At 41.4% G+C, this 288,358-nt stretch overlaps 3 protein-coding genes across 5 annotated transcripts; 2 read left to right on the top strand and 1 right to left on the bottom strand.

Annotated features, from left to right (window-relative positions):
* Positions 1-42,402: 42,402 nt before the first annotated feature.
* On the top strand, positions 42,403-140,322 carry TARS3 (threonyl-tRNA synthetase 3). Of its 2 annotated transcripts, XM_064296235.1 has the most exons (19): positions 42,403-42,748; positions 43,858-43,923; positions 44,779-44,975; positions 53,579-53,702; positions 61,266-61,387; positions 63,148-63,265; positions 64,808-64,872; positions 74,305-74,383; positions 75,956-76,102; positions 77,267-77,365; positions 99,841-100,007; positions 101,855-102,017; positions 108,134-108,271; positions 112,361-112,438; positions 113,853-113,953; positions 129,099-129,203; positions 135,606-135,678; positions 136,443-136,557; positions 138,934-140,322. In XM_064296235.1, exons 1-19 carry the CDS (start codon positions 42,437-42,439, stop codon positions 139,080-139,082), a joined length of 2,418 nt encoding a protein of 805 aa, XP_064152305.1. In that variant the 5' UTR covers positions 42,403-42,436; the 3' UTR covers positions 139,083-140,322. The 2 variants fall into 2 exon arrangements, with proteins under 2 accessions (XP_064152305.1, XP_064152306.1); XM_064296236.1 differs by lacking the exon at positions 77,267-77,365.
* LOC135233068 (uncharacterized) lies at positions 138,933-144,934 on the bottom strand. Its single transcript, XM_064296237.1, has 2 exons — positions 143,241-144,934; positions 138,933-142,671 (listed from the first exon to the last, which is right to left on the bottom strand). The coding sequence occupies exon 1, from the start codon at positions 143,685-143,687 to the stop codon at positions 143,346-143,348; it is 342 nt and encodes a 113-aa protein (XP_064152307.1). The 5' UTR covers positions 143,688-144,934; the 3' UTR covers positions 138,933-142,671; positions 143,241-143,345.
* On the top strand, positions 143,236-168,238 carry TM2D3 (TM2 domain containing 3). 2 transcript variants are annotated; one of them, XM_003420608.4, is made up of 6 exons: positions 143,236-143,365; positions 143,940-144,017; positions 148,106-148,263; positions 156,887-157,061; positions 159,117-159,192; positions 164,484-168,238. In XM_003420608.4, exons 1-6 carry the CDS (start codon positions 143,275-143,277, stop codon positions 164,647-164,649), a joined length of 744 nt encoding a protein of 247 aa, XP_003420656.1. In that variant the 5' UTR covers positions 143,236-143,274; the 3' UTR covers positions 164,650-168,238. The 2 variants fall into 2 exon arrangements, with proteins under 2 accessions (XP_003420656.1, XP_010598460.1); XM_010600158.3 differs by lacking the exon at positions 143,940-144,017.
* The last annotated feature ends 120,120 nt before the right edge of the window (positions 168,239-288,358 follow it).

A 288,358-nucleotide genomic window follows, 5' to 3' on the forward strand; every position in this document is an offset into this window, starting at 1 on the left:
TCCTGTCTCCTGAATACCTGGTACTGTGTGACATCTACACCCCCTCTAGCCAGGATGTATTGTGCAGCCTGGGAGCCACTTCTCCAGTTTTGCAACCGTACCAGTGGGACACCTGGGGGCTTTTTTTCCCCAAAATTTTTATCTAGTTATTTTTTATTTTTCCCCATTTTTGTTTTTCTTTTATTTCTCAGTTTCTCATCTCTCCACTGTAATGGCAAGCTCCCTTGGCACTCTTTTTTTTTTTTTTTGGCTCCTGTTTCTCCTCTCTCTTCTTCCCCATACGCATATTAGCTCCACACATCACAACTTCCCCCCACCTTCCTGCCTACCTGCACCATGAGCTGAACACCACACCGCTGAGCAGCGCAGGCACGGCTTACTGGAACCTGCCCAGCACTGATTCCTGGCCCACCCTGTTGGCCCTAGTACATGCCACAAACAACCCACCCCAGCCCCTCCCCTTCAGCTGGACTTGCCCTGCTGCACCATAGCTGAGCAACTGGCCCTGCCCTTTGGACAAGGAGGTGCAAAATATTTTGACCACAGACAAGTAAACAACAAAGAATGCACAACCTGCCTGCTCAGACATAGCCAAATAAAACAAAAAAGGATAAAACAGAGATCTACAATCAAAAAATAAAGAAAATAACTACTGAATGTCCCTAAGACAGCAGACAATACCAAAACATATATATATATATAAAAATACAAGACAGGATGGTTCCAGTAGGCATCCAAAATAAAACGCCAGATGACTTTCCAGTAGGTGAAAAGACACTAGAACTATCTGGCAGGGAATGCAAATCTCTCATATTCAGAGTACTCCAAGAGTTGAAGCAAAAAGCAGACAAAAATGAGGAAAAAATAGACAAATTCATGGAAAAGGTAGACAAATTCATGGAAAATACAGACAAAAAATGGAGTAATTCAGGAAAATAATGCAGGAACAAAATGCTGAAATAAATTCACAACTGGAAATCATACAAAAACAATTAGAAATCTAAAAGATGAACAACAAGATTTCAGAGATGGACAGTGTCATAGAAGGGCCGAGGAGCAGGTTTGAAATGATGGAAGACAGGATCAGCAAAATTGAAGACAAACACCTAGATATAACTCTGTTTGAGGAAAAATCAGAAAAAAGAAGAGGAAACCCTGAGAATTATGTAGACTACAATCAAAAGCAAAAATCTGCAAGTGGTTGGAATTCTAGAACAGAGGGAGAAAACAGAAAACACAGTGAGGATCATTGAAGAATTGCTGACAGAAAACTTCCCTAATATCAGGAAAGATGAAAAGCTGACCATCCAAGAAGCTCAACGAACCCCATATAGGATAGACTCCAAAAGAAACTCACCACAGCATATCTAGTCATACTCGCTAAAACCAAAGACAAAGAAAAAATCCTGCTAGTAGCTTGAGAAAAACAAAAAGTCATATATACAGGAGAAACAATAAGACTAAGCTCTGATTATTCGGCAGAAGCCATGCAGGCAAGGAGACAACGGCATGACATGTATAAAATCTTGAAAGAAAAAAATTGTCAGCCAAGAATAATATATTCTGCAAAACTCTCATTCAACTATGACTTTAAAATGTGGACATTTCCAGATAAATAGAAATTAAGGGAATATGTAAAAACCAAGCCAAACTTACAAGAATTATTAAAGGGAGTCCTTTGGTCCGAGAACAAACAACATCAGACCACAGCCTGACTCTAGGAAGCAAGATTGTACCAGCCAGATACCAACCTAGGAAATGAACTCTTAAGAACTATCTAAAATCAAAAGAATTACAACAAGGAATCAGAGAGGTTAATCTGTAAATGACAACAATGTCAGAACAATAAGAGGGAATAAACAGTTTAGGTATAGGCTGGGTAAAACTTAGGAAGATAGGGGTAAATGTCAAGGTAACCACAAAGAAAGTTAACAAACCTACTCAACAAAATAAAGAAGAAAAACATGAGGTCTCAGTAAAAACAAAATCTACAAAAACAAAAGAAATAAAAGAGAAATCCACAGACAAAAGGAAGTCAGTACAGGAGAGCAAGAGGAACAATAACAACAAAAAAAGTCAGAGCCACAACAAAAGCACTACAAAATGACAGCAATAAACTCACAGCTATCAATAATCACAATGAATGTAAATGGCCTAAATGCACCCATAAAGAAACGGTGACAAAATGGATTAAAAAAACAGGATCCATCAATATGCTGTCTACAAGAGACACACCTTAGAAACAAAGATGTAAATTTATTAAAAATCAAAGGGTGGAAGAAAATATATCAAACAAATAACTACCAAAAAAGGGCAGAAGTGGCAATACTAATGTCAGGTAAAATAGACTTTAAAACAAAAACCACCATAAAAGACAAAGAAGGGCATTATATAATGATTAAAGGAATGATCCATCATGAAGACTTAACCATAATAAACATCTATGTACCCAATGACAGGGCTCCAAAAAAAACATGAAACAAACTCTAACATCACTGAAAAGAGAAATTGACAGTTCCACAATTATAGTAGGAGACTTCAATACACCACTTTTGGTAAAGGAGAGAACATCTAGAAAGAAACTCAAAGAAGATGCAGAAGAGCTAAAGGGCACAATCAGGCAACTTGACATCATAGACACATATAAAACACTTCACCCAACAGTTGCAAAGTACTCATCCTTTTCCAACACACATGAAACGTTCTCCAGAATAGACCACATCTTAGGTCACAGAGCAACCCTTCAACAAAATCCAAAACACTGAGATAATACAAAGTACCTTCTATGACCACAATGCCATCAAAGTAGAAATTAACAACAGGAAGAGCAAGGAAAAAAATTAATTACATAGAAACTGAATAATACCTTGCTTAAAAACCACTGGGTAATAGAAGAAATCAGAGATGGAATCAAAAAATCCCTGGAATCAAACAAGAATGAAAACACATCATACCAAAACCTTTAGAAAACAGCAAAGGCAGTGCTCAGAGGTCAATTTATAGCAATTGATGCACACATCAAAAAAGAAGAAAGGCACAAAATCAAAACATTAGCTACACAACTTAAACAAATAAAACAGCAAAAGAAGCCCACAGCCACCACAAGAAAGGAAGTAAGAAAGATCAGAGCAGAAATAAGTGAAATAGAGAATAGAAAAACAATAGAAAGAAACAACAAAACCAAAAGTTGGTTCTTTGAAAGGATCAACAAAATAGGGATCACTAGCTACTAGAGAAATGGAAATCAAAACCACAATGAGATACCATCTCACCCCGGCATTACTGACACGAATCAAAAAACAGGTAATAACAAATGTTGCAGAGGCTGCAGAGAGATAGGAACTCTTATGCACTGCTGGTGGGGAATGCAAAATGATACAACCATTTTGAAAAACAATATGGCACTTCCTTAGAAAGCTAGAAATAGAAATACCATATAATCCAGCAATCCCACTCCTAGGAATATATCCTAGAGTAATAAGAGTTGTCACACGAATACACATATGCACAGTCATGTTTAATGCAAAAAGCGTTGTTCAAAATAGCAAAAAGATAGAAACAACCTAGATGCCCATCAACAGATGAATGGATAATGAAACTGTGGTACGTACACACAACAGAGTATTACACAACAATAGAGAACAATGATGAATCTGTGAAGCATCTCATAACTTGGATGAATCTGGAGGACATTACCCTGAGTGAAATAAGTCAATCACAAAAGGACAATTACTGTAAAAACTCATGAAGAGGTTTACACACAAAAAGAAATAATCTTTGATGGTTATGGGGGGGGTGGGGATGGAAAAACACTAAATAGACAATAGATAAATGGAACTTTGGTAAAGAGTAAGACACACACACAACTTGTACAAGGCAAGGTCATAGAAGCTCCATAGACACATCCAAACTCCCTGAGGGATGGAATTGCTGGCCTGAGGGCTGTTGGGACCATGGTCTCAGGGAACATCTAGCTTAATTGCCTTAACATAGTTTATAAAGAAAATGGTCTACATTCTATTCTGGTAAGCAGTGTCTGGGGTCTTAAAACCACCTAGGATACTCCATTGGTTTCACCCCTTCAGGAGGAAGGAAGAATGAAGAAAAATAAAGATACAAGGGAAAGATTACTCCAAATGACTAATGGGCCACATCTACCATGGCCTCAACCAGACTAAGTCCAGTAAAACTAGATGGTGCCTGACTACCACCACTGACTGCTCTAACAAGGGTCACAATAGAGGGTCCTAGACAGAACTGGAGAAAAATGTAGAACAAAATTCCATCTCACCCCAACTAGCATTAGTCCAAAAAACCCCACAAAATCATAAAAGTTGGAGAGGTTGTGGAGAGACTGGAACACTTATACACTGACAGTGGGAATGTAAAATGGCACAGCCACTTTGGAAATTGATTTGGCGCTTCCATAAAAAGCTAGAAACAGAAGTACCATACGATTCAGCAATCCCACTCCCTGGACTATATCCTAGAGAAATAAGAGCCTTTACATGAAAAGACATATGCACCCCCATGTTCACTGCAGCACTGTTCACAATAGCAAAAAGATGGAAACAACCTAGGTGCCCATCAATGGACAAATGGGTAAACAAATTATGGTATATTCACACAATGGAATACCAAGTAACAATAAAAAACAACACTGATTCTGTGAAACATCTCATAACATGGATGATTCTGGAAGGCATTTTGCTGGGTGAAATTAGTAGTCACAAAAGGACAAATATTGTATGAAGCCACTATTATAAAAACTCAAGAAAAAGTTTAAACACAGAAGAAAACATTCTTTGATGGTTACAGAGTGGGGAAAGAGGAAAAGGGGTATTCAGTAACTAGACAGAAGACAAGAATTATCTTTGGTGAAGGGAAGAACAACACACAATACAGGGGAAGTGAGCACAACTGGACTAAACCAAAAGTGAAGAAGTTTCCTGAATACAACCAAACACTTGAGAGACAGAGTAGCAGGTTCTGGGGGTCATGTTCTCAGGGGACATCTAGGTCAACTGGCATGACAAAGTTTATTAAGAATATGTTCTGCATCCCACTTTGGTGAGTGGCGTCTGGGGTCTTAAAAGCTAGCAAGCAGCCATCTAAGATGCATTGATTCGTCCCAACCCACTTGGAGCAAAGGAGAATGAAGAACACCAAAGACACAAGGAAAATATTAATTCAAGAGACAGAAAGGGCCACAAAAACCAGAGACTCCACCAGCCAGAGAGCAAAAGAAGTAGATGGTGTCCAGTTAGCACGGAAGACTACCCTGACAGAGAACACAACAGATAATCCCTGATGGAGCAGGAGATAAATGGGGTACAGAACTCCAATTCTAGTAAAAAGGCCAGACTTAATGGTCTGACTGAGGCTGGAGGAACCCCAGATGATATGGCACCCACACTCTTTGTTAACCCAGAACTAAAACCATTCCTGAAGCCAACTCTTCAGATGAAGATTAGACTGGACTATAAGACATGAAATGATACTTGTGAACAGTGTGCTTCTTAGTTCAAGTATATACATGAGACTAAATGGGTAGCTCCTGTCTGGAGGCAAGATGAGAAGGCAGAAAGGAACAGGAGCTGGTTGAATGGACACGGGAAATCTAGGGTAGAAAGGAGGAGTGTGCTGTCACATTACAGAGAGAGCAACTAGGGACACATAAGAATGTGTGTATAAATTTTTGTATGAGAAAGTAACTTGAGCTATAAACTTTCATTTAAAGCATAATAAAAAATAAATAAACAAAAGAATCACATGATCATCTCATTCGATGCAGGAAAGGCATTTGACAAAGTCTAACACCCATTCCTGATTAAAAAAAAACTCTCAATAAAATAGGTATAGAAGAAAAATTCCTCAACATAATAAAGGGCATCTACACAAGACCAACAGCCAACATCATTCTTAATGGAGAGCGTCTGAAAACATTTCTCTTGAGAATAGGAAGAAGACAAAGATGCCCTTTATCAGCACTCCTATTTAACACTGTGTTGGAAGTCCCATTTACTGCAATCAGGCAAGAAAAAGAAATAAAGGGCAACCAAATTGGTAATGAGGAACTAAAACTGTCCCTATTTGCGGACGATATGATACCATACATAGAAAACCCAAAAGACTCCAAGAGAAAACTAATAGAAAGATTCAGCAGAGAAGCATGATATAAGATAAACATACAAAAATCAATTGGATTCCTATACATCAATCAAGGGAACAATAAAAAGGAAATCAGGAAAACAATACCATTTATAATAGCCCCTAAAAAATTAAAATATTTAGGAATAACTCTAACCAGGGATGTGGAAGACACATACAAAGAAAACTACAAAACACTCCTGCAAGAAACCAAGAGATCTACATAAATGGAAAAACATACCCTGCTCATGGATAGGTAGACTAAACATTGTGATACTAACAACTCTACCCAAACAATCTCCAAATACAATGCAATTCCGATCCAAATACCAACAACATTCTTTAAAGAGATGGAAAAACTAATCATTAACTTTATATGGGAAGGGAAGAGGCAGGTCCCGGATAAATAAAGCACTATTGAAGAAGAAAAATAAAGTAGGAGAATTTGCACTACCTGACCTCAAAATCTACTATACAGCTACAGTAGCCAAAAATAGCCCAGTACTGGTATAATGACAGATACATTGACCAATGGAACAGAGTTGAGACCCCAGATGTAAATCCATCCACCTATGTTCACTTGATCTTCAACAAGAGCCCAAAGTCCATCAGACTGGGAAAAGACAGTCTTTAACAAATGGTGCCGGCAAAACTAGATGTCCGTCTGCAAAAAAGTGCAATAGGACCCATACCTCACACCATACACAAAAATTAATTCAAAATGTATCAAAGACTTAAATATAAAGCCAAAAACTCTAAAGATCATAGAAGAAAAAATAGGATCAATGCTAGAGGCCTTAATACATGGCATTAACAGAATACAAACAATAGCTAAACAACACAAACTCCAGAAGATAAACTAGATAACTGGGATCTTCTAAAAATTAAACACTTACGCTCATCAAAAGATTTCACCAAAATAGTAAAAAGAGAACCTACAGGCTCACACACACCACAGGCTCAGAAAAAAATTTGGGCTATTGTAAATCCGACAAGGGCCTAATCTCTAAAATCTACAGGAAAGTTCATCTCTACGACAAGAAGACAAATAATCCAATTTAAAAAATGGGCGAAGGAAATGAACAGATACTTCACCAAAGAAGACATTCGAGTGGCTAACAGACACATGAGGAAATTCTCATGATCAGTAGCCATTAGAGAAATGCAAACCAAAATCACAATGAGATACCATCTCACCCGGGCATTAACGGCATGAATCAAAAAAAACAGAAAATAACAAATGTTGGAGAGGCTGCAGAGAGATAGAAACTCTTATGCACTGCTGGTGGGAATGCAAAATGGTATAACCATTTTAAAAAATGGTATGATGCCTCCTTAGAAAGCTAGAAATAGAAATACCACACGATCCAGCAATCCCACTCCTAGGAATATATCCTAGAGAAATAAGAGTCGTCACATGAATAGACATATGCACACCCATGCTCATTGCAACATTGTTGACAATAGCAAAAAGATGGCAACAATCTAGATGCCCAACAGCAGATGAATGGATAAATATCTATGGTACGTATACACAATGGAGTACTATGCAACGATAAAGAACAATGATGAAGCTGTGAAACATCTCACAACACGGATGAATCTGGAAGGCATTATGCTGAGTGACATAAGTCAATCATGAAAGGACAAATATGGTATGAAACCACTACTATAAAAACTCATGAAACGGTTTACACACAAAAAGAAATAATCTTCGATGATTACGAGGGACGGGAAGGGTGCGGATGGAAAAACACTAACTAGACAATAGGTAAGTGGTAACTTTGGCGAAGGGTAAGACAGTACACAATACTGGGGAAGCCAGCACAACTTGTACAAGGCAAGGTCGTGGGAGCTCCACAGGCACATTCAAACTCCCTGAGGGACTGAATTGCTGGGTTGGGGGCTATGGGGACTATGGTCTCGAGGAACACCTAGCTCAGTTGGCATAACACAGGTTATAAAGAAAATGGTCTACATTCTAGTTTGGTGAGTTAATGTCTGGGGTCTTAAAACTTGTGGGTGGTCATCTCAGATACTTCACTGGTCTAAGGGACTAATGGACCACAAAGGACTAATGGACCACAACTACCATAGCCTCCCCCCAGCCTGAGTCCAGCACAACCAGATGGTACCTGGCTACCATCACTGACTGCTCTGACAGGTATCACAATAGAGGGTCCTGGACAGAGCCAGAGAAAAATGTAGAACAAATTCTAACTCAAAAAAAAAAAAAAAAAGAAGACCACACTTACCGGCGACAGGAACTGGAGAAACATCGAGAGTATGGCCCCCAGACACCCTTATAGCTCAGTACTGGAGTTGCTTCTGAGGTTCACCCTTCAGCCAAAGATTAGACAGGCCCATAAAACAAAATGTGACTAAATGGGCACTCCAGCCCAGGGGCAAGAATGAGACGTCAGGAGGGGACAGGCAAACTGGTGATGGGGAACCCAAGTCGAGAAGGGTGGATTGTTGACGTGTCGTGGGGTTGGCAATCAATATCGGAAAACAATGCATGTTAATAAGAAATTAGCTTGCTCTGTAAACCTTCATCTAAAATACAATAAAAAGTGTCCTTTTGTGATTGTCTTCTTTTACTTAAAAACAAACAAACAAAAAACCTGTTGCTGCTGTATAGATTCTGACTCATAGCGACCCCATAGGACAGAGTAGAACTGCTCCTCAGGGTTTCCAAGGAGCAGCTGGTGGATTCGAACTGCTGACCTCTTGGTTAGCAGCCAAGTCCTTTAACCACTGCACCACTTAGCATAATGTTTTCAAAGTTCATCTATGTTGAAGCATGTATCAGAACTTCATTTCTTTTTATGACTGAATAACATCCCATCGTATGGCTACACCGCACTTTGTTTATCCATTTCTCAGTTGAACACTTGGATTGCTTCCACCTTTTGACAAGTATGAATAATGCTGATGTGAACATTCATGTGCAATTTTTGGTGTGGATATGTTTTTATTTCTCTTGGGTATATGCCCAGGAGTAGAATTGCTGAGTCATATGATAACTTTAACATTTTGAGAAACTATGCTAATAATTTTTGTGCCTTCATCTATAGAGTGAAAATTTAGTCCAGTTTCCTTAAGTTATTAATATCTTTAGGAGCTCCTGGGTGGCAAAAAATGGTTAAGAGCCTCGGAGGAAAGGCCTGGTGATCTACTTCCAAAAACTCTATGGAATACAGTTCTGCTCGGACACACGTGGGCTCGCCATGAGTTGCAATCAGCTCAGTGGCAACCGGTTTTACTTACTAATACTTTTATGCTTTTCACTTACAAATCCTCATTAAAACAAGAAAGAAACAAATCTTTCTACTAGAAAACTGAAATCCTCCTTCAGGAGCTTCTTGCCTATGCAGGGTTTTAATTGGCATCACAGCCACTTCTGTATCAGGAGATTTTAGAGAGAAGCATTGGGTAGTCTTATTAAAATGACAGTCAATGCTGTGTTGAAGCTCACTGTTACATAGCGTGGCTGGGAGCCCAGTGTTTCCATGATGCCGTAAGCTTACTACATTTCAGAGCAAAGTGTATTCTTACCTTGGTAATAAAGAAAAAAGCATGTGAGCAGGTAAGGGCAGAATTTCTCCAGGTGGGAACAGAAAATGCAGAAAGCCCTTGGACCTTTAAAACAAAGCTTCAGAAAAAAAGACTCCACTCTCTTCCCATAGCAGGACTGGGAGAGGATCTCTTTGTATTCCTTCAAAGAGAAAGCTCCATCGTACACCAAATGGGGAAGCACCTGGCCCAGGTTTAATTCCTGCAGGATTTTTTCTTTATAATCCGTCAGGATTTCTGAGAGCCACTTGTTCCTCTTCTCATTTTCTTTCTGCGTCGTCTCACAGAAATAAAACCAAGACGTGGTTTCACGGTCAAACATCTTGGCATGGGTAGAGCCAATGATACCTCTCTCTCCTGGGCCTGGCCCTACTGCAGCCTCAGTGGGCAACGCCCCCACACAGCAGGGCCATCTGGAGGCAAACTCATACTGCCATCTGGGATGATCATAGATCTCCAGGGAGAAGGGAGGCCCGGATTAAACCCTGGAGCAGTACAGTGCTGACTGTCTTGGCCTAAGAGGATTTCCAGTATTAACCGGGCCCTTACGGCACTTAACTTCAAAAGATGAACAAGACAGGCAGTGTGGCCGTTGTTTTCAGGTGCTCTGAATCAGTTCTGACTCATAACGACTCTATGTACAACAGAACAAAACACCACCCGGTCCTGTGCCATCCTCGTGATCGTTGTTATGCTTGAGCCCATAGCTGAAGCCACTGTGTGAATCCATCTCATTTAGGGTCTTCCTTTTTTTTGCTGACCCTCTACTTTACCAAACGTTGATGTCCTTCTCCAGGGACTGGTTCCTCCTGATAACCTGTCCAAAGTACTTGAGACGAAGTCTCGCCATCCTCCCTTCTAAGGGCATTCTGGCTGCACTTTTTTTTTTTTTTTAATTGTACTTTAAGTGAAAGTTTACAATTCAAGTCAGTTTCTCATACAAAAACTTATATACACATTGTTATGTGACCCTAGTTGCTCTCCTTGCAATGTGACAGCACACTCCTCTATCCACCCTATATTTTCCATGTCCATTCAACCAGCTCCTGTCCCTCTCTGCCTTCTCATTTCACCTCCAGACAGGAGCTGCCCATATAGTCTCACATGTTTACTTGAGCACACTCCTCACTAGTATCATTTTATGTCTTTTAGTCCAGTTTAATCTTTGTCCGAAGAGTTGGCTTTGGGAATGGTTTTGTTTTGGGCTAACAGAGAGTCCAAGGGCCATGACCTCTGGGGTCCCTCCAGTCTTGGTCAGACCATTAAGTCTGGTCTTTTTACTAGAATTTGAGGTCTGGATCCCACTTTTCTCCTACTCCATCAGGGTTTCTCTGTTGTGTTCCCTGTCAGGGTGGTCATTGGTGGTAGCTGGGCACCGTCTAGTTCTTCTAATCTCAGGCTGATGGAGTCTCTGGTTCATGTGGCCCTTTCTGTCTCTCGCGCTCATATTTGCCTTGTGTCTCTGGTGTTCTTTGTTCTCCATTGCTCCAGGTGGGTTGAGACCAATTGATGCACCTTAGATGGCTGCTTGCTAGTGTTTAAGACCCCAGATGCCACTCTTCAACGTGGGATGCAGAATGTTTTCGTAATAGATTTTATTATGCCAGTTGACTTAGATGTCCCCTGAAACCATGGTCCCCAGACCACTGCCCCTGCTACTCTGTCCCTCAAAGTGTTTGGTTGTATTCAGAAAACTTCTTAGCCTCTGGTTTAGTCCAGTTGTGCTGACTTCCCGCATATCGTGTGTTGTCCTTCCCTTCTCCGAAAATAATTTTTGTCTACCATCTAGTTAGTGAATACCCCTCTCCCTTCCTCTCCACCCTCGTAACCATTAAAGAATGTTTTCTTCTGTGTTTAAACCTTTTCTTGAGTTCTTATAATAGTCTCATACAATATTTGTCCTTTTGCGACTGACTAATTTTACTCAGCCTAATGCCTTCCAGATTCATCCATGTTATGAGATGTTTCACAGATTCATCATTGTTCTTTATTGTTGCTTGGGATTCCATTGTGTGAATATACCATAATTTGTTTATCCATTCATCCTTTGATGGGCACCTGGGTTGTTTCCATCTTTTTGCTATTGTAAACAGTGCTGCAATGGACAGGGTGTGCATATATCTATTCGTGTGAGGGCTCTTATTTCTCTAGGATATATTCCAAGAAGTGGCATTGCTGAATCATATGGTACTTCCATTTCTAGCTTTATAAGGAAGCGCCAAATCAATTTCCAGAGTGGTTGTACCATTTTACATTCCCACCAGCAGTGTATAAGTGTTCCAGTCTCTCCAGAACCTCTCCAACATTTATTATTTTGTGTCTTTTTGATTAATGCCAGCCTTGTTGGTGTGAGATGGTATTTCATTGTAGTTGGTATCTCATTGCAGATTTGCATTTCTCTAATAGCTAATGATCGTGAGCATTTCCTCATGTATCTGTTACTGGCTCTACTTCTTCCGAGACAGATTTGTTTATTCTTCTGGCAAGCCAAACCAAACCCATTGTCGTAAAGTCTATTCTGACTCATAGCAAACCTATCTGCCCCACAGGGTTTCCAAGGCTGTAAATCTTTAATGAAGAAGACTGCCACATCTTTCTCCCATGGAGCAGCTGATGGGTTTGAACTGCTGACCTTCTGGTTAGCAGCCGAGCTGCTTTAACCACTGTGTCACCAGGGCTCCTTGTTCTTCTGGCAGTCATGTTATATTCAATATTCTTGGCCAACACCCTAATTCAAAGGCATCAATTCTTCAGGTTTCCTTATTCATTGTTCAGCTTTCACATGTATATGAGGCAATTGAAAATACCATGGCTTGGGTCAGGCCCATCTTAGTCCTCAAAGTGACATCTTTGCTTTTTAACACTTTAAAGAGGTCTTTTGTAGCAGATTTTCCCAATGCAATGCATTCTTTGATTTCTCGACTGCTGCTTCCACGGGCATTGATTGTGGATCGAAGTAAAATGAAATCTTTGACAACTTCAATCTTTTCTCTGTTTATTATGATGTTGCTTATTGGTCCATTTGTGAAGATTTTTGTTTTCTTTATGTTGAGCTGTAATCCATACTGAAGGCTGTGGTCTTTGATCTTCATCAGTAAGTGCTTCAAGTCCTCTTCACTTTCAGCAAGCAAGGTTGTGTCATCTGCATAATGCAGGTTGTTAACAAGTCTTCCACCAATGCTGATGCCCCGTTTTTCTTCATATAGTCCAGCTTCTCGGATTATTTGCTCAGCATACAGATTGAATAGGCATGGTGAAAGAATACAACCCTGACGCACACCTTTCTTGACTTTAAACCAATCAGTATCCCCTTGTTCTGTCCGAACAACTGCCTCTTGATCTATGTAAAGGTTTCTCATGAGCACAATTAAGTGTTCTGGAATTTCCATTCTTCACAATGCTATCCATAATTTGGTATGATCCACACTGTGTAATGCCTTTGCCTAGTCAATGAAACACAGGCAAACATCTTTCTGGTATTCTCTGCTTTCAGCCAAGCTCCATCAGCAATGATACCCCTTCTCCCATGTCCTCTTCTGAATTTGGTTTGTCTTTCTGGCAGTTCCCTGTCAATATACTGCTGCAGCCACTTTTGAATTATTTTCAGCAAAATTTTACTTGTGTGTGATATTAATGATATTGCTCAATAATTTCCACATTCTTGGATCACCTTTCTTTGGAATGGGAACAAATATGGGTCTGTTCCAGTCAGCTGGCCAGGTAGCTGTCTTCCAAATTTCTTAGTATAGATGAGTGAGTGCTTCCAGCCTTGCATCCATTTGTTGAAACATTTCGATTGGCATTCCTTCAGTTCTGGAGCCTTATTTTTCACCAATGCCTTTGTTGCAGCTTAGATGCAATGAAATGGCTCCTGAAATGGCTAACTTCTCCAAAACTTAAGTTCTTTCTTGCATCTCTAAGTGATAGTTTTCTCAGGCTCCTCACCTCCTACTCTCCCCAAAGGGTTATTTTCAAAGATTATAAAATAGCATGCTCACAGTCTATCTCATGTGGCCTCATTCTAGCATCAGTGCTTCTCTGGCAGGTACGTCCAACGGGACTGCGCTGCAGTGGAGTCTCCTGCACCGTAGTTTGGGATTTTGTTGTTGTCTTGGCTTCCTACAAGTCAGCCCTTGACTCATCGTGTCCCCAGGTACAACGAGACAAAATACTGCTCAGTCCCGCACCATCCTCACGATCTGTTTCCGATCCCACGGTTGTGATCCATAGGGTTTTCATTATTTCCTGATTTTCAGAAGTAGATTGCCAGAACTTTCTTCCCTGTCTATCTAAGTCTGGAAGTTCCACCGAGACCTGTTCAGCATCATAGCAACATGGGAGCCTCCACTGACAGGCAGGTGGTGGTTGCATATGAGGTGCGTTGGCTGGGAGTCAAACTGGGGGTCAAACCGGGTCTCCTGCATGGAAGAGGAGAATTCCGCCACTGAAGCACCACTGCTCCCCCAGTTTGGGATTAGACACCACACTACAGCAGAGCTATAAAAGGTAAAGTAGCCAAAGCCAGTTGTCACACCAATGGCTTTTTAGTTTTATTAAACTGTCTACTGAGTGCTATTTCTCAGCAGCGTGATCCCTTTCGTTTCAGAAATTTGAACACTTATAAGTGATCACTTCATTAAATGATGAAATAAGCAAAATAACCCCTCTCCTCTGATCAGACACGGTACCTGTTTAATGAAACCAGATTAGAAGGAGGGATATTTGCCGCTCCGGGGAAGCCTCCACCACAAGTGATGCCTCACTTCAGATAGTGTGGACCTAAAGTGATTGCTCCAGGCCATCTTCCATTCATGCCACCCAGAACCTCCCAGGCCCTGGAGGAACCTCAGAACTCCCTTGCCTGGTCCATGGGTTCTTCCCCCGTGCCGGATCTCTGTCCTGTTCCTCTCCATCTGCAGGATTAGTGAATTCTGGCATCACAGTCCTTCTCCCAACTACACTGTGCGTGCCAGCTCCCAAAATGTCACCCTGAAATCAGTGTGCAGGTAAAGAGGAAAGAGCTAAAGAAGTCCAAATATTCCAATTTCTTATCTTTTTTCTAGCTAGGAACTTAATGAAAAGATCTGTAATTATGATAATATTCTTGCTAGTTCAGTTTACAGAAGCAATTGGACCTTCTTTTCCTCTAGCCTGATTTACTTTTCAGGAAGACAAAACTCAGTTGGGTGGTTTGGTGGTAACCACAGGAAAAGATTTTTCCTGGCTTTGCTTCTGACTTTGTGCGTGACCTTAGAAAATAACTTCATGTCACCATACCTCATCGAAACTACAAAGCTGAGGCTGGACTGTGACTTTGTTGTGAAGCATTTTTGGCCACATGACAAACCAGGGCAGAGGCAGTCCCGAAATCTTTGCTGTGTTCTTCAGCACAAGAAAGCAGGGTACATGTGCTCCGCATGGAAACTTCTGATGGAAATAGTACAATCTTGTGGTAGTTTGTAGTCTCCAGGCCATTTTTATTCTAAGTTTATTTGGGTGTCCACTTTGTGCTGGGTGCTGGACTGCTGGTGTGGAGTAACAGTGACTAAGACAGACAATGTCCCTATCCTGGGGAAGAGGTGCAGATAGGAATAGTAAAAAGTCAAGTAAAAAAACAAAAAATCCATTGCCACTGAGTCGATTCTGACTGATAGCAACCCTATAAGACAGAATAGAACTGCCCCACACAGTTTCCAAGGAGTGGCTGGTGAATTTGAACTGCCAATCGTTTGGTTAGCAGCCAAACTCTTAACCACTGCACCACCAGGGCTTCAAAAAAGTCAAGTAGACAAATAAAATACTAATTCAGTGTTATAGCTGAAAACAAAATGCTGAAAGAGAATGGTGCAGGGTGGTGGCATGTAAACAACATGGCCAGGATGCAAAGACACAGATAGAAGAGTGGACCGAAGATACTGCCAAGCAGAGGGCTCAAGATGTGCAAACTCCCAGTGGCAGGAAAGAGTGGGGCATATTTGTGGATGTGAGGGCTCCATGCCCACCACATGGAATGGGGATGGGAGATAGAATAATGTTGGAGAGGCCATCAGGAGCCCAATCTTGCTCGCCTGCCAGGGCCTGATAAAGACTTTGGATTTTATGCTGCTTGCAGGAGAAAGCACCTGAAGGATTTACCCACTGGAGTGACAGGATCTGGTAGATGTTTTAAGAAGCTCAGTTTGGGGTTGTTAGCATTTACCATTTGCTTTATCGTTTGTTCTCTCCTCCTCTACATCATTTTCTTCTGAATCACTTGAACTTAAGTTACATACATCATCCCGTTTTACCACTAAATACCTCAGCGTGCATTTACTAAAAACCAAACCCACTGCCCTCCAGTTGATTCCGACTCATAAGGGCCGTATAGGACAGAGTAGAACTGCCCCATAGGATTCCCAAGGAACTTCTAGGTAGATTTGAACTGCCAACCTTTCTGGTTAGTGGCCGAACTCTTAACCACTGTGCCACCAGAGTATCCATGTTTACTAAGGATGGGTAGATTCTCTTACGCAGGTATCCCCTGCTTTTCAAAAGTTGCTTTATGTCACTTCGCTTTTATGAAAGACCTAATACCTGTTTTCGCTGAGAGAAACCTGAGAAGGATTTTCGCTCTTAAGAAAAAAAGATAAAAATAGCGTTCAGCATTTGTTTTGCAACGAGCCCTTAAAGAGGCAGCACGCACCCCAGCGGTGAGATAGGAGCGTCGCCCCCACCTTGGGCCTCAGGGCTTTCCGCAGCTCCCAGAGGGTGGGAAAAGGGCGCCGGGTAGGGTCTCCAACGCCCTGCCTGCCTGGGGACCCCCTTCTTTCCTCCGGCACACGCCTTCCCGGCGTTTCTTTTGTCGTCACCCCCCTCTCCAGCTTCCTGCCGGGGCACGATCCACAGTCTCCAGCCTCCCAGAGAACCTGGCCAGGCAAGCCAGGAAGGGGACCCCGCTGCGGGGCACCCCGGAGCCAAGGCCGGTCGCCTCCTTCCCCAGCGTGTGCCGTCTGCAGCCCCTCAGCGGCCTCGTCCCAGGCGCCGGTGCCGGGAAGGAGCGGCGGATCGGGCCCCTCCTTCCAGGCTTCTTCCCGGCAGCCTTGCGGCCTCTGCCCTCGCCTCGCCCCCTCGATCCTGGGCTGCAGGGGGTGCTCCCAGCCCTCCGGGAAGGCCGCGATGCTGGTGTCCGACGCGCGAAGAGGGGAGGGCGGTGACCCGGGATGGGTGAGGGCGCTCTGGAAGGGGGCGGCGCTCAGAGCCGGTGTCCTGTTTAGGGGATAACCTTGTCCAGGCCAAGCCCCTTCCCCGGGAACTACAGTCAGCATCTCAGCATCGAGGCGCCACAACTCTGAACTGTGTCTGAGCGTCTGTCCTTTATCCCTATTTATCGTATCATTCCTGCGTTTACTATATGTTAGTGTTATTTTAGGTTTTGTGTGTTATTTGGTATAATTTGGTAGGTTATTTTGGGGGCTGGGAACGCTCAAAAAATGTTTCCTTAGAAATTAATAGATATTGCTTATTGGCTTTCTGCCCTTTCAGCTGATGAAAAGTTTCGTAGGAACGCTCTGCTTCCGGAAGCAGAGGAAACTTGAATATCCACAGAATATTCACATTTCACAATGCTATTAACTAATAGATCATTGGTATCCTAATTTAGTAACTTGATATAATGATGTCCTTTATAATGTTTTTACCCCTTCAGAAAAGGATCAAGGTGGGATATACTCAAGGTTGTACTTTGGCTCTCCTTTACTTGTTCTGGAAACCCTGGTGGCATAGTGGTTAAGTGCTACAGCTGCTAACCAAAGGATCGGCAGTTAGAATCTGCCAGGCGCTCCCTGAAAACTCTATAGGGCAGTTCTACTCTGTCCTATAGGGTCCCTATATAGGGTCACTATGAGTCCGAATTGACTTCACAGCACTGGGTTTTTTTTTTTTTTTTCCACTTGTTCTAATTTTCTGCAACTTTTGAGCCTGCATATGAACAATAGATGGTCTGTTCAATAGTCAGCCCCTGGCCTTGTTCTGATTGATGATACTGAGCTTCTTCATTGTCTCTTCCATCATCCCTTTCCACAGATGTAGTCAGTTTGATTCCTGTGTAATCCATCTGGTGAGGTTGCCATTTATGTTGTTGAAAAAGGGTATTTGCGATGAAGAAATCGTTGGTCTTGCAAAATTCTATAACACGATCTCTGGCATTGTTTCTGTCACCAAGGCCATATTTTCCAACCACTGATCCTTCTTTGTTTCTAGCTTTCCCATTCCAATCACCAGTAATTATCAACGCAACCTGATTGCATGTTTGATCAATTTCACACTGCAGAAGTTGATAAAAATCTTCAATTTCTTCATCTTTGGCATTAGAGGTTGGTGCATAAATTTGAATAATATCATGTTAACTGGTCTTTCTTGTAGGCATATGGATATTATCCTATCACTGACTGTGTTGTACTTCAAGATAGATCTTGAAATGTTCTTTTTGAGGATGAATGCAAAGCCATTCCTCATCAATTTGTCAATCCCAGCATAGTAGACCATGTGATTGTCCTATTCAAAATGGCCAATACCAGTCCATTTCAGCTCACTAATGCCTAGGATATTGGTGTTCATGTGTTCCATTTCATTTGTGATGATTTGGAATTTTCTTAGACTCATACTTTGTATATTCCAAGTTTTGATTATTAGTGAATGTTTGCAGCTGTTTCTTCTCATTTTGAGTCATGCCACATCAGCAAATGAAGGTCCCAAAAGCGTGACTCCGTCCATGTCATTAAGGTTGACTCTACTTTGAGGAAGCAGCTTTTCCCCAGTCGTCTTTTGAGTGCCTTCCAACCTGAGGAACTCATCTTTCAGCACTATATCAAACAGTGTTCTGCAGAAATTCATAAGGTTTTCACTGGCTAACTTTTTTCAGAAATAGACCACCAAATCCTTCTTCCTAGCCTGTCTTAGTCTGGAAGCTCAGCTGAAACCTGTCCACCATGGATGACCCTACTGGTATTTGAATACTGGTGGCATAGCTTCCAGCATCACACCAACACACAAGCCCCCACAGTACGACAAACTGACAGACACGTGGACACTAATGACCAAGACCAGACAAGTTTTGGAATGACATCAAGGACATCCTATATGAAGAAAGCAAGGGGTCATTAAAAAGGCAGGAAAGAAAGACGAAAGTAGATGTCAGAAGAGATTCTGAAACGTGCTCTTGAATATTGAGTAGCTAAAGGGAACGGAAGAAATAATGAAGTAAAATAGCTGAACAGAAAATTTCAAAGGGTGGCTCCAGAAGACAAAATAAAGAATGATATTGACATGTCCAAAGACCTGAATTTAGAAAACCAAAAGGGAAGAACATGATTGGCATTTCTCAAACTGAAAGAACTGAAAAAAAATTTCCACCCTTGAGTTGCAATAGTGAAGGATTCTACGGGCAAAATATGAAACAACACAGGAAGCATCAAAAGAAGATGGAAGGAATACACAGGGTCACTGTACCAAAAAGAATTGGTGGATGTTCAATCATCGTTTCAGGAGGGAACATTATCAGGAACTGATGGTACTGAAGGAAGAAGTCCAAGCTATACTGAAGACACTGGTGAAAAACAAGGCTCTAGGAATTAATGGAATACCAGTTGAGATGTTTCAACAAACAGATGCAGTGCTGGAAGTGCTCACTCATCTATACCAAGAAATTTAGAAGACAGTTACCTGGCCAACCAACTGGAAGAGATCCATATTTATGCCTATTCCAAAGAAAGGTGATCCAACCAAATGTGGAAGTTATCGAACAATGTCATTAATATCACACGCAAGTAAAACTTTGCTGAAGATTGTTCAAAAGTGGTTGCAGCAGTACATCGACAGGGAACTGCCAGAAATTCAAGCCAGATTCAGAAGAGGACATGGAATGAGGGGTATCATTGCGGATCTCATATGGATCCTGGCTGAAAGCAGAGCATTTCCAGAAAGATGTTTACCTGTGTTTTATTGACTATGCAAAGGCTTTTGACTGTGTGGACCATAACAAATTATGGATAACATTGTGAAGGACGGAAATTCCAGAACACTTGATTGTGCTCGTGAGGAACCTGTACATAGATCAAGAGGCAGTCATTTGGACAGAACAAGGGGATACTGCATGGCTTAAAATCAGGAAAGGTGGGCATCAGGGTTGTATTCTTTCACCATACTTATTCAGTCTGTATGCTGAGCAAATAATCTGAGAAGCTGGACTACATGAAGAAGAACGCAGCGTTGGATTGGAGGAAGACTCATTCAAACGTGCAATACGCAGATGACACAACCTTGCTTGCTGAAAGTGAAGAGGACTTGAAGCACTTACTTATGAAGATCAAAGACTACAGCCTTCAACATGGATTACACCTCAACATAAAGAAAACAAAAATCCTCACAACTGGACCACTAAACAACATCATGATAAATGGAGAAAAGATTGAAGTTGTCAAGAATTTCATTTTACTTGGATACAATCAACACCCATGAAGCAGCAGTCAAGAAATCAAACAGTGCATTGCATTGGGCAAAACTGCTGCAAAGGACCTCCTTAAAGTGTTAAAAAGCAAAGATGTCACTTTGAGGACTAAGATGGTCTTGATGTAAGCCTTGTTATTTTCAGTCACCTCACATGCATGTGAAAGCTGGACAATGAATAAAGAAGACTGAAGAAGAATTGATGCCTTTGAATTATGGTATTAGTGAAGGATATTGAATATACCATGATCTGCCAAAAGAATGAACAAATCTATCTTGGAAGAAGTACAGCCAGAATGCTCCTTAGAAGCAAGTATGGTGTGACCTCCTCTCATGATATTTTGGACATGTCATCATGAGGGATCAGTCCCTGATCTAAGTACAGGTTCCTCATGAGCACAATTAGATGTTCTGGAATTCTCATTCTTTGCAATGTTATCCATAATTTGTGATGATCCACACAGTCGAATGCCCTTGCATAGTCAATAAAACACAGGTAAACATCCTTCTGGTATTCTCTGCTTTTAGCCAGGATCCATCTGACAGCAGCAATGATATCCCTGGTTCCACATCCTCTTCTGAATCCAGCCTGAATTTCTGGCAGTTCTGTGTTGATATACTGCTGCAGCCGCTTTTGAATGATCTTTGGCAAAATTTTGCTTGTGTGTGATATTAATAATATTGTTGGATAATTTATGTATTTGGTTGGATCACCTTTCTTGGGAATAGACATAAATATGGATCCCTTCCAGTCAGTTGGCCAGGAAGCTGTCTTCCATATTTCTTGGCATAGATGAGTGAGCACTTCCAGAGCTGCACCTATGTGTTGAAACATCTCAGTTGATATTCCTTCAATTCCTGGAGGCTTGTTTTTCACCAATGCCTTCAGAGCAGCTTGGACTTCTTCCTTCAGTACCATCAGTTCCTGATCATATGCCACCTCTTGAAATGGTTGAACATTGACTAATTCTTTTTGGTATAATGACTCTGTGTATTCCTTCCATCTTTTTTTTTTTTTTTTTTGATGCTTCCTGCATCATTTAAGGAAGGAATAAGGAAGAACAAAGAAGAACTGATGCCTTTGAATTGTTGGTGAGGAGTATTGAATATACCATGGATTGTGAAAAGAACGAACAAACCTGTCCAGGAAGAAGTACAACCAGAATGCGCTTTAGAAGCAAGGATGGCAAGACTGCCTCTTACATACTTTGGACATGTTGTCAGGAGGGATCAGTCCCTGGAGAAGGACATCATGCTTGGTAAAGTACAGGGTCAGCGGAAAAGAGGAAGACCCTCAAAAAGATGGATTGACACAGTGGCTTCTACAATGGGCTCAAGCATAACAATAATTGTAAGGATGGTGCAGGACTGACAGCGTTTCTTTCTGTTGTGCATAGGGTCGCTATGAATGGGAACCAACTTAACGGCACCTAACAACAACAACAGTCCCTGAAGAAGTAAATCATGGTTGGTAAAGTAGAGGATCTTTGAAAAAGAGGAAAACCCTCAAGAGATGGATGGAAGTTGTAATAATGGGCTCAAGCATAACAATGATTGTGAGGATGGCGCAGGACCAGGCAGTCTTTCGTTCTGTTGTACATAGGGTCACCATGAGTTGGAACTGACTTAATGATACCTAACAATAACAGAAGAGGATCCAATCTGGGGTCAGGCATACATTTTGTTGTCATGATACTTTAGCGTCCTTTAATCTGAAACATTTTTACACACTTTGTCTTTTATGACATCAATATTTTTGAATAATACAGTCCCCTCCCACTTTTTTAAAACATTTGATTGTGCTTTAGGTGAAAGTTAACACAGCAAATTAGTTTTCCATTCAATATTTCATACACAAATTGTTCTGTGACATTGGTTGCAATCCCTACAATATGTTAGCACTCTCTCCATTTCCACCCTGGATTCCCCATTTACATTCATCAGGTTTCCCTCCCCCCACCCACCTCCCCCTCCCTGCCCCCTGCCTTCTGGTCTTTGCTTTTGGGCATATTTCTCAGAGATGTTATTGTTTTATAAACCAGTCTATTATTTGGCTGAAAAGTGGCCTCCAGAAGTAGCTTCAGTTCTAAGTTAGAGGGGTATCTTAGGGCAGTAGTCTCAGGGGTTCCTCCAGTCTGTATCAGACCACTAAGTCTGGTCTTTTTTAATGAATTTGACTTTTGTTCTACATTTTTCTTGCACTCTAACCCAGATCTTCTATTGTGTTCCTGGTCAGAGCAAGAGATAGTGGTAGCCAGGTACCATCTAATACTTTTGGTCTCAGGCTAGAGGAGGCTGTGGTTCATATAGGCCATTAGTCCTTTGGACAAATTGCTTCCTTGAATCTTTGGTTTTCTTCACTCTTGTTTGCTCCAGACAGGAAGAGACCCATAGTTGTATCTAAGATGGCCATTCACAAGCTTTTAAGACTCCAGAAGCTAATCACCAAAGGATGTAGAACATTATGAACTATGTTATGACAATTGACCTAGATATTCCCCGATACTATGGTCCTTAGCCTTCAAGCCCCATGGTTCAGTCTCTCGAGGTATTTGGTTATGCCTAAGAAATTTCCACAACTGTGCCCTCTATGTGCCCTATTATATGTATGAATATACATGCAGCACATATAAACAAATGTACGTATAAATACCCACAACCATACCTGTATACACACGAGGGTGTACTCCCATATGTCCTCCCACACCTATTTAGTGTACATATCAATCTGTGTATCCATGCACAAATTATTGTTTGTTATTACTATTGTTGCAGGATTATATACGTTATAGTATTTACTGTATTTGTCCTTTATTCTTGAGTGCCTCTCAGTGTCTTCCTTTGACTTGGTCACATTGTGCTGATTTCTCCCATATTGTATATTTCCTTTTCCTTCATTAGAGTTAACACCCGTCTGCTATCTAGTTAGTGACTCTCCCTCCCTACCACTCCTATCACTGGTAAACATCAAAGAATGTTTCTTTCTGTATGTACACCTATTCTTAACTTTTATAATAGTGGTTTCATACAATATTTGGCCTTTTGTGATTGACTTATTTCACTCAGCATAATGTCTTTCAGATTCGCCTATATTGTGAGATGCTTCATGGGTTCATCATTATTCTTTATCGTTGTGTTGTATTCTATTGTATGTATTCTACTGTATGTATGTACAACAATTTGTTTATCCATTCATTCATTGATGGACACATAAGTTGTTTCCATCTTTTTACTATTATAAAAAATGCTGCAATGTACGTGGGTGTACATATCTCTATTCCTGTCATAGCTCTTATTTCTCTAGGATATATACCTATTTTTATTGCTGTATTGTAAAGTATTTCTATCTCACTCCATTTTCCACAGTGGTTTTAACATTTTACAGTCCCACCAGCAGTGTATAAGAGTTCCAATTTCCTCACAACCTTGCCAGCATTTGTTTTTGTTTTGCCTTTTTGGTCAGTGCCATTATTGCCCAGATGAGATGGCATCTCATTGTAATTTTTTAAAAATAATTTTTATTGTGCTTTAAGTGCAAGTTTACAAATCAAGTCAGTCTCTCACACAAAAACCCATATACACCTTGCTACACACTCCCAATTACTCTCGCCCTAATGACACAGCCTGCTCTCTCCCTCCACTCTCTCTTTTCGTGTCCATTTTGCCAGCTTCTAAGCCCCTCTGCCCTCTCATCTCCCCCCAGGCAGGAGTTGCCAACACAGTCTCAAGTGTCCACCTGATCCAAGAAGCTCACTCCTCACCAGCATCCCTCTCCAACCCGTTGTCCAGTCCAATCCATGTCTGAAGAGTTGGCTTCGGGCATGGTTCCTGTCCTGGGCCAACAGAAGTCCTGGGGGCCATGACAACCGGGGTCCTTCCAGTCTCAGTCAGACCATTAAGTCTAGTCTTATGAGAATTTGGGGTCTGCATCTCACTGCTCTTCTGCTCCCTCAGGGGTTCTCTGTTGTGTTCCCTGTCAGGGCAGTCATGGGTTGTAGTGGGGCACCATCTAGTTCTTCTGGTCTCAGGATGATGTAGTCTCTGGTTCATGTGGCCCTTTCTGTGTCTTGGGCTCGTAATCACCTTGTGTCCTTGGTGTTCTTCATTCTCCTTTTATCCAGGTGGGTTGAGGCCAATTGATGCATCTTAGATGGCTGCTTGCTAGCGTTTAAGACCCCAGAAGCCACTCTTCAAAGTGGGATGCAGAATGTTTTGTTAATAGATTTTATTATGCCAATTGACATAGATGTCCCCTGAAACCATGGTCCCCAGACCCCTGCCCCTGCTATGCTGGCCTTCAACGCATTCAGTTTATTCAGGGAACTTCTTTGCTTTTGGTTTAGTCCAATTGTGCTGACCTCCCCTGTATTGTGTGCTGTCTTTCCCTTCATGAGTTTTTGCAGTATCATGTAGATTTTAGAGATCAGGCGCTGATCAGAAATGTCACAGCTATACTTTTTCCCAGTCCGTAGGTAGTCTTTTTACTCTTTTGGTGAAGTCTTTGGATGAGCATAAGTGTTTGATTTTTAGGAGCTCCCAGTTATCTAGTTTTTCTTCTACGTTCTTTATAATGTTTTCTATACTGTTTATGCCATGTATTAGGGCTCCTAATGTTGTCCCTAATTTTTCTTCCATGATCTTTATTGTTTTAGATTTTATATTTAGGTCTTTGATCCATTTTGAGTTAGTTTTTGTGCATGCAGTGAGGTATGGGTCTTCTTTCATTTTTTTGCAGATGGATATCCAGTTATGCCAGCACCATTTGTTAAAAAGACTGTCTTTTCCCCATTTAACTGTTTTGGGGCCTTTGTCAAATATCAACTGCTCATATGTGGATAGATCTATGTCTGGATTCTCAATTCTGTTCCATTGGTCCATGTATCTGTCGTTATACCAGTACCAGGCTGTTTTGACTACTGTGGCGGTATAATAGGTTCTAAAATCAGGTATAGTAAGGCGTCCCACTTTGTTCTTCTTTTTCAGTAATGCTTTATTTATCTGGGGTCTCTTTCCCTTCCATATGAAATTGGTGATTTGTTTCTCCATCTCATTAAAGAATGTCCTTGGGATTTTGATCGGAATTGCATTAAATGTATAGATTGCTTTTGGTAGAATAGACATTTTTATGATGTTAAGTCTTCCTATCCATGAGCAAGGTATGTTCTTCCACTTATGTAAGTCTCTCTTGGTTTCTTGCAGAAGTGTACTGTAGTTTTCTTTGTATAAGACTTTTACATCTCAGGTGAGATTTATTCCTAAGTATCTTATCTTCTTGGAGGCTACTGTAAATGGCATTGATTTGGTGATTTCCTCTTCAATGTTCTTTTTGTTGGTGTAGAGGAATCCAACTGATTTTTGTATGTTTATCTTGTATCCCAATACTCTGCTGAACTCTTCTATTAGTTTCAGTAGTTTTATAGAGGATTCCTTAGGGTTTTCTGTGTATAAGATCATGTCATCTGCAAATAGAGACACTTTTACTTCTTCCTTGCCAATCTGGATGCCCTTTATTTCTTTATCTAGCCTAATTGCTCTGGTTAGGACTTCCAGCACAATGTTGAATAAGAGTGGTGATAAAGGGCATCCTTGTCTGGTTCCCGATCTCAATGGGAATGTTTTCAGGCTCTGTCCATTTAGGATGATGTTGGCTGTTGGCTTTGTATAAATGCCCTTTATTATGTTGAGAAATTTTCCTTTTACTCCTATTTTGCTAAGAGTTTTTATCATGAATGAGTGTTGAACTTTGTCAAATGCCTTTTCTGCATCAATTGATAAAATCATGTGATTCTTGTCTCCTGTTTTAATTATGTGGTGGATTACATTAATTGTTTTTCCAGTGTTGAGCCATCCCTGCATAACTGATATGAATCTCACTTGGTCATGGTGAATTATTTTTTTGATATGTTGTTGAATTCTGTTGGCTAGAATTTTGTTGAGGATTTTTGCATCTACATTCATGAGGGATATCGGTCTATAATTTTCTTTTCTTGTGGTGTCTTTACCTGGTTTTGGTATCAGGGATATGGTGGCTTCATAGAATGAGTTTGGTAGTATTCCATACTTTTCTATGCTCTGAAATCCCTTTAGTAGTAGTAGTGTTAACTCTTCTCTGAAAGTTTGGTAGAACTCTGCAGTGAAGCTGTCCGAGCCAGGGCTTTTTTTTGTTGGGAGTTTTTGATTACCTTTTCAATCTCTTCTTTTGTTATGGGTCTATTTAGTTGTTCTATCTCTGTTTGTGTTAGTTTAGGTAGGTAGTGTGTTTCTAGGAATTCATCCATTTCTTCTAGGTTTTCAAATTTGTTTGAGTATAGTTTTTCATAGTAATCTGATATGATTCTTTTAATTTCAGTTGGGTCTGTTGTAATATCACCCATCTCATTTCTTATTCAGGTTATTTGCTTCCTCTCCTGTTTTTCTTTTGTCAGTTTGGCTAATGGTTTATCAATTTTGTTGAGTTTTTTTAAAAAAACGGCTTTTGATCTTGTTTATTCTTTCAATTGTTTTTCTGTTTTCTATTTCATTTAGTTCAGCTCTAATTTTTATTATTTGTTTTCTTCTGGTGCCTGTGGGTTTCTTTTGTTGCTCTCTTTCTGTTTGTTCAAGTTGTACAGATAGTTCTTTGATTTTGGCCTTTTCTTCTTTTTGGATTGTGCATTTATTGATATAAATTGGCCTCTGAGCACTGCTTTTGCTGTGTCCCAAAGGTTCTGATAGGAAGTGTTTTCATTCTCATTGGATTCTATGAATTTCTTTATTCCATCCTTAATGTCTTCTATAATCCAGTCTTTTTTGAGCAGGGTGTTGTTCAGGTTCCAAGTGTTTGATTTCTTTTCCCTGCTTTTCCTGTTATTGATTTCCACTTTTATGGCCTTATGGTCAGAGAAGATGCTTTGTAATATTTCAATGTTTTGGATTCTGCTAAGGCTTGCTTTATGACCTAATATGTGGTCTATTCTAGAGAATGTTCCTTGTGCACTAGAAAAGAAAGTATAGTTGGTTGCTGTTGGGTGGAGTGTTCTGTATATGTCTACGAGGTCAAGTTGGTTGACTGTGGCATTTAGATCTTCCGTGTCTTTATTACGCTTCTTTCTGGATGTCCTGTCCTTCACTGAAAGTGGTGTGTTGAAGTCTCCTACTATTATTGTGGAGCTGTCTATCCCGCTTTTCAATGCTGATAGAGTTTGTTTTATGTACCTTGAAGCCCTGTCATTGGGTGCATAAATATTTAATATGGTTATATCTTCTTGGTGTATTGCCCCTTTAATCATTATATAGTGTCCTTCCTTATCCTTTCTGATGGATTTAACTTTAATGTGTATTTGGTCAGAAATTACTATTGCCACTCCTGCTCTTTTTTGATTGTTGTTTGCTTGATATATTTTTTCCATCCTTTGATTTTTAGTTTGTTTGTGTCTCTAAGTCTAAGCTGTGTCTCTTGTATGCAGCATATAGACAGATCATGTTTTTTAATCCATTCTGCCACTCTCTGTCTCTTTATTGGTGTATTTAATCCATTCACATTCAGGGTAATTATGGATAGGTAAAAAAATTTTTTTTTTTTTTTATGAATTTAGGGCTATCATTTTGATGTCTTTTTCGTGTGTTGACAGCTTCTTTTTCCCACTTGATTTTATGTGCTGAGTAGGTTTTCTTTATATATTGTCCTTTCCTTATATTTGTTGTTGATTTTGTTTCTGCTGAGTCTGTATTTTTCCCTTGTATTTTATTTTGATGAGTAGGATCGTTTGTCTCCTTTGTGGTTACCTTATTATTTACCCCTATTTTTCTAAATTTATTACTAACTTTTATTTCTTTGTATTACCATATCTTCCTCTCCATATGGAAGGTGTATGATTACATTTCTTAGTCCCTCTTTATTATGTTAATGTTGTCTTCTTTTATATAATAACATCGCCGTTACCCTGTGTTGGGCTTTTTTTTTTTTTTTAATCTTGCTTTGTTGTTTTTTTTTTTTTTGGATTTCCGTGTCTGGGTTGACTTCTGTTTGCTCTGCCCAGTGTTCTAGGCTTGGGTCGATATCTGATATTGATTTTCTAACCAAAGAACTCCCTTTAGTATTTCTTGCAGTTTTGGTTTGGTTTTTACGAATTCCCTCAACTTGTGTTTATCTGGAAATGTCTTAATTTCACCTTCATATTTAAGAGACAGTTTTGATGGATATATGATTCTTGGCAGGCAATTTTTTTCCTTCAATTTTTTAAATATGTCATCCCATTGCCTTCTTGCCTGCATGGTTTCTGCCGAGTAATCTGAGCTTATTCTTATTGGCTCTCCCTTGTAGGTGACTTTTCTTTTATCCGTCACTGCTCTTATAATTGTCTCTTTATCTTTGGTTTTGGCAAGCTTGATTATAATATGTCTTGGTGACTTTCTTTTAAGATCTACCTTATTTGGAGTTCAGTGAGCATCTTGGATAGATATCTTCTCATCTTTCACAATATCAGGGAAGTTTTCTGCCAACAAATCCCGAACAATTTCCTCTGTATTTTCTGTTATCCCTCCCTGTTCTGGTACTCCAGTCACTCATTGGCTATTTCTCTTGATAGAGTCCCACATGATTCTTAAGGTTTCTTCATTTTTTTAAATTCTTTTATCTGATTTTTCTTCAAATATATTAGTGCCAAGTGATTTATCTTCAAGTTCAGAAATTCTAGCTTTTGCTTGCTCAATTCTGCTCCTCTGACTTTCTATTGAGTTATCTAATTCTGTAATTGTATTGTTAATCTTCTGAATTTCTGATTGCTGTCTGTCTATGGATTTTTCCAGCTTATTAAACTTTTCATTATGTTCCTGGATAATCTTTCTGATTTCTTCAGTTTCTTTATCTGTGTGTTCCTTGGCTTGTTCTGCGTATTGCCTCATTTCCTTCCTGATGTCTTGAAGGGTTCTGTATATTAAACTTTTGTATTCTGCATCTGGTAATTCCAGGAATGCACTTTCATCTAAAAGATCCCTGGATTCTTTGTTTTGAGAGCCTGTCGGAGATGATCGTGGCCTGTTTCTTTATGTGACTTGATATTGACTGTTGTCTCTGAGCCATCTATAAGTTATTGTATTAGTTTATGCTTGCTTACTGTGTCGTAGCTGCTTGCTTTGTTTTATTTTGGTATACCCCTATGGGTTGCTTGAGTAAGCTAGCTTGGTTATTTTTGCCTTTGGAGCTCTGATGTCCTGTCCCCAGCTGGCTAGAGCTGTTATCAGGTATATCAGTCTAGGAGTCCATTCAGTTTTCTTGTATGAACTCAGGTCAGGTTTCCAGGTAGCTGATATCAAGTGTGTGGTACCAGCTCTGTCCTACAGTCTTAGAGGGGCTGGGGCAGTTGGCGTATATACCAGTATCTGATTGCAGCAGAGGGTCACGCTCTGAACAAGGCAGGAGCCTGAGAGCTGACCCCCAAGTGTCTCTGAGGAAAACGCGTCTCTGTTCCCTAGAACATGCTGGTGGGTGGGCTCTGCAGAGGGACCATGGGCACCCAAAGTTTTTGTTGTAAGGACTGGGAGGTACCAGTTATCCCTGGACCCCTGTCGTGGGTAGCTGGGCGACCCAGGTGGAGCCACCGTCCTTAGGCCCCTGTCACGGGTAGGTGAGAACTTTGTTTAATAGGCAAAGCAATGTCAAATATCAAACACCCACCTCTCCACCGCACTGCTGAAATGGTTGGAGTTTGCCAACAAGGGCCTATTCTCCCGAAATAGGCCCACACAGGTCCATGCAGAAGGGAAAGGTGCTCGAGGTCCACGGATGGTTTATGCCTGGACAGGAGCCGCTTCTGTCCTGAGCTTCCCTGGTTAATAGAGCTAGCAAATTATCTTTTCCCCCCAGTTGCAAATTTTTTCCTTCCCCAAGGCTGGGAGAATGGCCCGAGGTGCTCACCAGGGTCTATCTCAGGCCCAGGGATTCAGCCACTGAAGCCGGCTTGGGGGTGGGGAGGGGTGCGGTAAAATATATGCAAGTACTTAGCTTTTGCCAGGAGCCCGCCATTCTCCTCAGGTTCCGGAGGTGTGAGTGGTCTGTGTGGCTGCTGCTTCTCCCTGAGGAAACTGCGGCCAAACACTAGGACCAGCTCGCCGCCACCGCTGCCGCTGCCACCGCTGCTCCGGGAATGGTGCCTGAGGGCTCCCCGTGATTCAGGTCCCGTAACTCCTCTCCACTTCTGAATGGTCTCTTCCTTCCCCTGCCCCTCAGTTTGTTGTCTAAGCTTGCCTTTGATGCCCAGGGCTCCCAGCTTGTCACAAATATACTCGTTTCACTTGTTTTTTTAGGTCTTTGTTGTAAAGAGGGCTCGATGGAAGTGTCGGTCTATTCTGCCATCTTGGCTCCGCCTCTCTCTCATTGTAATTTTGATTTGCATTTCTCTAATGGCTAATGATTTCAAGCATCTCTTCATCACTTGTTTTATTGAGATATAATACACATACCAAAAAAGAAAGTCCTTGCATTTTAGCTATTACCCCTCCATTCCTCTCCTCCCCGCATTCCCCACTCCCAGCCCTAAGCAATCAGTAAACTACTTCATGTCTCCATAGATTTGCCTATTCTGGACATTTCATATACAGGTAGTTCCTGACTTACAATGGGATTCTGTTCTGATGACTCCGTCATAAGTCAGTTCTGACATTAGTCAAATACCTCTTTTTTTAAATTGACTTTTATTATCAGTACATTTATAAGTCCTATCTTTGAACGTCTGAGTGAACATCTGAGAATGATAACATCAGCAAATTACACACTGCAACATTGTATGTACAGTCAGTCCCCGGATTACGAACAAGTTCTATTCCTAAACCTGTCTTTAAGCTCAATTTGTACGTAAGTTGGAACACCTAGGTATGGTTCCTATCTAACATCAGTTAGCCAAATGTTTGTGTTAGTGTATAGTATGTATTGTACCATATATAAATATAGTACATAAAAAACATTAAAGAAACACTTCCAGATACACTAAAACATCTCTAACGTAATAATATAGAAATAATAATAATGTTTTGATGTGTGTCACAAAGCAGTACCTGTTTGTTATTACAAACCATTATATATATCTCAAATTTTTTAATATAATGGGTTTTATGTGGGTTGTTTGTAACTACAGGTTGTGTGTAAGTTGGACGTTTGTAACCAGGTGACAGCCTGTAGAACATATCACTAACGATAAGATATACAAAAAATAATATAAAACAGATGGTCATAAGTGCAGTTTATCATACCTCAAATACGTTGTAAGCTAGGCACTACCTGTATAGGGAATGATAAAACATGTGGTCTTTTGTGGCTGACTTCTTTCATTTAGCACAATGTTTTCAAGGTTCATCCATGTTGTGGCATGTATCATTACTTCATTTCTTTGTATTGACAAGTAGTATTTCATTGTATGGATATTCCAAATTTTGTTCATTAATCAGTTGATGAACATTTGGGTTGTTTCCACACTCTGGCTCTTAGGAATGATGCTTCTATAAATATTTATGTACAAGTTTTTGAGTGGACATACATTTTCATTTTAGTTGGGTATACAGTGGGTCCCGACTTATGATGTATTTGAGTTACAACGAACTGCACTTACTATTCCATTTTTTTGTACATTCTATCATTAGTAATATGTACTACTTAAAGTGTTGCATCACATAATTTGCTGATGTTATCATTCTCTGATGTAATACCGCCAACCCCCAAAGACAAAGATCAGATTTATAAAGGCAATAATAAAATGAATAATGAAAGGCAATAATAAAGAAAACTAATAATAAAAGGCAATAATAAAAAATATAGTGTAATAAATAATAATAATAAAAGATAATAATAAGGACAACTAAAAAAAAAAAAAAAAAAGATATTTTCTACTTACACCAGAATCAGGTTATAACAGAGTCCTTGGGAAGGAACCCCGTCATGAATCGGCAAGTATCTGTATACTCCTAGGATTGGAATTGCTGGGTCATATAGTAACTCTATGATTAATCACTTGAGGAACTTCAAGACTGTTTAGCAATGCAGCTGCACCGTTCTACATTCACACCAGCAGTGTATGAGGGTTCCAATTTCTCCACACCCTTGCCAACACAATTATCTGACTTTTTGATTCTATCCATCATAGTAGGTGTGAAGAAATATCTCCTTACGGTTTTAATTTAATGATGTCAAGCATTTGTTCATGTGCATATTGGCCATTCATATATTTTCTTTGGAGAAATGCTTATTCAAGTAGTTTATTATTATTTTAATTTTATTGTGCTTTAGGTGAAAGTGTACAGTGCAAATTAGTTTCTCATTCAAAAATTTATACACAAGTAGTTTTGTGACATTGGTTGCAATCCCTGCAATGTGTCAGCACTCTCCCCCTTTCCACCCCAGCTTTCCTGTGTCCATTTGTCCAGTTTTCCTGTCTCTTCCTGCCGTCTCATCTTCGCTCCTGGGCAGGGTTTGCCCATTTGGTCTTGTATACTTGATTAAACTGAATAAGAATCACGTTCCTCATGTCTGTTATCATTTGTTTTATAGGCCTGTCTAATCTTTGGCTGAAAGGTAGATTGTGGGAGCAGCTTCAGTTCTGAGTTAGCAGGGTGTCCGGGAACCATAGTCTCAGGGGTTCCTCCAGTCTCTGTCAGACCAGTAAGGGTGGTCTTTTTTTATGAATTTGAATTCTGCTTTATATTTTTCTCCTGCTCTGTCTGGGACTCATTATTGTGATTCCTGTCAGAGTGGTCAGTGGTGGTAGCCAGGCACCATTTGGTTCTTCTGGGCTCAGGCTGGTGGAGGGTGTGGTTCATGTGGTCCATTAATTCTTTGAACTAATATTTTCCTTGTGTCTTTGGTTTTCTTCATTCTCCTTTCCTCTAGACAAGATCGGATCAATAAATGTATCTTAGACAGCTGATTTCAAACTTTTAAGACCCCAGATGCTACTCACCAAAGCAGGATGTAGAACATTTTCTTTATGAACTATGTTATGCCTATTGACCTAGATGTCCCCAGTCCTCAGCTCCAGTAATTTGGTCCCTCAAAGTGTTTGAATGTGTCTAGGAAGATTCTATGACTTTGCCTTGGTCAAGTTTTGCTGACTTTCCCTATATTGTGTGTTGTCTTTCCCTTCAGCAAAGTTAAGACTTGTTTACTATCTAATTAGTCACCTTTTCTACCCCTCATCCTCCCTCGTAACCATCAAAGATTCTGCGTGTAACCCTTTTCTTGAGTTTTTATAACAGTGGTCTCATACAGTATTTGTCCTTTTGTGATTGACCTATTTTGCTCAGCATAATGCCCTCCAGATTCATCATGTCGTGAGATGTTTTGTGGATTTTTATGTATTTTGTAATTGTGTCATTTGTCTGTTAGTGAGTTGTAGGAGCTCTTTATATGTTCTAGATATAAGCCACTTATCAGATATATGATTTGCAATTAACTTCTCCCATTTTGTGGGTTCCTTTCACTTCCTTGATAGTGTCCTTTGAAGCACAAATGTTTTTAATTTTGATTAAGTCCAATTTATCTACTTTGTCTTTTATTGTTTGTGCTTTTGATGTCATATCTAATCCATTGCCAAATCCAAGGTAATGAAGATTTACCCCTATGTTTTCTTCTAAAAAGTTTTATGGTTTTAGATCATACATTTATGTTTTTGATCCATTTTTAGTTAATTTTTATATATGGTAAGGGCTAAACTTGATTCTGGAATTTTTATTTGATTTCTTTTTAAACTTTCTATTTCTTTAGACATAGTCTATATTGAGATTTCATTCTCTTGGTTTTGTTTAGTTCTGTGTTCATGGTTTTCTTGAAGTCTTTGAGCATGTTACAGACAGTTGATTTAAAATCTTTGTCTAGTAAGTACAACGTCTGGATTCCCTTATGGGCAGTTTTTGTTAATTTCTTTGTTTACTGTAAATGGGCCATACTTTCTTGTTTTTTGCATACCTCATAATTTTTTGTTGAAAATTGTACATTTTAAATATTACAATGTGGTACCTCTGGAGAATAGATTCTCCTCCCTTCCTAGGGTTTGTTATTGCTGCTTGTTGTGGTTGTAGTTGTTTCTTTAGTGAATTTTCTAAACTATTTTTGTAAAGACTGTATTCTTTGTCACATGTGGACACTGAAGTCTCTGTTTTGTTAGCTTAGCAGTCAGCTAGTAATTTGAATGAGATTTCATAAAACACTTGGAGAAAAAGTGAGAAAGAAAAGAGGAGAGGAAAGAAAAGCAGAATAAAAAATACTTTCAGAGTCTGTAGATTGGCTTTGAGTTGTGGTACTCCTTCAACACTTAGCCTAGTCATTTACAACTCTGCCTTAGCTTTCACGTTCTGCTTATCTGGAGCCTAACAATCAGTCAGAGGTGAAATCTTAGAGTCTTCCCAAGTTTTCCTGCATGTCTCTCAGTAATGGTTAGTTTATTTCTGGGGATTCCACTGAGATCTGCCCATTTGAATTCTCTCCACCAGAGCTGACAGGAATACGCAGCCTGATTGTGCATCTCATTTGGATGCCTGAGTCCCCAAGCACCTTCTCTTGGTTCATTTGTTGAGCCTCATTTGTGTAGAAATCATGCTCTTTGGTTCTTCCATGCTGAATATGGTTCTAGGCTGTCCATATTTGATTAGTGCGTGGTTGCCTTATTACCCTGTTGGTGGCAGCAACCTTTGAAAACTGGATTAAAAAAAAAAAGCTCTATCTCCTTAGTGTACTCTGTCAGGTAGCAGATGAGAGCGATCCATTAACTCTTGGAAGGTAGATGAGAGGAACCATAATGTCTTTTATTTGACTATCTTGGATATTTTTATATACCTTTGCATTTTAACCATCTTTGTGCCAATCAGACACAAACTTTTTGAGCTTTCACCTAATATGATGCAATTATACCATTGAACTATGTGCATAAACACCCCCCCCCCCGTTACCTCAAAATTATAAGCAGTGCTTGGATGAGGACTCTACTATGCAATCCAACTGGGTCATACACACAAGACACTTACACAGTGTTGGCAACTGAAAGCCATTATTATTATTTAGAAGGCAAACAGTAAACAACAAGAACAGATTGTATAAAGTGAAAAATAAACAACAGGAAAGACTTGTGATAAATCGGTCCTTTCCAGCACTAGGCTACCCCACTTAGCATCTGTAGGGCAGGAACCTATTTAAGTTTAAAAAGGGACCCACTCCCCCTCCCCAAATTATCCATATCCATTTCTATGTCACTGGGCAGACATGCTGGTGGATCAGGTATCAGCAGGTGACTCTACTTCTCTCTCAGCAGGTGTGCCATGAAGTCAGGATGGGCGTGGCGTGGCTATGTTCATTCTAGAGAGAACTCTCTCTCTGCAGCTTTTCTTGGCCGAGTCTGGTTCCCTGTGCTTGAGAGTCCAGCTCTCAACTTTGGGACAACCCTGGGCCAATGCCAGAGTTAGGTTGGCATTATGATAGCTCTTGAGGCGAAACCGTTTTACAGGCAACCCCTGTACTGTGTACACTCAAACCTCTGCTCCATTGGTGGCTGGAGGTGCCCAGCTGTGCTCCCTGGGCTGACTCTGTCCACCACCACCATCTGCTGGTCTTGTGGTTCTGCCACTCTACTGCTACCACTGTTTCTCTGGGACTTGGCTCTGCTGTGCTTGCTGCTGTTTCTCTCAGTCTTCAGTGCTACTACTCAGTATTACAGCCCTTGACATGTATTACAGCTCTTCTAGGAGGTTCTCAGTGCAGGACCTCATGTCCAAAGTTTGTGTTTCCCGTCTGGCTCTCATTTATCAGGAAGCCCCATTTGAGCCTCCACAGAGTTTTTATCCGTCACTAGGTGCTCCCCCTCTCCCAGCCAACCCTGGTAAAGATCAGACCAGGTGGGGCTTCCCCAGTAAATCCAGGTAAAGATCAGACAGGGTGGATAACCCCAGCCCAATCCTGGTAAAGGTCAGACTGGGCAGTCCCCATCCCAGCCAATCTGTGTAAAGATGGGTAGCAAAATTACCAATCCCTTGTAAGCTGCTTATGTGAATAGCAATCCAACCAACCCTTTAGCAGATTATGGCCCAACCAATCATTTTGGGAGCATTACAAACCCAGGGCCAAAAAGGCCACATAAAAGAAAACCCATCGCACCACAACCGTGAAACCTAAAATGTGACAACCCTCTCCTCAAAAGGAGATAAAATGTCTACTCATCCATCTTTAAAAATATTCCTCTTTTAGCTGAGTCATACTCCCTCTTTGATATCCTGTAACTTAAATAGTGAGATGCAAAGTTAACTACTTTACTACTACTATGACAGTTGTAGGGAAACAGGGGAAGGAAAGAAAAAATATACATACAAATATATTCAAATAAAAATGAGAAAGACATAGCTATAAAATCCTCATTTCAGCAACTGGTCCTGTGGTCATAACTGCATTCTTCCACTATCTCTGTTCCATATTCCCTTTACCTTCAGCAAGCACCTGAGCTGGCTCCGATTCTTTGCCTGGCTTGGGTGACTCAAATCTTTATTCCTCAAGAGTCTGGGCTATTAGTAACCTACCAATAGCAGCTGTGCCTGTGTTAGGTTGTTCAAGTCTTCCAGTGACCTTAATCACAGAGCATGGAATACTAAAAGTACCCCAGGGAATCTCCCACATTCCAGACATAACACAAAACACCCACTGCCATTGAGTCAATTCCGACTTTACTCATCTAATGACCTAGTAGCCCACTTCTTTGCCTTCACAGGTGAGAAGAGTCCAAAGGCACCAAGAGTCATTCTCAACATCCAGTTTAATGGCACCCTTGTTATGTCCCCTGGTGAAAATATTCCTCCCTTTGGCGCAAAGACCTCTAAGTCAGCAGAGCCCAAAAAGTCATGGGATGAGAATCAAGAGTTTGTCTAGATCACTAGGGATAATAGTGAATGAAACCAGTCCAATTTCTATTCCCTGTCTTTCAGAAATGACTTCTAGAAATTTCACTGTGATGGCAGGCCCCTGAATTTTTTTAATTTGGGGATCTATTTCCCTCCCTCTGGCCTCCATATGGCTTATCCAGGTGACTATAATATTTGTTATTGCCTGCTCACCAGGTACAATCAGCAGGATACCATCGATGTAAGAGACCAGCATGATGCCCTATGGAATGGAACAGCAATCAAAGTCCTCACGGACTAGATTATGATATAAAGGGTAGAGAGTTTATGTAGTCCCAAGCTGAGACTGTGAAGGCATATTGCTAGCCTTGCCGGCTAAAAGAAAACTGCTGTTGATGTCCTTTAACTAACAATCATAGAGAAAACAGCATTAGCCAGGACAATAGCCACCTATAGGTGCCAACAGTTGTGCTGATTTACTCCACCAATGAAATTAACTCTAGAATAGCAGCTGCAACTACAGTCACCAGCTAATTACATTTGTGACAATCCACTGTAATTCTCCGACATCTGTGTGTCTCCTACACAGGCCAAATAGGTGAAATAAATGGGGATGTGGTGAGAGTTACCACTGCTCAGGGGTGGATTATCCAATATGTATGGTAAACACAGTGCTTACCTTGCTTACCAGATCATCTGTGGTGAACAATTTTACATTTTTTCGCCACATCAAAGACTCTGCTTCTAAGTATGGCTAGCATCTGTCTCTCTCCCAGGCCCACAGCACCTGTCTACAGAATCAAAGCCTCTTTTCAAATTTACAATCCCTGACAGGGGTGGATAACCAAGTAAGCAAGGTAAGCGTAGGCTTACTTGTGCTTACTTACTAATCTGTAGTGAACAATTTCACATGATTTTCACCACATCTTTGATCACTATGATGATCTGATAAGCAAGGTAAGTAAGGTGCTATTGGATAATCCGTCCCTGCCACTACCTTTTTCAAGTCCTCGATGTTGGCAATAGTCCCTACAATCCCTTCAGGGATGTGGTATTGCTTTTGGTTTACTGTTTTCAAAGGATGTAAAAGTTCTAGTGGCTTCCACTTAGCATTTCCTACCAGAACAGCCTTAAGTCCATGGGCCAAGGAAGCACAGAATTTTGCCTGTTGCTCAGTATGCCTATTCCAACTCTGCGTTCTGGAACTGGGAAAATGGTCACACTGTGAGTTTGGGGACCCTGTGATTTCACTGTGAGATGAATCCTAGCCAAACGTAGGCAAATTCAACCCAAATGCCCAATAATAGATGAATGGATAACCAAATCGTGTTATATCTATACAACGGAATACTACTCAGCAATAAAAAGAAATGAACCATAGAGTCACTAAACACATGGGAAAATCTTAAAATTATTAGCTGAATGATAGATGTCAAGCAAAAGGAGTATATACTGTATGATTTCATTTGTAGAAAATTCTAGAAAATGCAAAGTAACCTATGTTGGTTTTGTTGTTAGGTGCTGTTGAATTGGTTCTGACTCATAGCAACCCCTATATACAACATAACAAAACACTCTCCAGTCCTGCACTGTCCTCACAATCATTGCTATGTTTGAGCCCGTTGTTGCAGTCACTGTGTCAATCCATCTCACTTAGGGTCCTCGTCTTTTCTGCTGACCCTGTACTTTACCACACATGATGTCCTTTTCTAGGGACTGGTCCCTCCTGGTGACATGTTTGTGGACAAAGTCTTGCCATCCTCACTTGTAAGGAACATTTTACTCTCCTTCTTCCAAGACAGATTTGTTTGTTCTTGTGGCAGTCCATGGTATATTCGATATTCTTATGGCCAAAACCATAATTCAAATGCATCAATTCTTTGGTCTTCCTTATTCATTTTCCACCTTTCACATGAATATGAGGCGACTGAAAATACTATGGCTTGGGTCAGGCACACCTAGTCCTCAAGGTGACATATTTGCTTTAAAGAGGTCCTTTGTAGCAGATTTGCCCAGTGCAATATGTCCTTTGAGTTCTTGACTGCAGCTTCCATAGGCATTGATTGTGGATCCAAGAAAAATGAAATCCTTGAAAACTTTAATATTTTTTTCTGTTTATCATGATGTTGCTTATTGGTCCAGTTGCGAGGATTTTTGTTTTCTTCATGTTGAGGTGTAATCCATACTGAAGGCTGTGGTCTTTGATCTTCATCAGTAAGTGCTTCAAGTCTTTCAGCAAGCAAGGTTGTGTCATCTTCATATTGCAGGTTGTTAATGAGACTTCCATCAATGCCAATGCCATGTTCCTCTTCATACAGTCCAACTTCTCAGATTATTTGCTCAGCAAACAACTGAATAAGTACGGTGAAAGTATACAACCCTGATGAACACCTTTCCTGATTTTAAAGCATACAGTATCCCCTTGTTCTGTTTGAATGACTGCCCTTGGTCTATGTATAGGTTCCTCATGAGCACAATTAAGTGTTCTGGAAATCCTATTCTTCGCAATGTTATCCATAATTTGTTATGATCCACACAGTTGAATGTCTTTGCATAGACAAAACAAACCTATAGTGACAATAAACAGATCAATGGTTGCCTGAGGACTGGTGGAGGGGGTAGGAACCGAGGAAAGACAAAATACAAAGGGGTCAGTGCAAACTTTTGGGAGGCTGAAGGAGGGATCATGACATGCAACAGTGTGTAGGTCATGGCAGAATGGGAGGAGCAGAAACCAGATGGCTGTGGGTTGAGGAGTGGCTGGGAAGAATGTGGAACCAGTGAGTCTATGTAACTCTTTTGCAGATGCTTACCTGGGAAGGGATAAGAAAGATACAGTGGTATTAGGTAGTGCCCTAGTTTACAGAACCTCCTGCCGGGAGCTCTTTATGATTCCAGTATATTAATCCAATTAGCTCCTTCTCATACACTGACTCTGCTCCTAGCGTCATTCATCCCCAGCTATAATCTGCGGTTTAGCCTTTCCTTTCTCTGCATTTCACTCATTCTTGGTAAGTACATGTAATATATTTTGGCCTTTCTAACATCTTCCGCCGAGGTGGTGGAAATGGTTAAGAAGTTAGGCTGTTAACCCAAAATTTGGAGGTTCAAGTTCACCCAGAGGCACCTTAGAAGAAAGGCCTGGCGATCTACTTCAGAAAAATCAGCCATTGAAAACCCTGTGGAGCACAGTTCTACTTTGACACACATGGCACCGCCATGAGTCAGGAAAGACTAGACGGGCCACTGGTTTTTAACATCTCCCACCTTTCTAACATTCTCCAACCTTCATTTTCCAGAGCAATTCCTCTCTTCCTTAACTATACTACTCTAAGCTAAGCTCTCCCATCTTGGGATTCCTATGGTATTTATTACCTGTATCACATTACATGACATGCTAAATGAACTTTCACCAAGGTTGAGAGACACCACAGTGTGGTGGTTAAGTGCACGGACACTGACAGCAGGCTGTAGATGAGTCCCACTTAAGCGTTCAGCTGCTAATCAAAAGGTCTGCAGTTTGAATCCACCAGCTGCTCCTTGAAAACCCTTTGGGGCAGTTCTACTCTGTCCTATAGGGTCACTATGAGGTGCAATTGACTTGAAGGCAATGGAGCAGTGAGTTTCTGACACCTACTGGCTCTGAGACCTTAGTCAAGTCACTTAACCTCTCTGTGTCTCAGTTTCCCCAGCTATAAAACAGAGATATAATAATAATATCTCTTGTCATGAAGATTATCCCCATTGCCAACGAGTCAATTCCAACTTACAGAGACCCTACAGGACAGAGTAGAACTGCCCCACAGGGTTTCCAAGAAGTGGCCGGTGGATTTGAACTGCCAACTTTTTGGTTAGTAGCAGAGCTCTTAACCACTGCACCACCAGAGCTCCTGTTATGAAGATGCGTTAATCTTTGTACAGAGCTTGAAACAGCGTTTGCCCCATTCTGAGCCCTACGAATGTTAATGAAAATCAAATTGTGTTCCTTCTATAAGAAAGTTCCTGCTCACATTTATGAGGAGTACAAATACGGATGTGGCATTTTCCCTAGCCCCTCTTCCCATCCGGTCGTTGCCCCATTGGGTCCATTCCAACCCAAGGAGCAGCTGGTGGATTCAAATTATGGAGATTTTGGTTTAGCAGCTGTAGTTCTTAACCATTGTACCACCAGGCCTACCCCTGGGCCCCCAACCCAAAAAACCAAACCCGCTGCCGTGCAGTCAACTCTGACTCCTGGCCACCCCACTCATAGGGTGGAGGAGAACTGCCCCACAGGGCTTTCAGTGTGGGCCTGGTGGATTCCAACTGCAGACATTTCGGTTGGCAGCCTGAACTCTTAACCACTAAGCCACGAGGGCTCACCCCAACCCTGAGGAGCTGGCAATTTCGTGCCAGCCAGATTTAACTTTTCGTGGAGAGTTTCTGTGTGCCCAGTTCCAAGTGGCTTCTGCACTTGGGCAGCCCTGGAATGTGGAATGAAGGCCCAGGAGGTCGATTCTCAGTGGCCACCTTCCAGAACTTGGTTGAGGGGCGAAAGAATGCTGAACCTAAAATTTCTGAAGACAAAGGGAGAAGCCATTCGGAGAATGGAGATGTTGGCCTTCCCCAGGCTTTGGACCACATACATTTCAGCCGACCAACAGTGACACCGCCGGTAGCTCGCAAGTGCGCCTCTGAAGGCACCTGCAGCCCACTCAGACCCCAGGGCCAAGCCCCAGCCCCAGACCAAGGAGCTGCCCCGCCTCCCACAATACAGGGAGCCACGGCCCCCCCCACCCTCTGCCGTCTCCCGCTGTGCTCCAAGCCTTGGCCCCGGCCCAGCACAGCCCAGAGCCGGTCCCCCTCAGCCTCAGCTACTCCTGGCCCGCCCCGCCCCCTCGGCCCCGCCCCTCGCTCCTGCCCAGGCCCCGCCCCCCGCGGCGCCCGGAGCCCCGCCCCACTTTACCCTCAGTCACTCCTGGCCCCTCCCCTGGCAGGGCCCGGAGCCCCGCCCCACTTTACCCTCAGTCACTCCTGGCCCCTCCCCTGGCAGGGCCCGGAGCCCCGCCCCACTTTACCCTCAGTCACTCCTGGCCCCTCCCCTGGCAGGGCCCGGAGCCCCGCCCCACTTTACCCTCAGTCACTCCTGGCCCCTCCCCTGGCAGGGCCCGGAGCCCCGCCCCACTTTACCCTCAGTCACTCCTGGCCCCTCCCCCGGCAGTGCCCGGAACCCCGCCCCGCCCAGGCCCCGCCCCCGGCAGCGCCGGAGCCCCGCCCCCAGGCCCCGCCCCCGGCAGTGCCCGAAGCCCCGCCCAGCCCCGGCCTGGCTCACCGGGACTCTCGCTGCCGCAGCCGCGGTGGTCACAGCCACCCAGCGCGGTGACCGGGCCTGAGGGAGGCGGGCGCCATGACGGCCGAGACCTTAGCGGCGGAGGCCGTGGCCTCGCGTCTGGCGCGGCAGGAGGAGGACATCCGCTGGCTGTGGGCGGAGGTGCAGCGCCTGAGGGACGAGCAGCTGGACGCGCCCGAGCAGTGCCCGGGCGAGGGGCCGTACCTCACACCGGAGGTGGCGCAGCTCCGGGCCGAGAACCGCGACCTGCGCCACCGCCTGTACCGCCTGCGGCTGTGCCTGGCCGACGAGCTGAACCGCCGGGCGGAGGTGGAGAGCGTTGTCCCGGCGGCGGCGCCGGAGAGCGAGCAGGCGGGGCCGGGCGCGCAGGTAACGGGGGACGGGGAGGGGCGCCTGGGGTGCTGGGGCTCCGGTGGGAACCGCGCCGCGCGTCTCCTGGCGCCCCTGACCGAGCCGCGGACGGCGCAAGCTTGCTTCCTTTCCGCTAACGATGGATGGCCCACCTGGAAGGGCAGGTGCTGCGTGCAGGAGGCACCTGCAGGATGTGCCCCCTGAACCCAGCCCTGCCTCTCCCAGTGCCTGCAGGATGCGCCCGGCATAGAGCCCTGTCCTATCCTGCGCCCTGCAGGGTGCGCCCCGCACAGAGCACCCAGCCCTGTCCCGTGCCCCGCGGGTGTGCCTGCCTTGCGCCCCTGCTGCAGCCTGGGAGCCAGTGAGTACCCATGACACCCTCGAACCGCTGTGTTTCCAGCAGTTGCCAGATTGGCCTATTGGTGTAATTTCTCAGCCCTTCCGTGACATTGGCTGCCACAACTTTTGCTCAGTAGCAGAACCGCCATGCTCATTTGAAAAAATGAAACCCATTATCTAAGGAATTGGATTATCTGTGCTTGGGCAAGAAGGCCAACAGCTACATAATACAAGCCTTTCCATTCCCTCTAATGCCTGGTTCTCAGCTATTTAGGAGGGGTGGTTTCTGTTTTGTTTGCTTGTTTGGGAGGCCTGTGTTGAGTACTGAGAGGAAATCTGTACATTCAACATTGTTATTTAATACAGTATCTTAACATTTTAGTTCGTTAAAGGAGAAATCATCTTCCTATAACAAAATACACTTTCTAAGTTCTGAAGTCGTTTTCAGCCTGCAGGATGTTTTTCAGTTCTCTATCAAATGTTACATTTAAAGTCTCTGATGGCAGGTCAGTGACATTATTTGCTTAAAGTTTAGAGGAAAAGCTTTAAAGGACAAAACCTATTAAATGTACTTAGCAGGAATGTGTGAAATGTACAGACAGGAAGGACTGAACCCCAGACAGGCCTAACGCATTATGGGTTGTAAGTGACAGGAGAGCCAGCCTAAAGCCTCCAAACTTGGGGAACTGCTGCCTGTTGGCAACGGCTCCCTCCCTCCTTAGGTTTCAGATGTGTTCCTTTCTCTTGACATTGGTAAAAGTTGTTTATAATTTACCTTTATCTATCAGCTTTCTAGTCGTCAAAGCCAAGAAACGGACGCTAAAAAGAAGGCGGAAATTGGGCCCAATACTGAGGTGAGCCATTGGTACGGGAATAATATAAAATACTACCAGTAATTTTAAGCATGCTTATGAAGTTAATTACCAAGGATTTTTAATAAAAGTATAACTAGTAATTAAATTACTACTTGGACCACAGTATATGCAAAACTTTGCAAAGCTTAGGTCCAAGATGTCTTCTTATCTTAGAGATAAGCTACCCGCACAACTATATTTAAAGTGCCCCTTGGTCTATTTAGGTTGAGATGGCAGAGCCTTTGCTTCTTTTGTGTTTAGAAACTAGTTACTTTGCTTTTTGTGTGTGTGTAAACAACCAGAAAGTATTTATTGAGCATCAACATTGTGGTAGGAACAAAGGAGGAATACCTGGCTTCAAAGGTTGAGGAGTTATGGCAACCACAGCAGAAACAACTAGAGAACAAGAAAGATTATATATAAATAAATGTTGAATTGTGTGACTCTGTGTCCAGGTGTGGAGACCCTCGGTGGTGCAAGCAAGTAACACGCTCAGCTGCTAACGAAAGGTTGGGAGTAGAGCCGCCCAGAGGCACCCCACAAGGAAGGCCTGGTGATCTATTTCCAGTAAACCTGTGGAGCACAGTTCTACTCTGACACACATGGGGGTTGCCATGAGTTCATGGCAGTGGAATGTCACAATCAGAAGAGGTGGGTTTGAGGTGGGCCTGGAGAACGAAGAAGGAAGCAGATAAGCAAACAGGAGTCCTCTGGCGGTGAGTAGAGTAGCAGAGGCTAAACAGTGGGAACAGCTTGTGGCCGCTAAGAAGGCAGTGAGGGACGAAACTGATATAGAGCTAAGCAGCTAGAAAAAAGTGGGCTGTGTATATTAACTGTGTTCTAACGATTTTTCAGGTGATAAAGCAACCGGGTTTCATTGAAGAAAGATTGAAGCTGTTTGAAATATTGAATAAAGATCATCAGCTCTTACTTGCCATTTGTGAAAAAAAGGAGAGTACAAGCAACAGGATCACAGTAAGCATGGCTGATGGGAAAACAGTGGAAGGGCAAGTTTGGAAAACAACCCCTTATCAAGTGGCCACCGAGATCAGGTAAACCGTAGTTTGGAGGAGATACTTAGTATTAAGTAACTGCACCACAGCCTGGTGAAAATGTTTTCTTAGGGACTGCTAATTTTTTTTTTTCTTATTCAATTGAATATTAAATATAATTAATTTTTGTCTTCTGGCTTCTCCATAGCAATGGGTTTAACAGGTGGGGCTTCTAAAGAGGCCATCTAATTAAGTAATTGGCTATCGGAAGGTAATCTTTTCTTTCAAAGGTCCACATTTTAAAATTCTAGTAAAAATACATAGTAGAGAAAAAAAATCCATGACCCTTGACCAACCACATTACGCTTCTTCAAATAATTTTCCTGAGCTTTAACGGGTCTTTTTTTTGGACTAGGGGTCAGGAAACTTAACTCTAAATCTTTGTTGCCCTAGTAACTAACCATGGGCATTTTATGAACCAACTTGGACGGATCCGAAAAGTTTCCCAACCCTCTTTTCTTACATATTTGGTGGGAATAATAATAGTTTTCCCATTTACCTCGTGAGGTTGTAGAGATTAAATAAAATACTCTACGTAAAAAGTATTTTGAAAAATAAAATGCTTCTAAAAAAAAAAAAAAAAAGTACTTACTCATTATAGATTGAAGTTGTCTGTGTTAGAGCTACTACCAGCCCTGGAATAAGTACTTTGACCTTCCTGGAAATTATGTACATTAGCGAAGTTATGTTGCTTTGACTACTGTAAATCCCTAGCATTAAATACATTTATAAGGAAGATATAGGTCAAAACTGCCACGTAAATAAACTTAGTGTATAAAAAGCACAGTGTTTTTCATTGTACACCTAGCATGTGAGTCGGAATCGACTCGACGGCACCGGGTACTGGGACCTAGCATATGGGTTTCCACAGAGTTCTAGTTTAAAAACTCTATCCTCAAGTTTAATAACAGAGGGGTTGCAAGAATATCTAAAAGTAAAACTGTCCAAAACTAAAAGAATGGGCAGTATGAGGCAAATCAGGTGAGAGAAAAGCAGTGGTCATGGTATTGCTATTGGGCAGCAGGCTTTAGGACAGGAATCATTGAATCGGGTAGTGAGGCTTATTTTAGAAATTGCTGAACGGTAAAATTGCCACAGACTTTTATGATTATTTGCCACTAACTTTTATGTGTCGAATAAATGTAGCATCAAATCAGAAATACAAGGAGAGAATTACGGAAACCCAAGAGTGATGGACGTTAACATGCCTTTCTCAGTTTTTGACAGATCCAAGAGGTGAAAACTAAACAAGGTTATACATATCTGGATAATAGCAGGTGGACTTAGTGGCAGTTACCGATCTCTGTATACTTGTGGTTATGGTTTAGGCTCTCCAGAATTTGGGTAAAATGTCAAAAGGATAGAGTTCATGTTCTGTGATTGAAATGAAATCTATTACAAACTCAGTAACCAGATTAAAGGACAACAAAACAAACAAGCCTTGGAAATTCAAACAAACAAACGAAAAAGTCTTCTAGAGAGCTCAGATAAAAGGAAATAAAAACAAATGCAGAATTCTTAGGAAATACTTACAAAAGGGAGAGTATGTATGAAGATCCATGGAACACATCCAATCAGATGCAAATCAGAAGCAAATTTGTAGTGTTGAAAGCTTTCATTATTGAACAAGAAAGAGTAAAAATAGACTAAGAATTCAACTCAGGCAGTTAGAAAAAGAAGTGTTAAACAAACGGAAAGCCCTGAAAATGATTTAGGAAGTGAATTAAGACAACAGTATTAACTGAAAAACTGTAAGAGTACATAAGGGTCCAGTGAAATGACTGGGTACAGGATAAAGTTAAAAAAAAATAGCTTTATTGTGTTATACAGCCCATTCCCTTGGTTAACTGAGGATTAATTGCATAGACATCGTTCCTGCTTTTAGGGAGGGCTGGCCTTTCTGAGCATAACGTAAAAAACCTCAACACCAAACCCATTGCTGTCTAGTCGATTCTGACTCATAGTGACCCTATAGGACAGAGTAGAACTGCCCCATATGGTTTCCAAGGAGTGCCTGGTGGATTTGAGCTGCCAGCCTTTTGGTTACCAGCCGTAGCTCTTAACCACTATGCCATCAGGGTTTCCAAGCATAACATATAAGGTAGAAATCATTAAGGAAGAGATGGACAGATTCGAACTACATGGAAATTAAATACTAGAATAAGTATATATAAAGAACAGGTTTGAAAGAGAAATGATGGATGTGGAAAAAAAGTACTCCATATATCTACATGTTATATATACATACACGTATATATGTATGTTGTGTGCCATAAAGTCGATTCCTACTCATTGTGACCCCATCTGACAGAGTAGAATTGCCCCATGGGGTTTTCCTGAGCTGAAATCTTTACAGGAACAGATCTCCAGGTCTTTCCTCCCACAGAGTGGCTGGTAGGTTTGAACTGCTGACCTTTTGGTTAGCAACTGAGTGTTCTATCTGCCTGTCTGTCTGTCTATCCTATCTATCTTAAACATATAGGTGCTATCTAAGTGTTTTTTCAAATTAATAAGAAAAAGATGGAAAATTCAACAAAGGAAAAGGTAATTTTAGAAAGGCAAATTAAAATAATTGTTTTAGCTGTTTGTCAAAGATTTATGAGAAATATTTAATATTGATTTAGCTATGGGGAAAGGGCACTGCTAGTGGGAAGATGAATAGGTGCAGTCTTTTTGAGACTTTTAAAACCTTAAAAATGTATAAACCTTAGCCCTTGGAACCCAGTAATTCTGCACACAGCCATTTATCCAAAGAAAATACCTCAGTAGAAAAAATGGGCAAGGAACAGTTCATGAAAGAAATATGAATGATTGTGTGTTAGTAAGGCCAGTAGTTCTCGAAGTGTGGTTCCTGGACCAACAGCATCAGTATCACCTGGGAACTTGTTAGAACAGCAGATTCTTGGGCCCCATCCCACTCCAGGACATCTCAGCTATGTTTATGAACTTTCCTGGGGCTTCCTATAGAAGTTAAAGAACCACTGAGCTAGGCTAAACTGCTGGAATAAACCAGTTCCCTGCTAGTAGACTGTGATTCCTGGCAACCCCATTTGTGGCAGAGTAGAACTGTACTGTGTAGGGTTTTTAACGGCTGATTTTTCAGAAGTAGATTACCAGGCCTTTCTTCTGAGATGCCTGTGGGTATACTTGAACCCTCAGCCTTTCAGTTAGCAGCAGAGCATGTTAACTGCTTGCACCGCCTAGGGACTTCTGCTCAAATCCAGTGGCTTAAATAAGGTTAGACATCAAATTCAAGTTCTGTCACAGAACAGTGTAGAGGTGACAGGCTGGTGGACATCTCTGCTCCATACAGTCATTTATGGACCCAGGTTTCTCCTGTCTGTTGATCTGCCATCCCCTAGGTAGGGCTTGTTCGTGTCTACTGGTAGAAGCTGGGTTTCATCCATAGCCCTGCCAGCAGGCAGGCCAAGCATAGTGGCATGGTTCAGTTTCACTTACACACTGTGAGCTCACATCTGGTCAATTGGCCACACCTCACTGTGAGAGAGTATGAAAATGTAGCTTTAGTCACATGGTGGCCAGCCATGTGGTCGGTTAAAGCATCCTTACCTTGGAAGAGAGGAAGAATGGTTTAGGGGACAGTGTCCAGTCTGCCACAGTCCACCCTCTGGCCATCCAGATATCTGTGAGCACTCCTTTTTTAAAAAAATTATTTTTGTTGTACTTTAGATGAAACTTTCAGAACAAACAGGTTTCTCATTAAACAGTTAGTACACATATTGTTTTATGACATCGGTTAACCACCCTACGACATGTCAGCACTCTCCCTTCTCAACCTTAGGTTCCCTATTACCAGTTTTCCTGTCCACTGCTGCCTTCTAATCCTTGCCCCAGGTCTGGTGTGCCCCTTTAGTTTTGTTTTGTTTTATGGGCCTGTCCAATCTTTGGCTGAAGGGTGAACTTCAGGAGTGACTTCATTACTGAGCAGATAGGGTGTCTGGGGACCATACTCTCCGGGTTTCTTCAGTCTCTATCAGGCCAGCAAGTCTGGTCTTTTCTTTTTTGAGTTAGAATTTTGTTCTACATTTTTCTCCAGCTCTGTCTGGGACCCTCTATTGTGATCCCTGTCAGAACAGTCAGTGGTGGTAACCAGGCACCATCTAGTTGTACTGGACTCCGTCTGATGGAGGCCATGGTAGATGTGGTCCATTAGTCCTTTGGACTAATCTTTCCCTTATGTCTTTAGTTTTCTTCATTCTTCCTTGTCCCCGAAGGGGTGAGACCAGTGGAGTATCTTAGATGGCCACTCACAGACTTTTCAGACCCCAGATGCTATGCTCACTAAAGTAGAATGTAGAACATATTCTTTTTAAACTATGTTATGCCAATTTAGCTAGATGTTCCCCAAGACCATGGTCCCCACAGCCCTCAGCCCAGCAATTCCGCCCCTCAGGGAGTTTGGATGTGTCTTTGGAGCTACCATGATCTTGCCTTGTACAGATTGTACTGCCTTCCCCATTACCGTGTACTGTCTTAAGCTTCACCAAAGTTACCACTTGTCTATTTAGAGTTTTTCCATCCCCATCCCTCCCCTCCCTCGTAACCATCAAAGATTGTTTTTTTGTGTGTGTAAACCTTTTCATGAGTTTTTACAGTAGTGGTCTACAATATTTGTCCTTTTGTGATTGACTTATTTCACTCAGCATAATGCCCTCCGGATTCATCCATGTTATCAGATGCTTCACAGATTCATCATTGTTCTTTATGGTTGAGTAATACTCCATTGTGTGTATGTACCATAGTTTATTTATCTATTCATCTATTGATGGGATCTAGGTTGTTTCCATCTTTTTGCTACTGTGTGAGCACCCTTTTTTCTCTCCCCAAGTGAGACAATTCCAGGTCCCATCAGCCCAAAGCCCGGGGCTTTTGAGTGATGTGAAAAATACCCCATCAGCTGGCTCCTTGCATTCCAGCAACAAACAAATGAGTAGACAAGTAGAGAGCGGTATACCAAAACCAAAACCAAACCTGTTGCCGTCGAGTTGATTCCGACTCATAGTGACCCTATAGGACAGAGTAGAACCGCCCTATAGAGTTTCGAAGGAAAGCCTGGTGGATTCAAAATGCTGACCTTTTGGTTAGCAGCTGTAGCTCTTAACCACTGTGCCACCAGGGTTTCCATAGTGGTATACAGAGACATCAAGTCCTGCTTGGCAGTGATTGTGAGGCACAGCCTGGCAGTGGTTAGTTCTTGGGCCAGCCCATCTGGCCACCCTTCGTTCTCTGGAGCAGCTTACTTGTCTACAGTGATCTGGGGACCCTGAATTTGTTCCTTGTGGTGGAGATTCGTAGTTTGTCCATCACCCTTGTTTGAAGTGTGGGTGAGTTTGTCCTCCTTGGAGGCTGTAAGGTTTGCACAGTCCAGTTCTTGCCGGTGCACACTTAGAGACTGAGGGCTTCTTTAAGGATCAGACAACCCCAGGTATTTGTAAGCTGGACCTGTAATTTGGCAATTCAGTTCCCCCAAACATTTAACCATTGTAGGTTTCCAGGGTTTTACCTTATAATCAATTCTGTGTGAAAGTAATCTCACTTAAGGAACTGTTCTAGACAGAGATGTGTTACCCTTTTATTTATTGGTTTTTGTACTTGACTCATTCCGCTCTCCCTCAATTTAATGGACTGAGATCATATGAAACGGTTTTGTTGTTGAGAGCAGCGCCCTGACTCTAATCCCTGTAGTTGGACGGGCCACTATTGTCTGTCCATATTCCTGGCCTTTGAGAAAGGCTGTGGGCACTCGTCCTGCTATTTGGGACAGAGGTTGCCTTTCCCATCTGGCATGGCCCCACATTTCTGGACTCTTAGCTGGGATCACAGGCCCCAGGCAGAGGGAGCCTCCCTTAGCAAAGCACTACCCCTTCCATCTCTGCTTACAAACTGGACAGTTCTCACTGAGGTCACCTTATTCATGTTGGAACTTGCTAAAAACGACAAGAATTACCAGTGTGTACCAGCATTCTGCCTTTTTATAACTGCTCCCTCATGTGCTGCAGCCACCATAAGCATAAGCATACGGTTTGCTTCGAGTTTTACCAAATGGTTTGTTTTGCCATGTTGGGGTTATTGGCTTCCCACACTTCAGTATCTGTTGCCTTGTAACGCACTGTCCATCTGCTAAGTCAGTGCCACCTGTTTTGTTTTTGCTACTCACTTCCAGGTCCTTATTTCTGTATTAGTTGAGGTATAGGCTAAGCTTCTGCAACAGAGAGACCACAAAAAACTCAGTGGCTTAAACACAATGGAAGTCTCTTTCTCACAGAAGAGTCTGGAGGTGAGTAGTCTAGACTGGCAGGGCAGCACTTCTCCATACAGTCATCTAGGGGCCAAAATTCCTTCCATCCACTTCATTAATAACAACACCACCTAACATTTTTATTGTGAGTACAGCATATCATTAAGGGCTTTGCATGAATTATCTTATTTAATCCTTAAAATGAATATATAAGGAAGGTCTGGTCCCTATTTTACAGATAAGAAAACTAAGGCTTAGAGACAGAGTAAATTGTCCCATGTTTAAACCCAGGTATCCAGACACCAGAGTGTGTGTTCTCAACCTCAGTGATATACTGCTGTGTAAGAAGTGCAATTAAAACAACACATTGTACAATGATATAATTTAATAGGACCTAATATTATGAGGGAAACCCTGGTGGCATAGAGGTTAAGAGCTACAGCTGGCAAGCAAAAGGTCAGCAGTTCACATCCAGCAGGTGCTCCTTGGAAACTGTATGGGGCAGTTCTACTCTGTCCTCTAGGGTCGATATAGGGTCCACTACCCAGACAAACCCAGTGCCGTCGAGTTGATTCTGACTCATAGCAACCCTATAGGACAGAGTAGAACTGCCCCATAGAGTTCCCAAGGAGTGCCTGGTGGATGTAAACTGCCAACCCTTTGGTTAGCAGCGGTAGCACTTAACCACTGCGCCACCAGGGTTTCCATAGGGTCACTATGAGTCAGAATTGACTTGATGGGAGTGGGTTTTTTTTTTTTTTTTTTTAAATATTGTGGTCCCTGGGTGGCACAAGTGGTTTGTACTCGACCACTAACCTAAAGGTTGGCAATTTGAACCCACCTAGTGGCACCAAGGAAGAAAGGCCTGGTGATCTGCTCCCATAAAGATTACGGCCAAGAAAACCCTGTGAAGCAGTTCTACCATGTAACACATGGTGTTGCCATGAGTCAGAACTGACTTGATGGCAATGGGTTTTGTTTGGTGTTTGGAATATCATGAGAACCTAGAGAAAAGGTAATCTTGAACACTGCTGGTAGGAAGATTTGGGAATACATTCTGAAAAAAATAATTAAAAGTACATTTTCTGACCTAGACGTTTTGCTTCTAGAATTTTTCCTGAGAAAGCCTGTTGGGTACTAAGGTGATGTTCATTGTAGCATTATTTGTAATTGCCTCCAAAAAAGCCACAAAAACAGAATAGAAGTAACCAAAATACCCAACAGCAGTGGGTTTATTAAACAAGTTTTGGTTCCTCTACAACTATTACGTAGTTTTAGAAATCTGTCTACTGTTAGGGAAAATGTGGTGATATATTGCTAAGTTTAAAGAGTAGGTTACAAAATAATATATACAAAATGACCCTATAAAATTTTATATGTTGATATATGTATTTATCAAAAAACGTAGAAAGGCATACAGCAAAATGTTAAAAGTAATCTGTGGGTGGTAGAATTGTGGGTGATTTTTTTCTCTTTGTACTTTTTCCTGGCTTTCCAAGTTTCTTCCCTTAACATGTTGTATTTGTCAGTAGTTTTCATACAACTATAAATGTTATTTAAAAGACACACACACAGAAAGGAAAGAAAAAGATTAGCACCTCAACAGAAAATAGGCAAAAGACATGGACCATTCATAAAAGTAAAAATGGCCAGTAAGCTTTTACTAAAATTAATAACCAAAGAAATCAAATTAAAACAATTCTCAACATCAAATTCACAAAGATTTAAAAATCTTTTCGAGTACATGGAAGTGTTACACTGGACAATATTTATCGGAAGTCTTTCAAATGTGGCACGTGCCCTTTGGCCTGGCAATTCCACTTCCGAGGACCGTTCTCAGAAAGCAGTCCCGGGGGCATGCAGAGGGCACACAGATGGCTGTGAGGTGTGCTCTATGAGAGCAGAACGCAAAGTCAGCCCAAGTGAGCAACGCAGGAAGCTGTGCTAATAAATACAGTGCTTCTAGACTTTTCTAGAAGACTATCAGATGGCATGGCAGTGAAAAAGCAGGCTATAAAATTATATTGGCAACTATATTTTTAAAAAAAGGTTGTGTGTGGGTGGCGGGGAGAGGGGTATAGAAAAAAGACCAAAAAGACATGTACCAAAATGTCTTTATGTGTGATTTTTTATTCTTTGTGCTTTCTGTTTTCCAAGTTTTTTTTTTTTTTACAATGAACGCATATTACTTTTGTACTTAAAATAGATGTTTTCAAAATAAAAAAGATCTGTCCTATTGGTTTACATTTGTACTTTTTATCCATTTAAAAAGCCCTGGAAATTATTTTAATCTTTTTTTTTTAAATGAATCATTGTAACCCCCAAGTGTCTTTTCTCTTGCTAGTCAAGAACTGGCTGAAAACACAGTGATCGCCAAAGTAAATGGAGAATTATGGGACTTGGACCGCCCACTGGAAGGAGATTCTACCCTAGAGCTGCTGATGTTTGATAATGAGGAAGCCCAAGCTGTAAGTATTTAAAAACCAAACTGAGTATTTATGTTTTAAACTATGTTGTGTAAGAACCTACATATTGAAGTCAAGAATGATGAGTTTTGTGGCCCTCCAAGATTTAAATTTGTATTAAAAAAAAAAAAAAACCGGTTGCCGTTGAGTAGATCTGACTCATAGTTACCCTACAGGACAGAGTAGAGCTGCCCCACAGGGTTTCCAAGGAGCAGCTGGTTGATTTGAACTGCTGACCTTTTGGTTAGCAGCCTGAGCTCTTAACCACTGTGCCACCAGGGCTCCTAAATTTGTATGTTGGTGTTTAATACATATTTAATAGTTGTTAAGTGAGAACGTACAAACATATTAGTTGTTGAAATAGCTCATATTTATGATTTCTTAAAAAGATTGTTTTCTTGAGTTAGGATATTTCGATTATTAAATCTGTGTGTATTTGAAAATGAAATTTTTAATAAACTTAAAAATGGATCTCCTTTATAATTTAATATGCGTAGGAGAACTAGAGAAAAATGATCAAGTTTCAAATATCCTTTAAATACTTACTAGTACTTATTAATTGTGAAGCTTATGGTAAGTTTCTTAAGATATTGATCCAAACTACCATATTGTAATTACTTTCCTGTTTAAAATATTCAAATGATAGCCATTAAACAGCTAAAGAAAACAGTATTAATAAAGCCACATTTAAAAATGACTGGAAAGAAAAGTGATGGAGAAGGAGCAATTTAAAAAGAAATAAACAGCTTACGTGTAATTTAGTGTTTTTCTGACTAGTCCTAAACAACCATCGCCTAACTTCATCCCACATGTTATCCCTGGACTTTAAAAATTTATTTATTTATTCACCTGGCCAACTGAGAAATCTAAAGCGCTGGATGCAGGTGCCAGGCATGGTGCTGCAGTGGACAAAACAGACAACATCCCAGTGGGAGGAAAGAGTAAACGAGAAAGCAAACACTGGGACCATTTCAGATAGTGTAAGTTGCGGAAGAAAATAAAATGGGACGGAACTGAGCGCGGCAGTCCACTTTACTCCCCTGTCGGCCCCAGCGCTGCCTCCCCTCAGTGTCAGCAGTCCTTGTGTTTCTCGCGCTGGCTGGCTGTGGTGTATCTCCAGGGATCATTCATTCCGTGACTCTGCTTGGACAGGTGCTGCTGAACGCTGTCAGTCTGTCAGCTGTTGGGGTGGCGGAGGATGGGGAACTGCCAAATTTAACATCCCATGGAGGCATCAGCATCTCTGGAGTTCCTTCCCTACATGAGTTCACGGAGCTCATGAAAAAGAAAACGTTTATTGGAGTGGGCAGTCTTTTTAGAGCGCCCAGTCCACGTGTCCTCTGCCGTCATGATACTAACATGGTACCCGGCATTGCATTATAGGGCTTCCATATATATTTGTGGTTGCTGATGAAAATGATCAAAGTGGTAAACACTTAGTGAGTGCTTGTTGTATGACAGGCACCGTTCCAGCCACATAGGTGCATTGTCTCACTGAGCCGTCATAGCCCCGTCTGTCACACAGGTGCCGTTTCCATCCCATTCTAGAGGTGAGGCAGCCAAACCTCAGAAAAGTTAAATGACTTTTCCAAGATCTTGAAGCTTCTTTTAGAAACAAAGAATTTTTGTTCTTTTGTTTCATTTTCCTGTGACTATGAACATAGAACATGATTTTGAAAATAAATCGATTTATGAATATTTAGTGCATGCCCATGAAAAAGAAACTCTACAGAAAAGCTAATCTAGAAAACTCAGATTTACAGAACAATAAACTAATGATTTTGTAAAAGGATTTTTTTCTTTTTTCTTTACTAAAAAATTCAAGTCTCCTTGATATAGCACGCTATTTCCACTTTTATTTTTAAAAATGATCGTATTTACAGTAACCAAAAAACCCAAACCCAGTGCCGTCGAGTTGATTCCGACTCCCAGCGACCCTATAGGACAGAGTAGAACTGCCCCATAGAGTTTCTAAGGAGCGCTTGGCGGATTTGAACTGCCGACCCTTTGGTTAGCATCCCTAGCACTTAACCACTACGTCACCAGGGTTTTCCTATTTACCCCACCCCAGTGCCGTCGAGTCGATTCCGACTCACAGCGACCCTATGGGACAGAGTAGAACCGCCCCATAGAGTTTCCAAGGAGCGCCTGGCGGATTCGAACTGCCAACCCTTTGGTTGGCAGCCATAGCACTTAACCACTACACCACCAGGGTTTCCATTCCTATTTACAGTAGACAAGAATTATTTTAGGTGAAGAGAAAGACAACACACAATATAGGACAAGTCAGCACGACTGGACTAATCCAATAGCTAAGAGTTTCCTGAATACAACCAAACGCTTCGAGGGACAGAGTAGCAGGGGTAGGGGTCTAGGGACCATGGTTTCAGGGGACATCTAGGTCAACTGGCATAACAAAGTGTATTAAGAAAACATTCTGCATTCCACTTTGGTGAGTGGTGTCTGGGGTCCCATTCTTTTTGGATGTGTGCATTTATTACTATAAATTGACCTCTGAGCACGGCTTTTGCTGTGTCCCAAAGGTTCTAGTAGGATGTGTTTTCATTTTCATTTGATTCTATGAAATTCTTTATTCCATCCTTAGTGTCTTCTGTAACTCAGTAGTTTTTGAGCAAGGTGTTGTTCTTCTATGCATTTGATTTTTTTCCTCTTGCTTTTCTTGTTATTGATTTCTACTTTTATGGCTTTATGGTCAGAAAAGATGCTTAGTAATATTCGATACTTTGAAATGTGTCAAGGCTTGCTTTATAGCCTAATATGTGGTCTATTCTGGAGAATATTTTGGCTGCTGTTGGGTGGAATGTTCTGCACATGTCTATGAGATCAAGTCATTGATTGTGGCATTTAGACCTTCCGTGTCTTTATTGAACTTCTTTCTGGATGTTCTGTCCTTCACCGAAAGTGGTGTGTTGAAGTCATCTACTATTATTGTGGAGTTGTCTATCTCTTTTCAATGCTGTTAGAGTTTGTTTTATGTATTTTGGGGCCCTGTCTTTGGGTGCATAAATATTTATTATGGTTATATCCTCCTGGTATATTGACCCTTTATGCATTATATAGTGTCCTTCCTTGTCCTTTGTGGCGGATTTTACTTTAAAGTCTATTTTGTCTGAAATTAACATTGCCCTCCTGCTCCTTTTTGATCGTTGTTTGCTTGATATATTTTTTTCCATCGTTTGAGTTTTACTTTGTGTGTTTAAGTCTAAGATGTGTCTCTTGTAGGCAGTGTATAGACGGATTGTGTTTTTTTTAATCCATTCTGCCACACTCTGTCTTTATTGGTGCCTTAAGCCTATTTACATTCAGCATAATTATTGATAGGTATGAGTTTAGTGCTCTCATTTTGATGTCTTTTTTTTTGTGTTAACATTTTCTTTTTTCCACTTAATTTTCTGTGCTGTGTTGTTTTTCTTTACAGATTTTTTCTTCTTATTCGTTGTTGTTGATTTTGTTTTTGTTGAGTCTTTATGTTTTTCTTGTTTTTTATTTTGATGTGTAGGATTGTAAGTTTCCTTTGTGGTTACCTTAATATTTATCCCTGTTTTTCTAAGTTTAAACCAATCTTTTATTTCTTCATATTGTCTTGACTTCCTCTCCATTTTTTTAGTTCTTCTTTTTTGATTTAATGTTGTCATCTTTTACATAATGATGTCTCTGTTTCCCTGTTTTGAGCATTTTAGTTTTGATTTATTTTTGTGACTTCCCTATCTGCGTTGATATCTGGTTGCTCTGTCCTGTGTTCTAGTCTTGGGTTCTTATCTGATGTTATTGATTTTCTAACCAGAGGACTGCCTTTAGCATTTCTTGTAATTTTGGTTTGCTTTTTGCAAATTCCCTAAACTTCTCTTTATCAGGAAATGTCCTAATTTCACCTTTATATTTGAGAGACAGCTTTGCTGGATATATGATTCTTGGCTGGCAATTTTTTTCCTTCAAGACTTTATATATGTCATCCCATTGCCTTCTTGCCTGCATGGTTTCTGCTGAGTAGTTCGAGCTTAGTCTTATTGAATGTCCTTTGTAGGTGACTTTTCGTTTGTCCCTACAACCCTAGCCACTCTTAAAATTCTCTTTATCTTTCGTTTTGGCAAGTTTGATTATAATATGTCTTGGTGACTTTCTTTTGGGATCTACCTTATGTGGGGTTTGATGAGCATCTTAGATATCTTCTCATCTTTCATGATATCAGGGAAGTCTTCTGCCACCAAATCTTCAACAATTCTGTCTGTATTTTTTGTTATCTCCCCATGTCCTGGTACTCCAATCACTCATAGGTTATTTCCTTTGATACAGTCCCACATAATTCTTAGGGTTTCTTCATTTTTTAAAAATTCTTTTATCTGATTTTTCCTCAAATATTTTGGTGTCACTAATTCTGACACCCATTTCCTCAGTTCTTCTCCTATGACTTTCTATTGAGTTGTCTAATTCTGAAATTTTATAATCTTCTGGATTTCTGTTTGCTGTCTCTCTATGGATTCTTGTAACCTATTAAATTTGTCATTATGCTGTTCTCTAATCTTAAGTTCCTCTAATGCTATGTCTGTGCGTTCTTTGCCTTGTTCTGCAATTTGTGTGATCTCTTGAAGAGTTCTGTACATTAATTTTTTGTATTCTATGTCTGGCAATTCCAGGAAGTTCTCTCCATCTGAAAGATTTCTTGATTCTTTGTTTTGGGAGCTTGCTGAAGTCATCGTGGTCTTCCTCTTTATGTGATTTGATATTGATCGTTGTCTCTGAACCATTAATACGTTGTTGTATTTATTTATTTTGTGTTTGCTTACTGTGTCTTAGCTTCTCATTTTGTACTGATATGTCCAAATAGGCTGCTTGAGTGAGCTAGTTTGATTATTGGTGCATTTGAGGCTCTAACATGCTGTCACCAGGTCGTTAGAGCTGTTGCTAGGTATATCAGCCCAGGAGTCCGTTTACTTTTCTAATATGGATTCAGCTCAGGTGTCCAGTAGCTGGTCGCCAGGTGTGTGGTGCAGGCTTACACTTACAGTCTTAGATGAGTGATTGGTGTAGGCACAGGTATCTGGCTGCAGTAGGGGGGTCACACGCTGAGCAAGGCAGGGGGCTTACAACTGCCCCTGAGTGTCTGTGAGGAAAGCATGTACCTGTTCCCTAGAGTGTGTTGTTGGATGGGTTTTGCAGCTGGACCCTGGGCACCCAATGCTGTTGGCTATAAGGACTGGGAGGCACCACTTATCCTTGGACCCCTGTCACAGGTGTTTAGGTGGTGTGGGTGAAGCCACCAGTCCTCAGGCCCCTCATATGGGTAGGTGAGGATGCTGCTTAATAGGCAGAGTGGTGTCAAACATCATGAACCTACCTCTCCACCATATAGCTAAAACAGTTGAAGTTAGACTTCAGGTATATACCCCGTTGTTCTGGGCTAATGAGGGTCTGCGCTCTTGAAATGGGCTCACACAGGTCTGTGCAGAGGTGAAAGGCATTCAAGATCTCTGGACCACTTATGCCTGTACCTAGGCATAGGAGCTGTTTCTGCCCTGAGTTCCCAGCTTAGGGGAGTCGACAGATTGTTTTTCCTGTTTGTTAATTTGTTCCTTTTGCATGGTCAGGAGGTTGGCTCAGGATGCATGGCAAGTCCTCCTTACAGCCCAGAGAAAGTGGCTATCACTGAAGCCAGCTCAGAACCTGGTGCAGAGCAGGGAGGAGTCTATTAAATGGGAGAGAGTTTTTTCCAAAGGGATGTTTTTTTGGTCTGAGTGGTAGATTATATGCAAGTAAATATCTTTTGCTGAGCACACCGCTTTTTGCTGATTCTGGAGATGCTTGGTCTCTCCCGATGTGGAAAATGCATCTCAAATGCTACTGCTTGTCTCACCAGTGGATCCAACCCGTGGGGTGTGGGTTCCTGCTGGGTCAGGTTCTCTCTGTCTTCTGAACTGTCTCTCCCTCTGCCTGCTGCTCAGTCTGATTCCTCAACTTTGCCTTTGATGTTCAAGGATCCTAGATTGTCATATATAATGGATTTACTTGTTTTTTCAGGTCTTTGTTGTTAGAGGGACCACTGGAAGCGTCTGACTACTCTGCCATCTTGGCCCCGCTCCCACCATTCTTTATTACCATGCCCTGTTCATCTCCTTTAAAAATACTCTTCTCGTCTTATGACCATATAGGTATAGGTTTGTTTATTGCCTGTCTCCCCTGCTAGGCCATCAGCTGCGCTAGGGCAGTGACTATATGTTTCTTCACTGTTGTGTGCCCAGCACCTAGCACAGTGTTTGGCTCAACAAGTGTTTAGGTGTGGAAAATGCACCAAAGAGGAGATTTTGGCTCATGTTGCCATTGCCTGCCATCCTGGCAGCATCCACAGGTGAGGGGCTCTGGCCCAGGCCTGGCCGTCTGAGTCGGCTTGCAGATCCTATTCCTGAGTGCTGTGGGGGCAAGACTGGACATGGTCTGCTCTGCCAGTAAGTCCCTGTGCTCTGACGTATTTTATCAATCAGTTTTCTGATTGTAATCTGTTCCATTTTTAATAAAGGGAAAGAAAGTGCTGCCAGAGGACTTGCTTATCTTGTTCCATTGGCACTTGTGTTTATTTGGTGATTTTAGTGAGTTTGAGTCTATCCATAAACAACTGATACCTTATGAATTCAAAACCAAATCAGCTTCCTGAACTTGTAGGCCTGATGGTCCACCTTCAATACCACTGAATTAACTGATGATGTACATATTGCTCAGGGGTCTCATGATAAGCAGCTGGCAGGCATTCCTCGAAGACACCAAGCCATCTTTCCAAATTCCACAGTCATGTGCTGGTTAGCACATGCAGACTGCTATGTAGATGTGAGTATTGTTGATGTCAGTGATGTTAGAAGTAGCTACTTTGGCTCTGCACATCCAGCTCAGAGAGGCTGCCCTGGAGAAAAAAGAGGGGATTGGCCTCTGTCATTCCTCCACTCTCCAACTGCTCTGGCTAAATCTAGTTTTCACAGGGCTGCTTTGCTCTGTATTCTGAGCAGATGGCTGAGGATTTCACGCAGTCTAGTTCACTCACAAGATCCCTATGTGGTACAAATGGTTTGTGCTCGACAACTGACCTAAAGGTTGGTGGTTCAAATCCACCTAGTGGCACCGCAGAAGAAAGGCCTAATGAATTGCTTCCATAAAGATTACAGCTAAGAAAATTCTATGGTCCAGTTCTACTCTGTAACACATGGGGTAGCCGTGAGTTGGAATCGACTCAGTGGCAACGGGTCTGGATTTTGGTTTTGTTTCACCCACAGTTAATATGCACAGAAGGAAATGACTTAGTAACTGTGCTTGAACTGTCAACTCTTGTAACAGCAGTTTTACACTGGAACTGAGCAAATAGGTCTGGTAGAATTCTAGGGAGGATTCAGGAAATATTCTCTTCTATGGCCATTGATGATTTACCTTACAGATTGATATTATCCTTCGGTCTTGGCATTTATTCCCTTAAAATGTATCCACTTTCTTAATCTTGTGATTTTTCTAATAATCTTCATGACATGATCTTAGTAGTGAACGGCCTTTCTGTCCCATGCCATGCAGGTGTACTGGCACTCCAGTGCCCATGTTCTCGGGGAGGCCATGGAATTGTACTATGGAGGCCACTTGTGCTATGGTCCACCCATTGAAAATGGATTTTATTATGACATGTTCATTGGAGACAGGTAACACACTTAAATGTTCACTTCTGAATCCATGGTGAATCCATGTGCTCATAGTTCATTGTTTTTTAGTCGTTACATATGAGTTTAGTGACTATATATAATGCATAATGTGATTATAGGTTGGTTAACCCTCTGAAAATTATTATTTTTGATAAGTTTAGACTAAAGGGTAAGTTTTCAAATTGTTTTCTTTTTTTCCCCAGAAGGAAATGAATGCTATTTATCTAATCTGTCACTTCCTAGAGCATGGCCCTAAAAAAAAAAAAAAAAAAAAGAAACCTATTGTCATCCAGTCGATTCCGACTCACAGAAACCCCATAGATCAGAGTAGAACTGCCCCATAGGGTTTCCAAGGAGTGGCTTGTGGAGTTGAACTGCTGACCTTTTGGTTAGTAGATGAGCTCTTAACCACTATGCCACCGGGGCTCCAGAGCATGGTACTAATTAAGACCAAAATCACATTTAGCTGCTAGAGAGCACTTAGTTCAGTTCTGCTTTGTGGTAATTAAGGACACTCTCAACCTTGACGCAACACCTCACGCAGTTGAATACCAGGCTGGGATGGTTCGAAGGGGCCTTTCATTCCATAGGTCTGTATTGAAATCACTGGCACTCTCCCCAGCCAGCCTCCTGGCCTGTGTTCCTCACAGCTCTTAAGGATACCACCTGCTACCACAGCTGGAACCTGAGGGTCCTTCTACCTTCTCCCTGTTTCTTACCCACAGCCCATCCAGCCATTTAATCCAGTGTTGCCAGTGTTACTTCCTAAACAGTTCACCCATCCTCCTCTCCTCTCTACTTCTGCCTTAATTTAGACCTATAACATCTCCTGCCTAGTCTGCTCGGCACATTTTGCGTTTACATATCCCCTCCACACTGCATAAATGGTCTTTCTGACAGAGCAACCAGTGCCCTGGGCGGTCCTACTCACATGCTTGTCCAGCTTCGCTGCCTGTGGCCACCACCCCCGGATTTGGTCAACAGGGTCGTTTGACTCCCTACTGTGTGCTCCATCCTCATGGAGCTTACAGTCTGGCTAAGGGAAGACAGACAGTAAACAAATGAACAGCCATCTATCATGGATGGTGAGGGGCACTATAGAGAAACATAAACCAGGTGTGGGAGCGTGTACTGTGATGGGCAGAGTAGTCAGGACAGGGTAAAGAAACATCTAAGCAGAGACCAAAATGGAGGGAGGGAGCAAGGGGAAGGACATTCCAGGTAGGAATGTGCATGGCTGTTGGAGGAAGGGCAAAGAAGCCTCTGAGCTGGAGTGGAGGGAGCAGGAAGCAGGGAGCTAGCCCGCAGTGAGGCCGGACTGCCTGTGGAGTGCACCCAGGCCCTGCAGCTCATGGTCTGTGAGGGTAGGGGCATAGTAAGCATTCAATACAACGCTTTTGGACAAAACAAATAAATGTGTGAGGTATGAGTAAGAAGAGGCCCTATGGAAGAATAGGCCTCAAAGTAGCTTACAGATGGCCTCACTGCAGGGAAGAACGTAGCTCTGACAGAGATCCTTTTGGAGACTAGGCAGATCTTGCCGTCAGTTGCTGCCTCAGTCTCCCTCTTTGAGAAATAGGAATATCTGCTGTGTGGATGAACGCTTGTCTTTCTGAAATCCTGGTACAATAAAACACCAAATTCCTCAATTTAGAAAGTGTGCCAATTAGTGACAAAGGCTGCAGGACAAAGATCCACAAAAAGCCACATGGTTAATATTGGGAAAGTCTATTTTAATTGCTACTTGCCCTTCTTTTTAGAGCAGTGTCCAGCACAGAGTTGTCAGCCCTGGAGAACATATGCAGAGCTATCATAAAAGAAAAGCAGCCTTTTGAAAAATTAGAAGTCGCCAAGGAGACCCTCCTGGAAATGTTCAAGGTAACTTGGGAAAACTCTGAGAATAAGAAAACCTTTTGCTAGGAATGTTAAAAATAATTAATGTAGACTGGCTTTTTGATTTTTTTTTTGGTGGCGGGGGGGCCAGATAATTGGCTGCTGCTCACCAAAGAAAATCATTTCAGACGGTTTGGCAAACTATCGTGAGGTTGCTGCTAGTCACTTGCTATGACATTTCCTTACTATTTCCGGAAAATTTTAAGGCAGACGAGAATGTAGTGGATCCTTTTCATATGTATGCGTATAATTCTGAGTATTGTTAGTATCCTGACTAGTAAATTCAACAGTATGTATAACCCATAGAAAATCCTGGCATTTTCTCTTTACTGTGGATTTTTCTGTTCTTTTTTTTTTTATTTATTTTAGCCTAGAATACCTGTGTAAAACTTCAACTTTCTCTTTATATCGTTATGACTGATATCCTTAACTGTATTTCTAATTTTTTTTTAATTATACATAATCAGAGAAAGCAGAATCTTTTGTTCTAAGCGTGATATTATTTTATGGATCTGAATTAAAAAATAGATTTGTCTTTGGTAAAAGTTACAGCTCCCCTTAAGAACTTAACCCAATTAAACGTTTCTGAAGGAAAAGTATTTGATCAGAACATACAGGTGTGAAATAGTTAAATCACACAAATCTCCCCCGCCCCCAAACAACTTCCTCCTTTAAGTAGTTATTTAATATAAAAGTACCTGGCACCATGGTAATAGCGATGAAAGCAGAATGGCAAGGAGAAGTCTCTTCTAATATTTAAAAAATTCAATGATATGATCACTTCATATAAATTTCATTTTTGTTTTCATACAAGTTAATAATGTCACTGTATCCTTCTCAGAATTTATTTACTTAGTGTAGTTAAAATTGGGATCTTCTAGAATAGTGCTGCCCAACAGAAATGTAATGCAAACCACAAGTTTGAGTCACATATGTAATTTTAAATTTTCTAATAGCCATATTTTAAAAGTAAAGAATAGTGAAATTAATTTTAACACCATATTTTATTTAACCCAATATAAAAAATCACCTGTACACGTAATCAGTATAAAAATAGGCATTTTGCGTTCTTTTTTCCACACTATGCCTCTGAAATCCAGTGTGTTTTATACTCACAGCGCAGCTCAGTTCAGCCTAGTCGCATTTCAAGTGCTCGGTAGCTGCACAGCTCGTAGCTCCAGGCCGTGGCTCCGGGCCGTGGCTCCAGGCCGTGGCTCCAGGCCGTGGTAGTGCAGCGCTCCAGGCCGTGGCTCCAGGCCATGGCTCCAGGCCATGGTAGTGCAGCGCTCCAGGCCGTGGCTCCGGGCCGTGGCTCCGGGCCGTGGCTCCGGGCCGTGGCTCCGGGCCGTGGCTCCGGGCCGTGGCTCGAGGCCGTGGCAGTGCAGCGCTACACCGCTGGCGCTTTCAGTCCCATGTCTCAGTGCCTAGAACAAGGTAGATGCCCATTCAGTGCTTGTTGGAAAAAGGTTTCTCTTTTTCACTTAGACTTTTTTTTGTGATAATATATGAATATATTTTCTTTTGTAGTACAATAAATTTAAATGCCGCATCCTGAATGAGAAGGTGAACACTCCAACAACCACAGTTTACAGGTAAGGTGAATATAAATCTTAAACGTTGCTTTAGGGGCTAGACTGGAGGGCGTTAGCAGTAGAAGCAGAGTGTGTCGGTGGTCTATTTATGAATTTGCGTAGTTGATATATTACTATCGTCAGGGGCTCTTAAAGAGAAGTCTTTACTTTTTAAGGTTTGGGGGTCCTTGTTCATTATAGGTGCAAGCCAATCCCCGACTACAGCCCAGCGTGCTCTGGTGGTGTCGTCCCTGATCTAAACTCTTGCCTGAGATTTGGACTCCTTTTTTTTAAATAACCAAGAAACAATTAGCCATTTTGTCATAAAAGCTGAATGCTTAAAAATAAAAAATAAACCCTTGGAGTTTGTTTTTAAAGTAAAACATCACAATGTATTTTGTATAAATTTTAGGTAATTTACTTTGAAAATTAGTGTAGAACAAGGAAATGGCTTGCTGATTTTATGCCAATGGAAGTGTTTTGAGTGCCTTGGGATGTGACAGTTAAAAGTGGTGTCTCTATTTATATGCACAGTTTCTTTCATAAAATATTCTGTGGCTTTTGAATATAAGCAAAGGAAGGCAGACTGGGATCTGAGGCTCCAAGACATTGCCTATCCTTGATCCCAAGTTAAAAATTGCCCCAAGAGTATGCAAACAAGTGAAATCCTTTACATAAAACGTAGGAGAATATTTCAGTAATTACAATTAATGCAAATGGACTAAATGCTCCAATCAAAAGGTAGAGAGTGGCAGAATGGATAAAAACGTGATGCAACTATATGCGGTTTACAGGAGACACATTTTAAACCCAAAGACACAAATAGGTTGAAAGTGAAAGGACGGAAAAAATACTCCATGCAAATAATACCCAAAAGAGAGCTGGGGTGGCACTCTTAATATCAGACAAAGTAGACTTTAAAACAAAATCTGTCAGAAGAGAAAGATGGACGTTATATAGTGATAAAAGGGTCAATTCATCAAGCAGATTTAACAGTCATAAATATATATGCACCCGACTTTGGAGCTCCTAAATATATAGAGCAAACACTGAGAGAATTGAAGGGAGAAATAGAAAGTACAAAAATAATAGTAGGAGACTTCAATATATCACTTTCAATATTGGGCAGAACATCTAGAAAGAAAATCAACAGGGAAACAGAGGACCTGAATAATGCTATAAACCACCTAGGCTTAACAGACATACATATAACATTCCACCCAATAACAGCACAGTGTACATTCTAATCCAGTGGAAATGGGTCATTCTCCAGGACAGACCACATTTTAGGTCACAAAGCAAGTCTTGATAAATTTAAAAAGATTGAAATCATACAAAGTATTTTATCTGACCACAACAAATGAAGATAGAAATCAGTGACCAAAAAAGAAAATACACAAACATGGAAATTAAACAACACACTATTAAACTACCAGCTGGTCAAGGAAGAAATCAAAAGAGAAATCACAAATTTCTTAGAGTCAAATGAAAATGCACAACATACCAAAACTTACGGGATGCAGCGAAGGCAGTACTCGGGGGAACGATATAGCAGTAAATGTCTACATGAAAAAAGAAGAAAGATCTCAAATCAAAAGCCTAACTCAACAATTCCAGTGACTGGAAAGAGAAGAGCAAACTAAGCCTAAACCTACCAGAAGAAAGGAAATAACACAGATCAGGGCATAAATAAATAAAATTGAAAACAGAAAAACAATAGAGAGAATCAATAAAACTAGAAGTTGTTCTTTGAAGAGATCAATAAAATTGACAAATCTTTATCTAGACTGACAAAGAAAAGATGGAAATAACCAAAATAAAAAATGAAAGAAAGGACATGAAAACTCACCCAATAGAAATGGAATTATGACAGAATATTATGAACAACTGTATGGCAATAAACTGGATAACCTAGATGAAATGGACAAATTCTTAGAAGCACACAGCCTACCCAAACTGAATGAAGAGGAAATAGAAAGTCACAACTTACCCATAACAAGTGAAGAGGTCGACTCAGTGATTAAAAACCTCCCAACAAGAAAAGTCCTCCACCAAATGGCTTCACGGGGGAATTCTACCAAACATATAGAGAATTGACAGAAATACTGTTTAAATTCTTCCCAAAGATGGAGAAGGAAGGAATATTCCCCAGTTCATCCTGTGAAGCAAACATAACCCAACCCAGACAACACCACAAGAGAAGAAAGCTGCAGGCCAATATCTCTTATATAAACCAAAAAAACCCAAACCCCTTGCCATCAAGTCAATTCCAACTCATAGCAACCCTACAGGACAGGGTAGAACTGCCCCGTAGGTCTTCCAAGGAGCGCCTGGTGGATTTGAACTGCCAGCCTTTTGGTTAGCAGCCATAGCTCTTAACCACTATGCCACCAGGGTTTCCCTTATCAATATAGATGAAAAAATACTCAACAAAATACTAGCGAACAGAATCCAACAGCATATTAAAAAGCCATACAAGCATGACCAAGTGGGATTTATTCTAGTTATGCAGTTTTGGGTATGCAGGGATGGTTCAACATTAGAAAATCAATCAACATAATACAGCACATCAATAGAACAAAGGAAAAGAACCACATGATCATCTATGGATGCAGAAAACGCATTTGATAAAATCCGACACCCTTTCTTGATGAAAACCCTAAAGAAAATTGGAATAGAAGGAAATTCCTCAGTATAATTCAGGGCATATATGAAAAGCCAACAGCCAACATTATATTTATTGGAGAAAGATCAAGACCTTGCCCCGTAAAACTGGGAACAAGGCAAGGATGCCTGCTCTCACAACTTCTATTAAATATTATATAAGAAGTCCTAGCCAGTGCAGTAAGATAAGAAAAAGTACCCAGATTGGAAAAGAAGTAAAATTATCTCTATTTGTGGATAATATAATTCTATATATAGAAAATCCCAAAGAGTCCACAAGAAAACTTCTAGAACTAATAGAGGAATTTAGCAAAGTTGCAGGGTACAAGGTAAATAAAAATCAGTTGAGTTTCTACACACCAGCAATGAGAAATCTGAAAGAAAAATTAGGAAAACAATTCCATTTACAGTAACATCTAAGAGAATAAAATACCTAAGATTAAATCTCTCCAGGGATATGAAGGACTTACACAATGAAAACTATAAAACACTGCTGAAAGAGATTAAACCAAACACCAAACCAAATTCTTTGCCATCAAATCAATTCTGACTCAAGCGACCCTATAGGACAGAGTAGAACTGCCTCGTACGGCTTCCAAGGAGCACCTGGTGAATTCAGACTGCCGACCTTTTGGTTAGCAGCTGTAGCTCTTAACCACTACACCACCAGGGTTTAAAGAAGACTTAAATAAATGGAAAGATGTTTCATGTTCTTGGATTGGAAGACTTAATATTCTTAATATGTCAGTATTACCTGTCTTAGTTATCTAGTGCTGCTGTAACAAATACCACAAATGCATGGCTTTAACAAACAAACTTATTCTTTCACAGTCTAGGAGGCTAGAAGCGCAAATTCAGGATTCCAGCTCCAGGGAAAGGCTTTCTCTGTCTGTCAGTTCTGGAGAAATTTCCTTGTCATCAATATTCCTCTGGGTCTAGTAGTTTTTCAGTGCAGGGACCCTGGGTCCAAAGGATGCACTCTTCTCCTGGCTCTTCTTTCTTGGTGGTATGAAGTCCATGTGCTGAGAAACTCCTAGACACAGAGAAAGATTGATGGCAAGGACATTCCCCCAGAACCAAAGGAGAGAAAGCCTTCCCCTGAGCTGGCACTCTGAATTTGGACTTCTAGCCTCCTAGACTGTGAGAGAATAAATTTCTATTTATTAAAGCCATCCGCTTGTGGTATATCTGTTACAGTAGCACTAGATAACTAAGACAGAATTTGGTACTAGGAGTGGGGTGACCCAAACCTTCATTCCTGAAGGGTCTGGGCCATTAGTAGTCATGTCAGAATTGGGTTGCTGTATTTTCCATTGACTTTAATCACAGGATGTGGTAGTACTAAGAGACATCCTTATAGATCCCCTGTGTTCCAGACATACTCTTCTTTACCTCCACTATGTAATATCAATTAGATTTCCTCTTGGTAATCAGGACCAATCACAGCAGCCAATATAGTAACTCCCTTCTTTACCTGTTGATCCAGAGGCATGAGGAGCCCAAAGTGGCTGGGTGGCATTCTTAACTTTCAGTTCAGTGAAATCAATGTTGTGTTTCCTAGTGGGAGTGATCTTCCCTCTGGAACTAAGACTCTAGACTCACAGAGCATAGGGTCGTGGGGACAGGAAGCAAAAATTTGGTGAGTGGGTCACTAGGGGTAATAGTGAGTGGTGCCATTCCCATTTCCACCCTTTGATTCCTGGGTGTGGGAGAAACAGTACTATATATTGGATGCTGGTTTAAAGCATATATAGCCTCCTGGAGAACATTGCCCCAACCCTGCAAAGTACTGCCTCCTAGCTTATGCTGTAGTTGTGTCTTTAGAAGGCCATTCCATCATTCTATCAAGCCAGCTGCTTCAGGTTGATGGGGAACATGGTAAGACCAGTGAATTCCATGAGCTTGGGCCCATTGCTGCACTACATTTGCTGTGAAGTGAGTCCCTTGATCAGAGGCAGTAGTGTGTGGGATACCATAATGGTGGATAAGGCACTCTGTAAGTCCACGGATGGTAGTTTGGCAGAAGCATTGCGTGCAGGGAAGGCACATCCATATCCAGAGTAAGCGTCTGTTCCAGTAAGAACAAAACACTGCCTTTTCCATAATGGAAGTGGTCCAGTGTAATCAACTTGCCACCAGGTTGCTGGCTGATCTCCTCAAGGAATGGGCCATACCGGGGACTGAGTGTTGGTCTCTGCTGCTGGTAGATTGGGCATTCAGCAGTGGCTGTAGCCAAGCCATCCTTGGTGAGTTAAAGTCCATGCTTTTTAGTCCATACATGACTTCCATCCCTACCACCGTGGCCACTTTGTTCATGAGCCACTGGGCAATAATGACAAGAGTGGCTGGGGAGAGAGGACGATTGTTTTCCACAGAATGTGTCGTCTTATCTGCTTGATTGTTAAAATCCTCCCCTGCTGAGTTTACCCTTTGGTGAGCACTCACATGAAATACAAATATCTTCACTTCTTTGGCTCATTCATAGAGGCCTATCTACATAACCTCTTCTCCATACCTCCTTGTCACCAGTTTTCCAATCATGTTTCTTTCAATTCACTGACCATTCAGCTAAACCATTGACCACAACCCATGAATCAGTATACAATGGCACATCTGGCCATTTCTCCACCCAAGGAAAGTGAACAACCAGATGCACTGCTCAAAGTTTTGCCCATTGGGAGGTTTTCCCTTCACCACTGTCCTTCAGGGAGGTCTAAGCAAGGGACTATAGTGCTGCAGCTGTCCACTTTTGAGGGGTGCCTGCATATCACACAGAACCATCTGTAAACTAGGCATGAGTTTTCTTTTTCTTAGTCAACTGATCATAAGGAGTTCCCCATGAGGCCAAAGGTACAGTCTGGCAGAGGGCAGATAATGTGACAGGAGTGGAGACCATGGGCATTTGGGTCACGTCCTCATCCAACTTGTGCCTTAGGTCCTGCTCAGGCCTGATCTTGTGTATACCACTTCCATTTAATGATGGAGTGCTGCTGTGCACATCCAACTTTATGGCTCTGTGGGTCAGACAACACCCAGTTCATGATAGGCAGCTCAGGCCACGTGGTGACTTGGTAGCCCGTGGTTAAGCTGTTTCTCAAAAGGAGGGTAGTCAATCTACAGAGGATGGCAAGCTTTGCTCCAAAATCCTGAGGGTCTGCACTATGATTCACCAATAGGGACCTGCCAAGACTCCAAACAGCATCTCTTTCTGCCACTGACACTTCAAGCACCATTGGATCAGCTGGATCATATGGCCCAAGTGGCAGAGCTACTTGCACGGCACCTGAATCTGTTGTAGAGCCTTCTCTTGTTCTGGGCCCTACTCAAAATATCAGCTTTTCAAGTCAGTTGATAAATGGGTCTGAGTAGCACATCCAAATGAGGGATATGTTGCTTCAAAAATCCAAAGAGGCCCACTAGGCATTGTGCCTCCTTTTGTAGTTATGGGAGGGGCCAGATGGAATAACTTATCCTTCACTTTAGAAGGAATGTCTTTGTATGCCCCACACCACTGGACTCCTAGAAATTTCACTGAGGTGGAAGGCACTTGAATTTTTGTGTAATTAATTTCCCACCCTCTGTCATGCAAATGTTTTACTGATAAATCCAGAATCATTGACAGTAGGTCCCGTCAACCTAACACCATCAATGTAAGGGACCAGTGTGACGTCTTGTGGAAGGGAAAGGTGATCAAGGTCCCTGCAGACTAAATTATGATATAGAGCTGGAAAGTCAATATACCTCTGAGGTAGGACCGTAAAGGTGTATTGCTGGCCTTGTCAGCTGAAGGCAAACTGTTTCTGGTGGTCCTTTCAAAGAGGTATGGAGAAAAAGACATTAGCCAGATCAATAACTGCAATCCCAATCAAACTTCCAGCAGCCTTCTTTACAGAAATAGAAAAATGAATCCTCAACTATATATGGAATGTGAAGAGGCCCCAAATAGATAAAACAGTGTTGAAAGAGAAGAGCAAAGTAGGAGGACTCGCACACTTAATGATTTCAAAACATACTGTACAGCCACAGTAATCAAAACAGCCTGGTCCTGGTATAACCACAGACACATAAACCAAAGGAGTAGAATTGAGAGTCCAGAAATAAACCCACACGTTTATGGTCAGCTGATTTTTGACAAGGGTGTTAAGTCCATTCGATGAGGAAAGAAGAGTCTCTTCAATAAATGGTGCTAGGAAAACTGGATTTACACAGGCAGAAAAATGAAACTGGATTCATGTCCCACATCATATGCAAAAACAAATTCAAAATGGATTAAGGACCTAAATGTGAAAACTAAAGCCATAAACTTCTTCGAAGATGTTGGGGGAATGGTCTGCCTCCAGAGCATTCTCTGTTATGTAGCCTGGGAATTGGGTTGCTTTCTCTCTTCAAGTTCCTTCCCCTTGTCAGAGAAACCTTGCCCCTGTTCTGGGCACACAGTAACTCGTGTGTCTCTTGCATATGCATGGGCACCATATGGTATCTGGCCAACCCCACTTCTATATTTGTTCCCAGAGGGAATGCGGTTGGCAGTTTGAATCTACCAGATGCTTCTTGGAAACCGTATAGGGCAGTTCTGCTCTGTCCTATAGGGTCGCTATGAGTCGGAATCGATTAGACGGCAACAGGTTTGGTTTTTGGTTTTTTTATTGTGGCACAAGAGGGAGAATGTGCCAGATTGTAAGAACCACCCTCAAGGGATGGACTGAAGGGTATCCAGGCTTTGTGAGGCTCAATTTGAGTGCCCTCATGTGACCTCCTAGTTCACTACAGTTTGCTAAGTCATCCTTATGTAAGCCCCTGGCTTGTAGCCACTATTTTCCACCACTTCTATTATGTTTTCTCCCCTACTGCAGAGTATGGAGACCTCCTTTGATACTGCTGCCTCTTAGGGCTCACTTAACAAAAGTACAAACAGAAAAGATAAATAAATGGGACCTCATAAAAATGAAAAACTCTTGTTCATCAAAAGACTTTACCAAAAAAGTGAAAAGACAAGCTACTGACTGGGAGAATATCTTTGTAAACCATGTATCTGAGAAGAATCTAATAACCAAAATATTTATGAAACTTCAACAACAACAAAATGACAACCCAATCATAAAATGGGCAAAAGACTTCAATAGACATTTCACTAAAGAGAACATTCAAATGGCCACCAAACACATGAAAAGATGCTCAGTATCATTAGCTATCAGAGAGATGCAAATCCAAACCACAGTGAGATACCATTTCACTCCCACTAGGGTGGATAAGATTAAAAAAAAAAAAAAACCCAAAACGAGTGTTGACAAGGATGTGGAGAAATTGGAACCCTTATCCATTCCTGGTGGGAATGCAAAATGGTACAGCCATTGTGGAAAACGGTGTGACAGTTTCTCAAAACACTAAAAATAGAACTACCATACTAGAAATTCCACTCCTAGATATTATGCCCCAAAAACTCGAAAGCAGAGACTGAAACAGAGACTTGTACACCAATGTCATTTCAGCACTGTTCACAATTGCCAAAAGGTAGAAACAACATAAATGCCTATCAACAGATGAATGATAAAGAAAATGTGGTACATACATAGGATGGAATACTACTCAGCCAGTGGGAGAAATGAAGTCTTGATACATGCTGCAATATGGATGGAACTTGAAGACATTATGCTGAGCAAAATAAGCCAATCACAAAAGGACAAATATTGTATGACCTCACTTATATAGTGGTTACTTATATAGTGGTTACTGGGGTGGAAGGCAGGGAGAAAAGGGAGGTTAATGATGATGGAAAACTCGCCTTGATTAAGGGTAGGGCTGCACAGCTGATTGATGTAATTGCTGCCAATAAGTTGTACACCTGTAAAAAGCTGAATTGGCAAGAGTTGTGTGATAGATATATTTACAACAACAACAACAACAAAAATAGCTGAGGCTGCTTATGTACAACCACACACCTCATGGAATTTGGTTCCTTGGTTTGGAGGTTTAGGGTCATGGTTTCATGGGACGCCCCAGTTAATTGGCCTGGTAATGTGTTTAGTGCCTCTGTTGTACCTCCTGGCTCAATGCATAGTGCCTGGGGTCTTAAAAGCTTGAGCGGCCATTCAAGGCACAGCACCTGATCTCTAGTCACCTGGAGCAACAGAGAAAGAAGGAGAGTCAGGAATAGGAGGAGGAACTGGAAAGTGCGGCTAATTGCCTCCATGAACAGCTGCTCCCTTTGCCGTGAGATCAGAAGTGGATTGTGCAGGGCTACCAGTACTGATCACTTTGATCAAAGATTCCATAGGAGAATCTGATCAAAAGGGGGAAAATGTAGGACAGAATTTAAAATTTTCATAGACTCTAGACTTCCTGGAGCCATGGAGGGTGGGTAAACCCCTGAAACTATTGCCCTGGGATAATCTAGGTCTTAAACCAAAAATATCCTCTGAATTCATCTTAAAATCAAACAATAGCTTAGCTTAACCAGTAAAAAATGTCCACCTTGAGCATTCTGCTCTTTTTTAGGATTTATATGGGATCAGATTGACTACAGCAACTTGAAAGATTAGATAGGAAACGGGATGCAGTCAGTTTATGTTAGTGAGGGAGGAACAGCTCAGGAAAGGAGGATGAGAATGGTTGCACAACTCAAAGAGTGTAATCAGTGTCACAAATTTGTACATGGAGAAACTGCTGAATTGGCATATGTTTTACTGTATGTATTCTCAACAACAAAATAAATTTAGGAAATATATGATAATATGGTTAATAATGAATAGCCCAGAAAACTATGATAGTGTCTTAAATATTTCATTATAGATGCGGTCCACTAATTGACCTTTGTAAAGGTCCACATGTAAGACACACTGGAATAATTAAAACCATAAAAATTTTCAAGGTAAGTATTAACTTTTTTTAATACGATAAATTTTAGTTTGAACTAGATAATAAGATTTCTATCATATCTTTTATAATCTCAACATCATGACATTTAAAAATACCTCATTGTTACCTGAATGAGAATAAATAATGTTTTAGAATTTTGATAATTAGAAGAGTATACGTAGCTTGTAATTGTTTATCATTTAACTTTGTGTTACAGTGCATTTCTTTTTCATGTGATATTTTAAGATACTGTTCTGTGTACTACAGTTTTCTTGAATCACCCTAATGTGAGCAAGAAAATTTGTCTGGATGTGAGAATAACATACCACAGGAAAAATAAAGAACAAAAGGGGCATGACAGTGTAATGGAGAACACTTGGCTCTGGGAATCAGAAGCAGGGCCCCTGTTTCTGTTTTGCCAGGACCATGGCTTTTTGTAGTCCTCACCTGTCTGGGCCTTGGTTTTCTCACAGGTAAAGTTATAGGTTGGATGACAACACTGTTTTTTTCTTTTAATAAGTTTATTTTTTGTTGTTGTTGAACATATACATGTCAGAACATAAACAATTAACCAATTTCTGCATATCCAATTCAGTGACATTGATTACATTCTTAAGTCATGCAAACATTCTCACCCTCTTTTTCCAAATTGTTTCTCCACCATTAACATAAACTCACTTCCCCCTAAGCTTCCTATCCAACCTTTTGAGTGACAGTAGTCTTAACTGTTGATCCATAGATGCCAAAAAAACATTAAAAAAAAAAAATGTATTGTGCTAGAACATATATTGCAAAAAAAAATTGCTGTTTTAACCATTTTTTGGTGTACAGTTTGGTGACGTTAACTACCTCTGCCATGTTGTACATCCACCAAGGTACCATCACCACTGTTTCCAGGATTTTTTCATCATCGTAAGCAGAACTCAGTACCCCTGAAGCAGTAACTCCCCATTCCCGCTTCCCTCCAGCCCTTAATAACCCCTAATCTACTTTGGTCTCTATGTATTTACCTGTTGTAGATGTTTCTTGTGAGTGGGATCACATAGTATTTGTCCTTTTTCAACTGGCTTATTTCACTCAGCCTAATGTTTTCAAGGTTTATCCATGTTGTGGCACATAGAAGGACCTCATTTCTCCTTATAGCTCAGTCATATCCCATGTATGTACTTGCCACATTTTTTTTTTATCCATTCATCTGTTGATGGACACTTGGCTGTTCCCACCTTCTGGCTGTTGTGAATAGTGCTGCAGTCAACAAGGCAGAACTTTGCTTCCTGATACCTCCTCCTTCTCCTGCCCTCTCCTCCGTGCTAGCGGTTGCTATTTAACATTCCTTCATTTTCACTCTTTTCTCACTGTCATGCCTCGAATTCACAGCAGATTTTTTACATAGTTTACTGATTAATTGTATAATTTGGGCTGGCAAGGTTTAATTAGGATCTTCGAGGTTCTTTCCAGCACTACAAAAAGTATTCCTTAAGCAAACTGTGTTGAAGTTATGGTGGAAAATTGTGTACATAGGTAATAGCACTTTTATTTATGACAAATATATAATATGGTTACTGATACCTTGTTTGATGTTTAGAATTCCTCAACATACTGGGACGGCAATCCTGAAATGGAAACATTGCAGAGGATCTATGGTATATCCTTTCCTGATAACAAGATGATGAAAACCTGGGAAAAGTTCCAAGAGGAAGCTAAGAACCGAGATCACAGGAAAATTGGGAAGGTAGGCCCCAAATCCTAATCACTATTGAGCTAGAAACATTTGTGGTTTCTTTGGTTTGTGATTGCATCTCATTAAACTAAATATGTTTAAAAATTTTTCTTCTACTCCTATCTGCTGTTATGCTTGCCATCATAGGCTGCTGTTGAGTTCTTCCATGCTCGTATCCTTAAAAATGTCTTCTAAACGCTTTCCTTCCTGTATATTTATTAGATTTTAAAAATTGCACCCTTATATTATTTTTATCATGGTACCAGAATAAAGTTGCTTTTTAAATTGTGTCCACATGATAGAAGACTTTGTATTTGGGGAGCAGAGTACTGTGGTAGGAAGTGAAAGAGATTCAAAAGCAAGGAGGCCTGGGTTTAATCTCACGTCTTTCACTGATGAGCTTTTACTTGCTGGGCAAGATAGTCCCTGGTGAGACTCAGGATCCTGGTCTGTCTTGCAGGCTTGCAGGGCTGATGTCAGGACAGACACTGGTAACGGTGCTCAGCAGGTGACAGCTATCCATGGTCAGGAGCATCCCCCCTCCCCACAACAGACTTTTCTGATCTTTTTGCCACATTGTTTCACCATTAGATCTTACTTTAAGTGTGCTAAGAAAATTAGCATTAAACAATAAAAGGTCAAATAAAAGCTAAGAAGGCACTGATGGTTCAGAGGTAGAATTCTCGCCTTCCATGTGGGAGACCCAGGTTAGATTGCCCGCTGGTACACCGCAGGTGAGGCCACCACACATCTGTCGGCGGGCCGTGCGTGGTGCTATGCTGGTGAACAGGTTACAGCGGAGCCTCCAGGCTAAGCTGGACCAGGAAGGAAGGCCTGGCGATCTACCTCCGAAAATCAGCCAATGACAACCCTATAAATCAAAACGGTCCGATGCTGCAGAATATGGGGTTGCCATGAGCCAGAGGCTGACTTGACGGCAGCTGACAAAATAGAAGCTAAGTTTAAAGCTAAGTGACCATAAACATTAACTACAGTTTTACACGTCGTATCACATGTAGTTAGGTGGTAAGTACTGAGGGGCTTTTGAATCTCCATTATGAGAAGATGGAAATGATGCCTGGGCAGACAGGCTTTATCCCTCGCATGTCACATATATGCAGTAAATATGAAGCAGCAACAGGGGAAGTTTGAAGTGCAATTATTGTTTCACTCTAGGAACAAGAGCTTTTCTTTTTTCATGATCTGAGTCCTGGAAGCTGTTTTTTTCTTCCCAGAGGAGCCTTCATTTACAATACACTTACGGATTTCATACGAGTAAGTTTATTTTTAAAATATTTTATTCTTAATTCAATTTAACTTTGCTATTTTCTCTCCTAATGAACAATTTTATGTTAGTAATATTAATAAGAATTCTGAACATGAAAGAGAAATACCGGATTGTACCTTCTAATAAAAACATTGAGATAATTCCTGTTTTACACAAATAAAGTGCAGTCTTGGCATTTACTAACTGTATCTCTATGAAGTTTCTAGAGCATGTACAATACGGAGACAAGCATTGACCAAATGTGGAACTCCCTGTGAAAGAGGAGAGAGGCTAAATGTCTGATCTGGCACAGGACACGAAGCTAGGAAGCATTGCTTCGCAAAATGTGGTCTGGGGACCAGTGGTGCGCTTCATTTGTCTGTGAAGTGATTCACAGGTGATTGGCAGCTCCAGAGGAAAGAGTGAACAAAAAATTTTATAAAATACCTTTAAGAATTGCTTTTTGAGAGAGTTTTTTTTCCCCCTAGACTAATAGAAGTTCATGCACTGGTATTTACATTGGGGGGACTGCGTAAATATTGTCCACACCTCCACGTGGACTGCTCAGATTACGTTGCCTTTCTTGCACCTTTTTATCTTTCCTGGAATTAATAATAACCAAAGATTTTCATCTTTTTCGTTTTCTGTGTGCCTGTCACTAATTAACCCTCAGACTTTCACTCAAAACTGCAGAACTCCTTGCAGCTTATTCCGATGGTTCAGGTAATTATTCAGTTAATTGTTGTTTCAAGCTCAGCCCTTTTCACTCGTAATTAACTTGCTGCTGCCAAGATTCCTGCCAGCTGTTGTCTTGGGACTTTGCGTCATCATCCTGGCTCCTTCTTCTGATGTTTCTGCCATGTTGAAGCCCCTATTTCCTGATCCTATGCCTTCCTCTTTCTCGGTCATCCCTCTCATTTGGGTGGAGCGCTTTCCTCAGTAACTCCCTGAGAAAAGGTGCGTGGCATGTGCTGGTTGTTTTGTCTCCCTCCTTCTCTGTCTGCACCCTGGAGCCTGGCCTCTAGGGACTGTATCACCTGGGCTGCCAATCTTCTGAGAGAATTTGTATCTGAAAATAGCAGGCAGTGGTAGGAGATGAGAGGACTGGGTGAGGGAGGGGATGAACAGCGTGGGAGTGAGCCTTGAAGAATCACTGAAAATTGTCAGAGACTAAGAGGGAAGGGAGGACCACCACAGCTGCGGTTTTGGCTGTGCTGTCTTACTGGAACATCAGCACAGCCTTGGTAGCATGGACTCAAGGTTGGGGGTGGACTAGGTGGAGAAAAAAAGAAAGCCTTTACGGAGGCCTTAAAGGAATGTCTCATCTCTTATAGATGCAGGACAGACTCAGCAAATGATCAGGCCCAAGGCCTGCTTGTATGGGTTACAGGATGGTAAAGCCGTTTAAATACACGACCCCAGTGGTCTCTTACGCTAAGGTAGGGGTGCTGACTGGGGAGCAGTGGGTCCCTGAGCCTTGAAATGGGAATATTTGACAGACACAGCTGAGGCTGAGAACTTTTAACTCCCAAATACCCTTGTCTGAAGGAATTGACCTTTTCAGGAGTTAAAAAAAAAACCTTTCTGGGACTTAACATGTTTTTTCTATTGGCTTTGAATTATATGGCCTGTCTTTTTCCCGTATCTAGTAATTTTTATTGTTTGCCAGATATTATATAAAATATCTGCAGGATTGAAGGCAGATCACTCAATCTATTCAGGGACTAAGCTGGGTTAGGGCTGGACTTCCATTTTGATAAGAATCTATCTACCTCTGATTTATCCCTATTTCTAGGATATGGCCTTCTGAGGCTTTCAATTGAGAGTCTGGTGGGTCTGTGTCTCTACAGCACTGAAAGACCTCAGGAGAGTCAGTGCTGCCCTTCTGAGATGTTCTAGTACTAGGTAACAAGCTATTCCTAGTGTTGCAGAGTGACAACTTTCCCCAAAGCCTTCTGCAACAAAAAGACGTGTATTATAACACATCAGAAAACAAAAAATGGGAGATGGGCAGCAAGCACTCAGGCTGTAAACAGACCAAAATCCAAAGAAGTACAATTTTCAGGTGCTTTTTATACAGTTTTGACAGGTGCTGATTCATTGTAAGGGTTCTTCAACGTGCCCTTTATAGTCATTGGAACACATACCTGTGAGTAAGTTACTTAGATGCTGTGATTCATTAAAGTAAAGACAAAGGACTAAGATCATGATTAGGTGACCTTTTTTGTTTTTCCTAAACCTGGTCTCTTGGCTCAGGGGTCCTGGGTCTGTCAAAGGATGGTTCTTTTTTATTATGTTGGCTACATGTAGTATTGGGTAGATCTTTAACCCGCTCCCTGGGGTAAATCGTTGATTAGTTTTTGGTACGCATGTCCAGTCCACTGAACCGGTTAGAGTACCGTGTTCTGACCTTTGATGTAGTTTTTGTTTGAAGTTCCGTAGATCCTGGCGAACACGTTGGCCATTCGTGGTTCCAGGCTGCTGTGGTTAGGTTAACCCTTTATCACTACTCTTATCCAGTTACCACATCAGCTCGAAATCCACGAATATGTCGCCTGAACCAGGTCCAGGTGCAGATGAGGCTCCTCAGGTGCAGTTCCCTAGGCCCAGATCATGGACTACAGTTCCTCTCCACCTTAGGACCTGTGACCTAAAGAGATGAGCTGTCTGCCCCGTCCCTGCTTCTCACACAGTGTAAAATGATGGTAGAGAAATCCAGTGCAGTAGATGCTCCTATTGAAAAGGCGCGGGCGAGAATAGGAGGCGCACAGTAACCACCGACCCGTAGAAATTCTGACATCTGCCGGTTCCCTCTGCTCCAGGATCAAAAATCGCACGTGGATTGTTGCTGTTAGTTGCCATGGAGTCAGCTCCAACTCATGGCGACCTTACATGTTACAGAGTGAACTGTTAAGGATCCTGAGCCATCTTCATGATCGTTGGAATGTTTGAGCCCATTGTTGTGGCTAGGATGTCAATCCATCTCATAGAGGGCTTCCCTTATTTTTGTTGACCCTCTCCTTTACCAAGGAGCCCTGGTGGGGAAGTGGTTAAGAGCTCAGGCTGCTAACCAAAAGGTTGGCAGTTCAGATCCAACTGCTACTCCTTGGAAACCCTGTGGGACAGTTCTGTCCTGTCCTACAGGGTTGCTATGAGTCAGAATCTACTTGATAGCACACAGCAACAACAACTGCTTCACCAAACACGATGTCCTTTTCTAGCATTTGGTTTTTCCTGATGACATATCCAAAGTAAGCTATCTGAAGTTTGCTATCCTCACTTTTAAGGAACATTCTAGTTGTATTTCTTTGAAGATTTCTTTGATCTTTTGGCAGTCCATGGTATATTTAATATTCTTCACCAACACCACATCACTCAATTTTGCTCCCTCTAGGCTCTGATTCTGCCCTCTGAGTCATCTTTCGTTTTCCGTAAGAAATGGCCCACATGTGCCCCAGAGTAGCTCTCAGTATTCTCAGCCTGATTCCTTCCTGTAGAAGGCTGGGGGTCCAAAGGCCTCATTTCATTTTGTGCTGTCTTTGTCCTTTTCAGCCTAAGCTAGTGCAGTTCCTTTAAAACATTGTGGGTCTTTTATATACATATATAACCAACACCATTAGGGAGAAGCCATGCCACATCTTTTTCTGGACAGATCCCTTCTACCTAGGACTCCCCGTGAGGCTGCTGGGAGACCATGCATTCAGGGGTCTTAAAAGCCTTAACATTTAACTGAGAGGGACAAGCACACCCTTAAGACTCTCAGAAGCCCTCCTAGGTATTCACTTGGATTGCTCTGAGGTTTTGACAAGGGGTCAGTCTTATAGCACTCTTAACATCTCTCTTTACTGAAGCCATGCTTTAGTGGTTATAACCTGTTATTTTGTCTTTGTCCTGAAGCCATTTCTCATCTTGGGAATCTTCTGCTCGGAGAGTCCAGGGTTTAGAAAGTTTTATTTTTGAACTTAGCAAGTTCTGGCACTTTTATATTTCTTCTAAATTTGGCTCAAAAACTTAATAGTTTCCTCATTAGTTTACCTTTCTCTTTTTATGTTTTATCATAGGCAGCTAGAAGAAGCCAGTTGTCCCTTTCTACATTCTGTATGTACATCTCCCCAGGAAAATCCATGAATTCTTTGGATACTCTTTCTGTTTCCCATGTTACCTGAGGTGGAGGTGTTGCCAAATTTCTACCACCACATAACAAGAGTTCCGTTTTCCTCAAAATCCAACAGCATTTTCCTCATGGTCCTTCAAGTTTTCACAGACAGTTTCTTGAGTCGCTTCTAGCCTCTGCTCATCACCTGCCCACAAAACAAAAGCTACAAGTTCTAGCTTTCTGGCGTAGGAGCACCCATGTCCAGTGCCAAATTCTATTCTGGTTGTCTATTGCATTGTAACAAAATATTCCAAAACTTAGTGCCTAAAACTGCCATTTCATTATTATCTTTCATGTTCAAAGTGGTTCTTGCTCATCTGGATGGTTCTTGCATTGGGTTCCTTATATGATGGCAATCAGGTGGGGGCTGAGGCCAGTTGTTGATTGAGGTATAAATTACATTTATTAAAATGCACAAACCTGAAGCATACAGCTAGTGTACACGTATGTGTACATCTCTGCAGCCACCACCAAAATCAAGACATAGAACACGTCTATCGTCCCATAAGGCCCTCTTGCATCTCTTCACAGGCAGTACCTGCCTCCCTTCCTGCCACTGAGTTAATCTCTATGCTGATTTCTATCACCGTAGATTAATTTTGCTTGGTCTTAATTTCATGTAACAGCATATACTCTTTTGTTTCTGGCTTCTTGTGTTCAACTAATGTCTGAGATTTATTCAACTTGTGTGTATAATAGTTTGTTTTTTTTAAATTGTTTTGAGGCTTTCCATTTTATGAATATAGTGTATTCTTCTATAGATGTACACTTAGGCTGTTTCCAGTTTGGAGCTATTATAAATGAAGCTGCCATGAACATTCATATACACATATTTTTGTACACTCAAATACTCACTTCTCTTGGATATGTACCCAGGAGTGAAATTGTTGGGTCATAGGGTAGCTGTATGATTAACTTCTTAAGAAAATGCTGAACAGTTTTTATGTGGTTGAACTTTTATATTCCTTCCAGAAGTATATGATCATACCAGTTACTCCACACCTTGTTAACACTTAGTACTATCAGTCTGTCATTCTGGTAGGTGTAATGGTGGTTTTATTTTGCATTTCCTGGATGAAAAATGGTGCTGAGAGCCTTTTCATATGCTTATTGGCCATTTGGACATCCTCTTTTGTGAAGTCCTTGTTTAGCTATTTTGGCCATTTTTTAAATTGGGTTGTCTTTTTGTTATTGATTTGTAGGAGTTCTTTCTGTATTCTGAATATGAGCCCTTTGTGTTGTGTATGAGTCTCTATGTATTGTGTGTTTTTTTCAGTCTGTGGCTTGTTTTTTTACTTTCTTAATGAAGTCTTCTGGCCAACAGTTCTTAGGTTTAATGAAGTCCAGTTTATAATTTTTTCTTTTCAAGTTAGTGTTTTTTATGTCCTTTTTCAGAAATCTTTGTCTGCTTCAGACTCATGAGGCTATTCTCCTGTGCTCTTTTATGGAAGCTTGATTATATTTGCTTTCTTAAGGCTAGGATCTACCTTGAATTAATTTTTAGGATCTGTGGAAGGTAGGGGTCAAGGTTCATTTTCATCTGCAGCGGCTTCAATACCATTTATTGCAATGGCATCTTTGTCCTAAGTCAGATAATCATATGTATGTGGGTCTGTTTCTGGGTATTTATTTTGTTCCTTTGGTCTCTTTATCTGTCCTTGCATCAACATCACATTGTCTTGATTACTGTAATATAGCTTAATTCTTGATCTCAGTAGTTTAAATTCTTCAGTTCTGCTCATCTTCAGGATTATTTTGGCTATTCTGGATTCTTTGCATTTCTATGTAAGTTTCAAAATAAACTTTAAATTTCCTTTAAAGAAAATTTTGGGATTTTGACAACCACCGTGACAAATCACAGCAGAGGCACCTGGACAGAAAAAATAAAAAGCAGGAGAAAAATGTAAAACAAAAAATCAAATTCACAAAAAAGCTCCAACTTACTGATCTGACAGCAACTGGGAGAACCCCCAAGACTATCACACTAAGGCATGCTTCTGACCTGGAACTGAAGGCATTCCCAGAGACCACCTTTCAGCCAAGTAATTGACAGCCCATAAAACAGACAGTAACACTCAAAAGGAACATGTTCCTTAGAACAATCGGTTATTTAAGATCAAAGGAAAACATTTGCCGAAAAGCAACGATGAGAAGGCAGGAAGGGGTAGAAAATCCAGATGAAAGGAAACAGGGAACCCAGGGCAGAAATGGGGAAAGTGCTGACATATTATGGGGAATGCAGCCAGTGTCATGGAATACTTTATGTACAAACTATCAAATGGGAAACAGTTTGCTCTGTAAACTTTCACCTAAAGCACAATTAAAAACTAATGATCCAGCAATCCTACTCCTAGGAGCATATTCTAGAGAAATAAGAGCCGTCACACGAATAGACATGTGCACACCCATGTTCACTGCAGCATTGTTCACAGTAGCAAAAAGATGGAAACAACCTAAATGCCCATCAACAGATGAATGGATAAACAATGATACATACACACAATGGTATACTGCGCAATGGTAAAGAACAATAATGAATCTGTGAAGCATCTCACAGCATACATGGGTGAATCTGGAAGGTATTATGCTGAGTGAAATGAGCCAATCACAAAAGGACAAATATTATATGAGATCATTACTATAAAAACTCATGAAAGCGTTTACACACAAAAAGAAACAATCTTTGATGGTTACGAGGGAGGGGAGGGGTGGGGATGGAAAAACACTAAATAGACAATAGATATGGGGTAACTCCCCCATGTGTCTGTCAGTGTGTCATACTGTGGGGGCTTGCGTGTTGCTGTGATGCTGGAAGCTATGCCACCGGTATTCAGATAAGAGCAGGGTCACCCACGGAGGAAAGGTTTCAGCTGAGCTTCCAGACTAAGACAGACTAGGAAGAAGGACCCAGCAGTCTACTTCTGAAAAGCATTAGCCAGTAAAAACCTTATGAATAGCAGCAGAACATTGTCTGATATAGTGCTGGAAGATGAGCCCCCCAGGTTGGAAGGCACTCAAAAGATGACTAGGGAAGAGCTGCCTCCTCAAAGTAGAGTCGACCTTAATGATGTGGATGGAGTAAAGCTTTCGGGACCTTCATTTGCTGATGTGGCACAACTCAAAATGAGAAGAAAAGCTGCAAACATCCATTAATAATTAGAACATGGAATGTACAAAGCGGGAATCTAGGAAAATTGGAAACAGTCAAAAATGAAATAGAATGCATAAACATTGATATCCTAGGCATTAGTGAGCTGACATGGACTGGTATTGGCCATTTTGAATCGGATAATCATATAGTCTACTATGCTGGGAATGACAACTTGAAGACGAATGACTTTGCATTCATCCTCAAAAAGAACATTTCAAGATCTATCTTGAAGTGCAGTGCTGTCAGTGATAGGATGATATCCATACCCCTACAAGGAAGACCAGTTAATATGACTGTTATTCAAATTTATGCACCAACCACTAAGGCCAAAGATGAAGAAATGATTTTTATCAGCTGCTGCAGTCTGAAATTGATTGAACATGTGATCAGGATGCATTGATAATCACTGGTGATTGGAATGCAAAAGTTGGAAACAAAGAAGAAGGGTCAGTGCTTGGAAAATATGGCCTTGGTGATGGAAACAATGCTGGAGATCGAATGATAGAATTTTGCAAGACCAATGACTTCTTCACTGCAAATACCTTCTTTCACCAACATAAACGGCAACTATACACATGGACCTCACCAGATGGAACACACAGAAATCAAATTGACTACATCTGTGGAAAGAGATGATGGAAAAGCTCAATATCATCCGTCAGAACAAGGCCAGAGACTGACTGTGGAACAGACTGTCAGTTGTTCATATGCAAGTTCAAGCTAAAACTGAAGAAAATCAGAACAAGTTCACGAGAGCCAAAATATGACCTTGAGTATATCCCACCTAAATTTAGAGACCACCGGAAGAATAGATTTGACGCATTGAACACTAGTGACCAAAGACCAGACGAATTGTGGAATGACATCAAGGACATCATACATGAAGAAAGCAAGAGGTCATTGAAAAGAAAGAAAAAAAAGACTAAGATGGATGTCGGAGGAGACTCTGAAACTTGCTGACGAACGTCAAGCAGCTAAAGCAAAAGGAAGAAATGATGAAGTAAAAGAACAGAAGATTTCAAAGGGAGGCTCGAGAAGACGAAGTATTCTAATGACGTGCAAAGAGCTGGAGATAGAAAACCAAAAGGGAAGAACACGCTCAGCGTTTCTTAAGCTGAAAGAACTAAAGAAAAAATTCAAGCCTCAAGTTGCAGTAGTGAAGGATTTTATGGGCAAAATTTTAAAAGACTCAGGAAGCATCAAAAGAAGATGGATGGAATACAGAGAGTCATTATACCAAAAAGAATTAGTTGATGTGCAACCATTTCAAGAGGTAGCATATCATCAGGAACCGATGGTACTAAAGGAAGAAATCCAACCTGCTCTGAAGGCATTGGCGAAAAACAAGGCTCCAGGAATTGATGGAATATCAATTGAGATGTTTCAACAAACAGATGCAGTGTTGGAGGTGCTCACTTGTCTAGGCCAAGAAATATGGAAGACAGCTTCCTGGCCAACTGACTGGAAAAGATCCATATTTACACCTGTTCCCAAGAAAGGTGATCCAACCAAATGCGGAAATTATAGAACAATATCGTTAATATATGGGGTTGCTATGAGTCGGAATCGACTCAACAGCACTGGGTTACTGGGTAATTGTTAACATCACACACAAGCAAAATTTTGTTGATCATTCCAAAACGGCTGTAGCAGTATATCAGCAGGGAACTGCTGGAAATTCAGGCTGGTTTCAGAAGAGGACATGGAACCAGGGATGTCATTGCTGATGTCAGATGGATCCTGGCTGAAAGCAGAGAATACCAGAAGGATGTTTACCTGTGTTTTATTGACTGTGCTAAGGCATTTGTGTGGATCATAACAAATTATGGATAACATTACGAAGAAAGGGAATTCCAGAACACTTAATTGTGCTCATGAGGCACCTTTACATAGATGAAGAGGCAGTTGTTCAGACAGAACAAGGGAATACTGATTGGTTTAAAGTCAAGAAAGGTGTGCATTCTTTCACCATACCTATTCAATCTGTACGCTGAGCAAATAATCCAAGAAGCTGGACTATGTGAAGAAGAACAGGGCATCAGAATTGGAGGAAAACTCATTAACAACCTGTGTTATGCAGATGACACAACCTTGCTTGCTTGCTGAAAGTGAAGAGGACTTGAAGCACTTACTAATGAAGATCAAAGACCCCAGCCTTCAGTGTGGATTGCACCTCAACATAAAACAAAAATCCTCACGGCTGGACCAATGAGCAGCATCATGATAAACGGAGAAAAGATTGAAGTTGTCAAGGATTTTATTTTACTTAGATCCACAATCAAGAGCCATGGAAGCAGCAGTCAAGAAATCAAAAGACACATTGTATTGGGTAAATGTGCTGCAAAGGACCTCTTTAAAGTGTTGAAAAGCAAAGATGTCACCTTGAAGACCAAGGTGCACTGACCCAAACCATGGTATTTTCCATCACATCGTGTGCACGTGAAAGCTGGACAATGAATAAGGAAGACCAAAGAAGAATTGACACCTTTAAATTGTGGTGTTGGTGAAGAATATTGAATATACCATGGACTGCCAAAAGAAAGAACAAATCTGTCTTGGAAGAAGTACAACCAGAATGCTCCTTAGAAGCAAGGATGGCGAGACTGAGTCTTACAAACTTTGGACATGTTGTCAGGAGGTATCAGTCCCTAGAGAAGAACATCATGCTTGGCAAAGTACAAGGTCAGCGGAAAAGAAGAAGACCCTTAACGAGGTGTTGCAGCTCAGTGGCTGCAACAATGAGCTCAAGTATTACAACGATTGTAAGGATGGTGCAGGTCCAGGCAGTGTTTCATTCTGTTGTGCATAGGGTCGCTATGAGTTGGAACCTACTCTACAGCACCTAACAACAACAAAGGGGTAAATTTGGTAAAGTGTAAGACAGTACACAATACTGGGGAAGCCAGCACAGCCTGTACAAAGCAAGGTCGCGGACGCTGCATAGACACATCCAAATTCCTTGAGGAACTGAATTACTGGGCTGAGGGCTGTGCAGACCACGGACTCAGGGAACATATAGCTCAGTTGGTATAACTTAGTTTATAAAGAAAATGTTTTATAGTCTACTTTGGTGAGCAGCATCTGGGGTCTTAAAAGCTTGTAAGTGGTCATCTAAGATGTTCCACTGGTCTCACCCTGTCTGGAGCAAGGAATAACGAAGAAAACCAAAGACACAAAGGAAAGATTAGTCCAAAGAACTAATGGACCACAAGAACTACAGCCTCCACCAGACTGAGTCCAGTACAACTAGATGGTGCCCGGCTACCACTACCAACTCCTCTGAAAGGGATCGCAATAGAGGGTCCCGGACAGAGCTGGAGAAAAATGTAGAACAAAATTCTAACTCACAAAAAAAGACCAGACTTAATAGCCTGACAGAGACTGGAGAAACCCCAAGAGTACGGCCCCCGGACACCCTTTTAGCTCAGTAATGAAGTCACTCCTGAGGTTCACCCTTCAGCCAAAGATTAGACAGGCCCATAAAACAAAATGAGACTAACAGGGCCCACCAGCCCAGGGGCAAGGACTAGAAGGCAGGAGGGGGCAGGAAAGCTGGTAATAGGGAACCCAAGTTCGAGAAGGGAGAGTGCTGACATGTCGTGGGGTTGTTAGCCAATGTGATAAAACAATATGTGTATTGTTTAATGAGAAGGTAGTTTGTTCTGTAAACCTTCATCTAAAGTACAATAAAAAAAAAATTTCTGGGATTTTAATTGGCATTTAATCGATAGATTAATTTGCCAGTAATTGACAATTTAACAATATATTGAGTTTTCTGACTCACAAATATGGATTTTTTTCAATTTATGTGTTCATTATTTTCCCTCAGTAATATTTTATAGTTTTTATTTTAGACATCTAGCACACCTTTCATCAGGTTTATCCCTAGGTATATAATGTGTTTTGACAAGGATGACTCTCAAAAGCACATCTTAAGCCAGAGAAGTCACACAGAAGACTACATAAAGGATGACTCTATTATATGACATTTGAGAAATGGTGAGACTATAGTGACAGAAAGATGACCAGGGAGGGGGCCACAGGATAGAAGAGGCATCTGACTATAGAGGGTCAGGAGGGAAGATTTTAGAGTGACAAATGCTCTTTTTCTTGAATGTGGAGGAGGTTACATGAGTGTATTGGCAAAAAGTCATTGAATTTTACACTTATATTTGGTGAATTTTATTGCATGTCAGTTATACCTCAGTAAAGCTACGTTTTTCCCCAAAGTCTATTCTGGTATTAACATAGGCAAACCACCTTTCTTACGTTCATGTTTGCATGATACATCTTTTTTCTATTCTTTCATATCCTGCCTGTCTGTGTTTCATATTTAAAGTGTGTTTCTTGAAAAAGAATATTGTTGGGTCTTTTTTTTTTTAATTCAGTCTGATCATCTGTGTCTTGTGTGTGTGTGTTGAAAATACACATAGCAAAACATATGCAATCTCAACAATTTCTACAGGTACGATTCAGTGACATTGATTACATTCTTTAAGTTGCGCAACCATTCTTGCTATCCTTTGCCAAGTTATTGTATCACCATTAACATAAACTCAGTACCCTCTAGGCAAAACCTGTCCCTCTTCCCTCTCTTCAAAGCCTGGTAACCACTAATAATCTTAAAAAAAAAAAAGTTTCTATATATTTTCTTATTTCATATACGTGATGTTATACAGTATTTGTCCTTTTGTGACTGACTTATTTCCCTCAGAGTGATGATTTCAGGGCTGATCCATGTTGTGGCATGCATCAGGACTTCATTTCTCTTTATGGCTAAGTAATATTCCATTGTATGGATGTACCACATTTTGTCTCTCTGGTCGTCTGTTGGACATTTTGGTTGTTTCCACCTTTTGACTATTGTGAACAGTGCTTCATTGAACATTGGTGTACAGGTTTCTGTTTGTGTTCCTGCCTTCACTTCTTCTGCGTATGTACTTAGGGCTGGGATTGCTGATGTGTATTTTTTTTTTTTCTACGTGCTTCTCCATGTTCCTCTAGTCTTTCTCTCTGAGAGAAAGGATCCAGTTGGTTCTGTTAGTCACCAGCCAGTAGAGGGTGTGCATGAGGGGCAGATGCTCAGTCAAGCCAAGCTGCCTCATGAGCCACTGACTCGTCCAATAGCAGTGCCTTTGGCTCATGCCAAGTCCTGCCCTCTTCATTTGTGGCCAGAGTGGTGGGCTGTGTGGCACCAAGCACAATACAGAAGCAATCCTCCATGTGGGCCACTTTTCTCGGAAGGGGCTGGTGTAACTGCCAGGCACCTTGACATGTGGCCTGTCTAGAACTGCTGCATTTCTGTGCAGAGTCATGCAGGGGGGCTAAATGGGCACGTGGTCCCCACTGAGAGGCGGGAATTCCACAGTTTCTGAGCTTGTGACTCTGAGGTGAGATGACCTCCCCTTACGTGTAAGTGACGGAGAGTGAATTCCTGGTCGTATATTGGTCACCGATTGTATGGAAAACTGATGGTGAATAAATGGGGAGATCTTGTCACTCACCTGAAATTCTCTTCCTTTGCATCTGGAACATGTCTATCAATGGGTTCTTTCTCTGTCTTTCTTCCCTTTAAAACATTTTTGTTGTAAATTTTCATATAGTACAATTCACAGTTTTTGGTGCACAGTTTTATAAGTTTTGACAAATATACAGAATTGTACTACCGCCGTAACAATCAAAATATGGAACAGTTTAGTCACTCCAAAAAATTCCCCCATACTACCCTTTATAGTCAGCCTCTCTCACCCTTAGCCGTAGGTAACATTGATGTGTCCTCCATCCCTGAAATCTTGTCTTTTCCACAGTGACGTACAAATAGAATCAAAATCGCATGTAACCTTTTGAGACTAGCTTCTTTCACTCAGTGTAACACCCTTGAGATCGATCCATCCAAGTTGTTGTGTGTATCAGTGGTTTACTCCTTTTATTTTCATTGTATGAATGCATCATTTTGCTTATTTCCCAGTGGAGGGACATTTGGGTTGTTTTCAGTTTTGGGCAACTATAAATGAAGCTGCTATAAACATTCCTGTACAGGTTTTTGTGTGAACATAGGTTTTCATTTTATGTGAGTGTAAAAAAAAAAAAAAAAAAATTTTTTTTTAAATACCTAAGAGTGTGATTTCAGAGTCATATGGTACATTTATGTTTAACTTTATAAGAAAATGCCAAACTGTTTTCCAAAGCAGCTATATCATTTTGCATTTCCACCAGCAGCGTGAGGCTTCCTTTTGTGCAAGTCTCTTCAGTTGCCCCTTTGAATTTTCTGGAATCTGCCTGATCCATTGATGCATGTCTAGGAACCGTGGAGCAGAGATGGGGATAGCTCTTCTCATTATTATAGTCGAAGAATTTTTAGTTCCTCGTCCCACAACCTTGGGTTCATTGGATTTCCAAACCAACCTTGTTTTTGCAGACATAAGATTTCAAAACATTTACCTCCTGTGCAGAGAAGGCTTTGACGGTGCACTCAAGGGTCTAGTGAAGGAAATATTTAAAGGGGTGTGGGTAGAGTTAAGGTAACTAACAAGGGGTGGTGGGCACCCAGGGATTATCAACAGCAAGAAAGCCTTTACCCCTCCTCCCTAGGCCTAAAGGGGTGAGGGGAAGGCATAGTGTTACCAGAACTCAGAGAGAGCTTAATGCCATGGTAAGGGGGCCACCCAACAGAGGCTATACAGCTAGAGCCAGAGTGAATCCAAGGCGAGGAATGAGTAGGGAAGGGGAAATAAATACCCTGACCTGTCTCTTCTCTCACTCTCTGAATCCTTTTGGGACTTCCTGTTGGTCAAATGGAAACGCTGGTGGCATGGTGGTTAAGAGCTATGGCTAACCAAAAGGTTGGCAGTTTGAACCCACCAGGTGCTCCTTGGAAACCCCATGGGGCAGTTCTGCTCTGTCCTGTGGGGTCGCTATGAGTTCGAATTGACTCAGTGGCAGTGGGTTTGGTTTGGTTTTTGGGTATTGGTCAAATACAACCAAAAGTCAGAAGGCCAGTAAGCCTGGAGATAAGAGTACATAGAAGTTAGCTTTTAGGGACACAGAGCAGAGCAGAGAGGGGAGAAAATGTGTTAGTATGGGCAGGACAGGTAGTGGCAGTTGGAAAATAGCCAGCATGGCCCATCCTTTTGGCTACTCAGCATCCATTTTTGTCTTTTGCTTGAATGAAGAAATCTGTTTCCTCACACAAAGCCTCATTGTGTCATCATGAAGTGATGTCAGTTCAATTTCACCTAAAATCTAAATTGTGACATTAGCCACATTCAGTACTCTTCATGTAAGGCTGCAGGGAAAAGAGGGAAAAGAAACAATGAAATGTTAACAGTTCCAGTCCCAGCCTCTTCACGTGGTCATGGGGCTGAAATTGATAAATCATAGTTTCCTTATTCCACTACCGATTCCATGTTCCCTTTGGCTTGCCAGCGCCTCAGATGGACAGTGTATTTTTCTTGGTGGGTAACCAAAATCTTCTTTCCACAGAACCAGGTTCCTTGTGGTCCTGCCTTTATTAGGTTGCCATGGCATCCTACTAACCATTATTGTCGGATGTGGGAATATTTAAAGGCTCCTCACTGAATTCCAGATACAGTTCCCCCTTGCTCCCTTGTATAACAGTACCACAATTTCCCCTCATAATTGAGATCATCATTCCAGCCAATCTAGTAAGTCATTTTCAGCCTGTTGGTTCAATAGCACAAGGAACCCCAGATGAGCAAGGGATGGCCTCAACCCCCAACAGAAATATGCCTGGATTTTTTAGGTGGAAGAATTGTTTCCTTGGGCACTGAAACGTAGTAGCACCTGAAGTCCTTTAACTTCAGGAGGAGGAGACAGAATCACTTTCAGCACAAAGCTGATTCCTATGAGGTGGAGGTCATACACATCTCCACTCTCCAACCTGTTTACCAATTCTGCCACCAGCCAACATGGCACTCTCCGTTTCTCTTACTGCACTCTGTTATTTCTCTTTTGGGTTCGATAATTGATTGCAATGGCCCCGTAGAACTCACAGACCAATAGTTACAGTTAAGTGGTTTATTAAGGAAATAACAGGGTACATGTCAGGATCAAGATCGGGAAGTATCTAGGCAAAGTCTGGAAGGCCCAACCGAAATAGAGACACAGGCCTCCCTTTTCAGTGCAGGACAGCCCTCTAAGTTCCTCTCAGCCATGTAAGCAAACAGGCGCTTCCCTCTAGCTGTGCATGTGGCTTCTTAGCCATGCAGGCCTCCTCTCAGACCCCTCAGGACAGGCCTACTCTTTGCCGCCTCAGGACAGGCCACTTGGCCCTGCACACCTCTCTCAGCCCCCTCAACACAAGCCTCCTCTTGGCCCCCTTCGGACAGACTTTTTGGCCCTACATGCCCCCTCTCAGATGTGCAGACCTCTCTGCCGTTGGCCTCTGCGCTGCTAACTGACCCAGCTCGTAGCCAGTGTAGCACTTTTGTCCAGCTCCGTTAGTTGCACTCCTAGCAGGAGGTTTCTGCTATCACCAGCGATTGCTGCAGGGCCCCTTCCAGGCCTCTTGCTGTCTTCAGTGTCATAGCCCTTGACCAGTGCTACAGCTGTTTTAGGAGGTTCCTTGTCTTTTCTCTCTCTCTGCTTCTCTCTTCCTGTTTCTCTTGCCTTTTCTTCTTTTTGCTTCTTCCTTCTGAAACCTCTGTAAGGTTGCCTGCAAGTATAAGCAAACTCCTTGTCAATTTCAAGGCATGGCCCTCCCAGTAGGGGCACGAACTGACTCATTCTCTTGGTGGACCATGGTCACTTATTTGCATAGTCCATAGTCATTTTATTTTCATAGTCTATAGTATATTGACAAATTCCTGCAAGATGAGTAAAATGGACCAGGGCTGAACAAAAAGTATCAAATAATCAAGTTCTTTACGGTTTACCCAGGAAATGTCAATCGACCTGGACAGAAGTCTGGAGTAGAAAACAAGGGCAAAGCTAACTCCTCACGGCTTAGGGGAAAAATCTCTCAAGCTATTTTTCCAAAGAACCAAGGCAAAAGGCCACATAAAGGAACTTATTTCACCACAGGCACCAAGGCACATTACTGAGAGATCCCAAAGCTCTGAGGATAAAGAGAAAATCACAAAAGTCTCCAGAGAGAAAAAGCCATAGACATAGGACTGGTAATCAGAATGGCATTGAATTTTTCACTGGCATCACTAAAAAGCAGAAGACAATGGGATAATGCCTTAAAAATGTGAAGCCTAGAAATCTATAACCAGCTGAAGTAGGCTGGCTTCTGGAATTCTCCCACTGATGGCTTCCTTTCAGCCTCCCTCAATCTTTGAAGGTGTCTCCTTGAAGACTAAGATGCATCTGACCCAAGCCGTGGTATTTTCAATAACCTCATATGCATGTGAAAGCTGGATGATGAATAAGGAAGACCGAAGAAGAATTAATGCCTTTGAATTGCAGTGTTGGCGAAGAATATTGAATATACCATGGAGTACCAAAAGAACAAACAAATCTGCCTCAAAAGAAGTACAACCAGAATGCTCCTTAGAGGCAAGGATGGCGAGACTACGTCTCATGTACTTTAGATATTTTATCAGGAGGGATCAGTCCCTGGAGAAGGACATCATGCTTGGTAAAGTAGAGGACCAGTGAAAAATAGGAAGACCCTCAAGAAGATAGATTGACACAGTGGCTGTGGCAATGGGCTCAAACATAGCAACTATTGTGAAGAAGGTGCAGGACCAGGCAGTGTTTCATTCTGTTGTACATAGGGTTGCTATGAGTTGGAACTGACTCGATGGCACCTAACAACAACAGGTCTTCTAAGGTGGTTACCACTTGTTCATCTACTTTCCAGATTCTAAAGTTATTAGAGTGTTCATCTCTCCTTTTTTCTTTGTCCTTGTATATTTATGCCTTTATAAAACTCTCTTTACAGTTATTTTAGTGGGGTTTTGGGAAGGAGTTAAATGGAATTGCTTTAGTTTTTATAATAAAGAATGGCTTGAAAACATTTCTTTATGATGCTGATATTTAGGAGCTGTGTAGGTGTTTTCAGATGGCCAGCTTACAAGGTGTAGGCAGAAATTCAGTACCTTCAATAGCCTGAAATTCTTACTTCAGGGATGAAATGTGATTTTTAATGTTTGGAATAAGCACCAGAATTTCTTTGGGACGCTGCACAGAGCTGCAAAGTGTTCAATCACTGAGGGTTCCCTGTTTTCCAGCACTAGATTTTTTTTTAATTTTTAGAGAGTGAAATTGGTGACTGGCATCCTGTGTATTTTTCCCCAGCTTTTTCATTTGAAAAAGTTTAAATCTATAGAAAAGTTCAAGTGCAGTACAGTGAACATCCATCTGTTCTTCACCTAGATTCATCAGTTGTTAACATTATGCTTTATCTCTTTCTTATATATATGTGTGTGTCTGTAAGAGAGACAAAGCAATGTGTATATTATATGGAGATAAAACAATTTAGCTGTCATATATAGAAAATATGAAGAAAATCAGAGCAAGTCCACGAGAGCCAAAATATGACGTTGAGTATATCCCACCTGAATTTAGAGACCATCTGAAGAACAGATTTGATGCATTGAACACTAGTGACTGAAGACCAGACGAGTTGTGGAATGACATCAAGGATATCATACATGAAGAAAGCAAGAGGTCATTGAAAAGACAGGAAAGAAAGAAAAGACCAAGATGGATGTCAGAGGAGACTCTGAAACTTGCTCTTGAATGTCGAGCAGCTAAAGCAAAAGCAAGAATTGATGAAATAAAAGAACTGAACAGAAAATTTCAAAGGGCAGTTCCAGAATACAAAGTAAAGTATTATAATGACATGTGCAAAGAGCTGGAGATGGAAAACCAAAAGGGAAGAACATGCTAAGTGTTTCTCAAGCTGAAAGAATTGAAGAAAAAATTCAAGCCCCGAATTGCAATAGTGAAGGATTCCACGGAGAAAATATTAAATGACGCAGGAAGCGTCAAAAGAAGATGGAAGGAATACACAGTCATTATAACAAAAAGAATTTGTCGATATTCAATGATTTCAAGAGGTGGCATATGACGAGGAACCGATGGTACTGAAGGAAGAAGTCCAAGCTGCTCTGAAGGCATTGGCGAAAAACAAGGCTCTAGGAATTGATGGAATATCAATTGAGATGTTTCGACAAACAGATGTAGCGCTGGAGGTGCTCACTCGTCTATGCCAAGAAATATGGAAGACAGCTTCCTGGCCAACTGACTGGAAGAGATCCATATTTATGCCTATTCCCAAGAAAGGTGATCCAACCGAATGTGGAAATTATAGAACAATATCATTAATATCACACGCAAGCAAAATTTTGCTGAAGATCATTCAAAAACAGCTGCAGCAGTATAGCGACAGGGAACTGCCAGAAATTCAGGCCAGTTTCAGAAGAGGACGTGGAACCAGGGATATCATTGCTGATGTCAGATGGATCTTGGCTGAAAGCAGAGAATACCAGAAGGATGTTTACCTGTGTTTTATTGACTGTGCAAAGGCATTCGACTATGTGAATCATAACAAACTATGGATAACGTTGTGAAGAATGAGAATTCGAGAACACTTAATTGTGCTCATGAGGAACCTTTACATAGATCAAGAGGCAGTTCGGACAGAACAAGGAGATACTGAACATTGGTTTAAAGTCAGGAAAGGTGTGCATCAGGGTTGTATTCTTTCACCATACCTATTCAATCTGTATGCTGAGCAAACAATCCGAGAAGCTGGACTACATGAAGAAGAATGGGGCATCAGGATCGGAGGAAGAATCATTAACAACCTGCGTTATGCAGATGACACAACCTCGCTTCCTGAAAGTGAGGAGGACTTGAAGCACTTACTAATAAAGATCAAAGACCATAGCCTTCAGTATGGATTACACCTCAACTTAAAGAAAACAAAAATCTTCACAACTGGACCAAGGAGCAAAATCATGATAAACGGAGAAAACATTTGAAGTTGTCAAGGATTTTATTTTACTTGGATCCTCAATCAACAGCCATGGAAGCAGCAGTCAAGAAATCAAAAGACGCATTGCATTGGGTCAATCTGCTGCAAAGGACCTCTTTAAAGTGTTGAAGAACAAGGATGTCACCTTGAAGACTAAGGTGTGCCTGATCCAAGCCATGATATTTTCAATCACATCATATGCATGTGAAAGCTGGACAATGAATAAGGAAGGCCGAAGAAGAGCTGAGGCCTTTGAATTGTGGTGTTGGTGAAGGATATTGAATATACTGTGGACTGCCAAAAGAATGAACAAATCTCTCTTAGAAGTACAACCAAAATGCTCCTTAGAAGCAAGGATGGCGAGACTGCGTCTTACATACTTTGGACATGTTGTCAGGAGGGATCAGTCCCTGGAGAAGGACATCATGCTTGGGAGAGTACAGGGTCAGCAGAAAAGAGGAAGACCCTCAACGAGGTGGATTGACACAGTGGCTGCAACAATGAGCTAAAGCAAAACAATGATTGTAAGGATGGCTCAGGACCGGGCAGTGTTTCGTTCTGTTGTTCATAGGGTCTCTATGAGTCAGAACCAACTTGCTGGCACCTAACAACAACGGTATAGGTATATGTTTTATATATAAGTGTAGTAGTTTTTTTTTTGCTAAACTGCTTAAAGTAAGTTGTGGACATAATGACACTTCACCTCAGAGTACATATTTTAAAATCATTTCTAAAAACCTTGGCAAAATATAAATTTATAACACCAACAAAACAAAACAACCCAAACCTTTAATTTATGGAACCTTGTTTAGTCAGAATATATAGAGCCAACCACACAGCTAACAAATAATACTTAGTACCATTTCTAATGACTTATAATTTTGTTAAGATTTTTTTTGTTGTTGTAATTTTGTAAAAACCAAGGGTAAGTAGAGAAGCTGACTGGATGACTGAAACCGAAGCTATCTATCATTGAACTGAAAAGGTACCTGGTGAAAAAAATGACAAATAATATCACCTTCCATGATGTTGTTGTTGTTGTTAGGTGCCGTCGAGTCAGTTCCAACCCATAGCGACCCTATGCACAACAATATGAAACACTGCCCGGTCCTGAGCCATCCTTACAATCGTTGTTATGCTTGAGCCCATTGTTGCAGACACTGTGTCAATCCACCTCATTGAGGGTCTTCCTCTTTTCCACTGACCCTGTACTCTGCCAAGCATGATGTCCTTCTCCAGGGACTGATCCCTCCTGACAACATGTCCAAAGCATGTAAGACGCAGTCTCGCCATCCTTGCCTCTAAGGAGCATTCTGGCCGCACTTCTTCCAAGACAGATTTGTTCGTTCTTTTGGCAGTCCATGGTATATTCAATATTCTTCACCAACACCACAATTCAAAGGCGTCAACTCTTCTTCGGTCTTCCTTATTCATTGCCCAGCTTTCACATGCATAGGATGTGATTGAAAATACCATGGCTTGGGTCAGGCGCACCTTAGTCTTCAGGGTGACATTTTGCTCTTCAACACTTTGAAGAGGTCTTTTGCAGCAGATTGACCCAATGCAATGCGTCTTTTGATTTCTTGACTGCTGCTTCCATGGTTGTTGATTGTGAATCCAAGTAAAATAAAATCCTTGACAACTTCAGTCTTTTCTCTGCTTGTCATGATGTTGCTCATTGGCCCAGTTGTGAGGATTTTTGTTTTCTTTATGTTGAGGTATAATCCATACTGAAGGCTATGGTCTTTGATCTTCATTAGTGAGTGCTTCAAGTCCTCTTCACTTTCAGCAAGCAAGGTTGTGTCATCTGCATAACGCAAGCTGTTAATGATTCTTCCTCCAGTCCTGATGCCCTGTTCTTCATATAGTCCAGCTTCTCGAATTATTTGTTCAGCATACAGATTAAATAGGTATGGTGAAAGAATACAACCCTGACGCACACCTTTCTTGACTTTAAACCAGTCAATATCCCCTTGTTCTGTCCGAACAACTGCCTCTTGATCTATGTAAATGTTCCTCATGAGCACAATTAAGTGTTCTGGAATTCCCATTCTTCACAGTGTTATGCATAGTTTGTTATGATCCACATAGTCGAATGCCTTTGCATAGTTAATAAAACACAAGTAAACATCCTTCTGGTATTCTCTGCTTTCAGCCAGGATCCATCTGACATCAGCAATGATATCCCTGGTTCCACATCCTCTTCTGAAACCGGCCTGAATTTCTGGCAGTTCCTTGCCGATATACTGCTGCAGCTGTTTTTGAATGATCTTCAGCAAAATTTTGCTTGCGTGTGATATTAATGATATTGTTCTATAATTTCCACATTCGGTTGGATCACCTTTCTTGGGAATAGGCATAAACATGGATCTCTTCCAGTCAGTTGGCCAGGAAGCTGTCTTCCGTATTTCTTGGCATAGACGAGTAAGCACCTCCGGCGCTACATCTGTTTGTCGAAACATCTCAATTGATATTCCATCAATTCCTGGAGCCTTGTTTTTCGCCAATGCCTTCAGAGCAGCTTGGACTTCTTCCTTCAGTACCATTGGTTCCTCGTCATATGCCACCTCTTGAAATGGTTGAATATCGACTAATTCTTTTTGGTATAATGACTCCTTACATCTTCTTTTGATGCTTCCTGCATCGTTTAATATTTTCCCCATGGAATCCTTCACTATTTTCCATGATATACATCTATTATTGTAATTTGAAAATATATTTTGTATATTTTTTAATTGTGAGAAATTTTTTTTACTTGCCTATAATATGATGGTCTAGATTTTTGCCAGATATGCAATAAGTGATTTGTGTTGAAAATCTAAGGAACCAAGATCACCAAACTGGCATTTTGAAGGAAAAAAAAAAGTTTAAATAAAGTAGGATCTTTTCTTGAAAAATTCTCTTTTCCTGTTCCTAGTGGAGTTTTTTAGTGGAGTTTGTAGTTATAGAAACTTTCTGTATATGTGTGTTTCAATAACTAATTTTAAAGAGTAAAAATATTATGTACTATATGCTATAAAATAAATCTACTACATGTGAAAATTATACTGAGCATACATTAATCTTTCTTTCATGATTTAGAAACCACCGCGTGTAAAAGTGAAGGCACGTTAATCACAGGTTAATGTAAGACATGGCCCTGAGCTAAGAAATGTTTGCCCATGGTGTTTTTTGCACGCAACTGTGATCTGTCATTGTAGATTTTAACTTTAAGTGCATTTCCTTAAAGGAGGAATATCATAAACGGAACTTCACAGAAGTGCTCTCTCCCAACATGTACAACAGTAAGCTCTGGGAAGCCTCGGGCCACTGGCAGCATTACAGCGAGAACATGTTTACCTTTGATATTGAAAAGGACACTTTTGCCCTTAAACCCATGAATTGTCCAGGGCACTGGTGAGTATTAAAAGTGAAGCAAAGTTTGACATAAGAATGCGCAGCACACTTTATCACAACTTGCTTTTAGTGATTTGTTACTTTGCCTTCGGGAGTTAATGGGATTCCTTTAATCTGAAAACAGGTGGTTACCAGTCACCTTCACCAAGTTACTTCATTCTGGAGAATGAATTTACTTTTTAAAACAGGTTTGATCTTTGGCAGGTATGGAATGTTACTGGAAGGCATTTAGTTTTTTGTGGTTCTTAGAGGATAATTTTATGTATTGGTTTTATAAATTATTATTATATCTGTCTTAATAGTAAATGCTTCAAATACACGTTTACAGAACATTTAGTTCTTATTTACTGCCTGAGTTAATTATAACAAGATCAGTGAGGTCATAATCAATGGGTTACCCAATTTCATTGATTATAAGAGATATTTTTTCCTCAAGTTTCAACATCTCTGAAATTGGGACACATAATTGGTGGCATCTTAGCATTGTGTCAATTTAATTAAAGGATTATTTTCTTAGTGGTACATAAAGTTGTGGTATGGTTATAACTGATATCTTAAAGTCTGTGAAAGATGGGAATTATCATAAAGTTAGCATGCAAATTCAGCCTTGTAAGGCAAGCCGGAAGTGAGCAGACCTAGTTCTCCATTAAAAAATCCAAATAATTGTGGTTTTATATTGTAAACATACATAGTTCCAAGTAAACTGATTAAGAAGGTATAACTATTAAAACAAACCTCTGAACTTTATTTTCTCAGAGTTCAGGAGGCTAGAAGTTCAAATTCAGGGCATCAGCTAGGGGAAGACTCTGTTTCTCTCCCTTGTCTCTTTCAGGTTTTGTTTCTCAGTTCCTTGGCGATCTTCACGTGGCATCTCTCCCCCCCGTTTCTGCTCACTTGTTTCTGTGTCCGTGGGTGGTGCCCACTGTTTGTGCACAACTGCCAACCTAAAGTTGGTGGTTCGAACCCACCCAGTGACTCCATGAAGAAAGGCCTGGCCATGGTTTTCACAAAGATCACAACCAAGAGAACCCTACGGAGCACAGTTCTACTCTGTAACACATGAGGTCTCTGTGAGTTGGGACCAACTCGATGGCAATGGATTTGGTTTTTCATAACTCAGAAGTGATCAGGTTTAGAATACACCCTACACTGATAAGGCCTCGTTAACATAGAAAACCTTATTCCCAAGCAGAATTACATCCACAGGTATTTTTTTTAAAAAAGCTACTTTCAAGTTAATGGTTTAATCTTTACAAAAGCAGACTGCCACATCTTTCTTCCTCAGAGCATCTGATGGGTTTGAACCGCCGCCCTTTTGGTTAGCATCAAGGCTATAAATCTTTATGGAAGCATACTGCCACATCTTTCTTCCATGGAGAGCCTGAGTGGTTAGAACTGCCAGCCTTTTGCTTAGCAGCCAAGCACTTAACCACTGCACCACAGGGCTCCTGTTATGCAGATAATCAGTTATAAAAGAGTGAGATGAGTGCCATAATAGTGGTGTGAGGAGAGACTGTCTAGCCCTGTCTGGGGAAGTGTCCAGGAGGGCCTCACTTAAGAGCTAGCCTTTGAAATGAATTATAAATGGTAAGTGGAAATTTACTGGTTGGATGAGGATATGAAACAGCATTTCTGGAAGAGATAATGACATGGTTCTTTCTTAGAGTGCCGCAGCATTGTAAATTCAAGGATCAATAAGTCAGATAGGAAGTTATTACCGGGCAGTCTAAGAACCAGGATAAAGAGTTTATAAATCTTGAGGTCTAAACGTAATTTTTCAATATTTAGATAATTATATAACCTTTTCTATGCTATATAAAAGCTATATGTTACTGCATCTTTTTTAGTCTAATGTTTGCCCATCGTCCACGATCTTGGAGGGAAATGCCTATTAGGTATGCTGATTTTGGAGTTCTTCATAGAAATGAACTGTCAGGAACTTTAAGTGGCTTGACCCGAGTCAGGCGCTTCCAGCAGGATGACGCGCACATCTTCTGCACAGTGGAGCAGGTAAACAACAATACAGAGTGAAGCATGGTCCTTGCACATTTGCTGTGTTGCCCTGAATGTGTTAGTCTTTTAAAGTTGGTGTAAAATAAGATGTTTGATCTAGTCTCTGAGGTCTCATTCAGCTCTAACTTTGTGATTCTCTAATTGGTATCAGTAATCTCTTGACATGACATTTATTTTTTCCTTCACCTTCCTCCAATTATTTTATTAATTTAAATTTCATTAAGTGTGGTTTTTAAAGAGATTTGGTAAAATTTTGGAGGCTTTTTATTTTTCAATATTGCCTAGAAGTTTTATTTGCTCAGATTCCATGCTAATTCAAATTAAAATTGTTGTGCAAAGGGCCACTATCAAGCACTGTCAAACAGTTTGACCTAATTGACACTTACAGAACACTTCGACCAATAATAGGAGAATACACATTATCTGAAAGCACCCCCAGAACATTTACCAAGATAGACCATATTCTAGGCCATGAAACAAGTCTCAGTAAATTTTAAAGGATTCAATTCATATAAAATATGGTCTCTGATTGCAGTGGAATTAGAGTAGAAACGAGTAACTGAAAGCTATCTGGAAAACTCCTAAGTATTTGGAAAGAATAACACACTTCTAAATAACCCATGGGTCAAAGAAGATATGAGAAAATTAAAAATTAAATGAAAAGGAAAACACATCAAAATTTGTGGGATGCCACTAAACTGGTACTTAGGTGGACATTTATACCCCTAAATGCCTACTTTAGAAAAGAAGAAAGATTTGAAATCAGTGACCTCAGCTTCTACTTAAGAAATAGAATAAGAAGGGAAAATCACACTAAAGTAAGCAAAAACAAAGAAAATAATAAAGATCGAGGCAGAAGTCAATGAAATAGAAAAAAGAAAACCATTAAAGAGTATCAGTGAAAACCAAAAGGTGGTTCTCTGAGAAAACTGATAAAATTATAGAACTTCTACTCAGACAGACCAGGGTAAAAAGAGAAGACACAAAAATATTAGGAATGAGAAAGGTGTTATCACTACAGTTTCTACAGATATTAAGAGAATAATAAATTAATATTATGAACAACTTTATGCCAGTAAGTTTGACAGCCTAGATGAAGTGGACAAATTCCTTGACAGAACAACTACCAAACTTAAAAAGAAATAAATAATATTGAGTAGCCCTATGTCTAAACAAATAGAACTGGTAGTTAAAAACCTTCCCACAAAGAAAATTCCAGGCCCAAATTGGCTTAAATGGCAACTTCTACTGAACTTTTAAGGTATAAGCACCAATTCTATACAACTCTTCCAGAGGAGCTCTTTACTGACACATTTATGAGGCTAGTATTGCCCAGATAACAAAGCAAGATAAATACATTACAAGAAAAGTACAGGTCAGTATCCTTCTTGAAAATTTTTGCAAATCAAATTCAATAATATATTAAATAATAATAATAATAATAATACATCTTGGCCAAGTAGGCTCTACCCCAGAAATGACAGATTGGTTTAAGAGTAGAAAATCAATCAATGTGATTCGTCACTATATTAACAAACTCAAAAAGAAAAAATCATATGATCATTTCAGTAAATGAAAAAAAACCATTTGGCGAAGTCCAACATCCATTTCTCATAAAAACTCTCAGAAACTAGGAATGGAAAGGAATTTTCTCAACCTGATAAAAGGCATCTATGAAAAACCTACATCTAACATCATGTGTAATAGTAAAAGTCTGCATGTTTACCCCTAAGATTAGGAAATTAAGATTAGGAACAAGGTAAGGGTGTCCACTTCTGTTAATCATTATACTAGAGGTCTTCTCTGATGTAATAAAGCCAAGGGAAAAAAAATCAATATTGGAAAGAAAGAATTAAAACTCCATATGCAGATGACATATGGAGTTTAATTCTTTCTTTCCAATATTGAACGGGGCATCAGGTTTGGAGGAAGACTCATTAACAACCTGCATTATGCAGATGACACAAGCTTGCTTGCTGAAAGTGAAGAGGACTTGAAATACTTACTAACGAAGATCAAAGACCACAGCCTTCAGTATGGTTTGCACCTCAACATAAAGAAAACAAAAATCCTCGCAACTGGACCAATGAGCAAAATCATGATAAATGGAGAAAAGATTGAAGTTGTCAAAGATTTCATTTTACTTGGATCCACAATCAACAGCCATGGAAGCAGCAGTCAAGAAATCAAAAGACGCATAGCATTGGGCAAATCTACTGCAAGGGACCTCTTCAAAGTGTTGAAGAGCAAAGATGTCACCCTGAATACTAAGGTGTGCCTGATCCAAGCCATGGTATTTTCAATCACATCATATGCATGTGAAAGCTGGACAATGAATAAAGAAGACCGAAGAAGAGTTGATGCCTTTGAATTGTGGTGTTGACAAAGAATATTGAATATACTGTGGACTGCCAAAAGAATGAACAAATCCATCTTGGAAGAAGTGTGGCCGGAATGTTCCTTAGAGGCAAGGATGGCGAGACTGTGTCTTACATACTTTGGACATGTTGTCAGGAGGGATCGATCCCTGGAGAGAGACATCATGCCTGGCAGAGTACAAGGTCAGTGGAAAAGAGGAAGACCCTCAACGATGTGGATTGACACAGTGTCTGCAACAATGAGCTCAAGCATAACAACGATTAGAAGGATGGCGCAGGACCAGGCAGTGTTTCGTTCTGTTGTGCATAGGGTTGCTATGAGTCGGAACCGAGTCTGTGGCACCTAACAACAACAACAACATGCAGATGACATGATAATCTATGTAGAAAATTCGATAGAATCAACAAAGAAAATGCTACTAGAACTAATAAGTGAGTTTAGAAAGTTTGCAGGTTAGAACATCAATAAACAAAAATCAACTGGACTTGTACGTAATAGCAATGAACCATTGGAAATTGAAAATAAATAGCCATTTACAATAGCATCAAAAAATATGAAGAACTTAAGGGTAAGTATGAAAAATATGTTCATGACCTGAACACTGAAAGCTACAAAACATTACTGAAATAAATTAAAGGCCTAAGTAAATGGAGAGATATACCTTGTTCATGGATTGGAGACTCAGTATTGTTAAACTTTCAGTTCTCTCCAAATTGACCTATAGATTCAATGTAATAAGGAAGACCGAAGAAGAACTGATGCCTTTGAATTGTGCTGTTGGTGAAGAATATTGAATATACCATGGACTGCCAAAAGAACGAACAAATCTGTCTTCGAAGAAGTACAACCAGAATGCTGCTTAAAAGCAAGGATGGCGAGATTGCATATTACATACTTTGGACTTGTTGTCAGGAGGGATCAGTCCTGGAGAAGGACATGCTTGGCAAAGTACAGGGTCAGCGGAAAAGAGGAAGACCCTTAACGAGGTGAATTGACATAGTGGCTCCAACAATGGGCTGAAGCACAACAGTGATTGTAAGGATGGCGCAGGACCGGGCAGTGTTTCGTTCTGTTGTGCATAGGATCGCTATGAGTCGGAACCGACTCGACAGCACCTAACAACAACAATATCAATATCCAATTTTTTTTTGTAGAAATTGACCAACTAATTCTATAATTCATATAATCTAAAGAAACTAGAATTGCCAAAACAACTTTGCAGAAGATCAAAGCTGTAAGGCTAACTATGTTTGAATTCAATAATTATTTATAAAGCTATAGTAATTCTGACAGTGTGGCATTGGAATCAAGGTAGGTAAATAGATCAGTGGAACAGAATAAAGAAATAGATCCACACATCTATGGACAACTGATTTTTTATTAAGTTTTATAAAGTGGAGAAAAGATAGTCCTTTTAATAATGGATGCCAAAGCAATTGGATATCCCATCTGCAAAAATTAAAAAAAAAAACTTCAGTTCATACCTCATACCATATACAAAAAGTAACTGAAAATGAATCATAGACCTAAATGTAAAACCTAAAAATATAAAACTTCTAAGTAAGAAATTGGAGAAAAGCTTTGTGGTCTTGGGTTACATGATAATTTCTCAGATATGATGCCAAAGCACAATCAATAAGAGAAAAAAAAAATAATGAAGTGGATTTCCTCAAAATTTAAAACTTCTGTTCTTCAAAAGATACTATTGAAAAGATGAGAAAATATTTGCAAAGCATCTATCTGATGAAAGACTTACATCGAGAGTATTTAAAGAAATTTCCAAACCCAATAATAAAAATGTAGACACTCAATTAAACAATGGGCAAAACAGACTTCTACTTTTGGGAAGAGAAGTACATGCATTTTCCCTGTTCTGCTAAGTGCACCTAAAAACCTTGGACTCTGTGTGCAAAACAAACATAAGAAGACTCTGAAAGGCGTAGACAGGGCGGCACAATGGCCGGGGACATCATTAGTCCAGAAACAACATGATGGTGAGGTTCTTGAGGTGGAATTGGAGCCAAAGAAGCCAGCAGTCAAGAAGTGTCAATGGGTGCAGACAAAGTAAAGCCAATGAAAACCTGCTTGCTCTAGCGAGCAGGCCAGGAGACGGGCAGCCTGGCAAGACAGAAGCCAGATTTAAAAAGTATATACTGGTGGGTGGGATATACTGTGTGATTCCATTTATGAACTAACAAAAAAATTCAAACTAATCTGTAGTGACAGAACTCAGGTCTTTCTTTAGTTGTTGCTCTTTCTCCTCAGTGGCCCTGCCTTCGCTGCCTTCCTCCTGTTTGCTTTTAAATGTGCTCTCTCTCCCTCTTAAGGATGCCATCTCTCAGCTTCAGCCCCCAGCTCAGCTCATCTCACTCTGCTCTCTCTGGCTTCAGTTACATTCCAGGCTCAGCCCCTAATCTCCTCTGGATCTGACTCTCCCACCTGAGCTCCAGACCACCATCTACAGGGCTTGGTGGGCATAGCTTCTTGGCCATCACAAACACCCTCACATTTGGCATGTCCGGAATGGACCTCCTCCTCTGCCTCCTGCCCCACTTCCCTCCCCTGACTTCCAGGTTCACTCATTGAGGGAATGGTACCAACATCCACTCCACTGCCCAGACCAGGAGTCCAGGTGTCCTTTGTTTTTCACACCTCATGTCTAGTTTATCACAAGCCCTATTGATTATTCTCCCTAAATATATTATTACTTCCTGAATATTTTTGTTTATTCCTGAGTTTCCAGTATCTAGCACAGTGCTTAGCACATGGACAGTTCATCTGTTAATGAATGAAAGGATGAATGTCCTGCAAACCCATCACATTCCCTGCATTCCAGCTTCTTTATGGCTCAAATCGGCATCATCTCCCACCAGCTTCCTAATGGGCCTTTTAGTGTTTCCCTTTGCCAATCCGTTTCCTATACTGTGAAAGAACGGTTTCCCATACTGTGAAAAAACATATTGGGTCATGTTAGTTCCCTAATAAAAAAAACCTCTTCATTGGCTCCCTGCTGTTCTCAGACTAAAAAAGTACAGACATGACCCTGACTTTCAAGGCACTCCTCTGGGCCCTGCCTGCCTCTAGCCTGTTCACCTATCACCTTCCCTTCTCTGCTCTCTTGTAAGCGGCTCTGTAACAGGGCAGCTCCTTGTAGTTCCTCTGCCCTAGTATGCTCCTCTGTCCTCTGGGCCTTAACCCTCAGCATTTCCTCTGCTTTCATGGCTAAGCAAAGGGTCAGCAGTTCGAATTCGCCAGGCGCTCCTTGGAAACTCTCTGGGGCAGTTCTGCTCTGTCCTATGGGGTTGCCATGAGTCGACGGCACTGGGTTTTGGTTTGGGTTTTCATGGCTCCTTCTCTGCTTCTCCATGGAGAACGCTTTTATGTTTCTGGCTGCAGCTGGGCCATCGCTTCTTCTGGGCAGCTCTTTCACACCCTTCTTGTCCTGTGTGGCACTTTTCACAGTGTGTGACATGGCCTGCTTTTTTGTCCAGCCTCTCCACTGGACTGGGAGCCTCCAGCAGCTGCCTCATGCCTGGCTCATGGTAGGCATTTCATGACTGTTTGAACAGGGAATGGATGAGTGACCAAAATAAAGTGTCATTCACTGTACTGTATGAAAAACCTGCTTTATTTTTATCTGATGGAAGTTTTTTTTTTTTTTTAATTTTTAAAAATGCCATAAATGGATTTAATTCAGTGACCTATTTAGAATATTTTGTTTACTCTAATTTCAGATTGAAGAAGAAATAAAGGGGTCTTTGCAGTTTTTGCAATCTGTTTACTCAACATTTGGCTTTACCTTTCAATTAAATCTGTCCACAAGGCCAGAAAACTTCCTAGGACAGATTGAAATGTGGGATCAAGCTGAAAAGGTAGGAACAAACAAAGCACTTGCTCTTTTATTTTTGTGACTATGGAAAACTCCCAAGTGGCTGCAGTTACCTTACACAAGGGTGCAATACCTAGCAGTAGAGTAGTAGAGAGTTTGGAAGCCGGAAATTATGGGGTAAACATGTAGTTTGTAGGATGTGGTTATTCAGTTTTCTTCATGACAGTGATAGTGATACTGTACATTTGTTTCACACTTCAGAGTTTATCAGGGTTCATTTATACTCTTTCAATGCTGGTCACTGATAACCAGTTTCATAAATTAAAAAAAAAAAAACCCTCTGATTTGAAGTAACTCTTGGTTTGTGAGCTTTATTTAAATTATTGCCTGTTGAGTCGTCATAAGATGACTCATAGACTCTGGGGGCTGCATACTGTAAACCCAGACGCACAGCCTGTTGATGAAATGCTGTCCACAGTAACGGCCTGTAGTGCCTCCCTGTCTGTCGGAAGACTCCCAGAGACTCAGGGGTCATGTGTCAGCTTTGAAAATCCAAGATCGACGAGCTCATCATTTTTGATTCTCATTAAACATGAAAGGATATAGTGTGTCTCCTGTTGAGTGTTTATTAGAAATGAGGATGGTAGTATGGCCAGATACCCCACCACTGCCTGAGCCCTGCCCTGCCTGTCAGTCCTCCTCATGGGATACTCACGAAAGCTGTACATACAAATAGTAAAGAATAAGAGTCAGATAATACTTTATTAATAGCATAAGCATTTTTATGTTATTGGTAGGCACCTTAAGCTGCCCCCACCAAAAAAAACCGGTTGCCGTCAAGTCGATTCCGACTCATAGCAACCCTATGGACAGAGTAGAACTGCACCCCATGGGGTTTCCAAGGAGCACCCGGTGGATTTGAACTGCCAACCTTTTGGTTAGCAGCGGTAGCTCTTAACCACTATGCCACCAGGGTTTCCTTGGTAGGCACAGAGGTGTAAAAATGGGGTGGGGGCAGCATCTTGCCTCCTCTTACTTCACAAGGGAGGAGGAGGGTCAAGATGAACAGCCCCAGACTGATTCCTATAAGGTGGACATGCCTCCTCTCCCTGCCATCTTTACCAATTCTGACACCAACCATCCCTCCCACAGCACTCTACTTCTCTGCTTAGCTCGATAATTCATTGCAGTGGCCACACAGAATTCACAGACAGTACTCATGATTATGGGATTTATTAGGGAAGTAACAGGTTATAATTCAGATTTAGGAACACTCAGAATATAGTTCTAGGATCAGGACGGTCTCTTCTCAGCCATGCCTGCAGGCAGGTCTTTTCCTGGCCCTTGACCCCCGAATCTCTGCTGTGCTGAGACAAGTGTTACAAAGCTCTTTTAGCTCTGCTGATAAGTGCCCAGAGGCACCCCACTCCACCAGTAAGTCTTGGCCCAAAGGCACCAGCTCTAGCTACAAACGGAGCTGCACCAAGTGCCTGGAGATACCCTACTCCGCCAGCAAACCCCTGCTCAAAGGCACTCAGCTTTCTTGCTCTGCGGGCCAGGCCACCTCCTGCCCGTCTGCTGGCTCTGCTGCTGCCATTTCTCAGCCACTGTTTCTTGTTGTCTTTGGTGTTAGAGCTCTCTCTCTCGGTCCCCTGGTTCCAGGAGTTTCTCAGCTTAGGGATCCTGGGTCCAAAAGACACACTCCACCCCTGGCCCTTCTTCCTTGGTGGTGATGACATCCTCTCCTCCCGTCTCTGGCATGGCTTAGTTTAAGCCTAGTGAGGTGGCACAACAGACCAGCCCCCTTGGTGGGCCACAATTACTTTATTTGCACAGTCCCACCCGGTCACTTGAGTGGGAGTTATAAGACCGTCGCGAGAAAGGCCACACAAAATGGGTCCATCACACCACAAGAGGCCAGGCAGAGACTGCATAGGAGTAGTTTAGGCTTGAGGTTCCTACCCTACTACCCCATCCCGACCTAAATTCTCCTTCCTCCATATCCACTGCGTGGAGAAAGAAACTCGAGTAAGATAGGCTAACCCAGGAAGGATGCTGACTTACTTTACCTGCATAGCCACACGGGAGCAGGAAGAGGATGTGGGTTACGTAACCTCTGTGTGTCTCAGGACATGCGTCTGTGAAATATGGTGATGATAATGACGTGATGATGATGATGGTAGTAGGACCTACTTTGTAAGGTCATAGTGAGCTTAAATGAAATAATTTATGTGAGGTGTGTGGCAAAGTACTAGGTACATGTAAGTACTCAGTAAATGTTAGCTGTTGGTATTATTCTGGAAACCCTGGTGGCATAGTGGTTAAGTGCTATGGCTGCTAACCAAAAGGCCAGCAGTTCAAATCCACCAGGTACTCCTTGGAAACTCTATGGAGCCGTTCTACTTTGCCCTATAGGGTCTCTCTGAGTCAGAATCAAATCAACAGCATTACCATCATCGTAATCGTCATTACCCCATTCATTTGGGACAGCATGGGGTGTGGGGAGCTAACAAGGGGATGGGCCAGCTATAGGACTGGCATGTGGAGAGTGGGCTGAAAAGTTTTTTTTTTTTTTTTCTCTTTTGACTAATACGGCTAAATAATTTAAGAACCAAGCTCATGGTCACCCAGGGATGTTGCTCTTCCTTCAGGGGATGGGCCTGTTCCATCTTTCCGAGGTGTTGCTGCACTATTTACTCCTTGATCCAGGAATCAGTGAGATGAGCATTTCAGTTGTCTGAAATGGTTTTAAAAAGACATTAAGTGAATTCCAAAGCCATCCTGCTGGCTGGGCGTCAATTCACCATTACCTACTTCCCGTCTTAGATTATGTCCAGCTCTGGAGTGCAGCAGTGCTCACTAGAAAGAGATATGCAGTGAGCATCAGATGACAGCTTGTCCAAATTATCAGATCATCAAAACACCACCAGCAAAAAATACCCTAGACCTTCTATTAAGTTTCATGAGAAAATTTGTGTCCTAAAAGAAAATTCCCTTTTTGTGGAAATTAGAATCCCAAGAAATTAGAGTTTAAAATTTCTGCCTGTGCAATTTTTAGTCTATATAAGATTCCTCCTCAGATAAGCCTGGAGGGAACCTGGGTTCCTTCTTCAGCAGCTGTGGTCTGGACTCTACCACTGGAACCGATGTCAGTCCATCAGCTCCTTAAGGCTGCTTTACTCAAATGCCAGCCCCCCTCATGGGTACCAGTATGTTCGTGTGATGACAGGAGTTGTGGTGGTGTCTTGAGAGGACTCAGGGATGCCCAGGTGCCTCCCAAGGAAGCTGTGTTCTTGGGGAGTAACCAGAAAAGTCAACCTCTTTATTATTCCCAATATGTGCACACAATCCTCTTCAGTGCCGAGTGTCTTTACTATAGGCTAAGTTGAGCACATGTATGTGGCTGAAGACCAAAGGGCCCACCTGCTCCCACATCCCTATAAATCTTAAGGAACCCTTCCCCCAGCTATGTGTACAGAGGTGGAGGAAAAACAAAAGAGAGATGGCAAGGCCTGCCTCTTTGATCTTCTTACCCAGCTAAACAGAGTGGAGGAGGGAGCCAGATCAGGGCCTTCATGTCTTTTCATGTGTGGAGGTTCACCCTACAGTTGGGATATGCTGGGAGATGTGTAATATAGAGGGGCCTGCGCTGGAAGGAGGGAGGGAAGAAGCATGCCCACCTTAAACATTTACCTGGAATTCCTGGAACAATTTAGTAAGTGATATTTTTTCTCCTTAAAATGTGTATATTTCTTGAGGACAAGTACCACCTTAATTATCTCTATATAGTCCCTTCTCGATAAAGTATGTTGAATATAAAAGATGCTCAATAAGCATATTGAATTAAAATAAAATGCTATTAAGACCCTGAACAAGGTGGATTGACACAGTGACTGCAACAGTGAGCTCAAGCATAACAACGATTGTAAGGATGATGCAGGACCGGGCAGTGTTTCGTTCTGTCGTGCGTGTGGTCGCTATGAGTCGGAACCGAATCGACGGTACCTAACAACAGCAACATTAAGATTTATAATAACTTACTTTTGGATCCTATAGTCTATCACACAAAAAAAGTTAAAATGTACCATGAAACAGAAGTTCTCAATGTTCTCCTTTTTTTTTTTTTAAATAGCAACTGCAGAACAGTTTGATGGAATTTGGAGAACCGTGGAAGATGAATCCAGGAGATGGAGCATTTTATGGCCCTAAAGTAAGTAGACTATACGCTTCAGAGTGAAATTATTTTTTCTTTTTTTTTTTATTGTGCTTTAAGTGAAAGTTTACACCTCGAGTTAGTTTCTCATACGAAAGTTTATACATGCATTGCTGTGACCCTAGTTGCTCTCTCTGTAATGTGACAGCACGTTCCTGCTTTCCACCCAGGATTTCCCATGTCTGTTCAACCAGCTCTTGTCCCTCTGCCTTCTCATCTCGCTTCTGGACAGGAGATGCCCATTAGTCTCATGTATCCACTCAAACTAAGAAGGATACTCTTCACCAGTATCATTTTCTGTCTTATAGTCCAGTTTACTCTTTGTCTGAAGAGCTGGCTTCGGGAATGCTTTTAGTTCTGGGTTAACAGAGAGTCTGGGGGCCATGTCTTCCAAGGTTCCTCCAGTATCAGTCAGACCATGAAGTCTGGTCTTTCTACTAGAATTTGAGTTCTGTACTCTGTTTTTCTCCTGCTCTGTCAGGGACTCCCTGTCAGGGTAGTCATTGGTGGTAGCCAGGCATCATCTAGTTCTTCTGGTCTCAGACTGATGGAGTCTCTGGCTTATGTGGCCCTTTCTGTCTCTTGGGCTAATATTTTTCTTGTGCTTTGGTGTTCTTCATTCAATTGATGCATCTTAGATGGCCACTTGCTAGCTTTTAAGACCTCAGACGCCACTCACCAAAGTGAGATGCAGAACATTTTCTTAATAAGCTTTGTCATGCCAGTTGACCTAGATGTCCCCTGAAAACATGGTCCCTAGACCACCACCCCTGCTAGTCTGTCCCTCGAATTGTTTGGTTGTATTCAGGAAACTCCTTAGCTTTCGGTTTAGTCCAGTTGTGCTGACTTCCCCTGTAATTGTGTTGTCCTTCCCTTCACCTAAGATAATTCTTGTCTACTATCTGGTTAGTGAGTACCACTCTCACTCTCTCTCCACCCTTGTAACCATCAAAGAATGTTTTCTTCTGTGTTTAAACCTTTTCTTGAGTTCTTACAATAGTGGTCTCATACAATATTTGTCCTTTTGCGATTGACTTATTTCACTCAGCATAATGCCTTTCAGATCCATCCATGTTATGAGATGTTTTGCAGATTGTTGTTCTTTATCGCTGCATAGTATTCCGTTGTGTGAATATACCATAATTTGTTTATCCATTCATCTGTAGATGGGCACCCAGGTTGTTTCCATCTTTTTGCTATTGTGAACAATGCTGCAGTGAACATGGGTGTGCATGTATCTATTTGTGTGAGGGCTCTTATTTCTCTAGGATATATTCCAAGGAGTGGGATTGCTGGGTCGTATGGTACTTCTATTTCTAGCTTCTTAAGGAAGCACCAAACTGATTTCCACAGAGTGAAATTTTAAAGAAAAATAAAAACTGTCCCTAAGCAAACATTATTTAATTTACAGATTGATATAAACATCAAGGATGCCATTGGCAGATACCATCAATGTGCTACAATTCAGCTGGACTTCCAACTACCTATTAGATTTAATCTTACCTATGTTAGGTGAGTAATTTACTGTGACACATAATGTAGTAGCAATATCCTAATTATTTGTCATTTGAACATTAGCAGTACAGATAAACATTTGATGAACGTTTGTCATGTGATATATTGTTGTTGTTAACTGCCGTCAAATTGTGTCCCTCCTCATGGGGACCCCATGTGTTACGGAGTAAAATGGCTCCGTAGGCTTTTCTGGGATGTCATCATTATGGAAACTGCTCAAGAGACCTTTCTTCTGTGGAGCCACTGGGTGGGTTTGAACCACCAACCTTTCAATTAGCAGCTGATTGCAAACTGCTTGCACTACCCAGGCTTCTTGTGTGCTATTACTTGATGTACCTTGGTGAACCTGTTGTAACCTAGCGGGGGGTCAATTTGAATTTTCTGAGGCCATGGTCTAGTGGGGGGAGGAAGATCAGCAAGCATAAGAATCAAGATTGAACAAAGTACTGTGAGCAGTAATAAGCCAATCTGCTGACTCTCCCTGAGGCAGCGGGGAAGACTTCACAAAGCAGCTAACATTGTGTCTTGAGGATGAGGTATTTGCCAGGGGAAAAAAAGGCAATTTCATCATTGCAAGCAAACAACTTTTTTTTTTTTAATTTCTTAACATAAATTGTGAAATCGTGTGTGTGTTTGTGTGTATGTATGTATACAGTTCTGTGAGTTTTAACACAAGTATGAAGAGATATAACCACCACCTCAATTGTGATTCCATCATTACAAAAATCTTCCTTGTCTGGATGCTTCGTAGTTACTATACTCTCCTCCCACTCCTATCCCCTGGCAACCACTAATCTATTTTCCATCACTGTAGTTTTGCCTTTTCCAGAATGTCATATAGGTAGAACCATACAGTATGTAACCTTTTCAAACTGGATTCTTTTGCTCAGCATGATGCCTTGGAGATTCATCCATGTTTTTGTGTGTCATCAATAGTTTGTTCTTTTTTACTGCTGACTGCTGGGCCATTCTAGATGGAACCCTAGTGGCACAACAGTTAAAGCGCTTGGCTGCTAACTGATAGGTAGGCCCACCAGGCCCTCCACAGGAGAAAAGACCTGACGATCTGCTCGCATAAAGATTCCAAACCAAACTAAACCTGTTGCCGTTGAGTGGATTCCGACTGATAGCAAACTGATAGGATAGAGTAGAACTGCCCCGGGGGGTTTCTGAGAAGCAGCTGGTGGATTCGAACTGCTTACCTTTTGGTTAGCAGCCAAGCTCTTAACCACTGTGCCACCAGGGCTCCTTATAAAAATTATAGCCTAGGAAACCCTATGGGGCAGTTTTGCTCTGTTGGTAGTATTGCTATGAGTCAGAATCAACCCGATGACACACAACAACAACAACATGCTGTTGTATGGCTGTACCTCAATGTGCTTATCTAATCACTCATTTAAGGACATTTGGGTTGTTTCCAGTTTTTGGTGATCATTAATAGAGCTGCCGTAAACATTCATGTATAGGTTTTTGTGTGAATATGTTTTCATTTCTCTGGAGTAAATACCTAGGAGTGGTATTGTTGGGTCATATGCTAAGTGTGTGTTTAAATTTATAAGAAACTGCCAAAGTTTTCCAGTACGGCTGTACTATTTTGAATTCTCACCAGCAATGTATGAGTTTCAGGTATTCTACATCATTGTCAATACTTGCTATTTTCAGGTTTCATTTGTTTGTTTCTTTTTTCTTAAGCCATTCTAATAGGCGTGTGGTAGTATCACCTTGTTGTTTGATTTTGTATTTCCCTAGTGGCTAATGACGTTAACATCATGTGCTTATTTACCTTTCACATATCCTCTTCGGTTGAGTGTCTTCTCAAGTCCTTGCCCATTTTTTAATTGGGTTGTTTGTTCTCTTATTGTTGAGTTTTGACAATTATTTATGTATTCTAGATAAAAAATCTTTGATGGATATGTGATTTGCAAATATTTTCTCCGATCTATAGCTTCTTGTTTCATTTTTAACAGTGTTTTAACTTTCCCCTTCATCTTGAGTTTTTAATTTCAATTAAGTCTAACTAATATATATTTTTTTCTTTGTACGGACCATGCTTTTGGTGTCATGTCTATAAAATCTCTGCTAAATTCGGGTCATGAGGATTTTCATTTAGGTATTTCATGAGAAGTTTTCTATCTCAAAAGTTTAAGTTTTACATTTATATCTAAGATCCATTTTGAGTTGATTTTTGTGTAAGATGTGAATTTTAGGTCAGGGTTCATTTTTTGATCTAGATGTTCAGTTGTTTCAACATCGTTTGTTGAAAAGTCTGTCCTTTCTCCATTGACTTGTACCTTTGTAAAAAATCAATTGGACATATTTGCATGGGTCTATTTTTGGATTTTCAATTCTGTTCCATTGATCTATGTGTTTATCCCTTTGTCAATAGCATGCTGTCTTGATTACTGTAGCTTTATATTAAGTCTTAAAATTGGGCAGTGTGAATTCTCCAACTTTATTTTTTTCAAAATATTTTGGCTTTGAAAATGTTTGCCTTTGCTTTTAATATATGTGGAGAAATTCTTCTAGGATTTGTACTGAAATTGTATTAAATCTACAGATCGCTTTGGGTAGAATTGACATCCTAATTATATTGAGTCTTCCAATCCGTGAACAGGGCATGTCTCTCCATTCATTTAGACCTCCTTTGATTTCCTTCATCTGTTTCTGTAGTCTTCAGCATACAAGTCCTATACACATTTTGTTAGATTTACATTTAAGTATTTCATATTTTTGCAGTAATTGTAAATAGTATTGTCTTCTCCATTTTGGTATCCACATGTTCATTATTAGTATAAGGAAATACAACTGGTTTTTGTCTGTTGATCTTGTATCCTGAGACTTTGCTGAGCTCACTTATTAGTTCTAGGAGTTTTTTTTTTTAAGATATCTTAGAATTTTCTGTGCAGACAATCATGCCACCTCCATTAGGGACAGTTTAATCCTTCCTTTCTGATTTGTGTACCGTTTATCTTCTTCTTTTGCTTTATTGAACTGGCTAGAACTTCCAGTACGATGTTGAATAAGAGGAACGAGAACAGAAACATTTGCCTTGTTCCCAATCATAGGAGGAAAGCATTTAGTATTTGAGAAAGAGCCATTCCAAAACTAACTTTTTTTAACATGACAGGAATTTCTGGCTAAGGTCTAGGCCAAATCCCTCCTTGTCCTAAGAGACTCCATTTTAAATTTCTAAATAAAGCTGTCACAAAAAATTTTTTTTTTTGTAATGTAGTCTATCACTTCTTTTTTTTTTTTTTTAATTTCCCACTTTATCTCTGACCTAGATACAAGCAGTTTCTACAGAAAAATGTGGTTTTGCCCACCCTATTCTGCCTGTCTGAAAGTTCTAAGAAGATGAGCTTGTAGTTAGAAATGGCCAACACAAAGAGAAGATTATTGCGGGTGTTAAACATGTGACATTAGTAGTCAGCCAATTTTCAGAAAATGCCCCCTTAACTCCCTTTAAAAACATGTTTTTCTGAAGATGGCGGAGTAGTCAGACGTTTCCGGTGGCCCTCTTACAATAAAGACCTGAAAAAAACAAGTGAATTGATTATATATATGACAAGCTAGGAGTCCCAAAACAACAAAGGCAAAGTTAAGAAATTGAACTCAGCCGCAGCGGGAGGGAGAGATGGCTCAGAAGCAGCAAGGAGTTGCTGGATCTGACTCGGCAGGAGTTGGCGCCCCTCAGCCCTGATCCCCTGGCACAACCACGGAAGGGCTGGTGGTAATGTTCTGGAGGTGGTTTTCTCAGCAACAGAAAATGAGCAGCAGAGTCTACTCAAGCCTCCGGAATCAGCGAAGAACAGCACTCCCAACAAAAGTTAAGTGTTTGCATCTAATTTACCACACGGATCTAAAAGCACCACTTTCAAAAGAACTCTCTCCCATTTATCTGATCCCTCCCCCGCTCTGCCTCCAGGCCCCTAGCCAGCTTCAGTGCCAGTTGATTTCCCTGGGCCTGAGATAGGTTCTGCTGCTCATGCTGAGCCATTCTCCCAGCCTTGGAGAAGGAACAGATTAACAAATGGGGAAAAAATAATCCGCTGGCTCCCCTAAGCTGAGAACTCAGGGCACAAGCAGATCCTCTCCAGGCACAAGTAGTCCATGGACTTTGAATGCCTTTTACCCTTGCGTGGACCTGTGTGGACCCATTTCAGCAGCTAGTCCCTTGTAGGCATGGTACAGGGATATATGTGCCTGAGGACTGACTTTAACTGTCTCAGCTGTGTGATGGAATAGCGGGTTTTCGATATTTGACACCATTCTGCCTATTAAGCAGGGTCCTCACTTACCCACATCAGGGGCCTAAGGTCTGGGGCCCCGCCCACACCACCTAGCCGCCTACAACAGAAGTTCAAGGATAAGTGGTTTCTCCCAGTCCTTACAGCTAAAAGCATTGGGTGCCCACGGTCCAGATGCAGAGCCTACCCACCTGCGTGCTCTAGGGAACAGAGACAAGCCTTCCTCACACTCAGGAGATGGTTGTCAGCCCTCTGCCTCATTCAGAGCGTGACCCCCTGCTGTAACCAGATACATGTGCATACACCAATCACTACTGCTTCTCTAAGACCGTAGGTGAGTGCCTGTACCACACATTTGGCGACCGACTACCTAGACACCTGGACTGAAGCCATATAAGAAAAGTGAATGGACTCCTAAACTCATATACCTGATAACAGCTCTAACCATCTGGTGACAGGACTTTAGAGCTTCAAAGGTGCTAATAATCAAGCTAGCACACTCAAGCAGCCTTTTTGGGTATATCAAAACAAAACAAAGCAAGAAGCTAGGATACAGTAAGCAAACATAACATAAATTAATAGAATAACTTATAGATGGCTCAGACAACAGTCAATATCAAATCAAGTAAAGAAGCAGACCACAATCGCTTCAAAAAGCACCCAAAACAAAGAATCAAGGAATCTTCCTGACAAAGATATATTCCTGGAATTACCATAGGTAGAATACAAAAGATCAATATACAGAACTCTTCAAGAGATCAAGCAAAAATGCAGAACAAGCCAAGGAACATACAGGTAAAGCAGTCAAAGAAATTAAGAAGGCTATTCAAGAATGTAATGAAAAATTTAACAGGCTGCAAGAAATTCAGACGATTAACAATAAAATTTCAGAATTGGACAACTCAGTGGGAAGAGAAGCAGAATTGAGAAAATGGAAGTCAGAATCAAAGAGACTGAAGATAAAGCACTTGACACTGACTTATTTGAGGAAAAATCATATAAAAGAATTTAAAAAAATGAAGAAACCCTAAGAATCATGTGGGATGCTACCAAGAGAAATAACCTACGAGTGATTGGAGTCCCAGAACAGGGAGGGAAAACAGAAAATACATACAGAACTGTTGAAGATTTGTTGGCAGAAAACTTCCCTGATATCGTGAAAGATGAGAAGATATCTATCCAAGATGCTTATCGAGCCCCACACAAGGTAGATCCCAAAAGAAAGTCACCAAGACATATTAATAGTCAAACTTGCCAAAACCAAAGAGAGAATTTTAAGAGCAGCTAGGAATAAATGAAAAGTCACCTGCAAGGAGAGTCAATAAGAATAAGCTCGGACTACTTAGCAGAAACCATGCAGGCAAGAAGGCAATGGTATGACATATATAAAGCCTTGAAGGAAAAATATTGCCAGCCAAGAATCATATATCCAGCAAAACTGTCTCTTATATATGAAGGCAAAATTAGGACATTCCCAGATAAACAGAAGTTTAAGGAATTTGCAAAAACCAAACCAGAACTACAAGAAATACTAAAGGGAGTCCTCGGGTTAGAAAATCAATAACATCAGATAACATCCAAAGACTAGAACACAGGACAGAGCAACCAGATATCAACCCAGGTAGGGAAATCACAAAAATAAATCAGGATTAAACAGATGCCCCAAACAGGGAAACAGCGATATCATTATGTAAAAGAAGACAATATTAAGTCAATAAAGAGGGGCTAAAAAATGTAGTCATAGATCTTTCATATGGAGAGGAAGTCAAGGCAATATAAAGAGATAAAAGTTTGGTTTAAACTTAGAAAAATAGGGGCAAATGATAAGGTAACCACAAAGGAAACTAACAATTCCTACACATCAAAATAAAATACAAGAAAAAGACTCAGCAAAAACAATAGCAACAGCAATGAAACAGAGGAGAAGCAATATATAAAGAAAAACTACTCAGCACAAAAAATTGAGTGGAAAAAAGAAACCGCCAACAACACAAAAAAAAGACATCAAAATAACAGCCTTAAACTCATGCCTATGAATAATTACGCTGAATGTAAATGGACTAAATGTACAAATAGAGAGTGACAGAATGGATAAAAAGACATGATCTGTCTATATGCTGCCTACAAGAGACACACCTTAGACTTAAAGTAAAACTCAAAGGATGAGAAAGTATATATATCAAGCAAACAGCGATCAAAAAAGAGCAGGAGTGGCAATATTAATTTCTGACAAACTAGACTTGAAAGTGAAATCTGCCATAAAGGATAAGGAATGACACTATATAATGAGTAAAGGGACAATACACCAGGAGGATATAACCATATTAAATGTAGACACACCTAACAACAGGGCTTCAAGATACATAAAACAAACTCTAACAGCATTGAAAAACGAGATAGACAGCTTCACAATAATAGTAAAAAAAAATGTAGGAGACTTCAATTCACCATTTTTGGTGAAGGACAGAACATCCAGAAAGAAGCTCAACAAAGACATGGAAGAAGTAAATGCCACATACAACCAACTTGACCTATAGATATATACAGAACACTCCACCCAACAGCAGACAAGTGTACTTTCTTTTCCAACGCACGTGGAACATTCTCTAGAAGAGACCACATATTAGGTCATAAAGCAAGCCTTAACAGAACCCCAAACATTGAAATATTACAAAGCATTCTTCTCTAACCATAAAGCCATGAAAGTGAAAATCAATAACAAAAAAGAAGGGAAAAGAAATCAAACACGTGGAAACTGAAGAACACCTTGCTCAAAAATGACAGGGTTTTAGATGAAGTTAAGGACGCAATAAAGAAATTCATAGAATCCAATGAGAATGAAAACACTTCCTATCAGAACCTTTGGGACACAGCTAAAGCAATCCTCAGAGGTCAATTTATAGCAATAAATGCACACATCCAAAAAGAAGGGGCCAAAATCAAAGCATTATCTCTATAACTTGAATAAATAGAAAGAAAGCAACAAAAGAAACCCTCAGGCACCAGAAGAAAGCAAATAGTAAAAATTAGAGCAGAATTAAATGAAATAGAGAGCAGAAAGCAATTGAAAGAGTTAACAAGACCAAAAACTGGTTATTTGAAAAGATCAACAAAATCGATACCATTGGCCAGACTGACAAAAGAAAAACAGGAGACAAAGCAAATAACTCGAATAAGAAATAAGATAGGCAATATCACCACAAACCCAATTGAAATTAAAAGAATCATACCAGAGTACTTTGAAAAATTATACTCTAATAAATTTGAAAACCTCAAAGAAATGGACACATTTCTAGAAACACACTACCTACCTAAATTAACACAAACGGAGGTAGAACAACTAAGTAAACCCATAACAAAAGAAGAGATTGAAAAGGTAATTTAAAAACTCCCAAAAACAACAACAAAAAAGCCCTGGCCCTGCCATCTTCACTGGAGAATTCTACCAAACTTTCAGAGAAGAGTTAACACCACTACTACTAAAGATATTTCAGAGCGTAGAAAAGGATGGAATACTCCCAAACTCATTCTATGAAGCCAGCATTACCCTGATACCAAAACCAGGTAAAGACACCACAAAAAAAAATTACAGACCTATATCCCCTCATGAACTTAGATGCAAAAATCCTCAACAAAATTCTAGCCAATAGTATTCAAGAACATAGCAAAAAAATAATTCATCATGACCACGTGGGATTCATACCAACTATGTAGGAACGGTACGACATTAGAAAAACAATCAATGTAAAACATCATATAAATAAAACAGTAGGCAAGAACCACGTGATCTTATCAATTGATGCAGAAAAGGCATTTGACAAAGTCCAGCACCCATTCATGATAAAAAACTCTCAGCAAAATAAAATTAGAAGGGAAACTCCTCAACATAATTAAAGGTCATTTATACAAAGCCAACAGCCAACAGCCAACATCATCCTAAATGGAGAGAGTCTGAAAGCATTTCCCTTGAGAACAGGAACTAGACAAGGATGCCCCTTATCACCACTCTTATTCAACATTGTGCTAGAGGTCCTAGCCAGAGCAATTAGGCTAAATAAAGAAATAAAGGGCATCGGGATTGGCAAGGAAGAAGTAAAAGTATCTCTATTTGCAGATGACACGATCTTATCCACAGAAAACACTAAGGAACCCTCAAGAAAACTAGTGAAACTAATAGAAGAGTTCAGCAGAGTATCAGGATACATGATAAACATACAAAAATCAGTTGGATTCCTCAACAACAACAAAGAGAACTTCGAAGAGCAAATCACCAAATCAATACCATTTACAATAGCCCCCAAGAATATAAAATACTTAGGAATAAGTCTAACCAGAGACATAAAAGACCTATACAAAGAAAACTACAAGACAGTACTGCAAGAAACCAAAGGAGACCTACATAAGTGGAAAAACATACCTTGCACGTAGATAGGAAGACTCGACATAGTAAAAATGTCTGTTCTACCCTAAGCGGTCTATAGATACAATGCAATCATGATCCAAATCCCAATGACACTTTTTAATGAGATGGAGAAACAAATCACCAACTTCATATGGAAGGGAAAGAGGCCCAAGATAAGTAAAGCATTACTGAAAAAGTCGAACAAAGTGGGAGGCCACACACTACCTGATTTTAGAATTTTTTTTATATCACCACAGTAGTCAAAACAGCCTGGTACTGGTACAACAACAGATACATAGACCAATAGAACAGGACTGAGAAGCCGGACATAAATCCATCTTCATATGAACAGCAGATATTTGGCAAAGGCCCAAAGTCTGTTAAATGGGAAAAAGATATTTTCTTTAACAAATAGTGCCAATATAACTGAATATCCATCTCCAAAAAAATGAAACAAGACCCATATCTCACACATCCACAATAATGAACTCAAAATGGATCGAAGAACTAAATATAAAATCTAAAACAATAAAGATCATGGAAGAAAAATAGGGACAATGTTAGGATCCCTGATACATGGCATAAACAGTATACAAAACATTACTAACAATGTACAAACACCAGAAGAGAAACTAGATAACTGGGAGCTCCTAAAAATCAGATACTTACACTCATCCAAAGACTTCACCAGAAGAGTTAAAAGATTATCTACAGACTGGGAAAAAGTTTTTGGCTATGACAGTTCTCATCAGCATCTCATCTCTAAAATCTACATGATATTACAAAAACTCAACAACAAAAATACAAATAACCCCATTAAAAAATGGGCAAAGGATATGAATAGGCACTTCAAAGAAGACATTCAGGTGGCTAACAGATACATGAGGAAATGTTCACAATCATTAGCCATTAGAGAAATGCAGATCAAAACTACAGTGAGATACCATCTCATCCCAACAAGCATTAATCCAAAAAACAGAAAATAATAAATGTTGGAGAGGTTGTGGAGAGCCTAGAACACTTATACACTGCTAGTAAAAGGAATGTAAAATTGTATAACCACTTTGGAAATCGATTTCGCGCTTCCTTGAAAACCTAGAAATTGAACTACCATGTGATCCAGCAATCCCACTCCTTGGAATATATCCTGTAGAAATAAGAGCCTTCACACGAACAAATATATGCACACCCATGTTCATTGCAGTACTGTTTACAATAGCAAAAAGATGGAAGCAACCAAGATGCCCATCAACAGATGAATGGGTAAATAAATTATGGTATATTCACACAATGGAATACTACACAACAATTAAGAATAACGATGAATCTGTGAAACATCTCATAACATGGAGGAATCCAGAAGGCATTATGCTGAGTGAAATTAGTCAGTTGCAAAAGGACAAATACCATATGAAACCACTATTATAAGAAGTCCTGAAGAAGTTTAAACAGAGAAGAAAATATTCTTTTATGGTTACTACAGTGGGGAGGGAGGGAGAAGGATATTCACTAATTAGGTAGTAGACAAAAACTATTTTGGGTGAAGGGAAAGACACAATACAGGAGAGGTCAGCACAACTGGAGTAAACTAAAAATAGTTTGAATACAACCAAATGCTTCAAAGGCCAGAGTAGTAGGGACAGGGGTCTGGGGACCATGGTTTCAGGGGACATCTAGGTAAGTTGGAATAACAAAGTTTATTAAGAAAATGTTCTGCATCCCCCTTTGGTGAGGGGCATCTGGGCTCTTAAAAGCTAGGAAGCGGCCATCTAAGATGCATCAATTGTTCCCAACCCACCTGGAACAAAGGAGAATGAAGAACACCAAAGACAGGAAAATATGAGCCCAAGAGATAGAAGGGGCCACATAAACCAGAGACTCCATCAGCCTGAGACCAGAAGAACTAGATGGTGCCCGGCTACCGCCAATGACTGCCCTGATAGGGAATACAACAGAGAGTCCCTGATGGAGTAGGAGAAAAGTGGAGTGCAAAACTCAAATTCTAGTTAAAAAAACCAGACTTGATGGCCTGACTGAGACTGGAGGGACCCCAGAATATATGGCCCCTGGGCTCTCTTTTAGCCCAAAACTAAAACCATTCCCAAAGGCAGCTCTTCAGACAAAGATTAGACTGGACTATAATTCATAAAATAATACTAGTAAAGTGTAACTAGTAAAATAACATAAAATTTTATGTTATTTTATTCTTGGCTTAAGTAGATACATGAGACTAAATGGGCAGCTCCTGTCTGGAGGCGATATGAGATTGCAGAAGGGGACAGGAGCTGGTGAATGGATACAGGAAATACAGGGTGGAGAGAAGGAGTGTGCTGTCACATTGTAAGTAGAGCAACTAGGGTCACATAACAATATGTGTATAAGTTTTTGTATGAGAAACTGGCTTGAATTGTAAACTTTCGCTTAAATCCCGCATACACACACAGACACACACACACACATAAAATGCTCAGGAGAATGAAGGAGAAAACACAGACCTTTCAAAAATAAATTTGGGCTTCTTGGAAAAGATAGTTTTTTATAAAACTTTCTTTCCCCAATAACCTGCTAAAATGAGCAAAAAGAATGAGTGCAGGGGAAATTTATTTGTGCTGAAATGACACAACTCATTCAACAAAATATGAAGATTATTGGCCATATGCATCATGGATTAAACGTGTTATGCACTAAAATGGAAAAACTCCTGGGAGTTGACCCCAACTTTTCACCTGATAGATACAATGCAGTTAGTGTGATTATGAGAAATCCTACTAGTTTCCCCCAATTCAGAGAAGCAAGGGCCAGAAGTGTTGACAACATTAGTAGGATAGTCAGTACTTGGTTCAGAATCAGTTCTACAACAAAAGTTGCTCAGGACCATTGGAATCAAAGTGAAGCTATGTATCCAAGGGGGAAATGGAGGAGAAACAGATCAGCCAACCCAGCCATCTACCGTCCTAGCTCTTGTATGGAACATGGGGAGAGTAGGAGAGCAAAAGCGGAAGTAGTAGTCTGTGGATCAGGTAAATGGTGATGATGGCTAGGACAAAGTGATAATAATAGAGATGAAAAGAGTAGAGGTATTTGGGATGTATGTTGAAGGTGGAACTGATGGAATTTATTCGTGGCTTAGATGTGAGAGGAGAAAGATCATCACCATGCTCAAGCAAGGCTTTTTCCTTAAGAAAGCAGGGGCGGCTTTGCATTAAGAAATGTACTGTTACCATTCATTACATTCAACAATGCTGAAAGGCATTGGATAAAATTTAACAATACTGTACATTCCTGTGGAATGCAGAGGCAGAGATTTCCTTTATCATAAAGACATTTATTAGAGAACAGGAATAAATGTCTCAATATAGCGAGAAGTGATAAATATACCTATTTTTTCTACTGTTTCTTAAAATTGTTCTAGATGTACAAATATTTAAAAGAGATAAAAACTATTACAATTTTCTGAAATAAAACATTTCAGAAGCAACAAGGAATAAATGTAATGTGAAATGTGTAGTATTTATTTGAAATATATCATTAAAAGTTATCAAAGGCTGTAAAAGATTTGTTTAAATTAAGATTTGTACCACATTCTTAAAATTGGAAGAATTAATATTGTGACAATATTCTCTTCCAGCTTATCTGTAAATCTAATGTAATTCCAACTAAATCCCACTGGGATCATTGGGGGAACTTGACATTAATTATAATGTTCATCTGAAATCATAGCTGTGTAAGCATAGTTAATGTCATTATTTGCCCTTCTTGAGGCTAGACCTGATTTAAATTCTTTTAGAATAAATGATGAGACAGAAATTTCTGGATGCCCAGGGACCTGAGAAAGGGTCATCCTGATTCTCTTTTACTCCCTACACAAAAATATCATTACATAACACATTCAGGAAGATACCATACTGGTTTCAGTTTATGAGATGAAGAGTGGACTCAAGCTGCCACCCACCTCCACCCAAATCTTTTTGTGTAATCTAGACAAGAGGATTTTGTCTGCAGTAGAGCATCCTGCTTCAAAGGGAGATGATGCTCTGTTTATAATGGTTCTTAGCAGAAATGCTTGGCAGTGATGCTATCCAATTATAACTCAGTTCAGGTGGGTTTAATGAATGAGTCTATTTGTTTTTTTGTTTGTTTCTTTGTTTTGCATGTGTCTTTCAATAGTAGCTAGCTGGCACAATTTTTAGATAAAATTTGTCAAAAGAACTTTGTAAATATCACATATTACATTTATTGCAGTAAGGTAAAATTTGTCTTTCTGAGAAAAGTGTGCACAGATTTTGAGGTGACTTACTTCATTACAGTCAACAGTCAGTTTTCCTTTTCCATCATTTTCTCAAGTGAAGGGGGTGTCATTAAACATGAGGTGCTTGTCAGGAGTGTTTCAGGCCCATAAAGGGAATCTGACCAATGGACTCCTGGAACAGATTTTGAAAAATGAGGTTTCCTATTGGGGAATGGTGGTGGTTAGTGGCAGGAATGGGGTGCATCTGGATTAAACAAGGTTGGCCATAAATTGACATCTGGTGAAGCTAAGAGAGGGTACATGGGAGTTCATTATGCTATTTTTTCTACTTTTGTATATTTTCAATGTTCTAATGAAAAGTATTAAAAATAAAAGAGTAGCAAATAAAGCAGTCTTGTTCTGAGCAAATAAAAACCAAAACAAAGAAAAATAAGGTTCAAAGGAGAGAGAGAGATCCAAAAATACAAATCGAATCTATAGTCAAAACACTGTGAGAAGAACCTACCCCTTTCACCCCCAAAGCACCCTGCTGTGCCTCCTCTGAGAGCTGGAGGTTGGCCAGTGACCTCAGAAGCAGACAGCACACGCTGGCCCACTTCCCTGGCTGTGTTACTGTGGGATTATCTATACCTGGTCTACTTCAAGCCCTGCCTGGTGCCTTGACCATAGTGAGCCTGCCTTCCCCTGGACTCATGGACTCCCCAGAAGGGACTCCTGAAAACCCTCAGGGAAGCTGAAGAGAATATGACCCAGCTCCTCTTCTCTGGGGAGCCTTCCCCCAGCAGTGGCCATCCTGCACCAACATTACACAGTTAGGTGTGCCTATACTTGCTACTGGGTTTACTTAACAATGAAACAGCAGTGAAACTACAAAGAACAGTGAGGGTGGGAAGAAGAGAGATACGCCTGAGGAGGAGTACACAGGAGGCTTTAGAGGTATTGGTAATGCTATATTTCTTAGCACGGTTTTAAAAATTTATTCTTTAAACAAGACAAATGTTTTGATCAATCTTTGCAACAGATGATACGTATCACAATAATTTTTTTAATTAAAAAATAGTGCTATTTATGAATGATGCACTATAGCCCAAATATAGACCTAGGTGAGAATAAAGTATATCAGAAATGAGGATTTCAAATCCATGGGGAGAGAGTGAATTATTCATTAAAGACATTGAACAATCGACTGTCCATTTGGAGGGAACATGTGAAATTCCATATTATACACTATATACAGAAATTTATATATGGATAAAAGATACTTTTAAAAAATCATCAAAGTAATAGGAGAAAATGTAGGAGAATCTCCTTTATTACCTTGGGGAGAGAAAATCCCTTCTTTGCTAAAATTAATGCTAAAATTCTTAAAGAAAAAGACTGGTAGATTTGACTTCTCCAAAAGTAAAAACTTATGATAGCAAAAGATAGTATCAAAACAGATAAGACACAAATAAATAAAAGTAGAAAAAGTATTTTCAATACAGATATTAGAAAATGAATTAATTTCCTCAACATGTAAAGAATCTTTACAAATTAATTACCCACCCCCCCTAAAAAAAAAAAAACAGTAGAAAATGGACAAAGGGTACAAGTAGGCAATTAACAAATAAAAAATATAAATAATCATTAAACATGTTTAATAATATTCAGCTTATCTAAAATGATATTCAGCTTAACTATAGTAATGCTTTTTTTTTAATATTTCATTTTCTACCTTTAAAACTCACAAAACAATTTGTCTCGTGAATTACCTTTAGCGTTTATGATAAAATGAGAATTTGGATGCAGAAACTTATTTTCTTAATTTTTCCAGTGTCTTTGACAACTGTTCAGTAAAGTACTAGTGGAGTAACTCAGTCTTCAAAATGAAGTTAATTTTTTAAAAAAATCTGATTTGTAGAATTCCCTCTCAATATCAGTAAATTAATCTAGCCTGTAGTTTGAACAAAGGTAATCAGTGGAGCTGTAATATAGTGATCTGATGTTGCTTTGATTTTCCTACATACTTTTACTTATTATCTAGTATTTTAATAGTATTTCGTTTCACATTGGTTCATAAAAGACATCAGAATTTGAAAGATAAAACATTTCTAGTAAATGGCATGTTATATGCTTGAAGATGATTTATAAAGAATCTGTCATTTTACCTAGTTTGGGAAAATAACTATTAAATATAATGTCAGAAAATAAAGTCATTACTAAGCCTTAAGAAAATATTTGAATGTGTCATTTTTATTTTTTTAGTCAAGATGGGGATGATAAGAAGAGACCTGTGATCATACATCGAGCCATTTTGGGATCAGTGGAAAGAATGATAGCTATTCTTTCAGAAAACTATGGGGGTAAATGGTAAGTAACATGGAAAAGAAAAGCTATATGTCTATTATTCTTTTTTTTTTTTTTTTGGTGAAAATGTACACAGCAAAACCCATTCCCATTGCTCATTTTCTAGACATAATCATCAGTGATGTTGGTTACCTTCTTCATATTGTGTCAACATTGTCGTTATTTCTGTTCTAGTTCTTTCACTTCCATTTATTTAATCTTTGTGTCCCCCAACCTTCTCATCTATGCTTTAGAGTAGCTGTTCAACCTTTGGTCTTAGTATAAAACCTGTTGCCATCAAGTTGATTCCTACTTATAGCAATCCTATAGTCTTATATAGATAATTTAAATAAAAAAAAAAACAACTTAAAGGTGGCAGTCTTTACTCTTTGAGCTAAACTTACCTGTTTTAAGAGTGACTTCTAATTGGGAGGCAGCTTCAATTCAAAGTTTGAAGAGTAACTCAGGGCCATAGTCTCAGGGACTCCTCCGACCTCAGTAGGTCTAGTAATTGTGAATTCTTTTAAGAATTAGAAGTTCTGTTCCACAATTTCTGCCTTTTTATCAGGACTCATCTATTGTGTTCCTGATCAGAACACTCAGTAGTGGTAGCCAGGCATCCTTGAACTCTTCTGGTCCCAAGGTGGAAAAGGCAGTGGTTTATGTAGACAATTAGTCTTGTAATCTAGCTCCTTCTCTGATTCTTGAGTTTCCCTCTTTCCCTTTTGTTCCAGACGAATAACAACCAATAGTTGTATCTCAGATGGCTGCTTGTAAGCTTTTAAGGCCCCAGAGACTACTCACCATACTAGGAGGTAGAACATAAACTTTAAGAAATATATTATGCGAAGTGACTGGATTATCCCATGAGACCACAGCCCTAGACCCCAAACAAAGAGAACTAATCCCATGAGGTGATTGGTAGTATCTAATTAGTATTAGCACCTGTAGCCCCTCTTCTTTTTTGGGGGGGGTTGTTATTGTTGCAAAACCGTATACAACCTGAAATGGCCACCAATCACAAGAAAAGATGCTCAGCATCTTTAGCCATCAGAGAGATGCAAATCAAATTCACCATGAGATACCATTTCACTTCCACTAGGATGGCTAAGATTAAAAAAAAAAAACAAATTTTGGCGAAGATGTTGGGAATGCAAAATAGTAAGCCATTATGGAAAACAGTGTGGTGGTTCCTCAAAAAACTAAAAATAGAACTACCATATGACCCAGCAATTCCACTCCAGTAATACCCAAAAGACTTGAAAGCAGAGACTCAGACCCAGACTTGTATATCAGTGTGCATTGCAGCACCAAAAGGTGGAAACAACCTAAATGCTCATCAACAGATGATAAAGAAAATGTGGTACATACAATGAAATACAACTCAGAAAGTAGGAAAAATGAAGTCTCGATACATGCTACACTATGGATGGAGCTTGAAGACGTTATGCTGAGCAAAATAAGCCAATCACAATAGGATAAATATTGTATGACCTCACTTGTATAAAAAGACAAGAAAAGGCAAATGTGTAGGGGACAAAGTTTATTAGTGGTTACCAGGGGTGGGAGGAAGGAGGAAGATGGGGGCTTAACAGTGATGCAGAAATCTCGTTGCTTAAGGGTAGGTTTGCACAGCTGATATTGTTCATTGCTGTCAATAAGTTACACACTTGTAAAAAGCTGAATTGGCAAAAGTTGTGTGATAGATATATTTACAACAATGACAAAAAAAAAAAAAAGTAGCTGCAGAGCCTGCCTTTGTACAACCAAACACCTTATGGGATCTGGATTCTTGATTTGGAGTTTTAGGGTCATGGTTTCATGGGACACCCCAGTTAACTGGACTAATAACATGTTTAGTGCTTCTGTTCTACCTCCTAGTTTGATGCATAGTGCCTGGGGTCTTAAAAGCTTGCAAGTGGCCATCCAAGGCCCAATGATTGGTCTCTATTCACCTGGAGCAACAGAGAAAGAAGGAGAGTCAGGCATAGGAGGACACAGAATATGTGGCTAATTGCCTCCATGGACAACTGCCACCTTTGCCATGAGATCAGAAGAACTGTATGGTGCTCAGCTACCATTACTGAACATTTTCATCACAGATTTCATAGAAGAATCCTGATCAAAAAGGGGAAAATGCAGACAGAATTTCAAATTTTCATGGATTCTGGACTTCCTGGAGCCATGGAGGGTGAATGAACCCCTGAACCTATTGCCCTGAGATAATCTTTAAACTTAAACCAAAAATATCCCCTGAAGTCATCTTAGAACCGAACAATAGATTAGCTTAACTAGTAAAAAGTGTCTGCCTTGATTATTATACTCTTTTAAAAACGATATGGGATCAAATTGACAACAGCAACTTGAAAGATTAAATAGAAGCCTAGGGGGCAGTGAATTTACGTTCATGAGGGGGGAACAGCTCAGAAAAGGAGGGTGAGAATGGTTGTGCAACAGGAAGAATGTAAGCAATATCACTGAATTGTGCGTGTAGAAACTGTTGAGTTGGTATATGTTTTGCTGTGTATATTCTCAACAACAACAAAATAAATCAAATTACTAAAAAAAAATAACCTAGCATTTGCCCATTTATTCCTTTTCCCCATGTACAGCTTCTTGACATCAGTCGCATTAGTCATGCTGTGCAAACTTCATCCATATTGGGTCCCATTTCTGTAAGCAAAAAAATGACTGCTACCTAGAAAGTACTTCTGCCTTTTTCCCTCTCCTCCCCACCACCGGTTTCCCCACCACTGGTAACCACTAAGGAATATAAGTTTCTGTACACTTACCTACTCATTGCATATCATAAAAGTGAGAACATACAATATTGGGTTTTTGTGTGTGTGTGTGTGATTGACTTATTTCACTCAACATAATGTCTCCCAAATTCATCCACATTGCAAGACAGTTTTAGGAACTCTTTGTAGCTGAGTAGTATTCCATTGTGTGTATGTACCACATTTTACTTATCCATTCAGTACTTAGGCTGTTTCCATCCTTTGGCTACTATATGCTGCAATGAGCATAGGTGTGCATATGTCTGTTCGTGTCACTTCCGTTAAATCTCTAGGGTATGTACCCAGGAGTGGAATTGCTGGGTATTATGGCAGCTCTACCTCTAGTTTTTTGAGGAATCACCAGACTGTTTTCCACAATGGGGGGTACCATTTTGCATTGACACCAGCAATGGATGAGAGTTCCAGTTTTTCCACATCCCCGCCAACACTTGTTATTTTCCTTTTTTTGCTCGTTTTGTTTTTTTATCTTAGCCATCCTAGTGGGGGTGCAATGGTACCTCATTTTGGTTTTGATTTGCACTTCTCTGATGGCTAATGATGTTGAGCATTTTTTCGTGTTTTTGTTGGCCATTTGAAAGTCCTCTTTTGTGAAGTTTCTGTTCATGTCCTTTGCCCAGTTTTTGACTGAGTTGTCTTTTTGTTGTTAAGTTGTAAAAGTTTTCTACATATTTTAGACATTAGACTTTTATCTGTTGTAAGATTTTTCCCCCCAATTCAATAGATTATCTCTTTAGTCTTTTGATGAACATAAGTGTTTAACTTTTATGAGATGTTTCAGGAACCCATTTTGTTTTCTGTTGCTCATGTATTTGTTATGTTTGATAACCTATCACTGAAAAAAATTAGGTCCCAAAGCTTTTCCCCTACATTCTCTTCCAAGAGCTGTGTTTTTAGATACAACATTTAGGTCCTTGATTCATTTTGAATTACTTTTTGTCTATTTTTCTGAAGAATCATGTCTCAAAAGATAAAATTAGTAGAAAAAAATTAGAGGCTCCTGTCTTGTAATTAGCAGGTATCCAAACAGCAAATAAACAATTCTTGTTACATTTATCATATCAAAGAATAAAAGACACAGTGGCATACTACTGTACCACTTACCTTTTTGGGCACTCAGTTATCCTTTCACCTATTTCAAGACCTTCAAAGATCTAGTTGTCTGAAAAATACAAGGTCCACACTGCCAGGGTACCTCCTTTTGCTGTATGGCCATCTCTTCTCTCCTTCACTCAAATTGTTTATCTCATGAGGATTCCCTGTGACCATGGACTTAGGAGGAACACAGGCAGACCTGGTTTAAAAATGACCCTGAACAATATGCTGGCATCAACCCAAAGAGGACGGCTACAGCTGCACAGAATAACAGTGGGGAAAGGAAATGTCCTCGATTGCAGATTTTTAAAAATTTTATTGTGTTCTAGGTGAAAGTTTACAGCGCAAAGTAGTTTTTCATTCAAAAATTTGTACACAAATTGTTTTGACATTGGTTGCAGTTCCTGCAATGTGCCAGCACTCACCCTGTTTCTCTTTCCAACCTGGGTTCTCTGTGTCCATTCATCCAATTTTCCTGTCCCTTCCTGCCTTCTTGTCTTTGATTTTGGGCAGGTGTGGCCCATTTGGTCTCGTATACTTAATTAACTAAGAAGCTTGTTCCACATGTGTATTATTATTTGTTTTGTAGGCCTGTGTAATCTTTGGCTAAAAGGTAGACTTCAAGGGTGGCTTCAGTTCTGAATTAGCCGAGTGTCTGGGGGCCATAGTCTCAGGAGGTTCCTCCAGTCTCAGACCAATAAGTCTGGTTTGTTTGTTTGTTTGTTTCCGTGAATTTGAATTTCATTCCATGTTTTTCTCCTGCTCTGTCTGGGACCCTCTATTGTGATCTGCGTCAGAGCGGTCAATGGTGGTAGCCACATACCATCTAGTTCTTCTGGGCTCAGGCTGGTGCAGGCTGTGATTCATGTGGTCTGTTAGCCCTTTGGACTAATACTTTCCTTGTGTCTTTTGAGTGTAGAATTTTGAGTGGTACATCTTATAGTCAGTCCTCTTTGCCTGGAAGAAAAAATGGCCAGAGGCATGGAGTTACACTGATGCGTGGGTTCTGGTTACCACTTTGGTCACGAGGTCAGAGATTTAAAAGTGATTAGATTGAAAAATAGATGACAAGTAGATTTGGGAAGAGGAATGTGGCTGATTACTGAGAATGGTCATGAAGGTGGTATTGCCCATCAAAAGGCCCTCACTATGGAGGTTTTCAATATTCAGATACAAGATGACCCATTCTGTTGTTCTTGCCAGCCTCTTTCCTGCCTTACTCAGTGGGTCATGAACAAAGTGACCACTCAGGCAGGAATATAGGTCATGCAAAGGCTCAGCAACATGGACATCCCCCTCAGTGTTGGGTGGGGAGTAGGACTGGGGGTGGAGTGAGGACAGTGGTCAGAAGGAAATATTTTCTATTTTTATATGCCATGCTTCTGTGTTTTATCATAGTTATTATTTTGCTTTTGTAATTTAAGAATAAATATATACCTTCATAAAGTGCTATCTTGTAATAGTCCCCATTGCATTTCCTTCCAGCTTCAATTAAATACTCATTATGATGAAGAAAAAGGCAAGCGTTTCCTATAACAAACATTGCTTGTACCCACCTTCCTTCTTTATTTCTAATTAAACATTTTGTTATAATTTTAGGTTCACATGCAGTTGTAACAAATAATACAGAAAGGTCTAGTGTACCTTTACCCACTTTTCCCCAATAGTCACATCTTGTAAAACTTTATATAGTATCGCAACCAGGAAGTACAATCCACCAGTGTTATTCAAATTTTATCAATTTTACACGCACTCATTTGTGTGTGTGTGGAAAATCTATGGCATGTATAGATTTGTGTGACCACCGCCAGTCAAGATACCTGAAAGTTCTATCACTACAAGGGTCCTTCATGCTGTCCTTTTTATTGTTACACATCCTCTACCCACCCTCGTCCCTAACTCCTGGCAATCACTAATCTTCTGTCCACCGCCATCATTTTGTCATTTCAAGAATGATGCATAAATGGAATCATACAGTTTGCAACCTTTTGAGATTGGCTTTTTTCACTCAACATAATTGCCTTGAGTTTCATCCAAGTTGTTATATCAGTGATTTGTTCCTTTTTATCGCTGATCAGTAATTCCAGGGAATATATGTTTTTATATATTTATTCTTAAATTACTACAGTTTGTTAAACCATCCACCTGTTGAAGGACATTTGGGGTCTTTCCAGTTTTTGGCTATTACAGGTAAAGCTGCTGGGAGCATTTGTGGACATATTTTTGTGTAGTCTTCACGTCTCTGAGACAAATGCTCAGGAGTGCAATTGCTTGTTTGTATGCTAAGCGCAGGTTTAGTCCTTCTATCTGTCTGCCAATCCATTCTTCCCTACCTTTTCCAATCAAAATTTGCAATTTCCCCCTTTATCTACCTTACTATGTTTTATCTTTTAATATAGTTTGGTTTTCTTCCCCATCACTCTACTGAAACTACTCTCTTGTGGAGTTTAAAAAAAAAAAACAACTTATTTTTAATCACGTAATAAGTGGTCATCATTAGATTTTGAAAATACATATTTTATATTTTTTTCAGGCCTTTCTGGCTGTCTCCTCGTCAGGTAATGGTCATCCCTGTGGGGCCAACTTGTGAAAAATACGCACTTCAGGTAAAAGCAGAGACGTTTAAAGAGCAGTACCTAATAATCTTGGTTTATATTCTGTGGAGATCATTGACTTGGAATGTCATTCATACTTTAAGATACGGAATAACTGACACATTAATTTAACAACCCATATGTTCAGTAATAGGGAGTAACACCTTTAGTCTGGTTTGAGTGGCCACGTAGCTGTATCGTAACTATATTGTTTATGTTTTTGAAAAACTGGTGTTTTAAACATCTCATATTTAAATACTCTTTCTCACATGGCTCTGTTAGGGAAGAATGCTTTATTATCTCTTGCTGCATAACAGATTATCGCAAAACTGAGTCAGGAATCTGGGAGCAGCTTAGCTGGTTGATTCTGGCTCAGGGTCTCCCATGAGGTTGTGAAGCTGTTGGACAAGGCTGCAGACACCTGGGACTCAGTCACACCGTTGTTGGCAGGCCTCAGATCCTCACTGGCCATTGCCCAGATACTTTAGTTCTTCAGCACACGGGGATCTCCATAGTCTGCTCAAGCGTCTTCACAGCCTGGCAGGTGGTTTAACACAGCTGAGAGACAGAAGCTGCAGTTTTTATAACCTCATCTCAGAAGTGACACACTCTCACTTCGGCCCCTTTCTGTTGGTCACACAGACCAACTCTGTCCTGTGTGGAGGGAACAGGGGAACTACACGGGGTGTGAACACCAGGAGGCGGGGAACATTGGGGTCATCTTGAAGGCTGGCTACCACAAATAATGTAGTGATAAGTGCTTTATTTTCTTCTAGGTATCCAGTGAATTTTTTGAAGAAGGATTTATGGCTGACGTTGATTTAGATGATAGTTGTACACTAAATAAGAAAATACGAAATGCGCAGCTGGCTCAGTATAATTTTATTTTGGGTAATTTAAATTTTTACATATTTTTCTTAACGCCTTTTTTCCCACTGTAATTCCAAGATACTAATAAAATAAGGAATATTATATAACTTCTTGATTATCATAATTTTGTTTAACACTTATACACAAAAGGAGTCTGTGGTATCCCTGGGTTAGCTGTTCCTAAGAACTCTTTGTTATTTGCCAGAAGGTTATAAAGTTTCACATGAACCTGTTGTATAGTATGATTTGCAACAGCAAATAATATCTCAAACCAACACTGAAAAAAAAAAAAGATGTGAAAATATCTCATCAGTAGAATTAAACTCCTTATGTTTCAGCCATATGTCAGCTCTATTTTTCCTTGTTTCTTTTGGTACACATTAGAAATCTTTGCCAGAGCTCTGTGATGCAGTGGTTAAGAGCTTAGCTGCTAACCAAAAGGTTGGCAGTTCAAATCCACCAGCCATTCCTTCGAAACCCTATGGGGCAGTTTTACTCTGTCTTATAGGGTTGGCTGTGAGTCGGAATTGACAGCAACGGGTTTGGTTTTTTGGTTTTAGAAATCTTTGGAATTAAACCAATTGTCTTAGTCATCTAGTGCTGCTATAACAGAAATACCACAAGTAGATTGCTTTAACAAAGAGAAGTTTATTTTCTCACAGTAAAGTAGGCTAAAAGTCCAAAGTCAGGGCATCAGCACCAGGGGAAGTCTTTCTCTCTCTGTGTTCCCCTAGACTGGGAGCTTCTTCATGCAGGGACCCTGGGTCTGAAGGATGCACACTGCTCCCCTCCCGGCACTGCTTTCTTGGTGATATGAGGTCCCCAACTCTCTGTTTGTTTCCCTTTCCTTTTATCTCTTGAGAGAGAAAAGGTGGTACAGGCCACACCCCAGGGAAACTCCCCTTTACATTGGATCAGGGAGGTGACCTGAGTAAGGGGTGGTGTTATAATCCCACCCTAATCCTCTTAACATAAAACTAAAACCACAAAATGGAGGACAACCACACAGTACTGGGAATCACGGCCTAACCAAGTTGATACACACATTTTTGTGGGGACATAATTCAATCCATGACACCAATGAATGGAAAAGATTGCAAATTTAGAATGATTGAAAGAATTTAGGTGAAAAAATAAAATATTCTTGGGGCATAAATATCTATTTTATTCCCCTTACCGTTGACCAATTTCTTTCTTTCACATGGCAAGAAACATGGCTGCAGATTCCTGCTTCATTTCTCAGTACAGGTCACAACCCAACCTGTTCTGGTTGCATTGATTCCAACTCATAGTGACCTATAGGACAGAGTAGAACTGCTCCTTAGGGTTTCCTAGCCTGTAATCTTTATGGGGACAGATTGCCAGGTCTTTTCTCTGGCAATACAGCTTACAGGTTTGAACTGCTGACCTTTGGGTTAGCAGCCAAGTGCTTAACCACTGTGATACCAGGGCTCCGTATGGGCCACTAGAGAGAACAAACTTTTAACCTACATTCCAGAAAATTCCAGTTGGCCTGGCATCGGTCTGATGTCTACCCCTTGACTCATCAAGCGTGCCAGGTAGAGTCAAGGGGGTCTGTAAGAGAATTAAAAAAAAAAAGTTCCTGTCAAGTCATTTCTGACTCCTGGTCGCCGTAGAACCATTCTCTGTGGAGTTTCCAATGGCTGGTTTTTTGGAAGTGGATTACCAGGCCTCTCCTCTGACGTGCCTCTGGGTGGACCTTACAGGTAGTAGTCAAGTGCATTAGCCATTTGCACCACTCTGGAACTCTGTAAGAGAATCCCAAAAAACCCACTGCCATCAAGTTGATTCCAACTTATAGTGACTATAGGACAGAGTATAGCTGCCCCTTAGGGTTTACAAGGCTAGAAATCTTTACTGAAGCAGGCTGCCACATCCTTCTCCCATGGAATGGCTGGTAGCTTTGAACCACCCACCTTTCGGTTAGCAGCTGAGTACTTAACCATTGCACCACCAGAGCTCCTTGTAAGAGAACAACAACAACAAGAAAAAACCACTGCCATCAAGTTGGTTCCAACTCATAGCCACCCTACAGAACAGAGTAGGGTTTCCAGGTGTGGCTAGTGGATCCAGACTGCCAACCTTTTGGTTAGCAGCCAAGCTCTTAACCACTGCACCACCAGGGCTCCTGTATGAGAACAGCAACTCCTATTTACACCCCAAGACCACAATAGCTGTTCTTTCAAGTGGACAGTGGAGAGATGGTGTTAGAAGTCATTCCTTCCCTCAAGAAACTTACAGTCAGAGGGTTATTAGCCTAATGGTCATTTCATTGATATTTCGTGATTAATTCTGAAGAAAAACTCAACTCATAAGATGCAGTGTCAGGACTGCTGGTTAAATTGCTAAATGTTTATTTCCTTTCCTTTTCTGCAGTGGTTGGAGAAAAGGAAAAGATGAATAATGCTGTAAATGTTCGAACGAGAGACAACAAAATTCATGGAGAGATTTCAGCAACTTCTGCCATGGATAAATTGAAGAATCTCAAGAACTCACGTACACTGAATGCAGAGGAAGACTTCTGAAGTCCTTTCCTTGTACTCACTTCTGTAGAACTTGTTTTGACCCTTGAAAATGCATTTTTCTTAACCATTTAACCTGTTAGTACTTCTAAGAACTTTAGGCTCACTGATGGGCACGGTGAAGACAGGAGACAGTGAATGAGTAGCTGATATGAACCAACTGTTTAATTCACTGATGTGCTCTGAGGACAATTCAGGAGGACAAGCTTGGGACATTTTCAAGAAATCAATGTCTTGAGAGACTGAAATAGGAAAATGTTATCATTGAAAGGGGGAAATACTAGGAAATGAGGATTATGTTATTGCTAATATTTATGATTTTCAAAAGACAGGCTTCAAATAAAAATCTGCAAAGTTGTTTTGAATATGGGGGAAAAATCTTATTTTCTAATAACATTATGTCTCAGGTATTTTTATGGTTGTTTTTACAAAAACTCACACTGTAAACTTTATCTCCCAAATTGGAATCATTGCTTGATTTGTTTTAACTAACCAACAACCACAAAGAAGCTAGTACTAAGTATTGGATTACTGACAAAGAGCTCTAAACATCAAAGAAATTCAGTGTTGTGGAATCTACTGTTGTTTGCACTGTAGCTTATGAGTTGCTGTTTTAATGCTTCTAATTCATAATTGAGCCTTGTTCATCTTTAGAAAAAATATATTCCCAAATAAAATGCATCATATGGCACTTCCAATGATTCAGCTTTGGGCTTATACCACAATAAGCTGCTCACCTAGACTTAAATTACCTTTTTTGATGGAATGATAATCTACTATTTATAGACTCAGATGAATTTCAGATTTTAACTGTGAAAAGAAGAATACCTTAATTAAAAAGCCTTTATGTCAATAGAGAATTTAGCTACCAATCAAGAAGTATTTATTTGGTTAGGTACTGTGGCATTCAAAATAAATTCAAGACATGCTCTCTCCTTCAACACACATAGTTAGCTTCCTGAAATAAATGGACAGTGAAAACAGTTGGTAAACAAAATAGTATTATATATCAGAGCTGTACAGTGCTGTTGTTGTTAGGTGCCAGCGAGTCAAGTTTTCACTCATGGTGACCTGATGCAAAACTAACGGAACACTGCCTGGTCCTGAGCCATCCTTACAGTTGTTGTTATGCTTGAGCCCATTGTTGCAGCCATTGTGTCAATCCACCTCGTTGAGGGTCTTCCTCTTTTCTGCTGACCCCGTACTTTATCAAGCATGATGTCCTTCTCCAGGGACTGATCCCTCCTGACAACATGTCCAAAGAATGTAAGATGCAGTCTTGCCATCCTTGCTTCTGAGGAGCATTCTGGTTGGACTTCATCCAAGACAGATTCGTTTGTTCTTTCAGCAGTCCATGGTATATTCAATATTCTCCAGCATCCCAACTCAAAGGCGTCGATTCTTCTTCCATCGTCCTTACTCATTGTCCAGCTTTCACATGCATATGATGTGATTGAAAATATCATGGCTTGGGTCAGGTGCACCTTGGTCTTCAAGGTGACATCTTTGCTTTTCAACACTTTAAAGAGGTCCTTTGCAGCAGATTTGCCCACTGCAATGTGTCTTTTGATTTCTTAACTGCTGCTTCCATGGGTGTTGATTGTGGAGCCAAGTAAAATGAAATCCTTGACAACTTCAATCTTTTCTCCATTTATCATAATGTTGCTCACTGGCCCAGTTGTGAGGATTTTTGTTTTCTTTTCACTGAGGTGTAATGCATACTGAAGGCTGTGGTCTTTGATCTTCATTAGTAAGTGCTTCAAGTCCTTTTCACTTTCAGCAAGCAAGGTTGTGTTATCTGCCTAACGCAGGTTGTTAATGAATCTTCCTCCAATCCTGATGCCCTGTTCTTCATATAGTCTCGCTTCTCAGATTATCTGCTGAGCGTACAGATTGAATAGGTATGGTGAAAGGATACAACCCTGACACACACCTTTCCTGACTTTAAACCACTCAGTAGTATCCCCTTGTTCTGTCCAAACAACTGTCTCTTGATCCATGTAGAAGTTCCTCATGAGCATAATTAAGTGTTCTGGAATTCCCATTCTTCACAATGTTATCTGTAATTTGTTATGATCCACAGAGTTGAATGCCTTTGCATAGTCAATAAAACACAGGTAAACATCCTTCTGGTATTCTCTGCTTTCAGTCAGGATCCATCTGACATCAGCAATGATACCCCTGGTTCCATGTCCTCTTCTGAAACTGGCAGTTCCCTGTCGAAACACTGCTGCAGCCGTTTTTGAATGATCTGCAGCAAAATTTTGCTTGCGTGTGATATTAATGATATTGTTCTATTATTTCCAAATTCAGTTGGATCACCTTTCTTGGGAATAGGCATAAATATGGATCTCTTCCAGTCAGTTGGCCAGGAAGCTGTCTTCCATATTTCTTGGCATAGGTGACTGAGCACTTCCAGCGCTGCATGAGTTCAATGAAACATCTCAACTGATAGTCTGTCAGTTCTTGGAGACTTGTTTTTCGCCAATGCCTTCACAGCAGCTTGGACATCTTCCTTCAGTACCATTGGTTCCTCATCATATGCTACCTCTTGAAATGGTTGAACATCGACTAATTCTTTTTGGTATAATGACTCTGTGTATTCCTTCCATACACTATATGCGGCAAATTGTGGAATATAATCTTTTAAGCAAATATTTGAGGACTTATTTTGTATCAGGCACTATTTTGTGTATTTTTTTAAATTTATCAAACAGGGTCATGAGGGAATGGGAAGTCAGAAAACCCCAAAATAATCTGCTCTTGTGGCAGGTAGGTAAGAAGAGAGAAATGTCTACAGCACAGTACAGAGTATGCTGTGATGGAAATACGAGTTCACAGGGAGCCTGCTGGCATGGGGTGCAGCTCCTATCCCCAAGGCTGGCCATCTCCAGGGAGAAGCCCATGCTTTGAATGCTCTTCTCATAGGGCTCTTGTCCCAGTCCCTTGAAGTCTTGAGATTTGCTGGCTCTTGGAATGTCTTCTCTCTCCCATTCTTAGAAGAATTTTCTGGAAGTAATGCCTATTTTTAAGGAGTTGGCCAGTGCTGCGGGCTGAGGCGGGCCACAGAAATGCTTGCTGGGCACAGACCAGTGCCAGCTCTCAGATCCAGGGCAGCGGGCCCCTCACAGCCCGCCTGTCACACTTTGGGTGGCTTCTCCCTCTGTGTTTGGCCCACTACAACCTCTCCGAGCCTGTTCCTTCATCTGTAAAACCAGTACGAGATTCAACCACCCAAAACAAAACCCTTTGCCGTCGAGTTCATTACGACTGATAGTGACCCTACAGTGACTCTATATGACAGAATAGAACTGCCCCATAGGGTTTCCAAGGAGCGGCTGGTGGATTCCAACTGCCGACCTTTTGGTTAGCAGCTGAGCTCTTAACCACTGCGCCACCAGGGCTCCAAGTATGTGATTGTGATGATGTCATCAAAACCATCATGTAGTACCTAGCATACAGAGAATTTTTATCTATAATATACACAGCCATTCAAATAAGAAAGGTGGCCAACCTCCCAAATTTGCTGGCTTCCGCCTTCAGTTGCTTCTGGTGTGAATTTCGGCCCCCAGGCGACATTCCTGGTCTCTAGCTGTGGAAAGAGAGGTAAGGCAAGTTTTGGAACGGAGGACCCTCGCGGGGTCGCGGCCGCCCACACCAACCCTGTTTCTCAGGAAAACGTCTCCGCGGTGCGTGGCAGGGGACCGACCTTTCCAGACACCACCGGAGAAGCGCGCCAGAGGGCGACCAGGCCGTCCCAGCCGCCGCGCGCCTCCGCCCCGGGCTCCTGAGGGCTCCGCCCCTCGGACGGACCGCCCCTCGGAGGAGCCCCGCCCCAGACGGCCCCGCCCCAGACGAGCCCCGCCCCTCGGAGGAGCCCCGCCCCGGACAAGCCCCGCCCGCAGAAGGCCCGCCCCTCGGAGGAGCCCCGCCCCAGAAGGCCCGCCTCTCGGACGAGCCCCGCCTCTCCGACAAGCCCCGCCCGGACAGGCCCCGCCCCGGATACGCCCCGCCCCGGACGAACCCCGCCCCTCGGAGGATGACCAGTCCCGGACGGCCCCGCCTCGGAAAGCCCCGCCCCCATATGAGCCCCGCCCTGGATAAACCCCGCCCCGGATGGCCCGCCCCTCGGACGAGCCCCGCCTCTCCGGCAAGCCTTACCTCCTGGCCCCAGAAGTGTGCGCGCGCCGCTAAGATGGCGGCTGCAGCGGGCCTGCAGCTTCTGCTTCGGCGCTTCTGCTGTTTGTTGCTTTTCCTCTCACAGTTCTACATCTTCTCGGGCGGTGGTGAGTGCAAGAGCCAGGGTCCACACCGGGGTGCGGGCTGAGAAGAGGGGGGACCCCAGGAGCTGCGGGAGGCGCCCCGACTGGGCCCCGCGGGTGGAGGGCGGAGGCAGGTGGCGGGCCGAGGGCGGCGCGTCCCGGCGGTCGTGGCCGAGTCTTCTGTGCTCAGGGGCCCCCGAGCTGCTGGCTCGGCCGCGGAGGCCTCGAGCGGTGCCCGCGGGCTCGGGGCTCGGCCAGGGAGGCAGAGCAGGGTCCCAGTATCACCCTTTGTTCCCCAGTTGCCCGAGGATCTGGATTGGTGTTGGCCGTGCTGGCGTTGCGCCATTTAGTCCCGTGAGCAGTCGGGCTGTGAGGTTTTCACGAGAAGTTACTGGTCTCGTGTGGGACCTGCGTGATAACCACACAAACCGAAGCTTTCATAACCCAGGATAACGTCTTTCTCTAGTTGTTAAAAAACAAACCCGTTGCCGTCGAGTCGGTTCCGACTCATCGCGACCCCCTAGGACGGAGTAGAACCGCCCCGGAGTTGGCAAGGAGCGCCTGGTGGGTTCTCTAATTGTAGGATCCTTAAATTTAGAGCATTCGCAACCGATGGCTCAGTCAATAAAGGACCCGGGTCCAACACGCACATTCACGGAAGTCCCCAGAGCAGCAGGTACCAGACATTTCGTATTCTAGTAAATGTGCATATTTATATCTAGTGGTTTCTCTCTTTTTGAAATAAATTTTTTTTAGTATGCAAAGTCAGTTTCTGTTTTTGAATATATTATCGTATTGTAGATTACGTGAAGGGCGGATGCACGTTTTTCTGTAGACAGTCTTGTTTTGAATACCTTTTAACATTTCTGCCTCATTTCTTTTTGCAGTCTCCTTATTTCCTGTTTCTATCATTTTATCCAATTCATCCCTCAGTATAACTTTCAACCAGTGCTTCTTTCAGAAACTTTCTTTTACTTCTTGAACCCTGTTTCTGATGTTGGGTCTTAAATGCTCCCCCAAGACAGTGTGAAATTGAAGGATCACAGAGAAAAGTATAGAAACCTGGGGTCTAGATCTGGTCGTGCTGCTGAGACCTTGAGTAAATTATTCACCGTTTGAGGTTCTGTTTCCTCACCTTTAAGGTGATGGGGTTAGTCTGACCCTCTAAAGTCATTTCAGCTTTGTGATTCTAAGTGACTAGCTCCCAGACATGTAGTAATATGACAGAATAGAAGAAGGTATTTTGTAGGATTACCCATTTCATATAACAGCTCTAAGTAGGACTAGTTTTAAGCAGGCATTTGTGTGTTTTGCAAAGTGCAACTTTTGTTTCTGTAGTTTCATCCCTCCAGGTTTCCACTATTTCAATGAACTGAAACTGGCAGAGGTGTTTTTCTGATTTTTATTTGGGTGTAAAAAAGTAGTAGGAGGCAGCAACATACTTGAATTTAAAATGTAGATTATTTTATAGAGAAAAAAACGAGAATCCTTTAGTCTTTCGGATGTTTGTGAAAGCCCCGTTTCAGTCAAAATGCTTGCAATTTCGATCCTTTCTTAACTGATGAAAACATACTGTATACCTGGGTAGGTTGGCCAGAGGAAAAAATTGCGACCCTCTGAACGGGTTATTAATATAGAGACAATTATTTTGAATGTTGTTAGTACGTAAATGATATTTTAAAGTACCAACGTGGAATAATGACAGGCATTTTCCAAAGTTAGTACTGATTTATTCATAGTTAGAGAGTGTCTGTGGCTTCATTCCCAAATTGGTGAATTAAGTGAAAAGAACATAGGATTGGAAGTCAGAAGATTTTGAGTTCTGGTTCTTTTTTGCCACAGGCTCCGTCTGTGATTTTGAACAAATCCACACAGCTCTTAGCCTTAGTTTTTCATCTTGTAAAATAATAGATTTTTGGGGGGCTCCTAACTTGTACCCAGCATTAACATTATGTATACATTCACACTTTTAATTTTCATAGCCATTTTGGGGACAGTTATCAATTAAGTGTTTTTACCGGGGAGATTAAGTGTTTTTACCAGTGAGGTGCTCAGCTCTCGAGCTGTTAACCCAGGTCACACAGCTGGCCAGTGGTAGAACCCTGCGTCAATTGCAGGTGTCTAAACTCCATTCCAGTACGCTGGAGACAAATTGCTGTGATTCCTCATAACTGTAAAATTAAATAATGTGTGGACCTGGCCTTCCATCTGGTTCCCATGTGGCAAGGCTACCATTTAGCTGTGTTCTTCAGCACACTGCCGTGCACAGTAAGGTCAGCTTGAGTCCTCACAAACGGTAGCTATTCCTGGAAGAACCAGTTGCAGTTCTGTTTCCCTTGTAAATTAGTCCCCAACAAAATACAATGTTGTGTTTTGAAGATAAAGCTACAATTCTGTGTCTCTTGACATTTAGTGTGGACTCGAATCACACACTGTAGCCACCCATCTGTTGCAGCAGGATCTGGCATGGTGCAGGTGTGTAGTTAGGGGTACCCTCTGTCCCATAGGGTTGCCGTGAGTTGGAATTGACTCGGTGGCAGTGGGCTTTTGGTTTGGTTTAGAGGGCTTCAGCGGCTGAATGTGCAGAAGCCCAGGCTCTTGGTCGTTGACTAGACCCCAGTGTAGAGTAGTGCATACAGAGTATCGCATACGTCACTGTGGGTACGCTGGTCTGAGGCTGCCGCATCTGTTTTTTTGCGTGCAGATGTTTGCTTATGTTAACCAGTGATAAAGAGCCCCCCCCATCATGGTACATGCGTGACGCTAGCTAGGCACACGGTTATGTAAGTTCATTTAACTCTGAGATACATTTTACAGTTTTGGCCCCCCCCTTTTTTTTTTTAAATCAGGTTTATTGAGGTGTATTTACATATAATAAAATCTCCCTTTTTAACGTATAGCTCTATGATTTGACAAATACGTGCAGTTCTGGAACTACCGCCATACTCGATAGAGTGGTTCCATCACCCTCCCCAAAGTCCCCTTCTGCCCTTTGTAGGCACCACTTCCCCCGTTCCCAGCCTCTGACAACCAGTGATTCCTTATGTGTCCCTAAAGTTTTGCCTTTTCCAGAATGTCATATATATGGAATTAAACAGTATGTAACCTTTTGAGTCTGACTTTTTACACTTCGCATGATGCACTGGAGAGTCATCCAAGTTGCTGCAATTTATATGTTACTAGGGTTTTAACTTCACACAAAATCTTGCTTCATATTTACCAAAAAACCAAACCCGGTGCTGTCGAGTCGATTCCAACTCATAGCGACCCTATAGGACAGGGTAGAACTGCCCAGCAGAGTTTCCAAGGAGCACCTGGCAGATTTGAACTGCCGACCCTTTGGTTAGCAGCTGTAGCACTTAACCACTACGCCACCAGGGTTTCCGCTTCATATTTATATAGTGTGAATTTATAAAGACTATCTGGATGTCTGCTTGACATTGCAATTTGGCTGCATCTCAAACTTAATATGTCTAAAATACAACTCTCTGTTCACAACTCCCAAAACCAATCAGAACAGGAAAGCGGCCGTACTTCTTCCTTCATTTTGCATGAATCGAAGTCCAGCTTCCTCCCTTTCCCTCAGCCCCTCGTCCAGTTCTTCAGCAGCAAGTCTTCACCCGGTTTTACCTGTCGGGCATTTGAATTGCCTACCGTTCTCTGCCTCCAGAGCTGTCCCCCAGACCCAGGCCACCATCGTCTGTTCTGTGGAGACAGTCTCAGTGCTGCCACATGGACACAGAATTACTCTTGTAAAGTGTACATCTGGTTAGGTTAGTTTCCCGTTGCACTCAGCTGAAGATCCAGACTCCCCGCTTTCCCCTGCTGGTCCGTGCATGACGGGGCACCTGCCTCCTCTCTCTCCTCCCCCTTCAGCCCTCAGTAGCCTCCTGAGAGTCCTTCGAGCTCTTCCCTGCATAAAGCCACTTCATTCTTCATCTTCCCTGGGCCTAGAACGCCTTGCTTAGGTGGGTGTTTGTTACTGCCGTTTTCAGGTTTCTGTATCACCTCCTCAAAGAATCCTTCCCTTAGGCCCTACTGACTGAGTCCTTCCCTTAGGCCCTGTTGGCTAGCACAGACATCTCCTTCCCCATTGCTCTTTCTCTCTTACTGCCCACTGTAAGTCCTTCATAGCACTTTTCACTGTATGTAGTAATTTTGCTCATTTACTTGTTTAGAGCAGGGTCTTGCCTGTCTTGTTCACCACAGTAGTCCTAGTGGAACATAGTAGGTGTTCAGTAGGGTGTGGGCTGAAGGATGGAGGAGTCATGTGCTTGGAGCAGCAGCATGCTAATGGCCCCACTAGTACCAAGTGTCTGCTCGAGGGCACATCCAGCATGCCCCTCCTCCAGTGGACGTGGGGTGTCCCCCTACGCATTGTCATTCCTTCTCCCCTTTTCATTGCCTTCTACCTGTAACACCCCCCTCTCAGGTGTAACTAAGGATTGTAATAAGATTTTTTTTTTTTCAGTTTCGTATTTAATGAGATAAAGTGCTCAAGGCTTGAATCTCAGATCTCTAGCAGTTTCCAGTAGACTTCTTTCGTTTTAGTGTTGCACAGGTCTCTAGCTGTGTTTTGAGTCAGCGGTGGGCTCTTTTCTTTGCTGGTCAGCTGTCACATGTCCAACCTTCTCAGCGTAGACACCCTCACCTCTAACATCTCATTGCTAATGATCATGTCTCTTAACCTTAGAAAATGATTGCTTTCTTCTGTTATTCTGACCAGTATTGTAAGAGAATAAGCTTCTCTCTCACCTTGCATAGAAAGTACCGAAATCCCACCTTACATGATGAAGTGTCCGAGCAATGGTTTGTGTAGCCGACTTCCGGCCGACTGTGTCGAATGCAAGACCAATTTCTCCTGTGTCTATGGGAAGCCTGTCGCTTTTGACTGCACAGTCAAGCCTTCTGTTACCTGTATTGTAAGTACCACAACTTACTTATTCTAAATAAATTCTTTGTAAACTTCGAGTTAAAGTATAGTTTAGGCTGCATCATTGGGGGAAAATTCTGAGAGAAGTGCTCTGCATTTTGTAAGTCATATTTTCGGAATACAGTCAGCTTTATCAGAAGACCGAAGCTCCATTTCAAAGCAAAATTTGGTTGCAAGGGTTTGAATGACAGTTTTTTGACATGAGGATAAATTGGAGCTTAAGTGCACTGACCGTTTGCCCATTAAAAACGACCCTGTTACAGTCATCAAACTTACAGCTGAGCTCTGATATTTTGACCTAGACAGGAAAAAAGGAGCCTAGAAAGGCTTTCATAGTCAGTGTTCCTTAGATAGTGCTCTAGAATGCCTGCTTGGAGCTCTGTGGGCTCCTGTTAGAATCACAGACATTTGGAGGCAGCCTCAGACCTGCCGAATCTGAATAGGTCAGGCAGACAGCTCTCTGGATTTTTAACAAGTGGACTGTGTAGCTATTGCACACTCCCTTGTCTGGAAATTCTCTCCTGGGATCTGGGCAAGATAAAGAGTAGAAGTTAGTACTGAAGCAGTGTTTTGCCCTTGGCCCTGCTGAAACTAGCCAAGTGGTTTATTGATCTCTTATGTAAAACAAGGGGATTCATCCGGAACAGCTTTTCCTAAAGTTTTTCTATGGAACCCTCATTCTGGGAAGTAGTCCGGGGAAAAAAAAACAGATTCTGTACTCTCCCCTGCTGACACGGCATTTCCAGCATTCCCTCCACTCATTTGAACCAAGTACCTTTTTCCCCTCTATTCTTTGGAATTTGGTCTGCAAGGGGCTAGATCCGAAGGCTCCTTCCAGCCCCAGGCCCTTTCTGTAATTCCTCTTACGTCAGTATCAGAAGCTAGGGAATTGTTATCGGTTGAATTGAGTCCCCCAAAATGTGTCAACTTGGCAAGGCCATGATTCCCAGCGTTTTGTGATTGTCTACCGTTTTGTTATCTGACGTGATTTTCCTATGTGTTATGAGGCAGGATTAGAGGTAGTTACGTTAATGAGGCAGGACTCAATCTACAAGATTAGGATGTATCTTGAGTCAGTCTCTTTTGAGATATAAAAGAGAGAAGCCAGCAGAGATACAGGGGGACTTCATTACCACCAAGCAAGAAGAGCCAGGAGTGGGCACGTCCTTTGGACCTGGGGTCCTGTGCTGAAAAGCTCCTAGACCAGGGGAAGATTGATGACAAGGACCTCCCCACCCGCAGAGCTGACAGAGAGAAAACCTTCCTCTGGATCTGGCACCCCGAATTTGGACTTCCAGCTTCCTAGACTATGAGAGAATAGATTTTTCTTTGTTAAAGCCATGCACTTGTGGTATTTCTGTTACAGCAGCGCTGGATAACTGAGATAGGAGGCGTCACTCCAAAGGGACATAAGCTGTCATGCTCTCTCAGTGCCCAGAGTTGATTTTTGTGAGCTTATGTATTTGCCGTTTTCGTATATCAGCATCACCCTTGAAGGCACGGTGAAACATTGAGCTTAATTGTAAGATAGTCTTTATGACTATCCTTGAATTACCAGTGAATCTTTGTTTTGTATCTTAGAGTTTTTTTCCTAGTAGCCAGACCTGTTTATTTGAGGGTATATAGTACATACTCACTGAATAACGAGGAAACTATTCGATGTCTCAGGGGAACTTTTCCATAATGAAGCCTTCAGTGTTGTTTGCCTCAGCTTCTTTAGCATTCCTTTCGATTTCTTCCTTTTTTAAGTGTTGCAATGACAAGTACACAGTTTCACTAGTGGAAAATAGGCAGAGGATGAAAAACAGACAGTTGTAGAGAGCTTAGGAAGGTTTCTGAACTTCTTGGCCGTGGTCGTGGTACAGTCTTCTCCCCTGGCTGAGTCGGGCCCTGGGTAGGATTCTCCCTCTCCTGCTTTCCATCTGCTTCCCTCCCTCTGGCCAGTGAAACAACAGGTGCCCGCCCTCTTCAGCTGTGTGCTCCAGCGTCTGTCCCAGCAGAGCCTGGTGCTCTGCGAATTGGCTCTCAGGAGACGTGGTTACCAGGACCGTGTTGCTCTGTCATCCAGGCAGATCATGTGCTCTTTCCTTACTTGTTTAATGAAGGTGTGTAGGGTGCCTCCTTGGTAAATAGATGACCATTTCAGAAAGTGGTAATCCTTGACCAGTGCATGCCCTGGCACATACAGGTTCCCTTGCTCACTCCCCTGTGTGCACTCCTGCTCTTTCCTTCCTCCCTACCCCCCTTATTTTGAACTTTCTCTCCCAGCTCACGTCTCTCCATGCACCTTGACTAGGTCTCACTGGCTAAGGGAATCTCACCTGGATTCCACTAGTCAAAGAAATTGTTTGGACAACTACCCCATTAAGTGCTATATAAGTAGAAATAAAACCTTGCGATCCCCTCCATATCAGATAGCTACTGTTCCAATGAAATGGTGACTGTCAAGCCAGTTACACCAGCTGGAGATGTGCTGGGCAGAAATGTTGCTTTGTGTTACTCAGAGAAGATAGCAGTCCACTAGTGTATCTGTAAAAACGGCATGGGGGTGGCACCTGACCTTCTCTAACTTCACAAGGTAGAAGCACCACCAGGGCTCCCATGGTGATGAAATCAGGAAAGTAGTAGGTTACAGTTCAGGTTCAGAGATGCTCAGGATACAATTCTTGCATCAGGACAGCCTCTTCCCAGCTGTGCTCATTGGCCTGCCTTTGGCTCTAGGCCCCTGCTCAAAGGTGGTGACCTTTCTCTCTCTGTGGGCTGCGAAGCCCCCATGCTGTCTTCTGCTGCCGGGTCTCTTCTGCCACCACTTCTCAGTGTCTTCACTGTTCTCTCTCTCAATCTCCTGCTTCCAGGAACATCTCAGCACAGGAATCCCAGGTCCAAAGGATGTGCTGGGTCCTGACTGTTCGTCCTCAGTGGTGGTGGGATTCTCTTTCCCGTCTCTGAGGTGGCTCATTTCAAGCTCAACTGGATGGCAAAGCTGACCAGTCCCTTAGGCAGGCCACGATTACCATTTCTGCGCAGACAGTCCTGCCCAATCACCTGGGTCAGAGTTACAAGACCATGGAGAGAAAGGCCACACAAAAGCAATCTGTTACACCGCAGGCCACCTCCTGGCTTTTCTAGTCATGTTTTTTTTTATATACTTGGAGGAGAACTTCCCTGTCTCAATCATTTTACCAGTCCGAAACAGTCATTAACAGTAGTCCTTCAATAGGGCAAAGAGTTCTCACAGTGAGGTTACTCAGGTACCAGTCTGCTGCAGATATCCATCTGATCTGGTCAGTTTCCCCAATAGTTTGTCTCGTCCTCACACTTTCTGGTGTCTGATAAAATTTAACTGAGAGAAGAGTATTTATTCCCTTGCTCTGATCCTCACGAGGTATCAGCATAGCAAAACCTTTAAGGGGCTTTAGGTTTTGCCACTGTTTTCCAGTCCAGCAGTGCCTCCCCCTCAGTCCACTCTTTCACACTTAGCTTCTACAGCTACAGTTTTACCCTCACAGTTAACCCTGATAACAACCAGCACTCACAAATGATTTACAATCCTATCAGCATCCTTCCCTACCCTTTCTTCCTCAGACCCATCAGGAAAAGATGGAACTATTTAATGGGGGTCCTCCCTTGTCCCCCTCATTTTGAGTATAAGCATATCCACAAAAGCAAGTAAGCCAGTCACTTCATGCCTTTATCTTCCCCCTTTTAGATAGCCGATGTCTGAATTGCCCGTCCCTAAACCAGTAGTGTGAAACAGGCATTTTTTCCTGGTCTTGAAGACTCTCTGTTCAGTTTGGAACTTTGAGCATCTGCATCCTTAGGCAAAGTCCAGTCCAGAGCAAGTCATCAAATTGCAGCAATCTACACCAGCTCATGGTGTCAAACATCTTTCTCTTCATTCGGTCGGGTTTTGGTCAGCTCACATCTAGCCATCCAAGCTAGGTCACAATGGGTAGCAGCCTTAGGCTCCAGAGTTCACACATACCTCCTGGCATTTCAGACAGCCCTTTACACAGTCTCATCCCAGCCCCCTTCGACTGGGCTGCTGAGTTCCTCCCGTAAACAGGAATCCACACACAACTCCCTTTGCTTCTGACCAGCCAGCCAGCCCTTCCTTTCTGTCTCTTACCTAGCCCCTGTGGACTAGGTTAGCGGGTACCAGTGGGGCGTGTCCATACCCAGCCTGTCTCTTCATCAATGCACATTCCTCACTTCCACTCATGAGTAGACCCAGGTGGTCACCACAAGCGAGCAGACCAAGCTGTGTATTCGCTGGCTCCCTTAACTTCCAGTCATGGAAGGGGGCTCCTTCTCATGGGCACTGGCTTTTCCTGCCTCAGTGCATCCAACAGCAAACCACTCGCTCAAAGTTCAAAAAGCAGAACCAAACCAAACAAACCAAACCGTTGCCGTTGAGCCTTTTCTGACTCCTACCAACCCTATAGGACAGAGTAGAACTGTCCTATAGAGGTTCCAGGGAATGCCTGGTAGATTCGAACTGCCAGCATTTTGGTTAGCAGTATAGCACTTAACCACTGCACCACCAGGGTTTCCCTGTAACCCTAAAGATGCTGAGAAGTGGTGGCAGGAGAGACCCGGCAGCAAGAGATGGCACGGCCCATGGAGAGAGAAAGCTGAGTGCCTTTGAGTTGGAATCGACTTGATGGCAGTGGGTTTGGGTTTGGTTTGGGTTTTCAGGGTTACAGCTCGCTCCCTTAGTCTCCTGCTTCTAGGAGTGTCTCAGTGCAGGGATCCTGGGTCAAAAGGATATGCTGGGTCTGACTTCTTCCTTGGTGGTGGTGGAATTCTTTCTTTCCTGTCTCTAGGGTGGCTTATTTCAAGCCCAGTGGAATAACAAAACTGACCAGTCTCTTTGGTGGACCACAATTACCATATCTGAACAGTCTTGCCCAATCACTTGGGTGGGAGTTAAAGACCATGATGAGAAAGGCCACACGAAAGCAATCCATTACACTGCGGTATCTGAAGCAAGTGTAATTTCTTCATGAGTTCTGTGTTCTCTTAGTAATGGCAGCTGGTGACAGAGGGGAGGGTGACAAATCTTTTTACCATTGATGAGCTTTGAAGAGGTTGATTGTTCATGGTGAGGAGAAAATGGGTTCAGTTAATATTGAGATGTCTAGGTAGCTATTTTTTAAAAAATTGAGTTGGATCCCAGTGTTTTTATTTATCAAAATAAGTTCTGGATAGATCAAAGATGTAATGTACATAATGAAACCCTGAAGGGCCAGAGAAAACAGGTTTTTTGTTTTGTTTTTTTTTAATTACCAAAGTGGTGAATGTTTTTCTAAATTTGAAAATGTAGAAGCCATAAAAGGAAGAATTGATATATTTGACTACTTAAAAATTAGAGATTTCCAATGGTGCTAAAAAAGCATAAAGTCAAAAGACAAATGACAAACTAGGAAAAGTGTTTCTAACGCCTGTGACGGACAATGCATTAGTATTGGTAATTAAAGAGTTCCGAAAAGCCAATGAGAAAATAATGACAATCCGTAGGAAAATGGACTCAGACCATGTGGCTTATAGAAGAGGAAGTACAAATGGACTTCCAACATGAAAAAAAAGTTTAATTTTTCTCATAAATACAAGTTGATGCATTTTTAACCTATCATAGTGGCAAAAAGTAACAAAGTTTGATAGCACTCTGATTTGGTGAGGGTATAAGAAGACAAGTCAGTGAGTGGGTAAGTTGATGAGCCTGTTGGAGATAGTTTGTTGTATCTGGCAAGCATACGCATAGAGTCTTTGACCTAGTGATTCCGTATCTAGGAATCTTTCTTACAGATACTCTTGCACGTGGATGTAGATAAGCATGTATAAGGATATTCCTCGTAGCATTGTTCGTCAAAGCAAAAGATTTGAAGCAATCTAAAAGCCCAAGAGGGGACATTTTAAATGATCGTACACCCACAGAAGAGAATAAATACATTGTAGTCGTTAAGAAGTAGGCAGCTCCAGTGTAGCAGGGGCAGGGGTCTGGGGACCATGGTTTCAGGGGCATCTAAGTCAATTGGCGTAATAAAATCTATTAACAAAACATTATGCATCCCACTTTGAAGAGTGGTGTCTGGGGTCTTAAATGCTAGCGAGCAGCCATCTAAGATGCATCAATTGGTCTCAACCCACCTGGATCAAAGGAGAATGAAGAACACCAGGGACACAAGGTGATTATAAGCCCAAGAGACAGAAAGGGCCACATGAACCAGCAACTACATCATCCTGAGACCAGAAGAACTAGATGGTGCCCGGCTATAACTGATGACTGTCCTGACAGGGAATACAACAGGGAACCTCTGAGGGAGCAAGAGAGCAGTGGGATGCAGACCCCAAATTCTCATAAGACCAGAACTTAATGGTCTGACTGAGACTAGAAGGACCCCAGTGGTCATGGCGCCCAGACCTTCTGTTGGCCCAGGACAGGAACCATCCCCGAAGCCAACTCTTCGGACATGGATTGGACTGGACAACGGGTTGGAGAGGGATGCTGGTGAGGAGTGAGCTTCTTGGATCAGGTGGACACTTGAGACTATGTTGGCATCTCCTGCCTGGAGGGGAGATGAGAGGGTGGAGGGGGTTAGAAGCTGGCGAAAAGGACACGAAAAGAGAGTGGAGGGAGATAGCAGGCTGTCTTACTAAGGGGAGAGTAATTGGGAGTGTGTAGCAAGGTGTATATGGGTTTTTGTGTGAGAGACTGACTTGATTTCTAAACTTTCACTTAAAGCACAATAAAAATTATTAAAAAAAAACTTGAGTAAAAATCAGTGGAAAAGTTCAATTTTTAAAGAGGAAATCTGTATGATATGAACTTCCATGTGTACAGACTAGAATCGATTGTCCCTGGAAGTGCATGGGTACTGGGAAGCAAGTATGTGTAAGCAGTGCTCAGTGCTGGGAGGGCAGAGGCTCGCTGGAGCAAGGAGGCCAGGTGAGGCCGACCTACTCTTCACTTCCCTGTTCTGTCGTGAAATTTGTACCATGTGCGTGTATTACTAGCTTTCAAAAAAATAATTTATAATTTGTAATAATTAAAAAAAAAAATTTATAAATGCATCACTAGAAATGTGCGGACGTATAAAAACAGTGTAGCCTAAATCAGGTGGAGCCTTACCCAATGTTAAACACTATCCATAAAATGGCAGTTTTGCATTGATCAAAATAACAAATATGATACTTTCAGAGATGGCTGTGTGACCATTTAAAAATGGTTTTGAAAAGTATGTGTTACTATATACATGTGAATAAGGAGCCCTTGTGGCACAGTGGTTAAATACTCGGCTGCTTACCAAAAGGTCAGTGGTTGGAACACATCAGCCACTTACCAGGAGAAAGATGTGGCTAGTCTGCTTCTGTACAGATGACAGCCTTGCAAACCCTATGGGGCAGTTTCGGTCTATCCTTATAGGGTCCCTGTGAGTCGAAATCAACTCGATGGGAACAGGTTTGGTTTTTTGGTTATGTGATGTGAAAACCAAAACCTGTTACTGTTCTGTTGATTCCAACTCATAGCAGGCCTATAGGACAGAGTAGAACTGCCCCACAGGGTTTCCAAGAAGCAGCTGGTGGATTTGAACTGCTGATCTCTTGGTTAGCAGTTGTAGCTCTTAACCACTGCACCACCAGGGCTCTGTGTAATGTGAAGTTGGGTTCAAAATGGTTACAAAATGCTTTCAGTATAATTCCACTTAACGTGAATAGTTCTACTCTGTCCTATAGGGTCGCTATGAGTCGGAATCGACTCAACGGCACTGGGTTGTTTTTTGGGGGTTTAAATATATAAATATATACATCGAAAAAATAGAAGATTAAAAGTGGTTATCTCTGGAGAGGTTACAGATTATTTTTACAAACAAAAGAAAAACTTTTTAAATTGATGAGGAAAGCCAAATCTCTCAAAGCAAAAGCTGAGGGCCAGCAGTGAATCCTTGCTGAGCTTCTACATGTCTGTGGATTTTCCTGGTGGAGAGTGATTCTCTGTGAACTGCCTCTTAGTTGATCATGCCAGTGCTCGTGGCTGTGGGAGCAGCAGTAATCGCCCTGGAGTGCTGGGCTGTTACTGGATCATGATTGGACATGTTAGGGAAGAAATGGGACTCAGAAGCATAGCAGTATGTTGTACATATAGGAACTTCAGGCTGGTGGTTAGGGGATCTGACTTCTACTCAAAACTTGTAGCTAAGTGGCCTTAAACGAATGCACTCACATATTCTTTCCAGCTTTCAGTGGCCCTGTGGGTTTATAAAATAAGTTTTTATTTCTTTTTTCTCTGTTAACAAAGGTACACATGCTCATTATTGAAAATGAAGCTGAGCAAAAGTGTGGTGAAATTTGAGATAACCTTTGTTAATATTTTGTCGTGAATTTATCCAGGTTTTTTCTTAGACATGTATATTTGGCTGTATATTTTTATGGTTATAGGTCATACCATATGTACTTGTTTTGCATACATATTGTTTTGGTACCTCTTTTTCTGATATTTAGTACAAGTTAGAAGTGTTGTAGAAGCTTTGTGTCATGACTGTTTAGTTTTATTTACATATTAATGAACTCCTGTCTTACGATTTACTAACTCTGTGTCCTTTGGTATACAGAATGAAGACTCCAGATTTGGGAAGAACTTCATCATCAATATGACCTGCAGGTTTTGCTGGCAGCTTCCAGAAACGGATTACGAGTGTTCCAACTCCAGCAGCTGCATGACAGTGTCCTGCCCTCGGCAGCGCTACGCTGCCAACTGCACAGTGCGGGACCACATTCACTGCCTCGGTAAGCCAGGGTCCTGGCAAAGAGCTTCAGGACGTGTGTGAGCAAAACATTGTTTCTTTAAGTTTACTTTAATCTCAGATTTGAGAATTAGGTTTAAATTATTTTATCAGCAGCCTTTTAGTTATTCCAAGCCTCATTGATGAGCTCAGTCAACTTTAAAAGGCGTCCAGAAAATTTGCAGTTCGTAAGTCTTTAAACTCTCCTGCCTTTTAAAGTTTTATTAGCTAGAACAAAACTTATTATCCTCATATGCTTTTCTTTTATTACATTTTTAAATGTAATACTTGATAAAAGGAAAAATATGTAAGCTCTAAAGCATAATACACAGTAATTGAATTTGAGCTAAGTGAACTGAAACAGTGCTGAGAGCGCTGTAACTGCCTGGGCCCTTTTCCTTCCTCCGGCCCCCTGCCTCCTGGAATAATCCGTTACAAGGCTGTGGCCCAGTTTGTTCATTCTCCCGTGTGTTTGTGTTAGGTATAATTTCTTGCTCTTACGGATTGGGTTGCAATTAAAGTTTTTGTCCCTATCTGTTAGTTGCACGTGTGTAAGAATTGTGTAGTATATAGTCCCTAACATGTATTATTTTGCAAAATGATTGTGTCAATTTACATTCCCACCAGTAGGACACAACAGTCCTTAATAATCCAGACTCTCTCTAATACTTGTTGTCCTTCTTAATTTTTGTCTTTTTCTTAAAGACTTTTAGGAATTTGTTTATATTTTGGATACTAATTATTTGGTTTCCCTAAAGCCCTCTCTCAGATTCTGACCTTTTTTTTTTTTTTTTTAAACTTTTTGTTATTATTGTTATTGTGCTTTAGGTAAAGTTTTACAGAACAAATTAGTTTCTCATTAAGCAATTAATACACATACCATTTTGGAACATTGGTAGCTAACCCTGCAATATGTCACCACTCTCCCCTTCTCGAGCTTGGGTTCCGCATTCCGTTTGTCCAGCTTTCCTGTCCCCTCCTCCCTTCTTGTTCTCTCCCCTCGGCTGGTGTGCCCCTTTACTCCCGTTTTGTTTTATAGGCCTGTCTAATCTTTGGCTGAAGGGTGAAGCTCAGGAGTGACTTCCTAGAACTAAGCTAAAAGGGTGTCCAGGGATCATGCTTTTGGGTTTCTCCAGTCTCTGTCAGACCAGTAAGTCTGGTCTTTTTTGTGAGTTTGAATTTTGTTCTACATTTTTCTCCAGCTGTGTCCACAATAGGGACCCTCTATTGTGATCCCTGTCAGAGCAGTTCGTGGTGGTAGCTGGGCACCATTTAGTTATATTGGACTCAGTCTGGTGGGGGCTGTGGTAGTTGTTGTTCTGTTAGTCCTTTGGACTAATATGTCCCCTGTGTCTTTGTTTTCTTTGTTGTCCCTTGCTCCAGATGGCGTATTAACTTTCTTTATGGTATCTTTTGATGAACAGAACTTTTTAAATTAATGACTTAAAGTTATTAGTCTTTCATAGTTTGTCCTTTTTGGTTATTGTTTAAGAAATCTTCTACCTCAGAATCATAAAGATAATTTCTTTTAAAAATTTTAAGTTTGGCCTTTTACATTTAGGTCTGTAATCCACCTGAAATTGGTTTTGGTGTATGTTTTGAGGTAGAGATTCAATTTCACTAATTTTTCCACATGGATAACCATTTGTCCCAGTACCTATTCCCTTTTGACCTGCAGTGTTACCTCTGTCGTACGTGAAGTGTTTAAATGTTCGTGGTTCCTTTTCTGTGATCTTTTCTCATTGGCTGATTTGTATATGTCAGTACCACACTGGTTTATTTACTCTAACTTTATTGTAAGTCTTGATACCCGTCTGGTAAGGCATTTTACATTATTAAGCTGTAACCCTTATTGAACTGGTTTAAACATTAAATCTATGCTTATAGGTGGGAAAGACTTTATTTTTCATATTTGTTCTAAATAACATTCATAGTGATTATCATAAAAAGTATCAATCTTTTATATTTTAAATTATGAGGCCATTACTTACGATAAAGTCTCTGCATCGAAGTATTTTTATATCTGTATTTCTTTGTGGAATATTTTCCTCTTTTTAAGGTAACCGTACTTTTCCCAAAATGTTATACTGCAATTGGACTGGAGGTTATAAATGGTCTACTGCTCTGGCTCTGAGGTAAGCTTTGTTACTAGTACATTAAAACAAACATGCCATCTGATTTCTTGTGAAATTGTGGAATCTTGCAAAACCGAGCTCAGCCAAGCTACTCCCTGTCTTGTGTCTTATCACGTGTCAGATACATTCTAGGAAATGTATAGCTACAGGTTGATGTTTAGATGACCAGATCAGGGCCTTAGTGTAATTTAATGGCAGGAATGTTAGCCTTTTTCCCAAGATGCTTGTGCAGTCTAGAGATGCCATAATTGAGTTATTGTTATTGATTGTGAGAACCAATCAGGATTTCCAATCCTAAATGTACTGTGAGTTGGGAAATGCCTAATTTCTCCACCATAGACTATTTAAAATAGGTAGATTTATAATGTATATTTTAAAATTCTTTCCACCACTAGTCAGTTTGTTGTACTGTGGTGGCTTGTGCATTGCTGTGACTATGGAAGCTATGCCATGGGTAGTTCAAATACCAGCAGAGTCACCCATGGTGGACAGGTTTCATCGGAGCTCCAGACTACAACAAACTAGGAAGAAGGGCCTGGAAGTCTACTTCTAAAATAAATTGTCCAGTAAAAACCTTATGAATAACTGCAGAATATTGTCTGATACAGTGTGAGAAGATGAGCCCCTCAGATTGGAAGGCACTCAGAATACAACTGGGGAAGAGGCCTCCTCAAAGTACAGTCAACTTTAATGACACGAATAGAGAAAAGCTTTCAGGACCTTCATTTGCTGATGTGGCATGACTCAAAATGAAAAGAAACAGTTGGCAGATATCCATTAATAACTGGAATGTGCCATGTACGAAGTATGAATCTAAGAAAATTAGAAGTTGTCAAAAATAAAATGAAACACTTGAAGATCAATATCCTAGGCATTAGTGAGCTGAAAGGGCCTGGTATTGGTCATTTTGAATCAGACAGTCACAAATGGCCTACTGTGCCAGGAATAGCAAATTGAAGAGGAACGGTGTCTTAGTCATCTAGTGCTGCTATAACAAATACCACAAGTGGATGGCTTTAACAAAGCGAAACTTATTTTCTCACAGTCTAGAGTAGGCTAGAAGTCCAAATTCAGGGCATCAGCTCCAGGGGAAAGCTTTCTGTCTCTGTCAACTCTGGAGGAAGGTCCTTGTCATCAGTCTTCCCTTGGTCTGGGAGCTTCTCAGGTGCAGGGACCCTGGGTCCAAAGGACGTGCTTTGCTCCTGGTGCTGCTTTCTTGGTTTATGAGGTCCCCAACTCTCTCCTTGCCTCCTTTTCCTTTTTATCTCGAGTGATAAAAGGTGGTGCAGGCTGCACCTTAAGGAAACTCCCTTTACATTGGATCAGGTATGTGATCTGGGTAAGGGTGGTGTTACAGTCCCACCCTAATCCTCTTTAATATAAAATTACAATCACAAAATGGAAGGCAACCACACAATACTGAAAATCATGGCCCAGCCAAATTGATACACACATTTTTGGGGGGACATAATTCAATCCATGACAAACGGTGTCACATTCGTCATCAAAAAGAACATTTCAAGTTCTATCCTGAGTGCTGTCGCTGATAGAATAGTACATGTCTGCAAGGAGGACTAGTTAATAAGACGATTATTCAAATTTACGCACTGATCACTAATGCCAAAGATGAAGAAATGGAAGGTTTTTACCAACTTCTGCAGGCTGAAATTGTTCCAACATGTAATCAAAATGCATTAATAATTGCTGGTGATTATGATGCAAAAGTTGGAAACAAAGAATAAGGATCAGTAGTTGGAAAATATGAACTTGGTGATAAAAACTACACCAGAGATCATATGATAGAATTTTGCAAGACAAATGACCCATTCACTGGAAATAACCATTTTTCAACAACATAAACAGTGACTATACACATGGACCTTGCCAGATGGCATATACAGGAATCAAATTGACTATATCTGTGGAAAGAACAAGTCCAAACAAGGCCAGGGGCTAACGGGAGAACAGACAATTAATTCCTCATCTGCAAGTTCAACCTGTAGCTGAAGAAAATTAAAACAAGTCCATGAGAGCCAAAGTACAGCTTTGAGTATTTTCCACCTGAATTTAGAGGGCATCTCAAGAATAGGTTTGATACAAACACCAGACAAGTAATGGGATGACATCAAGGACATCATTCGTAAAGAAAGCAAAAAGTAGTTTAAAAGACAGGAAAGAAAGAAAACACCAAAATGGATGTCAGAAGACACTCTGAAACTTGCTCTTGAATGTAGAGTAGTGAAAACGAACATAAGAAATGATAAAGTAAAAGAGCAGAAGATATCAACGGGCAGCTTGAGAAGACAAAGTGAAGTATTATAATGAAATATGCAAAGGCCTGGAGTTAGAAAATCAAAAGGGAAGAACACGCTTTCCAAAGAAAGTGATCAAACAGAATACAGAAATTATCGAACAGTATCATTAATATCACATACAGATAGTACTTTGCTGAAGATCACTGAAAAGAGGTTGCAGCAGTACATTGGCAGGGAACTGCCAGAAATTCAGGCTGGGTTCAGAAGAGGATGGAACGAGGGATATCAGTGCCGATGTCAGATGGATCATGACTGAAAGCAGAGAACACCAGAAAGATGTTTACCTGTGTTTTATTGACTATGTGAAGCATTCAACTGTGTGGATTATAACTAATTATGGATAACATTACAAAGAATGAGAATCTAGAACACTTAATTGTGCTTACGAGGAACCTGTACATAGACCAAGAGGCAGTCGTTTGAACAGAACAATGGGCTGTTGCGTGGTTTAAAGTTAGGAAAGGTGTGCCTCGGGGTTGTATCCTTTCACCATACTTACTCAGTCTACATGCTGAGCAAATAATCTGAGAAGCTAGACTATATGAAGAAGAATGCATCAGGATTGGAGCAAGACTCATTTGCAGTCTGCGATATGCAGATGACACAACCTTGCTTGCTGAAAGTGAAGAGAACTTGAAGCACTTAAGCGGTAAATATCAAAGACTACAGCCTTCAGTATAGATTACACCTCAACATAAAAAAAACAAAAATCCTCAACTGGACCAATAAGCAACATCATGATAAACAGAGGAAATACTGAAGTTGTCAAAGATTTCATTTTTCTCGGAACCACAGTCAACGCCCATGGAAGCAGCAGTCAAGAAATGAGAAGACGCGTTGCATTGGGCAAATAAATCTGCTGTAAAAGACTTCTTTAAAGTGTTAAAAAGCAAGGATGTCACCTTGAGGACTTAGGTTCACCAGACCCAAGCCATGGTATTTTTAATTGCCTGCTATGCATGCGGAACCCTGGTGCCATAGTGGTTAATGGCTCAGCTGCTAACCAAAAGGTTGGCAGTTCAGATCTACCAGGAGTTCCTTTAACCCTGTGGGGCAGTTCTGCTCTGTCCTGTAAGGTTGCTGTGAGTCAAAAGGACTCGACAGCACCTAATAACAACAGCAAGAACAATTTGCATGCAAAAGTTGGACAGTAACTGAGGAAGACTGAAGAAGAATTGATGCCTTTGGATTATAGTGTTGACAAAGAATATTGAATATACCATGAACTGCTAGAAGAACAAACAAATCTTTCTTGGAAGAAGTACGGCCAGCATGTTCCTTAGAAGTGAGGATGGCAAGACTTCATCTCACATAGTTCGAACATGTTATCAGGAGGGACCAGTCCCTGGAGAAGAATATCATGCTTGGTAAAGTAGAAGGTCAGTGAAAAAGAGGAAGACGCTCAGTGAGATAGATCGACACGGTGGCTGCAACAATGGGCTCAAACATAACAATGATCACGAGGATGGTACAGGACCAGGCAGCGTTTTGTTCTCTTGTACACAGGGTCGCTATGAGTTGGAACCTATTCCATGGCACCTAACAACAACATTTTTTATTTTTTAGTAACTTCCTTCTTATTATAAACAAAAAATACAGTTCTTAATACTGAACACCTGGGAAGAAAAATGAAAATGACAGAGAAAAACATGAAAAATTGCCTATAAATTAAAAAGTTGTGTCGTCTAGAGTTGGAGGCTTAGAATTGGTACCCCGAATCTCTGAGGTTTGCAGACTAGCCTAGGACAGGATTTTTCGCCCTCGTGACTGTTGATGTTTTGGACAACTCTCTGTCTTTTGAACTGTGGGGCGTTTAACAGCATTTCCAGCCTCTACCCCCCAGGTGCCGGTGGCACTCCCAGTCGTGACAATCAGAACTGTCTCCAGACTTTGCATATATCCCCCTTGGGCCAATATCACCTCCCATTGAGAACCACTGCATTAGGGTTTGGGCTGGGGAAGGGGAAGGGTCCTGCCTGGCAGGATGGTGTAATATATCAGCAAAAGAGAAATCCAAGATAGAAAAATAACAAAAACAAGGTTAGTGGCAACAGTCTTTGTCAGAAATGGTTCAGATTAGAACTTAACATCTTCTTTTTTTAAAGTACACTTCTAATTTTGGAATAATTTTAGATTTAGAGAAAAGTTGCAAAGGTAATGGAGAGTTCTCATACAACCCTCACCCAGTTTACCTTACCGTTCACATCTTACGTTACCATGGCACATGTAACGACTTTTAAAAATGAAGAATAGTTTTCTTCTCAGAGTTCAATATAGTATCTTGAAAAATAATCATTGTATATGATATAACCAGGTTTGCGTCAGAGAAGCCAGGGAGGGATAAAGGTCTAGATGGACCATTGTTGGTTAAGTACCCATAATTGTTGGAGCTGGATCATGGGTACAGTTCTCTTTACTTTTTTACCTTTGTATATATTTGAAATTTTTAATAAGAAAAACTTAAAAAGAAATACAATGAAAAGCTGTCCTAATATTGTTAGATTTTAGAATTTGAAATGACCTTTAAAGTCTGTTAGTCCAAACACTAAATTTTTAGAGAAGAGTGACTAAAAAAGTTACAGAACTTGATCCTGGTCACCTAGATTGTGTCTGAGCTGACTCAAGACTCCAACTCCTGACTCCTAACTGAGTGTCTTTCTGTTGACCGGGTTGCCTGCTTTGTTCTCTTGACCATTTTCAAGATTAAAAAGGAGCAAGTTCAATTCTTTTTCTTTAAAGGAGAAAACATTTAGATTTCAGTACAGCTAAAAATTACATGTTTATTTTTGACTTTTAAAAAATCTTACCTGTGATTATTTGATAGTATAAAATCATGAAATAATCATTTGTGTTATAGTTAAAGTTGATAATATTTTGAGGCCTTTTCAGAAACGTGATTTAGTACAGTGATTAAAACACAGATTGGCTGCTGTTGGTTTGGAGAAAGTCTTACGAATTCCTTGTTTTATGTTGCAGCATCACCCTCGGTGGGTTTGGAGCTGACCGTTTCTACCTGGGCCAGTGGCGGGAGGGCCTGGGCAAGCTCTTCAGCTTTGGTGGCCTGGGAATATGGACGCTAATAGATGTTTTGCTAATTGGAGTTGGCTACGTTGGACCAGCAGATGGTTCTTTGTACATTTAACTGTGGTTGTGATATGCTTCAGAGAGGAGCAGCTTAGAAAAAGTCCTTTTGCCTGTAGACAGTAACGTGACATGTGGTGATGTGTTTGTGTTTAACGTACAGCATCTGTACTTTGCCTGCCTTAATGAAGGTAAAATAAGTAAGTCATAGAACCATGCTTATTTGGAATATATTTTTGCTTGCTTGAAATATTTTTTTTCTGTGAAAAAATGTAAACTTGCTTAATTAAACTAGAAGAACAGATTGCGCAGTGATTGAAAATCCGTTTTGTTCCCATGACTTTAGTTTTGTATTGCTTAAGTCAAAGACTGTCACTTTTCTCTGGCCTGAATGTAATCTGCCTTGAAAGGCTCTTCAGCTGTGATAGCAGAAAGTGCAGAGCATTTTTATTCTGTTAGCTAAATACAGTTACCTACCTACACTTCAGCCATCTGTAAGTTTTGCAGTGTATTATCTGTGTACCCTGGTCTTTATCTGTAACTCAGGTAAGCTGCAGGACTTCTGTGTCTCCAGGCTGTAGTTTGAGTCTTGTTAGTGATTTGAACAGTTGTACGACTACTGAAAAACTAATAAAATGACCTGTTACTTTAAGAAATATTGTAGGTGTGTATCCTGTAGGTTTTCTGTATTTAAATATTATCTTGAATAATCATAACATCTTTATTATTAAGTGTTAAATGTTTTTTTTTAGGACATGACCCCATTCCAACAGAAATATTCGTAATTGGCCGGCTTATTGACACATGGTGGAAGTGTTAGAAAAATGTGTCTTGCTGTCAAAAATGGTTTTGAGTCTTTATAAATCTGTTGTATACCCTTTATTAGAAGGAAAAACAATTATTAATGCAAAGTGGGTTTTACTCAGTGTTTCTCTTGAAACATTTAAAAATTCTTAGCATTTTCCTTTCAGATTTGGATATCTGAGTATTGTGTATGTGTGGTAAAATATATGTAACAAAACATTTGTCATTTTAACCATTTTTAAGTATACAGTTCAGTGACATTAATCACATCCACCATGTAGTGCACCCATCACCACCATCCATTTTCAAATGTTGTCATTCTCCTAAACAGAATCTAAGTATTATGTTTTAAATATCTGCATGTATTAATAACTGGAACACTGTTAACCAACCTATTAGACCTAGAAGCTATGAAATGTTTTTCAGGAATTTCCATAAATCTCATGGGCAAAAAACATTTTCTTCATCAAATTATTTATTAATTGGAGTTTACCTGAAAGGGGAATGGATCACTTAGCTGAGCAGTTGCCTCGAATGGGGTTTTGGGAGCACAGAATCTTTTCTGATTAAAAACCAAAACCACTTTACCAAAAGAGTAAGAAGATTACCTACAGACTGGGGAAAAGTTTTTAGCTATGACATTTCTGATCAGCGTCTGATCTCTAAAATCTACAGGATACTGCAAAAACTCAACTACAAAAAGACATAACCCAATTAAAAATGGGCAAAGGATATGAACAGACACTTCACTAAAGAAGACATTCAGGTAGCTGACAGATACATGAGGAAATGCTCACAATCATTAGCCGTTAGAGAAATGCAAATCAAAACTACGATGAGATTCCATCTCACTCCAACAAGGCTGCCATTAATCCAAAAAACACAAAATAATAAATGTTGGAGAGGTTGTGGAGAGACTGGAACACTTCTGCACTGCTGCTGGGAATGTCAAATGGTATAACCACTTTGGAAATCGATTTGGTGCTTCCTTAAAGAGCTAGAAATAGAACTACCGTACGATCCAGCAATCCCACTCCTTGGAATATATCGTAGAGAAATAAGCGCCTTTACACAAACAGATACATGCCCACCCATGTTCACTGCAGCATTGTTTTACAACAGCAAAAAGATGGAAGCAATCAAGATGCCCATCAACGGATGAATGGATAAATAAATTATGGTATGTTCACACAGTGGTATACTATGCATTGATAAAGAACAATGATGAATCCGTGAAACATTTCATAACATGGAGGAATCTGGAAGGCATTATGCTGAGTGAAGTTATTCAGTTGCAAAAGGGCAAATATTGTATAAGACCACTATTATAAGAACTTGAGAAATAGTTTAAACAGAGAAGAAAATATTCTTTGATGGTTATGAGAGCAGGGAGGGAGGGAGAGGGATTTTCACTAATTAGATGGTAGATAAGAGCTACTTTAGGTGAAGGGAAAGACACAGTATAGGAGAGGTCAGCACAACTGGACTAAACCAAATGCAGAGAAGTTTCCTGAATAAACTGAACGCTTTGAAGGCAAGCGTAGCAGGGGCAGGGGTTTGGGGACCATGGTTTTAGGGGACATCCAAGTCAATTGGCATAATAAAATCTATTAAAAAAACTTTCTGCATCCCACTTTGGAGTCCAGGGTCTTAAACGCTAGCAACCGGCCATCTAAGATGCATCAATTGGTCTCAACCCACCTGGAGCAAAGGAGAATGAAGAACACCAAAGACACAAGGTAATTACGAGCCCAAGAGACAGAAAGGGCCACATGAACCAGAGACTACATCAGCCTGGGACCAGAACTAGATGGTACCTGGCTATAACCGATGACTGTCCTGTCAGGGAACACAACAGAGAACCCCTGAGGGAGCAGGAGAGTAGTGGGATGCAGACCCCAAATTCTCATAAAAAGACCAGACTTAAAGGTCTGACTGAGACTGGAAGGACCCCAGGGGTCATGGTCCCCAGACCTTCTGTTAGCCCAAGACAGGAGCCATTCCCAAAGCCAACTCTTCAGACGGGCTGGGCTGGACTGGACTATGGGATAGAAAATGATACGGGTGATGAGTGAGCTTGGGTCAAGTAGACACATAAGAATATCTGGGCAGCTCCTGTCTGCAGAGGAGATGAGAGGGCAGAGGAGGGCAGAAGATGGCTGAATGGACACAAAAATAGTGGAGGGAAGGAGTGTGCTGTCTCATTAGAGGAGGGCAACTAGGAATATATAACCAAAAACCCACTGCCGTCGAGTCGACTCCGACTCACAGTGACCCTATAGGATGGAGTAGAACTGCCCGGTAGCGTTTCTAAGGAGCGCCTGGCGGATTCGAACTGCCGACTTCTTGGTTAGCAGCCGTAGCACTTAACCACTACGCCACCAGGGTTTCCAGGAGTATATAGCAAAGTGTGTAAAAGTTTTTGTATGAGAGACTGCCTTGGTTTGTAAACTTCCACTTAAAGCACAATAAAAATTAAAAAAAAGAAAACCAAACTCATTGCCGTTGAGTAGATTCCGACTTACAGTGATGCCAAAGAACAGAGTAGAACTGCCTGCCCCTCGTAGGATTTCCAAGGAACACCTGGTGGATTTGAATTGCTGACCTTTGGTTAACAGACATAGCTCTTAACCCCTATGCCACCAGGGTTTCCTTTTTCAGACTAAAACCCAACCCAGCGCCAGGCTAGGTGCATTGATATAGCTGAGTAACACTTCCAGCTCTGGTCACTAGGTGGCGCATCCCCAGCATGTTTGCTTCACCGTTTATTTCAGAAACAGGCAGTCTTAACTTTCCTAGAAACTTGTCACAGAGCGTAGGCAGTGCTTCATGATGGCAGTAGCCCATTTGCGTTGTATGATTCTTCTCAAGGGCAAAGATGCACTTTCCCATTAAGAGTACATGAGACTTCCTTGGTTAAGGAGGTTATTTCTTAGAAGAGGTTGTGTTACTGCAAGGAAGCAGCCCCTTCTCTTAACTGTAATACAGATTGCCCCCGAACGTCTTCCATGTCCTCTCTGCACGAGAAAATTGCCCGCATTTCCATGCTGAGCTGCCACACGAGGTGGAGCCAGGGATGTGGTGGGCACGTTGCTCAGGGAGGACGTGGAGCTGCAGTCTTGATAGTTGGTCCTTCTGGCTGTGGGGCCTGAATTAAATAATGCAAAAAGGTGAAAGCTGAAAGGCTCAGGATTCAGGAACGGGTCATGTATAATGAACTTGTTCTCACATTCTAAGAAGCTTGCACACCTAGCAAATCAGAGAAACTTGATATAAAGGATTTGGTGGAGCTGACAGACTTGTAAGAATCAGCAGAAAATACAGATTTCCAAAGATAGCATAAACAAATTTATGAATGATGAACTCATGTCGTTAGTTGCTAAAGAACTATCAAGTCCGTTCTGACTTAACGGTGACCTTAATGTACTATAGACCAAAACGTTGCCCGGTCCTGCGCCATCTTCACAGTTGCTGGTATGCTTGAGTCCATTGTTGCGGCCATGCTGTAGTGCCTTCCAACCTAGGGTTCTCATCTTCGAGCACTGTATCAGATAATCTGTTGTGATCCATAGGGTTTTCATTGGCTAATTTTCAGGAGATGAACTTGTAGTTGGCCCCTAAAAGAAACCGTAATAAAACTACTCTCAAAGGGCACCAGGGAGCTTGGGTGTTGTGATCTTTTCTCATGTCCATGGGCCTCTGCTCACAGCAAAATGTCGTGTTTAGGTCTGACCTCCAGGCTCTTTGTGCCATGAGCTTTGACTAGGGAATGTTAAATAGGGAACATGTTTTCACAGCTTGGGAACCTGAGTGTTCGTGTCAGTCAACCCCTACCAAAGGTTCTTTGGAAATGCAGAAATTATCACTGCAGCAGGCCACATGTCATTACTTCCGCTTAGGAATCCTTACCTTGCTCTGTCAGCTGCTCTTCTGTCTGCCCCAGTAATTCCTCATGGGCAGTGCTGTTATTTATTTCTGTCTCCCCCATTGTCCCTGGCACAGTGTCTTATACAGAGTGACTCTTGAATGTTTGCTGAGTTGATACCATGTTGTCTTAGAGGTATTGAAGGGCTCATGTGGGAGTGATAGTTCCAGGGGCGGGCTGCAGGGAGATACTATGCAGAAATTGGCTTCGAGTAAATATTGGCCGTAGCACCATGTTAATCTGATTTCTGTAAATTGCTGAGGAGCAACTTTGGTTTATGGTGCTTATAAAAAGAAATTCTAAAAAAGATCTTACGCTTCACGATTTAAAAATGTAGAAATGTCTTCTCTATGCCACTCAGCTTGGTTTTGCTGGGTTATTTTTGTATGCCTTCTGCCACAATTGCATTTATTTTTGGTCCATCTTCAGCTGAGGAATCTGCAGATGATTTTAGTTCATCATGTAAGCAGTGTGTGGAAAATGAACTGTATCTGATGCAACAGTGGGAGAGTTTAGAAATGCAGGCTGATCCCGTCACACCTCCTATTTCTTAAGTTTCCCCTTTGCCCACACTGTGTCTGATGATAGCACTTTTGAGAGTATGAAGTATCACAATGTTAGACGTATGTAAGCTAATTCAGTAACTTAGGTGAATTTGGTATAAATTCGTAGATTTGAAGTACAGCCATGTGTTGCTTAACCTCCTCAATATGTCCTGTGATATAGGACATTATGTGATTTGGATGTTTTTTGAACACATGGGTCTGCAGGGCAAGGGGCTCCCGGGTACACAGGCTGGGGGGCTGCTGTGTGGTACATGGCCTGGGCAGCTTCCACTGCAGACACCTCAGGTGAGTACTTGGCCGGGTCCCACCCAGCTTACAGCCCCACAGCCCCGTGAAGGTCACGGCGGGAAGGCTATGGGCCCAGGCCCGGGCAGCAAGGGAGTAGTCTTGGCAACAGCCGAGCCCCGCGATACCTGCCGACCTTGGGCACTTGGGAGCAGAATTGGGTGCCCACTCTTCCCGGCGGCAGGGGTACTTATTCCCGCCTGTGGTGAGCCTTGGGGCATGGTCACTGCCAAGTTGGGCTGTGGGCATCCCCCAGAGAGAGTGTGACAAAACTTGGCCATATATACAGTTGGATGTTGCATGGCCATTATGCAGCACATGACTATTGAAATCGTCTTCTGTGAACACAACTTTGTCTTCACGCAAAATAGGGAAACTTTGAGATACTTGGACATAGTTTACTAAGAGGCTCCATGAGGGCAGGGCTCTGTGGTTCTCTGCTGTAGCTTTAAGAACACTGACATATAGCAGACATAGAGTGCCTGTTTGTGTGATGGATGCATAATGAGAAACCTCTAGGAAGAAGCAACAGCCATCTAAAAGTGTCACCAAGAGCTTCTGGGGAGGTGATAGAGTGTGGCGCGATCACAGCATCTCCCTTTTCAAATACTTAATGACATGAACAACACAGCAAAAACCAGCCCCCCCCACCCCCCCGCCGCAACAAACAAACCACAGCGGCAAACAAAGAGACAACTGACTGTCAAAAACATGAAAAAAGGTAAGGAAAAAAAGAGAAAAATCAGCCTGCAAGACTACTCCACAAATGGTCTGGGTGAATGAGCAAACTCTGGGAACCCTCACTAGTGAGAGAAACTGATGAATTGAGAGAGGAAAGACACCTTATCTTTTTCACTGCTACTGCTGGGGCCAGTGATGTGACTACTGGGAAGAGAGAAGTGGGAGAGGGCGAGTGAACAGCCAGGACTCTTCTCTGATGGATGTGAAGGCTTCACGTAAAACCAGAGAAAGGGCCCAAAGCCCAGGACTGACCCCCATGGGTCATGAAATCACTCCTTACCCAGGGGAGGGAAAACTAGCTCAGGACATTTCGAAAATCTTAATAAAGAGGCCAGAGACCAGAAAGTCTATTAAAGACACACTCTTAGCTGAATTCTTCCCTGCCTCACCCCTGGCTGTCAGGCTACAGAGACTTAAATAGAACACAATACGTAACTTTCAAACTGCTCAGAGAAGAAAAATAAGTAGAATTTATTTACACGATATCATGAAGTTGTGCACATTAGGCGTGAACAAACTAAGAAATGACACATCACACCCACTAGAGTGATTATAGTCAAAAAGACAGATAATAGCAAGTACTGGCAAGGATGTGGAGAAATTGGAACCCTCATGCATTGCTGGTGGGAATATAAAATGAGTGCAGCCACTTTGGAAAACAGTATGGCAGTTCTTCAAACTGTTACTCAGCAATTTCACTCCCAGGTATGATACCCGAAAGAAATGAAAATATATGTCCACATAAAAATTTGTTCATAGAATTGAGATATGTAATAAAAAAAAAATTAGAGATAACCAAAATGCCCATCGATTGATGAATAATGGATAAATAAAATGTGGTATATCTATATAATGAAATATTGATCACAAAAAGAACTAATAATACATGCTACAACACAGATAAATCTCAAAAACGTGCTGAATGAAAGAAGCCAGGTACACTCTATGCAGTTGAACTTTATGGCATATAAATTATATCTCAGTAAAGCTGTTCAAAAAAAATGGCATAGCAACTATACATACATTCTACAGCAAAGGGAACAAGAGAAGACAGAAGAAAGGAAAGGGAAGATGGAACATAGTCTACAAAAGAAAATGAAGAGCTCATCCTGAAGAAAACATAAGCCAAGGAACAGAAGAAAAGTCTCTGAAAATTTTTTGTGCTGTAGAACACATAACAAGTATGTTCTTTCATTTGGCAAATAAATTCTGAATTCCTGTTATGTGGCACGCACTTTTCTAGGCACAGAAAAGCAGTAAACACGTTCTTCCTTTCATGGAGATTTCATTCTTGTAAACGCAAAGGTATTGATTCCATTGAACCTCTTCCATTGATTTTTTAATTTCACTTACTGTATTCTTCAGTTCTAAAATTTTTATTTGGTTCTTCTTAAATCTTCTGTTCCTTTTCTTAGAGTTTCTATTTTTTCATTTGTTTCCAGGGTAAGTGTATTTGCTTTTTGAGCATTCTTAGGATAGCTTCTTTAAAATCCTTGTCAGATAGTTCTAACATCTGTATCATCTTGGTGATTTCTGTTGACTGTCTTTTCTTACTCAAGTTGAGGTTTTCATGGTCTTAGTATGATGAGTAATTGTGGATTGTAACCCAGGACATTTTGAATTATGAGATTCTGGTTCCTATTAAAATCTCCAATTTCAGCAGGCCGTCAATCTGTTTAGGTTCAGAATGCATGTACTGGCAAACTTGTGGGCTGTGGCTCAAATGCCAATTTAGTTTTCAAAGCATTTGCAGTGCTATCTTGGTCTGTCCAACTTGCGTGCTGCCCAGAGGCCAATTTGAAATGAGGGCAGTATTTGACACTGTGTCTCAATTCTCAAATCTTTTGATGTGTTGATTCTGGTTGGTCATGCATGGGCCATTTGGGAGTCTACCCAGGACTTCATACACAGATTTAAGAATCCCTTTCTCCAGCTCCCTCCTCTCTGTAACCTTCCCTCCACTCTCTAGTTGGTGGGGGAGTAATGCTGCCTGTTCGTTGCTGTTTGCTTGGTGTACCCTGGGGACAGTCAGCAGGCCTCCTCCCCACAGGCTCTGCAACTGCTGTATCAGTGAGGTGGAGCGGGCACCTGACCTCTCTGCTGACATTTGCTTAGTGCGGGGCAGGGATGGTAGACAGGGCTCCACTCCACAGTCTCCGCAGTGCTAGGTGTGGAGGGCAAGGGGATGCCACCTCTGCTCATATTAGTGCAGCATCAGAATGGTTGATGGGTCTTCACCCCAAAGTCCCCAAGTGGAGGAGGAAGGATACCTCTTAGTGCAGGGCAAGGATGGTCAGCAGGTCTCTGTCCCTGGTCACACTCCTGGCAGCGGGTAGGGATGCCTCCTCATTAGCGTAGGGCAGGATGATTCACAGGGCTCTGTCCTGCAACCATGGTGTTGAGTGGGGATGGGGAGCAGCATAGCTTTTTTCGAACTGTTCACTTGGAGTCCAGTGGGCATAGTCAAAAGGTTTCTATCCTGCAGGCTTGTCCTTTCCCCAGGCCTTTGGCTAGAAAGAGAAAGCTTTCCTTGGAGTTTTTTTTTCTTTTTTTTGTCTCTGCCTGTAGGCATTTCTGGGTTGTGGGCTTCATTAGCACTCAGTGGAGGATACATAGGAGACAAAAAACAAAAATCACAAGGAGCTTGTTGCCTTTAAAATACTGGGAGGAAAAAACAAAAACTGTTAACCCAGAATTCTGTATCCAGTGAAAATACCTTGAGTCCCAGGGTCCCTAGCTAGTTAGTCTTCCTTTTTTCTCCACCTTTCAGAGTCTTCTGATGGTTGACTTTTGTATTTTGTCCAGTTTTGGTTGTAAATAATGGAGGAATCGGGTGAAGTGCAGTTACTGGAACCAGAAACTGTGAATTCTATTTTATTGTTATTAAAAATAAGAAAAGTCTTAAATATTTACCTTCATTTTTATCGTTTTTGCTGCTCTTCATTTCTTTGTGTAGATCCAAGTGTCTGTCTGCTATTATACTCTTTGTAATAAAGAGGACAGCTCCATTTTTGAGGTTTGACCAATGACAGCTTTCAAGTTTCGCTCCTCCTCCTTTCCTTTTTGCCCCACATCTCGGACAAAAGTTGATAAGAAAGCTGGTAAGAAAACCTGAACACTCATTCCCTTTGTTCCAGCAGTAAGTTCAAGCTAAGGAAACCCTAGCCTACACACTCAGACCCTTTCCTTGCCCCCACTTCTTAGCCACAATAAAAGCCAAAGTCACTGGCACTGCTTTGCTCTTACCATTTGGACTGGCTTGTGCCTGCCCTGTTCTTCCCAGAAAGTCCAACTGTGTGAGTAAAACATCTTTTATATCTTCTTGGTACATGTGACATTATCAGTCGTTACAGTGAAATTATTCCATTGAGGAGCCATCCATCCACCCTCCTCCATAAAACACTCCTTTTGCCTGAAAAACTTTATTGAATATTCTTGGTAACACAGGTTGGCTGTTAATGAATTCTCTCTACTTGTGTTTGTATGAAAATGCCTTTATTTTACCTTAATTTTGGGAGGTATTTTCACTGGGTATAGAATTCTGACTTAACTTTTTTTTTTTTTTAATCTTTCTGTACATTAAAGCTACCACTCTGTTGTCTTCTGGCTTGCATGGTTTTGAACGGAAGTGTTCCATAACACTCATTTTCACTCTTCTGTGTATATTGTTCCCTCTTTTCTTTGGCTGCCTTCAAGCTCTTCCCTTTATCTTCATCTTGTAGCAGCTTGAGTGATATGTATAGCTGTGTATGGGTTTCTTGTTGATTGTGTTGGTTTTGTATTTATTCTGCTTGAGGTTCTCTGAGATTCTTGGATCTGTGGTTTAATGTCTATTGTTATTTTTGGAAAATTCTTGGCTATCATCTCTTTGAATATTTCTTCTGCCCTGTTCTCCCCCTATCCTTCTGTCTCTTCTCTTTCTGTGATTCCAATTACATGTATACCATTTGAAACTCTGTTTTATTACTTCTTTTATGTGTTTATCTTTTGCTTTATTTTATTTGACATTGATTTGGCCTTAAGGAAAAAGAAGAAATTTGCTTTAGTGAGCCACTTGCTTATATAAAGAAAAAAGAACCTCCTGCCCCGCCCCCCTTTTGTGCTTTAGATGAAAGTTTACAGCTCCGTTAGTTTCTCATTCAAAAATTTATACACATATTGTTTTGTGACATTGGTTGCAATCCACACAATGTGACAGCACTCTCCCCCTTGCACCCCAGGTTACTTGTGTCCATTCATTCAGTTCCTATCTCTTCCACCTTCTCATCTTGCTTTTGGGCAGGAATTGCCCATTTGGTCTCATATGTTTGATTGAGTTAAGAAGCATATTCCTCACATGTGTTATTGTTTTATGTGACTGTCTAATCTTTGTCTGAAAAGTGGGCTTTGGAAGTTGATTCAGTTCTGAGTTAGCAGAGCGTCTGGGGGTCATATTCTTGGGGGTTCCTTTAGTCTCTTATTAGACTGGTAGGTCTGTTTTTTTGTTTCTTGATTTTTTTTTTCCATGAATTTGAATTTTGTTCTACATTTTTCTCTCACTCTGTCCTTGACTCTGTTGTGATCCCTCTCAGAGCAGTCAGTGGTGATAGCCAGGCACCATCTAGTTCTTCTGGGCTCAGGCTGGTGGAAGCTCTGGTTCAAGTGGCCCTTTAGTCCTTTGGGCTAATATTTTCCTTGTGTCTTTGGTTTTCTTCATTCTCCTTTGCTCCAAATGTGATGGGACCAATAGTTGTATTTCAGATGGCCCCTCACAAGCTTTTAAGACCCCAGATGCTACTCACCAAGGTAGGATGTAGAACGTTTTCTTTATCAACTATGTTATGCCAATCAGCCTAGATGTCCCCCAAAACTATGACCCCCAGCCACAGCAACTCGGTCCCTCAAGGTGTTCGGATGTGTCTAGGAAACTTCCATGCCTTTGCTTTGGTCAAGTTGTGCTGACTTCTCCTATATTGTGTCTTTCCCTTCACCAAAGTTGACACTTGTCTACCATCTAGTTAGTGATTTCCCCTCCCCCTCCCTGCCCACCCTCGTAACCATCAAAGAATGTTTTTTTCTGTGTGTAAATCTTTTTTTGAGTTCTTATAATAGTGATCTCGTACAATATTTGTCCTTTTGTGACTGACTTGTTTCACTCAGCATAATGTCTTCCAGATTCATCCATGTTGTGAGATATTTTGCAATTCCTCATTGTTCTTTATCATTGCATAGTATTTCATTGTGTTTATGTACCATAATTTGTTTATCCATTCATCCGTTGATGGGCATTTAACTTGTTTCCACCTTTTTGCTTTTGTGAATAGCACTGCAATGAACATAGGTGTGCACATGTCTATTCATGTGATGGCTGTTTTTTCTCTAGGGCATATTCCTAGGAGTGGGCTTGCTGGATCATATGGTATGTCAATTTCTGGCTTTTTAGGAAGTGCTGTATTGTCTTCCAAAGTGGCTGTACCATTTTACATTCTCACCAGCAGCGCATAAGAATTCCAGTTTTCCTGCAACTTCTCCAACATTTGTTATTTTCTGTTTTTTTGATTAGTGCCAGTATTGTTGGGGTGAGGTGGTATCTTATTGCAGTTTTTATTTGCATTTTTCTAATGGCTAACAATCGTGAGCATTTCCTCATGTATCTGTTAGCTGCCTGAATGTTTCCTTTGGTGAAGTGTTTGTTCATATCCTTTGCCTGTTTTTTAATGGGGTTATTTGTCTTTTTGTTGTTGAGGTGTCGAGTATTTTGTAGATTTTAGAGATTAGACCCTTGTTGGATATGCCGTAGCCAATTTTTTTTTTTTTTTTCCCAATCTGTAGGTTCTCTTTTTACTCTTTTGGTGAACTCTTTTCATGAGCATAAATGTTTAACTTTTAGAGGATCCCAGTAATCTATCTATCTTCCAGTGTTTGTGTATGGTTACTTATGTTTGTATTCTATGCTGTGTTTTTCATAGTCTCCGTTACGATCCTTTTGTATTTCAGTTGGGTCTGTTGTAATGTCCCCCATTTCATTTATTTGGGTTATTTGCATCCTCTCCTTTTTTTCTTTTGTCAGTTTGGCCAGTGGTTTGCCACTTCTGTTGATCCTTTCAAAGAACCAGCTTTTGGTTTTGTTGATTCTTTCTATTGTTTTTCTATCTTCTATTTCATTTATTTCTGCTTTGATCTTTATTATTTCCTTTCTTCCAGTGGTTGTGCGTTTTTTTTTTTTTCTTTGCTGTTCTCTATTTGTTCGAGTCATGTACCTAATGTTTTTATTTTGTACCTTCTTTTTTGATGTGTGCATCTACTGCTATAAATTAATCTCTGAGTACTGCCTTTGCTGTGTACCAAAGGTTTTGGTATGTGTTTTCATTCTCATTTGATTCTAGGAATATTTTGATTCCATCTTTGATTTCTTCTATTTCCCGGTAGTTTTTAAACATGGTGTTATTCAATTTCCATGTATTTGAGGGTTTTTTTTTTCCTTACTTTTCTTGTTATTAATTTCTACTTTTATGATGTTGTGATCAGAGAAGATGCTTTGTATTATCTCAATGTTTTGGACTTTGTTGAGGGTTGCTTTGTGGCCTAAGATGTGGTGTATTCTGGAGAACATTCTATGTGCATTGAAAAAGAATGTGTGCTTTGCTGCTGTTGGGTGGAGTGTTGTATATATGTCTACGAGGCCAAGGTGATTGATTGAGCCTTTAGATCTTCTGTATCTTTGTTGAGTTTCTTTCTAGATGTTCTGTCCTTTACTGAGAGTGGTGTGTTGAGGTCTCCTACTGTTTTTGTGGAACTGTCATTTTCTCTTTTCAGTACTGTTAGAGTGTTGTTGTATTTTGGAGCCCTGTCATTGGGTGTGTAGATATTTATTATGGTTATGTCCTCATGGTGAATTGTCCCTTTAATAGCTTTTATGGTGGATTTTGTTTTAAAATATATTTTATCTGAGATTAGTACTGCCACTCCTGCTCTTTTTTCGATAGCCGTTTGCTTAATATATTTTTTTCTATCCTTTGATATTTAATAAATTTATGTCATTGTTTCTAAGGTGTGTCTCTTGTAGACAGCATATTGATGGGTCCTTTTTTTAATCCATTCTGTCACTCTTTGTCTCTTTATGTGTGCATTTAAACCACTTACATTCAGTGTGATTATTGATAGGTGTAAGTTTGTTGCTGTCATTTTATCGTGTTTCTTTTTTTGGGGAGTGCTGTTTTCTTTGTTCCTCTTACTCGTCTGTGCTGAATTCCTTTTGTTTGTGGATTTTATCTTTTCATTTCTTTCATTTTTGTAGACTTTGTGTTTACTTAGGCTTTCTTTTTCTTCTTTCTTGTGATAAGTGGGTTTGTTAGCTTTCTTTTGGTTACCTTGAAATTTACCCCTATCTTCCTAAGTTTAAACCACTCTTTTGTTACTTGATATTGCCTTGACTTCCTCTCCATTTGAAAGACCTATAAGTACACTGCTTATTCCCTCTTTTATTGTTCTGATGTTGTCATTTACAGATTGACCTCTCTGGTTCCCTGTTGTAAATCTTTTAGTTTTGTTTTATCCTTGAGAGTTCATTTCCTAGGTTGGTATCTGGCTGATGCTGTCTTGCATCCTAGATTCAGGTTGTTGTCTGATGTTGGTTCTCTAACCAAAGGACTCCCTTTAATATTTCTTGTAATTTTGGATTGGTTTTTATATATTCCCTTAATTTCTGATTATCTGGAAATGTCCTAATCTCTCCATCATATTTGAGTGAGAGTTTTGCAGGGTATATGATTCTTGATTGGCAATTTTCTTCTCTCAAAGTTTTATAGATGTCATCCATTGCTTTCATGCCTGCTTGGTTTCTGCTGAGTAATCAGAGCTCAGTCTTACTGTTTCCTCTTTGTATGTGATTTTTCATTTTTCTTGAGGTGCTCTCAGGATTCTTTATCTTTGGTTTTAATGAATGTGGTTATGATATGTCTTGGTGATTTTCTTTTGGGGTCTCTCCTATATGAGGTTTATTGAGCTTCTTTGATGATCAGTTTTTCCTCTTTCATGATATTAGAGGAGTTTTCTGTCAGCAAAGCTTCAGTGATCCTCTCTGTGTTTTCCGTTTTCTCTCCCTGTTCTGGAACTTCGATCACATGCAGATTTTTGCTTTTGATTGTATCCCACATCGTTCTCAGGGTTTCTTCATTTTTCTTCATTCTTTTTTCTGCACTGTCCATTTCTGAAATCTTGAGTTTATCTTTGGATTTCTAATTGTTGTTTTGGTATGATTTCTAGTTATTTGTTTATTTTGATATTTTGTTCCTGTATTATTTTCCTGTATTCGTCCTTTTTTTTGTGTGTATTTTCCTTGATTTTGTCTATTTTTTCCTTATTTTTGTCTGCATTTTCCTTCACCTCTTGGATAATCCTGAATATTAGAGTTTTGAATTCCCTATCATGTAGTTCCAGTGCCTTTTTTTCTACTCGAAGGTCATGTGGTGTTTTATTTGGGGCACTTTCTGGAGCAATCCTGTCCTTTTTAAAAATATGTTTTGATAGTGTCTGTTGTCTTCGGGACATTCAGGAATTATTTTCTTCATTTATTGATTGTAGATTTGTTTGTTTTGTCATGCTTTTTTTTGTATTATTTGGTTATGTCTGGGCAGGCAACCTGGGTGTGCTTTGTTACTTGCTCATCTGTGGCCGTGATACTTCTCGCTACCTTGTCTGTGTGGGCAGGGCTGGTCACTCAGCTATGGTACAGCAGGGCATGTCCAGTGGGGGGGCAAGGATAGATCATTTGCAGCACATACTGGAGACAACAGAATGGGACCAGGGGCCAGTGCAGGTGGGATCCAGTGTTCTGCACCTGTGCTGTTCAGGGGTGCAGCACTCAGCGTGTGGTGCAGATAGGCATGAGGGGAGTGAGAGGATGTGATATGTGAAACTAAGTGGGTGAGAGAAAGAAGAGAGAGAAGCAGAAGCAAAATAAGAAATGAAATGAAGGAAAAAAGTGAAAAAAAATGATGGTGCAATAGGATTCAGTAGATGGAGGCAGGGGAGACCTGGCAAGGCTGTGTGCCAGTGGCTTTCTAGCCGAGCAGTGTGGCTTAGCCTGTGGAGAAGGTGTGTGGGTGGTGCATGGGGCTAGGTGGTCTAGCAGAAAGAAAAGAAAAGAAGCAAAAGAGAGAAAAGAAAGAAAAAACAAAACAAAAATAACAATATGGTGCTGGGGAGCAAGCTGCTGGGGGCAAGATGAAATTGGGGTGGCAGCAAGCTGTTGTCTTCCTCTCCAAGCAGCACAGCACAGCCCATCAAAAAGGGTGGAGACAGTGCAGGACCTAGCTGGAAGGGAAAAGGGGAAGTATAAAGAAAAATTAAAAATGTGGCACTGAGGGAGCTGGCCTGTGGGAGCAGTACAGACCCGGCAAGGCCGTGTGCCGGAGGCTCTCTAGCTGAATGGTATAGCACAGCCTTTTGAGAAGGGGGAGGGCAGCGCATGGGGCTAGGTGGGTGGGAGAAAGGAAAGGAAGAAAGGGAGAGAGAGAGAAGCAGCAACAACAAAAAGAAAAAATAAATGCACTGAAGAAGCCTGCCAGTGGGGGCAGCATAGACCTGGGGAGGCCGTGTGCTGGTGGCTTTCTAGCTGAGTGGTGTGGCATGGCCCCTTCAAGAAGGGGTGGGGACAGAACATGAGGCTTGGTGGATGGGAGACAGGAAAGGAAGGAAGGGAGAGAGATAAGATACCAAGTAAATAAATTAAAAAAAAAAAAAACACTGAGGGAGTCTGCTGGTGGGGTGACTTGACCCTAGGAACCTGTGTGCTGGAGGCGCTCTAGCTGAGCAGTGTATCACTGCCCATCAAGAAGGGACAGAGACAACACACATGTCCAGGTTGGCGGGAGAAAGGAATGGAAGGGAGAGAGACATAAGAAATTGAAAAAAGAAAAAAATTGGCACTGGGGGAAACTGCCAGTGGGGTAGCACAGACCTGGGAAGCTTCATGCCAGTGGCTCTCTAGCCAAGCAGTGTGGCACAGCCAGTCAAGAAGGGATGGTGACAGCACATGGTGTGTTGGAGAAAGGAGAGAAAAGAAGCATGAGAGAGATAAGAAACCAAAAGAAAAAGAAAAAATGGCACTGAGAGAACCTGCTGGTGGGGTGGCATGGACCCAGGAAAGCCATGTGCCATGGCTCTCTAGCTGAGCAGTGTGGCACGGCTCATCAAGAAGGGGCAAAGATGGCACATGTGGCTAGATGTGTAAGAGAAAGGAGAGGAAGGAAGGGCAATAAAGATAAGAAAATGAAAAAGAAGAATAAAAAATGGCACTGAAGGGGCAGGGTGAACCTGGGTGGCAAGGAGCTGCTCTCTCTCCAGCAGAGCTACTGTAGCCCACTGGAAAGCAGTAGAGGCCACCTAGAGGGAAGCGGGGTGGGCCACGGGAAAATGTGTATCCTTGGTTACCAGGTGCCCTGTCTTCTTTTGGGAGCTCTGTGAAGTTGCCTTCCCATACTCTTTGTCCATTGTCCTTGGTGGCTGAGGTCCAAGGTGGCGAGTCTGTGCCTCATTAGCTGGTAGGGGACCCCTACTCTGTAGCTGTCCTTGTTCTCTGTTCTCTTTCTGTTCCTTATTCCATTCTGGTGCTTGGTTGAGTTCTTTATTCCTTCATTTAATGCTTAGGGTTCCAGGATTGATGTTTGTATCTGTTTTACTTAGTTTTTTGGGTCTTTGCTATAAAGGGATGGCATGATGCTTCTGTCTACAGTGCCACATTGGCTCCGCCTTCCTCACTTGGTTTTTTTTTTTTAGGTCTTCACTGTAAGAGAGATGGCACAAAGCATCTGACTATTCTGCCATCTTGGGCCCCTGTTACTCTTTTTTTGTGTGTGTTTCAGTTTGAATCATTTCTATTTTCAAGTTTGTTGATTCTTTCCACAGCAGTATCCATTCTACTTATGTATCTATCAAAAGAATTCTTCATCTCTGATATCATATTATTTCCGAGCATTTCTATTTGACTTTTTCTCATTGTTTTCCTATTCTAGTGAAGTTCCCCATCTGTTTGTGCTTTTTGCGCCAGATGTATTAACATATTGATTATAGTTATTTTAAAGTCTCTGGTAGTTCCAACTATCTATCTACAAGATTATTCTTTTGATTGCTTTACCTTTACACTGTTTTCTCTTGCTTTTTGGAAATTATAATTTTTTGACTGAACGTCAGACATTGTGTGGAACAATACTACAAACTGAGGTAAATAATATTTACACCTGCAAATGAGCATACCTCTTCTGTCTGGCTTTTCCTTACTAGACCGAGTCGATGCAGTGGAGAGTTGAACTGGGTTAGGGTTTCGTGGTTGCTCTTGCTGCCTTTAGTGCATATAAGGCTTCACGTTGCTCTAAACATAGGATGCTTTTACACTGTGGTTAGAGTGGAGACTGGAGTGCCAGAGGGATTTTCTCAATGTTTCTCATACTCCACTTAGCCCTTAGCTGCTCCTGCATGCCTGCACAAGACAGGGACTCTCTTTCAATGCTCTTGCCTCCCCTTCAGGGGTGGAGTGCTGTTACTTATTACTCAGTGCTAGGATAATGGTGAGGGAGATGAGTTTCTCTGTTGTCCTGGTCCAGCCTCATTCTTAGACAGAACCTAAGCCTCAGTGTGAGGCTTCTCAGCATTCCTGCCCCTCCTTTCCATGCCAACTAAATTCTGCCTTGTGTCTATGACTGGTCTTGGACAAGAGTTTCCCACTCCTCCTCCCCTCAGTGGTAGCAGACTCTCTACTTGGTATTTGTGTAGGCTCCTAGGCCCAGGATGATTTCTTGGTTTTCTCTCACAATTAGGAAGTTTTTGCTTCTATCCTTTTCACAGCAGCAGTGGATCTTTCCTTTGGGGCAAGAATTTTCCTTTCCCTCTCCCAGAGACAGATGGGTTTTACTCCTACTCTTTCTTTAAAAGCAATGAATTTTTTCCTGTGCCCTGTAGGTAAGAGTATTTGGTGCCTCTCTCTCAGCATCTTAAGCTTTTGCTTTATAGGAGAAAAGGATCTGGAGAAAGTGGATGGGGCTCTGTGGCTGTCATTCAACATCAGCTGATCTCCTCCTGCACGCATACATGCCTGTGCACCTGAGGGAGGCTCTCCCCAATCTCCTTCCTGCCCAGCTGCTAATATTTCCCTTGAGCACTCATTGGAAGCCCGTGGAAAAGATCTTGTGAGTGAGCGTAGGGGTTTCCCAGCTACTGCAAACTTACATACTAGCCTACACTTGGCCTTTAATAATTTGTTGAAAATTTTAACTGATATCTTCTTTGGGCTCAGGAAAAGCATATGGGAGTAGAAATATTGCAGTGGCCATTTTTGGAAAATGCAATTTACTGCAATTAATCTCCAGTCTCTCAAGAGACGGGAAAAAAGAGGAAATGAAAGAAGCACGTAAGAGAGAGCTAGCCACAGCCTTCCTTGGAGCCCATTCATAGTTCCTCAGAGGTTTCTAATAAGAACTTTTTGGCTAAGATGGGACAATAAATCTCCAGTTAATCTTTTGTTTGCAGTGTTGACAAGTGTCCCAATCAAAAGTCTCTCTCCCTCCCCCCACTGCTTTTTTTTTAGTTTGTGTTTTTAAGGATTTGTTAACCATATGTCTTTTTTAGGATACTGCCAATTAGATTTTATCAACCAAGGTTTTGCATCTTCAGGCCCTACTGCAAGATGGACTAGTTTCAGGAGATCTGAGAGGCCCGGAGTGTACATGCCTAGCACAAATCCGAATTCAGTTCTAAACTTTTTCCTTTCTGACCTGGGATTTGGGAAATTCTTAAGGAAGACAAGGTTAAAATCTGAATTGAGTTTAGAGGTTTTCTCATGTTAAGAAAGAAATGTAGTCTGCTGGGTATTCAGTTTTGTTTTTTTTTTTTTTGTTTTAAGTTGCCTCTAAAATAACAATCTTGGCTAGGTCAAAAATTACCTAAAGTGGTCACTGTGAGTTCAATTTTTTCTTCACGAAATAATGTCTTACAGCAGTAATCATATGAGTTAGAATTATAATGTGAAAATATGAAGTGAACAGGTGTTTGGCCCAAAAGGGGCAGAGACTTAGCCTGAAGCAATCCCATGAGAATTGCAGTGGTTGATAAGAATGGCATATCTGCAATCACAGGTCTCCAGAACCTGGCCCAAAGTCAGTTGTCATGGACCCAATGAACCTCCTAGTATCTGTCTGCTTGCCCAATGTCTTGAGTGTTGTGAGGGCCGTGAACAATACGAGTCCTGTCCACATAATCCTCTGGGAGAGAACCAGAGTACCTTACTAAGCAAGTGACCTGGGCCAAGAAAAAACACTAAACACCTGAATTCATGGTAACGTTGATTGAAACCCATTAACTAGTATAAAAATAATCCCATCTGTCATAGATTAGAAATGTTTTTTCCTGGTCCCCCTGCATGTATCCTTGCATGTAGGCACATTGTTCTCCCTACATATTACATGGTATATAAACCCATACCCCACACTGCCCTGCAAGGACCTCTACCCAGGTGACTCGGCACGTTGCTGTTCCTTGCAGGAATCTTGGCCCTCACCTCTGTCTATAAATCCCCTAGTAAATCTATATCTGATCAACCTGGCTTTTTCCACCTCTTTTTTTGTGGAATCCCACCTGTACCCCTCTGAGCCACTTCTGTCACTGGTCCGGTGGAGTGCAACAGTATTCATCTGTAGGAGGAAGATCTATAGGGAGAGGGCAGACCTAAGCCCTTGGAGCTGGCTTGTGGGTGGATTTATTGGACTTAGTCTGTCCTCTCCGTATAGACTTCCTCTTACAGATAACACTCAATTCACTGAAGGGCTTAACGACATATTTGGGGCTCAGATTCAGCCTGAAACTTACCTTGTCATTGCAGGCAGGGTGACTTAAGGGGTCTCAGATGTGCCTGTGATTACCAAGTCGGGCTTCCAGTCTGCAGTACTGAGGGTCTTGGCTGAATCATGGTGGAACCATAGTTGAAGCCCACCAACCAAAGACCACCAGCAACTCATCTGTTGAGAAACTGCATTCCCGTTAGGCCTGAATCCTCAGTGGTTTTGACTTTATTAGGTTGCTGCCATTTTCCACTAACTGCATGGACGTGTTGGTGTACTAAGAACCCCCCTCTGCTGCAGTGGCAGCAGAGGACAGACAGACACAGGCGTGGCCTTGGCTTCTTTTGGCACTCCCACATCGGAGGTACAGCACTGGCCCCTCTGCCGAGCTCATTTCTCATAAATTTCTGTTAAATAAATTTCTGATAAATCTCCGTGGTCCCCCAGCTCTTGGTGTAGTAGCTGATTCATGCAGTTACTAATGTCTGGGCTACCTCAGCGTTCTTGTTGCTCGTTTTCCTCTTCTAGTTTCCAACACCTCTGCAACCAATTACCTGTATTAAGCTCCTTTAGTTTGATAAGCCCAGTGTGGTTTCTGGATGTTTGGTTTAGTTTGGTTTGGTTTTTGGACTGGGCCCTGACAAATACAGCTCTTTAAGAAGTAGAGTATGCCTTTCCTTCCTGTCTCTTCTTTCTGACTGGAATGGCATCCAATGACCTTCATTACAGAAACTGCACAGTAAAGAAGGCAGAGCAGAAAGATAGAAGGTCCCCGAGGATACATGGATCTTTCACTTCAGCTTTGGCCTGTCTGCCTTCTGATTTCTTCTCCATGAGAGAGAAATAAAATTATTTCTTGTTTAAGCCACAGCCACATGCCATTCCTAACTGACCTGTTTCTCGTGGTGTCAGTCATAGCATGTAGTGGATAAGGGGACAACTGATGTTCTGGGCTACATAAGACAGAATGTTCTTAAAGGAAAGACATAACTCAGCTAATATTGTGTATAATATTCATCCAAACCAATAGTCAAGATATCAAACAGTGTTTTGCATTGGGCAAATCTGTGGCAAAAGACCTGTTTAAAGTTTTGTGTGTGTGTGTGCATGTGTGCTTTAAGTGAAAGTTTACAGCTCAAGTTAGTTTCTCATTCAAAAATTTATACACACATTGTTATGTGACCCTAGTTGCTCTCCCTATAATGTGACTGCACACTCCTACTCTCCACCCTGTATTTTCCATCTCTGTTTACCCACCTCCTGTCCCTTTCTGCCTTCTCATCTCGCCTCTGGACAGGAGCTGCCCATTTAGTCTCATGTATCTACTTGAGCTAAGAAGCACACCCTTCACAAGTACCATTTTATGTCTTATAGTCCAGTCTAATCTTTCTCTGAAGCTTTGGCTTCGGGAATGGTTTTACTTTGGGCTAACAGAGAGTCTGGGGCCATGTCTTCTGAACACTAAATGAGACAATGTATGTAAAACAGCACATTCTCCGTATGTGATATTTATAATCCACTCTAATTTACAAACAAAAATAACTGCAAATCTTTGTGTTTTTACTCTCATTAGTATCAATGACTTGTCAAGATTCTTGTGGTTTCAAGGCCCTTCAAGTGACAATCACTGTCATGGATTGAGTTGTGTCTCCCAGAAATATGTGTGAACTTCATTAGGCCATGATTCCCAGTATCTTGTGGTTGTCCTCCATTTTGTGATTGTAATTTTCCTATGTGTTGTAAATCCTGATCACTGCCTATGGTTAAGGAGGCAAAATTAGATTATGCTAAAGAGGATTAGGGTGGAATTGTAACACCCTTACTAAGGTCGCATCCCTGATCCAGTGTAAAGGAAGTTTCCCTGGGGCGTGGCCGGTACCACCTTTCCTCTTACAAGAGATAAAAGGAAGGAAAGCGAGCAGAGAGTGGGGGGCCTCATACCACCAAGAAAGCAATGCTGGGAGCAGTGTGCATCCTTTGGAAACAGGGTCCCTGCTCTGAGAAGCTCCTTAACCAGGGGAAGATTGATGACAAGGACCTTCCCCCAGAGCTGACACAGAGAGAAAACCTTCCCCTGGAGGTGACACCCTGAAAATAAATTTCTTTTTGTTAAAGTCATCCTCTTGTGGTATTTCTGTTACAGCAGCACTAGATGACTAAGACAATCACCCTGACACAAGGTTTGGTCCTTAGGTTTGCAGCTCCTGGCTCTCAGTTTAATTGAGACCCATAAAGCCAGGGACTGAAGGATGGAGTCCAGTAGTCAGCTCCTGGTGATGGCCACAGAAACCCGAGGCCAATGGCACAATGCTAGCATTTCCACAGAGAAGAATGGCCTCTGCTGCCAGCCCTCACCCAGGCAGCAGATGGAGGTCAGAGGGCTGCCTGGTGAGGAAGAGATCCAAGCCCAGGGCATCAAGTGGAATATGGTGGGGTAAATGACCCAGACCTGCAGTGGTCAGGACAGTCCAGGCCCTGACTCACACATCCCCAGCGCTACATGCTCCAGCCCTCCCTCCCTGCTTCTGCAAACTTTATCTGGACAGATTCCAATACAATTGACTAGGCGTTGTTCAGCCAGAGCGTTTCCATTGATTACGATGGTGGTAACCTCAGCCATTTCGCTGTAATTGATCCCCAAGGGCCTTTGTAAATTGCTTTAGTCACATGGTTATGGCTGACCATTAAGAGTGGATTTGAGGCCAAAAGGCCCAGTGACTTGGAGCCATTTTATACAGGGGCCAAATGGTCACACTGCTGAAGCCATCCTGATTACACCTCCAAAGAAGGACCAATATCCCGAAGCGAAGGCTCTTAACACTAGAGGAAAATTGAATTGTACTTTGAATAATTGTGACAATTGTAATTTGAGTGATGACAGAGGTAACCCAAATTATCTGGAAAAATAAGATTTCCTTGTTCCCTGCCAGGGCTGAATTAATGAGATGTCACTGCAGTGAACTCCTTCTTTTATCAAGATCTTTATGATGTACAATCTGAGGTTGATTTACTCACAGCGACCAGAGTCATTCATCCTGCAATTAGCAGATTTGTCTACTTTTCTACAAACCGTACATCTTCTCTGATATAGGATAAGAGGCCATTACTTTATCCTGTGCCATTACCATAGCTCCCCCCTACACACACACACTCACGAACCCACTCACTCACACACACACTTGCATATCGTGAGTTGTAAGTTAGATCTGATTTTATCTACCTACTAGTGATCAATCAGGTGCCAGTGTACATTTGTAGAGTTTTGTTTTCCAAGATCCCGTTTGCTGTTTGCTCACTAACAATGGTGAGCGTTTATAAAGCAGGCGAGGAGGGCAGGGAAGGCCAGGAGAAAGGTGCAGAAAGCCTTTGATGAGACTAGATTCCTTATGGCGGTGAAGTTCTATCGCTGTTCCGTGAGTGGTTTAGACATGACTTTCCGTCGTAGTTCTTGCGCCACACACATGATATTCAGTCCCCAATACTCAGATATTACATGGGACATTTTCTATGGATGCTTTGCACTACTTTAAAATGCTAAATGATTGCACTAAATTTGGCACATATCTATTAAATCCTGGCTTCCCAATGCGTTGCCTGCTTGTGCTGCCTTCTTTGAGGTTGGGACATTACCACTGGGAGCAGCCAAAATGAGTGAGAAAAGGGGTGCATCGTGTGTTCCAGCTAGTGTCTGTGGATAGTCAATATATCAAGGAGCGTGAGTACATTAATTTATGTAGTTATAGATCTCTAGTATAGCTTTGTTTTGTCCTGAGTTCCCTTTACAAATCTTTGTCAGGTGTTCCCAGCCAAGATGCAAGGCATGGAGAAGTCTGGCTGTTTTCTCTGGGAGTGATCAAGCAGATGTGAACTTGGGGAGGCTGACTCTGTGCCTCTTGGTGCTCTGCTCACCTCCCTTGCTAGGGGAGGTGGTGTACTCTGGGGTGGTCCATTCCAACTGGGTCCCACAGGATTGTCAACAAGCCATCTCATGGCCAAGGTGAGTTTATCTCCGTGAAACTCCCACCCACACTTTATGCCCATTCAGCCCTGCAGAGCCAGCCACTCCGCCCAGTCTCTCCTCGGTGTTCCTGTCCCTGAAGGTGCTAAAGCCTGGGACCTTGCCCCTTTCTAAGGCCCTCTGGGGGCCAGGTTCCCAATACCTTCCTGTTGTGATGGTTGATTTTATGTGTCAACTTGGCTAGGCTGTGTTTCCCAATTGTTTGGCCAAATGCTAGTCTAGGTTGCTGTCATGGAGTAGTTACATGTGATTAAATCAGTTGGCCTTGGCTAGGACAGATTACCTACCGTAATTCAATGCAATGCAATCTAATGTAATCAGTCTGAAACCGAAGTTCCTCTTGGGTGTGTTCTGCCCCTAGGGTATAAATAGATATTTTGGCAGAATGCTCACTTTCCTCGGCACCCTTCCTGTCACCTGAGCTGCAGATCTTAGACTGCCAGCCCCCTACAATTGCGTGACCCAATCCTTTGGAGTAAATCTCTCTCTCTCTCTATGTCTGTATAGCTCACTTGTTCTGTTTCTGTAGCGAACACTAAGGCAACTCTGCTGCTTTGTGGCAGGGTGAGGCCTCTCTGCTTGGCAGCCTCCCTTGGACCACTTGATTTGTTGCTCAAAACGTGCCATCCAGAACCGAAAGAGCCTGGGCCCCCTGATTCATTCTACCTACATCTACATGGGTCCCTGGGAGGGGCCCAGGGGATTTGAGCAGCTCAGCAGCATCCTTCAGCATGCTATGAAGTTACAATCGAGGTAAAAGCACAGGGGCTTGGAGAGGAGCTAAGTTCCCCAAGAAGGGTCTTGGCAAGGCTGGATCAGGGAATCAGATGGAAGGGACAGATGGGTAGGGAAGGGTTTAAGGGAGTTGGATGCTTAGGAAGGCCTAAGGAGAGGAAATACAACGTCTGAAGTATAACATTTAGAGGACGAGTGACTGCTTACAGGGCCCTTTCTCTTCCCAGGCTTTGATGTAGATGGCAGGTAGGGTCTCACATCACCATGGGCCACACTGTGGTCACAGGGGTACAATTATGTCCTTCAGAGAGGTGAGCGAGGCATGGGCATTCTGGCTGAGGTGCCTGAGGGTGTCTCATTGCCTCATTGCCGGTTCTTCCTCTTTGAAGTCTCCTGAGTCTTTTGTGTGATGACCAACTGGAGGGGATACTCCACTGTACTTGCTCTCAGGTGGTCTCTTTAGATCGAAGATGATCCTGGGTCATGTTTCACCTCCTGGGCCAGGATCATAAGTCAAGTCCAGCCACACTGTGCAGGGCCTAAAAGAACAGATGCTAGTGGGGCAGGCAGTTCACCTCGCTTGCCATATCACCTCCTGCATGTCCCTCAGTGCCATCCATTTTCTTTTGCCGCCTCCACCACTGCCCGGCCTCCGATCATTACCCCTCCCTGGACTAGTCCTGTCACAGGTCCCTGTCCAATGCATCTTCCAGCGAGGTCTCTTACATATGCAGACCCCATCATCAGCCCTTCTGTTTAAAGTGTTATGGATTGATTCATGTCCCCGCCTCCCCCCAAACCCTATCTGGATGTGGTGTGATGTGATGTAATCACTTTCCATAAAGCAATTTAATCTTATGCTAAGGAGGCCATACCATTGTAGGGTGTGTCCTAAACCTAATCACTTGTGAAAAGAGGAGGTTAGATACAGAGACAAACACATAGTGGGGAAGACAGATGCCGAGAACCAAAGAATGCCCTGGGCTACCGACAAGGAAGGAATCAACATGGTGGAGACTCCGATTTGATCTTTCTGCCTTCAAAAGGATGAGAAAATTAATTTCTGTTCTTTAAAGCCCCCTACTTGTTGCACTTGTGTTACAGCAGCACTAGGAATCTAGACAATCCCTCGATGGCTTGTCGTGTGTCCTGGGTTAACATTTACAATTCCCAATATTCCACTCCAGCATCACCCACATCCCTCAGCAAGTCTATCCCATGCTGGCGTCTCCCACATCCTCCACCCACTCACCAGCTCTGCTCTGTCTCAGAGTGTCCCGCGTGTTGTTCCCTTGCAGGAAAACCTGTCCCTGGTCCACTGTGCTCTTCCTGCAAGGCTTAGCTCAAATGTCGCTGTTTCTAGGGCCCTTGCCTGAGCTGCTGACTCTGCCCAGTGCTTTGGGATACACTGGCCTTTTTCCCTGAACATTTCCTTTGGGAGGGTTATGTGTTTACTTATGAAGAGAACCTCACAGGGGCAGGGTATGTTCCTGTATGACTTTTTATGTTTGCCATTTCTTCTTAGCATAATGTTTTTGAGGTTTGTCTTCATTGTAGCATTTATCAGTACTTCATTCTTTTTATGGCTGAGTAATACTCTGTTTGCATGTATATATCACATTCTGTTTATTCATCTGTTCATGGCCATTTGAGTTGTTTCCACCTTTTGGCTATTGTGAATACTGTTGCTGTGAACATGCTTGTACAAGTATCTGTTTGAGTCTCTGCCTTTGGGCATATACCTAAAAGTGGAATTGCTGGGTCATGTGGCAATTCTGTTTTGAGGAACCGCCAACCTCTACAGTGGCTGAACCATTTTAAACTCCCATTAGCAAATTATGAGGGATCCAATTTCTCCACTTCCTCGCCAACACTTGTTATTTTCTGTTCTTTTTTTTTTTTAAACAATTCTAGTGGATGTGAGGTGCTATCTCATTGTGGTTTTGATTTGCATTTCCCTAGTGACTAATGGAAGGAGCCCTGGTGGTCCCGTAGGTATGTGCTCAGCTGCTAACTGAAAGGTCAGCTGCTCACTGAAACTGCCAGTCACTCTGAGAAAGACGTGGCCGTCTGCTTCCATAAGGATCACAGCCTTGGAAACCCTCTGAGGCAGTTCTACTCCTTCCTGTAGGGTTACTATGTGTCGGAATTGACTCAGCAGCAATGGGTTTTTAATGACTAATGATGTTGAGCATCTTTTCATGTGTATGTTGGCTATTTGTATATCTTCTTTGGAGAAATAGCTATCAATCAAGTCCTTTGACCATTTTTAAACTGTTTTTTATGTTTCTATTGACAAGCTTTAGGTTAGTAGTCCAGTGCAAACTGTTTGCATCTGTCAGGGAAATGTTGAGTTATAGGAGTTCTTTTTATACTCTTGATCTTAAATCCTAATCAAATATATGCTTTGAAAATATTTTATCCCATTTTGTAGGTTGTTTTTTACTGTCTTGATCCTGTTTCCATTCAGTCTATTCTGACTCATAACAACCGTAGAGGACAAAATAGAACTGCCCTGTAGGGTTTCCAAGGAGTGACTGGTGGATTTGAACTGCCAACCTTTTGGTTAGCAGCCAAACTCTTAACCACTGTGCCATCAGGGCTACACTTTCTTGGTAATGTCTTTTAACAAAAAAAATGTTTTTAATTTTGATGAAATTCAACTTATCTGTTTTTTTCTTTTGTTATTCTTGCTTTTGGTGGCATATCTAAGAATCTATTGCCAAATTCAAAGCCATGAACATTTATCCCTATGTTTTCTTCTAAGATTTTATGGTTTTAGCTCTTACTTTTTTTTTAATTTGACTTTAAGTGTGAAAGTTTACAGTTCAAGTTAGTTTCTCATACAAAAGTTTATACACACATTGTTATATGACCCTAGTTGCTTTTCCTATAATATGACAGCACACTTCTCATTTCTACCCCAGATTTTCCGTGTTCATTCAACCAGCTTCTGACTCTTTTTGCCTTCTCATCTCACCTCTAGACAGGAGCTGCCCGTTAAGCCTCATATATCTACTTGAGCTAAGAAGCCCTCTCTTCACTAGTATCATTTTATGTCTTATAATCCAGTCTAATCTTTGTCCGAAGAGTTGACTTTGGGAATGGCTCCAGAATCTAAAAGAGATTCTGGAGGCCATGTCTTCCCGGGTCCCTCCAGTCTTAGTCAGACCATTAAGTCTGGTCTTTTTACTAGAATTTGAGCTCTGCATCCCACTTTTCTCCTGCTCCATCAGAGACTCTATGTTGTGTTCCCTGTCAGGGCAGTCATTGGTGGTAGCCAGGCACCATCTAGTTTGTCTGGTCTCCGGCTGATGGAGTTTCTGGTTTATGTGGTCCTTTGTGTCTCTTGGTGGTTTTAGCTCTTACATTTAGGTCATTGATCCATTTTGAGTTAAGTTTTGTATATGGCGTGAGGTAGGGATCTAAACTAACTCTTTTGTAGGAGGTTACCCAATTGTCACAGCACCATTTGTTGAAGAGACTCTTCTCTCCTCATTGAATGGTCTTGGCACTCTTGTAAAAAATCAATTAGCCATTGGTGTGTGGGTTTATTTGTGGGCCCTCAATTCTATTCCATTGGTCTATATGTCTGTTCTTATACCACTATCACACTGTGTTGATTACTTTTACTTTGCAGTATGTTTTGAATTTGGGAAGTGTGAGTCCTCCAAGTTTCTTCTTTTTTGAGATTGTTTTGGCTCCTTGCAATTGCATATGAACTTGAGGATTGGATTTTCCATTTCTGCAAAGAAGGTTGTTGAATTTTGAGAGGAATTGAACTTGTAGATTTGCTTTGGATAATAGTGTCATCTTGACAATATTAAGTCTTTCAATCCATGAACATGGAATGTCTTTGCATTTATTTAGGTCCTCTTTAATTTCTTTCAATAATGTTTTAATGTTTTCACTGTACATGTCTTTCACGTCTCTGGTTAAATTTATTCCTAGGTATTATATTTTGGGGGATGTAAAGAAGGAGCCCTGGTGGCATAGTGGTTAAGAGCTTTGGCTGCTAACCAAAAGGTCAGCAGTTCTAATCTACCAGCTGCTCCTTGGAAACCCTATGGGGCAGTTCTCCTCTGTCCTATAGGGTCACTATGAGTTGGAGTCCACTTGACAGCAACAGGTTTGGTTTTTGGTAATGTAAAGAAAATTATTTTTTATCTTATTTTTTTTTAAACTTCCGTTTCAGATTGTTCATTGCCGGTGTATAGAAACACAACGGATTTTTGTGTGTTAACCTTGTACTCTGTGTTTCCTTGACTATGCAAAGGCATTTGACTATGTGCGTCATAACAAATTATGGATAACATTGCAAAGAATGGAAAGTCCAGGACACTTAATTGTGCTCATGAGAAACCTGTACATAGACCAAGAGGCAGTCATTTGAACAGAACAAGGGGATACTGAGGGTTTTAAAATCAGAAAAGATGTGTATCAGGGTTGTATCCTTTCACCATACTTATTCAATCTGTATATTGAGCAAATAATCTGAGAAGCTGGGCTATGTAAAGAAGAATGCAGCATCAGGATTGGAGGAAGACTCATTTGCAACCTCCGAAATGCAGATGGCACAACCTTGATTGCTGAAAGCAAAGAGGACTTGAAGCACTTACTGATGAAGATCAAAAACTACAGCCTTCAATATGGGTTACACCTCAACATAAAGAAAACAAAAATCCTCACAACTGGAGCAATAAGCAACATCACGATAAACAGAGAAATATTGAAGTTGTCAAGGATTTCATTTTACTTGGATCCATAAATAACACCCATGGAAGCATCAGTCAGGAAATCAAATGACATATTGCATTGGGCAAATCTGCTGCAAAAGACCTCTTTAAAGTGTTAAAAAGCAAATATGTCACCTTGAGGACTAAGAGGCACCTGACCCAAGCCATGACATTTTCACCTCATATGCATGTGAAAGCTGAACAGTGACTAAGGAAGACCAAAGAGGTATGGATGGCTTTGAATTATGGTGTTGGCAAAAAATATTGAATATATCAGGAACTGCCAGGAGAACGAACAAATCTGTCTTGGAAGAAGTACACCCAGAAGCCTCCTTAGAAGAAAGGATGGCGAGACATCGTCTCAGATACTTTGGACATGTTGTCAGGAGGCCGAGCGTCTGGAGAAGGACATCATGCTTGGTAAAATACAGGGTAAGCGAAAAAGAGGAAGACCCTCAGTGAGGTGAATTGACACCTGGGTGGCTGCAAAAATGGGCTCAAATATAGCAATAATTGCGACCATGACGAAGGACTGGGCAGTGTTTTGTTCTGTTGTACATAGGGTCTCTATGAGTCGGAAGCAACTTGATGGCACTCAACAACAACAACCTTATTCCCTGCAACTTTGCTGAATTTGTTTATTCGTTCTAGAAGGTATTTTTTTGTTTTTGTTTTTGCTGTTGTTAATGTGCGTGTCTGTGTGTGTGTGTGTGTTTTGGATTTTCTATTTATAGAATTATGTCATCTGCAAATAGAAACAGTTTTATTTCTTTCCAATTTTTTTTAAATTATTTTTTCCTCAATTGCTTTCACTAGAACTTCAAGTACAATATTGAATAGTAGAGGTGAAAATGGGTATCCTTGTCTTGTTCCTGATCTAAGGGGGAAAGATTCTTTCACCACTAAGTATGATATTATTTGTGAGTTTTTCATAAATGCCCTTTATCTTGTTGAGAAATTTCACTTCTATTCCTTGTTTTCTGAGTGTTTTTTATCAGGAAAGGGTGTTGGATTTTGTCAAATGCTTTTTCTGCATCAATTGAGATGATCATATATTCTTTTCCTTTATTCTACTTATGTGGTATATTACATTCACTGATTTTCTTAGGTTGAGTCACTCTTGCATTCCTGGGTTAAATACCACTTGGTCGTGTCGTATAATCTTTATAAGATGCTGTTGAATTTGATTTACTAATACTTAGTTGAGAATTTTTTTGCATCTATATTCATAATGGATACTGATCTTTAGTTTTTTTGTGGTGTCTTTGGCTTTTATATCAGGGTAATGTTGGCCTTATAGAATGAGTTATGAAGTATTCCTTCCTCATTTATACTTTGGAAGAGATTGAGAAAAATTGGCGTCAATTCTTCTGTAAATGTTTGGTAGGATTCAGCATTGAAGCCATCTGTCCTGGAATTTTCTTTGTTAGGAGGTTTTTGATTACTGATTCAATGTCTTGTTATACATCTGTTTGGATTTTCTGTTCTTCTTGAAATAGCATAGTCTCTCTCCCCCAGCTTTTTTTTGGGTACTATGGGTTTTTTTTTTTTTTTATTCGCATGGCATATTTTTTTCCATCCTTTCTTTTTCAACATAATTGTGGCTGTAAATCAAAAGTTAATCTCTTGTAAACAGCATACAATTAGATCATGTTTTTTAGTTTATTTCCCCAGTCTCTGTCTTTTAATTGATCAATTTAACTCATTTATATAGAAGTGATTACTGATAATGACTTATTTCTGCCATTTTTCTGTTTGTTTTTTATATTTCTTATATCTTTTTTCCCTCAATTCCTCCAATACTGTCTTCTTTTGTGTTTGATTTCTTTCTACTGTACTTTTTTGATTCCCTTATTTTACATTTTTTTTTTAGTTATTTTCTCTATGGTTACCATGGTGATTACAATTAGCATTCTAAATTTATAACAGTCTAATTTGAATTGATATCAACTTACCTTCAGTAGCATACATAAAGTGCTTCTTCCCAACTCTATCTTCCTTTTTATAATGTTTAAAAATTACATATTTATACATGTGTGCCAATTTACATATTTATAATGATTGTTTTGTGAATTTGTCTTTTAAATCACATTGCTGTTGTTTGTTGCTGGCAAGTCAGTTCTGACTCATGGTGACCCCATGTGTGCAGAGTAGATCTCTGCTGCACAGGGTTTTCAAGACTATGACTTTTCAGAAGCAAATCATCAACCCTGTCTTCTGAGAAGCCTCTGGGTGTGTTCAAACCACCAACTTTTAGCAAGTAGTTGAGTACTTAACCATTTGCATCACCTAGTAGCTCCCCTTTAAATCACAAACAAAAGAGGAGTTACATTAAGAAATTACAATAACACTAGTTTAATATTTATAATGTAGTTACCTTTAAAAAAATTTTTTTTTTTTTAGTTACCTTTACCAGTGAACTTTATTTCTACATATGACTTTGTGTCCTTTTGTTTCTGCCTGAAAGACTTCTTTAGCATTTCGAGTAGGGCAGGCCTGCTAGATGAACTCCCTTAGCTTTTTTTTTTATGTGCAAATGTCTTAATTTCATCCTTATTTTTGAAGAATAGTTTTGCTGAATATAGAATTCTTGGCTGACATTTTTTTCAGGACTTTTATTGCCTTCAGATCTCCATGGTTTCTGATTAGAAATTGGCTGTTAATCTTATTGTTAATGTTACTAGAAATCAAGATTTTCAATGTAAGAGGAGACAGATAAAAATATACAACATAATAAAATTAAAAAGTAGAGAAAAACTCTTCAATTTTTATTTTGAATGAAAAATATCAATATGAACTCAATTTTTTGTTTTTGTTGTTTGATAGATGAAACGTTTATTATTTAAAGGACTTCTTATATTAGAAAACTTGAAGATTAATTTTTGACTCCATGAATTTATGAAAGTTTAAATGCAGTCTATAAAACTCTTGCCAGGACTTATCTGTATAGCAAAACTTCCAGAACTCAAGCATTATAATATCGATGCAATCGTAATTACTTAACATTTTCTGTTATTTATTGAAATGTTCTTTTACCTTTCAAATTGTATCTCTTGTACATATAAGATGGGTATTAACTATTTATTGATAAAATTGTATAGCACAAGATAATTACATCTCCCCAAAGAAAACTCAAATCCACACTCAGAGTATTACTTCCTAGGTCCAAATTAATGTTTTCTGTTTGAGGACAACCTGGGAGAGGTGGGCAAGTGTGGATGTCTGAGTAAGGGTTTTGTTAACAATGAATGATACTCACATATAAAGGAAGGCTGTTGGTGGGAGGAGAGCAAGGTTGAAGCCTAAGAGAATCTACTAACAGCATCCTTCTTTCTCATCTGGTTCTTTAATGGAGATCTTTCTTAGTATATATGCCTTTGGGTTACTTTCTAATGTCTTTTCATTTCCATCAGAAGATCTCCCTTTAGCATTTCTTGTAGGGCCAGTCTTGTTGTTGTTAAGTGACTTTGGGTCAGTCTCAACTCATAGCGACCTTATGTACAACAGAAAGAAATGCTGCCTGGTCCTGCGCCATCCTCAAAATTGTTGCTGTGTTTGAGCCCATTATTGCAGCTACTGGTCCAGTCTAGAGGATATGGATTCTCTGACCTTTTGCTTATCTGGGAGTGTCTTAATTGTGCCATCATTCTTTGGTAAGTTTTCTTCTATTTTTTCTTAAAAAAATTATTTCTGGCCCTTTTTCTCTCTCTTCTCCTTCTGATACTCCCATAATGCGTAATTTATTCCTCTCAAAGATTTCCCGCATGTTCCTTAGCTTTATTTTTCTCCATTTTTTTCAGTTTGCTCCTCAGACTAAGCAATCTCAAAAACGCCATCTTTGAGTTCACTGGCCTTCTCTTCTGTCATTTTGATTCTACTTTTTGTTCTCGAATTGTTTTTCTGATTTCTTTTGGATCTCTCTCCATACTTCCCTTTATCTCTTTGAGCATTCATAATACTAAGACTTTGAAATCTTTGTCAGGTAATTGTATTATCTGTCCTTCCTCAGGGACAATTTCTGTGCCCTTGATTTGGTCATTTGCATGAACCATGCTTTCCTGTCTCTTTGTCTGCTTTGTTTATCTATTGTCTACTTGACATTAAGATTCATTTTATTTTATTTTTTGCTTTGATAAATCAGGAAAGTGGCTTCTTCCCCTTCTCTTTAGATAGTTCTTCCTCCTTATTGCTTCTTTTTGGGGTTCACAGGAACTCCTGTCCTAGCCTTACTTGTTTTGTCACAGTTTCCCAAGTCAGCTTGCTTAGGCATCTTGTGTCGCACCTAGTCAACCTCACCTTCTGTGTCTGGCCCAGCTGTTCATGTACTTTCTCTTGTGTTGTGCTCTGGATGAGCTGTCAGGCAATTACTAGGTTTTTTTCCTAGTCTTTTTCTCTATTGTGTTGGGAAGGGTAGAGGCAGTGGTTCTCCTGGTGATTTGCCCAGGAGCTTTGGTTCTGATTATAGAGCCCCAGGTGATGTGGCATGTTTCCTGTGTCAGATTATGCTGCAGCATTGGTCCTCCATGTCAGGGCCAACTGTTCATGTAATGTGGTCTGCGTTGCATACTGGGACAGCTGCTGGGTGTTAGCCTCAAGTCTCCCAGACTTACTTCTGTTGTGCTGGAAAAGGTAGGAGCAGTAGTTCTCCTAACATTATGCTCAGGAGATATGCTTATGGTTTCAGAGTTACCAGTTGGCTGGATGTGGCTTCCTGTTGCAGGTGAGTGGGCTCAGCCAGGCTTCCATGGAGGATCTGTGCTGCTGAATGTGGGACCCTTTTTGCTGTGGGTTGTGTGGCACTGGGAGCTGGACCCTTCTACAGGGAGCTAGGGCTAGGATCCTGGTGTGCAGCAAGGCATGTGGTGCAGGGAATTGGATGCTGGCATGCAGCAAGATGCACAATGCTGGGAATGGCATCTCTGGGCTAGTTCTCTGGAGCAGGGGAGAGGTCTGGCTGTTTTCCAGTGACTTTTTGTCTGTCCCACAGCTGCTAAGTGGTCTATTCCTGTCACTCACCTGCTACTACCCTCACCCAACATACGGGATCACAATCCTGCACTGTCACACCTACCCTGTGTCCCTCCCCAGGGTTGCATGCTCTGGCCTTCCTGCTTTCTGTCCATGAATTCCCCCAGGCCACTCCACACCACTTTATGCTGGAAATATTTTGCTGGAGTTCCTGTGACTCCAGTCTATGCTGCACTCATGTGCTACTGTCTCAGGTCTGCGCAGTTCCAACATGTTCTTTGCCCACCTTACTGCTCCTTTTCAGGGCCGTTTATTCCATATCTCTCTCTTATTCTGAATCTTCTGTTTTGCTCCCACCCTGGGCTTTTTGTTCAGGGATGCCACCTGTAAAAAAAAAAAAAAAAAATGTAGCCATCTTAAAATGGCCGCACTGAGCTGGGCTGGTGAGGAGGGTATGCAAGATCTGCAAATCTTTGCTTTCCTGCATCCCTGCTCCAACTCTCCCCTAATTTGCCACTCAGCCAAGTTCTTCATATTTTTCCTAAATTTTATTTACTTTGTTGTTTTTGAGAATATACACAGCAAAAAAAAAAAAAATACACCAAATTCAACGGTTTCTACATGTACAGTTTAGTGACATTGATTACATTCTTCAAGTTGTGCAACCATTCTCTCCCTCCTTATTAACATAAACTCACTTCCCCTGAAGGTTCCTAGCTAATCTTCTGAGGTGCTGTTGTAACTTTGATCCCATATAGGTAGCTCTTAAAAGGGTGTGATGCTCAAGGCAGACCTTTTTTTACTATTTCAGCTAAACTATTGTTTGGTTTTAGAAAATGTCAGGAGATATTTTTGGTTGAAGGTTTAAAGATGATCTCAGGGCGATAGATTCAGAGGTTCATCCACCTTCCATGGCTCCAGGTCTAGAGTCCATAAAACTCTGAAATTCTACTCTGCATTTTCCCACTTTTGATCAGGATTCTTCTATAGAATTTTTGATCAAAATGATCAGTCATGGTAGCAAGTTCTCCATTTCTTCACTTGCTGTCCAGAGTTATGAGGCTGCTGGTTGTGTCACTCTTTACTTGTTTTCTTCTGTCATTGTTGCGGGAGGATATGGGGTTTCTGCTCTCTATGCCACAATCTTGCCCCTTCTCTCACCCTTATTCTTGAAGGACAGTTTTGCCAGATGTAGTATTCTTGGTTGACAGTTCTTTTTTTTTTAGCACTGTAAATACGAAATTTCATTGTCTTCTGGCCTCCGAGGTTTCTGAGGAAAAATAGGCACTTACTCTCATTGGGGATCATGTTTAGTAACTGCGTCTGCTTTGCTGCTGTCAGTATTCTCTCCTTATCTTTAGTTTTTCAAAGCTTGATTATAATGTATCTTAGCATGGATCTCCTTGGATTTATCTTACTCGAGTTCGTTAAGCTTCTTGGATTTCTAAGTTTATGTCCATTGTCAGATTTGGAAAGTTTCTACTTTTACTTATTTAAATGTTGTTTCTGTCCCCTTTTCTTTCTTGTCTCCTTCTGAGATTCCCATGGTGCCTGTATTGCCTTGCTTGATGTTGTCCCATTGTTTTATTGAACTGTACTCGGTAGTCTTGAGCCTTCTCCCTTGTTGCTCTTCAGTTTCTTTTCTTTCAACTACCTTACCCTCTAGTTCGTTGATTATTTCTTCTGTCTGATCAAATCTATTGTTTAAGTCCTGGTGGCACAGTGGTTAAGCATTTGGCTGCTAACTGAAATGTCAGCAGTTCAAACCCATCAGCTGCTCCTTGGAAGCCCTATGGGGCAGCTCTGCTCTGTCCTATAAGGTCACTATGAGTTGGAATTGACTAGACAGCAATTGGTTTGGTTTTTGATTTATTCCTTTTATTAAATTTTTGTTTTGTTTATGTTTTGTTCTTTGAGTTTGTTTAATATTGTTGTATTATATTCTTCCAATCTATTCATTATTTCAGCTTCCATGGATACAGTTTATCTCTGTTAATTTTGTTCATTTGGATGAAACATCATGTAATTTTTTATGTCTTTTTAAAAAATTTTTTTGTTGAAGCCAAAACATTAGAATTTTACAAGCTTTTCCAATTCTCCCCAGTATCCAGTGTTTTGAGCATGCTGTTGTTTTCAAGAAACCCTAAAGTGGCCAGAGCCTTCAAAATTTTCTTATAGCTCCCTCTCCCTCATTGTGATATTTTCCTCTCCCTCTTGGAAGGATTCAAACGTCTCCACCAATCTGTCAGTTTTTCAACATCTCCTTCGCTGGGCAGAGAACACATGCTATTCAATTTGTCCACCAGGGGGTGCAGCACTTATTCTTTGGTTATAGCTCTCTTCCCCTGCCCTCCTTCATTTATGACTTTTTGAAACTTCTACAACTAATCAGGAAGCCTAGATTATGGGGACTTCAGGTAGCGCTCAATGTCATTCTCTATTCCTGTTCTGATCTCCCTTCTCTGCTCTGTGAGAACCTACTTATCTCATAACCAGCCATAAATCAGGTGCCTTTCCTGTGGTCAGGTAAGTGGTGGGTAGACTGGGACTGCACTAGTCTTCTGTCAAAAGCACCAGAATGGAGAGGGGCAGGCACACTCAAAGGGACCGTTAATTTTAGCTGGATCTTGTGGCCTTTCTCATGGCTAGTCATATGTTTGCAGCAGGAGGTGTCAGTCTGCGAGCCCCATTGCAGCTGCCCATACATCCATGGCACCAGGAGGGCAAGGGGTAGAGGCAGCGGGTGAAATGTTTCTCCCATTGCTTCTTCTGCCTCTACTCCTACCTTGTAGGACTTGTCACTGACCTGGGTCTGTCTGTAGGTCCTTACCACTGATCTATGCCCACTGATTCAGAGCCCCTCAGGTCTGGGCACAGGCCTCTTGAACTTCTTGGTGTTCTTTTGGAGAGTGTTGGGAGCCTAGATCTGCTCACCTGCCACTTTGCCAGGACTCAGCTTTTTGTTTTTCTCTTTTGGGCTTTGGTCTGTTTTATTATAATGTGTCTTATTGTGGATCTCCTTGAGTTTATCATACTTTGAGTTCATTGAAGTTCTTGAACGCATAGATTTACATCTTTTATCAAATTTGAGAAGTTTTTGCCATTTTTTTTTCAAATAGTCTTTCTGCCCCTTTCTGTTTCTCTTCTCTTCCTGGGACTCCCATAATGCATATGTTGGTATACTTGATGGTATCTCACAGGATCCTTAGGTTCTGTTCATTTCTCTTCATTCTTTTTTCTTCTGCTTCTCAGATTGGATAATTTCAATGTTTCAGTCTTCAAGTTTGCTAATTTATTTTCTAGTTGCTCAAATCTGCTGTTAAGCTTTTCTAGTGACTTTTTCATTTTAGCTATTGTACTTTTTATCCCCAGAATTTCTATTTGGTTTCTTTTATGTAATTTCTATCTCTCTATTATTAATATCTTCTATTTTTTTCTGCATCATTATCTTTGTTTCCTTTAGTTCTTTGCCAGTGGATTTTCTTTTAGTTCTTTGAGTATATTTAAGACAGTTGACTTAAAGTCTTTGCCTAGTGTCTTAGTTATCTAGTGCTGCTGTAACAGAAATACCACAAGTGGATAGCTTTAAAAAACAGAAATATATTCTTTCACAGTCCAGTAGGCTAGAGGTCTGAATTCAGGATGTCAGCTCCCAAGGAGTGCTTTCTATCTCTGTCAGCTGTAGGGGAAGGGCCTTGTCATCAGTCTTCCCCTGGTCTAGGACCTTCTCACTGCGGGGACCCTGGATCCAAACGAAGCACGCCACTCCTGGCACTTCTTTCTTGGTGGCATGAGATACCTTTCCTCTCTGCTTGATTCTCTCTTTTATATCTCAAAACAAAAAAGATTGACTCAAAATACAACCTAATCCTATAGATCAAGTCCTGCCCATTTAACATAACTCCATCTAATCTTGCTTCATTAACATCATAAACCCAAAACCCACTGTGGTTGAGTTGATTCTGACTCATAGCGACCCCGTAGGGTTTCCAAGGCTATAAATCTCCACAGAAGCATTCTCCCACATCTTTCTCCCATGGAGCTGCTGGTGATTTTGAACTGCCGACCTTTCAGTTAACAGTCAAGCCCTTTAACCACTGTGCCACCAGGGCTCTTTCATTAACATCATTGTTGTTGTTGTTGTTGTTGTTAGGTGCCGTCGAGTCAGTTCCGACTCATAGCGACCTTATGCACAACAGAACGCAACACTGCCCAGTCCTGTGCCATCCTTACAATCGTTGTTATGCTTGAGCTCATTGTTGCAGCCACTGTGTCAATCCACCTCATTGAGGGTCTTCCTCTTTTCCGCTGACCCTGTACCCTGCCAAGCATGATGTCCTTCTCCAGGGACTGATCCCTCCTGACAACATGTCCAAAGTATGTAAGATACAGTCTCGCCATCCTTGCTTCTAAGGAGCATTCTGGTTGTACATCTTCTAAGACAGATTTGTTCGTTCTTTTGGCAGTCCACGGTATATTCAATGTTCTTCGCCAACACCACAATTCAAAGGCATCAACTCTTCTTCAGTCTTCCTTATTCATTGTCCAGCTTTCACATGCAATTAACATCATACAGGTTAGGATTTACAACACATAGGAAAGTCATATCAGATCTCAAAATGGTGGACAGCCACATAATACTGGGGACCATGGTCTAGCCAAGTTGATATACATTTTTGAGGGACACTATTCAATTCAAAACATTCCATCCTTTGGCCGCCCCAAATTCATGTTCTTGCCACATGAAAAACACATTCATCCCAAAAGCCTTAAATCAACTCCAAAATTTCATCTTCTGCAAAATTCCTTTTCCTCTGTGAAGTCTAGAATACAAGTTATCTGCTTCCAAAGTACAGTGGTGGCACAGACACAAGGTAGACATTTCCATTAAAAATGGGAGAAATTAGAGGGAAATAAGGGATAACAGGCCCAAGCAAGTCAGCAGAACACATTACATTGACTCTCAAGGCTTGAAAATAATTCTCTGTTGTCTGAGCTTATTTAGGCAATGGCCCTGCCTCCCAGACTCTTGAGTGTTGGCCACACTCTCCAGATTCTGGGTGGAGGCCCCTCAGCTCTGGGCTTCAGCTCTGCCTTCCAGGCCCACTGGAATGGCAACTCTGCTTCCTGTGCGCCTTGTCTCTTCAGCTTCTGCTTCATTGTTCCTTGGCCTCTCAGTCCCCTGGGCTCTCTTGGGCTGACCCGGCCTCTGTCCTTCTCTGGCAAGTGCTCCAAAGCTCCTTAGCTCCACAGATGAGTGCCTGAAGGTACTCCACTACACCAATAAACCTTGGCCTGAAGGCACACAGCTCTCTTGCTTTGTGGGTTGTCAAGCCTAGCACCAATAAGTGTCCAGAGGCACCCCACTCTGCCAGGAGGCCTCCTGCACAAAGGCACTCAGCTCTTTCACTGTGTGAGTCAGTTCCTGCATTGTCTTGCATTGTTCTCCTGGTTCTGCTGTTGCCACTTCTCTGCTGCTGCCTCTCACCGTCTGTGCCGTCTCTGGTGTTACAGGCTCTCCTTAATTTCTTCTGAGCCCTCACCAGAGCTGTCTTTGATATCTGTAATTCTACCAACCATCTCTTTAAGGCACCTTAAAACTCTTTTAGCCTCTACCCATTCATAGTTTCCAAACTGCTTCCACATTTTAGGTATCTGTTAGAGTAGCACCCCGCTCTTCTGGTACCAAATTCTGTCTTAGTTATCTAGTGCTGCTATAACAGAAATACCACAGGTGGATGGCTTTAACAAACAGAAGTTTATTCTCTCACAGTCTAGGAGGCTGGAAGCCCAAATTCAGGACACCAACTTCTGGGGAGAGCTTTCTTACTCTGCTGGTTCTGGGGGAGGGTCCTTGTAATCAACCTTCCCCTGGTCTAGGAGCTTCTCAACACAGGGACCCCAGGTCCAAAAGACATGCTCCGCTCCTGGTACATCTTCTTTGGTGGCATGAGGTCCCCCTCCTTTATGTTCTATTCTCTCAAAAGAGATTGACTCAAAATACAACCTAATCCTGTAGATTGAGTCCTGCCTCATTAACATAACTGCCTCTAATCTTGCCTCACTAATATCATAAAAAAAAAAATTTTTTTTTTTTTTTTTAAGAGGTTAGAATTTACTACATATAGGATAATCACATCAGATCACAAGATGGTAGACAATCAAACAGTACTGGGAACCATGGCCTAGCCAAATTTGTGTCCCCCCACATTTTTGAGGAACACAAATTAATCCATAACACCTACTAAGTCCTATGTCTGGGTTTTCTCAGAGATAGTTTTTGCCATTTCTTTTTTCCTGTTAATATATCATTCCCTATTTCCTTATATGCCTTGTAATTCTGGACATTTTAAGAGTTGTAATGCAGTTACTCCAGGAGTGAAATTTTTGCCCCTCACCAAGTTTTGCTTTCAATGCTTGTTGAAGGTTGCAGTCATCTGTTTGTTACAACCCATTTTGGCAAAGACTGTATTCTTTTTCATGTGTAGTTACTGAAGTCTCTGTTTGCAGTCAGCCAGTGACCTGACAGATTTTCTTACATGCTGAAAATTAGCAGCCTATTTCTTCATTAAGCCCTCGCTCTAGTTGGTGTATGTTAAAAAAAAAAAAAAAAAAAAGTTTGTTCCAGAGTCCCCAAAAGGTTGATTTTATTAGTTTTTGCTAGCTTAATGATTGCTTCAGTGGAAGGACCAATTTTTGGAGCTCCCTAATCTGCCATTCCCATGATGTCACTCCCCACCCATGTTATTTTTAATCTTATTAATCTACTGCAATCATGTTGTCACATTAAAATGAAAACATCCCAGAAACCTCATGTTGTACTTGAGACACTGAGATATGTGAGAGCCAGTTGTGCATCTGGAGAGTAGAAAATTCACTCTCAGAGAAATGGGGTAGTATTGAAGATGCAGCCCATTAATCAGTGATCATCCCTCAACAGGGCATATGGACCTGTATGCCTCAACTGGGCACCATATCCTGAACTACAGCAGAGCATGGGGCCTAGGTTTGGAGCTCAGGGAGTCTCATATCACTGTCATCAATGGGAAACTCCCATGAGCTGATTCTGAGGACCCGCTGGCTTTCTATCATCACTCTGCTACCTACAGTGGTTGCCCCTGAACTCACCCCCCAAACACATGCACACAGCTGTGATTTCAGTCTAGCTGGCCTGGGATGCTCAGAGGAGTCAATGTTACATTACTTTTTTCCTGGTCTTCTCTGGTCAGTGGCTCAAGAAATCAGTTCTAGAGACTTGATCCTAACTGTGGTTGCTGTCTTGTGCTCAAGTCCAACCACCTCCCACCTCCTGGCCTTAGCCTCATGGAGGAGGTATTTCAAAGCAACTGACCACAGACTCTGGGGCCTGGAAGGCTGGTGTGAATTCCAGATTTACCAATTACTATCTAGAGGATCTTGGGCAAAGGAATGTGTTTATTGAGCCTCAGTTCCCTCTTCTCTAAAACAGACCTCATAGGATGAGAAATAAGCAAGATGCTGTGTAACAAATCACTGATGACACCCACCTGGCACATGAGAAGTCAATAAATTTTAGTTATTACTGTGATATACGGAGACAATTTTATCTTGTGAGCAGCTGACATGAGAATTCCCTTGTCAGGAGTGTGGAGAGAGATTGACTTGGAGGAAGCAAGGTTGGGCAAGCCTGTTTCAGGGGTAGGAGGGAGTCCAAGGTGCCAGGACCCACGCAGAAGAAGTGGGGTGGGGAGAGGGCTTGGAGGGATTGGAGAGAGGACCCCACATTCAGTGAACTGGAGGGTCCAGTGGATGTATGAGGTTCACAGCCATGTAGTGTGAACTGTGAGGTTTCCTTCACCTCCCCTCCCCTCCCTAATGCTTTTATGCAGGGGGAGGCTCTAATCAAAGATGAGACAACAATGGGGTCCTTGAATTACAGGCCCCTTCCCTATTTCCTTGTGGTCAAATACTTCTTTTAGTAATCTCTTCTGAACTTGAGTTACTCCCTAGCATGTGGTTCCCGCCTAGATTCCAAAGTTTGTTCATTCCAAAAATGGTAATGATTGGGGGCTCTCTGCCAGGCCCCCAGGACAGGACCATCTGGGAGCCTTGACAGGCAGACAGCCAGTGAGGATGCAGCTCAAGAGTGAGATGAGAGCCACTAAGGAGGGGCCATCAGGCTGCAGCTCACATGGGAACGAGGGAGATAAGGAGAGCGGCTGGTCTGGGCCATGTCTGGAGGCAGGGACATGGTCTGTTGGGCCTTGCTCCAGGCTGTGCCCTGCTTGCCTTAGGCTTCAAGCTTCCCAGGCCTAGTGCTCATTTGGGACACTGCCCCTATGTGTGTCAGATCTTTCGTCACCACTTCCTGGACCAGCTGGAGGCTCAGACTGGCCTGTGACCCTGCCGCACACTCTCCAAACTCCAGCTTTGCTCTTGCGGACACCTGGGTGTGACCCAGGTGCCAGCCACCCCAGGGCTTTGAGGTTCCTGTACCTGCCCTCTTGTCCTCACAGGGCCACTGCCTCCCAGGCTCCAGGCTACCCCCAGGGAGGCGTAGGTGATCCTCCCAGCCGAAGGAACATGACAGGGCCCTCCTCCAGGAGCTAGGGCTCAACCCACACTTAATCTCCCAGCCTCAGTCTTCTCATGTAATGCAAGGTCAACAACATGATCAAACTGTGAAAAATACTAACGTGGTATCCCAGCTAAGTTGTTACAATGAAGAAGGAAATTTCGCTGAAGACAACAAAACAGTTGTTAATTTTCTATCTTTGTGGTGGGCGGGGTGGGAGCTGGAGCCATGGGCCTCAATTCTAGGTCTATAATGATGTGTCCACAGAGCAACTCATCCCATGCACAGCACCCCTTTGTACCTAGAAATGATGTCAGCACTTTGTGGAGAGCAAGCCTGGCAGAGCTTCCGCCGAGGCTCACACACCTGCAAGGCGCTCCCTAGAGTTGCCTCGGCCTCAGCCTCAGCCTCAGAATGCCGGCCCATGGGCTTGATGCTCCTGTTTTGTTCAGCTTGCAGAGTATTCCACAAAAAAAATGAATTTGTTGCTGACATTTAAATACTGAGAAATTGGACAAAAGCATTGGAAGATCTAGCAACACAGGACTGAAGCCCTGCAGCTGGGTGCGACTGTGGCCTTGCATTCCCCACCCTTGTAGTCCTCGCGGCTGCATCTCTCATCCCTGCACCCCACATGCCTAATCCCTGTGCCCCTGAATGGTGCAGCCTTTATTCCTGCAGCCCTGCAGCCTGCATTCCTCATCCTGCACCCCTCTTCCATCCATCCCTCATATCTGTGCCCTGACTCCAAGGCCCTTCTACAAGCTCCGCAGAACCACTCTCACCACAGTCCCTCCCCCACTCCCTGCGCTGGGTTTGAGGCAGGCCAGGAGTGTCACACCCTCCTCCCCTCCCCAAGGTGGGAGCAGGGACAAGCTCACAGAGCTGCTGTCAGACTGTTCATAGCTTTCCAACCTAGCTGTGGGCTCTGTGAAGCTCTTCCATTGTTGCATGCACTATTGGTTTGTCTCCAAGTTTTACTGCCTAGTGGAAATGCCCTTTCACTTTCTCTCCCCTAGTGACCTGAGATGTCTTGTAGATGAAGCTGGCCATGACAGGCATCTCATTCCTAGCAGATCCTCAGTCCTTATGCAAAAAAGCAGAGCCACCATTGGCACAGATGGTGCCTTTGGGTGAATCAGTGTTTAGATGAGTGTCCAAAACATGCCCCTTCTGTCAGGCACAGGACCAGGCTTGGGTTTCCGCACCATGGTCCCTTCCCCGGGTGCTCTGTGCTGGAGGCCCTGCAATCTGGTTTTCACCCCAGATGTGCAAAGAGAGGGGCTCGGGAGCCTTGATCTTGTGAGCTAAGGTGGGGAGGAGGTGGGACCAGCTTGTCTTTAAGGTCAGCTCCCTGCTCCAGACCTACTCGGTGGGTTCTCTGCCTGTTGGTGGCTGAGGAAGGTGCAAAGAGCCGGAAACTGCTGGGAAGAATGTGTATGCCTCGGCCATCCATAGGGAGACACTGCCATCCCTGGAAAATGTATCTGGAAGGATCCAAAAGGGAGACAGGGTAGGGTGTTCCAAAGCCATGAGATGAGCATGGGCCACCCCAACAGGCACAACCATTCTTCCTGGGAGCAGGATGGCTCCTGTGAAGAGCTGCCCCAGCCCAGCTTGGGAAACGGGGCTGGGGTGGAGAGGGCATGGCACGATCACACATTAGCAGCTGTTTATTGGGAGTTAGTCCAATACTGACCACTTCACAGGTAAGGAAGCTGAGGACTCTGCCCATGATCATACAAGGAGTGAGTAGTGAAGACAGACTGAAATGCAAGCCCGGGCCACACTCCAGGCCATGTCCTCCCAGGCCTGAGAGCCTCTGTCATTGAGGCCAGAGACTCCGCCCATGCCCAGTGGCCTTTGCTCACAGCTCTCAAACATAGAGCTGCCATCCCACTGTGGGTACCCACGAGCCTCAAATATTTGCCAATGTTGTGTTCCCTGAGCTCTCAATGAAGACTCCCCAGTGGAGGTGTCACCCTCAGTGTCAGTTTGGAAGGTGTGAGTGTTTGCTATTTCCAACGGCAAGGTCAGCAGGTGGGGTGTGCCTAAAGTGGGCCATGAAGCTTGGGGAACCAGGGCAGCCTACACGGGCAAAGGCCCCGAGGCTGCCTGCATTCCTTCATTCACTCAACCTCAATCAGATATTTTTTGGGCACCTACTGTGTGCCAGGTGGTATGCTAGCCACTCACAATACAGCGATGAGCAAAAAGAAACCCCGTCTTCCTGGGGAGACAGGCAGAGACAAAGTAGTCACCCAGAGGATGACCCCAGGCGTAAGGAATACTGAGGCAGAGCCAGCACAGCTGAGCTCCGAGCTGGGGAGAGGAGGAGATTTGTGGTCAGCAGCTGTGGGCTGCGCAGGCCACCCCTAAGAGCTGGGGAAGCCCTGGCCAGGTGGGGTGAGAGTAAGTTCTGCAAAGAACACTGTGGCTACTCTCATTGGAAAGGGAGCGGGAGACAAACGAGCAGGCAGTGAGCTCCAGGTAGTGGCAGTGATGCAGAGAAGCCTAGCCCCATGGCATATCTGGGAGTGGACACTGAGAGTGTGGGTGAGGAAGGGCTCAGGTCAGAGGAGGGTGTCCAGGGTGGTGTCCCTGGCTAGGCAGGGTCCATGAGGTGATTAGGGACTCGGTAGGTCCAAGGGAGTAGTCCAGGCCCTGTGTCTGGAGCCCAGGAGCAGTCAGGCCAGAGGACAAGGTGATGGTCAGTCCTCAGCATCTTGGTGGTAACTGAAGCCACAGACCTGGCTGGCAGCAGCAAGGGAGAGAGAACAATAAGGTGAGAAGAGAGAAAGGCCTACTCTCTCCTGCCCTGCCCTCAGGAGTATGGATATGGGGCACTTGTTCTCCCACCCGTCACCCTTAGCCCTTTGCCCTCCCTCTCCTGACATGCACTTGGCTGTGTCCTGAGGTAGAATGTTCTTCTCTGGGAGGCCTGCCTGCTTGTGATGAGATGACTGGTCAGGCTGAGCTTGGGGCGTTTCCGTGATTGCTGTATAGATGTGGCAATGGAGACTTGTATTTGTAATTTCATGTGTGTGCTCTCTCTCTAATGAACTAAAACTTATTTTTACCCTTATTTTGTCTACTTTCACTACTGAGACCAAGAAAGGAACGTGTGGATGTCTGGGTGTTATGGATTGAACTGTGTCCCCCAAAATACGTATTGAAATCCTGAACCCTATACCTATAAATATGGCCCTGTTTGGAAATACGGGGTTTCTTTTGTTATGTTAACGAGGTCAAGCAGAGTAGGGTGGGTTCTAGATCTAATCCTCTCTGAGTTATATAAAATGAGCAGATTAGACTCAGACATACACACGGGAGATGGCAGATGCCACATGAGGCTCTCTACAAGCCAAGGAACCCAGGGACACCTGGGGCCACCAACAAGGAAAGAATCTACCCAGCCGAGGCCCTGATTTGGTCTTTCAGCTTTCTGTACTGTGAGAAAATAAATTTTTGTTCTTTAAAGCCACCCACTTGTGGTGTTTCTGTTACAGCAGGACTGGCTAACTGAGATGCCAGGCTCTGCACACACCTGTGAATTCCGGGACAAGCTAACATTCTATATGAGCCAAAGGAGACTCCGGCCATGGCACAATGACCTGTGATGGGGACTGTGTCACAGCTCCTCTACTGCAGGGCTGTGCAGCTCAGCTCCAGCCTGCACGCTGGTAGGAAGATTCCTTGGAGTAGGTCAGACTTCAAAGCTGGTTTAGGGAGGAAGGCATGACCGACCTGAAGGCAGGTCTTTGGTTCAGGCCCAGAAGACAGGCGGGGCTGGGGGCAGACTGAAGGAAGAGGGGGAGAGCATTTGGTTGGGGAGCAGATGAGGGACACTGGGCATCCACAGATGGGCCAAGAGAGTCTCTGTGAAGAAAGGGCCTCTCTGGGCTCTGGTTGGGAGTTGCCATAGTAGAGTCTCTTCCAAGAATGCACTGTGGACCTTTGCCAAGGCCAGGCTGCTGGATCTGGGATGCTCAGCCTGGAGCACGGAGACAGGAACATAAGGAGAGGTTCAGAGGGGGTGACGCAGAGGCAGGGCTGGGCAGGAGGAAAGAAGGCGGTGTTGGCTCAGTGCCCCTCAGGCTGGGGCTTTAGCCAGGGTAGATTTTTTTTTTTTTACAGATCTTTCTGTCTCTGCCCTTCTTTTCCTTGAGGTGCTCAGCATCACCCCAAACCACACCTGTCCTGGAAGTGCTGTTTCGGGACCTCCACTTAGTACGTTGTGGGGGACATCGATCCCTCTGCAAACTGCATCTTGAAGATGCTCCTCACGCTGACCCCTGTCTCAAGTCACCCCCACTGGCATGAGTGTAGCTTTCTTCTCTGTGAGGGGGGCTCCACGCAGCCCAGCTCTCTTACGGAAGGAGAGGCTTTCTCCCTGGGGACTGCACCTCATTTGGGGGACTTCTGAGGCTCCCGCCAATACCCAGCATTACCCTAGAAGGTGGCTGAGGGGAGGGTTTTATCTATGGGAAGGGACTGTCTCCTCTGGGTTTGATTATAGACAGTTTGGTCCCTGGGAAAGCGGAAAAGGAAGAGCTATGACCTACTTGCACTTTGTTTTCTCTTGGCAAAGCCAAGAGCTGGCGGCTGCTCCTGCAATGGGGGCCTCAGCTAGGCCCCAGGAACAGGACCGTGGTGCTGGCCGATGCTGCTGCAGCACAGTTCTGCTCTGACACACATGAGGTCACCATGAGTTCAGTCAACTCAGTAGCAACTGGTACTGGCTTAGGGGTCAGGGCTGAAGACAAAAGGAGGGAGAGGAGGTGAGCGAAGCCTGCACTGGAGAAACTCTTCCCTGTCCTTCCTCCTCCCTCCCCGCCCCCTTGCCTCACCTCCAAAGGTCATACCCAAGACCATTCCTGATCCCACCAGTGGCAGCCCGGCCATAAGAATGCTCAGCCCTTGGCTTGTTGCTGGGACACCCTTAGTACCAGTGGTGTCCTAGAACTGGCTTGTACCACTCAATGAGAGCCTACTATTAAATGTTTTGGAATTTTGTGAGCTGATTGTTAAACATGAGTGTCGTTGTGTTCTCTAGGGAAGCAAAATCAGTGAAGTGTATATAAATATATAGAGAGAGAAATTTACTTCAAGGAAATGGCTCACAGAATTGTGGGGCCTGGCAAGTCCCAAATCCATGGGTCAGGCCACAGGCTGAAGACACCTGCTGGCTCAAGTGGTTGCAGAGGTTGGAGAATCCAAAATCTGCAGGTCAGGTGGCAGGCCAGAGACTTCTGCAGGCTTACATCCCAAGAATGGAGGTCAGGCGAAGGGAAGAGTGCAAGATCGAGAGAGTGAGCTTTGCCAGAAGATCCATTTGTATGCTGGAGGCAGGCCCACCTCTGAGGAAACTCCCCTTTTAACTGATTGGCTGCTCACATCAGATCACAAAATGGAAGGTGGATACAAAGTGTTTGTCAAACAACTGAGAATCATAGCCTAGCCAAGTTGACATGTGACATTAACCATCACAATGTGCATAATTAAGAATTAATTATATAAACTTATAATTAAATAAGTTATATTAAAAGCAAGCATCACTTCCTAATTATTTTACTACATTTTCCTATTATCTATGCTTTGGGGGTTATTTACAGCTATTATTTGTATTCAATGGAAGTACTATTTAATGGTGGCTACTGTGCCTCTCCTCCCAAACCCATCAGTGATGTCATCTTGGTAGCTTGAATTGGCCAGGTAGGACTATTCATTCACACCATGGAAATCAGAAAACACCAAAAATCAGGACTTGATTTATAGTTTTGTTGATTTTCTAGACTCAAGAGGGTGGTGGAAGAAAGGTTAAAAATGGATCCAAGTTAAAAGTGGGTTGTGTTTGTAGCAGCCTGGAGACACAGACTATAATCAGAAGATAGAAGCACACGATAGGTTAAATAGCAGGAGTTTCATATAAAATTATTAAATAGGAAACTCTGTGTGGCACTTTAGGACAGGTGGCGAACCCGAGGAAAGATAAACCTGGAAGAGGTTCAGACTTTATTGAAGAAGGTGTGGCTCAGCCACTGGATAGCAGAGAAGTTGCTGGTTTAAGTAGACCAGGGCTGGTCTGGATTTGCTGACCAAACAGTAGGCCGCCCTCTGGAGGGAAGGTAGGGGAGCAACTGATAGGTGGGTGTTCAGTGGATGTATGGGCGTTTGGCCGAGACGGGTAAGAGGTTCTCAGAGTGCCCCCTTATGAGTGCAGGGTCCTGTGTGGCTGCATTGGTTGCACGTCCATGAAGCTGCTCCTGGCTACACTGTTTGACTTCACTGTCTGACTTGGTGGGTATCTTGGCCCTGTGGTATTTTGAATGCAAACATTTTAATCAGAATTATAATAACACTGGTCATTCAAAATGTATTGAACTAATGTATATCTTTGATCAAATTTCTCTGCAGTATAGTAAGATTTTCCAGGTTTCCCAATTTCCAGTTAATTTTACTAAATTGTTTCCATTGCTATGAATTACTTTTTTTTTTTTAATTTTCGTAAAAATTTGATCGATTGACCAGTTTTCTGTCCACATCAAATTTGACTACAACAGCTCCTCTTGTGGGGGCAGTATGCTGTAGTGCTTAAGTGTATACTCTGGAGCCAGACTAAACCAGTTACCATCAAGTGAACTCCAACTCGTGGGGACCCCATGTGTGTCACAGTAGGGTTGTCATTTATGAGGTTTTCAATGGCTGATTTTTTGGAACTAGATCACCAAGACCTTTCTTCGAAGGTGCTTCTGGGTGGACTCAAATCATCAAATTTTTGGTTAGAAGCTTAATCATTTGTGCCACCCAGGGACTCCCAGGGAACCAAACTGCTTGGATTCAAAAGCCAGTTCTGCTGTTTAGCAGCTGTGTAACCTTGGGCAAGATACTAAAGCTCTCTGTGTGTCAGTATCCCTATCTGCAAAATGGGTTTGATAATAGCACCTAATTCATAGGGTTGTTATGAAGACTAATTGAGATAATCCATGTAAAGTACTTAAAACAGTGCCTGGCATGTAGTATTCAATAAATGTTAGCCATTATTTTCATGAACTTACTTTTATGGACACTGTCTTAGGCTGGGTTCTCTAGAGAAGTAAAACCAGTTAAGCATATAAATATATACATACGGAGATTTATATCAAGGAAATGGCTCATGCCGTTGTAGACCCTGGAATGTCCCAAGTCTGTGGGTCAGGATAGAGGCTTCTCCTGATTCGTGTGGCCACATGGGCTGGCAAACCCGAGATTGGCAGGTCAGAGAGCATGGCTTTTGCTCACAACCTGCAAAAATCAATGAATCCCAAGATCGGCAGGCAAGACCAAAGGTAAGCTGCTAGCTACAGTCTGAAGAAATGGAAGTCAGATGAACAGGAGCCAGCTGCAGGATCCAGAGTGAGCAAAAGCCCACGAACCTTGCCAGAATGTATACTTATATTTGATAAAGGCCACACGCCCAAGGAAACTCCCTTTCAATTGATTGGCTACTCACAGCAGATCTCATCATGGGGGTGATCACATTAAATCAAATCTCATCACGGAAGTTGTGATGATTAAGATTGTGTGTCAACTTGGCTGGGCCATGATTCTCAACGTTTTGGCAGTTGTATTTTGTTGTGATCGCTTCCCTGTTGAAATTTGATATGTGATCACCCTCATGATGCAATCTGCTGAGTGGTAGTGGCAGGGGTGGGGCTTGTGGCAGCTTACCACCCTCTCAGCTTTCATCTCTCCACCTTCTGTGGCCTACTTCCTTCCTGCTCACCTTGCCAAGGTCATTGGCTTGTTCTGGATTCAGCAGTTGTATCTCATCTGACCTCCTGTTCCTGGGACTTGAGCTAGCAGCTTATCTGTCTATCTTGGGCTTTATCAGTCTTCACAGCCTGTGAGCAAGAGCCCTGCTCTCCGACCTACTTATCTTGGGTTTGCCAGCCCCTGCAGCCACGTGAATCAGGAGAAACCTTGTAGTCTTGCCCACCAAACTTGGGGATTCCTTGACCTTCACAGCCCCGTGAGCAGGAGCCCTGCTCTCTGACCTACTGATCTGTGGCTTCTGTGGCTCCGTGAATCGGGAGAGGCCTCTATCCTGATCCAAGAACCCAAGGGGTTCCAACCCCTACAATCATGTGAGCTGTTTCCTTGATATAAATCTCTCTATATAAATTTATATGCTTTACTGGTTTTGCTTCTCTAGAGAATCCACCTAGGGCAGAAGTGATCACAACATGATATAACTGCAAAACTACATCATAACTGCTAAACCACTGAGGATCATGGCCCAGCCAAGTTGACACACAACCTTAACCATCACAGACACTGTTTTCACCAAGTCTTATTTTCCTAGGTCAAATTTTGCTTATCTAAACTATGTCATGAGGGGGTGAAGCCAACATGGCACTATGAACAGAAGCACCACTCTGTCCCTCTACAGCAAAGACCTGAAAAGCTACATAAAACAGAGACAAATGTCAACCTGGAACCCTAAGCATCAAATGAAGAGATAAAGAACTCAATCAAGCACCAAATGGAATAAGAAACTGAAAGAGAACAGAGGAGAGATACAAGCAGAGGTCCCCTATCAGCTAATGCAGCAAGAATTTGCCATCTTGGACTCCTATCGGAGATTGGTGGACAGGAAGTACAGAAAAGCAGCTTCACAGAGCTCCCAACAGGAGACAGAGCACCTGGTAACCAGTGATACATTCTTTCCCACCCCCCACACTCCTTCCCTCTGCTCAGCCTCTGCCACTTCCTGGCCAGCTGCAGTTGCTTGGTCAGGGAACTGCTAGCTGCAGGCCACTTGGATTTGCCCCACCCACACTGGCCAGCCATTTCTTTTTTGTCAGTGTTGCTTTTTTCAGCTTCTTTTGGTTTCTTTCCTCTCTCTCATCTCCTCCCCTTCCTTTCTCTCGAACACCTGGCTCTGTGCGCCGTCTCAAGTTCTTCTTGACAGTCTGTGAAGCACCACTTTGCTGGGGAACCACTTCCCTGGTCCGTGCTGCCATGCTGGTGAGATCTGTGGGGGCCGTTGTTTCTTTGTTTCTGTTTTTTCTTTTTGTTTTTCTTCATTTTTTGGTTTCTCTTCTCTCTTCTTACCTTCTTTTCCTATCTCCTGAATACGTGGTGCTGTGTCTCATCTCCACCCCTTCTATATGGGCTGTACTGCACAGCTTGGGAGACACGTCCCCAGTCCATGCTGCCACACTAGTGGGATCCCTGGGGGCATTTCTTTTTTTCTTTTTCTACATTTCTCAGTTTCTCATCTCTCTCTACTTTCCTTCTTTTCCTGTCTCATGAATACTTGGTGCTGTGTGCCATCTCCATTCCTTCTAGACAGGCTGTCCCCCAAGGCCTGGGAGGACTTCCCAGTCCCTGGTGGGATCCTTGGGGGTATTTTTATTTATTTTTCACTTTTCCTTTTCTTCATTTCTCAGTTTCTCATCTCTTTGTATTTCCCAAAATCATGGGAAATACAGACCAAAAAAAGAAGAATTCGGGAAAATAACACACGAACAAAATGTCAAAATAAATTCACAACTAGAAATAATTTTTAAAAAGCAATTAGAAATCCAAAAGATAAACAAGATTTCAGCAATGGGCAGTGTCATAGTCTGAGGAACGGGTTTGAAACAATGGAAGACAGGATCAGCAAAATTGAAGACAAATACTTGGATACCACTTTGTTTGAGGAAAAATCAGAAAAAAAAAAAGAAAGAAAGAAAAGTGAAGAAATCCTAAGAATGATATGGGATACAATCGAAAGCAAAAAGTTGCAAGTGATCAGAGTTCCAGAACAGGGGAGAAAACAGAAAACACAGAGAGGATCATTGAAGAATTGCTGACAGAAAACTTCCCTAATGCCATGAAAAATGAAAAGCCGGCCACCCAAGAAGCTCAACAAATCTCATATAGGATAGACCCCAAAAGAAAATCACCAAGGCATACTATAATCACACTTGCTAAAACCAAAGACAAAGAAAGAATTCTGAGAGCAGCTAGAGATAAATAAAAAGTCACACACAGAGGGGAAACAGTAAGACTAAGCTCTGCGGTCTCAGCAGAAACCATGCAGGCAAGAGGGCAATGAGATGACCTATATAAAACAGTGAAAGAAAAAAATTGCCAATGAAGAATAATATATCCTTCAAAACTCTCATTGAAATATAAGATAGTGAAATTAGGACATTTCCAGATAAACAAAAATTAAGGGAATATGTAAAAACCAAATCAAACATAAAAGAATTTTTAAAAGGAGTCCTTCATTTTGAGAACCAACAACATCAGATAACAACCTGAATCTAAGATGCAAGATCACACCAGCCAAATACCTACCTAGGAAATGAACTCTCAAGGATTATTCAGAACTAAAAGATTTACAACAGGGAACCAGAGAGGTTTATCCGTAAATGACATCAACATCAGAACAATAAAAGAGGCAATAAATGGTGTAAGTATAGAACTTCTTAATGGAAAGGAACACAAAGCTATACAAAGTAATAACAGACTTGTTCAAACCTAGGAAGATAAAGGTAAATTTTGAGGTACACACACAAAAAAGTTAATGAGCATACTCATCAAAATAAAGAAGAAAAGCATAAAGTCTCAGTAAACACAAAATCTACAAAAACAAAAGAAATGGAAAAAAAAATCCACAAACAAAAGGAATTCAGCACAGGAGAGTAAGAGGAACAAAGAAAACATCAGCACCACACAAAAAAGCACTACAGAATGGCCGCAATGAACTCACACCTGTCAATAATCACGGTGAGCGTAAATGGCCTAAGTGCACCCACAGAGACAGACAGTGACAGAAGGGATTAAAAAAGTAGGGTCCATCAATATGCTGTCTAGAAGAGACACACCTTAGAAACAAAGAAGGAAATTTATTAAAAATTGAAATATGGAAAACATATATCAAGCAAACAGCAACCAAAAAAGATCTGAAGTAGCAATTCTACTCTCACATAAAGTAGACTGTAAAATGAAATCCACCATAAAAGACAAAGAAGGGCATCACATAATGATTAAAGGGATGATCCATCATAAAGACATAACCATAATAAATATCTATGAACCCAATGACAGGACTCCAAAATACATAAAACAAACTCTAACAGCACTGAAAAAAGAAATCGACAGTTCCAAAATAATAGTAGGCCACTTCAACACACCACTCTCAGTAAAGGACAGAACATCTAGAAAGAAACTCAGCAAAGATACAGAAGATCTAAAGGCCACAATCAGCCAGCTAGAACTCATAGACGTATATAGAAGGCTCCACCAAGAGCAGCAAAGTACGCATTCTTTTCCAATGCTCGCAGACCATTCTCCAGAATAGATCACATCTTAGGCCACAAAGCAACCCTCAAAAAAATCAAAAACACTGAGATAATACAAAGTATCTTTTCTGATCACAATGCCATCAAAGTAGAAATTAACAACAGGAAGACCAAGGGAAAAAAATCAATTACGTGGAAACTGAATAACACCTTGCTTAAAAACTGGGTAATAGAAAATATCAAAGATGGAATCAAAAAAATTTCTAGAATCAAATAAGAATGAAAACACTTCATACCCAAACCTTTGGGACACAGCAAAGGCAGTCCTCAGAGGTCAATGCATGGCAATAGATGCACACATTAAAAAGAAAGGGACAAAACAAAACATTAGTTACACAACTCAAACAAATAGAGAACAGCAAAAGAAGCCCACAGCCACCAGAAGAAAGGAAATAATAAAGATCAGAGCAGATATAAATGAGATACAGAATAAAAAACAATAGAAAGAACAAAAAAAAACAAAAGCTGTTCCTTGAAAGGATCAACAAAATTGACAAACCACTGGCCAAACTGACAAAAAGAAAACAGGAGAGGATGCAAATAACCAAATAAGAAATGAAATGAAGGACATTACAACAGACCCAACTGAAATAAAAAGGATCATAACAGAGTGCCATGAAAAACTATACTCCAACAAATTTGAAAACCTGGAGGAAATGGACAAATTTCTAGAAACACACTACCTACCCAAACTAACACAAAATGATGTTGAAAATCTGAACACACTTATAACAAGAGAAGAGATTAAAAAGGTAATAAAATGACTTCCAAAAAAAAAAACCCTGGCCCAGATGGCTTCACTGGATAATTCTACCAAACATTCAGAGAAGAGCTTACACCAGCACTACTCAAACTATTTCAGAACATAGAAAAGGAAGTAATACTTCCAAATTCATTCTATGAAGCCAGCACAACCCTGATACCAAAACCAGGCAAAGCCACCACAAAAAAAGAAAATTACAGGCCAATATCCCTCATGAATATAGATGCAAAAATTCTCAACAAAACTCTAGCCAATAGAATTCAGCATCATATCAAAAAAATAATACACCATGACCAAGGGGGATTCATACCAGGTTTGCAAGGACTGTTCAACATTAGAAAATCAATCAACATAATCCACCACATAAATAAAATAATCACACGATCATCTCAATAGACACAGAAAAGGCATTTGACAAAGTCCAACACCCAGTCCTGATAAAAAACTCTCAATAAAACATGTATAGAAGGGAAATTCCACAACGTAATAAAGGACATCCATACAAAACCAACAGCCAACATCACTCTTAATGGGGAGAGGCTGAAAACACTCCACTGGAGAACTGGAACAAGACAAGCATGCCCTTTGTCACCACTCCTGTTTAACATTGTGCTGGAAGTCCTAGCTAGAGCAATAAAGCAAGAAAAAGAAATAAAGGGCATCCAAATTGGTAACGAGGAAGTAAAACTGTCCCAATTTGTGGATGATATATTATACATAGAAAACCCAAAAGACTCCATGAGAAAATATTGGAACTAATAGAAAGATTCAGCAGAGTAGCATGATACAAAATAAACATACAAAAATCAGTTGCTATTCCTGTATACTAACTAAAAGAATGATGAAAAGGAAATCAGGAAAATAATACCATTTATAATAAAATAACCCCTAAAAAAAACAAAATACCCAACACAAAATACTCAGGAATAAATCTAACCAGGGATGTAAAAGACCTATACAAAGATAACCACAAAACACTACTCCAAGAAACCAAAAAAGATCAACATAAATGGAAAAACGTATCATGGTCATAGATAGGTAGACTCAACATTGTGAAAATGACAGTTCTACTGAAAGCAATCTGCAAATATAATGCAATCCCAATCCAAATACGCACAGCATTCTTTAAAGAGATGGAAAAACTTATCACTAACTTTGTGTGGGAAGGGAAGAGGCCCTGAGTAAGTACAGCACTATTGAAGAAGAAGAAGAAAATAGGAGGACTCACTTGCACTACGTGACCTCAGAAACTACTATACAGCTATGGTAGTCAAAACAGCCTGATGCTGGTACAATGACAGATACCTTGACCAAAGAAAGAGAATTGAGAACCCAGATGTAAATCCATCCACTTACAGTCACCTGACTTCCACAAGGGCTCGAAGTTCATAAAATGTGGAAAAGTCAATCTAAAAATGGTGCTGACAAAATCCGATGTCCAGGAGGCGGGGCCAAGATGGCAGAATAGACAGATGCTTCTGGTGAGCTCTCTTACAAAAAAAAAACCAAGTGAAATGAGCATATTTATGACAAGCTAGGAGCCCTGAACATCAAAGGCAAGGTTAGAAAATGAAATGCGGGGCAGGGGAGGAAGAGACAGTTCAGAAGCAGAGAGGAGTTACTGGACCCGCATCACCGGAAGCCCTCGGGCACCATTCCCGGGAGTGGCTGTGGCAAGCTGGTACTAGCATTAGGCCGCAGTTTCCTCAGGGAGAAGCAGCCAGCCACACAGCCTACTCACACCTCTGGGAATAGAGAAGAACGGCACTCTCAGCAAAAGCTAAGTACTTGAGTATATTTTACCATGCCCCCGCCTCCAAGCTGGCTTCAGCAGCTGTTGGTTTCCCTGGGCCTGAGATAGGCCCTGTTGAGTGCCAAGAACCATCCTCCAGACCCTGGAGAAGGAATAAATTCACAGTTGGGGGAAAAGATAAGTTGCCTGCTCCACTAAGTGGGGGAGCTCAGGAGAGAAGTGGCTCCTGTCCAGGAATAAATGGTCCATGGACTTTGAGTACCTTTCCTGTCTGCATGGACCTGTGTGGGCCTGTTTCAGGAGAACAGACCCTTGTATACAACTGTTTCAGCTGTGCAGTGGAGAGGTGGGTGTTTGATGTTTGACACCACTTTGCCTATTAAACAGGGTCCTCACCTACCCATGTCAGGGGCCTAAGGACTGGGGGATCCACTCAGGTCACCCAGCCACCCATGACAGGGGTCCAAGGATAACTGGTACCTCCCAGTCCTTATAACCAAAAACATTGGGTGACCATTGTCCACCTGCACAACCCACCCACCTGTATGCTCTAGGGAACAGGGACATGCTTTCCTCAGAGACACTCGGGGGCAATTCTCAGCCCCCTGCCTTGTTTAGAGCATGACCCCCTGCTGCAACCAGATACTGGTACCTACACCCATCACCCCTGCCCCTCTAAGACTGCAGAACAGACCCTGTACCACACACTTGATGATCAGCTACCTGGACACCTGAGCTGAATTCACACAAGAAAAGTGAATGGACTCCTAGACTGATATACCTGATAACAGCTCTAGCTATTTGCGGAAAGGACGTCAGAGCTCCAAAGGTGAAAATAATCAAGCTAGCTCACTGAAGCAACCCATTTGGGCATATCATAACAAAACAAAGCAAGAAGCTATGACACAGTAAGCAAACATAAAATAAACTAATACAATAACTTCTAGATGGCTTGGAGACAACAGTCAATATCAAGTCACATAAAGAAACAGACCATGATCACCTCAACAAGCTCTCAGAACAAAGAATCAAGAGATCTTCTAAATGAAAGTGCCTTCCTGGAATTACCAGAGGCAGGATACAAAAGATTAATATACAGAATCCTTCAAGACATCAGGAAGGAAATGAGGCAATACATGGAACAAACTAGGGAACACACAGATAAAGCAGTTGAAGAAATTCAAAAGGTTATTCAGGAACATAATGAAAAATTTAATAAGCTCAAAAAATCCACAGAAGGCAATCAGAAATTCAGAAGATTAACAATAAAATTACAGAAGTAGACAACTCAATAGAAAGTCAGAGGAGCAGAACTGAGCAAGCGGAAGGCAGAATTTGTGAACTTGAAGAAGCATGTGGCACCAATATATTTGAAGAAAAATCAGATAAAAGAACTAAAAAAAATGAAGAAACCCTAAGAATCATGTGGGATTCTATCAAGAGAAATAACCTACGAGTGATGGGAATTCCAGAACAGGGAGGGATAACAGAAAATACGGAGAGAATTGTTGAAGATTTGTTGGCAGAAAACTTCCCTGATATCGTGAAAGATGAGAAGATAAGTATCCAAGATGCTCATCAAACTCCACATAAGGTAGATTTTAAAAGAAAGTCACTAAGACATATAATCAAACTTGCCAAAACCAAAGATAAACAGAAAATTTTAAGAGCAGCTAGGGATACAAAAAGTCACCTACAAAGGAGAGTCAATAAGAATAAGCTTGGACTACTCAGCAGAAACCATGCAGGCAAGAAGGCAATGGGATGACTTATATAAAAAATTGAAGGAAAAAAAATTGCCAGCCAAAAATCATATACCCAGCAAAACTGTCTCTCAAATATGAAGGTGGAATCAAGACACTTCCAGATAAACAGTTTAGGCATTTCGTAAAAACCAAACCAAAACTACAAGAAATACTAAAGGGAGTTCTTTGGTTAGAAAATCAATAATATCAGGTACCAACCCAAGACTAGAACACTGGGCACAGCAATCAAATGTCAACCCAGACAGGGAAGTCACAAAAATAAATCAAGTTAAAAAAAACACTCAAAACAGGGAAACGATGTTATTATGTAAAAGAAGACAACATTAAAACAATTAAGAGGGACTAAGAAGTGTAGTCATAGATCTTTCATATGGAGAGGAAGACAAGGCGACACAAAGAAATAAAAGTTCAGTTTAAATTTAGAAAAATAGGGATAAATAATAAGGTAACCATAAATGAGACAAACTATCCTACACATCAACAACAACAACAAAAAAAAAAAACGGAAAAACAAATAGAGACTCAGCAGGAACAAAATCAACAACAATGAATATGAGGAAAATACATAAAGATAATCTACTCAGCACGTAAAATTAAGTGGGAAAAAGAAACTGTCAACAACACTCAAAAAAAGACATCAAAATGATAGCAGTAAATTCATACCTATCCATAATTACACTGAATGTAATCGGACTAAATGCACCAATAAAGAGACAGAGAGTGGCAGAATGGATTCAAAAACATGATCTGTCTATATGCTACCTACATGAGACACACCTTAGACTTAGAGACATGAACAAACTAAAACTCAAAGGATGGAAAAAAACATATCAAGCAAACAACAACAACAACAAAAAAAGATCAGGAGTGGCAATACTAATTTCTGGCAAAATACACTTTAAAGTTAAATCCATCAAAAAGGATAAGGAGGACAATATATGATGATTAAAGGGACAACATATCAGGAGGATATAACCATATTAAACATTTATGCACCCAATGACAGGGCTGCATGATACATAAAACAAACTCCATCAGCATAGAAAAGTGAGATAGACAGCTCCACAATAATAGTAGAAGACTTCAACACACCACTTTCGGTGAAGCACAGGACATCCAGAAAGAAGCTTAATAAAGACACAGAAGATCTAAATGCCACAATCAACTGACTTGACCTCATAGACACATACAGAACTCTCCACCCAACAGCAACCAAGTATACTTTCTTTTCTAGTGCACATGGAACATTCTCTAGAATAGACCACACATTAGGTCATAAAGCAAGCCTTAGCAGAATCCAAAATATTGGAATATTACAAAAAATCTTCTCTGACCATAAGGCCATAAAAGTAGAAATCAGTAAGAGAAAAAGCAGGGAAAAGAAATCAAACACTTGGAAACTGACCAATACCCTGCTCAAAAAAGACTGAATTATAGAAGGCATTAAGGACGGAATAAAGAAATTCAAAGAATTCAATGAGAATGAAAACACTTCCTATCAGAACCTTTGGCACACAGTGAAAGCAGTGCTCAGAGGTCAATTTATATCAATAAATGCACACATACAAAAAGAAGAAAGGGCCACAATCACAGAATTATCCCTACAACTTGAACAAATAGAGAGCAACAAAAGAAACCCTCAGGTACCAGGAGAAAATAAATAATAAAAATTAGAGCAGAACTAAATGAAATAGAAAACAGAAAAACAATTGAAAGACTTAAAAAGACCAAGAGCTGGTTTTTTGAAAAAAATCAACAAAATTGATAAACCACTGGCCAAACTGACAAAAGAAAAACAGGAGAGGAAGAAAATACCCCAAATAAGAAACGAGAGGGGCGATATTACAACAGACCCAACTGAATTTAAAAGAATCATATCAGGTTACTATGAAAAATTGTACTCTAACAAATTTGAAAACCTAGAAGAAATGGGTGAATTCCTAGAAACACACTATTTTCCTAAACTAACACAAACAGAGGTAGAACAACTAAACAGACACATAACAGAAGATATTGAAAAGGTAATCGAAAAACTCCCAACAAAAAAAAAGCTCTGGCCCGGACGGCTTCACTGGAGAGTTCTACCAAATTTTCAGGGAAGAGTTAACAGCACTACTACTAAAGGTATTTCAGAGCATAGAAAAGGACGGAATACTACCAAACTCATTCTATGAAGCCACCATATCCCTGATACCAAAACCAGGTAAAGACACCATAAAAAAAGAAAATTACAGACCAATATCCCTCATGAATACAGATGCAAAAATCCTCAACAAAATACCAGCCGATAGAATTCAACAATGTATCAAAAAAATAATTCACCATGATCAAGTGGGATTCATAACAGCTATGCAGGGATGGTTCAACATTAGAAAAACTGTTAATGTAATCCAGCATGTAAATAAAACAAAAGACAAGAATTACATGATTTTATCAATTGATGCAGAAAAGACATTTGACGAAGTTCAACACCCATTCGTGATAAAAACTCTCAGCAAAACAGGAATAGAAGGAAAATTCCTCAACATAATAAAGGGCACTTATACAAAGCCAATGTCGCTATGAGTCAGAATCGACTTGACAGCACTAGGGTTTAAGTTATACAAAGCCAATAGCCAACATCATCCTAAATGGAGAGAGCCTGAAAGCATTCTCCTTGACATCAGGAACCGGACAAGGATGCCCTTTATCACCACTCTTATTCAACATTGTGCTGGAGGTCCTAGCCGGAGCAATTAGGCTAGATAAAGAAATAAAGGGCATCCAGATGGGCAAAGAAGAAGTGAAACTATCTCTATTTGTAGATGACATGATCTTATACACAGAAAACCCTGAGGAATCCTCAGTAAAACTACTGAAACTAATAGAAGAGTTCAGCAGAGTGTCAGGATACAAGATAAACGTACAAAAATCATTTGGATTCCTCTACACCAACAAAAAGAACATTAAAGAGGAAATCACCAAATCAAGACCATTTACAGTAGCCCCATTTACTAAGAGTGAAATTAGTCAGCTGCAAAAGGACAAATATTGTATAAGACCACTATTATAAGAACTCGAGAAATAGTTTAAACAGAGAAGAAAATATTCTTTGATGGTTAGGGTAGGGGAGAGGGAGGGAGGGAGAGGAGTTTTCACTATTTACATAGTAGATAAGAACTATTTTAGGTGAAGGGAAAGACAACACACAGTACAGGAGAGGTCAGCACAACTGGACTAAACCAAAAGCAAAGAAGTTTCCTGAATAAACTGAATCCTTTGAAGGCCTGTGTAGCAGGGGCAGGGGATTGGGGACTGTGGTTTCAGGGGACATCTAAGTCAATTGGCATAATAAAATCTATTAAGAAAACATTCTGCATCCCATTTTGGAGAGCGGTATCTGTGGTCTTGAACAACAGCAAGCGGCCATCTAAGATACATCGATTGGTGTTAAACCACCTGGAGCAAAGGAGAATGAAGAACACCAAGGACACAAGGTAATTATGAGCCCAAGAGACAGAAAGGGCCGCTAAACCAGAGACTACATCATCCTGAGACCAGAAGAACTAGATGGTGTCCGGCTATAACCAATGACTGCCCTGACAGGGAACACAACAGAGAACCCCTGAGGGAGCAGGAGAACAGTGGGATGCAGACCCCAAATTCTCATAAGACCAGACTTAATGGTCCGACTCAGACTAGAAGGACCCCGGTGGTCATGGCCCCCAGACCTTCAGTTAGCCCAGGACAGGAACCATTCCCAAAGCGAACTCTTCAGACCGTGATTGGACTGGACAATGGGATAGAAAAAGATGCTGATTAAGAATGAGCTTCCTGCATCAAGTAGACACTTGAGATTATATTGGCATCTCCTACCTGGAGGGGAGACGAAAGGGCAGAGGGGGTTAGAAGCTGGTGGAATGGACAGGAAAAGAGTGAGTGGAGGGACGGAGCAGGCTGTCTCATTAGCGTGAGAGGAATTAGGAGTATATAGCAAGGTGTACATACATTTTCGAATGAGAGACTGACTCAATTTATAAACTTTCGCTTAAAGCACACTAAATTTTTTTTTAAAAAATGGTATGTCCATCTGCAGAAAAATGAAACAGGACCCATGCCTCACACCACACACAAAAACTGATTCAAAATGGATCAAAGGCCTAAATATCAAACCAAAAGTATAAAGATTATAGAAGAAAAAATATGATCCACACTAGAGGCCCCAATACACGGCATTAACAGGATACAAACCGTAACTAAAAACACACCAACTCCAGAAGATAAGCTAGATAACAGGGATTTTCTAAAAATTAAACCATATGTTCATCAAAAGAGTAAAAAGAGAACCTACAGACAGGGAAAACATTTTTGACTATTAAGAATTCGACAAAGGTCTAATCTCTAAAATCTACAGGAAAATCCAGCACCACTACAACAAAAAGTCAAATAATCTAATTAAAAAAACTGGCAAAGGAAATGAACAGACACTTCACCAAAGAAGACAGATATTTAAGAGGCTAACAGACACATGAAGAAACGCTCGTGATCGCTAGCCATTAGAGAAATGCAAATCAAAACAACACTGAGATATCATCTTACCCCAGCATTACTGGCATGAATTAAAAAAAACAAAATAATAAATGTTGAAGAGGCTGTGGAGAGATTAGAACTCTTATATTTACACACTGCTGGTGGGAATGCAAAATGTTACGACTAGTTTGGAAAACGATATGGCGCTTCCTTTTAAAGCTAGAAGTAGAAATACCATACGATCCAGCAATCCCAGTCCTAGGAATATATCCTAGAGAAATAAGAGCCATCACACAAACAGACATATGCACACCCGTGTTCACAACAGGAAAAATTTGGAAACAGCCTAGACGCCCATCAACCGGTAATGAATAAACCATGATACACACACAGAATGGAATACTAAGCCATGATAAAGAACAAGGATGAAGCTGTGAAGCGTCTCACAACATGGATGAATCTGGATGGCATTATGCTGAGTGAATTAAGTCAATCACAAAAGGACAAATATTGTACGGGACCCCTACTATAAAAACTCATGAAAATGTTTACACACAAAAGAAACCATCTTTGGTAGTTACAAGGCAGCAGAGGGGTGAGGAGGAAAAAATACTACATAGGCAATATATAAGTGGTAACTTTGATGAAGTGTAAGACAGTACACAATACTGGGGAAGCCAGCACAACTTGTACAAAGCAAGGTCATGGAAACTCCATTGACACATCCAAACTCCCTGAGGGACCGAATTACTGGGCTGAGGGCTGTGGGGACCATGGTCTTGGGGAACATCTAGCTCAATTGGCATAAAATAGTTTATAAAGAAAATATTCTACATTTTACTTTGGCACGTAGCGCCTGGGGTCTTAAAAGCTTGTGAGCAGCCATCTAAGATACTCCGCTGGTCTTAATCCATCGGGAGCAAGGAAGAATGTAGAAAACTAAAGACACAAGGGGCAGATTAGTCCAAATGACTAATGGACAACAACTGCCACAGCCTCCACCAGACTGAGTCCAGTACAACTAGATGGTGTCTGGCTACCACCACTGACTGCTCTGACAGGGATCACAATAGAGGGTCCTGGACAGAGCTGGAAAAAAATGTAGAACAAAATTCTAACTCACAAAAAAAGGCCATACTTAGTAGCCTGACAGAGACTGGAGGAAACCCCAAGAATATGGCTCCTGGACAGCCTCTTAGCTCAAGTAATGAAGTCAGTCTTGAGGTTTACCGTTTAGCCAAAGATTAGACAAGCCCATAAAACAAAACGAGACTAAAGGGGCCCACCAGCCCAGGGGGAAGGACTAGAAGGCAGGAGGGGACAGGAGGTGACTCAAAACAATATGTGTACTAACTGTATAATGAGAAGCTAGTTTGTTGGTAAACCTTTATCCAAAGGACAATAATAAAATAAATTATGTCAAGGATATTTGACTCCTTCCTCTAATTTTTTAAAATAATATTTTATTGCATTTTTACGGATAGCTTGCACAGCAAATTAGGTTCCCATTTAACAATTTCTATACAAATTGTTCAGTGACATTGGTTGTATTTTTTACAATGTGTGAACGTTCTCATTATTTCCATTCTGGTTGTTCTGTTTCCATTAATCTAGTTTCCCTGCCTCTCATTACTTTGCTTTGAAGTAAATGTTGACTGCTTTGTCTCATATAGATGATTTTTTAAAGGACCACAGTACTCATGGGTTACATTATTTATTTTATGAGCCAATCTGTTATTTAGCTGAAATGTGACTTCTGGGAGTAGTTTCAATTCAAAGTTTAAAGGGTATACCTGGAAGATAGTCTCCGGGGTTCCTCAATTCTCGACTGGTCCAGTAAGTCTAAACTTTTTAAGAATTTGAGTTTTGTTCTACATTTATTCCCCATTCTATCAGGGTCCGTCTATTGTGTCCCTGATCAGAACATTCAATAGTGGTAGCCAGGCACCATCTAGCCCTTCTTGTTTCAGGGTTGATGAGGCTGTGGTTTGTGTAGGCTTAGTCCTGTAGACTAGTTTCTTCTTTGAGTCCTTGGTTTCCTTCTTTCTCTTTTGCTCCAGCTGCATAGAGAACAATGGTTGTGTTTTAGATGGCCACTCACAAGCTTTTAAGACCCCAGACGCTACTCACCAAACTAGGATGTAGAACATAAACTTTATGAACTATATTATGCCAAAGGACCCAGTTGTCCCGTGAGACTATGGCCTTAAGCCTTCAAACCCAGTAAATCAATGCCACAAGGTGTTTGGTTATGTCCAAGAAGTATCCGCAACTGTGCCAGGTGCTTTATTATGTATATGAATAGTTATGCAGCACACACATACATTTGCATATATATGTCTAGAGATACACCTATACATGCACACATACATACACCCATGGATCTACCTATGCACATGCGTGCATACATACGTATCTATGTAAACACACACATATTTTTTGGTTGTTGCTATTGCTGCAAAAATGTGTATGTTTACCAAAAACATCCCTTATTTTTATGTACTTCTTAGTGATACCGTGTATCTTGGTCAGGTTGTACGCGCTTCACCCACATTCAGTGTTACCTTTCCTATTACCAAAAGTAACAGGTATCTACTATCTAGAGAATGATGTCTCCTCCCTCTCCCTCTCATCCCTGGTAACCACCAGTGACCTCTGGTGTCTCTATGTGTACTTATTCTTGTCTTTTTATAAAAGAGAGATCATACAATATTTGTCCTTCTGTGATTGACTTATTTCACTCAGCATAATGTCTTCGAGATTCATCCACAGTATAAGATGTTTGGAGGACTCATCATTATTTTTTCATGGTTGCCTAGTTTTCCATTGTATGTATGTACCACATTTTGTTTATCCATTCATCTTTTATGGGCACTTAGCTTGTCCTAAACGGCACTGGGTTTTTTGTTGGGTAGCTTGTTTCCATCTTTTTGCTACTGTGAGTAGTGCTGCAGTGAACATAGCGTGTATCCTTCCTCGGTTTTTAATAAATAACAATGGATGATTCTGCAGGTTTAGCAGTAGGCAGTTCTATTTCATGCTGATTATTTCTGCAAATAGTATTCATTATTTACTACGCAAAGCTCTTATAACTTCTATTTATTCCTTTTTAAAAATACTTTTCATACAGAAAAGTATGAAGAAGAAAACAGAAGTGGTCTTTACCTCTGCTGACGTCCTTATTGGCATTAAAAAAAATATATTACATGCCCATGACTGGGAAAGTAAAAATACAGAAAGGTCCAGAATGAAGAGTTAAAGCTTTCTCCCACTCTCCAAGTTTGGCCACTATAAAAGCTTCTTTTGTATTATTCCATCAAAAAAAATTCATTTATACAAAATCCAGCACTCTACTGTGTGGCCCCCTGGCCAGCTGTCCCCACTCTGCCTTAACTCAGCCTTTTCTGGAAGGCTGCCTTCCCCAGGGGCCTCACTCCTGCTGTGTAGACCCGCTGCTGGCAATTCTTGGCATTTTTAGGGTTTGTTTTTTGTAGAGGCATCTGATTCTCTTCTGTCTTCCTCTTCTCCCTGGTGTATCTAGGTGTCTGCTCTCCTCTTAAGGTCACCCCCTCACCATCACCAAGGATTAGGTTTAGAAACGGCTAGACTCAGGTGTGACTCCATTAACCTAACAAAAGAAAACTTTCTTTCCAAACAGGGTCACATTCACAGGTACAGAGGTTAGAAGTTCAACATAACTTTCTGGGAGATACAATTAAGTCCATCCAGGGGTCAGGGTGGAATGGGGACACTAGTGAAGAGCGTCCTCAATTGTCGAGGGGAGGGATGGAGTTGGGGAGGAGCTGCAGAGTGCCCGTGAGAATGGATGAGAATCAGAGGCATGCAGGGACCTGGGCGTCCACTGGGGAGAGAGCACCTGAGGCCCTGACACAGCCTGGTCTGAGATGACAACTGAGTGTTGATGTCGGGCGTGGTAAGAGGGGTCTTTAGTGACTTTGACTAGAGCCATTTCCTCGGGGCGGGGGTGGGGTGGGGTGAGAGGGCACTGGCTCAGCACACTGTGGAGGAGAGGACTTGGAGGTGGGGAACACGCAGTGTCCTTTAGTTTCTCGGTAAAGGCAAGTAGAAAAATGGGGTGGGAGCTGGAGGGGGTGGGTAAAGAGTGTTTGAAGCTCTGAGAAGTAGCATCGCATGTGTCTGAGGGGACTGAGCCTGCAGAGAAAGAGGGTGCAGGAGAGAGAGGGGCACGTTGCTGGGCTGGGTCCTCCTGTATGTGACAGGGGACTGGTACCTGAGCAGAGGGTCAGCTTTGGACAGGAGGGTGCTGGGGAGACAGGGTGGGCACAGAGGTGGGTGGGGTGGACATTCGCAGGAGCACTTGCCTGATTATGTCTACCTTTTCCCTGAAGGGAGAAACCAGGTGGCAATAGCAGCTCCCTCCTAGAGAGGCGAAGGGGAGGAGGTGAGCTGAATGGTCAGCAGTAACGCTCAGGGTCCCACAGAGAGCAAGGGTTCAATAAATACATTGTTTTCCTTCTTACCTCAGAGTTACAGTGATTGCATTTTCCAGACCAAATATCTGCATCTGTGATCTGGAAAGAGAACTGCAGGAACTGAAGGGCAAGGATGAAAAATCAGAAGGAATCAGAAAAGTCCAGACCATCATTTCCAAACACCAGATAAGATAGGCCCCTAGTATCTATTTTATGTATATGCCCCTCTCTCTCCTGCATCTTCATTCTCCTATATATATGAATATAGGAGTCCTGGTGACGTAGTGGTTAAGAGCTATGGCTGCTAACCAAAAGGCTAATAGTTCAAATCCACCAGCCGCTCCTTGGAAACCATATAGGGCAATTCTACTCTGCCCTATAGGGTCACTATGAGTCGGAATCAACTGGACAGCAATGGGTTTGGTTTTTAGTTTATATATATATATATATATATGTAATGTATATGTGTGTAATTAAATATGATATATAAAAATATATGCATATTCATATAAACAAAAAAACCAAATCAAACCCATTGCTGTTGAGTGGATTCTGACTCATAGTGACCCTATACGACAGAGTAAAACTACTCCGTAGGATATATCTATGTATCTGTGTATCCATATATCTATATCTTATCATTGCAGTACAGTAGTGGTTCAGTGGTAGACTTCTTGCCTTCCACGCGGGAGACCTGGGCCCTTTTCCTGGCCAACGCACCGCATAGGCAGCCACCACCTACCTGTCAGTGGAGGCTTTTGTGTTGCTGTAATACTGAGCAGGTTTCAGTGGACTTACCAGGCTAAGATGAACTAAGAAGAAAGGCCTGGCAACCTACTTCCAAAAATCAGCCAACGAGAACCCTGTGGATCCCAGCTGTCTGATCCTGTTGTGCATGGGATGGCATGAGTTGAAGTCCAGCTCTCCAGTAGCTAACAACAGTAACATGTTATTTTCCTTAGAATCTTTCCAAAGCAGACGATATCTATCACAAAGGAAAACATGTTTAAATATACAGCTGAGCCAACAGCACCTTTCTACCTGTCTCTGTCCCTAGGAGTCTCCCCTTGTGGTCTTTATAGTTGAAGTAACTGGTCTTACTGTCTAAGCCCAGGATATCTTCTTTCCCCACCCTGGATTACAGAAGCAATATTCCAAAAAGATGTTCTACATTTCATCTGCTGGGGTATTATATTTTAAAATGTTAGTTTTTGGTCCTGTCAAAAAACTAAAGACCTGTTGCCGTCGAGTCCATTCTGACTCATAGCAACCCTATAAGACAGAGCATAACTGCCCCATAGGGTTCCCAAGGAGCAGGTGGTGGATTCGAACTGCTGACCTTTCAGTTAGGAGCTGATCTCTTAATGATTGCGCCACCAGGGCTCCTTTGGTCCTTTGGTCCTGTAGATACATATAAATTTAGAAACTCTGAAAGAACACCTTAATTTATGTTCTGTGACTACATGGGTGAAGGAAGAAGAGACTGTTCAGTATATATTATATTTTTAGGTTCTTAGCCCCCCATCCCTTTTTTTTTTTTTGCAAATGTGATCGAATGTAACATTTACCAGCAACTGAGAATTTCTGAGGCAGCAGCAACAACAGGAACAGATACTCTAAGCCGGAGATTAAAAACATCATCTGTCACGGAGCCCTGGAAGGCCACGCTTTCAAAATTGTCACTTCAGTGGCCCTCTCTTCTCAGAAAACATACTCTGAAAATGGCTAAAGAATCGCACAGCTCTCAGGTGCCTGTGCCAGAGCCCTAATGTTCTCCTTTGTGATATCTGGGCACAAGTCTGCCTCCTCCATGCTCCCAGGCATCCTGGCAGCCGGGACCTGCCTTATTTACCTATCTATATGTGGAACCCAGTGGCTTCTTGTCATATCATAGGGGTAGTGGACATTGGTCAGTGGGGGATGTCCATAATCTGCTCAACACCCTCTAGACATTTTAACAGTTCGCCTCATTATGTCTCCTACCTGTCACACACCGCGGGAGTTTGCGATTCAGAAGGGGCCCTGAAGCATCAGGCACAGGCAGGTATTCACGTAGAGAATACCAGGAGACGCAGAGATGGTTGTCTTTTGGGGCAGTGGCAGTGGTGGTGGCCAGTCAGCAAATAACTTTTCTAAACTATCAATAAGAATATTGACAGTGGCCAGGTCAACAAAGCCAGCTCTGTGGTTCTGATGTTCTAGAAGCTTAGCTCAGAGCTGAGTCCTTCAATCTTCCTGGCAATGTTGTGAGAAGTCTCGTATTAACAACCCCCTCCTGCCTAAACCAAGTGAAGTGGCTTCCAGATGGGCAGATCTAGGTTTGTGGGGCTCAAAGCTTACATAATCAGGAGGCCCTTTTAAGAAAAATAATATAAAACTATGCTAACAAATTAAGTACAGAAGTGAATATTTATTTAAAATGAGAAAAGAAATAAAAAAAAGTACAAACTTTAACCATCAAACATAACATCTAGAAAAATAATATAATTTAAAAATTAATTTTCTGTTCTAACATACCTCTAAAATAGTTTTTCCTTATGTTTTTGATGATAATTCTATAATAGCATTTCTATAAAGAAGTAGAAAGATAAATGAAGCTTTCCTTTAACACTGTTGATTAAAATTTGATATTCTTATTGTTTAGAAAAGTTATTTTCAGCTTCATAATTTGCCATTAGTGAAATGTCATGTAAAATTTTGGAGTATTTCATATTGGAGGAAATCTTTATTAAGTTTCCTGTCACATGTGAGCTATGAGATCTCAGGGCATTTCAGGTTTTCTCTTGCAATGGCCAATCTGAATATTCTCTGAAATGATGATGTTCATTAACCAGTTAGTTAGTCATTTATATTCTCCTGTCACATTGCCAGGCAAGTCAGCACAGTGGGCGCTAAGAATATTTTTAGAAGCCATCCCTACACCTGATTTCTTCCCATAATTTAACTACACATGGAACTGACTAGAAATTCGATAAATATATCCCACTAAACCAAAACTAAATGTATCCCAAACTCAACTTCCCCTTAACCAGATCCTCAAAATTTCTACAGCCATTCCAAAATCACCCAAGAGAGGGCATATCATGGGAGGTGGGGGGGAATCAGAATAGAAAAAGAGAGTGGCCTTAACTGATTGCAATTAAAACTCCTTTTTCATGCAAGTTTTATAAAATTTGTGGCCATGTGGGCACCAGCAGGGCCCCTCCCTGAACTCAGAAGGGCCCATGCAAATGAGAGGTACTGAAGTGCAGTGTGACCGATGTCACTCTAATTATGCCTCTGCCTCCAAAATCAATTGATCAGTCAGTAAATAAAAGTGTAATGGCCAAACCACAAGCTTATTAAAAAAAAAAAAAAATTATTAGTACCCTGAAATTCTTAGTTAATTATCTTAGCATTTTTGTAAGCTTTATGCCATCATGCTGTCTCCTAACTCTATAATCATAATTAAGATAGCTTCTGTCCTGCTAATTGTCCTCAGGACAAAGGCAATAAAATGTGGCCTTTGAGGTTTGCAAACATATTTGGAGGGCAGCCTCACAGTACTATGATACATCAACCTAGGCACCCAAATTTGGGTAAATGAGGAAAATTTCACATCTAAAAATGCAAATTGTCCAGCAAGATGGCGTAGAGATACTTTCCCTTTTCCTCTTGCTAAGTTCAACTAAAAACACTGGATATTATATATAAAAGAAACATAAGAAGACTCTTGAAAAAAGAAAGGTGAAAAGAAGGTGGAAGATGGGCTAGTCTTGGGACCTGAGGAATACACAATGATGAATTCCCTGAATTTTCTTTTGCCTCTTAGATCCCACACTTGGAACTGAAGGAACCTGCAACTCAGAAACACCAATGAGTACAGACAAAAAGTACCCAACCAAAACCCTGGTCCTAGTCAAAGGATCAAGAAATAGACAGCCTAGTAAGACAGGAAACTTTTAGCTAATAATAACTGCTTTACTCCAGTAAAACACAACAACAACAACAAAAAACCAGCACCATGTCAGTGAGTAAACCAGGACTTCTACCCTCGACAGGCTGTGAAAAGGTACTCCATCTCCCCTGACGGAGTGGTGTCAGAGATGGTAGGGTACGGGGCTGGGACTTTAATTCATGCCAGAAGGTTCTGAGGCAGCCCCTAACATGGCGTCAGTAGAGGTCACATGGGGAACAGTAGTGAAGCACCCCTGCCCCTCCCAGCCATGGCTGTATCAGCAGAAGCCCAGTAAAAAAACAGTAGGGAACCAAAACTCCCACTCCCATGCAGCAGTAACAAGAAGTCCTTCCCTGTCTTGGGTGTCTATGAAAGCTAAGAAGGGAACCTGGGCTTCTATCCTCACTTGACAGTAACAAGGTTGTGCCTTGTCTTTTTCTGCTGTAGCAGTGTCAGAGAAAATTAGCTAAAACAAAAGGTTTAAATAAGATCCAGAGTCTCACAACATAATACCCAAAATGCTCAGTTTCAATTGAAAATCCTTGTTATACCAAGAACCAGGAAAATCTCGTGTTGAATGAAAAAAGATGATCAATAAATACTAACACCAAGATGATGGCAATGTTAGAATTATCTGACAGGTTTTAAAGCAGCCACAATAAAAATGCTTCAATGGGCAGTTCAATGGGACATATCTGAAACAAATGAAGAAATAGAAAATCTCAGCAAAGAAATAGAAAATCACAGGAATTAAATAGAAGACATAAAGAAGACCAAAATAGAACTTTAAAAACTGGAAAATACAATAACTGAAAAAAAGGCTCATTGGATGGGCTCAGCAGCAGAATGGAGGGGAAAGAAAAATGAATCAGTGACCTGGAAAATAGAACAACAGAGATTACCCACTTTGAACTACAGAGACAAAATAGAAAGAAAAGAAAAAAAGATGAACAGGACTTCAGATCTAACATTTGTGTCATCAGAGTCCCAGAAGGAGAGAAGAAAAAAGGCAGGACTAAAAAATTACTTGAAGAAAAAATGGCTGAAAATTTCTTAAATTTCCAGATTCAAGAACCTGCAAAACTTACACATTCAAGAAACTGAGCAAGCCCAAACGGGATAATCCCAAGGAAATCCATGCCAAGACACTTCTGAAACTAAAGAAAAAAAATCTTGAAATCAGAAGAAATGACACATTATTTGTAAGAGAAAAACAAGTCTCAAAGATAGCACATTTCCCATTAGAAACTGTAGAGACCAGAAGAAAGTGGCACAACATTTTCCCAGTGCTGAAAGAAAAGAACTGTCAACCCAAAATTCTATATCCTGGAAATTTATTCTTCAGGAATGAAAAGGAAGTCAAGACATTCTCAGGTGAAAGAAAATAAAGGAAATTTTTTGTGGACCTACTTTAAAAGAACGGCTAAAGAAAGATCTCTAAATAGGAAAGAAATGATTAAAGGAGGAATCTTAGAAAGGAAAAACAATGGAAATGGTAAATATATGAGTAAATAGAATACATTTTCCTTCTCCTCTTGAGTTTTCTTAATTATGTTTGAGAGTTGAAGCTAAAATTATAAAACTGTCTGACAAAGTTCAAAATGTATATAGGAAAAGTATGTAAGATAATTATAAATGGTGGGAGACAAGGGACGTTTAAAAAGGTAAGATTCCTATACTTCACTGTTACTGGTAAAATGTTGACATCAATGGACTAGGATAAGTTATGTGTATATAATTTAATATCCAGAGCAACCACTAAAATTCATACAAAGATATTCTGAAAAACAGTATTAAAAAAAATATTGCCATCAGTTGATTCCAACTCATAGTGACCCTATAGGACAGAGTAGAACTGCCCCATAGGGTTTCCAAGGAGTGCCTTGTGGATTTGAACTGCTGACCTTTGCTTAGCAGCCAAACTCTTAACCAGTATGCCACCAGGGTTTTCAAGATAAATCAAAGTGGAATTCTAAAAGATGTTCACCTAACCTATAAGAAGACAGGAAAAAAATATAAAGAAACCAAAAACAGAGAAGAGAGAGAAAAGAAAAAAATAAAATGGCTGACTTACACTCTAACATCAATTATTACATTAAATGTAAACGGTCTAAGTACATCAATTAAAAGACAGAAATTGGCTGAGTGGATTTAAAAACATGACCCTCTCTAAAAGAAACTCACTTCAAATATAATAATATAGATAGGTTGAAAGTAAAGGATGGAGAAATATATTTTATGTAACACTAATCAAAAGAAAGCGGAAGTGGCAATATTAATAGCAGATACAGTAGACTTCAGAACAAAGAAAATTACCAGAGACAGAGAAGGAAATTACATAATGATAAAAGGACCAATCCACCAAGAAGACATAGAAACTCTAAATCTGTATACACCAAACAACAGAGCTACACACATACTTAACAACTAAGATAAAACGGACCAATTCCTTGACTACCACAATTCACCCAATATGAAACAGATAATTTGAATATCCTTATAACTATTAAGGAAATTGAATTCATAATTTAAAAACTCCCAAAAGAGAAGTTTCCAAGCCAAGGCCAAGATGGTTCCATTAGAGAATTCTACCAACATTTAAAGAAGAATTAACATCAATAATACACAATCTCTTCCAGAATATACAAGAGGAGGAAACACTTCCCAACTCATTTTAAGAGGCCAGTATTACCTTGATACCAAAACCAGACAAAAACAGTACAAGAAAGGAAAACTATAGACCAATATTCATCGTGAATATGGATGCAAAATTCCTAACAAAATATAACCAAATAGAATTCGGCAATATATAAAAAGAATTACATATTATGTCCAAGTATGATTTATTCCAGGGATGTAAAGCTGGTTCAGTATTTGAAAATCAGTCAATGTAATGCACCATATTAACAGGTTAAGAAGAAAAATCATATGATTGTATCAACTGATGCAAAAAAAAAAATTTCATAAAATTCAACACCGATTTATGTTAAAACGTTTCAGAAAAATAGAAATGGAGGATTTTCTCTACTGGATAAAGACCATCTACAAAAATCTTACAGCAAACATTATGCTTCATGGTGGAACACTGAATGCTTTGTTTCTAAGATTAATAATATGCAAGATGTCCACTCTCATGTCTCTTATTCAGCATAGAATTGGAAGTTCTAGTCAGTGCAATAAGGCAAAAGAAGAAAATAAAAAGCCTACGAGTTGGAAAGGAATAAACAAAACAGCCCCTGTTTGCAGATAACATAATTGTTCATGCAAGCAAACCTCAAGAAATCAACTCCCCAAAATTCTAGAACTAATAAGTGCATTCAGCAAGGTCTTAGGGTAGAAGCTCAATATACAAAAATAAATTGTATTTCTCTATGCTAGCAATGGAAACCCTGGTGGTGTAGTGGTTAATGCTAGCAATGAACATGTAAATGCTGAAATTTTAAATAAAATATCATTTACAATTGTGAGACAGAGAAATATTTAACTGTAAATTTAAAACACGTAAAGGATTTGTATGCTGAAGACTACAGAACACTGAGGACAGAATTTTAAAAAGTTCTAAACAAATGGAGAGGCATATTGTGTTCAGTGATTGGAAGACTCAACATAGTAAAGATGGCAATTCTTCCAAGGTACAACAGTCATTCAGTGGAAGGAGGATAGCCTTTTCGGCAAATGGTGCTGGAGTGACTAGACATCTTAGTTATCTAGTCGTGTTAACAGAAATACCACAAGTGGGTGGCTTTAACAAACAGAAATATATTGTCTCAGTTTGGGAGGTGGAAATTCAAATTCAGGGTGCCAGCTCTAGGGGAAGGCTTTCTCTCTCTGTTGGCTCTTGGTTTCTTGGAGGTCTCATGTGGTATGACATCTATCTTCCCCTATCTCTGTTTGCTTGCTTAATACGCTTTTATATCTCAAAAAAAGATTGGCTTAAGACACACTGTACACTAATGCTGCCTCATTAACATAACAGAGAAAACCCATTCCCAGGTGGGATCATAACCACAGGCACAGAGGTTAAGATTTACAACACGTATTTTTGGGGAGACACAATTCAATCCATGACGACATCCACAGGCAAAAATATGAATCTCTTTTGATCTAAACCTCACACCTTATACAAAAATTAATTCAAAATGGATTACAGATTTAAATGTAAAACTTATAAAATTTTTAGAAAAAAGAGGATAATCTTCGAGATTTAGATCTAGACAAAGAGGTCTTAGATTTAACATCAAAAGTCCATAAAAGGAAAAATTGATAAGCTGGGCTTCATCTAAATGAAAGCCTTCTGCCCTATGAAAGACCCTGTTAAGAGGGTAAAAAACAAGCTGCTACAGGCTGGGAGAAAATATTGCAAACCACAGAAGCAACAAAGAACTAGTATCTAGAATATATAACAAACTCTCAAAACTCAATAGTAAACAAAACAAAACAAAAACCAGAATCCAATTAGAAAATAGACAAAAAGCATGAATAGACATTTCATCAAAGAGAACAAACACATAGATGGCAAATAAGCAAATGAAAGAATCTTTAACATCATTAGCCATTAGGGAAATTCCAATTAAAACCACAATGAGATACCACTACACACCTATCAGAATGGCTAAAATACAAAGTAGTGACAACAGCAAATGCTGACGAGGATGCAGAGAACATGAATCACTTATACATTGCTGGTAGGAACATAAAATACTACAGTCACTCTGGAAAATCGTTTGGAAGTTTCCTGAAAAAGTAAACATGCAACCACTGTCTGACCCAGAAATTGCACTCCTGGGCATTTATCCCAGAGAAATAAAAACTTATGTTCATGCAATAAGTGTACACAAATGTTTATAGCAGCTCTATTCAAAATAGCTCCAAATTGGAAACAGCCCGCATGTTCTTCAATGAGTAAATAAATGTTAAACAAATTGTGGTACATCCATAGTGTGAAATGCTACTTGACAATAAAAAGGAATGAATTATTGATACATGCAACAGCTAGGATGAATCTCAAGGGAGTTACACTGAATAAAAAGAGCCAATCCCAAAATGATACCTAGTATATGATTCTACTTACATAACATCCTCAAAATGGCAAAATTAAAGAAATGGCAAAGATACAGTTGCTGGGGGTTAAGGACTAGGAGTGAAGGACGGGAGGTGCAAAGAAGTAGGTGTGGCTATAAAAGTACAACACTAGGGATCCTTGTGGAGATGGAAATGTTCTGTATCTTGACATATCAATGTCAATATCCTGTTTGTGATATTGTCCTACAGGTTTACAAGATGCTACCATTGGGGGAAACTGGGTAAATGGACACCAAACCTCTCTGTATTATTTCTTACACTGCATGTGAACCTACGATTATCTCAAAAATAAAAGGTTTAATTAAAAAAAAAAAAAGAGGAAATGCAAATTATCTAGTAGGGTTTTGGCAAGGAAGAATGGAAAATAGCTGTTGGGTGGTCAAGCAACAGGGTCTGCCATAGTGGAAAGTTGGTCCTTGCCCCATGGAACGTTCTGAAATGCCACATGCTCAGCCTTAGAGAGATGGGTGCAGGTCTCTGCTGCTCATGGTCTTCCTTCTGCTCCCCTGTATAGGCTCTCCACAGGCTGGGCCACATTGCTGGAGCTCTGACCACAACCCCTGTTCCATCCAGTCAAAGGAGAATGGTTACATCAAGAGAGAATGGGATTACATGATACTGCAAAAACTCACCTACAAAAAGGCAAATAACCCCATTAAAAAATGGGCAAAAGATATGAATAGACACTTCACTAAAGAAGACATCCAGGTAGCTAACAGATACATGAGGAAATGTTCAAGATCATTAGCCATTAGAGAAATGCAGATCAAAACTACAATGAGATTTCATCTCACTCCAACAAGGCTGGCATTAATCCAAAATACACAGAATAATAAATGTTGGAGAGGATGTGGAGAGAGTAGAATACTTATACACTGCTGGTGGGAATGTAACATTGTACAATCACTTTGGAAATCGATTTGGTGCTTCCTGAAAAAGCTAGAAATAGAACTACCACACCATCCAGCAATCCCACTCTTCAGAATATATCCTAGAGAAATAAGACCCTTTACATGAACAGATATATGCACACCCATGTTTACTGCAGCACTGTTTACAATAGCAAAAAGATGGAAGCAACCAAGGTGCCCATCAACGGATGAATGGATAAATAAATTATGATATATTCACACAATGGAATACTATGCATCAATAAAGAACAGTGAGGAATCTGTGAAACATTTCATAACATGGAGGAACCTGGAAGGCATTATGCTGAGTGAAATTAGTCAGTTGCAAAAGGACAAATATTGTATAAGACCACTATTATAAGAACTTGAGAAATAGTTTAAACTGAGAGGAAAACATTCTTTTGTGGTTACGAGAGGAGGGAGAGAGGGAGGGTTGGAGAGGGGTATTCACTAGTCAGTTGGTAGATAAGAACTACTTTAGGTGAAGGGAAAGACAACACACAATACAGGGGAGGTCAGCACAACTGGCCTAAACCAAAAGCAAAGAAGTTTCCTGAATAAACTGAATGCTTTGAAGGCCAGTGTAGCAGGGGCAGGGATTTGGGGACTATGATTTCAGAGGACATCTAAGTCAATTGGTATAATAAAATCTATTAAAACATTCTGCATCCCACTTTGAAGAGTGGCGTCTGGGGTGTTAAACGCTAGCAAGCAGCCATCTAAGATCCATGAATTGGTCTCAATCTACGTGGATCAAAGGAGAATGAAGAACACCAAGGACACAAGGTAATTACGAGCCCAAGAGACAGAAAGGGCCACATGAACCAGCAACTACATCATCCTGAGACCAGAAGAACTAGATGGTGCCCAGCTATAACTGATGACTGCCCTGACAGGGAACAGAACAGAGAACCCCTGAGGGAGCCGGAGAGCAGTGGGATTCAGACCCCAAATTCTCATAAGACCAGACTTAATGGTCTGACTGAGACTGGAAGGACCCCGGTGGTCATGGCCCCCAGACCTTCTGTTGGCCCAGGACAGGAACCATTCCCGAAGCCAACTCTTCAGACATGGATTGGGCTAGACAATGGGTTGGAGAGGGATGCTGGTGAGGAGTGAGCTTCTTGGATCAGATGGACACTTGAGACTATGTTGGCATCTCCTGCCTGGAGGGGAGATGACAGGATAGAGGGGGTTAGAAGCTGGCAAAATGGACACGAAAAGAGAGAGTGGAGGGAGAGAGCGGGCTGTCTCATTAAGGGGAGAGTAATTAGGAGTATGCAAGGTATATATAAGTTTTTATGTGAGAGACTGACTTGATTTGTAAACTTTCACTTAAAGCACAATAAAAACTATAAAAAAAAAAAAAAAGAGAGAGAGAGAGAATGGGAGATCTTTGGCAAGATATCTGGCCCCTACATTTGTCCCATGCCTGCATCACTAAGCCAGAGAAAAAAGTTCTCTGACTTCATCAGAACTTTTCTGCAGCAGTAATGGGCCTGCCGAGGTGGTCTGAGGATCCTGCGCCAGATGAATATCAACAAGATTAGAAGAACTAAGGAAGAGATGAGCTGATTGTTGGCAAGTACACCTTATCTATAGTGAGCTAGATCTCCGAGAGATTCTTCTTCAGTTCCCTGGAGAGCTAGAAAATGATCAGATTCCCCTCGTACGCCTGTGGTTTAATATAAGTGCCTCTTAAATTTCTCCTGCTATTTAGAGGACCATATTTGGTTGGTTGTCTTGGTCAGCTTTGGGATATTGGTTTGAAAAAGGTCATAAATTTTATTTTCAATTTTATTTCTGTGGCTTTTATACTGTAACATTTCCCTGCAGACTTGCTGAGCCTGAAGTTCAGGTTAAGGCAAGAAATTGTAGTAGAGAAGAGTCCTTCACCCCACAAGAGGATTTTCAGCCTGGAAAAGAGTCCATCTTTCCCTTTGTGGGCGCCAGGCTGACTCAGGGCTTAAATTAGTGTGTGGTGGTGGGTTGAAGGTACATATGTTTTGTCTCATCAGCTATCTTAAGGAGACTGCCTCTCCTTCATTCTCCCGTTTGGGGCTGATCCCACCCTCTGGCTCCTAGGTTTGACCTATGACCCAGGTCTAGCAATTCAGAGAATTCCACCCCCTTGAGATGGGGAAGGACTTTGGAAGTTGGGCCAATCAGAGCCTTCACTGGGGCTTTCGGGCATCAGGCTGCCGATGCTCTAGGTCCAGCCACACCTGAATTCAAATGCTCCCTGGAAGTTGCCAGTACACAAGCCAGTAAGTCCTCCCTCTGCCCCCTCTTTAAACTTATACGTTATTTTTTGAGTTGGCGATCTAGGGGGTGCATTTGGGGTTCCCCAGGACATCACCATTGACCCCCACCATCAGTTCTTCCTCCAGTAAGTGTCACTTGACACTTGACAGCACTTTTCAGCCCCCTGATTTTACGCCTGCCAGGACCATACGAGGGCAATCCTTCCTGCCACTAGCCTTAGCTTTTTCTTGTACAAAATTGGCTACTTGCCTTAGAGACTTATGTGAATTAAATGAGAAAATTGCAATGATTGACAATCCCTTAGCTATAATTCCCAACTCTGAAGGGCTCTAAAAACTGAAGGTTTCTCCTAGCTTTGTTGATGGTGAAACCTGACCCAATCTAAACAAAACCTGACATGAGACTATCTATTGTCTTAAAGTCAGCTCTCTTCTCTAAAAGCACTTCCGGCCTACTCCTAATGCATCTCTACTCATTCTTGTTTCTGAGGCTTTTGCGTCATTCAGCAAACATAACTAAGCCTCATGCTCTGCACGGGGAAAACGAGTCTACTCCGATGTTCAAGGTGGTTATAGTGCAGTTGTAGTACAAGAGAGATTATTTCTGTCTCTCTCTCTCTCTTACACACATTCACTCATGGGAGAGTATGGTACAGCATTATTTTTAGTTTTAAAGGAATGAGTGGTGGGGAGGAATGAGGACAGTCATTGAGGATGGGGTCCCAGCCAGGGGTGGGCACTTTTGTGGGTGTGGCTGATATCGTTTTGCCACCTAATCTGAATTCCAACTGCCTTGGGGATGCCTTCTTGCGGTTAGAATGTTAAATCCACATTTTCCATACTTGCTTGTCAGCAAGAGTCTGTTGATTCGGTGCCTGCTGCCTGGGAAGGCAGCTGAGACTGAGGTCTCCTTTCTGCTGTGTCCATTTTGCTCTGCTGGCCAGTACAGGAGAGGAGGCATTTGTTTTTCTGCAACAGTGGAAGCAATCGCCTTGTGCTTGTGAGAGTCAGGCAGAGGTCATCTGTGCTGCTGGTGTGGTTTCAGGCTGAAGGGTCTGTGTCCTGGAGCTGAGAGGTGGTGGGCTGGGCTTCCTCAGCAGAGGAGTTTCCTGACCGTGCCAGAGGTCACAGCTCTCCTGGTGGTCAGTTTGGCAGTGTGAGAACCAGCCCTGCAGCCATGCCAAGAGCATGCACCTCTAGTCCAGATGATTTGGTATAGACCAGATCCCTTCTATTAAACCCTTTCTGCATAAACCTGCAAGAGTGGTTTCTGTCATTGCTCCTGAGCCCTGACTTTCATGAGGGCATGTGAAGGACAATGCGGAAGAAGTCAGTATTCAATGAAAAGGAATATTCTAGGGGACTTGGAGCTCTAAAGTACTTTGATTGAGCAAAAACTGGAGGGGGTTTGGAGGCCCCTTAGGTGATGCTGATGGGTAGACTATAGACGGATGGATGGTGTAGACTTCCAAAAAGGGCATATCTGGAAAGACAATTGTGAAACAATGTTCTGGATACAGCTGCAGGATGTGTGGCCCCTTCCCCCTTCTGTTTGAAGTTGGGGGAGACAGCAGCCCAACCCAAGAAGGCTGTCTGGAATGGGGAGCCTGGGGAGACCACAGGTTTGTTTAGGGCAGTGAGTGGAGAAGACTTAAGGGCCCAGGTTAAAGTCAGAAGGGAGATTATTTACCATAGAGCAGATCTTTGTTAAGCCAAAGAGGAATGGGTTTATGAAAGGACCCAGACAGGGGCTATGAGTGCAGAGAAATGGGCCTGGGGAGGCCCAGGGACTCAGAGACTAGAGCAGGAGAATGAAGACAAGTAGCATCATCTGCCCCTCTGGTAGGATATTTATCCTTCTCTCCTTATTACTGGATTAAAAATTAGCTCTGGGGGTGCAAATAAACCCAACCATTCATAATTTGAATAAATAAGCCCTCAGATAAATGAAGTTGAAATGATTTCACTTGCTTTGCTCCCACGATTAGTTATTGGTTTCACGATTACTAAACTGGTCCATCATTTTCCATTTGTCTTAAGATTTTTTCCTGATTAATTTACATTACCTGATATTTTAAAAAGACTACAGCAGGGCAAAATGTGGGAGAAAGACTATAAAAAAATGTGGGAGAAAGACTATAGCAGGGCGAAATGTGGGAGAAAAACAGTACAGGTAGCCCCCTACTTACGACCAAGTTCTGTTCCAATGACTCCATCCTAAGGCAGTTCTGACTTAAGTTGAATACCTTCTTTTTCTTAATTTTCATTATTATTCTGTTTTATTATCAGGATCTTTATAAATCCAATCTTTATTTGTCTTTGGGAGTTGTAAACATTACATATAAACTTATAAATGTGATGCCATCAGCAAATTAAGTACTGCAACATTGTATGTAGTACATAGTACTAATGGTAAAAAAAAAATGGTAAGATGTACAAAAAAAACAGATGCTCTAAGTGCAGTTCATCATAACTCGACTACGTTCTAAGTCAGGGACTATCCATATTGGTGTCTGTCTTAGGCTGGGTTCTCCAGAGGAGCAAAGCCAGTGAAGAAAGAGATTTATTTCAAGGAAATGGCTGGCAAATTGGCAAGTCCCAAATCTGTGGGTCAGGCAGTAGGCTGGAGGCTTCCCCTAACTCACATGGTTGCAGGGGCTAACGAACCCAAAATCTGCAGGCTGGGTTACAGGCTGCTGGCTCATATCCCAAGAACCAGATGTCAGAATATAATGAGACGAATGCATGGGAATGCAGGGTCAAGAGAAAACTCAAGCTTAGCCAGAACATCTATAGATACTGGATGCAGGCCACACCCTCAATGAAACTCCGCTTCCAAATAACTGGTTGCTCACATCAGATCACAAAATGGAAGATGATTACATAATGTCTGCTAAACCACTGAGAATGACTTAGCCAAGTCGACACATAACATTAACCATCACAATGTCCCTTTCCCATCCCTCTTTTCTCCATCTGCTGCTGCTCTACAGAGGTGGGAGGAGGGCAGAGCTGAACCTGGGATCCAGAGTGCTGGGACGTGGCTGGACTGCTGAGGTTCTCTGCTTGGGGATGGGGGCAATATGAGCTGAACAGTGAAGAAGACCAGCTGGGAGGGGAGGCTGCTTCAGAAGGGTTGGCTCCATAATCCTCACCAACCTTTGTCATCCACCTCACTTGACCACCACCAGCTGCTATGGTGGGCTCAGCCCTGGTCCCTGCCACTGTGAGCCTCCTGCCTGTCTTCCTTGCTGGGAAGACTCAGAACCCAGTAGGCTTGCTGCTCACCTCTCCCATAGCCAGCACTGACCTGGCAGAGCAGCTGGGCAAGCCCTCCCTAATGAGATCTCTCCCTAGCTATCAACCCTTTTCTGTTGCCCTCCAGCCTCCACTGGCCATTTTATTTTTAATTAATTTTAATTAATTAATTAATTTTCTTATTGAACTTTAGATGAAGGTTTACAGAACAAACTAGTTTCTCATCAAACAGTTAGTACACTCATTGTTGTATGACATTGGTTAATAACCCCACGACATGTTAACACTCTCCCTTCTCAACCCTGGGTTCCCTATTACCAGCTTTCCTGTTCGTTCCTACTTTTCAGCCCCCGCCACAGGGCTGGCGTGCCCCCTTAGCCTTGTTTTGTTCCATGGGCCTGTTCAATCTTGGCTGAAGGGTGAACTTCAGGGGTGGCCTCATTACTGAGCAGAAAGGGTATCCGGGGTCCATACTCTCAGGGTTTCTCCAGTCTCTGTCAGGCCAGCAAGTCTGGTCTTTCTTTTTTGACTTAGAATTCTGTTCTACATTTTTCTCCAGCTCTGTCTGGCACCCTCTATTGTGATCCCTGTCAGAGCAGTCAGTGGTGGTAGCTGGGCCCCATCTCATTGTACTGGACTCAGTCTGGTGGAAGCCGTGGTAGATGTGGTCCATTAGTCCTTTGGAGTAATCTTTTCCTTGTGTCTTTAGTTTCCTTCATGCTTCCTTGCTCTCTAAGGCGTGAGACCAGTGGAATGTCCTAGATGCCTGCTCACAGGCTTTTAAGAACCCAGACGTTACTCACTAAAGTAGAACGTAGAACATTTTCTTCACAAACTCTGTTACGCCAACTGAGCTAGATGTTCCCTGAGACCATGGTCCCCACAGCCCTCAGCCCTCAGGGAGTCTGGATGTGTCTGTGGAGCTACCATGGCCCTGCCTTGTATAGGCTGTGCTGGCTTCCCCAGTATTGTGTACTGTCTTACCCTTCACCAAAGTTACCCCTTATCTATTGCCTATTAAGTGTTTTTCCATCCCCACCCCTCCCCACCCTTGTAACCATCAAAGATTGTTTCTTTTTGTATGTAAACATTTTCATGAGTATTTACAGTAGTGGTCTCATACAATATTTGTCCTTTTGTGATTGACTTATTTCACTCAGCATAATGTCCTCCAGATGCATCCATGTTATGTGATGTTTTACACATTCATCAGTGTAATTATTGATAGGTGTGAGTTTATTGCTGTCATTTTGTAGTGCTTTTTTTTTTGGTGCTAACATTTTCTTTGTTCCTCTTACTCTCCTGTGCTAAGTTCCTTTTGTTTGTGGATTTCTTTTGTCTTTATAGAGACTTTATGTTTTTCTTCTTTATTTTGATGAGCAGGTTTGTTAACTTTCTTTGTGGTTATCTTGAAATTTACCCTTATCTTCCTAGGTTTGAACCAGTCTATCATTACTTGGTATCGCTTTGCCTTCCTCTCCATTAGAAAGTTCTATACCTATACCATTTGTTTCCTCTTTTATTGTTCTGGCGTTGTTGTAATTTACAGATTAACCTCTCTGGTTCCCTGTTGCAATTGTTTTGGTTTTGGATAGTCCTTGAGAGTCCACTTCCTAGGCTGGTATCTGGCTTGTACAATCTTGCCTCCTAGAGTCAGGCTGTGGTCTGATGTTGTTTGTTCTCAGACCGAAGGACTCCCTTTAATAATTCTTGTAAGTTTGGTTTGGTTTTTACATATTCCCTTAATTTCTGTTTATCTGGAAATGTCCTAATTTCACCATCATATTTGAGCAAAAGTTTTTGCAGGATATATTATTCTTGGTTGGCAATTTTTTTCTTTCAAGGTTTTGTATATGTCTTCCCATTGCCTTCTTGCCTGCATGGTTTCTGCCAAATAATCAGAGTTTAGTCTTATTGTTTCTCCTCTTTTTTTCTCGAGCTGCTTGCAGGATTTTTTCTTTGTCTTTGGTTTTAGTGAGTGTGATTATGATATGCCTTGGTGTTTTTCTTTTGGGGTCTTTCGTATATGGGGTTTGTTGAGCTTCTTGGATGGTCAGCTTTTCATTCATATTAGGGAAGTTTTCTGTCAGCAATTATTCAGTGATCTACTCTGTGTTTTCCATTTTGTCTCCTTCTTCTGGAACTCCAGTCACTCACAAATTTTTGCTTTTGATTGTATCCCACATAATTCTCAGGGTTTCTTCACTTTTCTTTGTTCTTTTTTTCTGATTTTTCCTCAAACAGACCTGTATCCAAGTGTTTGTCTTCAATTTCACTGATTCTGTCTTCCATCATGCCAAACCTGCTTCTCAGCCCTTCTATGACACTGTTCATTTCTGAAATCTTGTTTATCTTTTGGATTTCTAATTTTTTGTTTTTGTATGATTTCTAGTTGTGAGCTTATTTTGGCATTTTATTCCTGCATTACTTTCCTGAATTGTTCCATCTTTTGGTCTGTATTTTCCATGAATTTGTTTGCCTTGTCCATAGGTTTGTCTATTTTTTCATCTTTTTTGTCTGCTTTTTGCTTCAGCTCTTGGATTGCTCTGAATATTAGAGATTTGAACTCCCTGTCAGGTAGTTCTAGTGCCTTTTTTTCTACTGGAAGGTCATCTAGTGTCTTATTTTGGACGCCTACTGGAACCATCTCGTCCTGTTTTGTTTTGTTTTTTTTTTAAGTTTCAGTAGTATCTGCTGTCTTCGAGACATTCAGTAGCTATTTTCTTTGTTTCTTGATTGTAGATTTGTTTGTTTCATCCTGCTTTTTTGTTTTATTTGGTTATGTCTGAGCAGGCAGGCTGTGCGTTCTTGTTTGCTCATCTGTAGTCACAATACTTGCTACCTCCTTGTCCAGTGGGCAGGGCCAGTCAATCAGCTATGGCACAGCAGGGCAGGTCCAGCTGAAGGGGAGGGGCTGTGATGGGTTGTTTGTGGCACATACCAGGGCCAACAGGGCAGACCAGGAATCAGTGCTGGGCAGGTTCCAGTAGGCCATGCCTGTGCTGCTTGGGGGTGGGATGTTCAGTGCATGGTGCAGGTAGGCAGGAAGGAGGGGGTAGGTTGTGATGTGTGGAGCTAATAGGGATATGGGAAAAAGGAGACAGAGGAGAGAGAAACAGGAGCTAAAAACAAACAAGCAAAGAAATAAAGAAGAAAAAAAGACTGCTAAGGGTGCTTGTCATTGGAGTGGAGAGAAAAGAAACTGAGAAATGGAGAAAAGCAAAAAGAAAGAAAGAATAAAAGAGAAAAATAACTAGATAAAAATTTGGAAAAGAAAAACTCCCATGAGTCCACCGGTGGGGCGGCTAATACTGGGCAAGTGGCTCCTAGGCTCTACGGCGTAGCCTGGCTAGAGGGGGTATAGATGTCACACAGCACCAGGTGTTCAGGAGTCAGGAAAAGAAGGTAAGTGTGGAGAGGTGAGAACTGAGAAATGAGGAAAGGCAGAAAGGGAACAAGAGAGAGAAAAGAAAAAAAGAAATGTCCCCAGGGATCTCACCTATGCAGCTGCGCAGGTTGGGGGAGTGGATCCTGAGCCCTGAAGTGCAGCCTGGCTAGAAGGAGCTCCCAAGCTGTGAAAAGAAAACAGAACAAAGCAAAACAAGGTGAAAAAAAGCCCCAGGGATCCCACCAGCGTGGTGTCTCGGGCTGGGGGGAGTGGTTCCCCAGTGGAGCGTGGCTTCACAGCCTTTCAAGAAGAAGCAAAGATGGCACATGGAGCCAGGTGTTCCAGAGAAAGGAGGGGGACGTGGTAGGAGGCGCAGAAGAAACCAAAAGAGAGGGAAGAAGCAATGCCAGCTCAGGGGCCCAGCCAATGTGGGCAGGGGCAAATCGAAGCAGCCTGAGGCCAAAGCAATTGCCTCCCGGACAAGAGACTGTGGCTGGTGGGAAGCAGAGGAGGCCGAAGGGAGGAGGAACAAGGAAAAGTGTATATTGCTCCTTCCTGGGTGCTCTGTCTTCTGCCAGGAACTTTGTGAAGCTGATCTCACCTACTCCCTGTCTGCTGACCTCCGGCATGGGTGGGGCGAATGCAAGCGGCAGAGGCGCTGCACTTCCCGGCCGGCCAAGCCACGGCAGCCAGCCGGGAAGCTTGGAGGTAGAGCAGCAGGGAGAGAATGGGAGGTGGGAAAGCATGTATCGCTGGCTACTGGGTGCTGTGTCTCCTGCTGGGAGTTACTTGAAGCGGGTTTCCCGTGCTCCCTGTCTGCCGATCCCCCGACTGGAGTCCGAGATGGCGGATCCGTGGTCCGTTAGTGATGGGGCGCTCTGCGGGTATCCCTCCTTGCTCTTTGTCTCTTGTCAGTTTCTTATTCCATTGGGTACTTGGCCGAGTTCTTTATCTCTCTCTCTTTTTTTTAGATACTTTTAAAAAAATTTTGTTTATTGTGCTTTAGGTGAAAGTTTACAAATCAAGTCAGTGTCTCATACAAAAAGCCATACATACCCCCCAACCCGTGCACCCCCAGCTGGTCTCCCCTTAATGAGACAGCACATTCCTCCTCTCCACCCTGTATTCCCTCTGTCTGTTCAACTAGTTCCTATCCCCCTCTTCCTTCTCATCTCACCACCACACAGGAGTCACCCACATAATCTCCTGTGCATACTTAAGCCGCGAAGTTCACTCCTCACCAGCATTATTGCTATCTTACAATCCAGGCCAATCCCTGTCTCTAGATTTGGTGTTGAGAATGGTTCCAATCTTGGGCTATCAAAGGGTCCAGGGGCCCTGACTGTCAGAGTCCCTGTGGTCTCAGTCAGATCATTAAGCCTGGTCTTTTTACAAGAATTTGAGACCTGCATCCCACTATTCTCCTGCTGTATCAGGGGTTCTCTGTTGTGTTCCCTGTCAGGACAGTCATCGGTTGTAGCTGGGCACAATCTAGTACTTTGGGTCTCAGGCTGATGGAGTCTCTGGTTTACGTGGCCGTTTCTGTCTCTTGGGCTCATAACTACCTTGTGTCTTTGGTGTTCTTCATTCTCCTTTGCGCCACGTGGGTTGAGATCAATTTACGCATCTTAGATGGTCGCTTGCTAGTGTGTAAGACCCCAGACGCTTATCACCAAAGTGGAATGCAGACCATTTTCTTAATATGTTTTGTTATGCCAGTTGACCTAGATGTCCCCTGAAACCATGGCTCCCAGACCCCCATCCCTTCTCTTCTGGCCTTCGAAGTTTTTAGCTGTATTGAGGAAATTGCTTTTGGTTTAGTCCAGTTGTACTGACTATCCCTGTGTTATGTGTTGCACTTCCATTCAACTAAAAAAAATTTTGTCTACTATCTAGATAGTGAATATCCTTCTCTCTTCCTAACCACCCTCATAACCATCAAAGAATATTTTCTTCTGTGTTTAAACTTTATCTGGAGTTCTTATAATTGTGGTCTCATACAATATTTGTCCTTTTGCAATTGACTAATTTCACTCAGCATAATGCCTTCCAGATTCCTCCATGTTATGAAATGTTTCATGGATTCATCATTGTTCTTAATTGTTGCATAGTAGTCCATTGTGTGAATATACCATAATTTATTTATCCATTCATCCCTTGATGTGCACCTTGGTTGCTTCTAACTTTTTGCTATTGTAAACAGTGCTGCAGAGAACATGGGTGTGCATGTATCTGTTCCTGTGAAGGCTCTAATTTCCTTAGGTTATATTACAAGGAGTGGAATTGCCAGGTCGTATGGTTTTTTTTTTTTCATGGTAGTTCTATTTCCAGCTTTTTAAGGAAGCACCAAATTAATTTCCAAAGTGGCTGTACCATTTTACATTCCCACTAGCAGTGTATAAGTGTTCCAGTCTTTCCACAACCTCTCCAACATTTATTATTCTGTGTTTTTTTGGATTAATGCCAGCGTTGTTTGGGGTGAGATGAAATCTCATTGTAGTTTTGATTTGCATTTCTCTAATGGCTGATGATCGTGAGCATTTCCTCATGTATCTGTTAGCAGCCTGAATATCTTCTTCGGTGAAGTACCTGTTCATATTCTTTCCCAATTTTTAAATTGGGTTGTCTTTTTGTTTTTGAGTTTTTGCAGTATCATGTAGAGATCAGACACTGATTGGAAATGTCATCGCTAAAAACTTTTTCCCAGTCTGTAGGTAATCTTTCCACTCTTTTGGTGCAGTCTTTTGATGAGCATAGGTGTTTGACTTTTAGGAGCTCCCAGTTACCTAATTTCTCTTCTGGTGTTTGTGTACAGTGTTAATAATGTTTTGTATACTGTTTATCCCATGTATTAGGGCTCCTAACATTGTCCCTATTTTTTCTTCCATAATCTTTATGGTTTTGGATTTTATGTTTAGGTGTTTGATCCATTTTGAGTTAGTTTTTGTGCATAGTGTGAGAATGGGTCTTGTTTCATTTTCATGCAGATGGATATCCAGTTATGCCAGCACTGTTTGTTGAAGAAACTGTCTTTTCCCCATTTAACAGACTTTGGGCCTTTGTCAAACATCAGCTGCTCATATGTGGATGGATTTATGTCTGGATTCTCAATTCTGTTCCATTGGTCTGTGTATCTGTTGTACCAGTACTAGGCTGTTTTGACTACTGTGGCGGTATAATATGTTCTAAAATCAGGTAGTGTGTGGCCTCCCACTTCGTTCTTCTTCAGTAGTGCTTTACTTATCCGGGGTCTCTTTCCCTTCCGTATGAAGTTGGTGATTTGTTTCTCCATCTCATTGAAAAATGTCTCTGGTATTTGAATTGGGATTGCATTGTATCTACAGATAGTTTGGGGCAGAACAGACATTTTTACAATGTTGAGTGTTCCTATCCACAAGCAAGGTATGTTTTTCCACTTATGTAGGTCTCTTTTGGCTTCTTGCAGTGCTGTCTCATAGTTTTCTTTGTATAGGCCTTTTACATCTCTGGTTAGATTTATTCCTAAGTATTTTATCTTCTTAGGGGTTATTGTAAATGGTATTGATTTGGTGATTTCTTCTTCAACGTTCTCTTTGTTGGTGTAGAGGAATCCAACTGATTTATGTATGTTTATCTTGTATCCTGATACTCTGCTAAACTCTTCTATTAGTTTCAGTAGTTTTCTTGAGGATTCTTTAGGTTTTTCTGTGTATAAGATCATGTCACCTCCAAACGTAGATACCTTTACTTCTTTTTTGCCTATTAGGATGCCCGTTATTTCTTACCTAGCCTAATTGCTCTGGCTAGGACCTCCAGCACAATGTTCGATAAGAGTGGTGATAAAGCCTGTCCTTGTCTGGTTCTCATTCTCAAGGGGAATGCTTTCAGTCTCTATCCGTTTAGGATGATGTTGGCTGTTGGCTTTGTATAAATGCCCTTTATTATGTTGAGGAATTTTCCTTCTGTTCCTATTTTGCTGAGAGTTTTTATCATGAATGGGTGTTGGACTTTGTCAAATGCCTTTTCTGCATCAATTGAGAAGATCATGTGGTTCTTGTCTTTTGTTTTATTTATGTGACGGGTTACATTAACTGTTTTTCTAATGTTGAACTATCCCTGCATACCTGGAATGAATCCCACTTGGTCATGGTGAATTATTTTTTTGATATGTTGTTGAATTCTATTGGCTAGAATTTTGTTGAGGATTTTTGTGCCTAAGTTCATGAGGGATATTGGTCTGTAATTTTCTTTTCTTTGTGGTGTCTTTCCTTGGTTTTGGTATCAGGGTTATGCTGGCTTCATAGAACGGGTTTGGAAATATTCCATCCTTTTCTGTGCTCTGAAATACCTTTAATAGTAGTGGTGTTAACTCTTCTCTGAAAGTTTGGTAGAATTCTCCAGGGAAGCCATCAGGGCCAGGACTTTTCTTTGTTGGAAGTTTTTAAATTACTTTTTCAAACTCTTCTTTTCAAAGAACTGAAATTTTATTGTTAATCTTCCTGTTAATTCTTTCAATTGTTTTTCTGTTCTCTATTTCATTTAATTCTCCTCTAATTTTTATTATTTGCTTTCTTCTGGTGCCTGAGTGTTTCTTTTGTTGCTCTCTTTCTATTTGTTCAAGTTGTAGGAATAATGCTTTGATTTTGGCCCTTTCTTCTTTTTGGATGTGTGCATTTATTGGTATAAATTGACCTCTGAGCACTGCTTTCACTGTGTCCCAAAGTTTCTGATAGGAAGGGTTTTCATTCTCATTGGATTCAATGAATTTCTTTATTCCAACTTTAATGTGTTCTATAATTCAGTCATTTTTGAGCAAAGTGTTGTTCAGTTTCCGTGTGTTTGATTTCTTTTCCCTGATTTTTCTGTTATTGACTTCTAGTTTTATGACTTTGTGGTCAGAGAAGATGCTTTGTATTATTTCGATGTTTTGGATTCTGTTAAGTCTTGCTTTATGGCCTAGTATGTGGTCTGTTCTAAAGAATGTTCCATGTGCATTGGAAAAGAAAGTATACTTGGATGCTGTTGGGTGGAGTGTTCTGTATATGTCTATAAGGTTAAGTTGGTTGATTGTGGCATTTATCTCTTTCGTGTCTTTATTGAGCTTCTTTCTGGGTGTTCTGTCCTTCACTGAAAGTGGTGTGTTGAAGTCTCCTACTATTGTGGAGCTGTCTATCTCTCTTTTCAATGTTGTTAGAGTTTTTTTTTTAATATGTCTTGAAGCCCTGCTGTTGGGTGCATAAATACATCCCTTTTATCACATATAGTGTCTTTTCTTATCCTTTGTGGTAGATTTAACCTTGAAGTCTGTTCTGTCAGAAATTAGTATAGCCCCTTCTGCCCTTTTTTGATTTTTGTTTGATATATTTTTTTCCATTCTTTGAGTTTTCTTTTGTTTTTGTCTTTAAGTCTAAGGTATGTCTCTTGTAGGCAGCATGTAGACCGATCGTGTTTTTTAATCCATTTCTGCCACTCTCTGTCTGTTTATTGGTGAATTTAGTCCATTTACATTCTTCAGCTTGATTATAGATAGGCATGAGTTTCATGCTGTCATTTGGATGTCTTTTTTGTGTGTTGTTGACAGTTTTATTTTTCCACTTTTTTTGTTCTGAGTGGGTTTTCTTTGTAAATTGTGTGTTCCTTTTTTTCATTGTTGTTGATTTTGTTTTTGCTGAGTCTTTACTTTTTTCTTATATTTTATTTTGATATGTAGGATTGTTATTCTCCTTTGTGGTTATCTTTGTATTTACCCCTATATTTCTAAATTTAAATCTAACTTGTATCTCCCTATATTGCCTTGATTTCTTCTCCATATGGAAGGTCTATGATGCTTTATGTAGTCCCTCCTTATTGATTTAATGTTGTTATCTTTTACATAATGACATTGCTGATTCCCTATTTTGAGCATTTTTCTATCTTGATTTATTTTTGTGATTTCCCTATCTGGGTTGATATCTGATTGCTCTGTCCTGTGTTCTAGTCTTGGTTTCATATCTGATATGTTCAGTTTTAACCAGAGAGCTCCCTTTAGTGTTTCTTGTAGCTTTGGTTTGGTTTTTACAAATTCCCTAAACTTCTGTTCATGTGGAAATGTCCTAATTTCACCTTCATATTTGAGAGACAGCTTTGCTGTATATATGATTCATGGTTGGCAATTTTTCTCCTTTAATGCTTTATATATGTCTTCCCATTGCCTTCTTGCCTGCATGGTTTGTGCTGAGTAGTCCGAGCTTATTCTTATTGGTTTTCCTTTGTAGGTAACCTTCTGCTTACCCCTGGCTGCTCTTAAAATTTTATCTTTATCTTTGATTTTGGCAAGTTTGAGTATAATAGGTCTTGGTTACTTTTGGGATCTACCTTGTATGGGATTCGATGAACATCTTGGATAGATATCCTTTCATCTTTCACAGTGTCAGGGAAGTTTTCTGCCAACAAATCTTCAACAATTCTCTCTGTATTTTCTGTTATCCTTCCCTGTTCTGGGACTCCAATGACTCTTGATAGAGTCCCACATGATTCTTAGGGTTTCTTCATTTTTTAAAAAATTCTTTCATACTATTTTTCTTCAAATATATTGTTGCCAAGTGTTTTATCTTCAGTCTCACTAATTCTGACTTCCAGGTCCTCAATTCTGCTCCTTTGACTTTCTACTGAGTTGTGCAATTCTGAAATTTTATTGTTAATCTTCTGAATTTCTGATTGCTGTCTCTCTATGGAATCCCTGGTGGCATAGTGGTTAAGTGCTACAGCTGCTAACCAAGAGGTTGGCGGTTCAGATCTGCCAGGCGCTCCTTGGAAACTCTATTGGGCACTTCTACTCTGTCCTATAGGTTTGCTATGAGTTGGAATCAACTCGACGGCAGTGGGTTTGATTTTTTTTTTTTTTGGTCTCTCTATGGATTCTTGCAGCCTATTAAATTTTTCATTATGTTCTTGAATGATTTTCTTAATTTCCTCTACTGCTTTATCTGTGCCCCTGGGCTTGTTCTGAGTTTTGCCTCATCTCGTTCCTGATGTCTTGAAGAGTTCTGTATATTAATCTTTAGTATTCTACATCTGGTAATTCCAGGAATACATCTTCATCTGGAAGAGTCCTTGATTCTTTGTTTTGGGATTTTGTTGAAGGAATCATGGTCTGCCTCTTTATGTGATTTTATATCGACTGTTGTCTCTGAGCTTTCTATAAGTTATTGTATTAATTTATTTCATTTGTTCACTCTTTTCTAGCTTTTACCTTGTTTTGTTTTGATATACCCAAATGGGCTACTAGACTGAGCTAACTTGATTATTGGAGCCTTTGAAGCACTAATGTCCTTTTACCAGATGGCTAGAGCTGTTACTAGGTATATGAGTCTAGGAGTCCATTCACTATTGTATAGATTCAGCTCAGGTGTCCCAGTAGTTGGTCACCTAGTGTGTGGTGCAGGCTCTCACCTACGATCCTAGAGGAGCAGTGTGAATGGTATATGCACAGGTTTCTGGTAGCAGCAGGAGGTCACACTCTGAGGAGGGCAGGGGTCTGACAATCTTCACTGGAATGTCTGTGAGGTAGGAACATCCCTGTTCTCTAGAGCTCTCTGGTGGGTAGGCTCTGCAACCGTACCATAGGCATTCAGTGCTTTTAACTGTAAGGACTGGTAGGTACTACTTCTCTTTGGAGACCTGTTGCAGGCAGCTAGGTGGCGTGAGTGGAGCCTCCAGTCCTCAGGCCCCTGCTTTGGGTAGGTGAGGGCCCTGTTTAATAGGAAGAGCAGTATCAAACATCAAAAACCTGCCTCTCCACCACACAGCTGAAACAGTTACAGTTAGACCTCAAACAGATTTGCCCTTGCAATATAATAGCCAGATCCTACCTGCTCTAACGGGGCCACCTGGATCTGTGCAAGGGTGAAAGACAAAGTCTGTGGACTGCTTGTGCCAGTACAGGACCTGCTTCTGCTCTGAGTTTCCAGATTAGGGGAGTCAGCAGAGTATTTTTTCCACATTTGTTAATTTTTTCCTTCTCCAAGTCCACGGAAATGGCTTAGGGAGCACAGCAGGACCTATCTCAGGCCCAGGGAAATCAAGTGTTAATGAAGCCAGCAGGGGCAGGGGGAAGAGGGATCAGATAGATAGGAGAGAGTTCTTTCAAAAGGAGGAGCTATTAGATCTGCATGGTAAATTAGACAAAATCACTTATCTTGTGCCAAGAGCGCTGTTTTATCTCAGATTCCGGAGGCTGTGTAGACTGTGTGCGCTCACTCCACAGCCACACCAGGGGGTGGGGCTGCGGCACCTTGTTTGCCTTCTTTTGCTGAAGTAGCCATGTCCTAAACACTACCACCGGCCCTGTGGCAGTCACACCAGGGGGTCAGAGGTTAGCCACTTTGCTTGCCTTCTTTTGCTGAAGCAGCCGCATCCTAAATGCCTATCCTGCCACAGTCACTCTAGGGGGTCAGGGGTTGCGCCACTTCACTTGCCTTCTTTCACTGAAGCAGCTGTGTCCTGGAACACCTGCCAGCCCTGCCACAGGGGAAAAGGGGCTCAGGCATTGCCGGCAACCAGGCAACTCCTTGCTGCTTCTGCACCATCTCTCCCTCCCTCATCACTCAGTCCGATTTCATAACTTTGCCTTTGATACTCAGGGTTCGTGGCTTGTCATATTTATAATCTATTCACTTGTTCTTCCAGGTCTTTGTTGTAAGAGGACCACCAGAAGTGTCTGACTACTCTGCCATCTTGGCCCCACCTCCCTCTTTATCTCTTCATTTGATACTTTAGGTTCCAGGAATGACTTTTGTCTCTGTCTTACTTAGTTTTTTGGGTCTTTGCTGTAGGGGGACAGCGTGGTGCTTCTGTCTATGGCACCATCTTGGCTGGAAGCTTCTCTCCACTGCCCATTTTAATTTCTACCATTCTGATGGTCTGTCAGTACTTTGCTTACATCTTGAAGTTGAGCATCTTTTCACATGTTCACAAGCCAGCTTGAACTGCCTGCTTCTATCTTTTGTCCCTCCACCTGTCTGTCAGTTTGTCACATTTTGGTGGCTTGTGTGTTGTTGTTATGCTGGAAGTTATGCCACGAGCATTTCAAATACCAGCAGGATCATCCATAGTGGACAGGTTTCAGCGGAGCCTCCAGACTAAGACAAACTAGGAAGATAGGCCTGGAGATCTAAAATTAGCCAGTGAAAACACTATGGATTACAACAGGATATTGTCTGTCTCTTGCTTTGGACTTGTCATTAGGATAGATCGATCACTGGAGGAGGACATTGTGTTTGGTGAAGTAGAGGGCCAGTGAGGGCATGGGAGACTCTCAGTGAGATGGATTGGCACAATGAAAAACTTAAACATGCTAGTGACCTTAAGTATGATGCAGGACTGGGGAACATTTTGTTCTGTTGTACATAAGGTCACCATGAGTCTAAGCTGACCAGATGGCAACTAAGAACAACAACAACGTTCTTTTTTCAGTTTTAAGTAAGTTGTTTCTTCTTTTGTCAATATGCAGATCCTCTTTAAATTAATATTATATAAATCTAGTATATATGGCAGGTAGTTTCTCTCAGCCTATCCTTTATATGTTTCCTTTTTGTTAATAACCAGGGTTTTTTTGGGGGGGGGTGATTAGTAAAAAGGTTTTAAATTTTTATGTAACGAAATCTCTCCATCATTTCCATTTATGGATTCTGGAGTTTTGCTTCATGGTTTGAAAGGCTTCCCCAATTCAAATATTAAAAAATATTCTTTCATGTTTTGATTTTTACATTTAGATCGTTAATCTACCTGAAATTTACTTTTGGGTGTGGTTTGAAACCACCATTGGCTCTGCAGGAAAAGATGTGGCAGTCTGCTTCCATAGAAATTTACAGCCTTGAAAACTTATGGGATTACTATGAGTTGGAATTGATTCAATGGCAGTGGATTGGTTGGTCGGTAGGATAAGTCGGTACCAATTTAACTTCAGTAACATGAGTTTTTTTTTAACATACGAGAAATTCTATACCTATACAATTCCTCCCCTCCCCATTTTGTTGTTGCTATTAATTACATCTTTATATTTCATGTGTCCTAGAACATGATTTTATCCTTGCTTTTTATATATTTGTTATTTAAAAATCACAAAAGACAAAAAAATTAAAATTATCAAGCATGAATACTGTGATGGTTAAGACTGTGTGTCAACTTGGCTGGGCTGTGATTCTCAGTGTTTATATGTGATCACTCCTGTGATTGAATCTGCTGTGAGTAGCCAGTCAGTTAGTTGAAAGGGAGTTTCCTTGGGGGTGTGACCTGCATCTGAATATAAGCAGACATTCTGACATTTTTGCTCACTTTGGATCCTGCAGCCGTCTCCTGTTTGTCTGACCTCTGGTTCTTGGGACTTGAGCTATCCGTTTATCTGCTGATCTTGGGATTCATCAATCTTCACAGCCTGTGAGCAAGAGCACTGCTCTTCGACCTGCTGATCTTGGGTTTGCCAGCCCCTGTGGCTACGAGAATCAAGAGAAGCCTCTATCCTGATCCATGGACTTGGGGTGTTCTAGCCTCTACAATCATGTGAGCCATTTCCTTGATATAAATCTCTCTCTATATTTATACTCTTTACTGGTTTTGCTTCTCTAGAGAACCCAGCCTAAGACAAATACCTTATTACTAGCCCTTATACTTGTCCACCCAATTCCCTTTTTAAGGATTTTTTCTTTTATATTCCTATTCTTGAATCGCACCCAAATTCTGCACTAATTTGGATCAGGTGCTCCACATATTGATCATGACACTACTTTTGGTTTTCCTGTAGTACATTGATGCCTTTCGCTTCCTTCTTATGTTCAATGTCTTTGTCATAACTCCATCTTCACCCAGTGTCTTGTGCTTCCTGTCCTTTATGGAGTCTCATTTTTTTCATGGCTCTTCTCTCCCAGAGCCTTCTGACTTCCTGCTCCAATGTAAATGGTTGATTTGCAGGCCTTGTAGTCCTGCAGCTTCTCCCAGCAGCTCTTCTGGGTTTGGAGCCATTGTTTCCTGAAGTCTCCATTTTCCCTTTTCTTGGTTCAGTCTCCTGTTTTGCTGGAGTATTCTCTTTAGCTACTTCCTGAGAAAAAAATAAGTAAAAGGTTAACTTTTTAATTCATGGTGTCCAAAAATTTCTTTAGACTGTCCTCATACTCAGTGGCTACTTTGCCTGGATTTTTGATTGAAATCTTTTTTTTTTTTTTTTCCCTCTAGCATTTGAAAGCTCTGCTCCATAGTATTCTAGCATTAATTATGTTGTAAGTCTCCTGCTGTTCTGATTCTCATACCTGTGAGGACCATCTCTCTTTTTCCCCTCTGGAAGCTTTTTGATTTTCTCTTTATCCTGGCTATTTTAAAAATTTATCATGGTATTTACATGTGGGTCTTTGTATCATTCAGGATACTATCACCTGCAAGTAACAAACACCCAACTCATGGCAACTTCAACAATAAAGAGATTTATTGGCTCATATAATAAGAAGTCCCAAAGTAGGGCAGTTCCAGAGTTGGTTCAACCTTGTCATCAAGACCCCATGTTCTCTCCATCTTCCCTCTCTGCTGACCTCAACATGTCATCTAACTGCAGAGGGCTCCAGTGAGTCCAGGCATCATATTCTTGCACTGCAATGACCACAGTGGAAAAAGAGAATTATCTTTTCCTTGTGTCTTATTTTAAGAACTAAGAATTTCTTTATGGACTTTCTCCTGGGAGATTTTTCTAATATCTCATTGACTAGAACTGAGTCATAAGCCCCTTCCTATGCATGTGAATAGAGTTTCCATGATTGAATTAGACCAAAGTAGATTCAGTCTCTGTTGCTGGGGCTGCACAGAAGAACATGAACATGTAAAAAATCAAAGTTGTGTTACAATGAAGAAAGGAGGAATGGCTGTTGAGTAGTAGGCCACTTCTTTTTAAAATCTCTTCAATTTTTATTTCATGCTTTCAAATATAATAAAAGTTGAAATTCTGAGATTAATCATTTCAAATAAAACTATACAAAGGAATTCAAAACATTTATAACAATTTTCCTTTAATTTGCTTCTTTAAACAATGGTGTGATAAACAGAACATGGTTTTCCTGGATGGGGGAGGGGGGATATACAGAGAAACAAGTAGATAGATGAATGGATGAATGGATAGATAGATAATAAATGTTTTTGTTGTTGTGTGCCATCGAGCCAATTCCTACTCATAGCAACCCTATAGGACAGAGTAGAACTGCCCCATAGGTTTTCCTGGGCTGTAATCTTTACAGGAGCATATTGCCAGGCCTTTTCTTCCATGGAGTGGCTGGTGGATTTGAACCACTGACATTTTGGTTAGCAACTGAATGTTTTATCCAGTGTGCATAGCTAGGTTAGATGATAGATAGATGGATAGATAGATGGATAGATAGGGATGGATGGATGGATGGATGGATGGATGGATGGATGATAGATAAGTAGGTAGGTCGGTAGATAAGTAGGTAGGCAGATAGGTAGGTAGTAGATAGGTAGATAGGCAGATAGATAGCTAGCTAGATAGGTAGATGATAAAAAAACATAGATAATAGAGAGCCAAGACCAACCCATTAATAAGTATATCACTATTAATTCATCCCAGCCCATCCTCTGCACTTGCCCGACAGGAAAAGTTTTCTGTTTTCAAACTAGGCAGAAAATAAACTTCTGCTTCACATCCATAAGCCTTAATCGTATACAACCAGTGTACCAAGTTTCATTGTTAGTTCTTTTCTGTTCATATTTTAAACCCTTGATCATTGGGTTGTTTAGAGAAAGAGGATGCTGAAAATTGAACTACACAAATTGTCTGGGAATGCCTTAATTTTGTCCCCATTCTTGAAAGACAGTTTTGCTGAATATGGAATTCTTGGTTGAGGTTTCTTGTCTTTCAGGTCTTTAAATATATAATCCCACTGCCTTCTGCCCTGCAAGGTTTCTGAAGAGAAATCAGCACTTAATCTTATTGAGGATCCCTTGTATGTGACATTTCCCTTCTCTCTTGCTGCTTCCAGAATTCTCAATTTAGCTGTGGTTCTAGAGTCGGTTTATAATGTGTCCCAGTGTAGATCTTTGGGTTTATCTTACTTGAAGTTAATTGAGCTTTTTCTATGTGTAGATTCATGTCTGTCATCAAATTTCAAACATTTTCTGCCATTATTTTTTCGGATAGTCCTTCTTTCCCGTTATCTCTCATCTTCTGGGATTCTCATGATGTGTATGTTAGTTCACTTGGTTGTTGTTGTTGTTGTTGTTAAATGCTGTTGAGTCAGTTCCGACTCATAGCTACCCTGTGTACAACAGAATGAAACACTGCCTGGTCCTGTGCCATCCTCACAATTGTTGCTATGCTTGAGCCCATTGTTGCAGCCACTGTGTCAATCCATCTCATTAAGGGTCTTCCTCTTTTTTGCTGACCCTCAGATTTACCAAGCATGATGTCCTTCTCCAGGGACTGATCCCTCCTGATAACATGTCCAAAGTATGTGAGACATAGTCTCACCATCCTTGCTTCTAAGGAGCATTCTGGCTGTACGTCTTCCAAGACAGATTTGTTCATTCTTTTGGCAGTCCATGGTATAGTCAATATTCTTTGCCAACGCCACTATTCAAAGGCATCAATTCTTCTTCAGTCTTCCTTTTCATTGTCCAGCTTTTGCATGCAGTTCATTTGGTAAATCAAAAAAACCAAACCCACTGCCATCGAGTCGATTCCGACTCTTAGCGACCCTATAGGACAGAGTAGAACTGCCCGATAGAGTTTCCAAGGAGCACCTGGTGGATTTGAACTGCCGACCTCTTGGTTAGCAGCCGTAGCACTTAACCACTACGCCACCAGGGTTTCCAGTTCATTTGGCTTTGCTCTGCTTTCTTAATCCTCTTTTCTTCTTTCTCTTGAGACTCAATAATTTCAATTGCCCTATCATCTAATTCACTGATTCTTTCTTTTGCCGGCTCAAATTTGCTGTTGGATTTCTTCAGAGAATTTTTTATTTCAGTTATTGTATTTTTCGTAGCCAGTATTTTTCTCTGGTCCCTTTTTACGGCATCTATCTCTAGTTCTTTGAGCATGTTTAATGCTGTTGTTTCAAACTATTCAAATCTGTTTGTGGTAGCGTAGTGGTTAACAGTTCAGCTGCTAACCAAAAGGTTGGCAGTTCAAATCCACCAGCCGCTCCTTGGAAACCCTATGGAGCAGTTCTATTCTTTCTGTCCTATAGGGATGCTATGAGTCCGAACCAACTCGATGGCACATAACAACAACAACAACAATCTGTCTATGATCCAGGGTTTCACAGAGATGATTTTTATTCCCTCCTCTTCCTCTTTTGAAGGGGCCATCATTTCCAGTTTCTTTGTATGCCTTGTGATTTTTTTGCTGAAGCTGGGGTGTCAGAATGTCAGAATATTCCAATGTGTTAGCCTTCTCACTTCTCCTGTATACGTGATGTTTTTGAAAGTACTGGTTTCTGCAAGAAGCTCTCAGGCTGGCCCTGCCTTCAGTCTTTGCCCACCACGCCCTCCTTCAATTTGCGAGAGCTCCAGTTCAGGCCAGGCTGAGAGTTCAGTCATTCAGGCATCTCCCAGACAGATCAGAACAGACACACTGAACAGTCCTCCAGCAAAATCTGCCCTATTCATTCTAAAGCCAGAGATTGGGCCCCCTTCTTTGTGAATGCAAGAACCATGGTACAGCTCTGTTGCAGCCAAATAGCTGCCACACTGGGAGGCAGAGGGACAAGGAAAGTAGAAAATTTTTTTCTACCATTTAAAATTTGCTTTTTTCAGTGTGTGGTTAGTTTCTACAAACCTCCACTTACTTTTCAGAATTCTTTCAGAGGTGAGACTACAGATTTCTAGTTGCTTTTCCTGGTGCTCATGTGGGAGGGTCAGGATCGTAGACCTGCTCTTGCTGCCATCTTCTCAGAATTCTGAGAACTTTTTTAAAGCTTTCTTCTGTTGTATTATTGGCTTTTCTCTGATTTTCCTTTTTCTCTTCCATTTTTTATTTTTCATATGAGAGATTTCTCAAAATGTCTTATATGTAAGAGTGGGACACTGCAATCCTGACTGGAAGCTTTGTGTGCGTGGACAAAGGTGTTGGTGTCCAGTGTGTTGTACAGCTCCAGGGTGACCTTTTACATTGTTGTCTATGTGAATGGAGCCCCACAGAATACAACCCTGGTGGTTCTATCAGATAACCTTACTGGAAGTAATTGGGTAGAGGCCCAAATGTTTCATTGAGTGTCTTGATATTGTCATAATCAATGTGTCTTTTTTATTGGTCTGAGAAAGGAACTTGAGAAGGGATATAAGTCTGACTGCCCAGGTTCTGGGTACTGAACAGGGATAAAGGGTTGGTGTGAGGGTGTTCCACTATTTGCTATGCACACATTCCAATAATCCTCCTCTGTCAGCAGGACACCCTATTCCCATCCTCAGCTGAGACTAGTAACCCAAGAATACAGGGAGTATTGAATTCCATCTCTCCAGAGAGTAGCCTTCACTTTCTGCTGGAGAGATGAAAGGCATCTGGGAGCCAATACTCTTCTTAAAGGCTTTCAACCTATCTTCCTATTTTCAGCACCACCCCACTCCCTTGGGTTCTCCAATTCCTGCTTCTTTTGATTTGTCTTAGGCTGGGTTCTCTAGAGAAGCAAAACCAATAAAGGTATAATTATATATACAGAGAGATTTATACCAAGGAAATGGCACACAGGGTTGTAGATACTGGAATGTCCCAAGTCCATGGGTCAGGATAGAGGCTTCTCCTGATTTATGTAGCCACAGGGGCTGGCAAACCCAAGATTGGCAGGTCAGAGAGTAAGGCTCTTGCTCATAGGCTGTGAAGACGGGCAGGCAAGACCACAGGTAAGCTTCTAGCTCACATCCCAAGAAACAGAAGTCAGACAAACAGGAGCCAGCTGCAGGATCCAAAGTGAGCAAAAGCCTAGGAGACTTGCCAGAATGTCCACTTATATTAGATGCAGGCCACATGCCCAAGGAAACTCCCTTTCAATTGATTGGCTACTCACAGCAGATCCCATCATGGAGGTGATCATAACATCATATGACTGCCAAACCACAACGGCCCAGCCAAGTTGACAGACAACCTTAACCATCACAATCTACCACTTGTCCACATGGCATCTGCACACATCTCCTTAAACCACACATAATCTCTGGAGAAAGACAATTATAAAGTCACACTTGTGCCTAACATACAACAAACACACATACAACTGACATGCACTAGCCCTGTTTACGTCTTACATTTTATAATTGAAGAAAACAAAAATATTTGATTCATACATACAAAGCAGAAATACCCATAAAAATTACAGTCCTCATTTCTGCAGCTGGTCATGTGGCCATAACTGGTATTTAGAACTACCTTCCTCCACCACCCATTCCGTACTCCCTTTGCCCTCAGCAAGTACCTCAGCTGGTTGTGGGTGTTTACTTGGTAGGGGACCCAAACCTCCATTCCTGAAGGGTCTGGGCCCTTAGCAGTCATGTCAGAATTAAGTTGCTGTAGTTTTTCATTGACTTTAATCACAGACACCCTAAGGGATCTCCTGCATTTGAGGCATACTCTTCTTTACCTCCATTATGTAATATCAGTCCAACTTCTTCTTGGTAATTGGGATCAATCACACCAGCCACTATGGTAACTCTCTACTTTGACTGTTGATCCAGAGGCATAAGGAGCCCAAAGTGGCCAGGTGGCATTCGCAGCTTCCAGTTCAATGGAATCAGTCATGTGTCTCCAGATGGGAGCATAAGATTGCGGGGACAGGAAGCAAAAATCTTGAGAGTGGGTGCCTAGGGGTAATAGTTAGTGGTGCCACTCCCATTTCCACTCCTTGGTTCCGGGACCCATGTATCCTGGCTGTGGGAGAAACAGCACCATATATCGGACAATGGTTTAGAGCATATACAGCCTCCTGAAGAACATTGTCCCAACCCTGCTAGGTACTGCCACCTAGCTGGAGTTGTAATTGTGTTTTTAGAAGGCCATTCCATTGTTCTATCAAGCTACCTGCTTCAGGATGATGAAACATGGTAATGCCAGTGACTTCCATGAGCATGGGCCCACTGCTGCACTTCATTTGCTGTGAAGTGAGTCCCTTGATCTGAATCAATGCTGTGTGGGATACCATGATGGTGGATAAGGCATTCTATAAGACCACAGATGGTAGTTTTGGCAGAAGCATTGCATGCAGGGAAAGCAAATCCATAGCAAGAGTAAGTATATTCCAGTAAGAACAAAACTTTGGCCTTTTCATGATCGAAGTGGTCCAATGTAATCAGCTTGCCACCCGGTTGCTGACTGATCACCTGGAGGGATGTTGCCATATCGGGGACTCAGTGTTGGTCTCTACTGCCAGCCGATTGGGCACTCACCAGTATTGTAGCCAAGTCGGCCTTGGTGAGTGGAAGTCCATGTTTCTAAGCCCATGCATAACCTCCATCCCTACGGCCATGACCACTTTGTTCATAAGCCCATGGAGTAATGATGGGAGTAGCTGGGGAAAGAGAATGACTGCTTTCCACAGAATGTGTCATCTTATCCACTTGATTGTTAAAATCATCCTCTGCTGAGGTCACCCTTTGGTGAGCATTCACATGAGACAAATATCTTCACTTCTTTGGCCCATTCAAAGATGTCCATCCACATACCTCTTACCCATACTTCCTTGTCTCCAATTTTCCAATCGTGTTCCTTCTAAGTCCCTGACCATCCAGCCAAACCATTGGCCACAGCCCGTGAATCAGTATACAGTCACACATCTGGCCATTTCTCTTTCTAAGCAAAATGAACAACCAGGTGCACTGCTTGAAGTTCTGCCCACTGGGAGGATTTCCCTTCACCACTGTCCTTCGGGGGAGTTCCAGAAAGGAGCTGTAGTGCTGCCACTGTCTACTTTCGAGTAGTGACTGCATATCGTGCAGAACCATCTGTAAACCAGGTATGAGTTTTCTCTTCCTTAGGCACTTGGATCTTAAGGAACTCACCGTGAGGCCATAGATACAGACTGGGAGATGGGAAGTAACGTAACAGGAGTGGAGACCATGGGCATTTGGATCACTTCCTCGTGCAACTTGTGCCTTCAGGTCCTGCTTGGGCCCGATCTCATATATACCACTTCCATTTAATGATGAAGTGCTGCTGTGCACGTCCTACTTTATGAGTCTGTGGGTCAGACAACACCCAGTTCATGATGAGCAGCTCAGGCTGCATGGTGACTTTGTGTACCTTGGTTAAGCATTCAGTCTCTACTATAGCCTGGTAATAAGCCAAAAGCTGTTTCTCAAAAGAAGGGTAGTTATCTGTAGAGGATGGCAGGGCTTTGCTCCAAAACCTTAAGGGTCTGCACTGTAATTCACCAATAAGGGCCTGCCAAAGACTCCAGACAGCATCGCTGTCTGACTCTGACACTTCAAACACCATTGTATCAGTTGGATCATATGGCCGAAGTGGCAGAGCATCTTGCACTGCAGCCTGAACCTGTTGCAGAGCCTTCTCTTGTTCTGGATCCCACTTAAAACTAGCAGCTTTTCAAGCAACTTGATAAATAGGCCAGAGTAGCACACTCAAATGATGAATATGTTGCCTCTAAAGCCCAAAGAATCCCACTAGGTGGTGTCCCTCCTTTTTAGTTGTGGGAAGAGCCAGATGCAATAACTTATTCTTCACTTTAGAAGGAATATCTTGACATGCCCCACACCACTAGACCGCCTAGAAATTTCACTGAGGTGGGAGGTGCCTGAATTTTTGTGGGATTAGTTTCCCACCCTCTAGCATACAAATATTTCGTGACTAAGCTGAGAGTCATTGACATTTCTTCCTTATTAGGTCCAGTCAGCATAGTGTCATTAATATAATGGACTAGTGTGATGGCTTGTGGGAGAGAAAGGCAATCCAGGTCCCTCTGGACTAAAATATGACACAGGGGTGGAGAGTTGATGTAGCTCTGAGGTAGACAAGTAAAGGTGTATTGCTGGCCTTGCCAGCTGAAGGCAGACTGCTTCCAATGATCTTTTGAAACAGGTATGGAGAAAAAGGCATTAGCCAGATCAATAGCTGCATACCAGGTACCAGGAGATGGATTAATTTGTTCAAACAATGAAACTACATCTGGAGCACAGCTGTAATTGAAGTCACCACCTGGTTAAGTTTTCAATAATCCACTGTCATTCTCCAATATCCATCTGTTTTTTGCGTAGGCTAAATAGGCAAGTTGAATGAGGATGTGGTGGGAATCACTACTATACTTCAAGTCCTTGATGCTGGCAGTAATCTCCACAATCCCTCCAGGAATGCAGTATTGCTTTTGCTTTACTATTTTCCTAGGTAGGGGCAGCTCTAAAGGCTTCCAGTTGGCTTTTCCTACCATAATAACCCTTACTCCATTTGTCAAGAATCCAAGGTGGTGGCTCTGCCAGTTGCTGAGTATGTGTATTGCAGTAATGCATTCTGGAACTGTGGGAACCACTACAGGATGGGTTTGGGGATCCACTGGACCCTCTGTGAAATGGACATGAGCTAAGACTCCATTAATAACCTGACCTCCATATGCCCGCACTCTGACTAGTGGGTCACAGTGATGTTTTGGTTGTCCTGGAGTTAGTTCAGAGCCAGTATTCAGTAATTCCCAAAAAGCCTACTATTTTCTTTTCCCGATGAACAGACACTCTTGTAAAAGATCCCTTTGGTGAAGGCTGGGAGAAAGATTAACAGTCTAAGTTTTCGGCAGTGTATTGGAATCCTTCTGCAAGGGAACCCAGCCTCCTCTTCATTCAAGCAATTGTGGATCTTTAAACTCATTCAAGTCTGGGAATTGATTGACAGACCATGACTCTCTATTCTGGTGATTCAAGTTAGACTGCTGTTCACTTGACCTAGAATTCATCCGCTTGTACAGATCAAGTAAATATTTAGTAGATTTCCTATCTATTTCACTTTTAGGGACACCATGACTAAGTGGCCAACATCATAAGGCCATATGAGTCAAACTCTTCTGATTACTGCTCTGACTCCTCTGTCCAGTACGGTGACCACACCCACCTTGTCTTTGTTGATTGAATGCAGCCACTTGGCCCATACTACCACACAGTCCATTCAGCCCCACTGTAGTTAGGTGTCTTAATTCAGTTAGGGCAGTTCCCACTGCCACATGTGACTTACATAAAATAGCAATCACAGCAGTCTTCAGGGATGCTGGGGCTCCCTTCACAAGTATGTACCTCACTATTGTGGTGAAAGGTGTGTTCTCTGGGCACTCCATGTGTGGGTCTGGAGGTCTAAACTGATAAATCCATGCTAGCATGCCAGTTTCCCTAAGCCTTTGGATACCTTCTTCTACAGTATACCAAGGCAGGTCTAGTACTTCAACTTGATTTAGTGTAGGCCACCTCGTAATCCATGCTTCAGAGACTCAACCAAATAAACTATTAGATCCTTTCCTAGCTTCTTGAACTGAAACATTGAATGAAGAATCTGTGCTTACTGGGCACATATCAAACTCAGACTGCTCTATTTTTTCGTTCCTCGTACCATTATCCCACACACTTAAAAGCCATTCCCACACAAGTTTCTGTTTGTACATATTAGAAAGGTCAAGCAATTCTTTTGGAGTGTAGCATACTTCCTCCTGGGTCATGCTCTGTACTTCACCTTTTGGGGCTTGCTGGGACTTAGGTCCAGTTATAGGTCTAGAAGCCAAAACTGGTGGTAGGCAAGCGTTTTGAGAACATTCAGCATTGTCTTGTAAAGCATCTGCCTCAGGTGATGCCCCAGGCAATGACTCAGTCAAAGGCTCTTTAGAAATAGCTGGGTTAATCTCATTGGATGGGGGTGGAGGGCTAATAGTTTTACTGGGCAGGGTCATTTAGCAGACAAACTTGGAGTAATCTCTTCAGATGGTAGTGAGAGGGCTGGTTCCATTGGCGGAGTGATTCAAGGGGATTTAAGGGCTCATTGTCTCCAACTTCCTGATTATCTGCCCATATGCCCCCTTCTCAAATTCCAGGATTCCATGTCTTCCTAATCAATGCCCTAGCTTTAAATTCACACACCTCTCAAGGTTGGCAATTGAGTTGGCGTTGTAATTCAGCCACGTATTTTACAATAAGACTCTGGGTTTGGTTTTTGTCAGTATCAGCTCTATTATGGCAAGAAATAAGGCTTTCTTTCAAGCCATAAGTGGAAGCTTTCAGGTCATTTATGCAGCGCTTGAGCTTTGACTCTGAAGCCCTGAGCTCATCTCTTTTCGCTAGTTTGTCTAGTGAAAGTAGGACCAACCAACCAACTTCCTTATACTTCCCATTCTGACAAAATTGTAGAAGGATATTATGCATGCAATCACCCAGAGCCTTGCCTTTCATCAATACCTGATATATTCATGGTGATATTTTGCATATTTCTATTGCCACCTCATGCCATGGATTAGCAGTACCCTTTTTACTACTGGAAGCAAACTCATCACCATCTTTAAGACTAACCAGACTTGAGAACCAATTTAGTAAACTCATCCTTACAGTTTTTTTCTCTAGAACCACTCTTGATACCAAATGTCTTAGGCTGGGTTCTCTAGAAAAGCAAAACCGATAAAGTGTATAAATACATATATTAAAAAAAAAAAACATATGTAGAGAGATTTATATCATGGAAATGGCTCACTTGGTTGTAGAGGCTGGAACTTTCTAAGGTCATAGGTCAGGATAGGGGCCTCCTTATTCACGTAGCTGCAGGGGCTGGCAACCCCAAGATCAGCAGGTCAGAAAGCTGGGCTCTTGCTCACAGGTTGTGAAAATCAACAAATCCCATGGTTGGCAAGCAAGACCATATGTAAGCTGCTAGATCGATTCCCAAGAACCAGAGGTCAGACAAACAGGAGCCAGCTGCAGGATCCAGAGTGAGCAAAAGCCCACAAGACTTGTAAGAACGTTCACTTATATTCGATGCAGGCCACACACCCAAGGAAACCCCCTTTCAACTGATTAGCTACTCACAGCAGATCCCATCGTGGAGGTGATCAAAATATCATATGACTGTCAAACCCCTGAGAATCATAGCCCAGCCAAGTTGACACACAACCTTAAACATCACGGGGTTACTTCTTGCAGTCTTCCACTGCTGGCAGCAGGCTTCAATTTCAGTTTTCTCTCCTGAGCTTAGTCATTTCCCACCCATATGACAGCTTTCCAATTCCTAATAAAATGTTCACTTATTTCATCTGCTGTCGTATCCTCTCCCATTCTCTTTGTTTTGGTGTATTCAGGTCTTTTTCTATTCTTTACTGCTTTTTTTTTTTTGGAGTGGTTTTAGGATGAAGTGGAAATAAATGTGTGTGTTCAGTCATCCTCACTTAAAAAGAGTCTCTTTTAGTATTATTTCTTTAATACTCTTACCCCCTCTTCTTTCTTTCTTTGCTTTTTCTGGAACAATGAAATATTCCAGATGGATTCTTATACTGTATTTTACCTGTATTATTTGAGAGTACTGTATTCAATTCTGGTATATAGAACAAGAGAGACAAACAAGTGGAACAGTTGGTGAAATTTATAAGATGTATCACGTAGGGACAATGAGTTAGTAACTTGTGGGATATGTTAGGACAGAGTAAATGGGGTACATGTGTCCTGACCATGAAGAAAAAGGATAGAACAAACAAGAGTGTCACCTAGCAACAGAAAGAGATGGAAAGACCAAGTAAATTTTATTCTGGAAGATTGCATCACCTGCAGATTGACCATTATGGCAATTCTGAATCGACCATCCATTAGTGAACCACAATTCTAGCCCCACTCTCCTCTGCCCAAGACACACAGTCAAGGGTACTCAGACGGCTATTGTTGAGTTTCAGCTGTGACCCAGTATACCTACCCAGTGCCTCTCCAATAGAGGAAAGTACATTCACTTCCAACACTTTCCATCTGCTGAGCTTTCGAACCACACGGTCACTGGGCAGATGTGTCAGAGAGAGTCAGAGAAAAATACTGTGCAACCCAGGTGTCAAGAGAGTGGTCCTTTTCACCCCACTGGCCTCTACCCTAAGTATGTCAGGCTCCCTCATTTCTTTTCCCTGGATTCTGTCTATATGTTTCAAATCGGTTATATAAAGGTATCATTTGAGAAAAAATTTTGTCTGAGTCTTCCTGTTCCATGGTCTCTTGTTGACTTCCCTGTGTGTCCTTGGAGGCATCAGTGTAATTTTCCACCGTGACAGTTCCACTAGGCCTCTTTTTTTTTTTTTTCTTCTTCTTCTCATAATTCTGTTTCTCTGCCCTTTTTGTTCTGCACTCAATGGGGAAATTTGGTTGTGGCCTATGTAGTGACTCTTCCCTTTGCTGCTTCTCTCTCCATGTCCCAACCTTCTAGCCCCTGGCTGGGCACATGGACATTGTCCTAGTCAGCTCTCTGAACATGGTCAAATTCTGTAGGGAAAGCACCTCCATCTCTTCAAGGGGAAGATGTCCAAATAATGTAATATGGCTTCCCATTCTTTCAATAGTGACAAATTGTCCTATAATGGTAATAGCATCCATTTGAGAAAGGGCACAATACAAAGCTCTTTAGTTTCTGCAACCCTGGGTCTTCCTGGCAAAGATAAATAGATGGTTAATGTTTACATTAAAGCATGAGTTATTGCGTCTAAAACATCCAATTCTGAGACCTCTCTAACAGGCTGTTAAACTTGACGTTATTTCTCAAAACACTACAGAGAACTCACATCTCCTGGACACAGACATTGTTATTGTTCTCTAGTTCGGAGAAAATTAAGATAAATCTTTTGTAGCTACTGTTATTTCAAACACTGACTCATTTCCTCTTTGTTTCAGTCTATGAAATACCATCTATCTCCAGAAGACATCATTTTTCGATGATTTGCCCATGGCAAGGTGATCATTTCTCTTTTTCTCTACTTAAAAGAAGACTTTTGCTTCTGGTCTGAGTGAACTTTTAGAAGTATTTCTATCAGGAATGGCCTCACTTTCTCTGGGGTGATTGCTGACCTCGTTCATACTCAAGATGCTCCCCTTCTCTGTGTCTGCCCACTTCTCAGAGGCATAATGTGAGGGCCAATCCCAGGACTTCAGTCTGCCTGTCCATTTCAGTAGCTCCCTTCCCCACCATGGTGAGCATCTTGATTTATGACAATTGCTACAGACTGTCCCTCTGTTTTGTAAAAAAGGCCTCTATTGCAGTGACATGTATCAAAAAATCATCTTTGGGAAAAGAGTATAACTTCTTCCTGCAGAAATTTCATGAGCCTCTTAGACGCAGGTGTCACCAATCTGTATGGAGGGCTGTGTGTGGAACTGAGGCACAGCTCACAGTGTGGGAGGTGTTGGTGTTGGGTCAGAATACAATAGGCCATAAACTCATGTTCTTGCCTTATGAATTGATAGCTGCCTGTAGAGAAGGAAAAATAAACAAGGATTCAGATGTACGCCAAATACATGTTTCACAGCTGAAGTCTTCTGACTTCTAAGTTGGCTAGTATGGTCATTTAAAAAAGAAAAAAATGTGATGGGAGCCCTGTCCTTTTTCTTCCTTTGATGCTTCTGCCCAAGTCACAATCACTATCTCTGAAATCTTTGCCTCCGGAGATACTGTGCTGTGGTGGAGAGACAAGCTTAGGGTCTTCTATGGCTTCCAATTCTAACCCTGTTACTGAGCACCTGTGTGCACTTGAGCAACACTCTGGCTTCAGTGTCCTCAGAGTTGAGTGAGGCCATTAGAAGTAATGACCCAGTAAAGATAAATATTTATTTTAAACATATTTATTTTAAGTATTTTATGATATGTTATTTTCAACTTTTCAATGTTTCCCACAAGTCAGTAAACTTGTAACATTCACATATTTCCCGTAGTATAAAAATAAAATTTTAGATGGCTTGATGTTTCAACCTAGAGGGTACGGTCATGTGGTGTGTTAGCTGCCTGAAAATAGAGAGATATATCATTTGGATAAAAGACTTTTTATACATTAAAAAAAAATTTTTTTCCCCTTTAAACAGACAATTTGGTTTATCAGTCTGGCTATTATATTGATGAAGACTATTTTGCTTGCAAGTGACCCAAGTCAAACTACCAATAAGTGGAATTTATTATTGTCAGGTATATCAGTCAGGATTCTTAGTTGCAGATACAGAATCCACTCCAGTTTTTTGTTAAAGAGAAAGGGATTTATTACAGAATATTATGTAGTTTATAGAATTTCTAGGCAGGTCAGGAAGCCAAGGTTAGATCCTAAATGAGAAATGTCTGACTTAAAAAAAAAAAACAAACCGCATTGCCGTAGAGACTAGATCACCAAAAACTAAACTCCATAACTTAGGGCCTAGACAATAGACCTTCCACCACAGCTGCTCAGGAGAACCAAGCGCCTAGCCCACTCTGCTTATAGAAAGTCTGATCCCCCTAAGTGTGGCTACCATAGCAGCAGAGAAGCAGCAACAGCAGAGAACTAGCAGCAGCAGGACCAAGAGACGAGAGCAAGATGGCATTAGAGCTGACCCACAGAGCGAGAGAGCTGAGTGCTCGTGCGTTTTCCTGGCAGAGTGGGGTGCCTCCAGGCATTTATCAGTGGCGCTAGGCTGCTGACCCACGAAGCCAGAGAGCTGGGTGCCTGTGTGTAGGGGGTTTCCTGGCGGAGTAGGGTGCCTCTGGGCAATTACCAGTGGAGCTTCTGAGCTGTGGAACACTTGCCCAAGCAAGGCAGTTATTGGTGTGAGGCCCAAGGAGCTGAGAGGCCAAGAGACCAGGAAACAGAAGCTGAAGAGACAAGGATCACAAGAAGCTGAGCTGCCTCAATCTCAAAAGGTGTGGCCATGACCCCAGGGGTTTCAAAGTGTGGAGCCACGGCCTCTGGTGTTTCTAAGGGTGGAGTTGCCACTCAGATAGACGAGAAGAATGGTGCGCCTAAAGCCAAGGGAGCCAAGTTGCTGTCCCAATGGGCCTGAAGGCAGAGCTGAGGCTCAGAGCCAAGGGGCATCAACTCAGAATCTGGAGAATGTGGTCAATACCTAGAGGCTAGAAGGCAGGGGCATTGTGTAAGTTGCCTCAGAGAACACAGGATTATTTTCAAAGCCTTGAAGGCTAATGTAATGTGTTCTGCTGACTTGCTTGGTGCCTGTTATCCCTTCTTTAACTCCAGTTTCTCCCATTTGCAAGGAAATGTCTAGTCTGTGCCTGTTCTGCCATTGTACCTTTGGAAGCAAATGACTAATATTCTAGATTTCACAGATGAAGAGGAATTTTTGGATTTTGGACTTTGAGTTAAGACTTTTGCTATGATATGATGGGGTGAATATGTTTTTCATGTTACAAGGATGTGATTTTTGGGGGGGGCCAAAGGGTGAAATGTCATGGATTGAATTGTGTCACCCCAAAAATATATGTCAACTTGATTAGGCCATGATTCCCAGTATTCTGTGGTTGTCCTCCATTTTGTGATTGTAATTTCATGTTGAGAGGATTAGGGTGGGATTCTAACACTACCATTATTCAGGTCACCTCCCTGATCCAAGGTAAAGGGAGTTTCCCTGGGGTGTGGCCTGTACCACCTTTTATCTCCTAAGAGATTAAAGGAAAGAGAAGCAAGTAGAGAGCTGGGGACCTCATACCACCAAGAAAGCAGCACCGGGAGCAGAGCACGTCCTTTGGACATGGGGTCCCTACACCTGAGAAGCTCCCTAACTATGGGAAAATTGAGGACAAGGACTTTCTTCCAGAGCCGACAGAGAGAGAGAGCATTTCCCTGGAGCCGAAGTCCTGAAATTGAACTTTGTGCCTTCTTTACTGTGAAGAAATAAACTTCTCTTTGTTAAAGCCATCCACTTGTGGTATTTCTGTTATGACAGCACTAGATGACAAAGACACACTTCGTGCTACTAAACCCAAACATGTTGCCACCAGTTGATTTTGACTCATAGCGACCCTATAGGACGGAGTAGAACTGCCCCCATAGGGTTTCCAAAGCTGTAATCTTTATGGAAACAGACTGCCACATCTTTCTCTCATGAAGCCCCCGGTGGGTCGAACGGTCAATCTTTCAGTTAGCAGCTGGGTGCTTAACCACTGTGCACTGACGGCTATAATTTTTTTTTTTTTAATGGAAAAATGCAAATGTTGGCAAGGATGTGGAGAAATTGGAACCTTCATTCACTGCTGGTGGGGATATAAAATGGTGCAGCTGCTGTGGAAAACAGTTTGACAATTTCTCAAAAAGTTAAACAGAATTACCATATGACCTAACAATTCTACTCTTAGGTACATACCCAAGAGAAATAAAAACATACATCCACACAGACACTTGTACACTAACATAGCCAAAAGGTGGAAGCACCCTGAGTGTCTCCCCATAGACAAATGGTGGTGCATCCGTGCAATGGACTATTATTTAACCATAAAAAAAATAATAAAGTTTTGGTACATGCTACAACTTGGTTGAACCTTGAAACATTATGCTGTGTGAAATAAACCAGACACAAAAGAATAAATACTATATGGTTCTTTTAATATGAAATACCCAAAATAAGCAAATCCATAGAAAGTGTATTTGTAGGTTACCAAGGGATGAGAGGAGGAGGCAGTGGGGAGCAATTACTTAATGGGTATAGAGTGTTCTAGGGTAACGAAAAAGCTTTGAAACTAGAGAGAGATGATCATTGCACAACATCGTGGATGCACAAAATGCTACTGAATTGTACACTTTCTTTTTTATTTTAGATGAAGGTTTACAGAGCAAATTAGTTTCTCATTAAACAAGTAATATACATAGTGTTTTGTGACATTGGCTGCCAACCCCACAACATGTCAACACTCTCCCCTTCTCGACCTTCGGTTCCCCATTGCCAGCTTTCCTGTCCCCTTCTGCCTTCTTGTCCCTGCCCCTGAGCTAGTGTTTTGTTTTGTCTCATTTTGTTTTATGGGCCTGTCTAACCTTTGGCTGAAGTGTAAACTTCAGGAGAGACTTCAGTACTGAGTTAAAAGAGTGTCCATGGGCCGTACTCCCAGGGTTTCTCCAGTCTCAGACCAGTAAGTCTGGTCCTTTTTCGTGAGTTATAATTTTGTTCTACATTTTTCTGCAGCTCTGTCTGGGACCCTCTATTGTGATCTCTGTCAGAGCAGTTGATGGTGGTAGCCGGGCACTATATAGTTGTGTTGAACTCAGTCTGATAGTAGTTGTGGTCCATTGGTCTTTTGGACTAATCTTTCTCGTGTGCCTTCGGTTTTCTTCATTCTCCCTTGCTCCAGATGGGGTGAGACCAATGGAGTATCTTAGATGGCTGTTCACAAGCTTTTAAGATGCCAGTTGCTACTCACCAAAGTAGAATATAAATATTTTTCTTATGAACTATGTTATACCAATTGAGCCAGATGTCCCCAAAGACCATGGTTCCCAGCCCTCAGCCCAATAATTCAGTCCCTTAGGGAGTTTGGATGTATCTAGGAAGCTTTCATGATCTTGCTTTGGTCAAGTTGTGCGGGCTTCCCAAGTGTTGTTAACTGTCTTATCCTTCACCAAAGTTATCATTTATCTACTGTCCAGTTAGCGCTTCCCCCTTCCCATTCTGTCCCTCCCTCATAGCCATCAAAGATTGTTTCTTTCTGTGTGTGAACATTTTTGTGAGTTTTTACAAACTGGTCATATACAATATTGGTCCTTTGTGATTGACTTATTTCACTCAGCATAATGCTTTCCAGATTCATCCATGTTGTGAGATGTTTCACAGATTCATCATTGTTCTTTATCATTGCATAGTATACCATTGTGTTATGTATTATAGTTTATCCATTCATCTGTTGATGGGCACTTAGGTTGTTTCCATCTTTTTGCTGCTGTAAATAAAGCTGCGATGAACATGGACATGCATATGTCTATTCGTGTAACAGCTCTTATTTATCTAGGATATATTCCTAGGAGTGGGATTGCTGGATCATATGGTATTCCTATTTCTAGCTTTTTAAGGAAGCACCATATCATTTACCAAAATGGCTGTACCATTTTGCATTTCCATCAGCAGTCCATAAGAGTTCCAGTCTCCTCACAGCCTCTCCAATATTTGTTATTTTCTGTTTTTTTTTATTCGTGCCAGTAATGTCAGGGTGAGATGGTATCTCATTATAGTTTTGATTTGCATTTGTCTAATGGCTAGTGAGTGGAAATCGACTCGATGGCAGTGGGTTTGGGTTGGTTTAATGGCTAGTGAACTATAGCATTTCCTCATGGTGTCTGTTAGTTGCCTGAATGTCTTTGGTGAAATGTCTGTTCATCTCCTTTGCTCATTTGTTAATTGCATTCTTTGTCTTTTTGTTGCAGAGGTGTTGGCTTTTCCTATAGATTTTAGAGATTAGACCTTTGTCAGATTTGTCATAGCCAAATTTTTTTTCCCAGTCTGTAGGTTCTCTTTTTACTCTTTTGGTGAAGTCTTTTGACGAGCAGAAGTATTTAGTTTTTAGAAGATCCCAGTTATCCAGCTTATCTTCTGGTGTTTGTGTATTGTTAGTTATGGTTTGTATCTGCCAATGAAAACTTTATGAATCACAAAATATTGCCCAAGACTTTGACTCATTTCCTTTGGATACGTCATTAGGAGGGACCGATCACTGGAAAAGAACATCATGTTTGGTAAAGTGGAGGGCCAATGAAGGTGAGGGAGACCCTCAATGAGATGAAGTAACACAATGGCTATAACAATGGACTCAAACATTCCAAAGATCATGAAGATGGTACAGGACCGGACAAAGTTTTGTTCTATTGTACATAAGGCTCACCTGCCATAAGTTAGAGCTGACTGGATGGCAACTGATAAAGACATAATTTTGATTTGAAGGACTCCTCTCAGTGCTACCCAGTGGGTGATGACCCACTACTACCATTGATCCCTACTTCGCCCTTTGCGTCTCAATTTCTCACGTACTCTTACAGTTGGTTGGGTGGTGCAACTGGGGTAAGTGTTGCAAAATCAGTTGAGACTTCTTTGCAAACTCTTGAATGGATTTCTGATGGCTGCTTGATGCTCTTTTTAAAATGTTGGAGGTACTTTCCTTCTTGTTATCCTTGGCTTTGCGATCTTAGCCAAACTTCAAAAACTCCAGGGAATATGTCAACAATGGTTGGTGTTGGCCTGTCCTCATTTGCTCTCACCTGTTGGCAAGGCCACAGAAACTCACATTACAGGGTCATCAATTGTTAAGCAGTACTGAAAAATAGCTAGTCTGCTGACTGAATTAAACCAGATCATCTTTTTGGGAGAGTTTCGGTGAATAAATAACCACCTCAGTGCACCTGAAGTAAATCCTAACCATTTCCTGCCCAGCTTGTGCGGATTAAGGAATTTGTGTTTGCCATATCCCTAATGAGTTTGCAAGAGGGAAACCCAGCTTTCATGCGGAAACACTCTTCTAAAAATATTTGTCCTCAGCAGTCACAAGAACATACTCCTGGAGAAGCTGCTTTTTGTGTTGTTGCAACGTTCAGGAAGGACTAATATTTTTAAGGGTGAAGACATCTGACTGCTGTTTCTCAGAGAAAGCTGCTTCAGCTGGTTAGTGAGCAGCTGGGAGGAAAGACGCTCCACCATATTTCCAGGACTGCTGCTTTCTCTAGTGGGGTTGTGAGGCCTGGCATTTGGTCATGAACCTGAAGAGATGTAGTAGAGCCAGATAGAAGGCCGAGAACAGATGTGGCCCCATGGAGACTCAGATGCTAGACTTAACGTGTGTGAATGGAACATGAAAGCTTTTCCCAGAATGACAGGCTGGCAGGTCACCCAACCACCTGCAGAACCCAAGAGGCTTAAAGTGAGTGAAATCCCCTGAAGTGTTAGTGAGATTCCCACAAAGTGGCTGCATCACCACACACATCCATGCCCTCTACTCTGTGCTCTAGACTTGCTGCCCCTCACAGCTGAGTTGTTTGTCAGCAATTCTTGTTCTTTTCAGGTAGAATCATTTGTCAGATATTTCAATATCCTCAAAAACTTTAATATTAATTGGTAAACCAGTTCATTTAAAAGACACTCCCATTTCAAGTATTAATGGGGAGCTCTGAGTGATTCAAAATCAAATCTCTTCCTTGGCCAAGCCCCATCTCCAGGCTGGCTTTGGCCCCTATCTGGAGTTGGAGGCTTCCAGTTGACAGATAAGGAGCTGTGCCATCTCTGCTTCCTCTCCATTGAGACTTGGACTCGACCCATCAACACACTCGTTAGTTAACTAGTTATTGATTATTGCTTGTATGACTAGCAGTTGTCATACAAGATGGAATTTTCTCTTTCAAGTGTGAATACTTCCTATCCAGGAGAATAATTTCAAATGGCATGCAAAATCAAATAATTTAACCTACAAGGAATTTCAGTCCTATTTAGTTTCAGCTCCTCGTGGTTTCCAAAGCTGGGAAAACTGACCCATTGACTTGTGCAGTGCTGACACCAATGCATCTGGTCCTCTGCTCTGCTATCAGAGGTGTTTTTTGTTGTTAATTTTTTAAAAGCTGATCTGATTATGCCCTCCCCTTGCCCCCATGACTTCAGGACAAAGTCCAAATGTCTTAGCCGGGCATTCAAGACCTTCCACAAACAGACTGAAACCTATCTATTCAACTCAATTGCTTCTCCATGAGCTTCCCTCATGCCCATCCTGCCCATGCAGCACTTAAACTCTCAAACGAATGAAACACCTTTCAGGACCTGTCCATGATGTCAGTGCCTTACTGCTCACCCTGCCTCCTCAAGCCCATCAGCTCTCTCTGTCTCCCCATCAGCATCTCCAACACTCTGCTTTAGAAGGAGCCACCTCACACTCTCTGGGGGACAGAGTTACACCCTCCTTTGCATGCCTAAAGCATCTAGTATATTCTTCCAAGAAGCTTAGAGTCAGCTGAGGTCATCAGTCCTCAGAGGTTCGCAATAATCAACTTGTGCTCCCCATCCCATATTCTGTAAAACATGGATGCGTTCCTGACAATTTTCTGTCTGTCTTTCACACACATGCCCCCAGTTCCTGACCTTTGTGTATCTGATTGAACTAAGAAGGACACCCCTCACGTGTTATTTTTTGTTTTATTGTCTTGTCTAATCTCTGTCTGAAGAGTGAGCATCAGGAATGGTTTCAGTTCTGGGTTAACAGAGCATCAGGGGGCCACAGTTTCGGGGGTTCCTTCAGCCTCTGTCAGACCTTTAAGTCTAGTGTTTTTACGTGAATTTGAGATCTGCTCCAGATTTTTGTCCTGCTCCGTCTGGGACTCTCTGTTGTGTTCCCTGTCAGGGTGGTCACTGGTGGTAGCTGGGCACCATCTAGTTCTTCTGGTCTCAGGCTGGTGGACTCTCTGGTTTTTGTGGTCCCTTAGTCTCTTGGGCTAATATTTCCCTCGTGTCTTTGGTGTTCTTCATTCTCCTTTACGCCAAGTGGGATGGAACTAATTGATGCATCTTAGATGGCTACCTGCAAGCGTTTAAGACCCCAGATGCCACTCACCAAAGTGGGATGCAAAACATTTTCTTAATAAACTTTGTTATGCCAATTGACCTAGATGTTCCCTGAAACCATGGTCCCCAAACCCCTGCGCCTGCTACACTGGCCTTTGAAGTGTTCAGTTTATGCAGGAAACTTCTTTGCTTTTGGTTTAGTCCAGTTGTGCTCACTTCCCCTGTATTGTGTGTTGTTCTTCCCTTCACTGAAGTTGATCCTTGTCTACTATTAAGTTAGTGAGTTCTCCTCCTCCTCCCTCCCACCCTCATAACCATCAAAGAATGATTTTTTCTGTGTTTAAACCTTTTCTTAAGTTCTTATAATAGTGGTGTATCATACAATATTTGTCCTTTTGTGACTAATTTCACTCAGCATAGTGCCCTCCAGATTCATCCATGTTGTGAGATGTTGCGTGGTTTCATCATTGTTATTTATTGTTGCATAGTGTTCTATTGTGTGTATGTACCATAATTTGTTTACCCATTTGTCTGTTGATGGGCACCTAGGTTGTTTCCATCTTTTTGCTATTGTGAACAATGCTGCAATGAACATGGGTGTGCATATGTCTATTCGTGTGACGGCTCTTATTTCTCTAGGATATATTCCTAGGAGTAGGATTTCTGGATAATATGGTACTTCTATTTCTAGCTTTTTAAGGAATCGCCAAATCATTTTCCAGAGTGGTTGTATCATTTTACATTCCCACCAGCAGTGCATAAGTGTTTTAATCTCTCCACAACCTCTCCAACATTTATTATTTTGTGTTTTTTGGATTAGTGCCAGCCATGTTGGAGTGAGATGATATCTCATTATAGTTTTGATTTGCATTTCTCTAGTGGCTTTTAAAAAAAAAAAAATTTTTTTTTTTTTTTTTAGTGGCTAATGATTGTGAGCATTTCCTCAGGTGTCTGTTGGCCACCTGAATGTCTTATTTGATGAAGTGTCTGTTCATATCCTTTGTCCATTTTGTAACTGGATTATTTGTCTTTTTATTGTTGAGGTGTTGTAGTGTCTTGTAGATTTTAGAGATTAGACCTTTATTGGATTTGTCATGGCTAAAATTTTTTCCCCAGTCTGTAGGTTCTGCTTTTACTCTTTTGGTGAAGTATTTTGATGAGCATAAGTGTTTGACTTTTAGGAGCTCCCAGTTGTCTAGTTTCTTTTCTGGTGTTTCTACATTGTTAGTTATGGTTTGTACACTTTTATGCCATATATTAGGGGTCCTAGCATTGCCCCTATTTTTTCTTCCATGATCTTTATCATTTTAGATTTTGTATTTAGGTCTTTCATCCATTTTGAGTTAGTTTTTGTGCATGGTGTGAGGTATGGGTCCTGTTTCATTTTTTTTTTGCAGGTGGATATCCAGTTATGCCAGCACCATTTGTTAAAGACACTGTCTTTTCACCCATTTAACAGACTTTGGGCCTTTGTCAAATATCAGCTGCTCATATGTGGATGGATTTATGTCTGGATTCTCAATTCTGTTCCATTGGTCTATGTATCTGTTGTTGTACCAGTACCAGGCTGTTTTGACTACCACGGCGGTATAACAGGTTCTAAAATCAGGTAGTGTGAGGCCTCCCACTTTGTTCTTCTTCTTCATTAATGCTTTACTTATCCAGGGCCTCTTCCTTTCCCATATAAATTTGGTGATTTTTTTCTCCATCTAATAAAAAAAATGCCTTTGGAATTTGGATCGGGATTGCATTGTATCTGTAGATCGCTTTGGGTACAATTGACATTTTCACAATGTTGAGTTTTCCTATCCATAAGTATGGTATGTTTTTCCGTTTATGTAGGTCTCTTTTGGTTTCTTACAGTAGTGTTTTGTAGTTTTCTGTGTGTAGGTCTTTTATGTTTCTAATTAGGTTTATTCCTAAGTACTTTATCTTCTTGGGGGCTATTGTAAATGGTTTTGACTTGGTGATTTCCTTTTTTGAAGTTCTCTTTGTTGGTGTAGAAGAATCCAACTGACTTTTTATGTTTCTCTTGTATCCCGATACTTTGCTGAAATCTTCTGTTAGTTCCAGTAGTTTTCTTGTGGATTCTTTGGATTTTTCTCTGTATAAGAGCATATTATCTGCAAATAAGGATACTTTTATTTCTTCCTTACCAATTTGTATACCCTTTATTTCTTTTTCTTACTTTATGGCTCTGGCTAAGGCCTCCAGCCACAATGTTGAATAAGAGTGGTAATAAACGGCATCCTTGTCTGGTTCCCATTCTCAGTGGGGATGCTTTCAGGCTCTCTCCATTTAGGGTGATGTTGGCTGTTGGCATTGTATAAATGCCCTTTATTATGTTGAGGAATTTTCCTTCTATTCCTATTTTGCTGAGAGTTTTTATCATGAATTGGTGTTGAACTTTGCCAAATGCCTTTTCTGCACCCATTGATAAGATCATATGGTTTTTATCTTTTATTTATGTGATGGATTACATAGATTGATTTCCTAATGTTGAACCATTCCTATGTACCTGGTATGAATCTGACTTGGTCAAGATGAATTTTTTTTCCTTTTTTTTAATTTTTATTGTGCTTTAAGTGAAAGTTTACAAATCAAGTCAGTCTCTCACACAAAAACTTACATACACCTTGCTACATACTCCCAATTGCTCTCCCCCTAACGAGACAGCCCACTGCCTCCCACCACTCTCTCTTTTTGTGTCCATTTCACCAGCTTCTAACACCCTCTACCCTCTCATCTCCCCTCCAGGCAGGAGATGCCACCATAGTCTCAAGTGTCCACCTGTTCCAGGAACCTCACTCCTCACCAGCATCCCTCTTCAACCCATTGTCCAGTCCAATCCCTCTCTGAAGAGTTGGCTTTGGGAATGGTTCCTGTCCTGGGCCAACAGAAGGTCTGGGGGCCATGACCACCGCAGTCCTTCTAGTCTGAGTCAAACCATTAAGTCTGGTCTTTTTATGAGAATTTGGGGTCTGCATCCCACTGCTCTCCTGCTCCCTCAGGGGTTCTCTGTTGCGTTTCCTGTCAGGGCAGTCATTGGTTGTAGCCCAGCACCATCTAGTTCTTGTAGTCTTGGACTGATGTAGTCTCTGGTTTATGTGGCCCGTTCTGTCTCTTGGGGTCGTAATTACCTTGTGTTCTTGGTGTTCTTCATTGTCCTTTGATCCAGGTGGGTTGAGACCAATTGACGCATCTCAGATGGCCACTTGCTAGCATTTAAGACCCCAGATGCCACTCTCCAAAGTGGGATGCTGAATGTTTTCTTAATAGATTTATTATGCCAATTGACTTAGATGTCCCGTGAAACCATGTTCCCCAGACCCCTGCCCCTGCTATGCTAGCCTTCGAATCATTCAGTTTATTCAGGAAACTTCTTTGCTTTTGGTTTAGTCCACTTGTGCTGACCTCGCCTGTATTGTGTGTTGCTTTTCCCATCACCTCGATGGCACTAGAAAAAAAAAAAAAAAAAGTAGTTCTTATCTACTATCTAATAAGTAAAAGCCCCTCTCTCACCCTCCCTCCCTCCCCCCTCTTGTAGCCATCAAAGAATATTTTCTTCTCTGTTTAAGCTTTTTCTCCAGTTTTTATAATAGTGGTCTTATACAATATTTGTCCTTTTGCAACTGACTAATTTCACTCAGCATAGTGCCTTCCAGTTTCCTCCATGTTATGAAATATTTCACAGATTCATCATTGTTCTTTATAGATGCATAGTATTCCATTGTATGAATATACCATAATTTATTTATCCATTCATCCTTTGATGGGCACCTTGGTTGCCTCCATCTTTTTGTGATTGTAAACAGTGCTGCAGTAAACATGGGTGTGCATATATCTGTTCATGTAAAGGCTCTTATTTCTCTAGGATATATTCCAAGGGGTGGGATTGCTCTATCGTATGGTAGTTCTATTTCTAGCCTTTTAAGGAAGTGCCAAATGGATTTCCAAAGTGATTGTACCATTTTACATCCCCACCAACAGTATGTCAGTGTTCCAATCTCTGCACAGCCTCTTCAACATTTATTATTTTGTGTTTTTTGGATTAATGCCAACCTCGTTAGTGTAAGATGAAATCTCCTTGTAGTTTTGATTTGCATTTCTCTAATGACTAATGATCGTGAGCATTTCCTCATGTATCTGTTAGCTACCTGAATGTCTTCTTTAGTGAAGTGCCTGTTCATACATTTTGCCCATTTTTTAATTGGGTTATTTGTCTTTTTATTGTTGAGCTTTTGTGGTATCATATAGATTTTTGAGATTGGGCACTGATAAGAAATGTCATACCTAAAAATTTTTTCCCTGTCTGTACATAATCTTTCTACTCTTTTGGTGAAGCCTTTGGATGAGCATAGGTGTTTGATTTTTTAGGCACTACCATTTATCTAGTTTTTCTTCTGCATTGGTAGTAATGTTTTGTATATGGTTTATGCCATGTATTAGGGCTCCTAACGTTGTCCCTATTTTTTCTTCCGTAATCTTTATCATTTTAGATTTTATATTTAGGTCTTTGGTCCATTTTGAGTTCGTTTTTGTGCATGGTGTGAGGTATGGGTCTTGTTTCATTTTTTTGCAGATGAATATCCAGTTATGCCAGCACCATTTATTAAAAAGACTGTCTTTTCCTCATTTAACTGTTTTGGGGACTGTGTCAAGTACCAGCTGCTCATATGTGGATGGATTTATGTCTGGATTCTCAGTTCTGTTCCATTGGTTCATGTATCCCTTCTTGTATCAGTACCAGGCTGTTTTGACTACTGTGGCGGTATAATA

Source organism: Loxodonta africana, chromosome 13 (genome assembly GCF_030014295.1).
Source record: "Loxodonta africana isolate mLoxAfr1 chromosome 13, mLoxAfr1.hap2, whole genome shotgun sequence".
NCBI lineage: Eukaryota > Metazoa > Chordata > Mammalia > Proboscidea > Elephantidae > Loxodonta > Loxodonta africana.

What these genes read in the sequence shown, in the direction of transcription:
- TARS3 (XM_064296235.1), top strand. Translation starts at nt 42,437, where the DNA reads ATGACGGCCGAGACCTTAGCGGCGGAGGCCGTGGCCTCGCGTCTGGCG. An exon ending in GACATGTTCATTGGAGACAG is followed by an intron (nt 61,388 to 63,147) that starts GTAACACACTTA and finishes CCTTCTTTTTAG; the next exon opens with AGCAGTGTCCAGCACAGAGT. An exon ending in TCAGTATAATTTTATTTTGG is followed by an intron (nt 136,558 to 138,933) that starts GTAATTTAAATT and finishes CCTTTTCTGCAG; the next exon opens with TGGTTGGAGAAAAGGAAAAG.
- TM2D3 (XM_003420608.4), top strand. Translation starts at nt 143,275, where the DNA reads ATGGCGGCTGCAGCGGGCCTGCAGCTTCTGCTTCGGCGCTTCTGCTGT. An exon ending in GGAAGTCCCCAGAGCAGCAG is followed by an intron (nt 144,018 to 148,105) that starts GTACCAGACATT and finishes CACCTTGCATAG; the next exon opens with AAAGTACCGAAATCCCACCT. An exon ending in AGCCTTCTGTTACCTGTATT is followed by an intron (nt 148,264 to 156,886) that starts GTAAGTACCACA and finishes TTTGGTATACAG; the next exon opens with AATGAAGACTCCAGATTTGG.
- LOC135233068 (XM_064296237.1), bottom strand. Translation starts at nt 143,687, where the DNA reads ATGGCGCAACGCCAGCACGGCCAACACCAATCCAGATCCTCGGGCAAC.